The following is a 288,358-nucleotide window of genomic DNA, read 5'->3' as shown; positions in this document are numbered from 1 at the left end:
GCCACGTCATAGCTGTCAACCAAAACTATACTCTCGAGAATCTTCCCTGACACAGAGAAAGACACCAGATTGTATTTCTCCTTCTCCACAGAATCTAAAGATTTGCCATCGTCCCAGTACACTTCTCCTTCGGCAGAACCGTCATCTGTTAATGCAACTAAAAGTGAGAAGCTCTGAATTCGGAGAGCTGCAGTCGTCAGGGAAGCAGGTTTGGTAGGAAAGACCGACCCTCCTCGAACGTGCAGGTTGATCTTTGACAAGGGAGCATCGAGACGAACACTTTCACCGACGGTAGCGAGTCGAGAACCATTGTAGAAGTCGTACCAAACGTCAGATGGGAAATACGCTGACACAGACGTAGCTCCTTCTTCCAGGACAGGAGATATGAGAAGGGAGGTCCCCCACATGAACTGTTTGTCGACTTCTGATGCTTCCCCCGGATACTGGAAAAACAAAGGCCTGATAACAGGCGTGCCCTGAATGTGGTTCCTGAAGAACAGACTGTACAGATAAGGCAAAAGGCGGTACCTCGTCTGAAGAACTGACCTCATGTAACCCTGTGTCACTGAATCAAATGATCCTGGATCTTGGTCATTCTGTCCTAGTGCATCGTGGTTCCTCATGAAGGGGTAAAACGCTCCTAACTGCATCCATCGGGTGCATAGCTCTGGTGTTGTACCTCCACCAAAACCACAAATGTCAGCTCCAACAAACGGAATACCGAACATCTGAAAGTTGATAATACCAGGAATGGAATAATATAAGTCCGGCCACCCTGACATGTTATCGCCAAGCCAGTGTCCTCCATATTGTCCAGAGCTTGGGAAGGTGGAGCGAGATATCACTATGCTCCTCTCAGACTTCAGTTGATTTAGGACACTCATCGATGCTCTTACTTCACTGAATCCGTACAAACTGTGGACATTGTAATGTGACGAGATATATTGCTGTGCTGAAGGACAGAGTGTTCTGGAAAATAGTGAGGATCCGTCAATAACTGGTGGAATAAAAGGAGGATTGTCCAAGGAGCTATTCGTACATCCTGATATTGATCCGTCCGCAAAGTTCGATGGTTCATTCATGTCTGTCCAAAGACCATCAAACGGTACAACATCGTAATATCGCTTCGCCTGTCTGTACCACCAGTCTGTTGTATTTGGGTTTAAGAAATCAGGGAACACGGTTTGACCTGGCCACACTTTACCCTGCAAAATGCTTCCATCGTGTGCTTTAATAAAGATGTCGTCCTTCACGCCTTCATCATAGGGAGGGTAGCTTCCAGGTGTCTGAACACTGCTAATACCAGGGTCCACTATGATGACATACTTTTGGTCATGCTGATGCAAGTCCTCGACTATGTCTGGCAATCCTGCATAAGATTCATTGTCATACGTCCAATCAAGATGAGAGGACATGTAGTCTATATCATTCCATTGGACATCATAAGGAATGTTTGCTGCCCGGTTCCTGTCAATAACCTTTTTCACTTCAGCTGAAGACATGTAGCCCCACTTGCACAAATGGAAGCCGAAGGACCAAAATGGAGGAAAGAACGGTTTCCCAATAAGACTGACATACTGTCGGACAACAGCGTCCGGAGTCGGTCCGAGGAAGACATAGAAGTCCAGGATGCCCCCTATACTTCTATAGGTGAGAGCAGAAGATCCGTATGAGGGTTGAATGTCTACCTCCATGGCATTACTGTTTAAGAGGAATACACCGTGAGCATTGTTCTTTCCATCCAGGTTCATAAAGAAGGGATGAGAACCATAGAGGTTCTCTTCCAGTGTGGGTGGTTGATCCCGAGCCCAAAAGGTGATCTTTGTCCAGTCCGTGTCCAGTTTGAGACTTGACCGATGTTCACCTAGTCCATACACATTGCTGGTAGCCAGTTGGGTTCCGATCTGGATATACTGATCAGCAAATATTAGAGGAGATACTCCTGAAGAGTCGAACATGATTTCCCCTGTCGAGTTCCGTCTGATAGTGATTGCAAACTGCTCAACTGATAAACTGACCTGATAGTCCGGTTTGCTAGCCATTACTTTCCCTTTATGGAGATCGATAGGAACTTCATACCTTTTATTGTTGGGATCATATATTTTAAAGCGGAGTCGTTCATTGGTTTCATACGTAACTTCCAGTTTGAGCTCCATTACATCTCCCGGGTAGGGGGACTGTGTGGACCTTTGGAGCACAGCTTCCATTCCGTGTGTCAACTGCTGAGAGGATATGACTCTGTAGGAGTTGTTGTAGATCCGAGGATAGAAACATATTGGTATCCCTTGATCAACATTCGTATCCCAGCAGCACCCTCGAGCCTCACATGTCTGCTGAACCACGCCCTTTTCCTCCGGCCAACAGTCAAAGCGATCCGAGTCGAATGTGACGTCACACTGAGGGGCACTCACGTGCAGGTTCGGAACAGTAGTGTTCTGACTCGGCGGTTTCGATCCACAGTGGAAATAGCTCAGGAAGTTTTGAAACTGTGTCGGGTTTATAATGGAGAATGTTCCAAGAGCAAACAAGGAAAATGTCAGCGAAAGGAGGACGACATCCAGGGCAAGTCCCCGTGACGTCAATCTCAGTCTCCGTCGAGATTCGGGAAGAAAAACGATCATCTCGTCCTCTTTCCCTCCCATCTCTGTATATATCAGTGTACTGAAGTGATCAACAACAATGTAATACAGACAAGACAGTAGTCACAGTTTGCAGTAGTGTATTATCATACGAGCATTATCAATCAGGTGACGTCTGATATCAAAGTCGCTTTATCATCATCGGAAAACCTGCAGTGTCCCACAACACAACACTACATACACTTACAGTGAAACACCGTTAGGTAAACGTTGAAGAATGAGTGAGGTTAGTTTTATGCCACACTCAGGAATATTCCAGCTATATGGCGGCGATCTGTTAATAATCGAGTCATCAACAGCATGAGCATCGATCTGTGCAATCGTGAACCGATGAAACCAATCAACCAAGTCAGCGAGCCTGACCACCCGATCTTATTTGTCGCTTCGCGCGACAAACGTGGGTTACAGAAGGCCAAAAGTCTAACCCGAACCCTGTGAATAGACCCATGAAGGTCCCAGGGTAGAACAGGCCTTCAGCAACCCATGCTTGCCACAAAAGGCGACTATGCTTGTCGTAAGAGGCGACTAACGGGATCGAGTGGTCAGGTTCGCTGACTTGGTTGACACATGTCATCGGTTCTTAATTGCGCAGATCGATGCTCATGTTGTTGATTACTGGATTGTCTGGTCCAGACTCGATTATTTACAAACCCGCCGCCATATAGCTGGAATATTGCTGAGTGCGGTGTAAAACTAAACTCACTCACTCACCTACAAGAATAATTCGAGTTATCAAATGTTCGACGAAACTCCAAGGTTATTGCTTAAAAAGAAGTAAGGAATTTACAGCGGTCCTTACTTTGAAATTGAGACTGAGTCATCAAAATTCGAGTTTTAGTGTAGACATTATGCAAAGATACTATTGGTTGTGTACAATAAGATACGTGATAGTGGTTTCCCTGGCGATATTATTAGTTACACGGTGTTTTGAAAGAGTGTACGGAATTGTAAGACCCTTGTAAATTCCGTATTTCCTGAGGCACAGCTGACTATGGAGCGCAAATGTGAAATAATGACATTTAGGGACCATTCATAATTTTTGGCTAGGGGATGGGGGTGTTACATATGCAATGTACATGACACCCCAAGCCAAATATACGTTTTTAAACTTTGAACTTTGTTTTTGAAAAACACACATCGCTTTCAATGAGCTTTATTTTAGACACGTGTCACACGTGTTTTGGAGGTTTTATTTTTTTATTTTTTTAAAATTTATCTATTCATTTATTTTTATAGCTTTGTTTTGTTTTTCTGACAGGTACATTGTTTCATGTATCACAGTACATCAAGTAACGTGTGCCGAGTCGTTATACATGCAGTTGAATAACAAGAGCCGTTCTTCTTTATCACTTCATCTGATATAATCTGGTCCGAGATTGATCTGTCTGTCAGATATAGACCAGTTCAACGGGACCTTGACCTGCCCATCACCACGCCGTATCTCAGTTATTACGCTTTGAACCTCAGGCACGTTTGGTCACATTTATTTAAAAAAAGATAGTGCCACTTTTGCAAATTTTGCAAAACCACACAAAACAATGTTTAGACAACATGCATCCTTTCCTCTGTATATCTAATACTTCACATCATAAAGGTTAATTGGCCGTTTCATATAATAATTAATCCCCCATACTCATGAGGGGGTAATACACCCTTGTAATCCATATGTCATAGGTACATATTGTTGCATATTACCCGATGAGGCACCCAGGAAGCATTCAGTCCAGTATAGGTCCACATCCAGTATAGTTGCCATCTGTAGATGACACAGACACCGGAACTTTCAGTCCAGCATTAAAGGACTGACTGCAACGTATAGGTGTGTTATCTGAGTGGTCCTGTTCACGGTATATATGTACTTATATCTACTGTACAAAATAAGTTAGGGATGTAGATATTTCTATGATTGATCTTCACTGCAGTGGTGGCCTAACTTTGGCTGCTGCTGATCTCTTTCTATATTTGTATTGTATTGTACTGTTACAAACGTTCACATTTTATTGCTTAAATACTAGTTTTAATTGATCAACTGTAACATGCTGGTTCTTATACTCACCTTTGTTGACAGGTTTTATAGTCTCCAATTATGATAATTTATATCAAATTATAGTCACAATAATGAATGTAGGACCTGTTTTAGTCACGATATGGTTGAAATCTTGCAGAGTAACTATAAACACTAACTCGCTCGTCCATTCACTCCTAACCATTGCAAATGCAAGCGGCGGGTGCATGTGCAAGTCGTTGCAGTATCCTCTGTCCGAAATGTCTTCCAAAGGTTTTCAAATACACTATGAATGCAGCTCTTGTATGTGCACAAGAGGAGACAGTCACAACTTCTGGTGGATCGTCAGATACACAGTCCTCAGCGCAACCTCGTCAATCGGCATGTTGATGAAGCAAAGTAGTCTATAATTGTACATTCCGACATCATCGAAGCGAAATCTCAGAAGAAATATTTCAATGCAAGTAACGATCTGCTGTTTCTTAAACAGAATAATACCCTCCCAGTCCACACTTCTGCAGAAAAACTGGCTGACATATTCTTGTCTTTCTTCAGCGATACAATCCTAAATGTCAAATCCCGACTGGAGGAGAATTAAGCCACAGATGGTGGCAAGGTCTGCAGAGATTCCCATCATCAATCATCCCGCCATGATTTGAAACTAACGTCCTTTCAACCAGCCACATGTGACGAAAACAGGAAAGTGGATCTTGAAATGTCGAAATGAGCCCTGCTCATTGAATCCATTACCGTCATGACGTCTGAAACTTGCAGCAGATGAGACTACCTACTTTAACACAAATTGTATGTCCCTCAGTTGTTGTGAAGTTTCTCTGTCTGGAAAGAGCACTTATAAGACCCCTCCTGAAGAAACCTAGTTTAGAATCTGATACTCTACAGAACTACAGGCCCGTGTCGAACCTCACGTTTCTATAGAAGATCTTAGAGCGTCTTGTAGCCAGTTGTCTCCAAGATAATGTCAAGACTGGAAATCTACGTGAGGCAATGTAATCGACCTACAAGTCACAGAACGGAATCTGCTCTGATATGTGTCCAGAACGATTTGAAGGTGGAGCTGTGATGTGATGCTGGACCTATCAACGTTTGACACACACCATCGACCATTCCACCGTGTTGTCCCTCCTGAGGATTCGTGTCGGTGTTACTGGAGATGCTCTGAAGTACCTAAGCAACCAGTTCTAATATGGAACATAATCACAAAAGCAGTTGCTTGTATATGGAGTGTCCCAAGGCTCAATATTAGGTCCCACACTATTCACCTCATACCAAGTACAACCTGAGATTTCATCTATTTGCCGACGACGTACATGGGTTTCCGGCCTCTCCACCCATTCTCTTTTGCTAATGCATAGGCGACCATGTTGACTGTGTCAAGAAGATCCAGTACTGGATGCCCACGCACGTCTCCCACGCCGACAAGACAAAATTGATCATCTTTGGATCCAAATTCCCACCACAGAAACTTCGGGACTGTAATGTTGTCCCAAGTTTTCAAGCTAGGGTATGTGGTATTTGAACATCCTTGTCATCTAAGCGACGCATCGATGCTGTATGCAGGACATGCTTCTACCATGTAAGAAACATCAGTTTGATCAAGAAACATAATGGCACGGATGCAGCCAAGACAAGGCTCTAGTTAATCCGTTTGTCCCATCTCGCATAGACTACTGCAATAGTATTTTGTATGTGGCATCGGAACACTCACTCAACAGACTCCAGGGAGTGCCCGGGTAATCACCACGTCGAGATCATATCTCCCCGTTCTTACAAGCCCTCCATTGGCTATCAATGAGACATATACAGTTCAAGACCCTGGTCTTTTGCTTCAAATCGCTGCATAGTCAAGTTCCTTAGAACATCAGTGAATTCCATCTACACTCCAAGAAGAGATCTCAGGTCCAGATTATCAAGAGCACCTGATGTTCCTATGACCAGGAAAAGACACTCTGTGAATAAATAGCTCGTTAAACCCGTTCCTGATTCTGGAACCGTCTTCCTCTATGCAACAGTTGGACATTCTGAGCAGTTTAAACATCCACATACACACCCCCTGGTTCAACATAGCCTTTATCTAAGTATCTTTGAGCAATGTGTTGGAACAGGCGCTATACAAATATTAACTCTATTTATTATCATTTCAATGTCGCTGTGTTTTTTATATCAAAAGTAGCACTTCAGGACTTCGAACGTTCCACATTCTGACTTGAGATAATAAAAAGATCCATGACCATCTGTATTTTGGAGTTTATTAACATACATGTACTCATATTATTGTACACAATTTGACAAAAACAAATGGACCCTATTCATTTTATGGACTTAATTCCTAAATGATATGATTCAGCAAAATTTTGATTTTACCAGTAATTACATAGTGATTATATAGGCGGATGTTTCTTTTCAATAGTATTTTACGCATGGCTACAAATCAGTTAATAGATTCGAAAAAAAGGTTTTGAATATTTTCAAGGGGATCACAAATGGATATAACAGACATTTACTGCCCAGCTTAATTAGGCTTCAATGAGAGATAATGTTGTATACGTGTGAAAAGGTTAGGCTAAATAAAAAAGTGAAATGTTTCTCGGGCATCGGTTCGTCACTTTCATTTGCCTCTTGAAAAATAATATTTTTTATTTTTTATTTTCACAATCGTCCATTTGTCCACTATAGGAATAAGGGTCTGTAAGAACGAGTGTTACTGAATCTACACCTCATTAACACGTTCTAAACTTCCCAAGTTGTATACCTGAGAGAAACAAATAAAAAATGTATTTCTCCCTTTTCACTTTTTTCTGAAAAAAATAAAGATAAAGTCCAACCACCCTTGTCCCTTTTGAGAAGAAATGTGCCCGAGAAACATTTCATATTTTTATGCAGCCTTATCTGATCACTACGCACATGACCAATCATTATCCACTCATTGTCCACTCACTGTCAAATGACAGGATAAACCTTAAGCCGATTCTTGCTTACGAATTACATGCACATTTACTAATCACTGCCTACTGATCCATGGTGGACCTTTCTGGCAGTTACCTTTTGTTATCCTTGTTACCACACCACCCTCAGTGGCTGAAGAAGGTTTACAAACAAGCCACTTAATTTCAACACATGGTTTTTGACATCATAGAGTGGTGTAACAGCAACATTGTTTACCAGGACTTGTTGTGGCATCTCGCCGACTCCAAATATTGTGATTCCATCCAGCTCCATTTCCGAAGCCACGTCATAGCTGTCAACCAAAACTGTACTCTCGAGAATCTTCCCTGACACAGAGAAAGACACCAGATTGTATTTCTCCTTCTCCACAGAATCTAAAGATTTGCCATCGTCCCAGTACACTTCTCCTTCGGCAGAACCGGCATCTGTTAATGCAACTAAAAGTGAGAAGCTCTGAATTCGGAGAGCTGCAGTCGTCAGGGAAGCAGGTTTGGTAGGAAAGACCGACCCTCCTCGAACGTGCAGGTTGATCTTTGACAAGGGAGCATCGAGACGAACACTTTCACCGACGGTAGCGAGTCGAGAACCATTGTAGAAGTCGTACCAAACGTCAGATGGGAAATACGCTGACACAAACGTAGCTCCTTCTTCCAAGACAGGAGATATGAGAAGGGAGGTCCCCCACATGAACTGTTTGTCGACTTCTGGAGCTTCCCCCGGATACTGGAAAAACAAAGGCCTGATAACAGGCGTTCCCTGAATGTGGTTCCTGAAGAACAGACTGTACAGATAAGGCAAAAGGCGGTACCTCGTCTGAAGAACTGACCTCATGTAACTCTGTGTCACTGAATCAAATGATCCTGGATCTTGGTCCTTCTGTCCTAGTGCATCGTGGTTCCTCATGAAGGGATAAAACGCTCCTAACTGCATCCATCGGGTGCATAGCTCTGGTGTTGTACCTCCACCAAAACCACAAATGTCAGCTCCAACAAACGGAATACCGAACATCTGAAAGTTGATAATACCAGGAATGGAATAATAGAGGTCTTTCCATCCAGATCTGTTATCGCCAAGCCAGTGTCCTCCATATTGTCCAGAGCTTGGGAAGGTGGAGCGAGATATCACTATGCTCCTCTCAGACTTCAGTTGATTTAGGACACTCATCGATGCTTTTGCTTCACTGTATCCATACATGCTGTGGACATTGTAATGTGACGAGATATACTGTTGTGCCGAAGGACAGAGTGTTTTGGAAAATAGTGAAAATCCATCTATGACTGGTGGAATAAAAGGAGGATTGTCCAGGGAGCTATTCGTACATCCTGATATTGATCCGTCCACAAAATTAGAAGGTTCATTCATGTCTGTCCAAAGACCGTCAAAAGGCACAGCATCATGATATCTCTTCGCCTGTCTGTACCACCAGTCTGTTGCATTTGGGTTTAAGAAATCAGGGAACACGGTTTGACCTGGCCACACTTTACCCTGCAAATTGCTTCCATCGTGTGCTTTAACGAAGATATCATCTTTCACGCCTTCATCATAGGGAGGGTAGCTTCCAGGTGTCTGAACACTGCTAATACCAGGGTCCACTATGATGACATACTTTTGGTCATGCTGATGCAAGTCCTCGACTATGTCTGGCAATCCTGCATAAGATTCATTGTCATACGTCCAATCAAGATGAGAGGACATGTAGTCTATATCATTCCATTGGACATCATAAGGAATGTTTGCTGCCCGGTTCCTATCAATGACCATTTTCACTTCACCTGAAGACATGTAGCCATACTTGCACAAATGGAAGCCGAAGGACCAAAATGGAGGAAAGAACGGTTTCCCAATAAGACTGACATACTGTCGGACAACAGCGTCCGGAGTCGGTCCGAGGAAGACATAGAAGTCCAGGATGCCCCCTATACTTCTATAGGTGAGAGCAGAAGATCCGTATGAGGGTTGAATGTCCACCTCCATGGCATTACTGTTTAAGAGGAATACACCGTGAGCATTGTTCTTTCCATCCAGGTTCATGAAGAAGGGATGGGAACCATAGAGGTTCTCTTCCAGTGTGGGTGGTTGATCCCGAGCCCAAAAGGTGATCTTTGTCCAGTCCGTGTCCAGTTTGAGACTTGACCGATGTTCACCTAGTCCATACACATTGCTGGTAGCCAGTTGGGTTCCGATCTGGATATACTGATCAGCAAATATTAGAGGAGATACTCCTGAAGAGTCGAACATGATTTCCCCTGTCGAGTTCCGTCTGATAGTGATTGCAAACTGCTCAACTGATAAACTGACCTGATAGTCCGGTTTGCTAGCCATTACTTTCCCTTTATGGAGATCGATAGGAACTTCATACCTTTTATTGTGGGGATCATATATTTTAAAGCGGAGTCGTTCATTGGTTTCATACGTAACTTCCAGTTTGAGCTCCATTACATCTCCCGGGTAGGGGGACTGTGTGGACCTTTGGAGCACAGCTTCCATTCCGTGTGTCAACTGCTGAGAGGATATGACTCTGTAGGAGTTGTTGTAGATCCGAGGGTAGAAACATATTGGTATCCCTTGACCAACATTCGTATCCCAGCAGCACCCTCGAGCCTCACATGTCTGCTGAACCACGCCTTTTTCCTCCGGCCAACAGTCAAAGCGATCCGAGTCGAATGTGACGTCACACTGAGGGGCATTCACGTGCAGGTTCGGAACAGTAGTGTTCTGACTCGACGGTTTCGATCCACAGTGGAAATAGCTCAGGAAGTTTTGAAACTGTGTCGGGTTTATGATGGAGAATGTTCCAAGAGCAAACAAGGAAAATGTCAGCGAAAGGAGGACGACATCCAGGGCAAGTCCCCGTGACGTCAATCTCAGTCTCCGTCGAGATTCGGGAAGAAAAACGATCATCTCATCCTCTTTCCCTCCCATCTCTGTATATATCAGTGTACTGAAGTGATCAACAACAATGTAATACAGACAAGACAGTAGTCACAGTTTGCAGTAGTGTATTATCATACGAGCGTTATCAATCAGGTGACGTCTGATATGCAAATGTCTTGTTCACCAACAGATACTCCGAACATCTCTGACCTGACCGGATAATATACGCCAGGATCTATTGGTTATTGTTGTGACTTGATCTACTGGAGTTGCAGTACGACGTGTATGTATGTATGTATGTATGTATGTATGTATGTATGTATGTATGTATGTATGTATGTATGTATGTATGTATGTATGTATGTATGTATGTATGTATGTATGTGCATGCATGCATGCATGCATGCATGCTGACATACTAATCCTGGATACCAGAGTACAGAGCGCTCCTTGTGGAGAATACAACCGGTCAGCTATTATCAGGTTCCCGAGGTTTGAATGCAGACTACCATCGTACCATACCAGGTACCCAGTTTTCAGCGGGGTGGACTGAGGCAATTGTTAACAAGCTCGCTTGCCTAAGATGAGATCACATAGTCGTGCTTCTTTGATTGAAGTAATAGAAACTCTCAAAAGTCAAGCTGCCAAACACGTTCATCCACCCAAGGACACATTCGTATAAGTCCATCTCGTTTATCCCGACCAGAGATTCACAAGCCTTGGGGTATAGATACAGCAAATCAGAGAGATTTCCAGCTACACACCATCGTTCGTGCCAAACCACAGACACATTTATTTGGCCTCATTCAGTTTGGTATAAAACCAAAAAATGAACGTTCAACGCCGTAACCATATTACGCTTACAAACCTAAGCGAAACAAAGCTGGAACGAAACGCTGATCAGCGAGTCACAACGCGTACTTGTGGCATGTTTCACGTCAGTGTTAGGTATGCCTGCTTACACCGGCGACCTATTACCTGTAATATATGTTCTATTTCGGATTGTGTGCTAGCGATTAGGTGCCTGACTCTGAGGGTGCGAGTTCGAATCCCGGATGGGACTCAACTCAAAACAGTACTAGAATTTGTACTTTACTAAGAAAGTGTAATCCCCAATATAACAATTGACCACTTTCTAAACCATTTCTCGTCACGATATGGCTGAGATATTGCCGACGTGACGTTAAATATTAACTCACTCACTCACTCTAAACTATTTTATGATCGAACCATTACCTCACGATAAAACCTTTGTAGCTGTGACTAGTAAATACCTATATTGTCATCACTAATTGATGCAACAATACTCGTGGGTAATTATTATCTCTACACATGAAGAATCATAATATCCATACTTAAAATAGTAAATACCTCTATACTGACAATAGCGTGTTAATCCAAACAGTGAATAACGAGAATGTATGATAAACTTTAGTCTATTAACTCTTCAAGCTGAAAGATTTAACAGAAGGACCATCTGTCTTGGACTCAGATATCAGCTGTATATAACAGACCAGTGAGTATAGATTAGCCTCATGGTGTCGTGCAGACATGGTCGTTGTTTGATAACAGGCATTTAGCACGAGGTTAGGTTCAATAACCAAGACGGTATAATTGCCTATGCATGGTTACAAACAACACCTTGTTGCTTTCCTTACGCTGAAAGTTAGCAGGTTAAGTCAGGGGACGTCAGGAGTAAATGAGTTTGATTTTACGCCGCTTTTAGCAATATTCCAGCAATATCAAGGCTTTGGGACACCACCAGAAATAGGCTTCACACATGTGGGGACTCGAGCTGGGGTTTTCGGCGCGACGAGCGAACGCTTTACCCACTAAACTACCCCACCGTCCTGGGCAATTCTGGAGAACACAACAGACGTAATGCAGTTTGCATTTGATGATCTTTTGTTTTTACTCAAACGAAGTGAGATTAGTGCAGTGGAGTGGCAATGGGTGAATAGATACTTGGCGGACTAAAGCATGAAACCTTGCAAAGTGCTGGGGAATATCATGACATATTTGGGGGATGTATCCCATTTTGGGGCCAATTTCCCGAAAAATTCAAGACGGTTTCCAGGATGGCCGCCCAAAATAAAAAATTATAACAAAAACAACGTACACTGTGCTCGAGAACGTCCTGATAAAGCATAGATACACTACCTAACACAAACTTTATGTTTTGGAATATGTCAGGATTTATGAATAGAGTCACTGATACTGGCTTCATAGATTTGAAAACTGGATTTGACATTGTAGGATTTACCAAAAATGGACACTTGACTTCTCATATTACGATATATTTCCCAACTTTATGTTATACAATATTAATGCTACAAAACATACAACTGATACCGACCATGCGGTGGACTAGCCTTGCTGGGAATATAACCATCAACAATCTCCTGTAGTGAACCAGGATAACTAGCAATGCTTTCTTTCTTCTTGATAAATGTACATTTAACATTGATTGGGGCAGTTTCATCGCTAGTGTTACGACAACTTGTTACGACAAAAACACTTGAGGTGTGGTGTCACATCATAAGGGGCTGTAACTCCAGGAGCTTTAACGTCACATCTACGAGATGACATCGCAGAAATCATAGAAGAGGAATTACCTGCACTCTCGGATAACATAACTTATCAGATGACCCGCGAAGGTTCCGGGGTAGAACAGGCCTCCAGCAACCCATGATTGCAACAAAAGGCGACTATACTTGTCGTGAGAGGGGAATAACGGGATCGGGTGGTCAGACTCGCTGAACTGGTTAACACGTCATCGGTTCCCGATTGCGCAGATCGATGCTCATGTTGTTGGTCACAGGATTGTCGGGCCCATACTCGATTATTTACAGACCGCCGTCATATGGCTGGAATATTGCTAACTCAACTGACTCACTCACTCACTTATTAGATTTTTTAAGCGTAGTAACTATTTAAATGGGATGGTGTAAATTCAGCTAGGGTCCAAGCAGGCAGTGAAGGTAAAGCCCCTTCGGTCCCAAGTGTGGTGATATCTATACAGTTGCGGTTAAACTGCAGCCTGGTTTTACATTGTACCGTCTTCTTTAGTTAAACTGTTTTAGACTTAATTAGTAGTTTTAAACCTCAGATAATCTTGTTGTTTCATTGGCCTTCGTTGACAAGTGTTTATGATTTACCATTAAGTATTATAAATCTATAACATCTTCTTAACGTCACGACATGCCTGAAATATTGCCGACGTGACTTAAAGTCTTAACTCACTCACTCAAATAACATAAACATAAACAAAGTACCATATGAACATGTTGTAAACAGTTTTGGCGTGCTCTTGTGAATATGAGTGCGGTATTGGATGTGTCCATTCTAAATGGATGTTGTGTATCTAGGCCATGGCGATTTCACAATACCTTTAGTTGTTGGTAATATTTTTATTTTGTATTGCCCATAACAGTTTGTCAAATTTTACAGTTCCAAGCTAGTTTTAATTCTCTTTCTCTGATAATCTAGTTATTTTACAGAGCTTCGTTGGTAGTGTTTTACAATCTGAGTCTGTCTCTTATGAATGTATAACTTTTAAGCCACGATATGGCTGAAATATTGCCTATTTGACTATAAAATTTCACGCACTCACTCATAAGCCACGATGGGTCAAGTATTATTGACTACATCATTGTGTGAGACAACCTCTTCCACTGGTGTCAAAGTTTTGATATTCTGTTGGGGCAGAATCATTTCATCTCCCGTAGAGATGTACATTGCAATCACGTGGCCTGGCCCAACACGAAACGGGTGATGCTTCACGTGCAGAACATGAGAGCTACCGTTTCGTATGGGACACTGACAAACTATCAGGATTCAAAGACAATTTGCTATCACCGGCTGTTGGTGACATACTTGATCGCTGTACACTGCTCCCAGATGATATGGACAATGCTGTTAAGGAGTTAGCTTACAGAAGCAGTTTGTGATGTTGCCGAGGACATGAAGGGGTGCAAGGGTCCCACAGCATCCACAGTGAACATTGGTTCGACTCGGAGTGTCCCTACATCAGAACCGAGAGGAACGCCTTCTTGGAGCATACGGTCAGTGTAAAGTGATGTGAATCTATACAATTACATTTTATTAAGGAATGGCCGAGGCTATTACGTACCAATTAGGGAAATATTTTGAAGCTCTCACTGTTAAAATCGCATCATGTACCCAGATAACAAAACCTTTTGGTCAACTTTGGTCAGCGCCTTGAGCATGCACTAGTGCGTGGATATGTGCGCTATATAATATCCCATCTATCTATCTAACTTTGCAAGTTACGTTTGACCAACAGAATGTATCCAACTTTAATTAGTAAAGTTAATAATGATATATGACGACCTAATTGGGTGTTGAATTTGTAAACTTTATGTCAGCTATTAAAAGATTCTGACAACAGTGACAATGGGAGTACTGGCAAGTACTGGAATAGCTATCAACAATGTCGTAATGTGTGTGGCACGAGCAGGTTGGTTGACATCGTGATTATGCATGGACATCTTGATAAGGGACTGTATCACCAAACTACTTTTCATTTACAGATTTGTTTACTCATTCATTTGTATTGAAAGGTAAATGCAAGTAATTAATATGATACATCATAATATCTCAAAGGTGAGAAGGTGAAGATTTACCTTCTTAAGGGAGCATATCAATGTCCATATTCAGTATCTGATGTGTGAGAAGCCCCCATTTAAATGTCAGAATCAGATTCAGATCTATGATCAGTGATGTAACCGTTTCGGTTGCAAACCATTATTTTGCCAGTATTGTTCTTCTACTTGCAAAACGTGATTTTACCACAAATCTGCTGGACGTTACAAATTTCGTGTATCACAGTACGTTTTACGTCGGCTACCTTACCTTTGTTCTTCTGTGCAACTTACTTTTAAAGGTGGGGCCGTTCTAACGGATTTAAGTGACAGTGATGGGGAGGAGTTGGGGCAAGAGATCGGGTACATGGTTCCCAATTGCGCAGACTGATGCGCATGATGTTGATCACTGGATTGTCTGTCCAGACTTACATTAACTTAATGGACAATATTTTGCATATTGTGTACTTGGAGACAGGAACATCATGGTCATCTTGAAATTTCTTCACCTTTCTGGGCGATGCAGCATCATTCGACGCCCGTAAACGCCGATTTACATCCCTTACTAATAGTTTATCAAAATGACCGAGTTGCCTTTTCTTAGGATATTTCAGACACTCCTCGACCCACACGGGGTTTCAGTATCAGACAATGTAGTAACAATGGGTAAGCATGTGATGAAGACAGTGTTCTTGAAACCTTGCTTACCCAGATGATTTGACTGCATGACATGTCCCCTTCATATCACATTCACCAATCACACAAGATGAACTTTGTATCGATGTTAAAGGATTAAAGTGCGACAAGTCCTCTGGAGATTAATAACTGAATTTTTCAGTTATGCCTCTGATGTTTTAATACGTCTTGTATTATATTTTAATACCTCATGGGTAAATTATACACTTATATTATCTGCACCCGGTTGATGTGATGTATGTTGTTAATTCGTTGAGTCACAAGCTCGTTTTCGGCACAAGTATTTAACTGTTGATAACATTTCTGTGTCAAGGTTCCGTCCTTAGACCTCATCTCTTTTCTGTTTTCATTAATGTGTTGGCTATTCCGGTAGAGCAGAATTTCGGGGCCAGGTATTCAGTTCAATCCAAATATTACATAATTAGTTTTTCTTTTGGCAGGTGATGTAAAATTTCTCTCAGATTCTGCCATAAAAAGCCAAATGCGTATTGATGCGCTGGAAAGATTTTGTTAATTTGAATCAAACGAAAGTCGTCACGTTTAAATGAGGTGAAGCTCTATCACAGAAGGAAAAATGGTTCTATGAAAGAGGTCACATTGTGTTAATTCCTATAAGTATCTCAGTGTTACATTTGCTGGAATTTTGGATTGGTCTAGCCATTTTATGAACGCTTCAATTCAAAGTAAATCGGCTCTGTTTGCAGTCTTGAGTTCCTCCGGGACGTTGCTTACAAAATATCATAATGCAACGAAATAGCTAATTTTTTTATCATTTTGTAGAAAAATATGTCCCGAATCTAATCATGTAATAAAGATAAAAAAGTAAAAAGTAATGTGTCAGTAAAAGTTCTCTTAAAAGTAAAAAGTAAATTGTTTACTTTTATTATTCAGTATGTTTTTAGAAAGATATTTCAGTACTGATATGAAACAAAGCCGGAAAATCAATTTTCAAGCCAGTATGTAGAATTTGACACATTAATTAACTTAAAAGCTATTTGCATAGCAACCAAATGTATATGTATTTTATAAAATTGAAATTTATATAGTAAATTCACACCAGATTAATCTTAAACAATTTAAAAAATACATGTTACCAGAGGGTAACAACAATTATTTCCAATGAAAACAGCATACACGAATCAGAGGAGATAACTCTTGCCAAGGTTTTCAAGGCAGTATGTAGAATTTGACACATTAATTAACTTCTTAAAAGAAAACAGGAATTTAGAAAACAGCATTGATACTTTAATGAACACAAACTATTGTTATGGCAACAAGATCTTTTTTAATTATTTCTATATAGTAAGTTACCAGAGGGTTTCAACGTAAAATCCAATTAAAAACAGTATACCCAAATTAAATTTGATCAGGGGAGATAACTCTTGCCCATATTTGCCTTAGGATAAATGCGACCAAAATATATAATTAGAAGGAAGACAAAGGAAATAACTGAGAATAATGTTTACGCGGTCCTACTGTCACACCCCGTCGCAGACGATTTGCGCACGGTATCCAGCCTTTTTTTGAAAATATTAAAAGAGTAGCTTTCTATTTATTCTTCAGAATTTTCCATATGAAAATATCTTCTATTCTTCCTTAAGGTACAAAGGATCGGGTTTTCACAAAACTGATTAAACTGAGGTCATACGATGGCATATAAAAGCTTCTTGGTGTAAAATCATCAACATCCAACATCGTAGCTCGAGGCGAATGTGGTCCTTTTTCTATGTACGTTCTGGTGTATGAAAGGGTAATTAAATTTTGATTAAAATCGTTGTCTATGCGTAGTTATCGCAATCCTAAAAAATGTTACAATATGTTGGAACAAGTTTCTAATATCGGAAGGTATAACTGGACTACTAAATGTAAGCATTTGTTGTTTAGTTTAGGTTTTTGGTGTATTTTGGAACATCATCATTGATCATCTGTCGCCATCAATCCCCTTTCTTTTTAGCCTCAATGTATTTCACGCTTGATATTTATAAATGAGCAGATTGGCGAGGTTCATTTCAAAATGGTAGCAAGACTTTCGTATATTCTTCTTTCAAAACTTTCCTTTCTAAGAGCCATACATAGGGTGTATCAGTTTAAAAAGGTTAAGATAAAAATTAACTCAGTTCAGGCGTTCTTGTCATCAGCTTAACACAGAAACTGGAAGGATAAACTTAGGGAGTTAAAGGGAGGCAACTCCACGCGGCATGCTCACATCGGACCCTTGTCATGTTGATTCAACGTGCTTCTTTATTGAACTGAATTAGTATTTCATGTATCAGAAATGGAAGTGTATACTTAAAGGGGCACTGATGCGGAGCGAATAATGCTTCTCGCTAACGGTCTAATTACGAAAGCAGACCGCAAATTGGTCAGCGCCCACTCCTTCGACCGTGACGGACAAAGGAACTGGGCTCCTGTCCATATTAGCAAAATTTCTTCACTTAAACAGTCAGGAAGCCGGATGCCCATCACATGCCATTTGTTTAAAAATATCCATGGTATTCCTTGTCTGATCGTAACCATATATCCCAGCAGTGTAGTTCTTTTCAGATGCTTGGATGGTATACTTACTGATCCAATTTGATCCTATTTCTGTGTTTTTAACCTCGATATTTAATCATGTTACATGAAAATATGATGTCTACAGGCACGTAGCAAGCCATTTGTTTCAGTACGGAAGATTGCAAAGCTGTATATTTAGGTAGTTTTGAGTGTTGGTTGAGCTGTGATAGCAAATAGCATACGTAAATTTTGGTAGCTATGGTAGCTACAATGGTTTATTATTTATGATAATAAAACACACAGTTGATTTATTTGAATTCGTAAACAAAAAAACGATGACCTTGGCTTTGGTAGAGAAATCTGAAAATTGTCTTACGTAAAAAAAACTTATTTCACTTATTTACCAAAGTACACAGCAAATGCCTGTGTGTATTCCTTATGTAACGAAATTCCGTTGGTATCCTCAAAACAGTTTCGGCCCATAAGTGTTTTCAGGCTGCATGCGACACAGAGATTACATCTTCCTTGCTGTAACTCGCGTTTGATGGTGTAAACCTACACGTGTTATTTGTCATCATTCTCTTGATGGTCAATTCATGAATTTATAACAGGTATAATTAGTAGCAACACCACTTCGGTTACTCAACAAAGGTTCCCATTTGGCATTTCTCCTGTCTGGAGTAAATACTCAACATTATAAATTAAGGTCTGTAATGGCACATGTATTGTATGTTATGTAATATGTGCATGTAAGTGATGCAAGAGGGTTTATCACCTGAGTTACAAAAACAAACATCGATCAAAGGATTAACCGATAACACACTGATTGATTAATTACTTTTGTTCTTCTAGCGGATTTGTCAAAAGGCAGTGTGTGTAGATGACTACACCCTGTCGTAAAGTGTGAATACAAAAACAACATCCTCCCTTCAAAGAATTAACCACCCTTGCGTTGATTGATTGATTGCTCAATATTGGTCAACTAAATTACTTAGAATAGTGGACATCATACAATTAGTTGCCAGGTGTGCTATCTTGGGAGACCAATGAGAGGTTTATCTAGTTTTCACCAACGAAAGACGTGAAACGATGTGTTACTTTTTCGCAAATGAGACAGTTGTAAGACACGCGACACAGAGCAGGATTATTTACCAGCTGCAGATGAATGGAATACGATTTCTTTTACGTGGATATTGATGGATACATTCCTGAACAAGGTAGTAGCCTGACACTGTTGCTATAAAATTAGTCTGTTTTACGTTCATTATTTGCATTTTGTTTTAATTTATTTGTTGTAGCATTCAGCAGAATATGTATGACAGAAAACACACACTAGATCGCGTATGTGTATGAAATAGGATCCACATTGGCAATCTATACAATGTATAAATGTTGCTGTTATGTTAGAAATTTACTATGAGTATAAGCAAATCGTGTGTTCTTTTATTAATTTTCAGAATCATACAAATATGACAATAAACTAATTAGGGTTATGAGACAAAATATAGAGACGCACATTGGCTTCGTTATTTTTCCGTCCTAATAGTTTTTTACCATTTCTACCACTGGCAGATGATTAACCTTCAAAGTGTTTCATTTGTTTTCATAATACATTTGTAATGAAGTACAATTGACTTCACCTCAGTTTATATGTCTATAATTAAACTATCAATTGCGCTTACGGACTGCGCAGCAGAGGTCACGAACCAGTCACGAATTCTGGGATATCATCCGGGTACTCACGGGAGAAAAACAATAACAAAAGTTTACACCAGTCCACGGAAAATGCTCCGCATCAGTGCCCCTTTAAGGTTTAAATTCCTAATATGAAGCAAAGGTTGTTCTTATGTCTTTTCTACCCAAATATTAATCAGGCAGTCGTCTCTTTTATCTTATCTAAGCTTTTCTAAGCGGTATGATACCATGTGATTCATATTGATATTCATCAATGTTTCTGGCGCATAACAGCCACGTATTGCCCACGTTGCCGCAAAAGTATATACCATCACGACCACTGCGGGCTTTTTTTGTCCAAACACTCAGAAAGATCCAACTGTTCAAGACAGCAAACTGTCACAGAAGAGGTCAAAGTTTAAGATTCTCTACTTCACGCAGTTATCGATTTAAACAATACAATCGAATGCGTTCTGTTGGAAAAGAGAGGATGGAACACACATTTATCTGTCAGCCATTTAACTGCTCTCCTCGAACAGAACGTTACCAGAGTTACCTCCCTTCAAACAGTGGTCGTTTCTTGTTCAGCGTATACGCTAGAGATGATTCCCCCACCGAACTTATTCGATTTAGGTGAAAAACAAGACGTTTACACAAAAACAAACAAACAAAAAACATGTTTTTGGCTTCATTAATTCTTTTAATCCTGAAACCAACGAATATTACTTGTTACTCTGTGAACATGTTTTGGACATTGAAAGAACGAGTACTGCAACTGAACATCATTCTAATCCTGAGAACCGGTACTCGAAATGGATTGACTCAACTCACTTTCACATCAGCTCACTCTCTCATCAACTCACTCACTCGCTCAACGAAAATGTGGCGGTAGGGTAGCCGAGTGGTTAAAGCGTTCACTCGCCGCGGGGAAGACGAGGTTCGATTCCCCACCTGGGTACAATGTGTAAAGCCCATTTCTGGTGTTCCCAGTCGTCATATTGCTGGAATATTGCTAAAAACGGCTTAAAACCAAAGTAAACGTACTCACTCAACCAAATTAAAATATTTATTTTCTAAACAGGTATTTGATGTTTGTGGTATCAAACATGTATACAGATGGAGAACAATGATGTTTAAAAAACAGAGAGCACGTCAAGGCGACTCTGACACAATAACACATGGACAGTTCAAGATAAACTCTCTAAGCTCCTTTTACATCGTGTCTTGAGAGCAGTTGACATTTCGGCGTTTATTTTGTATTATCGATTCGTAACGCTAGTGTTTGCCATGACCTTTCTCCAACTGTGACGTGTATCCAGCCAGGCCCAGGTGAATACGGATCATGGTATTGTTCGGACAGGGCAAACCTCAGTGTTTCCCAGAGTTTCCAGGCTGACTGACTGAGAGTAGTTTTACGGTGCTTTTACCAATATTCCACCAATATGACGTCGACGACACCAGAAATGAACTTCACGCACTGTGGCATGTGGGGAACTGACCCGGGCCGTCGGCGTGATGGGCGAACGGCTTCACCACTAGGCTACTCCGCCGGTCTGGGTAGTTTTCAGAAGTAAGGCACTGTAACCCCTGTAATGTAAGGAATCGAACCCGGGTCAATCGCACCCCCCACCCCCACCAAACGCCCCTTGGAAGAATTAATTATTATGAAAACACGGTCCGTGACAAGACAAGAAGGACGATGATGATCATGGTGTCCTTCAATAAATACTATTGACATTGATGAGAATCGGCATCCCAGATTGCTGTTGCTGATGGTGGTCATATTGGCAACAACGAAAATAATGTAACTATGTCCTTTTCATATATGATAAACATCAGTGTGTGAGTATGATTTTACACCGCATTTAACAATATTCCAGCAATGTGACTGTGGTGGACAGCAGAAATGGGCTTCACACATTGTGCCCAGAATATTAGCAGAACATCAACATCAGAGGAGGAGGATGGTGATGGTGATGGTGATGACATCTGGTGATGATGATAACTGATGATTTTGAAAACTGATGATGATGAAACTGACGATTGTGATTAATGTGCCTCAATAACAGTAACTGTTTGATCCTCAGCGTGTCTGCCGCGTCAGACATCGGATGTTTCTCAGTTTCGTTTCCTGAAGGACAAATTGGCGTACATGTGGTGTATTGATGACTCTACCAAACACGTAGCTGGTCCAGGCTTCCCGGCGTGTGATGCCTGCTACAAGTGGACTGACAGAAGCCACGTGCTAACGTAACACATTCTCGTAGCGAAACCGATCACTCACTGCCATAATGCGTTCCAAACTAGGATTTCTTTGGTCTTGACACGGCGTTATCACTTTCTGTCACACGTGCCTCACGTACACTCATTATGACTATTTGTGTTAGTGGATATTGCCAAGGCCGTGCTGCAGTAATCATGAAAATTGCATAAGACCATTCGTAATGTATTTCCAGCTGTTAAACGGGATATTTTGTCACGTTTATAAACATGCCACGTCTTCGAGTGATCACTTGCGGATCAACATCAGACGAGTGTGGGTAAGAAAGTGGGTGAGTGAGTGGGTGAGTGAGTATAGTTTTATGCCGTTGCTGGCAGCATTTCATCCATATGAACAACTAGAATTTGAGTCGGGCTTCACAAGTGTATTTTGCTCAGGGGAAAATTCGAGAGCGATCCAATGTTTAAACTACCAGGCTACCCGAGTCCTGCATTTGACGGTTGTTTATCGCAGCGAGATGCTACACGATGTTTCCCCTAGTAACGATGGGGGAATTGGGATAGCCGGGTGGTTTAAGCGTTCGCTGAAGACCCAGGTTCGATTTCCCACATGAATAGCACATTTGACGCTGTAACGAAGATCGATTTATAAAACCGAGGTTAACCTCGGGGACAGTATTTTCCTTTGGTCACATTATATGTATTCTAAATGTACATTAAACAAACCACGCCCTATTCCAGGTAACGGTTAACCGCGGCTGGCGAGTAATGGTGCAATCGGGCCAATCCATTGCTACTGCATGGGAAAGGGATAGATTGTATTGTTGCATATGAAACAGAGTCAGTTGTCAGTCAGTTCATTCATCACCCTGAAGGTTTATGTTCAAACGCGCACCTGGTTACACTGTATGAATCCCATCTTTTTGTCCCACCGCCGGACTGTTCCACATTGCTGGAATATCGCTAGAAGCAGCCTTAAACCCACCATCTCACAGGATCCTCACAACAAACAAACACAAGCTTCCCGAACTTACCACTATAGGTTTAGGTCTTGACGGAAGTTTCCCAAGATAATATTGGCCATAGTTTGGAGTCTTTACCACTAAAAAAAGAGCGAGATGTTCATGTATACACAATATTTACTTTGCGTTAAGACAACTGAACGCGATGCTGTATTGGCGATGTACAGATGACAGTTACGCAACGAACCAAAGAACTTTGTCTAGGGAGTTTCAATACCGTGTTGTCGACTATTAATATCAGTCGCGCTCTGGTAGGGACAATCCTTTTGTTTATTAAACATTGAATTGTACCCTATGTAAGCTGTGTAGTATGAACAGAGTGATGTGAGCCAGACAGCGAGCTCGCACAACACCCTTATGCATCGTATATTCGTAAGATCTTGTTCTCACATGGTTTTGGTTATGTGTGGATGTTCCAATCTGTAGGAGATATATCCTCCTTTATTAATGCCTTTAAAAATGTTGCTATTAATATGTTTTTCCAGCCTTGGACTTGTACTCTGAATAATAGCTCCAGATATTGTTTATATCGTGCATATAAAAGCATTTTAGCTCCTGAGAAATATCTAGATTGCACTATTGACAAACGACTAAAGAATATATTTGTTAAGTTTAGATGTGGTTTATTAAGATTAAAATGTAACGAAGGGAGATGGTTAGGAATAGATAAATCTCAGCGTTTATGTCCATATTGTAATTTAGCTACTGTAGACGAGTACCATTTTTTATTCATTTGTACATTAGCACGCTACGAATTAAGTACCTCCCTTCTGTGTATCATGAAAATCCAAATATGTACAAATTTAGATCCCTTCTATCAACGGATAATGCAGTAGTTTTAAAAAGCTTAAGTAATTTCCTGTGGCATGCATATAAATTAAGAGAAAATACATGTACATCTTTAGATAATAGATAGATATCACATAGACAGTATATGAGTACCATAATATATATAACATACATTGTATATACAGCTGTATACTCTGCATTGTATATGGGCCTGAGGCCTTCGTACTGGAAATAAACACTTGACTGACTGACCCTCTGGAGCGGTTGCGTAGTCCTCCGAAGCGCGAATTCCGTCATCGACAGTTGGTTAGACTAACGCTTTTCCCTGAATGAATGAATGAATGAATGAATAAATGAATGAATCTCTTTATTTCCTCCAGACTGCAGTTCGAAGATCATTGTAAACATGTACATAAAATATTTACAGCAACATTATCACAGCAATATATCTACAATACATTCATATAGTCATATATAACTATATCATATGTACAAAGAAAAATAATGAAAGGTCTAGAATGCAAGGTTTAGAGAGGGAAGCAATGAATATAAGTATTTACAGAAGAGGACAATCTTGCATCTCCATGACATTTCATCAATATCATTAGTAATTGGTAGTTCACCCCCAGACAACAGTGACATTTCATCTTCAGATAGTAGTTCTATTTGTACATAAACATCCACATCAAGGAGATCTGGGAGTTTTGAAAAGAAGTTGTTTCTTTTGTTCATAGTGTGTTCACAGTGTAGAATTATATGGCAGTCATAATCATTTCAGTATCCTTTGCAGAGTTCGCAGTATTTTGAGAATTTTGTCCTTGAGCTGATTTGTACACAAAACTGTAAGATATCTTTAAATTGTGGGTAGAAACACACCAAACAATACAGTCTATGTACACCAAAGAAACTGTGGGTGATATCAATTCATGTTTTGTCTTACACACAGTTGAGAAGACCATCGTTTAGTTTCAGATTCATTTATACAACTAATAATTATTCTTCACCATGACGATTTACACGGAAACCTTCCAAAATCTAGATAGTCACTAAGAAGAAGAGGTTGTATTTGAAACTGGTTTGAATACGTGTATCACATATACTATGTGAGGCAGCTGTTCTAGTTTGAAAGGTAGCTACATGTACACAGAAAATATCTTTGAATAAAGAATTACACTTGCTGTTACTAGGCTTGCCAAGAAATAATAGTCTACATTTATCTATATATCCATCCATGCTCCACAATCAAAGGTTACCTAGGACTGAAGCAGAGGAAAAACGCTTACCAAAGCCCTGAATGCACCTGGCGAAATATCTCTGTGTACTTTCTACCAAATCATAATCTTTACCTCGAAAAATGTGTAAAAGTAAAAGCTTGTCGGAAGTATCATTCTTTTCCATATTTTGACAGAAGAAGCAGGGTGGAGATCGTTACTGTTTAAACCAAGACTTTTCAGAGAATTTACAGATTGCCGTGCTTTCTGACAGTATGAGCATACTCTAGATTTAGGGGACAAATCAGACGAAAGTAAAATGCCTCCATACTTGACACATTCATTTATTGGTACGTCTAAGTCACCAAATTTGAAAGAATAATTACCCAAACGTTTCTTATATTTGCAGAAAATGACACAAGTGCTTTTAGAACCGTTATATGTTAGACGCCACTTACAAGCATAGCTGTAGACAATATCAAGTGATGATTGGAGACCCTTTGGAGAAGTAGAGGCAAGCATTGTGTTGTCTGCTAATAGAATACATGGGATGTAAGTGCCACGTACACAAACGCCACTGTTCAAATTCACATATCAAATCATTAATAAAAACAAGGAAAACACAAGAAGAGGGACTTTTTCCTTGCCCAACACCATGCTTGATAACATATTCATTTGATCTGAGACCACAATATTGCACAAAGGCAGAGCTTGATATAGCTTTGATATAGGAGTTGCCACATTTTACCTTTAATGCCCATGTGATAGAACTTTAAAAAGAGTCCATTATGTGGAGAATCTCTGCTTAGATAGTAAGATAGGCTATCATTCAGAGTAATGACTGAAGTGGTTGCTCCATGTTCCTTTCTAAATCCAAACTGAAGCTTGTCTGGAAATGAGTGTATGTATTCATGTACCCAGATTTCTAATCTAGCCAATAAGACTTTTTAAAAAAGTTTCCCAACAGAAAAAGTTAACGTTTTTCCGCTATAATTTTTAGGATAATTTTTCACCTTTTTGCCTTTATAGATTGGGATGACTACACCTCTTCTGAATGTACTAGGGACATATGCAGATTCTAAAATGGAGTTAAAAAGTGGAGGACTAGGCAGTATGAACTGTTGATGTGCTTCCGAAGAAATGTTTTAAATGTGAAATATACTATAGGATTCGAGTAGAAACCAAACATTATCCAACTAGATATGAATGTAAGATGGAACTTTCCTAATTTACTAGCTCAGAGGCCAGTTGTTCTATTCCCAGGGCGAGGCAGAGTGACAGCGACAGCTTTTCTTTCTTTTCTTATTTATTTATTTATTTATTTATTTATTTATTTATTTATTTATTTATTTATTTATTTATTTATTTATTTATTTATTTAAGTCCAGTGTTCAACTGCATGAGTATCGATCTGCTCAGCTGAGATACGGCGACTAGCAACAAAACAAAGTCAGCGAGTCTAACCATCATGGTGCTCATATTTGTTGCCGTTAAGATAAAACATAAACATGAGACCAAAGATTGGTGCTCTGGTCATGTTTCCAATAATGTCTCTCAGTTGCTTTCCGTGTGTCTTGTTTGTTCGGGTAAAGTATTTCATTTCAGCCTGAATTCATGTTCATATTAGTCAATACTCACTCATCTAATGGCGTGACAAGAATGAATGACGTATTTTATATGAAAACTAATATTACTACATAATGCATGTGCCACAAAAATAACATTTGATAGCAAATGAAAGTTCCCACCTTACGAAAGTCCTGACAGATAAAGGATACATTCTCAAACACATCATGTGATATACTAAACCTAGGACGATTCTTTGATCCATGCGTGAAATCGAAATATTTACTGTTTTCATACAGCGTAAGTATAAAACGTACTGGTTCTACTGATGTACATCCACCCTTTGTAATACAACCCATCCACCCACTCAAAGCCCCACCCACCTACCCACCGACAAAACTACCCACCCCTCTCACACATATATACTTCCCGCACATTTTCGACATTTCTTTTCATTTCTAAATTCAACTGTTATTGTCGGTTCATCTCTGAACCTTCATTGTTGTAAAATGTAAAACTCTGTAAATGCATATCTGTTATAAATGATATATATCCCAGGTGTTGTCATTATTGAGGGGCATTGGGCATACTGAACAAATATTGCTTTTGCCAGTCAACCACATTTCCTATAATCCTCATCCGCTTCCCGATCCATTTGATACAACGCATGCTCAAATAAAAGCGACAATACCCGCATGTCGCACACGATAGTATTCTTCCATCGTCTCAGCTGCAAAAGCGCCCATGTTCCATTATCTGAAAGGAACCGCTCGCTTTTAAGAACACAACATGTGTATTTTTTTCCCAAAGAAGACACAAAGAATATCGATCTGACATCATGTCTCTTTGTTTTATAGCCGAATTCATAACTTAACAGGGAGCGCAACAGCTTGGTCGAAGACAAAGGCCATTACGGGAAATTTTAACTGAAGAGCGGGAACTGTACTATAGGAGGACAAATTGGACATCGCTTTATTGTTAGATTTAGAGATTTCGTAAATCAATATTCAGTATTAATTTTCGGTTAATGGGTCTCGTTCTTATGCACGTGCAGCGCCTAACGGAAGAAACAAGCATGGCGGACGTGTGTCGGAAGTTATAAACCCAAGTGTGTTATGAATGGGGTGGGGTCGCCGTATTAAGGGTGGATATAGCCTTTGTGAGGGTGGGAGTAAGGGAGCCCTGCAGTAATTAATTTGTTACCGAAGACTTGCCACGCTCAATATCGATTTTCATGTGACACGCTGTCGTTGGCGTTATTCCGAGATTGTCAGGTTGCATTCGTCTGATTTGATAGACTAGCTTTATGTAAATGGGTGAGGTGTAAACAGCATATGGTTTTAACAATGTGCTCACATATTTATGTTTTGTTGATTCTGTACGTTGCTATTTCTGTGCTTCGTATGGTAGAAAATGACTCTGAACTCTAAATCTGTTGAACCTCTGTACAGTCCAGATATAGGTTGCAAACTTGTCATCGTATCCCAGTTGCGTAGATCTATGCGCATGATGTTATCACATGATTGTCTGGTCCAGACTCGATTATCTAAAGACCGCAATCATATAGCTGGAATATTGCTGAGTGCGGCGTACTCCAATTGAAATTCCATAATTTCAGTATTCTTTACAGTAAACCTGTACTGAAAAGTTTTAAATGAACTTAAATACATTAAGATGCCGATACAAAGATGACCAATGGTTTGATACTAAGGAATAGCAGAGAAATATCTATGTGTGTGACATTATAACGGAAATCAAATCAACATGATAAAATAACTTAAACAGACCCTAAAGGTAACATAGCGAACTGTTCAGAAATAAATGGCCACAAAACTCAAAGCATATATGTGTTACAACTGTTCTAATGGCATCTCGGTACAAACAGTACACGTTCATGAAATGAGAGAAAGCGATCCAACGAACCTGCTGATTGTACATGGGGCATTTGTCTTGTATGTTACCTTAAACGACAGATGCAGATTTAAATGCATTGGTGCCTTGCCAATTAACAACATAGGTGAGTGACCGTTTGGGACCAGGACAGCTTAATTGCTTTCCTAGGTTTACAGCAGAGCAGGGATACATCCAGCGTCGATAGTGTGACCTTCACCTTGAGATGAACTGACGCCATCTGTTCTCACTACGCATCACTCGCCAAAAAAAACCCAGAGTCAATTAATTCTCTAAAACATTAAAAATGAATTCTGACAAGACAAAAGAAATATCAACGCTTTGTTGCTGGCAGACTGTATGCCTGTAGAGTTTAATCTGTGAAAGGGAGGCGGGATAAGCGTGCATTGATAATCAGAAATGTAACCATTTGAAAACAATTTATTAATTTGCACTTCTGCCAAAATGGGTTTTTTTTCTGTGGGAATATTATTGAGATACCGTTATTCACCGGCCTCTCTCTGTTCCTGATACAGATGGTGCCATCGTTTATTGCAGTTCGGATGAAATGGTTTTCTCCAAGCTATTACGCGTGTGTGGCTGTTATTTCATCAAGTGTGCAATCAGTTCCATAATAATGAAATGCTTTGTTAGGATAACAACAGATGATGTGACACAGGTGCAGCAGGGATGATGCGTGATCAGCATCACCTGAATTAACAACAACAATAATGTGTAGTGAGGTGAAACAGGGGTAATTTTAACATCCCCTTCAAGGTTATTGCACTTTCCTAGCGCGTGCGGGTGCGTGATTGTGTGTGCGTGTGTGCGTGTTTGCGTGTGCATGTTTGTGCGTGCGTGAGTCATTCTCTGTATGGCTGTACGGCTGTCTGTACTAAACCAACCAACAATGAGTGAATGTAGTTTACGCCAATGTTACCAATGTTCCAACCATAACACGGCGAGGGACATCATAAATAGCTTCACAAAGTTTACCCATGTAGGGAACCGAACCCGTAACAGCGAAAGCTATTCCACCGCCTTTCCACCCGCCTTCAGTCCTAGCTCACAAAGAAACCAAGCCACGGTTTGACCTCCTCGGACAATCCATTCTCCCGACAGACTATTATTTCTTGTATTCCCTCATTGCAGTGTATCAGGGTATCAGGTGCGAGCTTCTCACGTACTTTGTAAGACGCAGCTATTTTGGGATTCGAACAAACGACTGTGTCAGTCTCCTGACTTTCTACCAACCAGAACACGAGGTAGTTATTTCAACGACCAAACCAACAACAACCATGATAAACATATTACTTCATAAACATTCTTCTACTGCACGTACTCTTCGCAATAAATATTCCTTATCGTAATACAGCATTTATACGAAAGACGACTAAAGATGAAATATATCACCATGTTAACCAACAAGTCGTCATCGTAATTTTTCGGCGTCGATGTCGTTGTCAGCGTCAGCGTCCTCACCGGCACCAGTACGGCACCGAAATGGTCACAGCAGCAGCGTCGACTTCATTCAAAGACAAAAGAAATGTACTCAGCTTGGTTTATTATATCGTTCAGTCACTCATACTATAACACATTGTTGTACGTAAAATCGCTTAATGCTGACGACAGCGTGTCAAGATTAAAACAAAGACGTCATATGACAATGAAGAAGAGGACACAATGCCAGCCCATTCCCCGACGCACTGTGTCTTCCCACGCCCCATGCTGAGGCTGGGACATATTGGACATTCAATCATGTTCAGATTTCACAAGAGCATTAATGATGCATGGGGGTGCTGATGGCGGTGACGATGTCTCCCACAGTGTAGATATCGTCTTTGTCAACAACTGACATGTTGCTTCCGGCGTTGTCTTGCAGGATTCTTTGACAATCGAGATGGGGTTCGGTAAAAATGTAATTAAATATTCCTCAGCAGCAGTCTTTCGACTTAGCTGACTTACGTTATAAAGGTATAAAGGGACGAGCTGACGGAGACGGTTCGACGTGATCCACAGTTCATGGTCATTTGCTCATTGGCAGGTGAAACAGGGCTCGTCATATTTACAGGTTACATTAAAAGGCAAATATCTTAAACCCACCTGGCTTTGCAATGTCTTGGCTTTATTCAAAGGAGTAGATGATCAGCACCGCTACACTCCATAGTGACCTAATGCTAGAGTCTCTCTCTCTCTCTCTCTCTCTCTCTCTCTCCCGGAAAATGTACCTAATGCTAGAGTCTCTCTCTCTCTCTCTCTCTCTCTCTCTCTCTCGGAAAATGTACCTAATGCTAGAGTCTCTCTCTCTCTCTCTCTCTCTCTCTCTCTCTCTCTCTCTCTCGTCTATATCAGGTATATCAGACATTGGGTGAATTGGGATTTAAAGTCATACCTGATTATTTCAGTTATATGACGACGTGTTTCTGTGTGCCTAGGTTTGTAGTGCTAATTCCCCGAGACAGTATAGCTCACTTAGACATAACCCCCTCAGACACATTATACTGACTCCGAATCGACCAGTCCTTGTTATACCCACTAATGCCGACCGCCAGGCAGGGACAAACAAGTACCATATTTTAACGTCCTTTGGTATGACGTGGCCGGGGATCGAACTGCGATCGGCTCCTCGGTCGGAGGACGCCATAACCACACAACACCTCGGAGATATTGGACATGATCACACCTGAATGACGTTACATGTGATATTTCATGGATAGCCTTATTTGTACGGTCGTGTGGAATTTGGACACTGTTGCCATGGATGCGTCAAGAGACCTGTGAAGTTTCTGAAGTAAGTAACACAAATATAACTGCCCTTCCCTCGTCTGTTCCCTCTCCTGCACCGCTTTGATGAACTAAACACGTTTTTTTTAAATTAAAATAGGTACTCTGTGTAGGTGTTCAATGATTCATAAGATCAACTCCCGTAAAATATTGGGTGAGGATTTTACCTGCATTTAGGCATTAGGACAGGGGAAGAGCGCACAGTGTCACTATCAACGTAGTTTGAAAATTGCTTATTTAAACGAAATCAATAAACCGTGCTCAGAAAATGTTCAAGATCCAAACCTAATTGTCTTCCCGCGTGTACCAAATATAAACCAAACTTAGAGGTATAAAAGACAATCCCGTTAAGTGTGCAATTTCTTAAGTATTTTTTTCTGATAAGTTCCCTTTTTGCCTAACTCTAAATGTATAAAGAATAATGTTCCAAGGCCCTCTTTTTATTGAACTTTCTTTTAGTGGGGAAAATCCGTGAAGATCCGTTTTGAAATTGATCCCGCTACTATCTGGATCGTGACCAGGCTCGCTAACTGGGTTGACACATGTCACCGTATCCCAGTTGCGTAAATAGATGTTCATGCTGTTGACCTGTGAATTCTTTGGTCTAGACTCGATTATTTACAGACCGCCGCCATTTAGCTGAAATATTTAGTGCTGCGTAAAACTAAGCTTACTCACTCACTTCAATGTGGAGTTTCGGATTAAATAACCCTGTACAAACCTTACCGACCTTACTTTGGCTGCTGTGATCTAGCCCATTTTCATATTACATTATTAACAGTATTTCTATGATGACGTACTAGTTTTATATCTGTGTGTGTCAGCCTGTTATTCGTTTACTGTCCTTTGTTGACAGGTTTGCAATATAGTACAAATGTATGACATGTTTAGTCACGAAATAGATGAAAAAGTGGCAATACCATTACAAGTAGTAACAGACTCACATATAGATTCTTTTTAGGACCTGGAACGATGTATATGGTATCGAGTGGTCAGAGCATCATAATTTGCCTTGCAGACTTGCGTCTCTCAGTTGTGTCAAATATGTTGTTAGAATCAAAGAAAGGGGTCGAATCAAAGAATCTCTTATATGATAATCCCTGGCTTGTTAGCACGATACCAGAGCCGACGGTTTGTTTAAGTGCTTATGTATCTTTCTCTCTAGTTTTTATACGTGGAAGTGATGGTAAACTCACTCACCTATCAGCGTAAAACCTCACCACGCTTACACTCACTCACTCACTCACTCATCATAGCTGTGTACTCTAGCTAGCTATATGCGTACTTACGATATCCGGTCGTCGTGACAAGCGATAAGGGTGCTATTAAAAGTAAGCGCCTGCATGATGATGATGATGATGATGATGATGACGACGACGACCAGATGTAAAATATGAGATTAATTCCTCTTCTTGACTCCTGAAAAAGCTTTAAATGAAATTGAACCGTCAGTTCATTCATAATGGGGTCAGTCTGACAGCACTTCCTGTAACAGTGCAGTCAGGCCAGTTCCAACCAACATGGAGGCAGGGCCCCAGGTTAAAAACAATATTTAATGTCTGTAAAATGTAATGTATTCTGTATTAATATTCAAGGATGTGGGAAGTTCCCAGTGAAAATTAAATACACAACTATGACGGCAATATCAATCTCTCCACGATGCAAATTTAGCTATAATTGTCCCCGGGGGGTTGAAATAGGATTTGGGGAAGGCGGGATATTGTTTCACAAATTTGACAAATTTAAGGGGTCGATTATTCTTGTATTATTGATCCTGTCCAACTCTCACCGCGTGAATTTGACACGGGCTGACTAGTCATCCACCAGGAAACCCAGAGGGAACTCATTTATTGAACTTTAATTACAAATTACTTCTGAAACGCCCAGGGCCAATTTTTCAACGGTTGGTCAATTTACACATTTCAGACACGACTTTACCACGGATTAATACCAGATATCTGTGTAAATGTGTGCTTTCGCATTCTCGCAATCAAAGATATTTGTGCAATATTTGCGATACCTTAGATTTTGAGGTGTGGTCAGACTCAAGTTTGGTTGACACATGTCATCAGTTCCCAGTTGCGCACATTGATGCTCGTGTTGTTGATCACTGGATTGTCTGGTCCAGACTCGATTATTTACAGACCGCCGCCATATGGCTGGAAAATTGCTGAGTGTGGTGTAAAACTAAACTCACTCACTCACTCACTCCACTTCCATTGAACAGTGTTCTTATATAAATGGGTTTATTTATGTCCTCTTCGCATATTCAACAAATGGAAACTTTTGGATTTGGAGACAAGTTCAGATACACAACATATTTTTGTTGGTGTTCAAGATAGACCCTTGGCCATCTAGACTCCAAGTGACATTGTAAGATTGTATGATGTTATTTCTAATTGGTAATGAATGACCCCACCACGTGTAACCTCAGTGCAGATGTTATGTGTCTGTGAGTCTCTGGTCTCCCTTGCGCTACTTTTCAACCTAAACGGGTTTATTTGTTACAATCAAATTTATATATTCAGAGACTAAGCGTTAGTCTGCTTAAGCCCTTGGATGTATGGTAATGTATCATTTAAAGAGCCAAGGTTAGTCTGTTATTTATTATTTTCTTTAAGAAATTATCATCTTAGCTATTACCTGTTATATCCGAGACTGATCGGGTCCTCTCTAGAAAAGCATGTCATCGTATTGCGGGTTCGCAGGTGGATGCTAATGGTGTCAATCACTGACCAGTCTCCACTTTTATACATATAGAGGGAAAGTTGCTGAGCGTTGTGACAAAGTACAAACAAACAAGCAAGCAATAATAAACGGAGACATGTCACGCAGATGTTCCCAAGTTCCACTGAAGCATTACTAGGCATGCATGCAGACGCCCATCGTCGCAAAAGACGTTAAAAGAACACCGACGGACACTCCAGCCCCGTCTGTTTTTAGTTGATTACTCAAGCGAAAAAAATACTATTGCCACTTGTAATAGGTGAATAACGTTTCATCACAAGACCAGCTGAGAGACTACACGGGGTTCCGAGGCTATCTCCGCCCACTCATTCACACGTTAAAAGCACGTTCCAGTGACGCAACTTGCCGTCATCGTCACCCCTTCCGCAAATACTGACCTCTCGTGTACCGTCACGTTACCTGAACCCTGCGAGGGTGAAAGGTCACCACGGCCAACTTCCGAGTCAGGAGGACAGGCGGACGTGCCGAGGTTCCTGTGCACACAAGGAAGCGAGGGTGACTGCGTTACGTGTGAGGGACCAGACGTGACCTTTCTAAATAACTCGGGGGTTCATCCCCAGCAGCTTGTCTAGGGAATCACAAAATACTCGCCTGTTACAAGCACATAAAGTTACATGACATTAAGAGAGATCTTGAGAAAGAACGAGCGAACACTTCATTTTCGTCCGCTTTCATGGCCATTGAAGAGCCTTTCAGGACAAATGGTTGGGGCGGGGGTGCGCGCACAAATCAATGAACATAACATGGAACAGTGTTTTCATTCGTTGATTTTTAATTGTTTATATTGGTCAACACTGCGCACAGCTACATCTGGCCAAACAATCGTTTGCTTTTGTGTTATTGTCTAGTGGGGCAGTAGGGGAGCCATGCGGTTAAAGCGTTCGCTCATCACGCCGAAGACCCGGGTTTGATTTCCCACATGGTTACAATGTGTGAAGCCCATGTCAGGTGTCCACCGCCGTGATATTGTCTAAATATTGCTTAAAGCGACGTAAAACTAAACTCACTCACTCACTCGCTCATAATACCAAAATAGTCATACACATACACAAACACAATTTATAATACAGACCATGTTCTCTCTCAAGTTGTGTTAAGGTCACGGTCCATCCTTGGTAGAGTTGATGTTGTTTGGGAATTTGTAGGAGGTTTAGATATATTTCTTTCTTCGACCACTGTGGGGTTTTAAGGCGTCCACTTAAAAAAGCCAGTTAATCTCATTCATCCAAGAGGCAAAATCATTAAAAGATTAAAATGAAAAAAATAATAACATAGCGTTTACATTTTCGGTCACTGCTTTATCAACCCTGAAATGAGCAAGTTATCTAAATATATCAAGAACCAAACACATTTTACCACTTGCATCAACCCCGAACATCAGACGTTCATTCGTCTCCGGCGAGGGGGGTTCGAATCTCTGTTTGGACAATAATTTTCAAAAATATAAATCTGAACTTTTGCAATCGTATGATGTTTTTAGATGCTATGATTTACATATATTTCAAATTTGAACGATATCCGTGAAAAAAATGGATTTGGGGGGAAATTCTACTGCTGCAGTCATTTTATGTTATCCGGTGGCTATAAATTACAGAGACTGAACAGAGTAGAATTTTGATTCACTTTGCCATCCTAAATAAATACCTGTCGTCATTATACATTGACCACAGGATGTTCATCATGTTACAACTACATCCACAGGATCCGGTAAGATAATTACCCCACCGATCGTCATTCACTGGAAGTAAAGTAATAATGTTGGTGTTTATAGATGTTCCCATTAACACTCTTCCTAGTGTGACATATTAATTAGTTTTCTCCGTCAGTGATTACCGGGTTATATCCTGATATTAAGCTCGATCAGGGCCGCGACAAGGCCATTTTGTATGTTTTTCTCATCTCTAGCATCAAGCATCGAGAGAGCGGGCTAGCGCATACAAATGATTAAGCTCACAAAATGTAATTTTTGGCATTATGTTACCTATTTTATGAAATTATGAAATCTAAATCACTTAATATTTGTATTTTTTATGCGGATCGAGTCGTTGGTTTTGTAATGCTTTAATAGACCTGAACTAGCTTACTTATGTGACAGGAAATGAACTTCCCACCTTCTAACCAAGTGAGGGTTTAGACCTTAAAATCTGTTAGAGATAAAGCGACTTTGACTGTCAACACGATCATGAATATTTCACTCCTCTAAATTTGGATTTTCTATCGGAGAACAGGTTTAAATGTCTACAACAATCAACTGGTTTCGGACATAAGATGAAATGTAAAAATACTACATCCCACCCGACCCCTATTTTTTTATTAAGTTATGAGAAACAGGAACATTAATGTATGCGGCCTGTGAGACCAAAAAACTTGAAGAGTGTAAATATAATTGTCTTAAAATAACAGTTATTCATGTAATCGCTCTTTTCGAATGTTTGCACAAAAGTACGTATGCCGGCCCCAAGGTTTTCTACAACTGAAGATCCGGGTTAGAATTGGTCTTCAGGAACCCATGCTTGTCGTAGGAGGCGACTACAGGGAACGAAGATGCCATAAGAGGTCGTCAGAACAATTTCAATTTTTTCCTGAATCCATTTGCAACGGTTCTGCAAGAGTTCAGAATTTCGATTCTAAAATAGCGTAGCTAAAACTATTCAGATTTCCTATGTGAATCATATGCATGTACTACAAAACATTTAAAGGGGTATTCTGAGCGTCCAGATGGGTTGAAACTCTAACTGCTATTATCTAAACACGAATGAGATTTGAGTTTGGCAGGGAACTGAAACTTCGACTGGGTGCGACTGTTGGATGGAATGGGTGCGAATATGGTCCGGCTAGGGGTGTTTGTGCCGGTGGCATATAAACTAATACATAGGCGGATGGGGGTGTGTGGGTGATGTGGGGTGTGCAGGAATGCCTCCTTTTCCTGAAAGATACTTAAATGACCACCGTAACTAGATGAAGATAAAGGAGTTGAGGGGTGGGGGTAGGGGTGGGGGGTTCTTTTTTGGTCTTTTGCTTGCTTTCCAAATTCAAATGTCGGGCCAGTGAATCATTTTATGAGCTAGTAACCTCCAGGCATAGCTTCAGGCCCAACTGGCTAACAAGATTTGGAAACTATTTCACACACGGTGATCGAACCGAAGTCACAGCGAACGCGTCGGGATATTCTTTGCGATGGACGTTCTTCATGCTGAAGTTGCCTGAATTTGTTTACGTTTTCATACGCAATTGCTGTCCCGTTACAAGCATAGGTTGCTGAAGGCCAATTCCTGAGCTCCGTGAACAGGCCCACCGTAATGACGAACATAAAATGCCATGGAAATAGATTTTTCAATATAAGGACAGGGTGTCCGTAAGTCTGCCAAGGACACTGTTAGACATTCTGAAATAAAGATCTCATTTTAAGAACACGTTATAAAACGTTTTTACATCCGCTCCCCATGAGAGTGTGTGAGTGGCGGATCTCCATCTTGGAACTAATGCTGTTGACGTCATACAATAGACAGTTATTCGTTCGACATAATTAACGGGAAGTTAATGAGTCACGTGGAGGTGATTTTCATTATCGTCTTCACGAAGACTCCCCGGGAGCTAAGACAGGAGGATTGATTGACGGTCCATCTTCAATAATTGTAGGAACATTGTGTGTTGTCAAGCTGGGTGATGCTTATTATGATGAAGGACGATGTGATGACTTCGCCATCGCATACTCATGCAACGGTACACAAATAACATGGCGGGGTGACGTATGTACGTCATGCAACCCTCACCAGATAAACATGTTCTGAAACAATATAGCTCTTATTAACATTTAAAGGATTGAAGATGGAGGTTCCTAGAAATGATATGCTGAAGGGCTTTTTTCTTAAAGATATTTTACAAAACATACAGTTTCTGGTTATAAACTATCATGCGCTGATGAAGCTTACATAGTAACAGATGGCAACTGATTTCAGCAAAACTGGAAACTGAATGCTCCCATGCTGTTAAAAGTAAGTCGATATTTTTTTCAATGTATATATTCTTTCGTCCTATAATAACCTTGACCTTATAGTAACCTTTTTAGGGTTTATATGTGGCCTAGGATAATTATAATACCTAGAATTGTTGTCTGGGAATTAGCTTGGGACCGCACACCTTCAAAATAACCAAGAGAAGCATCAGTCCGTGGCCAGTCTTTATTCGGTGCATTTCATGAGTCATCACATAATAAAACACTCGCAATATTTCAAACTTTTACAAATAATACATATGAAAGTCATGTGAATTAACAATTGCACAACCTTACTGACAAAATACCTTACAATAAACAATTGTAAGGATTACACAGAGGTGAAGACAGCGCAGCTGACAATAAGCATAGAGACTGGTGAGGTAACGTTTTAGTAAAATAAGTAATACTAAAATAATCTTCTGTTTGTGGAGGTCGTAAATGACAGGGAACACAACTTAAAGGGCGCAACACAAATAATATACACGTCAGTGTGCTAGTTGAATTATATGACCACATCTTTACATATAGACTATCGTGAGATACAAAAGATCATATGTCGAACATCATGTTATTGAAAGTGTTCAACGTATATATAATTAGAGCTTGACAATACTGAAAACGTAGCAATCTTGAGCAGCAGAATGCAACAGCAAGGCTTATGCGCGCTCACTAGTTTTGCGTGTACAGTATATTTGTATTCTGGAGTGCAACGTTTCTTGGCTTCTTCGTCAGGTTTCAGCAACCCATGCTTGCCATAAAAGGCGACTATGCTTGTCGTAGGAAGCGACTAATAGGATCGGGTGGTCAGGCTCGCTGACTTGGTTGACACGTCATCGGTTCCAGATTGCGCAGATGGATGCCCATGATGTTGACCCCTGGATTGTCTGGTCCAGACTCGATTATTTACAGCCCACTGCCATATGGCTGGAATATTGCTGAGTGCGACGTAACACTAAACTCACTCACTCATGAGCAGGTAGAACTATGATGGTGGGGCTAGACCAACCCCTGACACATTGTACTACAGAAAACAGAGATGTAACCCAGAAAAAATCTCTATGTTCATCAAACAGCATTTTATAAATGCCACTCAAGCAACTAGGAGTAAGTTAGTGAATATTGCTTAACGTCGCATCAACCTAATGGCAATTGGTACAAATGGCTGAGCACCGAAAACTGTATTTTTATGTTTATAACAGACACGCATCTAATGTTGTGTTGTGTTATAATGTTGTTATGAAAAAATTTTATATATAAAGCATCATATTGAAATACTCAAACCGACACAATACATGTTTTTAAATTATACACTGAATAGCCATGTGTCCTCGTGGCTCTGCTTGTTCTCATGTTTTTGGTGATGTTAAAATGACATCAATATGGATATGTACGATATACATTACATGTAAGTGTTTTTCCGGCTTTCATGTTTTAGTAAAAAGGGCGTACAGCTTAAAGTATTTCCATCTATTTCTGAAAGCCAGCACGCTGCAAGTATATAACGACCTTTCTCCACACACATTAAAAATCTCAAGCCTCCTCTAACCTTTATCGTGAAGCGCTTATACGTGCCATAAACACTGTCACCACCACATTGTCAAACGACGTTATTCTAAAGCTCTTGTCAGGGGAGACGTGGATGGAGGTAGTTCAAGGTCGGCGTGACCTTCTGTAGCCAACTGGCGTTTGACCTGTCACGTGACGTCTGACCTTTGCTTTTCATCCTGGGAATGCAGCTCGACTCTTTCAGGTCCATTTCAGCACTGCTAGTGTAAATAGTGAAGTTCGCTTTAAAGTCCATTGTCAATGATACACCTGTTTGCACCTCTAATTAATGAACCTTTGAAGTCGCCGCCAGGTAAATACCAGGTGAGCTTGAAAGATTTTCCTCATCTAACGTAAGAGAGCACAAATCATACGTTAGCATACGAAGGCGTCAGACAAGGACATAAATGGATCAATTTTTTAAAGTTTACAAATAATAGCAAGATTTCTAACAGGAATCTTCTTTGTTAACTTGTGTACTTGTTTACTTGAAAAATAAGTCTAACAATTTGCTGACGCCAAAATGGGGGAAAATGGGCAACAGGTTGCAGGTTAATACGCATGTAAAGACTGACCTTAAAATAAAAGCACACGGTGTAAGGAGCTGTTGAGAGGGGCTTCAACATGTTGAATGTCGTTAGTTCAACGTGTTTAACATCTTCAAGTGAATAGGAAGTAGTTTGAGGAAACACAAGCTCTAACGTTATGTGATGGTGAAGAAAACAAACTCACTCTACATAGAAAACACATGCTATTTGATATTTTGGGGGCCTTCATACTTAACGTTTTGACTTATTTGTCTCAAGTTTTGTCAACCAACGTTAGATCCAAATGCAATTTCGTTCAATGTTACTGTGAGCCGTCAAAAAAAACAAATCGCTTCAACGTACGTGTTGAATCAAACCGATATCTTCATTTGATATCTGAATCCTGTTTGGGGGGTGGGGGGGTTCATTTTTTATTTCTTGAATTTGCGATCATGGCATCCATGATGTCTTGATCTTGCCTCAGTTTTAAAATTGGAACACGTATAGGTAAAGCGATGTTCATGTTTAGTTTTTAAAACGAGGCAGCACTGTATCATAATGTCAACAAGAAAACGTTACAACTTGCGATCATGCTACATTGCAACAAAGTATAAACTAGGTGATATTGTAACAAAGTTTCAAACATGCGAGATTTGAACAAAGTATCAACACTGTTTGAAGGACATCCCAGTAGCACTTGCCCATGTTTCCAAATGCTGCTAAAAAGTGGCTCGAGTTTGTATTGTAATGTCCAAGAAATGCAGGGAACTTCAGTCTAAATTTACATTTGAAAACAATGGGAAGTATATCTGAGTCAGTCAGTGTTGATGGATAGTAATGAATGTTTTGAGTGTGTATCACCATTAGCACCTCCCTATGAGCATGTTTGTAAAGTAATCGGTCTTAAAGATGATTGGTACTTAAAGATGATTGGTATGTCTGGTGACACTTACATGTCTACGATTTTCATGTTCAAACAAAAACCGGCAAGAAACAAACACTAACAGCTGTGTGACGTTAATGGGCTACAGTGATTTATCGACCTTCTTGAAAGTCTACGGGCTCCTTTTCATTATATTGTATTGTCGTTTATGAAAAGTTTAGTTTTCTGTAGACTATGTTTAATTCAGAAACTAAATGTTATTCTAAGACCACCTGGCCGAACATGGACTCCCCTTGGGGGTCTCCGGAGAATGATTGAGAACTGACATCCTGCTCCCGTCAAAGAGAATCCTCTGTCAGCCTGTATATCATTGTGAACTGCGTTTGACAACAGCTGATAATTATAAACTGATATGTTATCAGATCCAGTGATTAGAGAGACGATCAATATTGTGTTGACAGCCTGGATGAGAATCTTATGACGTATCACACCCTTTGTTTACTACAGCCGCGGTCAGATGGTCTCGGTGTAGCTATTCGTCATGATAAACCTGCAAATATGGTTTACATAATAATGAGCAAGGCAATACGGGTGTTTAACAAACAGAATAAGGTGGTATAATATCGTGTTTAACCACAGTATTAGGTTGTCCAATCTAAGAAACCAAACACTTTCCCTGAGTCCGTGATAAATGGGTCTGGTGTTTTCCGTCGGTTGACTGGTCGCTGAATAATTAATGAGGCCGTAAACAATGATAGTGGACATCTCCCGATAATGACGAACATAAATCAATCTTGATGAAAATACGTGGCACCGGGACGACGGATCGCCTATAAGTAGCCGCACTCAGCAATATTCCAGCCATATGGCGGCGGTCTGTAAATAATGGAGTCTGGACCAGACAATCCAGTGACCAACAACATGAGTATCAATGTGCGCAATTGGGAACCGATGACATGTGTCAACCAAGTCAGCCGATCCCGTTAGTCGCCTCTTTCGACAAGCACAGTCGCCTTTTACGGCAAGCAGGGGTTGCTGAAGGCCTATTCAACCCCGGACCTTCATGGGTCGAAGCTTCTAAGAAGGAACGTTAGCGTCTTGTTACATATTTTCACGCGTGAGCAAGCAAGTAATGGCGAAGGAGCGGAAGTGTGTGTGTGTGTGTGTGTGTGTGTGTGTGCGTGCGTGCGTGCGTGCGTGCGTGCGTGCGTGCGTGCATGAGCGCGTGTCAGACTTGCTCAAACTATACTTTGGATAAATGATAAGTGAACCCTTTGAGTTTTTAGAAACGTAAGGTGATGTATATAAGACGATTCATTCTTTTTTGCTTGGCAGTGAAATGATAAACCTACTCGGTGATGTCATCATTACGTATTAGACACTACCTAATAAACACGAAGTGCATATTTAGGCATATGAATCAACATCAGCATGACACTTATGTAGAGCAGACACTTCCGAGGTATGAATGGTGTGATGTTGACGTCATTCCGGTAAACGTTCAGTGACGAACGTTAACGGAAAAGAGCGAGACGATCAGAGTGTCAATTGGTGTCCATAAGTAGGCACTGGAGTGTTCCTGTCGGTTTTTCCCGAAATTACACCACATGTGACGGTTACGTCTACCGTTCTAAAATATCTGGTAAACCTCCGTCAGTCTGAATGACAGCTTTCCGATTTCAAACCGTCTTCATTAATAAATGTCCGGTTTAACGAATCATGGCAACGAAGTACGCTAGGTTTACAAAAACAGGGTCTCGTTTAACAGGGTCTCGTTTAATGGGGTGACACCTTCATATCAGCAAATCAGAATTGGAACCGGGCAAACTCTGCCAGTTGTAAGAGGAGACCAAATGGAACGGGTGGACAGCATCAATGAGTTTGACGTAAGGATCGCTGCATTGACTTACATTCTTACAAGGGCGGTGGTGTAGCCTAGTGGTTAAAGAGTTCGCTCGTCACGCCGAAGCCCGGGTTCGATTCCCCACATAGGCACAATGTGTGAAGCCCATGTCTGGTGTAAACCGTTGCTGAAATATTGCTAAAAGCAGCGGAAACCCATACTCACTCACTCACTCACTCAGTATTACAAGCCATCATTATGCAGCAGGAATATAGCACGGTCAGACTAATTGTTTGACCGTCCAGCATTCTAGAAGTTGGTGAGTAAAACATTAAACATTCAACTTTTTCCATGACTTCTTGTTTATTCCTTAGAGCAACGTTTCAGAGTAGATTGTCACGCCGTGAACTGAAACACAGACTGACAAACAAATAAACACGCAGACGCACACGCACACGCACGCAAGCAAGTGCCGGTGTAATACAGAGAAAAATGTGGTTATAACAAACCCAGTAGGACCACAGTACTTCGTTACAGTCATTTCGACTAAGGCATACAGCAAGTGACTAATTTAATTCGTTACATCCGTTACAGTTTGTTATATATATATGTTCGTTACAAACGTGGTAAACTGTATTCACCTCTTCTGAGTGTGTCATATCTGTTTTCAGAAAAATCTGCACAGTGGAGGCAAAAGTCTCCTTGGGGCTCCTTTTCGGTTTAAATGGTTTTCTTTATTACTACCCAAATTATACATATTCAGAGACGAAGCGTTGGTCTCACCAAGACTGTTGCTCTTTGTTCACAGAAAGAATTACAAGATTGCTATACTTCATTCGGACGCCTTCCCGAGGAACCAGATAAACGAAGTTTAACTCTATGTAAAGTTTGAATACTATATCCTTTAAAGGCAGTATTTTCTACTTTTTTTACATTCAGTCCTGTATTTTATGACAGCTGAAAAACAGCTGAAAAACAAATTATCGATTCAACTGGCGATGCTAAAAATCAAGTTGCCTAGCAAGGCAGAAAACATTTAACCGAACACCGTTTCATCTTTAATGCCTCGAGCCTGTTTATAAGATATAGTAATAAGAGCCTGTATTGCCATATAAGGAACAACGCTGTTACCTAGTCAGTAAAGCTTACGTCTGGGTTCTCCTGGACATTCATGTAAATGTCAAGCATTCGGTTGGCAGACTGAAATCAGCCTTCGTGGGTTTTTTTCCCCTACATCCAGAGTCAGGTTATACCGTTTTCTGTGCTCATGAGACAGATTACTTCCGCACCAAAGATTTAGAAAAATAAGGTTCTCTTGTCGTTAGATGCAAAATTGGCTGGACATAAGAGAGTTCGGTGTTTGCGGGATCGCTGTAGTGTTGGTACCCATACTGATATATTTGTTGTACGTCTATATGCACAAGAGTCCCGTGTTCTAGGAGTTGAAGGAGTTAAAGGACACTGGTACATATTTTTCCTTATTCAACCAAACATTTTTTGGGAGACAGTCGTGACGTGTGTTTATGATGCTTTCTCAAGTGAGCACTCGGAAGAACTCGGTTTATTCCGCTTCCTCTGTAATGCCCGAGGTTGGGAGATTGTATAGATTCACTGTAAACCACCGCATATGGTAATAGTTACTCAGTACTGAACAAGAATAAGGAATACAGGACCTGAGGACCAATTACAGAGCAATCATTTGATCATTTTTTATACAAGGTTGTAAATAAGGGGTGTTAGGCACGACAGGGGACACCAGAAATACTCTTCACACAATGTACCCATGTGGGGAATCAAAGCCGTGTCTTTGGTGTGAAACCCGTGAAGGTCCCGGGGTAGAATAGGCCTTCAGCAACCCATGCTTGCCATAAAAGGCGACTGTGCTTGTCGTAAGAGGCGACTAAAGGGATCGGGTGGTCAGGCTCGCTGACTTGGTTGACACATGTCATCGGTTCCCAATTGCGCACATCGATACTCACGTTGTTGATCACTGGATTGTCTGGTCCAGACTCAATTATCTACAGGCCGCCGCCATATAGCTGGAATATTGCTGAGTGTGGCGTAAAACTAAATTCACTCACTCTTTGGTGTGATGAGCAAACACTTTAACCACCAGTCTACCCAACGATGCTTGGAACAGCATTCCAGGTTTATTAGTAGCAGGTTGATGTGGTTGGAGACCGAATTCCTCGATGCTCTGGACGATAGCTGCTTTGAAACCAACAAGCACTGGTATGGTACTAACAAACCTAGACACACAATCAGGAACCCTTAATTGGAGATCCTAGTTAGAATCGGTCTACTTGTCGGAAAAGGCGACTAATGGGATCGAGTGGTCAGGCTCGCTGACTTGGTTGACACGTGTCATCGTATCCTAGTTATGTAAATCGATGCTCGTGATGTTGATCACTGGATTTTCTGGTCCACACAGCCGTGATATAGCTGGAATGTCACCGAGTGCGGTCGTTAAAGAACAAACAGACAAATGATCAGAGTGAGCAAGGTTTTAACCAAGAACAGTAAGGCTCAACTGAAAGACACAAGTCCGCACAGAAACTCGCTGCATCTTAGGTACTTGGACAGCCTGTGGTCATTTGTCAGTTCATCGCTAACACAAAAATACGTTTAAAAAGTTAACACAGGACAAAAAGTATTAGGGACCTGGATAACAAGTCAACGCAAATGGAACATCAATAAAATTGAACATTATTCTCCGTTAGAGATATATCATCGGAAATAAAGAGTTTATTCGTTTCCCAATTATTGGCAAAGTAATACCGTACGTCTTCTGAACTGCCTCGTTACAATGCTGTACATGCGTACTAAACGGTACAAAAGAATGTCATGACGTTCACAGAAGGACAGCGGTATCAGTCATAAAACGCGTTAGCTTGGGGACGCTGTGACGAACATTGCGGGCTAAATCTGGAACCTCTCTGTCCCTTCACCAGAATAGAAGACAACTTACGACACAATACTCTCGGTGCTGGTAAACAAGTATGACTCACAAGCTGACAGTCAAGGCTGACTGTCGTGCCATCCACAGATCGTCTAACTGCATCCGACGCCAAATGCCAGTATGTCAACGAACGTCACCTGACAGTATAATTGCTTTATGAGAATTCCGACTGGGTGTGTTGTGTGAGGTGATGTTTCGGCTAAACTAAAGTTATATACATGTACATAAATATTAGCATACGTGGATGTTGGTGTGAATATTTTTGTAATTATCATTTGTAATTTGTTCATTATCATATATGCGATATCACACTGTGTGTTGGTATGAGTAATTTCTGCATTATCTTGATATGTCTGAAATCACAAAGTGTGTTATTCCTCTAGTAAAACCTGAAGGCATCTGAATCAGTGAACGCGTGTTGTCTCAACTAAAACTGGGTATGAGTGAGTGAGTTTAGTTTTAAGCCGCTCTCAGCAATATTCCAGCAATATTCCAGCAATATTCCAGCAATATCAGGGTTCACACGTTGTACCCACGTGGGTGAGTGAGAGGGCGAGTGCGTGAGTGACTATTGTTTTACGCTTGTGTATCACATTGGGTGTTATTCTTGTAATAAAGGCTGTGTTGTCAAAGCAACCGATTCCGGGTATGAGTGAGGATTGTACCCAAGTGGGTGGGTGGGTCAGTGAGTATGGACACACACCCTTTTTCGTGTTCCCGATATTCTCACGCTGTATTCGACCTCTCTGCCAATGTAGGACCTGTTTGTTTTGGGGTTTTTTTTCATTTTTCATGATATATCAAAGGCGTTAGAAGACTAAGTGTGCGACGGGCGACAGTCAAGGCTTAACATTTCCCCATGTTTGTGCATGGAACAAGCACAAAGCCAAATGTCATCCTGTGTGCTCCTGTTGCCAGTGATTGACACAAGCAGGTCAGTGATATGAACATGAGTTGTACCCCACCTGTCATCACTAGGCCACGTGACACACTGAGTGATAGACCACATGGATAGACTAACAACTAGTCTCGGAAATGAATATATTTTACAGGGAAAAGGTTCCTGGTAAAAATAACAAAATATAAAGAAAAAGAGCTCCGAGACTTTCTTCATGAATCTCTGGAAATCTAGCCACATATTCTAGACTTGCGAGGGTTTTCTTGGGTATGTTTGTTTCAGGGTCTGTATGACAGACTAAGTGAGTGGGTGGGTGAATTGTGTGTACTTTAGCTTATAGCTAAGCCATGGAAGCTGTCTAAACTGGCACTCATTGGGACTGAAGAAATGCCGGATTGGACATATGCCGGGTTTGACGGCTTCCACTGTATGTCCAAAATCTACGTCGGCCCTTAGGCCCGAAGCCGACTGAAAACCACTCAAAAACACAGCTTAAATTTTCTGCAGGTCCTTATGGTCTTGTTTTCTGGGAGCTACGTATAGTGTGTTTGTAGCTAAAATGTAGGGACTGCATATTGTGAGCACAGGACCTACAATGTTTTATAATTCTTGATACTTAGTTAGGGCCTGAAGCTTTTCATGGTTAAGGGTATATACTACACTTAGACTAACGCTCAGTCTTTAGAAATAAAATATATCGTTGCTCGGGCGTTCAGTGAGTCTGGGTGAGTTTAGTTTTACGCCACATTCAGCAATATTCCAGCAATTTGTAAATAATGGGGTCTGGACCAAATGATGCAGTGGTCATCAGTGTGGGCATCAATCTATGGGAATCGGGAGTCGGTAGCATGTATCAACCAAGTAAGTGAGCCTGACCACGGGATCCCCTAACTTGCTTCTTATGACAAGCATATGTTACTGAAGACCAATGGTCTGACCTGGACCTTCACAGGTCGTTGGGCCTTAGGGCCGTTAATGTTGTTCAGTGACACAGACCATGCTCAGCAATTATTCCAGGGGACACCTGTGAATGATGGCACAAGCCCATTGTATCCATCCGGATCTCATTTCCATCGCTTGTAATCTAGCCTGCACTTCCGTTACGAATGCACGATACCCTGTCGTGGTCAAATGTAAGAACACAATGAGGAGTTCTTGAATGTGTATTACGTTGAAAGTGTAAAACCAAATACACTTAGTACTCCAGTGGAAGCTGTTTAAACCAGCATTCGTTGGGACGGAAAAATTAATTCGGTTTAGACAATCTGCCGTATTGTTGAGCTGATAATAAATGTACAGGTTGTGGATGGGACTGGGATTTTATGCCGGTGTTTACAACTTGCCAGATTGGACAGATGCCGGTTATGACAGCTTCCAATGTACGTCATATATACTCTCGTTGACCTGGGATTTTGCATTTTGAGTTTCTTGGCGCCATATAGTCCCCTTAGCAGACAGTGAGACGTTGTACGTAGTCACCCTGCCTTCAGGCAGGCTCGTGACAGTTTCCAGCACAACCCGACTAGGTACGTGTTTCAGATTCCCCGTTGCTAATTCAGACGCAAACGGTGAATATAATCATGTAAATAGAATCAACACCCGAGACGGACATCATGGTCCTCAGAGTATAATAGACAATCCATGGCTGTCCCCAAACCTAGACAGGTACTCACTGCAGCTGACTGTCGCTGTTGCGTGCAACACGTGCCAGCTGTAGGGTTTGTTTTCGAGTCGACTGAAATAAACGTTCTTGTAGAGGATTTTGTCGTCAACACACTATTTGTCCAATACTTTGATAATGCATTTATTGCATGTACATTTCAGGAATCTTGACAGGAGAAGATGGTGTCAATTTCATATAAATTTGTCTTAGATGTAGTCAGCATAGATAAGGCTGTTTCATTGTGGATTGTACATAACCGAATCTTCGGGAAACTAGTGGATGAAAGCATGAGCAGCAACAACGACACTGACTACGACGGAACATCATATGCCATGCCAGCCGTAAACGTTACAGCTGCTCGTTGTTTTAGCCACTGATTTAACTCGCGCACCAAACACGCTATTGTGTGTGGGAAATAGTGTAACTATCAGTGCCATCTTAATAGGATGATACTCAAAATGGAGAGACGTGGTTTTACAGCCACTGCATGAGAGATCACTAAAAAAACTCTTTGTCTATGCTAGAAACAACAGCGTTTAACGTGAACCTTAGTGATGACTTATGTCATTCCCTTGAGGTAGACACATATCCAGAAGTCACGTGCGCCATATGGTCAAGTTCATGCCATATCATCTGATCTCCAAGGTCAGTCGAAAGGACTCTGTTTATCTGCTTTTATGGAACTCAGTCTCATCAATCTCTTCATCAAGCACGTCACGATGTAATCCGTTTCTAAATGAACGACCCCTTTGAACGATCTATAGGGCCCCTCAACGCATGCTATCTAAAATTTATGATTTAAATACAGCTTTGATTATATTCCCCGAACTCGGACCCTATGAGCTATCTTTGTTTGGGTAATTATCAAATTTTGCGTCGAAATGTCAGGGAGATTGCTCACGGCAACTGAAAGTGACAGGCTCGTTATTGTGGCTTCTAATTAGGAGCCTACGCAAGTGATTTGAACGTTAAGGAGAGAACCTACCTACAGGTATCAACTTCTTTCACAATCACAGACTACATATACATATACATGTGCAAGCACATGCACATGCACATGCAAACGTACGGACAAGCACACGCTTTGGTCACGGAACAAAATATATGACTGAAGCAGATTGTCACGCTCTGGGTGATTCCTGGAAGAGTGTATCAGTCCTGGTTTTTTCGACATTGTTGGAAATTTTCCATAATGACATTATCATCACCACATTTTAACATGACGACCCCTTATATAAGGAAGACCATTTCTGCCAAAGACTTGGCTTTACTTTATCGTTGTACTGACGGGAAAATTGGAAACACACACAAATAAACATTCCAACAATATTTGTGTAAATAATTTAATTTTATTGGAGAACATTCTGGCGAGCATAACACCGTTCAGACTCCATTTTAAATTCTTTGTAAAGATCCCTAATTATCTTGGCTAAGTGAATAAGACGTGTACTGATTCCCCATAGCTTAAAGGTTCCGTGTTTTCAATTACTACCAGAAGCCGAAAACCAATAACTCAAGTTGAAATGTATTTCAGAATAACTCGTTAGTTAGACTTATAAATGTTGTAATACCAGGACGCATGTTGTCGTTCATGGCAACCATGTGGGTATGACCCGTCCTTAAGAACCGCGGGTTGTAGTCAGGCATTGACGTCAATGCAGCGCTGCCAATACTTTTATAGCTGCAACTAATGACTGCCGTCCTTCCCCTACTTTGTAATCTACGGCGGAAATGGAAATCAACAAAATTCCGTCTCTCGGTGCTCTTAATAAAACATATCACCCTTAGTGCTCACCGACTGTCCCCGTGATGCATTTTTCTGTATTGACCTCTCATGGGTCAAGGTCACTGAACTATTGTTTCCGGGCCTATCTGCTACTGTTGAAGGAGTCCCCGTTGAAGCAGTGTCGGTTGTGTATTGTGCATTGAATTATTAGGACACTGTCAATTTCGAACATGTATATCCCTTTCAATTCACCCAGCAGAAAATGGGTACCCTGTGGGATACGCCATATGACTGTAATCCTTTACCGTTCGACTCTCAACGGATATGATGGGTTGGGCTATTCATTGCTAGCACTATGGACATACCTGGTGTGGAGTTTGGCGTTATACAAATGGACACCTCACTGTTATTATTAAAAACCGGAAACTATCATATTGCGACGACGAATAAAACAGGGTATCATACCGGACAAAACCAACAGCTATATCTTCTTTGATTAAATGTCGATACAGCACGTTTTAAATTAGCCTCTTGATAATAAGTCATTTAAGAAACGTATTACATCTTCCGTCCAATGACTCATCGCATCAATCGATACAGACGTTGTGTTCGCTGTGAAAATCAGCGCACAAATAAGGTTTCCTAAACGTGGCATTACAAATCCACGATAAAACATGATCTCCTGGCATATGTTTCTTGGAAAATATCTCTGTGGCATTTCATCATATTCCAGCGTACACAAATGTCTTAAGGTCTTTAGACCATGCTTTAGATACAATATGAGTAATCAGTACAGCTATGGAGTCTCTTGTCATCATGCTGGACGATCAGTGTAATTATCAAGAACATACACCCGAACTAATTTCTATTACACACTGGAGACATATTTCAGGGTTGTATTTTAATTTCGCTTATTTCAATGAAAATGTAAGGAGGCTTTGTTGAAATGATCGCCCATCTTTTGAGCTGAGGCTCGTATATATGAGTATGCACCATTACTAAATAACACATAAACCATTCCAGTCTTTGAATTACATTCGCATTGTAACGCCTTTCCGTTTTATTAAAAACACCAAATAACAAGTCATTTGTCTTTTGTCGATGTTTTAACATCTATTTTCAGACGTTTCTTAAAAACCCGTTTGATACGAAATAAGATTAGCAGCCTCGGGACTGACCTAAAAATAAGCTCTGTACCTCTTTGCACTGTGTTATATGTGGCTTAACATGGATTGTCTGATCTCAATACCGTCTAAAGGAGAAACCATGTTTTTCATGGTGTATTGGCGAAAATGTACATCGGCCATTACACACGTGATAGGGTCGGATTACCTGCGTCTGGAGAGAGCCCAGAACAGCCACTAGTGATGCATGCAACACATATGGCACTGTTGATGCTGATTACATAATGCATAAATAATACAGCTGACAGTTAGCTCTTGCATCAAATTGCGTTCCTCAAGGGTGAGAACAATAATTAGCTTGTCCTAACCACCAGTGTCTACAAAACACCAGTTCAAAGCTGGTGTAAGGGAGAGATACGCATGCATTAGAGTTTGTGAAGATTGGACTTTCCGGAAACTAGAATATGTGGGAGCGTAATACCAAACATGAAACAGAGATTCAATCTACGATATGCAAGGTGGAAATGTCGTATCCTTATTGGAACACTGAACATTCTTTTGCCATTTTGATTTATATGAACAAATGGACAATTAAAGCTGTAAGAACGTAATGCTCATAGCGTTCATCCAGTATAGGTTTCATGAGTATTGCTGTAAGGGCATTGTTGATAGGCATCGATGGATCTATCTCTGATTGGTATTGCTGTATACATCTTTTATGGGTATTGTTGGATCTATCTTGGATGTGTATTGCGGTGTGCATCTTTGATGGATATTGCTGTATACATCTTTGATGTGGTTTGCTGTATACATCTTTGATGGATATTGCTGTATACATCTTTTATGGGCATTGTTGTCTACATGGGGCATGGTTGGCGGGCTGGCTAAAAGGCCAGACTGGTGATCCAACTAGCTTGAGGTGACGGGATGAAGAAAAACCTCTGACCGTGTGTGAAAAAACAAACCTTGGGGTCAACTTTGTGCGCAGACTCTTTCAGTGTTGTCACAACCCCTAGTGTACAGTACAAAACCCTGTGCACTAAAAAGAACCCACGAATCCGTTGTTAGATCACAAGATAGTGGCCACGTGAATACGTGCATACACCTAGATGCCAGTACAGCAACGTGCAGTACACTTAACAAAGTGCTGTTTCTATGTGTCTCAGTGCACTCAGTTGTGAGGGGGTGCCTCGTAAGGGTGGGAAAACCACAAGAACTCGGTGCGCCTTGTGGTTACAAGAGTTGCATGGTCCCCATGGAGTTGAGATTGATAATTGTGCCGTTTGAGACTGATATCCAATGATCAACGGGAAAACAAAGCGCCTTTGAGCAAGTGGTCTGGATATTGGCGCTACATAAATATATTTAAATAAGAAAAAATAAATACATCATTGATGGGCATTGTTGTATACAGCGTTGATGGGTAATGGTGCATACATCGATATCTTTGATGGATATTGCTTTGTACATCTTTGATTGGGGTCGTTGCATACATCCTTGATAGGGAGCGATGGGGTAGCCCAGTGGTTTAACGGTTCGTTCGTCACCCCGTCTCGATATTACTGGAATATTGCTAAAAGCGGCTAAAACCCAACTCACTCTTTGATGGGTTTTGCTTAATACATTTGATGGGTTTTGCTGCATACATCGTGATTGGTATTGCTGTATACATCGTGATGGGTATTGCTGTATACATCGTGATGGGTATTGCTGTATACATCGTGATGGGTATTGCTGTATACATCGTGATGGGTATTGCTGTATACATCGTGATGGGTATTGCTGTATACATGGTTGGCAGGAATTGTGATGGGTTTTACTTAATACATTTGATGGGTTTTGCTGTATACATCGTGATGGGTATTGCTGTATACATCATGATGGTTATTGCTGTATACATCGTGATGGGTATTGCTGTATACATGGTTGGCAGGAATTGTTCTATATATTGTTCATCGTTTGTCCTATGTCAGTGATTTGTTCAGATATTCATGTAATGCAGTTGTTAGATTTTAACACTGCGCATCACAAGAACACCCCTTGACTATATTGTGCATTTTAAACTATTTTCTAGAGACGCATATAAAAGACATTTCTATAAGCTCTTGAGTTCCAAGGACTGCTATGTCTTCCTCGGCGTATAAAGTCGCCGCAGTGATGATACAATCCAATGGTCGGTATGGCAGCAATATTGCCGACACTGTGTATGTTTTAAGTCCCTCAGGAAATAAAATATGTCAAGATCGTTGCAAGAACCACTCGCCTTGACTATGAATCAGATTGAGCTAGCAAAAATGTTGTAATTCAAACATGGCAACCTTTCATCCACCGAGAAAATCAAAATAATACTATGTAAACTCTTGTCAAACCTATTTGAGAAATGTAGAGGCAAATGGGACACAAATGTTGACGTGGTTGATGTATTATAAGTGCTATACACCAAAACAATATGATGTGCATTGATAGAGTGTGGTGGTAGCGAAGTCCACCACTATCGAGGTCTGATGTGCTACATTCAGCCACTAACATGATAATCAAGGACAAACACCAGTTAAAGATTTACTACGCTCGGTTTCATTGGCAGTCCTGACAAATTGTATGCGTGCAGTACAAACCTAATTTTGTTTACCATGTCAGATTTTAAATACTACATGATTGGGCTTCAATGCTGTAGATGCAATGTAAAATGTTCAAGTTAACAGGGTTCATGTGACATATCACAGCCTGCAGGCTTGTATGTGTCAAAGCGAGTAAGTGTAATCTGGGAGAAAATCCCGAAGTAAAGAAGGTCTCACTTTCGTTAAATCCACAGTCACGGGTATGTTAAAACAGAATTAGGGTGAACCTGGATTTGAATCATCCTCAATCACCGGTTCCTGGGGTACCCAAGGAACGTAACTCATCACGCTTTAGACGACTTGACCACACGGTTTACCCGTAATACCCATGGCTCACCCGGATTATGATCCAAATTTCGCTGGCACTCCAGATTCAACCATTAACATCGCATGATCGTATTAGTATTTGTATTAGCATGATTATTGTATTGCAATATATTGCGATTCGTGTTCCCGTATTGCGATATATTGGGCCTTGAGTGTTTGACAGTGAGTGGCACTAATTGTGCATGCCAATGCATTGTTTACCTCCTAAGTCTCTCAACATATAAGTAATGGCTGTGATAACCGAAATCTTAAAATCAGGTTGCATTGACGTGGATTCTGTTTTCTTTTTTATACAATTGATAGTATTACAGTATGCAGCTTTTCATTGAATAACGAGGGAAAATGTCTCTTGTGAATGAAATTATGTGTAGATCTTGATTTAAAACATAAAGATAATCACAAAACTTTCATATGTAATTTTTACCAGAAATACCGGTCCTCAGAAAAAATATTACAATGCATAACGCTTGAAAAGCGTATTGCGATATACCGGTATACCGGTAATACCGTGCAGCACTATTAAATACAGGGATCATTATACGCATATAACAGTGCAAACATGTGTCATTGAATTTAATAAACGTATTAATGGTAACAGCTGCAGTTCTAAAATCAGTCAATTATCAATATGTTGTGTCTATTCTTTTAGTCCATGTAATATTGAACAGGAAAACGCCTGGATGTCTGCCATTTTGGCACTTCCACTTTTAATCAATATGATTTAGTCATGTTTTCCCAAATTCAAATCTGTCTGTTCTAGAATGTATCGGGATACGTATCACACCCTGTCTTTTGCTGTGGTGTGGGTCAGCCTTGTGGTTACCCTTCAACCATGTAGGCCGGGCTTGATTCCCCTGATGGCTGTACTATGTAAAGTCAATTTCTGGTGTCCTCAGATTGCAATATTGGTGGAATATTGCCAAAACCTCACTCACTCACTCACTCACTCACTCACTCACTCACTTAAACTCGAATACACAGGATACATCTAGGTCAAACAGTTCTCAACCAAATTCCGGTTCGATGAACAGTGCGGGGGGTATTTCCTTATTTTGTGAGAGACTGACACAGATTTTCTCATATAAAAGGTCGGTTGATTTGTTGTTTAAAGCTGCAAAGCGCAATGTCCGAGCTATATGGCGGAGATAAAAAAAAAGTGATTGAATCTGGGCCAGACAATCCAGTGACCAACGATCTATGGTCTGGCATCAGCAAAGATCTAATTGGGATACGATGACATGACGTATTGTGTCAACCAAGTCAGCGAGATTGACTGCCCGATGCCGTTTGTGGCCTTTTATGACAAGTGTAGTCGCCCTTTACGACAAGCATAGTCGCCTTTTACGACAAGCATAGTCGCCTTGTACGACAAGCATAGTCGTCTTTTACGACAAGCATCGTCGCCTTTTACGACAAGCATAGTCGCCTTTTACGACAAGCATAGTCGCCCTTTACGACAAGCATAGTCGCCTTTTACGACAAGCATCGTCACCTTTTACGACAAGCATAGTCGCCTTGTACGACAAGCATGTGTTGTTGAAGACCAATTCTAACCCACATCTTCACAGGTGTTTGCCAAAGGTAATGGTTACTATTACATATCTTAAGCCACTCGAAAGACTTACGTTAAAGCCATGTACTGTTATGGGCGCTTACTTATAAGGAGTAATGTATATTAAAGGATTCCGTGTACTGTACGAGATTATCGTATGCTGGTGATTAAAAATGAATTATGCTGAGAATGATTATCACATAGAGAGCCAATGATTACCGGGCGGCAGTGTAGCCTAGTGCATGGTTAACGCTTTCGCGCGGCTAGGCAAAGGTTCAGGTTCGATTCTGAACATTAGTGATGCTCTTTCCTAGTCTCCCCTACAACGACTTTGCAGGATTGTGGCTGTTTGTAAAGATCACAATTTGTATGCAACATCTGACATATATGGGTTTTTTATGATTTGGAGAAATAGCGAAGGCCATAGCCAAATGACAAAAATATAGCCCAGAGGTCCATGGGACACCACTTCCATTTTTTGAAATGATGCATCCAGCCTAGTCCCTAACAGTGAATCTAAATCTTCTTCCAGATAAATAAACACTACAAGAAATCAAATCGCTGTTTATCTGAGAATACAACTTTCTATTCGACATATAACGCATGAAACGTATTTATCTATGCCTTTGTTAGAACAGGCTGCCATACACCTTTAACTGGTGTTTACGAGACGTCGTCCGCTGACCGCTGACCGCTAGCTCACCCTGTCTGTGATCAGCCTTGATCAAACTTTCGCTCCCAATGACAACCCTGCAAATATCAAGGTCTAGATACGAGTTTATATGTAGCAGGTTTTCACTGTATAAACATGTCCCGCTACGCCTCTACAATTAAAGAGCGTAATTGAAGCTTTAATGTCTACTTGTCAGTCCGTAAGCACTGGAATCAAATGTACAAGCATCGATTTGTGTGATATGACCTTGACTGGGGCATATGAACCTAGATCAAAGCTGTTGATCGCCACGATATATAGGTGGCTACTTCGCTGTTGGCGAGATATGTTGTCGACACCATGTTTGTTGATTCTGATATAATTTCAGATGTTAGCTATAAAACAATAGCGCATCTCAACTATCATGAACCGGTCTGGAGGGTGGGGTAGCCTAGTAGTGAAAACATTCGCTCTTCACGGGTTCGATTCCGCCAAAGGGTAAAATGTGTGAAGCCCATTTCTGGTATCCCAAACTCATTTCTGATGCCCATATTGCCGGAATATTGCTAAAACCGGTGGAAAACTAAACTTGTTCACGAACTATGAACTGGTCCTGAGTAGTCTATGCAGGGTATAAGAGGTGTATAAACGGATGACAACTTGGCTGACTGCATGGTAATGTACCCAGGACTCCTGAAGCGTTGCTCACAATAATCACAGGATTGCCTTTTCGAAATCCGATTGTTTACAGATCGGCGTGATATTTTTGTAACAGTGGGAAGTTATTCTTATCAAACGTATTACGTAGATTCAGATGTGGTTACCATCAGTTAATGATGGAAATTGGGCGACACGTGGATATCGACCCAGAGACTCGTTTGTGCAGATGTTGCCGTCATTTCAGATGTGCCCAGTTAAAATGAATATGAATTTAAACTTGCCTTTTTTGTTTTACTTGCCTTTAATGAAATTTAAGAAATATTTAATCCTTTCGAAAACGTGTATATGCTTGAAGTCTTCTTGTGATAAAACTATACATTAATTGCGCATGTGACCTCAGGGAGGCCATCTTCAGAGGTTCATGTACATGTTTATTGGTGTGTCCAGGTCACTCAGATCATTGTTTATTTGGACGATACAAATCAGACACGGCCCACTGATCGGAAGTTATACAAAAGCAGAGCTAGAGTGGAAAATAACACTTCTGTGAGACCTTATTAATTCGACATTCGAGGGGTCAGATAGTGTGTTACGCACACCCTCGAACAAAGGCAACCAATACAGTCCATACACGTCTACACTGATAGGGAAGTCAGGAAAGTGAAGAAAATCTCTGCGCTTCTTTGCATCGTTTTTGCACTGAGTATATTTTGCATTGTTATTTTCTATAAAATATTTTCATTTCAGAGACTTGGGTTCTTCTGTCGGGTTATCGGTTGCTCCTAGCAACTCGTGTATCGATATCAGGCCAGAGAATGGTTCTTCGAGGACCCCAAAGGACAATGTATGAGCGCCAGGTTGGGCCCACGGGTATCTAGAATTAAAGCATGAGACAAACCCATGTCCATATCCATGGAAGAAATCTCGATCAAAATCAAAAAGCATAGTCGAGTGTACAATTACGACTGTATTTTGTGCAGGTTTCCTAGCGGGTTGTGAATTATCAAATCTGGACCAGACAATCCGGTGACTGACATCAATTGATACGATCACAGAATGTGTTTATGAATCATTATTCAGGGCTCCGGATAATTTTTCAACATGAGGAGTACGTACGCCTTATTTTGTCAAAATAAGAGCACTGGGAAAAGTTAAGAGTACATTTAGAGTGCTGCATGAAATTTAATGGTGTGTAAGTAATCTCGTGTTTCGTTTCATATATTCACCACAACATTGCTACCCCACGTTAAAAAACGTATTTGTCCGTACACAAGTGTCATCTACGTGCGTAGACGACACTAAGACCGCACACCATTGCTGTGGTGCTATCTGCTACGTCTTCTGCTTTTTTCCTACCGTATCGTGCATATTTTTGTATCCGTACATACGCCGACATGACGCTTATCTGGAGCCCTAGACTGGATCCCTAAGAAATAGTGGCGATACCAAATGTTCGTGAAAAGGTGAGCGTATCCCGCCCCGTCGGTGATGATAAATAATGAATGAACAAACGTTAGGGTACGTATGGTAAAAGTCAAAATAGGGAAACGCATCGGACATCATTTTCGTCACTGATACATTTTTTAAAAATATATGTCATCCACATGTTTACCATAAAATCGTTTAAACACTCTACTGAGGCCTTAAATGCCTTTCAAAATTATTAAAAGTGAATGAGTGAGTATGTTTTGCTCGCTTTTAGCAATATTTCAATATCACGGCTTGGGACACCAGATATGGGCACATATTGTACTCATGTGGGGAATCGAACCCGGGTCTTCGGCGTGACAAGTGAACACTTAAACGACTAGGCTACCCACCTGCTCCAAAATTGTTAAGAGGATACGAGAACGGAATCTAGCCTTGGTTCATGTAATAATACATGTGCATCACATGAGCATGGCGTCAGAGTCTCTAGCTATAGTTATAATGATATCTCGAGATAGTGATGATACGTGTCGCTACATTTTGGTGTCTGGCAGAGGAAAGTACATGTACACTTGAAACATGCATTGGACTACAGTTGACAAACGTTGTCAAAACGTTACTGGGTTGAAAACAGTCGCCGAATTTCTGCACCTTTGAGGTGTGTAACGTAACTGTTATGCTCTCATCAACTAGATCACCATCAAAAAACCAATGCTTGTCAGTTTCTTTTCAGCAGACGGCAGACATGGCTATCTGTTTTGCTTTGCCAGTCAGTTGATATTACCCAACATGCACTAGGGCGACATTCTCTGCGTGGTACAACTCTACCCCTCTCCCCCGTTATAACGTGCGGGAAATGATGGACCATCCACCGTCGCTCTCTCACTCTAACACCCACCAACTCACTCACTCCTACACTGGTTAACTCACTGCTATTCGATATATTTATGTTCCATTTTGGCAGTATGTTCATCAACTCGCGAAACATTCTGGAATATACATGTATCGTTGACGTACTGTTTAATTTTCAAAGTGACGGAACAATAAAATATTCAAGCTGGAAACATATCAACAATAACAATAACAATGCACATATTTGATTTATATTGCACAATGTGCAATATCATGTAAAAATATATGTTGTATTACCCTTAAGTTCATAAACACTTAGTACACCGTAGTCATAAGTGTAACAGACTAAACACAGATACTCAGAGCAAAAGCTGGAAAAGAATTGCAATTTGACCCAGTTAATTACTGCCTCTTACGTCAAACGTGATCCCCCACGATAACCCCGAGCGGTAGTTCACATCTGATGGCCTGGTTTGCACTGTCGTTGACACCTGACATCACAGTCGTCATGGCAACAATAGGTGCGTTTCTCCTGTGAAGTGACAGTTCATACGAAGAACATGGCGATGCTGTGACCTACTGGTGTGATTGATAACCACCTATTTTGGGCAGAGGGACGCGAAAATTGTTTTTATCCCGTCACGCTTACGTTATCAAAAGATTCACGACTTTGCAGATGACGATTGCTCCCAGCTACGGAAAACGAACTTTGTTTAGGTGTCTCCGAGATAAGCTCGTGCAGTTTACTGGGTGCACGTTTTGTACTGAGATCCTTTTATAAAGGGGAAATATGTTCCGTTGAATAATTGGAATCATTCTTAAAGGTTTTCTAAAATCCTTTCCTCTTCGTACCGAGCTCACGTTTAGTTTGGCATCAGACGGCTAGGAGTTTAAAACCGTCCAGAATACGTCAAGAAGCATGTACAAGGTATTTCATGGAGACCGGTACACTACCTACATTGTTTTACAAAACACAATCATGTTGCAGTCAAGGTTCGTGCGCGAATGGTTCGCTTGGATAAATATTTACTTACAATGAATAATCAGCGTGTCAGACTTGTAATAATTTATGTGCTTTGTGTTTGAACCACTTTAAAGCTCCATTACGTTTGACAGGTTTTGATAAACGATATTCAATATTTTTATTCCCTCGCCACCTGCTATCCAGGCTCAAAACACAATGTACCCAGGTGTTCATTATGACTGAATGAACACCTGTGTCCCATGACCAAAACCCCTTTCTGACGAGGGTGTCGGGGTAGCCAAGTGATTTAAGCGTTCGCTCGTCACGACAAAGACCCGAGTTCGATTTCTCATATCGGTTCAATGTGTAAAGCTAATTTCTCATCTCCCGCTGTGATATTGCTGGATTATTGCTGGAATATTGCTGGAATATTGCTAAAAGCCACGTAACACTTAACACTCACCTTTCTTACTAGAAACCAGATTTCAGAAGATATTACTTTTGTGCGTGTGTGATATAAGTTACTGCTAGCACGTCTTAGAAAGGACTGACATTTCTCAGTATTTGGTGATGGAGTTGTTCATAATCGAAGATACGAGTTCGATTACACACAGAGGGTGTATGCCTCTGTCTGCAGCCCCCGCCATGATACTGAAGCGGAAGCAACTGGTCGCTGGGGGAACATCCCGCGCTGCAACAGAACCTGTAAACTCTGCCAGTCTACATCTCTTATTGGTGAATTTCATTATATCTTCGTGTGCCCAAATCTTTGCGAAACCAGGAAAATGTATTTATCGTCACCTCAAACCCAAATACGTAAAAATTTGTTAAATTGACGACAAATGCAACCATTTTGTACTATTTTTTTTTTCAATCTAGAGATTAGTACTTATCTTTCCATTTACTAGTATGTTTTTGCATATGTAACACTGTACTCGCTCTTGTACAACCAGTCGTGGTTACCAGAGAATAAAATGTTTCAATGAAATGTTATTAAAAGAAGAGTAAATTAAGGGTTTGTTGATGCAACGAGATGAGTATCCAAACTGTAATAAGTATAGAACACACAGCATATTGGAAGAAATGACAAACGGACAGACAGATGGGCGGACATACGGACGGACATACACAGGGAAAATGGTTAATCGAGTGCCGAGTGGTTAATCGAGTTAGGGTGAGTGACGAGTGAAGAGTAACAACAATATTCCTGACAATACAATGCGACACTGACAGAACATGGCGGCTTGACATCCAATTCGCTTTGCTTGTTCATTTTGCCTGGGACCTTTAACACCACGCTATCAATGACACGTACAGTACTCTCGAGTTAATTACATTGACCGTGTTGTCAGTGTATGTATGTATCCACCTGTCAATCCGCCATACACACGAACACCAGCTGATGTAAACAACGTTAATTTCACCTTGACCCCCAGTGACCAGCCTGATAACGTTACAAAACGTTTGGTGAATACATTAATTTGTGCAATGTTTTCTGAACATGCACTTGTTTATTTGTGAGCGGAGTGGTGATATACGTGCTAAGATGGGGCGACTTTCCAAGTGCATTCGATGTATTTTACACGTGGTGTTTACGAAACACGTGTCTACATATGTCTTAAGTGACTTGTTCTGAGGCAACATAAATAAAGAGTACCTTTTTAATGGGTAGGTTGGACAGAATTTATTTTTTCATTGTTTAATATGTCTTTTCCGATTTTCCATACAATGTTAATTTTGTTTATACATGGTTACCGGCACGTTATATCTGCAATACGCAAAATATACAAATATTACACATGTCTCAATTATGTATGTTCTTTTCAAGGTGATTGCATCTTTGTACAATAAATAACCGTACAAAAGGAATTGTAAATTTTAAAAATCAACTTAATTAACATATCCTCCTGTCAGTGATCATGACAAATTAATACGTCCTCATTAACGTTCTTTGAACTATGATTTTGCAAAAAAGAATATCTAAATAATTAGGGTCGGGCGGAAATGTGAAACAACTAATTATCATTATGTGGCCTACAGAGTCTGGCTGTAAACAACCATCGAGATGTACCGCCCACTGTTTCAAACAATTTCTCACTATGGAACAACTGTCCCGTTTAACATGCCGTGTACTACTGAGATCATTCACAAAAGCAATACTGATATGAAATGTAATTCTTTGTGAATGAAAGTCAATTTGGGTTAGGGTATTGATCGTAGATAGCTCCCATAGCTAGTGACAGAAGCGCTGAAAATAACCAACATCTATATCGCTATACGTGTAGGGAAGCGGAACTAAGAGACTTGATGACGTCAGATACATCTACAGCTTCGACCCGCTCACAGAGTTTGTTTGAGAAGCTGATGGCGACGTTTGGGCTCACACCACATTTAAAGCCAATGAAGGTTTTGTCTGACGTAAGCAATATTTATGTTGCTTCCTTCATCTTTTGGACATCCAATACTACGATGTAGGTCCTCGAGAAGGGGCGTCTGTGATTGGCACTTACAAGTTGGAAGCATGGTCAAACTTCTCTTCGATGCAGATACAGTCGGCATTCTAAAGCAGGTTTTGTACAGAAATGTGTAGTTATATGAGTGTGGATATTAGATGTTTAAAAGGTGAAGTGGTTATAGATTAATTTTCACAAGAGATAAATATATAGCCTAACTGATATCCATATAACAACATTAATTAGTCTCAACAATGCACGATGTGTAATGAACGCAGGTATTGTACATATGTGTATTTTTGTATGTTTATTGAAAAATATTTATGCATATCATACTATCACGTGACACACATTAAACTCATTGTTTGGAATAATACACGCAGCAATGTATGAAGCCTTGGGTCGGGATTTGGTCATGAGTACCAAGTATAGGCTGGGGTGTCTGACTGTATACAGAGAAACGATGCTTGTAGGAATTTGGTGACATGCAATACACACGGAATGTGTAGCGGAAAGACATGCCGACAAGGACATGACCTTAGACAATAAACAAGTATGACGGACAATACACAATGCCACCATGAACAATATATCAGTGTGACGAAGAACAGTGCATAATTTCACCATGACCAATGTAGCCAGGTGACAACGGACAATACACACTGCCTCCATGGTCAGTATATCAGCGTGATGATGGACAATACGCAATGTCACCATGAACAATATAACCATGTCATAAATGTCAATACACGATGCCACCATGAACAATATATCAACATGACGACGGATAATACACAATGCCACCTTGAACAACATAACCACATGATGAAACAATACACAATGCAACCATGAACAATATAACCACGTGGCGAAACAATACACAATGCTACCATGAACAATATAACCACGTGACGAAATGCACAATGCCACCAGGAACAGTAAAGTCACTTGACGAAACAATACTGAATGCCACAATAATCACTCTCATCGCGTGGGGACGGACAATAAGATATGACGATTGACAAAACGGCATGTACAATGATATACTTTATGAATGCATGTCTTTTGTTTTTTCATTTCAAAAGGTTGTGCATTGTGAGACCAAAACCCTCTTCTTTCTCTGCATCCTGCTGAAACATGTCTTAACTAATTCAGCGTCAGCAGCATACGTCACTACATACGTCTGTATATGTCACTGAAGTCAGATTCCAGTCACTGAAGTCCCTTGCGGTGTCAGTGTTAACTGGTTTCACACCCTAATACCCTTTCATAGCTTACCCCATACGTACAAGTGACATCCACAGCCTCGGGTAACCATGGTTTCAGTCTCTCTGTGTGAGCAGTACTGCTTTCCAGGGGAGTTTATGGCAATTAGAGGGTTATCATCTGGTCATCAGGTTTTCAAACTAAGCAGTCTTGTTAAAATCCAAAATATCAAGAGCCAAAGGTTCAGGGACGAAAGTCATGTCGCCAGTAGCTGCAGAAACCCATTGGTCCTGGTGATTTCGGATATCTCGACTGATATATTGGCCCAGAAATAAAGTTATAAACTTATGAACCCAGTCCATCATGTCTCCAATGACTAGTCTTCAAAGGAGACTGAAGTAGGCACCAGTGGCGACTCCGGCTTTCGACTGAATCTATTTGACACATTCTGCCGTAAAAGATCATTTAGTGACTGGGGTTGTCAGGGCCGATGATCTGGTTGACAGCATGTCAACGTAAAGCGACTGCAGAGGGTCGCAGCTCATAACACCAATTACTGTATTATCTGGTCCAGACTCACGGATAACTACAGCCACCCGCCCCAAGGTCTGACTGTTGCTGAATACAAATAGTGTGCAACACACACTGCAGTCGTAGAGTAAAACCTGCGTTGGTGGTATCACTTTGTGGATTTGAGGGACCTGGATACACCCTTTGATACACTTAAGCATTTCTTCTCAGTTTTGTGAGAAGATTTGTTACGTAAATTGTACTACTATTTTACCAGTTTGTTGGTTGATTTACGAATGGTTGCCTGGCTCTCATTTCAGTTTATGGACTGAAATATACACTGCTTTTTACATTTGCTGAAGTAGTGACGATATAGTACAATCAGTTATGGCAGCGGTTATAACTGTAAGCATTCCAAATGGAATAAATACCCTCCTGTTCCTTCACTTCGTTGAACCGGAAGCTGGAAGGGGTAATGGAGGCGAAGAACGGTCTAATACGAGTTGCGCTTAACTTGTTTAATAACTTGTTTAATTTCACGTGAGTAATTGTTCAACATGTGGGTGAAAGTGTCAGAGCACATTCCAGTGAAGTAATGGGTTTATACCTTTGATGGTGGCGATATTTTATTTTGACATGAAAAATATTTTTCGAACCGAAGCGAGGGAAGTACGTTGCCAACCTTTGCTCGTATCGCTGGCATGTAAAGAGACAGGTCATTTTCTCTATGTTGCGCAACCCATTTGCGCTACAGTTTACCTGTGGTTATAGTACCGACGGCATGTCAGTGATAATACTTACGTTATATACACCGGTTATATTGTCGATTGTATATCAACTGTATCACCGTTGGTAACTCGTTTACATTACCGACAATACATCATTTACCATGTATTACCGACTGCATGTCAGTTATAGTACCGGCTGTGTATCAGTTGTAATACCGACGGTATATCAGTTACCGTATATTATCGACTGCATGTCAATTATAGTACCGGTGGTGTATCAGTTGTAATACCGACAGTATATCAGTTATGACGCTGGCGGTATATCGGTTACATTTTCGACGGTATATCAGTTTTATCAATAAAGTGACATATGTATGTCATATATGTCGACCGTGACAGTTATGATATCAAGAATACGAATCGAATATCGGAGCGACTGTCACTCCTATAGTACACCCTATCCTGACGCACCTGTTCTAGACTGCTGGAGTTCATAGGTTCCCTATCGCTGAAATAATATACGTGCAACAGTTCAAAGTAATGAACGGATAGGATTTGTGATTGGCAATACAAATATTGCAGTGACATATTTGGAGCTCATTAAGACCTGTGTTCCACCCACATCCACAACAGTCTGTATATGGTCTCACTGTGGCATCAAAGGGCTTGGTGAAAATTCTAGTTAACTGTGTACTTGGTCGTATTCTGGTACTTGGTAGTTGGCCTTTAGCAATGCGGACGTTGGAGTAGATCGTGGTACAATTATTATAATCAGAAAGGTTTATGTGTGTTAAGACAGTATCGGATCAGAATGTCTGTTGTGCTATTTTAAAGGATTTCAACCTTTTGTTTTATTTTTTTTTTTTGCTGGTCCAAATAAAACTGTAAGGTGAATATAAGGCCGCGAACGATAAATTATATGCGATAATTTTCGAACGTTCGAACACAAATATCACTATCGGGGTCCTTAAACATGAAAGAAATGGGGGTCTTCGGTAACGAGTGTTACAAACTATACAGATGTTGACAATGAACGGTCAGAGGGATAGCCCAGTGGCTAAAGCGTTGACTCGTTAAATATCCCGTTCCCATTCCCTGGGCGAAGCCAGTATCTCGAAATATCAGTGACAAAAAGGGTTGTTGAAAGAGATGTCACGGTAGGCGAATAACGCCAGAAAATGACACAGCTGAAGGCAGAACTCGTTTCCATGGAAACATTAAAGTATAGATGTACAGTGTAAAACACTCCATAAAAAGCTGACAATCGCTTTAAAATTCCATACATTTCAATTGTTAATTTCATAGCCATTTCTCATGTCGTGGCTCCAGTTCTTTCCAGTTGTTACAACATTCTTCAATACGACATTTAAAAACTTGTAATCAACTGTTATTCAACCAAATCAATGAAACATTTACAAAACATTTAAACAATTCTACTTATTACAATTCATAACACCTATTACATCCGTATGTTGCATTTAAAATTCTCATCCATGTCAATTAAACTGGTTTCAAATGACACTAATAAGCGTCAAAATTCCAGGAAATTTCACACTCGCTAAATATGACATTTTGTCAATGGAAATTGCTGATTGTGATGAAAGACGTTTAAGGCTAATCTCCCCTTGTCGGTGTATGACGGGCGTAATCTGTGCCAATTGTGTAATCTCGTCACATCGTACAATAAACGGGGAAGACGAGAGGGGGGTGGGGGTGGGGAGAATTCAAGAGGGGGAGGGGGGAAGAGAGTCTGTTATTATATCCGCTAACACAACAAAGGTCACTTCTTATTGGTCATTACACAAACAACCTTGAGACGCGAAGTTTAGTTACGTAATGTTCCGTAATGTAAAAAGGCTGTAAAAATATCCATTTAGTAGCTATTATCGCATGCACTGAAGAATGGTCTGCAATTAACACCCGTTCTTTCTATACACACAACATTAACGCCTATTGTCCTGTATGGTTTTGTAGCAAGGGCGTAAAATGCTGTGTTAAATGAACACGTGTACATAGCTTACGTCGGGTTGTTTTGAAAAGACATATTGTCGGGTAGCTACCAGTTTTCAAAAGAACATTTTACAGCTTTAACATTGAAATGATAGTCAAATTTGCAAACGTTTTCTGATTTTGAATCAGGTTGAGTTCAACTTCAATGAAAAGATAAAAACATGCATACCGTAACAATTTTCGTGATGCAAATGTTATGATTAATTATAATTTGGTAACCAGTCACAAGATTATTATAGCAAAACAACTCCTGGATGTCAACACTAACTAATTAATTTCAAAATAAAAGCCGGTGGGACATATTAGAAAGTTTATTGAACGCTATATATGACAGCATCGGATAAATCGTGTTTACATGATGTAAAGTTCACTTAACTGCTCGCACAATAATTTATAAAACATTTACAGTTTGTCATTAGTACAATATTACTGCAACTAAACTGCATTTTGAACATTAATACACGTTTTGAAAAGAACTGTAAAGTGAACGATATTTTAAAACATTTTTTAAAGTTAACTGCTAATTGAACCATCACAATCTGCTACTTTATTCATGCAGTTTCTTTTTTTCCTGTTACTTTTTCCCGATCACCAATAGAAGACACTGATGTGCTGTAGAGTACAACTGGTGGAACTTATCAGATTTAGCTCGAGTATTCAGTTGGACTACCCCCTATCTTTCTCAACGTCATTGTACTGACGTCCAGCTTCTCCTGCTAAACGATGTAACACTCAATCATAAACTTCGAGAATATGTTCGATAGATATTGTTCCAGTACAAGTCAAAGTTGTATAGAAAGATATTTCTGGTCTACAGGCTTGGAATGCGAACTAATTAGACTTGGAATCTGACCTAATCATTTAAATAATGCAATTGCCATTTCCTTATGTATTAATTACTAGATTGCATTCCAGAATGTGACTGTTGACATTTTTAACATGCATTATGATGACAGTTATCAATAGTTTCCAATGATTGTCCTTACGAACGCTGATCATCCTTACGACTCTGTACATCACAAAGCTTGTATGTATTCTCACCATGCAGCATCTATACATAGGGTTTTCATCAGATAATTGAGATATTCTAAATCATTGATAAATTTACAAACTCTCACACACCATATCGCATGCTTGAAAACACGTACTACCAGGGTTCAAAGTAATATTGACATCCACACGATAAGCCGATGAAATAGCTTTGGATATTACTCAGTGCTTAAATCTGAATTTAGAGTGGCAGCAAGAACTTATCGTTCACTCAAAACCATACACTATTTTAAAAAAAGTTCAACTGTACATTTCAAATAGCAAGCGTTTGTTTTTCTTGAATGCTGTAAATATTGTCACATGTGTAACTATCTGTGTACGTAGGTTTTCTCCAGTTCTGTACTATATGTCTTTCTATATTGTATGTATGCTGTTCCATATCTGTCATGATGTAAATACTCGGTTACTTAATATCTTTCTCCACTGAATGAAATATGTTCAAATCAAAATCAGTGCTTTATCCTACAGATGTTTAGTTTTGTTGAATAATTGATAATTTTTGTTCTTTCACCATAGCCCCCCAAGTTCTAATTACGAAAACCCTTAGATACCTGACTTTCACAGGACTGAAATAGCTACATTGTATTTACGTGAGCGGTGATGACGTGAATCAAATGTTAGTTTTAAGACGTGACATTTCAGATGTAGGTTCAGTGTGTAAATGCCTGTTCTTTCTAAGTCTATTTCCACATATTTTTCACACAGCAACTACGTATGACGAAGATCCTAACAGTGCGACTGGCTTTAAATATAAAGTTTCACAACGGATGCCTTTTTTAGATTTCGAGCTCTTGTTTCCATAGAGACATGACGTGATACCGACCCACAGTGACGGGTTGATTAAACGTTGACGGTTACTTTGGTGAAACGGCCCGAGGGTGAACTCACAAGCTGACGTCACAGACTGTGCCAACCGCCAGGGGACATTACTCGTACCTACTATCACCCAAGAGAACAGAAAAGAAAGACTTTGGTTAAGAGGCCTGTTTGTTTCGCTGCGTTACAAAGTATTGCTAAGTATGATATGCCTTGGGTATTTCCTCAGTGGATGGATGGGATCAATATGACATTCAGAGGATGAGAACGACGCGACATCCCTAGCTTTACTGTGTTGCCTCGTCAGATGCATGTTGAATATTGTTTTCCGCCACACTGAGCAATGTCATGATGGCATTGACAAAAGAACCATTGAGTAACACAGTTCACATATTGGAATAACTACACACAATCCTTATCATTCCATCACATTTTATCAATTTCAGTGAATGAAATATTTATTCTCCAGATTTCTGTATAGATACAGCACACAAATGAGATTAGTGAGTTTAGTTTTACACCACGTTTACCAAAATATTTAAGCAATGTTGGGGGACACCAGAATGTGTTTCTCACGTAATACCCATGTGGGCAATCCGACCTGGGTCCTCAGCGTTTGGAGCTAATACTTGAACCACTGGGCTACCCCACCAACACCCTGATGATCACTGGCTGGTCAGCTTCGCCACACGGACGAGCGATTTCGATTCCAACGTGTGCTTACACGGGGTTAAGAATATTTTTTGCTTCCCCTCCTACATCTGGATGGGAAGCTGGCTAAAACAACCCCCAAAAGATACTCCTCTCTTCCCAGTTGTTGTCTTTTTTACGTTTGTTGTCATGAGTGAGTGAGTGAGTGAGTTTAGTTTTACGTCGCACTCAGCAATATTCCAGCTATATGGCGACGGTCTGTAAATAATCGAGTCTGGACCAGACAATCCAGTGATCAACAACATGAGCATCGATCTGCGCAATTGGGAACCGATGACATGTGTCAACCAAGTCAGCTAGTCTGACCACCCGATCCAGTTAGTCGCCTCTTACGACAAGCATAGTCACCTTTTATGGCAAGCATGGGTTGCTGAAGGCCTATTCTACCCCGGGACCTTCACGGGCCTTGTTGTCATGACTTCCCCTCAGTAGTACCGCCGAAACCTGACCGTGGGTTAGTGGATAGAGTCTCCGCCTGCTGGTCAGATGATCGATGGTTCGACCCCTAACTGGGTATATTTTCATAATAGCATCATGGTGTCGTATTGTTAAAGCGCTCATGCTGGTTATGTGCTATGAATCTTGAATGAGACGTTAAACCCTATAACACCCTACACCAAAGACCTGATTCGACTCACGTTCATGTGGGGTTGATTTGGCAGGGAATAATACACTGTCTTTTGGAGCTAGCCTCGAAGTAATATGTAGCAGGAACCGAGAAAGACGTCAGCAGAAACCTTCAGTCATTTCATGAATTTTCACTCAATAACTTATCTATACTCTTCAAAAAAAGTTGAGGAACCTGAACATTGAAGCCTGGTAGAAAGAAAACCCATTGAGGAACGTTACAATCACATTCATCTTGTGTGTGAAGCACCATTTCACGTTATCACCACGTGCAAACACAATGCATGGGAAGCACGTGCCCAGCATTGGAGCCTCCCACACGTGCATGGGATGTCATGACGTTTTTCTTGCATCTGTGCATGGTCAGGGTTTTCAGGGTCAAATCACTCACTACTGACTGAAAATTGTAAATCTGAAATTTTCATGTCATACTCCTGTCACCTAACAAGGGAGATAACTGTACGAACACATTTTGCTTTGAATGAAATCCATGTGGTGATGCATTCTGAAAAAATCCATTCTCCCAATATCTCCCAATTTCGACAATAGTACATTGAAAATACAGTTCCCCTACCTTTTTAAGAGTATACAAAAGTGGATCACAATTTCAGCTTCACTTATTGTCACTAACAGTTAAAAGTATTGTGGCAGCGACTGTGGCATGTCATCTTGACTTTGAAGCATTTACACCTGTTTTCTTTGACACTTGTTGTATCCAGAGCAGAGACACCTCACAAACCCGCGTACATTACATATCTAGATGAAATGAAATTTCATGAAATGACTGAAGTACGTTAATTGTTGTAACACAAAAAAAACCCGAAATAGGTGACTCTCTAAATCATTTAAAGACATGACTGAACGTTTTAGTCATTTCACGAAATGACTGATTTCATTATTTGACTGCAACACATATACTTGTATAGCCATTTGGTCAGTGAAGGAACAAGTTTTATGGATGATCAACTTCTTTATTTTCACAATGTCGACGTTTCGGTATGGATTCTTATACCGTTTTGAAGCATGATAAGAATCCATGCCGAAACGTCGCCATTGTGAAAATAAAGAAGTTGATCATCCATAAAACTTGTTCCTTCACCTTTAGCTCAGCAGCTTCTAACATGCCTCTAAAACAGTTCCTTTGGTCAGTGACGAACTCTGGCATTAGTTAGCTATAGTTCAACAATATCTCGTCTACTCATATGAGGATCGAACTCGGATGTTTGGCGTGATGAACGAACACCTTAACCGATACCCTGTTGTTTCTTTGACTGTCTGATTGTTTATTAGTACTAAATGGATGTGTTTTCGCATTGGAAACATTCCCTTGCCACTGATTTCGTATTACAGGACATAATGCTTTAGATAATTTCCTAGTAAGACGTGCGCTGAAAAAAAGATATACGCACACTAATACAACCGTTGAGAAAGTCTTTCAAGAAAATTCGTCCTTTCTACACCTAAACTGTTCACATATTAAAAACGCATAATGCTTTTGGACCATTAATATATAGCTAAAGGCAAATTGACATAAAGATTTAAATCCTTACTTTTATTATACCAGATGTGTCTGTTAAATGTAATACTTTCCGTGTTGCCTTAAGCAACATGAAACGTTAAGTGGAAAATATCTGATTAAGGAAAGTCTATAAATACACACAAATTATGGCCACGGGTCCAATTGCTGTACAGACAGACTGTCATTCATGACCCCGTTCTGGGTTGTAAACCCTTTGGCCATCACATTTTTAAAAAATGGGATGATGAACGCCTCGCGGTCACTTTGTAACGTAGGTGCGGCTCCTATGGTCGATAAAGGTCTTAATTGTCACGTCAATACAGCTGACTCAGCAAAGTTCACACCTAGGTCTGAAAATATATGGCTTGATTGTACGCAGGTCAAAAGTCATAGTGGGGTTACAGGGCACTGGGTTCTTATCAAGCTGTCGGTACATGATGGAATACCTTGGTTAGGGATCGCTAACATCTGGTCAATAAATGGTTTATTTCATAATATATTTCTCAGTTCAGTATTTACAAAAATAATTCCCCATGCTGAATAAAGCTACCCTTGCATTGCTTTTTTTACATATCCTGACAGGTTTTGTTTTCATACAGTAGGTATGTATTCAATCATATTCAAAGAATTGTTACAATTTACTCTTTATTAAAACCCAGCGTTGATCCAATAAGACTATAACCTACTAGTAATTGTCTGGCTGAACGAAAATGCGGAACACGCGTTTTCGTCAGTGTGGTGACGGCAGAATTAATTCATATCATTTAATTAAAAGCCATATTTCAGTTTGTAGAGTAACATTTAATTTTAAACAGGAACACTATTTTAAGAAAGGATCAGTTATTAAATTAACATGATAAAATATTATAGCGAAACTGATCAAGGGACTCTCTTGATTTCCAGAAACTAAAACTGCAGACTAAACTAGTACACCAGACCTACATGTGATCGTACGGAATGTATATCAGGGTCTATATGAATAATATTAATCTATACATATCTTAAACCCGTGGACGTCAAAGTTATGTCGATATATACTTTAGAGAAATTAATTGCCGATAGTACTTGGGGTAATGAAAGTGCGTCGAAAAGAAATATTTATTGAGTTATCCCATTCACTTTGTTCCGCTCGCCAAAGGTGAAAAAATGTCAGGGTATCGTTAAGTAAAATATGACTTCACACTTATCTTTTAATGTGGGGATTGTATTGACTGTTTACTTTAGGAGCGTGTTAAATTGGAAAATATAAATAACGAAATGGAAATAAAAAAAACTGATTCAGATTTAACTTTGCATGACCATGTATCAGTCTATATATACATTTACTAGGATGGAGCACATTAAAACTCGGAATCGGGTTACACATATGTTTCATATGAAAAAAAAGAAAAAACGAATTTGACAGTCGAAGAAAATTGATTATGACAGATCGATACGTTTCATTCTTCTGTGTCCGTTTTTCTGGCGCATTTTCTTTACAACGAAAAAAATATGTCAGTTCTTTTTCTGAGTAATTTAACCCGGTTTTGTTTGATCTTAACACAAATCACCGCCACTGTGCATTAGCACAGTGTTGGTCGTTCTCTTGTCGAACAATAATTGGGTAAAAATCGATGAACTTTCTCGGCTCCGAGTTAACTGTCAAAATAATAGCAAAACATTTCATTGTGACAGCTGAGCGAGGAATTATCTGTTCAGCATTTAGGGACATCACGTGATTCTTGTAACTCGAGGGGAATAACTCAGATTAACCATGACTGCTCCGGGTTATGAAAACATGAAAGCACCGCTTTTGCACGTGCATGCCTAATTATCACCCATAGAGAATTAGCGATTTTTTTCCTTCAATGAGGGAATTTGGATTTCTTTTAATATCAAACGACAGAGTTGTCATGAGGATTTGCATGTGAAGCGTGGTAATGAGATCGTTGTCCAATCACTCCGCTTATCTGTACAAAATCGTTATGTAGGTCAAGGTCACGGTCATGACTTCAAGAGGACACCGAATATATCAGAAATACGTCTAGAAGTTGTCGTGATAACACGTGATATTTAAATCACATCAGGAATTCTCGAAACGAAGTATTTCTTCGTATTACATACGAACAGAACCATACTCAACTGGTGACTCAATAGGTCAAGGCTGTGATGAACAGCAGGAAAAGTATATGGATATGTTTTTTAATTAGTGAAGTGAGCGACGTTTCGGTGTAAATACTAACACCGTTATCAAGCAGGAGTTAGCAACTACACCGAAATGTCGATCGCATTAAAGATAAAGAAGCTGTACATCCCAAGAGCGTTCCCCGTTGCCCAAATATCTATCAGGTAGCCCCTATGACCTTCACCCTGTTGACAAAAGGGGTTGTCTTTCAGAGTTATCCCCCCTCCTATCAAATGCTGTCAAATGCTTAGCGTTGGAAACAACAGGTTTAACAGATAATAACTAATAAACATGATCTGATACCAATAACAATGACACACAAGGAACGACGAGTAAGGGTTTCATTAAAAATCACACTTCTCGCACCCGAGAGTCGAGTTCGTTCTTTGGAGACTCTACACGTGGAGTGTGGTCTTCACGTAACAATAATACAGGTGATGACAGTAGTAATGTCCATGCTGCAGGTGACATCCTTGATTATATCTGGCATAACCGATGTCCATTCTGTTGCGGTAAATCGGTAAATCGCAGAATGGCTGACTGTTTAAAAACCATCTTCGGGCATCCATGCTTGTGGGAAATGGCGATGCACGGTGATCAGGCCTGACTTAGTTGATGCATGTCACAGGGGTTTTTTTTACCATTGAGTATATATATGCTCACTGTTTCAACCCCTGGGTTGTTTGGGCCAGATCCTATTTTTGCATCCCATCGTCATAGACCTGGAATTTACCGTTAAATATCAAGTAAAACAGAATACAATGCGAGTGATAAAATGTTTCATGATTGGTGTCTGAAGGTTGTCATTTCAAAAGTGATTTAATTTCAGATAACTTGAAATGGTGTTAAAAGTTGTGTTCTCAGTTACTGTACTATTGTTACTGTCTATAAGTGATTGTATTAGTGATAAACTGGTACCGATTGTGGATAGAATGAATGCAAGAGGCATTTTAGTATGATATGGTGTCCAGGCTATTTTTAAACAAGATGGGTTTCTGCCACTTGTAGGCCCGCTGAGACACAATGTCGCACGTGAATCGATCAGTCTTTGTTTTCTCCCTTTTATAGCGAATACCAGCAGGGTAACAACGAGTACAATCTCTGACCTTCTTTCGATGAAACACTGTCAGAGGATCGAACCACCTACGTGCAGTCTCACAGGCACACACTCTGTCCACTGGACCATGGAAGCGATCTTCTTTGGTTTATGTCAGAGTGTACCAGTTCCTTTCAGTTCGTTCGACAGGTATAAACAACGGTTCGGACACCTGTCTGCCTCGCCCTACAGATGGCGCAGTGTCCGGGGTGGGTCTTTGGGCACAGAATGGCCGCTGGCTGCAACACGGCAGGCTGAACTTTGAAGTACCCCTTCTAATTGTAACCCTCTTATTGGACAGCCATGTCTTTTATTCCATTCAAGTCCCATCCAATCTGGCAGACGGGAAAAAATCCATTATTAACGACAAGCGCAATGTGTCAGGCTCTTGTGGTACTTAATCTCGCTAACAGTAAAATGTTTTTTGATCGCCCGAATGCGGGTCAGAAAAGAATAGGGGAAGTGAATATGAGATGGGCGGGTGGGGGAGCAATGGACAGCCAGCATACTTCTACAGGGCCAGTAAAGCTATCCCACCAGGTGATAGCACCTGCCCGAGGTAACGCGACCCATCCACGCGGGGTCATTGAGTCATCCCCCCCACCCCAACCCCACCCCCACCCCTGCTCACCCCCTGCTATTCAGTGAACCGTTATTCGAGGAGGGCCGCGTGTCACCCACGCGGGCTGGCTTATTGAGCCCCTTGAACCGGTCAAGCGTGTTGGCCTGCCTCCCGACAAGAGTTGTTTGTACTCGGCATTAGGGGGACGTTTCAAAAGAGCCGGGGGGTGTTACGCCGAGGTTTTCGGCGGCACTGACAGCAGACAAAGATGGGAAAGGACGTGCTGTCGAGCAGGGTGCAGTAATTGCTATATTTACCTGCTTCCTCACGCGACAAGACGGGTGGTGTTTTTATGGGTATAGAGAGGAGGAATGGCCTTCGTTGATGACACCTGCCTCAGGAATTTATCCCATTTTAAGCCGTAAATGCCGAATTTGATAAGACTTTTAATCTCTCCTCACACATCTGGTGAATTTAACGAGTACACTAGCGTTTCAGTAAACAGAGAGATCGTCCACACGTATCTCTCCGTTTGTACTGCCACAGATCACCTTATCAACTCCATTGCTTAACAACGAACATGGAAGCGTCTCATTGCAACCCAGGAACCAGCCACTGTGTTTGGGGCACAGGGGCCGTGTTTTCATTCGTTAAGGGTAATGGTATACACGTTTTCAAGAATAAGAATACTTTGCATTGCTTTTACCTATGCTTATTTCAAGAATCGTTTTCCTTGGTCAACATTTCACCACTTTATATAAAATAAACTAATTTACACCGAGTAACTAAAAAACCCACACATTTAAAAAACACACAAAAAACACAAGCATGATTTCTCAGTACCAATGGCAGCTATTCTTTGTCAGTATTTACAACACAGATGAAAACAATGATATTGGTCCAGTGTTGCATCAACGCCCAGAATACCCCGCTACGCCTGCCTTGGCCAAATATATTGATGACTCCTCGCATCAACCATGCATACATAATGGCTCGTATGCTTGTATGAATATGACATGACACAATACTTAGGACAGGATGCAATGCTTGGAATATTCCAGAACATGAATGAAACACTCTGCTTTGCTGACGTCTACAGGTATACGCCGTCCACTAGACAAAAGAGTCACTAGACACTTCGCTACCCGCGACTGTCTTCGATATGAAGCAACCCGTGTTAAGCTGAAATATTGTGCAACAAACAAACAATCTTTCATAGAACGCTTGATAAGACGAGCTCTGCACAGAATAGGCGAGATAGGTTCAAGACCGGTACAAGAGTGTGGCGCCAGAAGCATTTTGATGTCCATTTACAACCATTGATAATACTGGACTGAAAATAGGTTTTATGATGTATAGGTACATGTAAACAGCGAGCGATTCTGGTCGTAAGTTGAGACAACATTACAATATGTACCACAGTGGTTCTTGTGGTTCATTTCGGAATATGCACCATGTCACTCATTACTTCATTTGTTTTCTGTGGTTTGGGTTTAATTGTGACAGGTTTGTAACATCTTTATGTGTGAACTTCGTTCATCAATCAGAGTGAATAGCCGAGTCGCGGCATATAACGAGGCAGTGAACCGATTCTCTGTTTAGACGCTGTCCCAAGTAGGGATCCTGGCAGGTCGAGGGTAGGACTTTTACTCCCGCCTCTGTTTATAGAGGTGCCGTATCGGATTCGAAAGAGTGAGTGAGTGAACTGGGTTTCACGCCGTTCTTAGCACTATTCCAGCAATATCACGGCGTGGGACACCAGAAATGAGCTTCACACATTGTACCATCTTCATTGTACCGAAGACGAAATGACGGGACTAGGGAACTGGTCAGTTCTGTCTGTGATTCTATGCTCACAGGTTCATCTATAAAAAGTTAAAATACATTTCAAACTGATTAAAACTATTCTTCAGCTACAAGTGCTTGTCCTAAGGTTCAACCTGCATGTGAGTAAGTATTCTATACTTACATGCTCATCCTGTCTATCAGTATTTCATCTTTTCAAGACACTTTATTTTTTTAGGTAACACCATGATCCGGGTTAGAAACGGACGTCAGCGGTCGGAGCTTGACTAACTTGACCACGATGCGACTAACGGGGTCACGTGGTTACCAGCCTTCTTTGAGTGTCATCATATCACGGCTGAGCAGATCGATGTTCATGACGTCAACCACTGGATCGTCTGTTCTAGACTCCATTACTCGAGACCACTGTCGTTGAGATGGCGTTAAACAACCACAATAAATAAAGTTGGATATTTTTATTTCCAAATAAATTTGGATTAGTTAAACAGGAAACCTGCTTATGTAAATACACCTCCAGTACAATATATATGGTACATTACAGTTGTACATCGTGGTGTGGTATACAGAATGGCTATAAACACATACTACCCATTTTTTATTTTTTAGATTGTTTCCCACATGTAGTTCATTTTATTCCAATATTCTATACTTACATTTTTTTAACACAAACGTAAAGAATAAGTATAAGAATAAGTTAATAGCATGCAGTATCCTAATGCCCCCCTGCTGTGCTGAACTATTTTCACGGAAGCAAAACGTGTTTTCATTAAATTATGAAATTCGTTAATATGGCTAATAACAGACAGCTGACTGTCATTCAAAGGTATGAGGGGTGCACCTTCTTTTACAGTGTAGAATATTTAATGAATAGTGGGCAATACCATGCGTATGATTCTGATCACGGCTCCACTCTCGCTGCACTTTCAAAATGAAATAAGGTCTATAAATAGCACGATCCCCTTTCAGGCATCTCTGACAGAGAAATTAATAAAGTGTGAAATAAGTTATTTGTCTATTCTAAGTCTCTGCAACACTCAATACAAAGTAGATATGATCTATAACATAACATTGCGAGGTGCATCGAAGCTGCACGTAGATGACAGAGGCGGAGTTACCTCCCTTCGCCCAGTCTGGTTAATCTCCGTTCGTTGCGCAGTGAGTCATGCCCGATGTATGTCATTCTTGAGATGATCATGACATCGTTATATCAAATCAACAACAATTACCTGCATTGTTCGAGACACAATTATTTTTCTTTACGTTGTTTTCCGCGAAGACATCGGAATAATGAAATTACAAAGCCCATTCCAGAAAAAACGTGATTTATTCCAAGACTCCTGACTGGAAACATAAGTCACTGTAATTATCGATCGGTTAATGCAGAAACCGACTTATGTATTGACCGAACATACAGTTACTTAAATGTTAATGTCGGATTTCATGTAAATGTTATTTATACGAAACATCAAGATAATGTATCGACGTTGCTGAAAAATATCTGTTAACAGGTTTCGTTGGAATATATGTCTTATAAACATTAAAGTAATGTTTTCGATATATTTTTGTAGAAATATATACTATAAACAACATAAATCACTAAAATGTTAATCTCAAATGAGATGTTTATGTAAGGTGAACATTAGTTTCCGAGTTTCTAAATAGACAAAACCACGATTGAAAATATAAGGACGAAACTGCTCCTAGTTCTGGCAAAGTATTTCAAGCGTTTTCTATTTTTAGGTGATAGTTTACCTCCTCTGGGATTGTGAAATCAGTAGTAATCTGTCTCCGTAAACAATGTGCACATTGTACGAACGCGGAGTGACAGATCTCTTACCGCGACACGGTCATGTGATACTACGATAAGAGTGGTCAGCGGCTACCTAGAGACGTCACCTGTTGCGACTTCGTTGGGAATTTGTAATAACCGTGTTTAACACAACAGTGCAATGTTCCCAGGCAGTCGTTTCAATATTATCGTGTAATCTACAGTAGGAAAATATTACAAATGTTGTCATGGGCACAGGTGAATTTAGTGTCAATAATTGAAAGTACCTTTTCAAATACTGATAAGTCTTGTAATTACATATGGAGCTATAACAGTTTGATGTGTACGGAGATAACACGTCAAGCGAGATTGTTGTATGGTAAGAGACGTAGTGTATTGTCTTCAGAACTGTGACGATATCTGAACCATATCGGTAGAAATATTACTGGGTGGAACTATCGTTCAAGACGTTTTTTCACAGTGAGCTAGTTGGACTTTACCCTGCTTTTAGCAATATTCCAGCAATAATCACGGCGGAGAACACGAGAAATGTTCTTCAAACTTCCTACCCATACCATTTATTACACAAAACAAACAAGTGATTGTCAGAAGTAATTTATTCTAGGACCGTACAGAGAGGTTAGGTTCCTTTCATTGATAATTTTCATTTCGGCACAGTTGTTACCCGGACTTGCACAAGTCTCTAAGGTAATAATTATTAGTTTGGAGTTATAATTTCTAAACAATCAGCTTATCTAGACTTGCTTCTTTAAAGAATACACTAACTACACATTCAGGGACTAGCCTTCAGTACAGCATTGGAGCAAGGTTAACCCTGATTGTGATAACAGCGGTGCCGACTACATTTAACAAACGCGCATGTAGTGTACAATATATAAGATATTTGTCAAGAATATATCTCTAAAGATACATTTCTGCGAAGTACACTGAACCTAGCCCATATGGTGTACATTGATCGACTAGACCCAAAATGTTCTAAACAGAATTGTCGAAGCATCCGTGTCGCCCACCTCAAAGAACCTCAGTCAAATTAATTACAGGTGAGTTATATTTGATAAAGAGCAGGTGCAGTTCTTGCCAGATGCCCCCGTTTATCACGCCTTGCTACACAATCGACGTATCCCGTGTATGGGGATGCATGCTCCAGTCAATGGGGAGTGCGCCCTTTGATATTCTCAATAGTGTTGTTTTATTCATATGGAAATGTGTCGTTATGCTTTTATATCCTCCCTGACAATGATTCTATATTTATATGTGCAGCCGGCCTGTCGGCTAAACACTTCGCCCAAACAAACAAATGAAAGATTGCTTTTGTTTCTGAGTATTCCTAAACCCAAACTTGAGTTTGAGTAAAATCGTTGTGAAATGAATCATTTTTGTCATCCGTATTTTCCGTTTGGGTTTTAACAGTTTTGTATGAAGATGTTTATGGCCGCATATCTACATGAAACTCCCAACTTCAGCAAGCCCATGCCTAAACTTTAACCCGACTATCCGACAGGTGAACTGACTGGCAGTTCGTTTTGAATATCAAACGCTTATATCTGAACATAATTTGTTTACATTACATTCGTCATTAGGATAAGCAAATGCCTATTTTGGAACAACCCGCTCACCCACATCCCACTATATATGTCCCTGTAAACTTATGTATTATATAGAACATTATAATATTCAATGAGTTTCACGAGCAGGTTTTTTTCGCATTAACTATCACCCCCTCCCCTCTATCTCATCTCATTATCCGTCACCCCTCTAGGAACGACAGATGGCTGGTGTGGACACCCGTGTGAGAACTTGCTTGACGACGATGCTGAAGGGGGTTGGATTGTGGGGGGAGGGGGGGGGGGGGGGGGGCATTTCCAGCTTCTGTTCCTCAGATTAAACTCCGACGCTTCACATCAATTCCCTAGATAATTGCTGTAAAGCTGATTCACAAGGCCATGTCACACATTGGTGTGATGTGGACACACAGAGAAAGGGGGGGGGGTGTAGAGAGAAGGATAGGGGTGTGTGGATAATCGTCTGGTCATGTCAGTCGGAGGTCAGCTATGTTTGTTTTTAATTTACATCTATGTAATGACTCATTTAAAAAGTGACCCCAACCAAATCTACATTCTGACTACGGCCAAGTATATCCTTGTATACAGGGCGTTAACATATATATCATGTAGCATGTGGTAGTGTACTGCTGGCTTTCAGGTAGAAAAGGTTAATGCGGGGTGGATAGAAAGATTAAGAAAAAGGTGTGTGTGGGTGGGGGGGATATCAATTCGTCTTTTAACCCCAGCGTTTCAAGCATCACGCCTGAGCGATAACATAAATGACAGCTTTTCGGACAAAGGAGGATGAGTGAAAAGAGGAGTATATGTTCTTTATGATTAAAGATTGCAATCTTTGATGTTGGCAGCCATTAAATTCGCAACTGACAGGGCATGGTGTCACGTGTTCGGAACAGAAACAACAATCCTTCCTTTGTCTCACTCAGCCCTCATTAAATGGGGATTTCTTGCGTGTCAGCGAAAACACATTCTCACTCGACCTTGACCGCTAAATTTCACACAAATAAAATGAAGATAGAATCAATTAAGATGAAAACATTGACCAGTGTGCAATGTAAAAACGCCAATCTGAAAAACAGTAGTCACTTGACGAAACATTATGTTTTGGATGTCTTTGTTTGAACAACGAGTAATTACTTCGGGCGTTGTCAACAAACATTCTCCTTTCTTTTGGCATGAGGAACACTGATATTGCCAAAGACAGTGGTGCACCTTAACATCAACTGGCAAAGAAAGAGATGTTGTAAACACGGGTTTGGCATGTTGTGTTGAAGGATTACCCTCCAGGCTCCGCAAAAAGGCACCTGAACTGTTTCCTCTTCCTTCGACAAATAACACGAAATCCAAAAATAATTTAACGTTTGCATCTGCAGTCGACAGGCGCTATGTAATATACAAATTTAACACGTTCATATTTTTCGTCACACCATAGCGATATTATATATATTACATTACTGTAGGGTCAGTAGATATATCTATATATTGTATATGTCGCGTGTTACAGATGTACACACATATACCCGCCCCATCTGTATATTGGTTTAATGTCAAGCCAAACAGAGTTACAGATAAAACATGCATGTATTTGCACACAACATTCTTCCTTTTCGGTTTGTATAGCGTTAGTTTTACTCATTTAAAAAAATGTGTACGTATACCTCTGTGTTCAACATTTGGTAAAGTTTCCTCCTAAATCACATTCGTATTAAATAGAAGTTTTCACAGGGTACGTTAATTGACAAAAAATACAAATTTCAAAGTTCGTTTCATATGTATGGTAAAGCTCAGAAAATGAAACGCAATAAAACCTCCCTATTGAATAAAAAAACAACAACAAATATTTCATTCATTTAACGTCATATTTCGTCGACATGACACAATTTACTGTGTCGATGTGTGTAGCGAGTTCTAGAAACTCAGATGTATTGTATAGCGGTTAACCGGCGAGTGTAACTTGAAGTACATTCATGACGTACACATGGAAGTACGAAAGTAGGTTACAGGTCTAGATAGCGGCCATATGCTACAGCAGTTTTGCTGTGACTGTCGATTTAGAACACCGTCAAATCTGTAAATTACAGGTGTTTGTAAAAGAAATAAATGAAGACACATACATCATGTAATACACTGAAATATGTTGTAAGGGTTTTATAATCTCTAGCCTATGACCGATATTTCACAATGTTGACTATCGCATAACCTTTGTCATCTTGACGAATACTTGTGACTGTCTCGCGAAGCGTGTCTGTCACTCTGGCTCTATAGTAAAAGGCTTACAATAACAGCACGCCTCAGCAACCTCTCTATAAGGCGTTCGCAGTGCGCATGTCATGCGGGGCAGGGCTACAGATAACCAAAGGACTTGACCGACGGGTTGTTGTTATTGTGAAGGACGCATGTATTTACACATCACATCTAATTTTAGATATTCCAAATATGGGAGTCGTGCCCTCTGTCCAACGCCAGCCATTGGATAAGCCAGCCACGTGACACGCACGGTGTTATGACGTAGGCTTGAGTCAGCTGCATCAAATACTCGAGAAAAGACGCCATAGCCGCAGTAGTTGAGTCAAAGGGAACGAGCGAGGTAGGAAATATTTTAGTGCCGGAGTGAGAGAAGTGGCTCCTCAGAGCGTTAAGATCTGGACAGAGGTATTGAAACTTGTGAAGAGAAACGGACAAGATAGTTCTGTAGCCTTTGAGACTTTTCCAGCTTAAGAACTTTCACCACGAAGGTTGACCGGCTTTGTTTTCGGGGGAGCGTCAGCAGCCATTTTGGAGTGAGTGTTTACCTGTCGTTTGGCATTTCACATTTAGACTATACCTGTATGCCACAGGCTTTTGAATTATGAAGAACGAAATTAGAAGTGCCACGGATTTTCTCTCCAATTTGTTGAGATCTAGAAATGTGCCTGCGGACAGAATTGACTCTTTTCGCACCCGTCTGCAAAATCTTCTGTGCAACCACTATCAAAATCACTGGTTCCCCGAAAAGCCCTTCAAAGGGAGTGGCTACAGGTGTATCAGAATTAATCACAAGATGGACCCTCTTGTAAAACAGGCAGCAGTGGACTGTGGATTAAACGAGGAAAATGTTCATACCCTCTTTCCAAGCGAACTCACAATGTGGGTTGATCCCAGGGAGGTTTCCTACCGCTTTGGTGAAAATGGCAGCATTGGGATGTTGTATGAAAGTGACTTGCCTCATGTTATTAGCCAGAAACACAAGGAAAAGCAGTCTCAGCGTCAGCAGGAGCTAGCTGAAGCTAATCAACAACAGCAGCAGCAGCAACAACAACAACAACAACAACACTCATCTCCAAGTCTACAAGCTGATCTCGAATTCAATACGATTGGGTATTCGTGTAAAGACCAGCTTATGAATGTCTTGCCCATTAATGTGTCCAGGGACAGTTTGAAGCAACTGGCAGCATATGTTTAACAGATTCTGCCTCATGACTCGGGTCGGCTCACGAATCCTAGCCAAAGATTTCATCGGATCATCTGTAAATATCTCTGGACCACGACCACCATCTCGTACAATGGACTCTGAATTCAGGAACATAGTTCAGTATTCATTCTATTTTTCAGTGAACTGTTTTGAAAAATGGCCGTAGTGAATTCTGAATGTAGTGCTAGATGAATGTATGTGCTAGACTGGCAGTGATAAAATCAAGGTATTTAATCCGTGAATGTGATGCTGGACCAACAGCCAATCTAGTGATGATGGATTTTAACTCAATTATGGAATCCTATGTAATTTAATCGTAATTCTACAGTGATTTTTGTTCCTTTCATTTTTTTCTTGAGTATGAATTCCCAAGATCTGAGTGAGTGGGTCGAAAATGTATGTATGGTAAGGTCAGGATGATTGAGTCTCTATGTATAGTTGTGATTGAGAAAGTTCCTGTTCGAAGAACGGGTTATTGTCTTTCATTGTTTTATTCCAACTCGCATCCTGATCTCCAAAACATGCCCGACCAAAGTATGTGGATGTAAATTTGTTGTAAAGCAATCATCTGTACATGTACTCATACATTGTACAAAACATGTCTGTACTATGTGCAGATGTATCGTTTTTCATAAAATGAGAAAAAACAAAGAAGCAAGTGGAATAAATCTCAACTATTTATGATGCATATTTAAGGATTTATGTTCTTAATCAGATGGAATAACACTTCATTTAGACCATGAGTGTAGAACTATTAATGTCTACACCCATGGTCCTGTTGGATATTTTCTGGAGTAAATGGTTTACAGTTTACCCAACATGGAGTTTACCAAACAACAACGCTGTCATACGGATTTAGGCGTTGCATGCCAGGAGGACAGATATTTATCATTTATCAAATGGATGCTCTAGAAGATACATATACTTGAGAACTAAGTACATTAGTGTACACAAATTGTTTAAACTACGAGAAGAAGACTAGACCATCCATTTGATGTTTCTAACATTTCCGGACTAAACTTTTGCGCTAATTCAACATCAAAGTGGAAAAGGGGAAAAAAAATCTTTTTATTAAATTTGTTTTGCTGAACCCCTTTGGTAGCTTCAGTCACACAAACACTTGTGACCTAGAACTTTACCTCGCCCGATATAGCGCAGCTGGTTTGTTTCGCGAAATGTTATTTTGAAACGTTAGCGGGAACAGCTGTTAGGCGACTTGCGCCAAAACAGCAACAAAAGCACTTTACTGTTTCCAGCTCGCCCTGCTCAGAATAAGCAGGTGCTGTTTTCGCAGTACGAGCTGATACGCGCCGAGTACAACAGTAGTACTGTATTTGGTCATCAGCAGACTGACTCGACACTGGTAATACTTCTGCGTAGTAAGGAGATGTTTAGGACACATGGAGAGAATTTGTACTGGTAGTTACCAGCTTCAGAATAGAAAGGACGACATCATTACAGGCTACTGGCCGTTGGCTATATCACCGAGAGAAAGTCCGTGGACTTAGTAATATCGAACTGATGTCATGCTCACAATCCTACATTTGGGATATGTTGAAATGTTGGCAGAATTGTATCGTGTCCCCTGATATAAGTTCTGATGATTTTGCGGTCATAAATGTAACCTAATGCTGTAAGTAACAAACCTGAAGAAACTTCACTGATCATATTTTACCTGTAGAAAAGACTTAATGTCCTGACCCAAATCTTTTAATTTGTCTTGTTTATCGTCAGTTTCTCATGTCCAATGGATTAAATGCATTTTAAACAACATATTGAACAGAAAACATTTCGAAGTTTAATGTACACTTGTCCTTCTTGTGACTGCAGTAGACAATATCTGACATCTGTCAAGTGTCAAAGCTGACAGATTTAAGAGGCCCCAGTTGACAAGTAGTGCTAATTAATCAGCAGTGAGGTATATGAATAATAACGAGACTAATTAAGAGAACAGTGATGTCATTATCTGAAACCTCAAGGAGGAGCGTTATCTATTACATATAAAAACTCATTAAATGAATATACACAATTCGGACTTCACACTTGACGTGCTTGTACGTAGAGCACAGATCTCGAGAGAAAGACGCACTCTTTCTTTCTAACATTTCCATGTAAACAAATGCTTGGAATATGGTACATCAGTCAGGCAGCAGCTAATATATTATTTGAAACACATCTGCTGCAGGAACGACTTTTCCCTTAACAAATCTCAAACATAACCTCTGAAAACATGAACGCGTCGACATAAAACGAACGGCACTTTGACGTACATTTTCAGACTAACTGGAACCCTGTCATTTTCGTCAGTAGCTAATATCGTTCCTTAACTCTGAAAATAACTCCTTGTGGGAGGCAGATCGAGGAGACGCGAGTTGTTTACGATCCATGTCTCTGAAGGATTCACCGTGTCCGAAATGGAAATTGCCCCAGACCTAATTCGTCACTGGATCCATTTGTGGACGAGATTGACGCCCACGTAAGTCATGAATCAGGGAATAGTAGGGCGTGGGATTATTGATTTCTGGGAAGAATGGAACCAGTTGATGTGAGTATGGACATGGTAAGCCTCCTTCATCTAGGCCGGCCACTGCACGTTGATGGACACCTTTATTATCGAACACTAAACAGAATGCATGTATGGAGAATTCTGCCACAGTCATATAGCCTGTTAACGCTGATTGTGTAAATGAGGGGCAATATATTTCTCCAAGCAAAATTAAGAATTGGGACTGGTTTGAATTTAAAGCGAAACCTTTTCCAATCTAATTAAACCATACCAAAATAAGAGTATGTTCTTAAGATTCTCCTTCGAAGGAGTTTTAGTCATCTATGTACGCTTATCGATATTCGTATTTTATGTAAGGCATTTTTGTAAACAGGCACTTAGAGTTGGAGAAGAACAGATGTGCACTCTTTCTGCTCTAGTCACCGAAGTTTGAACTTGGTTGTTAAAACGAAATATTTACTTTTGTAAGGAGATGTCAGTCCACATTTTCAGAGGGAGAAAGATGAAGACAGTGTAACACTTTCCTAAACTGCAATTGCCTGACTCAACCAAAGCCCTACTGCATTACGAAATGGTGATAAAAAGTGTATTTATTATATTATTTAAAACTTGTTAGAAGTTTGATTGAAAAGAAAATAGCATTAATAGTCGAGATAAGAATTTGCATAATCATCCAGAAATAGCTTCCACGGAAGATACCGCTTGTGTGACGGCTTATCTCATGTAGATATGGTTAAAGTGCAATTGCATCACAATGCTTTCAGGCCATTGTGATGTCAGCGGTCACCTCGAGATCATAAGACGCTCGGGCGAGTTTCTCTACACATACAGTCTCAAAAAGAAATGAAAACACGATTCTTTCCCAATGACCAATTAATTTGTCTAGGTGTTGCAACATCTAGTACTGGTCATACGTTTTCTTCAAAGTGTTTTGAAATAAAAATCTAATTTCGTGTTTACCATGATATCTGATTCGTATTTACAAGTTCGATTGAATCATGTTTTTTTTAAAACAGATTCACAACAGTTACTATGTTTAGAACACCCCATTTTCCCCTTTATTACACATATGATTATAGGCGGTGGTTCACATGGCACTCACACGTAAAGCCTTTCTTCAGGGAGCTGAGAATTATTTTCTTCTAATTTGACCTGAGTCAACATTTAGAGTATACAAATCATTGAATAACACAGCCACACACAGGGCCATGTGCCCTTCTATACTGGATCGGGAACATTTGAGAACCACAAGTCGTTCATCACTCAAAGCATCATTTATCATCTTGATGTTCCTACGACCTAGCACGTGACACAAGCACGTAATTAGAGTGGCGTGACATAGCTGGCTGCTGTCACGGCAGGGGTCGGGATACGAACTGTGCCCCTGTTACACTTATCAGGATTACCTGCCTTACCTGTAAGCGCCCAGGGCCTGTGTCCGTCATGATTTCAGACATCCAGGTCATGTCAGAGCCTGTGTTTTATTTACTTTATTTCAGACTAGTATCAATTAAAAATTTATTTTCCTGTTAAGTAAAATGCACTTTTAGTCCATTATATGTGTTTGTTTCCTAAATTCTTGTAACATCTAACAGAGAATCACTAAAAGATTTTCTCCATTATCAGATGAAGAGATAAACTAAAAGTTAGTCTCTTCATGAAAATATTTTACAGAAAAAGTTCATAGTTGTGTAAATATAATATAATGAAAAGAGCCCGGAAACTTTCTTCATTTTCAGAAGCTGTGGAAATCTAGATTTGCTACATTTTCTAGACTTGCGTGGGTTTTCTTGGATATACATGTATCTGCTTCAGTGCCCGAATCACTGAATATACCTGTTTTGGAGATGTTGAGATCAGCCTGTTTTATGGCGTGTATGAGAGAATACTTGAAGGTTATCACTCAACCAAACGTTGGTTGCTGCACCCCATAAATGGTATTATCAACGTATGTCCATGACTAGCTTGAAATCATTACATTCACTTTATCAAACAAAGCACTGTGTGCGAACGTTTCAGTTGAAGGCTATCCGTAATGATCACAAATTGAGAAACGCAATTGGCCTCAATCAAAGTTTCTTTTTTTCTCTACGTCGACATATTCAAGTCTGGCTAACTAGTGGTTGATGTTATGAACATGTTACTACACACCAGTCATACAATCCCCCATTTCAGCTTGTTCCAATGTAGGGCACTGCAACGCGTTTTATTCTAAGAGTGAGTGAGTTAATATTTAACGTCACATCGGCAGTATTTCAGCCATATCGTGACGGGTATTCCAAGACAATGACGTAATCAGGTTTGTTAGAACATATACGTAGAACTCAAATTGGGATGCCTTGTTGACCAAGGTTACATGTCCTTGTACAAAACAACCTTCGCGCTTCGACTGTCGAAAGTCTATGTTAAGGTATGTGAGTTACGATCATCTTAACGCTAAGATCGCTTTGTATAACGGCTTCCCAACACCCGTGTGGAGGGCGGCTGGTGTTCATGCCGTTAGTCTACACTACTCAAAATAAGTAAAGGAACATTCGATTCTTTCATGTATAATGCTTATAACAACCTGTGGTTGATGCGAACTACAATTTGTTGTCTGGTGGGTTCGTTATCAACGTATATTATGACTACGTAACCGTAGTTAGTGAGTTTTTTTACGCCGCACTCAGCAATATTCCAGCTGTATGGCGGCGGTTTGTATATAATCGAGCCTGGACCAGACAATCCAGTGATCAACAACATGAGCATCGATCTGCGCATTTGGGAACCGATGACATGTGTCAACCAAGTCAGCGAGCCTGACCACCCGATCCCGTTAGTCGCCTTTTGTGGCAAACATGGGTTGCTGAAGGCCTATTCTACAGCGGGACCTTCACGGGTCTTAACCGTAGTTAATTAACCTGCGATGGTTATATTGTTATAAACTAACCGGATAACCCTTAACCTCTCTTGAGTATTATAAGAGTGGGGTATTATATGTAGGGATGATGCAAATAAAGTCGTAGAGTGAACCTGGATATATACTACATCGACGTGGTGCTTTCTCTTCTTACTAAAATCGACTCTCGTTTTGAAACCCAGGGACAATTGTTTGCACGTATGGATTATTGGGTAATATTCGGTCTCGCTACTGCAGTTCGTCTTAAACCACAATGCCAAATGTTTTATCACCACCTGAATTTATTTATGCAGTTAGGAAATGCTGTGTAACATTGACCGTGAATATACGGCTTTGAACAGCACAAGATGACACGAGGTATTGTATAAATCAATTACCAGTCTCAAGTCGTTGTTAAACGTCATATACGCACGCAGTCTCCCTACGTGTTGTTGCCTTCAACCAGTGCCATGCGTATACGTTTCCGTATTTATTCCGATAAGTGTATTTTAGTATACTATAATATATATAATGACCGTTTATTGTAGTTGTAAACCTACGCCAGTATTAACATCACCCGGGGCCTTACCTACCGGTGCACTTAAGCATGTATGATACAGTTTTAACACCCATTTCTATTTTAAAAAACCCAGATTGTTCTGTGTCAACCCCGATGGCGTTTAACGAAGAAAAAAAACCTTTTCCATCATATCAGCTAAGTGTACAAGTGTCTTTGTACCTAAAAACAGCTTTGTTGACACGCACCCTTGTGAGATGGATTACTTTTGTGCATACTGTTCCTGACCTTCGGATGACGTCGGTAGCTGTATCGGCACAGACTTCCCCCACGACGTGGATGTATAGCACGTTCTCCGCCTCACTGTGAAAACAGGGGCGTCAAACATGGGCAGGCATTTTCATAATAGGTAAACTTTATTACAAGGACACTGTTTAGGAGAAAGTAACCAAAATATATTTTTTAAAAAGTCAGGATGTAGTAAAAATGAGATCAGATAGTCAACATCTTTTGTTTGAATCACGCGAAAAGGGGTGGGTACCTTTCAACAATTTACCACGTCTATGGTTTTACGCGATCATCGTCGCCGTTGTCGTCGTGCCTTCGCAATTTCACTCCAAAATCATGGATCACCCAAGACAGCGAAAACTCACCTTTTCTACATAGGTGCTGTCAACGTGGTTAAAATTAATAAACGAATTTAAAATGTGAGTTTTCGCTGTCTTGGGGGTTTCATGATTTTGGCATGAAATTGCGAAGGTAGCTGTTTTCGATGAGTCGTAGCGGATAGCTTTTGACGTAATGATCCGATTGTGACCAATTATAGCTCATTTTGTAGGGAATAATTTAGCTTTAGATCTGTAAAACTACTTTTCGTGGTGAAATCGAAGTTTGATTGAGGAGGAGCTGGTTTCGTCCTTACATCCCTTTCGTTCTACATGGTACTAGGGTAGGGCCTATCGATATACACAAATGAAACATCTCAAAATATTTTCAAAGATACAGGGTATGTATAGAAATTGGTATAGAATTGAAGAAAACACTCGATGTCATCCGGTGTTAGCTTTAAGTTGCTTGAACTAGGTTTTTCGCCAACATTGTAGGGCTAGAAGAATACAATCTGCAGACTGAAATGCATGTAATTTTGTTAGGACTTCGTGTTCATCGCTATACACCGCTGCACTGCTCATGCATGAGGATTATATGCTTGCTGGCGTTCCTGTCCCAAGAAAGTTCATTCATCTTCTCAAGGGTAAAAAAAAACCACAGATCCTCGGCGGAAGAAAAACACTTCTAAAAACACAAAGCTATTCCTATCTACACATCTATTCAGGATCTACAGCAGAAGATGTTCCTTGGCGATGTGCCAACAGCTCCTCTGCTGCCTCGCGTTCAAATCCAATGGATGTGGCTGGCCGACGGATACGAGAAACTCGCTGCTTCAATATTTGCAGCAGGACTAATTCCTATGTGCCAGACAATCCCTCGTTTGCTTTTCTAGGTGGAAACAACAATCAACAATTATTCTCAAAGCCGAAAGTTGGCTGGGTTCGCTTGTGAACGAGCACCGGCCGAGGATTTAACAGCACGTTTACGGGGATGAATTCCATTTAGGCTGGGTTCAGTCCCATCGTGGACAAAATGTTCGATCACTTGTGTCTTCATCACTGAGAGTCTTATTTTCTCCCGTACTGTCAACATTTGCAATGAAGGCGGAGAATCGTTCTCCTCTCTTAAGGCCTCAGAATATCACAAGTCGGCCAATTCAAGCACAGAGGAAATCGCTCACGAAAGTAGCCCTATTCACACATGATCACGTTTGAAATTAGTATTTACTTTTCAAGATCTGTCAGACACGAAATTGGTTTCTTTAATCGTTGAGTGAAAATGTTAACTTGACCCAGGACGTAAAAGAGAAACTGCAAGGTTATAAGCACGATTTGATTAGCCTTTCTGACTATACTAACCATCAAAAGTGTGGACTCACTAATGTAAATGCAGCCACATTTGTCAGTCAGCTGTTCTAAACTACATTTTACGAAATATTCGATACTGTTTACACATGGACTCATGTATTGTAAAACAAATTCAAAAGATTTTTGTCATGACTTTAATAGATGTTGAATCTTGCAAACTGGTGGGGGTCTTGTAACAGTACTTTCCACCAAATCGCAGCTGTTCTTATGCACGATATTTACACGTTTTTCAGTCATTTGATGCATGATCACTGTGCAGTTTATCTGCATAATGTTTGCAGCTGGTACCCCAAGTTAGTGGAAAAATTCATTTTCGATAGTGAGTGCTTTAAGTGAGTCTACACTCTGTTTACACGTTGATGATAATCAGGGCTAGCATGACGTTCAGTGAAAGGATATGTGACTCAGGAACGTTGCTGTACTTGATGAATGCTATAGGCCTTAATACTAACTGTAAGTCTGGTGTATAATCATGTTTGGGAACACCATTGACATACATGCGATGTGCCTTACCGCATGAGCGGACATTTTAAATACGCGGAGCCCCACCCATAATTAATAGCTCTGTTCTTACCGCACTTGAATGTCGCAAGACGTACTTGTTAAGAGGCTGTTCCCAACACTGGTGTAGTTTTTATTCTTTTAGATTTCAAGTAAGGTCATGACTGTCGATCGTGGGAAAGACATTAGACACAAATGATCCTCTCTGAGGATTAACGACAAGCAGTCAGTATGCCTGACAATGAAAACGTGTAATTAACATGATAGAGAAAAACGGAACTCTCTTGTGAAATGCATGTACTGTCAAGGCATCAATTATTTTGTTTACTTACTCCCTGTTGGCCTTGGGGAACGCTGTGTCGAGAACGTACGTGGTACTCAGAAGCACTTGTCACATTTCTCCATCGAGAAGTAGGGGGTTCAAATGTCAGCAAAGGCAATATTAGCTCATGTAAGCGGCGAGATCGATGTGTGATCATAACAAGTATAGTTTTGTATAACCTACACATGTATGTTGTATCTGATAGATGGAGAAATATCGAACTACATTTATGAACACCTAAACACAAGGTGAGTGAGTATGGTTTTAAGCCGCCTTTAGCAATATTTCAGCGATATAATGGTAAGTGTAAGTGAAATAAGGAACCGTGTTATCAAATTATCAAAGGCGAGGTAATCTAGTGGTTTAAAAAGCGTTCGATCGCAGTGCCTGGTTCAGTGAGCAAATCCCATATCCTGTCTCCGCGCTCCCCTTTCCCTTGAAGTGCAATGTTGCTGAAACATTGCTGGACGACGGAAAACCCAAATCACTCACTCATTCACAATTACATTTTCGATACGATGGACCACAACTGAATAAGAGGATACAGTGTTTGCCCGGAGAGGAAGGCCGGTGGTTCGATCCCCGGCGTGTCAGTAAGTGATGCTACACGATGTATCGTACAAACGCACGGACATGCGACCGATCAGCTGACCGAGCACACACGCGCACTCACGCACATCACATCGAATTATCTTGAATTGGACGTTTAAATCCATTTCGCCGTGTTATCACGTGATATTTACAGCATAATGACTTCGAGGTAAGAAGCATGACATGCAATTCCTCATGTACGGAAGTTTTTATTCTTGTTTTCCTGTCGTGGTTTTCACGTTAGTTTCACTGTTGTAAGTAGATCAGCGCAAACAATAACTACTAGTTTCTGTCACGTGGCTGCGAATATGCGTCACTGCCATGATATAATTATGTCATGGTTTTCGGGGAATATTTCCGTATAACGGATGCGGTTCGTGTAGCTATGTAGCTATTTCTGTTTGTCAGAAATGTCTCTGTGACATTGTAATTCGTTTCACCCATCCACCAAGAATTAAACAGCAGCCGTGATTAAGTACCTAACAAAGCCCGGATGCGAGTATACAACTGTGGTTTATAAAATGTAGAACACTTGTTCTCGGAACCAGGATACGAACAGGAATTCAGTATTAATATTACTACCTAATTTCGTGGTTCATAACGTCATAGAAACACAGAGATCGTGTTCTTGTGCATACTTAACTGGCAACCTAACTTTACCTATTTTATGTTTCAGTTAACAGCTGTAGGTATTTTTAAAAACAATTATTGCCTTCCTTGCATGGTTTTCTTGTTTGTTTGTTTTTGTTTTGTTTTGTTTTTTGTTGTTGTTGTTGTATTTTTGTGGTCCTTTTTAGGAATGGCGGGGGTTGTTGGGGAGGTTGTTGATGTCGAGTAACGCCCTGTCACTTACCTGGTCAGAAGAGACGACTTGAGGGATTGGATGGTCAGGTTCCCTCGCTTGGTTGATCGTGTCATCAATGCTTATTGTGAGGAGTTTTGTTTTGTTCAGGTGACTGGTTTGTATGGACCAGACTCTCTTGGTGCTAGATAGACATCATATGGGCATATAGATGTATATATTGATGAATTGATGAACATGTAGTTAAACTTCAAACAACCAAACGTATAGATAGCGATGAGGTTAGAAACGCCAAAAGACGGCCAATATGAGACTGATGAGGGAAATGCAACTACACAATCCTTCAAAATAAAAGAGAGTCCAAGAGAGATGAGATATTCAGGCACGACAACAGTCTGTTTTACAAACCCTGAAACAAATATATCCATATTTACTTTCCTGCTCTGAATTTTATAAACACGACCAAGAATGTGTCCGAACAACGAGGCTAACAACTTCAAAAGAAAGTCCAGAATATGTGACAAGTCTAGATTTCTACAGTTTCTGGAAATGAAGAAAGTCTCTGGGCTCTTTTTCATTATATGTTATAATTATTGTTTTCATGAACAATTATTTTTTCTGTAAAATATGTTCATTTCAGTGACTAGATGTTAGTCTAACATGGCCGCTGAAGTGAGTTAGTCGTTTTAAATGACATAGCAGAGGCAATTAACCAATGTTAGTCCAGATTTGCTTCATCCGAAGAAACGGAAAGTACCATTGTTCAGAGACTATGATACAGGCGAGATCAACACAGAACTGACTTGCACTGGCGATGGTCCAGAGTACAAAGTTATACGCGGCCTCATTTACACAAAGGGAAGATGACGACAGTGTTTACTTAAGGAGGATTTTTAAACGGCACGACGTTTGTGTGGGTGTAATACATTATATTTCAAATTCACAAATTCTATAACATTCGTCTGATGGTTCGACAGAAATGTGAGGCTGACCTTCGCATATTTACTTTCTTGCTTTGCATTTTATAAACACGAACAAGAATGTGTCCGAACAATGAGGCCAACATCTTCATCTCTCAGATTCCTGCGTTAGCTCCGCCTTAGCTCCACATGCATACACTCTATCCTCTCTCATTTTTATGCTCTCTCCCTCCCCCTTACACCCCACCCCTCCCCGCCCCCTCTCACCTCTCCTCATCCCCTTCCTGAACAACCAAATGTCCGTCACACACGTTATCTGCTTGCACGCAACAAACTACTCATTAACCCCAGGTTTACTGTTATCACTAGGGATTGGGAAAGGGTTTGGCGGGGGAGGGGTTCCTTTGATCCAGCAGCCATCATATATCACTTACAAGAAATACCACGTTTCGGGGCGGTGTAGTCCGTCCTACAGACCCTGAAGTATATATATGTATCCAAGAAAGCCCCCGCAAGTCTAGAAAATGAGGCAAGTCTGGATTTCCTTAGCTTCTGAAAATGAAGAAAGTCCCAGGGCTCCATTTCATTATATTATTTTTTTTTTCACTATGAATGTTTTTTCAGTAAAATATGTTCATTTCAGAGACTAGCTGTTAGTCTAGGGGCGGTGGGGTAGCCTAGTGGTTAAGGCGTTCGTTCGCTTGTCTCGCTAAGGACCTGGGTTCGCGGTTGATTCCCGACAAGGGCACATTGTGGCGTCCCCTGTCGTGATATTGCTGCAATACTGCATAAAGCCTACTTCACTCACTGTTTCAGGAGCTACCCTCGAGCTGGTCTGTCTCATAAGTCGGAACCGCTTTCCCTTCCACCCATTGTACCCATGTGGGGAATCGAGGCCGAGTTCAGCCCCCTGGCTCCATGTGGAGAATCGAAACTGAGCCTCTTTGGTGACGCGCGAACGCTTTTACCACTCGACTGTCACCGATACGCATGCCCAGCGAATCAAACCAACATATGTCTGTCATATAATATGCTATAAAACGCGCCAAAACCCTGTTTATAGAACGACAATGTTTCATTTTTCGACGAAAGGGGGCGGTGGTATACGTATTCTCTTGTCACTCCGTATGTCCGGGTTCAGTTCCCACATTGGTGCATAATATCAATCCAATATCTAATTTTGTGATGCACCGGAATTCTTGTTAAAACGTCTTAAAACTAAACTCACACATCCCTTAACGGGACATTGACTGTCCACACATTGTCCAGAACTGGGCTTATTGGTTCAAACCGTTAAGCATCGTCTAGGTTTAAAACACGACATACAAAGTCCACCACATGAACCGACCTTCTCAGACTGTTCTTTGAATAGAACCTCACAAGCATTCAACACAAATCCTCTCATCATCCTCCTGTTTACAACGTGCATCTGGCCAGAGCGGATCGCTCTAGTATTAAAGCCGTCTCGTTTCTCAAATAATGGCTTTAATATATTAGACATCAGACAGTCGAAACCATCCTTATACCGCGGACACAATGGCTTCTACAGCTATCTGTCATGTCATAATGGTAGATAATTTCAGCAATTACTGGTGTGTACACGCGGTTACTGGTAGACGCTGAGGCTTGCGCACAGATAGCTTGACCTTAATTACGTTTTCGATACTGTTTCTACAAAGGGAAGTCAATAACTTCATGGCATTTCAAACCAAGCAACCAGGAGGTCTAAGGTTCGATATCAGTTACGACTAAGACAAGAAAGGAGATGGTTAGGTGTGGAAGGGGTTGGGGGTTGGGAAACGGGGAGGGGTAAAACACAGTGAGTCCCTTACCCCTGAGAGGATCCTGTTCATTTGTTCAAAACCCAATTCATCAGTACCATGTGGTTTTCACAGAGGTAGTAAACGATTATGATATTTTGGGCATTCTTAGCTTACCAACCTCACCAATGACCATTGCAGAACTGGCTAGAGTTGGTCTTCAGCACCCATGCTTGTCGTAAGCAGCGACTGTTAAACTCGGGTGGTCAGGCCAGAGACCATATACAGTATATGGTCCCTGGTCAGGCTCACTGACTTAGTTGACGCACGTCACGTATGGCGTAAAACTAAAGTCACCCTCACTGCAAAACTTTTTGATACATCATCTTCAATGAAAATGCCGTGAAACTTCGAATTTTTAATTATTTTCATTTTTCCTACCAAGTAGTACTTTATGAAGTAGTAACTGACAGCTTCAACTACAATACATCAGATCAGATCCTTCCACCGGCGACAAGTCCAAGACATGGAGATAAATGGACGGATTAGAAAGCCAGCGTCCAGCTGCTGGTCATTTGGAATTTATGTGATCCAGCTATGTGATAAGCTAGATGTTGACGTTGGTTATATCATTAGTGTAGACCATTAATGGCTGTGTTTCTATAAAGGAATAGCATGGTTAATGGCGCGTACCGGTAATGTTGCTTGTACCGCTGATTCCGTAGTTACAAGGGGATTGTGAGAACACAATAGGAACAGTTCCAATACTGCTGGCGAATTTTCATTACAATAATGCAAACGGAGGTGGATGTTGTTGTCTTGTTGATGCAGGTGAAAGACGCCTACGTTGTTGTTGTCGATGTTGCTGTGTAAAAAGATGGTGCATTGGAAAAAGTATTAACGATGGCTGTGACTGATGATGCAGAAAATGATGGAAATAATGACGGTGGTGGTGACGATGTTTTAATCACGAAAATGCCGATGACGGTGACGAGTGTGAGCGCGATGGTGGTGATACTAGTGGTGGCAATGCTTATTATCTACAGGAAGCAAGATCACGTCCCATCTTACTGTATCCCATTTTCAGTTTAAAATGAATAATTTGTCACTTCCAAAGTATATGTCGTACATGTTTTAAGACACTAAATGTTAGAGGGGCTGTAGTCTGTATCACAGTCCCTGAATGATATTTCTTCCCCACAGCCATGCCAGCTCCCACCCCGACCCCATCCTTCCGTGCAATGCAAAACATTACATGAAACGAGTCTAGATTTCCCAAGGCTCTGTATCACTAGTCTCCCTGGGGGTTCTTTTTAATTCAAATGAGTTTATTTGTTACAATTAAAATGATATATTAAGAGACTTAGTAGCCTCCAGTTTGATTGCTGAATCAGACAGGATCTTCAAAATATATATTTCAGAAGAAACATACATGTCACGATGACGTATTCTGTGGATATAATCTATAGTGACTGAAAATCGTAAGTCACTCACTCACTCACTCACCTTAATCTATGTTTAATCAGCCATCATTATTATAATATACTTCAGCATCATTTCACCTCTGACGTCAGAGCTCCACCGGTGAAAAACAGACGAATCCGTGGCTAGCGATGACACATTTGTTTAAAAGGTTCCAAGGTACACGGAAAATCAGTCAGTCGATTATCGATAATATAACCCTTTCACTTCTCTGATCCACAGCGATCAATGTTGGATATAATTAGGGTCTATTGTACCTTTAATTTTGATGACATCCTGCATCAACAACAACGAATCTGCAATGCTGCAAAAACATCAAACTGTATATGTTTACATTGATTTCAGTTAACGTTGATCTTTAAATTTTTAAATCTTTATTGGTGGCGCTTTTGTTAGATTGTGCTTCGATGACGTCGTAATGGCAGGTAACAGTTGGAGCTATGACTGAAAATATCTTCATCAAGTGGTTTCCCAATCTCAAAAAACAGAATAAACTTTTGTGACACTTTTTTATCATCCCTCAGTGATCACAACCGACTCAAAAATCATTTTGATCGTAAATATATTTCAAATTGATTAATTTCACGTTCATTACTGATAACACAAAGAAATCGTTCTAAAAGTTGTTAGTTTTTCATTTACAAATTATTCAATATCTCAGAATCAACAAACTTGAAAGGAGCCAGCTTTCACTTCAACCACGCGTGATAGTGTATGACAAACGCGTGATAGTGTTTGTCAAACGCTTTTCGAAGCCCTGAAATAAATCGACAATATATCCGGGAAGGTTTCGATCTGCTTTGAAACGTCTTCCTCCCTCTCTGCTAATCATCACGACTGATAACGACACTTTATCTTAACATTCACTTCTTCTGTCACCAATACACCAGACTCCATACGCCTGGTTGTACACATGCGTGGCGCTTGCTTGGTAAGATAAACAGACAATGTTTGACATTTAGAAAATCAATTACGATTGGATTACAACAAGAGCGTTAAGTAAGAACCGCGTCAGTTCATAAGTCTCTGTGTTTGATATTATGTTCTGGCATGGTTCAGTACTTAACACAAGCTCAATACTCCAGCCTATCTTGTTTCGAAAGGTCAAATTAAGTGTAGGCAATGACTGGCGACACGTTTTCTGAGTGTACTGTTCGAAAGGGATCGTGTTTCTTCTAATTGTAGATATGGTTACTGCACATACCGACCCAGTGCCGAGTAACGGCTGGTAAATATTGTATTTAGAAAGGGACTGACATATGCCTATAGGTACTATTGCTGCTGCTGCTGCTGCTACTACTACTACTGCCACTACCACCACCTCTACCATTGCTCTACTATACTGTTGATTAGTTTACCGCTGCTGCTACTACCGCTACCCACTTTCTATACTGGTAGTAGTAGTAGTAGTAGTAGTAGTAGTAGTAGTAGTAGTAGTAGTAGTAGTAGTAGTAGTAGTAGTAGTAGTAGTAGTAGTAGTACCTCTCGGTATGTGGCAGTTACCCCCACCACCACTACTACTACTACTACTACTACTACTACTACTACTACTACTACTACTACTACTACTGCTGCCGGTTTGTTTACCGCTAGCACCACTACCTCTGTCCACCTTTGCAGTGCCGACAACTATACCAGTAGACAACTGGGCTATACAGCAGCTCACAACAAAGGCTAGTCAATACCTACAGTGTTGCGCCACTCCCTACATACTATGTACCCGTGTCCATTGAATAGGTTTACAAGAGTAGATGGAATCAATATCCCCCCTACGACCTTCCACGGAGTTACAGGGGAAGGATATTCTTGTGAAACTAGTTCCGGTCTGTCTGTCTTGTGTGTGTATGAGTGCTTGCGTGCGTGTGTCAGATCGTAACCCTAAGGGTATGCAATGTGTCTCGTGACATCCACCATGAGACGTACTGACAGGGTACATAATAATTTAGTAGCTTTAGTAGGAGTAGTACTAGCCGTCGTGCAGTAGTAGTAGCTATTAACCGGGGGCAGTTGTCCGGGGAGCACAATGGATGGTGGGGGGGCAGATAACCAGGGGGCAGTTGTCGGGGAGCAGATGTCTGGGAAGCAGTTATCCCAGTGGCAGTTAGCCTAGACCCACCGATATGAATCAAAAGCATGTATAGTAAAACGTCTATCCTTCATATATTGTAGTTGAACATCTCAAAATCCAGCCCAGGATACATACGGTGTGCGCTGGAATATCTAGCCCTGGTTTACCATTAGCCTACAGGCAGCAGTGTGTACTATTATGTCATATACTTGCCAATCTCGACATTCAAACTTCATACATTTTTATGAGACTTAGCGACAGGCTTGCAATACAACATAAAAGACCAAATAAGACACAGTCCATCCGTATTCACGCACGAGTTGAGATACAGTAACAAAACCCTCCATTGAAATCAACTGGAGTTCGACTGGTGTTCATTTCAAAAGAGAAGCGAAAGCAGGTGCTTGAAAGGGGAGGTGCCCGTATGTCAAATGACGTCATAGGTCGCTGTTATCTGCAGATGAATAAAGGTTATCTCTCAAATGTGTGTCAAATAGTTTTTTCAGTTTATTTTAACTGCTCTGTTTATTTTAGATAAATTGTATGGTCGTATAAATAATCTACTTGATCGTTTATAATGGTCGTATTGTATCCAGGTTCCTGTGACGTCGTAAGTCTCAGGTATAGGAGGGACATTGTAGTTTGTCACGATCACTTTACAGGAAAATCGCTCTTTAACGCCCACAGCATATATATGCTATGGGCGTTATATAGCGATATATAGTAATCGTTATTATCGCTATATGACACCCATAGCATACATGTATATGCGTGTGTGTGTGTGTGTGTGTGTGTGTGTGTGTGTGTGTCTGTGTGTGTGTGTGTCTGTGTGTACATATTGCTATACCTGTAACTCTATTATATGCACCGAACTGAAATTGTACAAGTCTAAAATAGTAGCCATATGTAGTTCCATCAGTTCAGGCATGGTTAGTCTCTCCCTGAACCACATTATTTTGCCTACTGCTAAGCCTTCTCTGCAGTGCTAAAGCCTTAAATGAAGCAAGTCTAGATTTCCTCGGGTTCTCTGGTCTCAAATGGGTTTCTTTGTAAATATCAAAACTATATATATTCACAGACTAAGCCTTAGTCAAGCAGAATGTTAACGCCCCTCCTGTTCAAATTATCTCCCTCTCTCTCACACTCATTCTCCTTACAGCGTTATGACAGACGATGACAATTTGCCAGTTTCACATCTTTAGTTCTGATAACGTCAACATGAGTTGTTTATCATTTACGTCACAATCCCAACCTGTTTTTTCGATCGGTTTTGTGTGTTCTATTTTCTCATGTAACTTCCGTTACAAATCTGTCCCTAAGTCTGTTTGGTTCTGCTGCATCGATATATAGAGCAGGATTAAAGGCGTTCCGATATATACGCTGTGTTTAGCGTTAATGCCCATGCCTGGGTTTCAGCCAAACCACATGGCTCTAAAGCTGAGGACTTTGTAAACAGTTTATCTCCAGGTAGGCCTAACAGGCTCTATCTCCCTAGATCAGCATCTATCTCAACCGCCGGTGTAGGGTCGTGATAGGAGCTTAGTGATAAATAGGTTGTTCACATGATAACACTGTTGCGAAAAAATAATCGGTAGGGGGGAAAACGATAAAAGACAAGGGTGACACTGAACTTGAAACTCAAGACAGGCGGTTTCGACGAGAGAACAAGTTTGGGTCGAGGATTTTCACTGACCAGTCAGTCTCACAGTCCCTGTGCCACATTATGTTCTCCTACTGCCTAGCCCTCCCTGAAATGCAGAAGTCCTAACCGAAGGAGGTCTAGATTTTCCCCAGGTTCTCCCAACTCACTCCTTTTCAGTTTAAACGGGAAAATTTGTTACTATCAATTTTTTATGTATTCAGAGACTAAGCTTTAGTCTATGTCAGTGATGTGTAGTTGAATTTTTATATACTGGATATTGGTGTTTTAGAAATGATATTTTATCTGTGTGTCAGTGAATGAATAGATCATTATTCATAATTTAAAATTTTTACATATATCCCTAACTGTTTTTGTCCAGTATATATCGGCAGTGTTAAGTGTTACAAATGAACAAAATGATCTCGGAGCCACGCTCATTAATGATTAAACATTTTATACACGTGAGTGTATTGGCCACAGGTCTCTACAACTTCTCTAAAAGAAACATTGAATATGAATACAATGCAATTCCGTGACCATACGAAAACTCATAATGGAAAAAGTGACTCGAATCTGTTTATAACGAGGTTCACAGTGTGTGAAGGGATTCATATACCTGTGAATCCCAACATGACTATGCATGGCCATTCAGTTTAATACCGCATAAATTATGATTCTACGTGCGCGCGTATGTGCGCATGTGAGAGTGTGTTGTCTCAAATTGCAAATGTTTTCTGACGTAAATAACAAACAGGAAGATAAAGAAACATTGTCATATTTTCAAGTTAAATTTACAATAGAAGAGCCCTTTATTTACCCAACTTAAATCGCAAAACCATACGTGCTGAAACTGTCACGCCGCGTGAGAATGTTCTTTTAAGCATCATGTTTTTGAGTATTTAATTTTATTTGAAAAACAACAAGGTGAAAATACAATATTCGCGAAACGTAGGCTCAGATTTAATATATGTGCATCGCAACACACACCATCAATAGTTTGTTGTTTAGTTCTGGGGGACGTGTTTAATCTCAGATTGTCGACTAAAGCTGGTGGCTGAACGGAGATTTAGAGGGGACAGTCTGTTTGGGTTTCCTCAACAGTTTCGTAATCCACATGGCCGTCGCGACTGAGCACGTGAGCGTCTCTTTGAAACCCTCGCATTTATCGATAAGGGAGGAAGAAGTTAATAAACTCCATCACAAAAAGACTTTAACGTCGGTTTGGTTTGTGTACACACCGTGAAACCCTTTAAAAGGAAAATAAAAACAATCCACATTGTGTTGAAAGGTAAACACATTGCGATTGATTTTTGCATTGGTAGACACGATAACTTTTTAAAGAGCCAAAGCAAATGAGCAAAATACGTTGCAGAGGAGTTTGATTTGGATCCTGTCGGGCCAAACACAACTCAAACCTGATCCCCGAGGTCCCCGAGCTTAGACTAGACATTGAAATCATGGGCAATATATAGGTGTTCATGGGTCGATAATTCTGATTTTAGCTTTCAAGGGCTTACGAAAGGCGGTTTTAAACACACAGAAGGCACCCCGCCGGATATCAGCGTCCTATTATTATATCAGGATATGAAAAAAATATTTCAGTATTGGGAGAAGGCGTTAAAATGCATAACGCCTAAATATCACAATTTTTACCCTTGTAGGGTATCGATTTCAAAGGTGTCATCAAGTCAGCTTGTTACAAAGCGACCTTAACGCTACGTTGATTGAAAGAAAGAGTAAGATTTTAGGTTCGTAATATCGAACTTTGGCATTCAGTGTGACGATCAAACGCTTTTATCCTTTCTTAAAGACCCCCGTAAAAAGAAAGGCGCTACTTCTTTTCGTAGGGGGGGAATCACATTCCATCTCAACTCCATTCTACAATTCTCCATTACGCCGTGATCCTGGTAGAATACTAAACGACAGTAAAGATCAGTTTTCGGAACGGTTGTGCCGAACCACGGATAAAACGACTTAATACGGATAAGACGACTTGTCATTGCCGATACTTCACCCCATCTGTATCCATCTTCACGCAAAAACAATTGCCATCAACACTTGCAGTAAAGGTTAAATGGCATGTTGTAGCCTGTCTCACAGTCCCTGAACGACATTGTGTTCCCTACTGCCAACCCCTCTCTGAATTCTCAAATAAAGTAGTTTAAATAGGTATAGTTGTTACTATCAAAATTATATATTCAGAGATTAAGCATTAGTCTAGAGATGTTGATATACCGAACAGTGCGGCATTCTGAAGGTTGCCTCCATGAAAACCGTGGTTCTTTTAGCATTTCGATTACAGTGTATTTCTGTGTTTCATCATCTCCTTATATATGCGACCAGATGTCCCTCCTTTTGTCATTTTATCTCTATATACACATCCGTCACATTCCATATCGTACTGCGGTTCCCTCACATGCGGGGCGACGAATATCTCCCACAGCAGCTGTTACAACCGTCGTTAACATGTCCACATAATATGGTTTGTTGACAGAAAATAGTGAATATGCCGAGTCGCATCATATTCCCGGCTCCCGGATTCTTGGCATGTGTACTGGACAAACGTAATTAGGGATATATGTACATTTTGAAATTATGAATAATGATCTATCTGAGCATTGACACATTGATACAATATTAATCATAAAAAGGCCATTGTCCTTAACCTATTTTGTCCAGTATATTGTATGTTAAGTACCGCAGCACACACGACGGGCCCTGCATGAAATATTTAGAACTTATGTCAATGAGACTAGGCCTGTGTTTAGGTGTGGTGTATCATTGTCGCTAGGAGTGATGTACAGGCGAAACACGTACTGCAATATTGACCGTGGAATACAAGCATACTTACTTGATTGCTTATCGTTTAAAGGTCACCTGGTCATTTTTCTATTACAAAAACATCCAAACAAACATTAATTTGTGTCGAAGTTGCTAATTTTCAATATTACACGAGGTGGTTCGCCAGCCACGCCAAAGATTGATCCGATTCCCCACATGGGTAGAGTGTGAGGGGTCCATTTCTGGAGTATTACCACCCGTTAGACGCCTCATACGACAAGCATGGTTGTTGAAGACCAGTTCCAGCCCGAATCTTCACGGGTCCCTCAGTTAGTACTACCACTACTACAGGCACTCACCTGAATAATGTATATTTTCTAGGTCAATGTCAGAAACTAATAACATATGATGGTACATACACACTATAGGCAATTGCTGGGGCGATAAGACGTACCTGGGCGACAACAGCCCCCACGTGGTGTGTATATGTAGAATAGATGACAGTGAGCGTGACCTATCTAACAATGTTATCAAGACAACTGTTTTTCGTAACCCAGATTATTTATCGTTATCGCTTGAAGGCCACGCGTACAACTTAAGGTTTTAACTTCGTTTTCTACCATACACAACAAGTTTCTTATTTTAGGCTGTTGGGGTGGGGAGAATTTGTAACGCACCTTGAAGGGATCTGATATGTTTGCCGTTATTTCAGGACAAAGAACTCAAAATGCAATCTGGGTTTCTCTGAATTGACATTGAAGGGACTGCTAATTTATCGAAAATGTATCCGCCTTTAACTGCGTATTAACTTGTTGCTCGTTGTAGTTTAACATCGTTTGAAATAAAGGCATATATACTTCTGTAGTAAGTACGCAAGTAGGCTATGATTGTATGCGAACTGGATTTGTGGTACAAGATGTACCGTAACTGGCTGTACATAGTGAGTGAGTATGTCGGTTTTTCGCCGCTTTTAGCAATTCCTGCAATATCAAGACTGGATGACCAAGAATTAGCTTCACTCATTGTATCCATGTGGGGAATCGAACCCGGGTCTTCAGGATGACGAGCGAACGCTTTAACCACGAGGCTACCGAACCGCCCCTGACTGTACATAGGCTGATAGTTATATGTTACTATGAAATAATAGAAATGCATGATTTAAACTATAGTGCAAAACTATACAACTTGTATAGGACACGCTAGGTACAAAAAGAGATGGAACATTGGGATACAATGCTGGTACATGACGAACGATAGGGCCTTTTGCTTAATGGTGATACAAGGACCGATGTGGTAATGTTTGGTATTTCATGAAAGTAACTTGTATCAGTCCGCTCGTCCTTATAAAGTTATTTTATAGCTGTCCCCTAAAATAACAAATTATGAAACCTAACTGTTATCAACTTAGCAAGAACTAAATTAAGTAAACAAGTGTCCCAATTTCTATCACTGACTTCACTCACAAACAAGCCGCAGTACGGCTCACAATGTCTTACAATACTCCTCCTCGTTTCCTTACAGTAAGACACCGTCACTACACGGGCCCTACATACATATATCAGGTCCGTGGTAGGTGTAAACAATTATCTTCTGGGTTAAGTCTAATCCTATTTCAGGTTTGAACTCATTGACCGGATATATTCGCTTTTCTGACAAGCCTCGCCGTTCCTTGTTACCACCCGCGTTACTGATGCCTGACTCGTATGGATTCACGAACTCCGTGTCTCACAAACAGCCGTCGAATTAGTCAATATTGTAAGTAAACCGTCGTTCTGTTAAATATCCGCCTGTTGTGAAATATAAACTTCAGCTCGAAGAAAACGTGACGTCAGACATGTCATCCATCTGTCAGCTAGCACCGCACGTAGACAAAAATCGGGTCAATTACCCAAGGTTGTACAAAGGGCATTGAGAATCAAGCTTAATATACTTGGCGTTACGCCAGGCTGGATATTATCTATTTATAGCCTGTTTACGATTCACTGCGTAAACAACTTCAAGAAATCAGACTACTCGTGTGTGAACGACCTTGACCTGTGACGTCACACACAGCAGCCAATCAATAATTAGGTCCTCCCATATAAGGAATCATGACGTCAAACCGGATTTTCCTCATACAGCAGAAACGCCCACGCTTTATAGTGGGCAAAGATCCTAGGTCAGCAAGTAAAACACTCGAAACTGCAATCACTGACAGCTTCCATTTACTTTCCTTTCGCAAAGGACATTTTCAATCGGAAGTTGAACCAATAAAGGTATTTCTATGGAATTATTAACAGCTGTCTGCGAAACGGGTCCTACGCTAATTACAAGCTAAGTAAACTAAGGTTCTGTAATATTCGTTACACATGTTGATACAGTATAGCAGTGTCACGAATAATACCGAGCCTATGTTTACACTGACGCTAAGTAACCATTCGTTATTCGAGATTTATTTATCTAATACGTCATCCCTCTTGGTTTTAGAGGTGATAAGAAAAGCAAAGCCCTGTCGTAGAGGAATGGCCAAACGAATTAGATGGAAGATCAACTCCGCACTGTCACAATTCTTTCTGGGATGTTCTCAAACTGTTGAGCGTCATGTACAATGAACAATGCATGTGTGGTTGTTCGCGTTGTTTACTGAGGAAGTTTGACAGTTATTTCCTCATAGAGACACTACTAATGCGAGCATGACCTGACTGCGAAGGCTTTATGACACAACACCGTGATTCAACGCCATGTTCATATATGACGCTTAGAATAATAAATATTTCCATGCATTGTGTTAACTTACTGTCATTCTATTGGTACCAGTAATGACAACGATAAAAGCGACATCATTTCACTTGCGACACCATATACATTAGGTTCATGTCAAAAGAAGTAAAAGAAAAACTCCCCACTACATTACTTCACAAGATCATAGTTAATGACAGACAAGCAGGCAGGCAGACAGACAGACAAACGCACGCACACACGCACGCACTCACATACGTACATGCATGTACATGTGATGTGGGCTAAATCTACCATCCATTCACAATTGAAAGACGCCTGGAAAGCATCCGTATTCTCAGTCTGAAAAAAAGCAAGAGAGACTTGTAGACCTGTATAACACGTCATAAACTTTTGCGTCAGGTATTTTTGTTTTATTGCCTGTCCTTAAAGTCTGTTTGGTCTCTTTGTTGCATGTATGTGACAACATGGACTCTCACTGTCCCTAATACGCCGTGTGGAACTGTGGGGTAGCCTAGTGGTTAAAGCTTCGCTCGTCACCCCGAGTCGTACACATACAGCGAGATATACCGTTCTTGGGGCGAAGCGGTCAGTGCTCGATATACAATTTTGTCTATAACAGCCATTATATTATGGATTGTGTTAACAGCTTGATAAATTAATACAATAATCTCATTGTCGTGATCCGATAAATATGCGAATAAAGTCAGCTGGCATTAGCGAATTTCCATATACGTTGCTTGCTCGATCCACTATTGACATTCACAGTAATAAATACACGGTTTTTTTTGCGACTTTGGAGTGATCAAATAGAGATATACGGCTGTAAATCATTTTGGACATTTAATAAATGAAAACATGCCCAAAACTCTATATTCATTTCAAATTTCTAATACACGGAGTCCATTCAGTTACATCAAAACCTTGATTATCTCAAACATGGTATCATACGGTAAAGTATTATCATTGTGAAGTTCTTCTTAATATTATCGCCACAGGCACACATAAATTAACCTTTTACTCCGTATATGTCACATTTATTACACACTCAGATAAGAATATCTACATGTCACCCTCCTTCTAAATCAATGTCTCTCAGTCCGTCACGTTCGTCTATGGAAAGAACGTCCTCCCAGGGGTTTAACGGTGACAAAATATGTTCGTCACGACAAAAACTGGTTTCCATGCATCACATAAATACGTTGTAGTATGTCTGGTTTTTTGTGTTCCTTGTCGTGATGTTTCTTGAGTAAGGTTAGAAAGGTGTAAATCTACACTCACTCATACTTAAAAAGTGTCTAGATATGAGAATGTTCGATACATCAAATTTGATAGATGTAATGTCAACGGCACGATGATATTGTAGATTTTCCAGGGCAGTTTCCGTCGATACTTCTTAATATCCGAAGTCCGACTGACCTTGCCAAAGCGGGTGAAAACATGATAAATTCTCTTGTTATCATTTACTCTTGCATGCCTTTTATCCGCTAACTTTCATAACTATTATGTATACAAGTGATACCGGTTTTGTTTTGTTTGTTTTTTTAAAAATTACAACACTTCGACACATGGATCGCAATTTACCCTCTTTCGTTTGAAAAGGACATTTCGTGTCCAGTAATATCCAGTCTAAATGGTTATACATGTGCCTGTAACACGTTTCTATCAAAGTGGTGTGACATTGCTGCCGTCATGTATATTCGCCCACTGTGAAACTTCAGTGTAAAAAGCTGTGCTGAGTACAGTTGATGGTGAACTACGAACATGTTCGTACACTGTGTCACAGACGGATCACATTGGACCTTTCAGTTTGTACTTTCAACAGCTTCGGTATCGTTGTCGTTTTTTAAAGGTAAAGCCCTTTTCGTGAGGTACATATTTGCAGCTTAAAAATAAATTCTAAAATATACTTTCACAATATATTTAATACGTCGTATACAGATGGAGTTGCGATTAACGTAATATTATGACATACACCGTTATAAAAAAAAGGTCCATCCCATTCTTTCACATTGCCATGAGGAATCCGTCATGACTTTATGGTAATATGAAAGAATCGGGAGGCATTAACTTTCCCGAGAGGTGTAAAGAGTTGGTATATTGAGTCAACGATAATTATGTGGTGAAAAGAGTAAAGAGTGAACGCTGAACGCGAGAAGCAGTCAAGGAGGAAATCAAAAGAAGGCTCCCAACCATCCATGATATATCTTGTGACACCACCATCGTCTAGATTCTTTGATGACGGGGTGTCACGTCAATGTCTGTCACTTGTAACTGCTTTATAAGTCTGTCTGATAGTGTCGTCACGGATTGTCTACTTCCGTGTGACGTCACATGCATAACAGACATTAGACTGTTTGAATCTTAGATGGAACTTAAAATATATTCAAAACTTTTGCAACGCGATGCTAAATGATTGTATACATTCATAAGAAAGCAAAACAAACATATATCCTGTATATATGCAATATATATACAGACTAGGTAAACGACGTGTTAGTTTGTAGTGTATTCAAGCCAGCTACCGACTGAATGTCTTTGTCGTGTCCTCTAGCGGTGTTAACTTCAACCAGAATAGAAATAATAGCAAGATATAAACGATTAGATTAAATGACAAGTATGTTTTATTCCGTGTTGTTGAATGTTGTTCCGTTTACGAACCACGTGATTCACACACGTACTGCCTGGTGCTCGGGGAATTACTGATGTAGGAAGTTGCTTAGAGACATGGCTGCACAGTACAATGGGAAAGATACTATCTGTCATGTAGTACGTCGAGATCCACACACGCGATTGATGATGTAAAACGTGGGCGCGTATTTTAGTGTATTCCTTGTTCCTCTTCCCTAATTGCTTAAATAGATGCTCATAATGTTGATTACAAGACTGTCAGGCCCAGACTGGATTATTTACAGACCGCTAACTTATAGCTTGAATATTGCCGAGTGCGACATAAAACTAAACTCATTCACTCACTAATTGAGGGTTCCCTTTTCAAAGAAGAAAGGTTTCCTTTGACGCTGTGTGGAACGTCTAAACTAAAAGGAGAAAGATGCTAGAAGCAATAAACAATGGAACGATGGTAACGAGACTATCGCAGTAGTCGTAGTTACAACGACGATGGTGATGCACTGGTGACGCTGGCGATAATACTGTGTACAGAAGTAACCAATGGAAACTGTTGTGAAGGAGTGGTTGTGGTGTCATATGTGATGAAGATAATAATAACAACTATAATCTAATAACAAAGTCCAAGAATGATATAATAATAGCAAGAACAATAATAATTATAATAATTATGGCTACTACTACTACTACTATTGCTATCACTACTACTACAACTACTACTGCTATCACTACTACTCCTCCTCTTCCTCCTCCTCCTCCTCCTCCTCCTCCTACTACTACTGCTGCTGCTGCTGCTGCTGCTGCTGCTGCTGTTACTACTACTACTACTGCTACTACAACTATTACTCCTTCTGCAACAGGAGTGTATAATGGTCCAGCGGCCCTGTTCCTGAATCACCATGAATGATGACGATGACGATGTCGATGGCCATGACGACGACGATGATGATGACGAGGGGGTCACCCGCCGTGATATTGCTCTAATATTGCTACAAGGGGCGTAAAACTAAACTCACTCACTAACACACATAAAGCATAGACTTTATTCACATATCACATTACAGTCATCAAATGCTCAATACAGTTGCTAATTTATTGAGTTAGAAAGAACATATATTACATTTTGGTAACTGTAGACGTACATGCAATACACCCATCCATATATAAAAGCCCACAAATTTAATATATATGATAACGCATTTGACTATCGTTATGACATCGTGGTGTCTGCGGTAGATTGCTGTAGGTTCAGGCATACATATGAATATTAAAATGAAATAAACATAATCTAATGGAACCATATTGCTAGTTTAATGCCGCACAATGCAGGAGAAACATCCCAAAAGTCCGTATGTACTCGAATAAAGACCACAGAAGCCAGTGATTGACACCATGAGCAAGGAAGTTAATGATTACTGGATTTAGGCAGTCGCCTTCTGCTACAAGCAAGGGCTGCTGAACACAACTTTTAAAGCGGAACTCCACGGTTACCATTTCAAAATGTTCTGAAATATGGTTCACGTGTTACTGGTGAAGTTGAAAGTAAAACACCAGGATGCAAATTAACCGTGACGACGTGATCTAACATTGTATCTAAGTGGCGGGTTCATGCCGTCGACCACAGGTCCAGACTTGACGCCAGTACGCTCAATATGTTTATAGACAGGACCTGTAAAAACATATATTACGAGACATTCCATAAATAGAAAATGACATCGCACACCTTTAGCTTCAGATAATGTAGATGATAATTAAGTTATGTTTAATTCGTTCGTGAAATTCCACACGTTTTACAAAACCTGTCTCTTTCAACACTTATATAATTATAGGTGCTTGCCATTGATGCTAATAATTAAATTTATGGCATGTGTTTGTACATGTCCAGTCTTAGACTAACGCTTAGTCTCTGAATATATAGAAGTTTAATGATAACAGATAAACTCACTTTTATTCTTTGAAAAGGAGCCCCATTTAGTTGGGAGACTGGACCTTGGGGAAAACAGACTTACTTCATTTGGGGCTTTACCATTGCTGAGAAATTATTAGGGGATATAATGTGGTTCAAGGCATGCGAGACAGACTAGTTCAGTCTAAGCATGGATGCGAATTTGATCTCGTCACTATATGGCTGGAATAATGCCGATGTGACGTAAAACCCAACTCAAGCCAACTCAACTATGCATAATATAGATAGCTCATATCAGCCCCACTTGGCGGAACTCTTCAACTGTGGAGACTCGAAACAGAAATCCAAGATGGCGCGCTCCATGCACGAAAATGCCGAATGGAAATATAGAGGTGAAGGAAACTGTAGCCTTGTTGTCGCAGATCCTGAGGTAAACTAAAATTGGATAATCGATTATATTCTTTTGGTTTGGGGCTATGTCATGAAGATTTAACGGCCGGTCACGTGTGACCCTTGGTCGGTGCAACTGTGTATTGCACACTGGCATTTCGAAATCTGTCACCATGGGATGAATCATGCATCACCGAATACGGTCTAGAGAGGGAAAAAAACAAAGTAATGAATCACATCTGATTTCTTTGCGTTTGGGTGCTAAGTAGCTGTCTAAAGCATGTCAGTTAAGATACTGAGTTTATGATGAAATCTGTTTTATGAAAAGATGCCCACTCAGACGCTGAACTCAGTGTTTTCTGTTGGAAGATGACAACCCAATGTTCTTTAATAAAACATGCGTTTCGAGGTTTATAACAAACTGACTTTATCGAGGATTCAAGTATTTCCCTATGCAGAAAAACACAGTCTTATTAAACACTTTCATTTTTATTTGATGAGTTCATCTGTTTGGTTTTAGTTTTGTAAACATCATTAAACAGTTCATTTTTATATTCGGTATTCTAAGAACTGTTACCATAAAGATAATCTGGATCAATTACCCCATGAATTGAACACTAAAATCAAGGATTTAGAGAACTTTGTATGAGAAGCAAAAAGAACTATTGGTTTAAAATGTTACATATACTGATATGTATCATTTGATCTTAATCACAGTAACAGTATTTCTGATCAATATATTTTCCAGACCCACCAGGTGTTCCGCTTGGTGAAAACCTATTTCACACAAGCCATGGAGACTCTCTACCCTTTGGACTCCTCAGAGGTATTTTTTCTTAGTCCTTATCAGGTACACCTTCATATGTGATGGCAGTTTAATGCATGGAGATTACTAGTAATACTACACAGCAGTGCATGTCAAATAACATTTAACTTTCAAGTTGTGTGGAAACGTTCCCACATAAAGATCTGTTAGATAAACAGTATCTGACATGTACGTTTGCACTGAAAAACATTGGTACTAAACATTGCACCAATTTATCATTGAATTAATATGTATTTTGTCTGTCACCCTTATCACATTGGTGCAGTAGTGCATAATAAAACAGGGGGCGGTAGGGTGGCCTAGTGGTTAAAGTGTTTGCTCGTCACACCAAAGACTAGGGTTCGATTCCCCACGTGTGTAATGTGTGACGCCCATTTCTGGTTTCCCCTGCCATGGTATTGGTGAAATATTGCTAAGGTCAATGTAAAACCAAACACACTTTTTCATAGCAAAACAGGCTAACTGTTCCCAATTCATACCTAATGTTACTGTCATCCTGGGAATTATCAATACCAAGATGACAATTGAAACTAGATAAGACCTAAGAACATTATTCCACACTCTGATCTATCTGTACTGATGTAAGTGAGTTCACCCAAAGCACAACTAATTTTAAAATAAGTTACCATCAGGAAAGTAGTCTGTCATATTCTGACCTGTGGTCATCGCTATGAATTAGCCAATCACGAACTTAGAATTTGATCTCACACTCATACCAGTTATATCACCCTGGTTTCTCAGTCACATTGGTGTACGAACCAGACTCTGAGCACATGAATATATATCATGCTGATACATACAGTTAACCATGTGTGTTAATCTGAGTGGTGCTGTGTTCTGTATAAGCGGGAATTATCTGCCTGGTGCTGTGTTCTGTATAAAAAGGAATTAGCATCCATGTTGGGTCTGGGTCTCTGTTGCAGTGCTATCTGTATGCCTGTATGCATGTCCAGTCATTTGAATGGCTGCAGTTTACCATACTGGTTTACAGACAGATCAGGTTTTGGGGTTAAATCAGTTTTAGAATTTATTTTTCTTCTGAAGTAATTCAAATATTACAATGTAGTTTTTATGAAATCTTGAGGGAGTGAGTTTCGTTTTATGCCACCTTTAGCAATATTCCAGCAAAATCATTCACTTGTTACACTGAGGACCCGGATTTGATTCCCCACATGGGTACAATTTGTGAAACCCATTTCTGGTGTCTCCCGCCATGGATTATTACGAGTATTGCTAAAAGCAGGGTTTCAGGATGTCTTTAAAAGCAACTTGCCACACAAGAAAGTAACTTGTCCTGACTATTTTTCTTTCCAAGCCATAAAAGGCGACTCAGCTTGTCGTAAGAGGCGACTAACGGGATCGGGTGGTCAGGCTTGCTGACTTGGTTGACGCATGTCATCGGTTCCCAATTGCGCAGATCGATGCTCATGTTGTTGATCACTGGATTGTCTGGTCCAGACTCGATTATTTACAGATCGCCGCCATATAGCTGGAATATTGCTGAGTGCGGCGTAAAACTAAACTCACTCACTCACTCACTCACTCTTTCCAATTTGAAACCATAAGTGGAAATTATCTAATAGTCCACGGACAAATAAGATACCATTATTTGATTGCCCGAAATGAAAACTGACTTGTCCCAGGTGACAGGCGATGGGATTTTTGAACCCCTGTAAAAGTGGTCTAACACCACCTTCACTCATGCACTTTTTTTCATGGTGAGATTTGGAAATACAGGTTTCATATTTTGTGATTTAGTGTAGGTGACATTTTAACAACTGACCAATTTAAAACAAAATAGCAACCTTTTTGCAAATCTTGTTTTGTCTTACAAACCCCTGGATTTCCTTTTGCTAAGGAAGCTGAAATGGGCATCAAATTTTAGCAATATGTGGCTGGGCTGATATTGTTCCCCAACAGCTTTCATGTTTACTCATTCATTCATTCATTCATTCATTCATTCATTCATTCATTCATTCATTCATTCATTCATTCATTTCATAATCTGGAGGGACATGGGGTGGGGGCTAGTGGTTAAAGTGTTCACTCATCACACTGAAAACCCAGGTTCAGTTCCCTACATGGGCACAATGTGTGAAGCACATTTCTGGTGTCTCCTTGTTGTGATATGGCTGAAACATTGCTAACAGCGACGTAACACTATACTCAATGAATCATTTGTAATCTTGACTCTATTTCATTAATCACAGTGGTGATCACTGATATCTCACGTAAAGATCTTGTTTGAATTTGCCTTACAACAAAAGGTGGCAAATGGGATAGGATGGTCAGGCTTGCTTTTCCTCTGAAAGTATATACTTTTAGATAAAGATGCATTGTTAAATCAGAGATTGAAGCTGTGAAGATAAAGACTTTACATGATTGTATCTTTGCTCATGACGTCTCAGAGCTCCAGATAATTTTTCAAGCAACTGGGTATTTACTCCCATGTGTGTTTGTGTGTGAGTAATTGCATCTTTTTAGGAGTAACTATCATTTTGTACACTCCCACTAGTTAAAAGAATTAAGTACTTTTACACAGAGTTTCTTATCCTTATTGGGTACTTAACTCTTCTAAATATTTAAATTGGGGGTACTTAACTCTTCTAAATATGTAAATAGGGGGTACTTAACTCTTCTAAATATGTAAATATAATGTATCTCAACAGATTAAATGTTTTTAGTAACTGTCATATTGCCGAACCCTTTTTTGCAGCCATTTCTTAATGCTCAACATGGAAGTCCTGTGACTAGTAGAGTAACCCTGGACAGTGGCTTCGGCTAAAATAGTATAAGTATATATAAACATCTGATATCTGTTACCTGATTTTCTGTTGCAGATGGCTTGATATATACACAGCTGTCACATAACAGCATGTATTAAACACCAAAGAATTACTGAGTTCACTGACATACATTAGATATGACTGTTCCCTCACTTCGCTCCCATACTAGTGATGAACCAAACAAAATATTTATTCGCTAGAAATAGTTATTTATTATTAATTTATTATTCCACAAAGGTAGGGCACATATATATTGCTAACTACAGCACATGTTCATTCATGCAGTTATTCATGCTGCATCATTATCTCGTATGCATGGTATCTTACCTGACCTGGAAGGTCAGGGTCATGTTTGTGCTTAGCAAACCCATGATTGTTTTATGAATCGATCTATGTTCATGATATCAGTCCCTGGTTTGCTGGATACCCATGAAGATCAGTGTTAGAAATGGTCTTCAGTAACCTTGTTTTAATGTAAGTGGTGAGTATAGTATCAGGATGAGGTGGTTAGGCTTGCTGACTTGGTTGGTACATATCATCATATCCAGACTGTATCAAACAGTGCTCATGATGTTGGTCACTGGATTTTCTGGTCCACTCTTTATTATTTTCAAACTGCCACCATATAGCTGGAATAATTATAAGATTTGTGGATTGCCACCTTATACATGAAATATTGATAAGTGTGGAGTTAAATAACCAATCAACCATTCAAAATGGTTGGTTGAATCCAGACATGATAATTCAAATGCTGCCTTCATTTTCATGTCACTTCTGTACAGCTGAGTGAGATTTTAGGAAAAATCACTAGCCAGTCAAAGTCGGCAACTACTTAAGCCCATTTAGTGATCAATAACTCACATAAAATTTCTCAGATATTTCATCTCCTGTTTTCAGACTTCTAATTCTGGTTGTATGAAAAAAATATTAAATCATGAAAAAGAATTGATTTGTTGATATCTGTGTTTCAGCCTTGCTGTGATCACATTGTGATGGAGATGAGGAAGATTGTCGACTATGTTACCAATGTAATGCAGCCGCTGTTGTCTCCGAAATTTGTCACACCACCGGTATGTGCCAACAGCATGCATTTCTGTCAGGAAGGATGGGCAGATGTTTTTTGGTTGCATTTCCTGTTTGTATACCATTAAAAAAAAGTAGGGGATATTGCATTTCACAAGCATACCACTAGTCAATGCCAATGCATGTTGAGAAAAAGGAACATATTCAAAGGAAGGGAATAGAGTGTCACTTAGTTCTGCATTTTCTCTTTATCATCTGTTTCCTCCTTGACTTCATCATTTGCAGTTTATTAATCCAATATCCCCTACCTTTTTTGAATGATATATAGTCCATCTTCCAAACCCAAGAATATATATGTATATCGAAAAGGAGCCTGACTCAAGTTTTGAATGACTTGGCATGTCACGATTGCCTTTGTTCTAAGGAATTATTAATTCTTCTCAGGTCCTTTAAAATTTAAATTTTGTTTTTTAGCTTCATATTTATATATGATAGGGATTTTAATAAGAATTTAATAAGTCTGCTATTTGTAGCAACGTAAGAGATGACTTAGAGTTTTTTATCGTTAATCTTTATGAGGGATGTGTATTGGCAAAAAAATAATCAGTCTGCAGTATTTTGTGATACATGTCCATTTTCTGATATATTTTCTGTTCCTTGTTTTTCGTGTTTATTTGCCATCATGTCAAAGTCACTCGTTTATAGTCATAGATACAGCAGCATTTGTGATAAGAATTGATGGTGACTTTTGTGTTGCCATTGTTTTTGAGTAATTAAGGCATTTGTTTGGCATATTAAAGGCATGGGTTCGATGCCTTACATTGGTACAGAAAGTGAAGCCCATTTCTGGTGTCCCCTGAGATAATATTGCTGGAAGATAAAAAATTCACTCTCACTCACTCACTCACTCACTCACTCACTCACTCACTCACTCACTCACTCACTCACTCACTCCCTCACTCACTCCTTGTATTGATAGATCCTTGTATTGATAGATCTTACGGTTTGATCAATGCCATCTACTCTGAAAAGTCAATCAGTCTATCATTGAATGAAGGTACATATTGAATAGTGACAAGTTTCAGTGCCATCGTGAGATTTAGACTGTATTTGATTGAACCCGAGTCTGTTAATGAACCTGAGATTATTGATTGAACCTGAGACTGTTATTGATTGAACCTGAGTCTGTGAATGATTGAATCTGAGTCTAAAAATGATTGAAATTGAGACTGTTAATGATTGAACCAATATGTTTAATTCTATTCCCAGTAAGGGGAATCAGCTCATTTTTGTTGTCCCCTGCCCTCCAGTGACTGGACTATTGTTAAAACAGTTTAAACTCCTACTTATTCATTCATACACCATGTGCTTCCCCTTGGATGCTGGTCTCAAGGTGATTGTCACAATGCAAAATAAAGGGTCAAGTGGTTACATGTGATTATGAGACAATAAATATACTACTCAAAACAAAGAAACCCACAGCTGAAAAATGTTATTGGTTTATACACTTAAGCTTCAGTAATACAGGGCAGTCATGAAGAAAACCTGAATGAACATTAATGGTCCAATGCTGCAAGAAACTGTACGTCACAAATGACATGTTCCAAGGTGAAGGTCGCAGAGCAGTCAGTATCTTCTGTGGCCACCATTAGCATCAACAGTTGCTTGGCATTGGCGTCCCATAGACTGGACCAGATTCCGATGAAGTGCCTGGGAATGAGTTGGTACTCTTCTCTCAAGGCCACAAACAGAGCAGGTAACATCTGTGGCTGAGGGTCATGCTATTGCACACTACGATCCAATTCATCCGACAAATGTTCAATAGGGTTAAGATCCGGTGATCGTGGTTCATTAAAGGAAGGACATGAGGCCTGATGATATCATCATGGTAACATCGAGCTGTCCTGCCCCTGTATGAAATTCCAGACCAAATCATGACAGTGTCATCACCAGATCTGTCCACTTCCTGTATACAATTTGCAGCGTAGTGTTCGTTACAATGTCGATATACACATGCTCTTCTGTCGGGATGTCGCAGCATGTAAAATGAATCACAACTGAAGATACCAGTTCTTCACCTTTGCAATGCCTTGGGAGATGTTGGCGACACCACTGTCTGCGTTGTTGCCGATGTTGACAGGACAGGTCCTCGAAAAGTTCTTGTGGAATGAATACCAGCCTCACGTAAGTAGTTCCACTCAGTCTGACCAGAAATTGTTCTGAGTCCTGGCACAACGGATGTTGTGGAGGATGCTGTGGTGAACCTGTTCCGCAAATGTCGAAGCCGAATAAACCTGTCCTGAGCATGTGATCACGTGTTGACCCTTGCTGCTGGTAGTGATGCCAAAGTCATGCTATGGTACTCTGTGACACATTCAGGTGCCTTGCAATTGCAAACTGAGACTCCAAATTTAAGGTTGTCAACTGTCGCAAGAGCATTTTCCCCCCCCTCCCCCGACTTTATTGGAAATGATGCATGGAATGTGGGTGCAAAAGGAAACACATGAATTTCTTCTCATTCACAATGTATTACACTTACTGAGGAAAACAGATTCAGGTGCGTTTTGGTGAGATGTTCTTAATGACAATGGATTCAAACTTGGAAATGTTTGCAGACAGGGTTCACCATAGATATACTGATTACATAGACACCAATGATTCCAATTCGAAAAGACAAATACTACCTATGCATTTCTTTTTTTGAATAGTTTATACTGCTAAAACTATATGGCATGTTATGAGCAATACCTCATTCCTTCTATATTCTTTCTGTAAACCTGGAAAAAGAGTATACCATGCCCACCTGTGACAACTATTTTCTGAATGGCTGAAAGTAGATTTTATGCTGAGAGGATACTGTCTTATAGTTATTTAGGGCCAGTCTGTGAAGTAACTATTTTTCGACCATTGTATTTAGCTTTTATTGATCTTTAAACCGATTAACACAGATTCCATGTTAGTTTTCACAAGTGTACTTCTATAAATGCAAACCAGTTTGAAGTCTCCTATGATCTCACCCTAGTCATGGTATCACAATACTTTAACATAGGCTTATCATCATCAAGGCGGTATCATCACCTTATATATTGGGCTCTGCATCAAACATCTTTTTAACATACACTGAACACTGACAATAGTAAGCACAGACAATTTGGAGTACAGATTGTTATTCACTGGTTTAATCAATGTGTTTAAAGTCTGTGGGGATAACGTTAAATTTCTTTTCAGGTAGTTGCAGAAATTTCAGAGGGCTTTGCTGAGGAGGCAGAGAAAACAAATCAAGATATGAGACCAGGTAGGAAAGAGAATTTAGTTTCAATTAATGATTAAAATGCTTGAATATTTGTAATGATACTGAACTATTTTTGCTTTCACATCTCTAATTCAGTTTGATTAGTGTTGATGATTTTGGTGACTACGTGCGACTAAGAATATTCACTTTTTTCCAGCCAGTCGTAGGAAGAAATCAGTTGACCTTGTTGATGTCAGGTCAAGGTCAGCCTTGGTAATGCCAGACTTCTGTTTTGTGTCCAATCGAGACAGCATTCCTGTGGAACCAGAGGATTCACAGCCAACTATTAGTATAGAGATCAAGGTACGTATTATCAAGAACCATGTTCTGTAAAGAGATCTTAGCAGGTGACTGTACATTGTATCATCAATGCTTTGGCACACGCCTACTGTCATCTTAGCGCTAAAATGAATTGTGTTGTGGAACAGGGCACATAGTCACTGTCACCAATTAGAATGGAACTACGACCCAACAACAACAAGTGTCTGCTGTTACTACAAAAATTATGGAAACCAAGAGTAGCAATTTATCGTAAATATTGAAATTTAAGTGATACTCTTTAGTTTTTATTGATTTGTGTTTATTCATCTGTGAAAGAGAATATTATGTTTTTATATAAAATGAACTCGTGAAAATTTCAGCCCAAAAAGGCTTTCATCCCAAGACCTGTTGCAATAGATCGCACCTCCATCAAGCACCAAGTCTGCAAGTTTTGCATGCACCAGCGTTTGAAGGTAGGCAGGGGAACTATTACTGAATTTCACTCTATACTATGCTCACTTCTCACCTCATCCATTCATTTCACTATAGGACCCGTGAAGGTCCCGGGGTAGAATAGGCCTTCAGCAACCCATGTTTGCCATAAAAGGCGACTAGTCACTGCTCAACTTGCTTTAGAAGAACCTGGACCTCGACACTCCAGAGTAGAATCCCCATAGTTGAGTAAAGGAAGTTGACTTGAGGTCCCCAAGTTAAGGCCCCCGACTTAAGGCCCTTGAGTAGAGGCAAATCAGTTGAAACGTCCATGTTTAGACTCAGGAGCCCCTGAGTAGATGCTGTTCAGTTGAAACTTCTGTGTTGAGACTCAGGAACCCCTTGAGTTGAGACTATTCAGTTTTTGGGCCCAAAAGGATATTAACATGAGTCAAAGGAGTTCCTGAAGTGGATGTTCCTTTGTAGAGGCCCAAGATTCTCGTCAGTTGATGCCATTTATGTCCTTCAGCAGAGACCAGTTAGCCATTTAAGAGGCTTTGGGGTTGAGTCATAAAGCCTGTTTAGACCTATGGGTTCTTAAGTGGAGGAGGCCCCTGGGAAGATTGAGTGAATGCTATCAAAGCTTTTATTTGAGGCCAGTGTGTCCCCTGATTAGTGTTCAGATAGAATATATATTTGAGGGTGGGATAGAATTATGTCACATTGGCAATTTTCAGCCGTACTAGGTTGAGGTGGGGGTATGTAGTTTTGTGTACAGATTGAATAAGCCCTCCTATGTAATATTATTGAAAGTCTGTATTGAAAAAACTTTATGATTGCAGTGTTTCGATACAGATCCTTGTACCATTGTCAGTCAGAAGTGAAGTTGTACTCATGAAATAAAGAAGTTGTTATCCGTAAAGTTTGTTCAGTACAGTATGTCCCAGCCTCGAAAATGCCACTCAGACAAGTTATTAAAGTGCTGTTTGTCACTATTCACAGGAACATTGTACTGACTGGCCAGCAATTAATTACTGTCACATATACATCAAGCTGTGGGCAGTATTGTAATAAAAACGGGATATATAACTGGAATTATAAAGGAATGAATTCATAATTATATATAACTGTTATTATATTTTTCCATGTCATCAATCTTCGTTATGAATTTAATCCTATTAACTCATATGTGACCTTGAAGACTTTTAATACAACAGTCTGATTAACGCTGAGAAGATATTCATCAAGATCTTGTGACATTTGTCAATATCTTCTTCTGCCATATCTTATCACCGCTGTGGTCTTTATATATATATCTCATCAATCTTCACAGCTGAAGCCCAGATGAAGACAAAGTAATATTTTCTCGAGATCGTGACTATTGGAAATCTGGTTTGGGTGACATTATGCATGTTTAAATTCATATGCATATGGAAGCTGGCTAATCTGACTGTCACTAATTGAACATCCAAGCCAATTATTATACACAGACAATGGGTATGGCTGTTATATCACATATTGGTATGGTCACCTTGGTGAAGTGATCATGATTGCTAGGAGATGTAGCATATGTGATGACCAGGGGTAGCGATGGGGTGTTGGGGCAAGGGTCTCAATTGTTGGGTGAGTGGTTCAGGGGAGGAGAAGGTATTAGAGTTCAAATACTTGTTTGGAGGTGCAGATTGGGGAATATCATATAAAGTTTGTAGAGTTTCTTTTCATTTTGTTTTGGGGAAGAGATGTTTTGTGTATCATGTAATTAGAAACGGTAGATATTTGAAGTTTACAGTTACGTTGTATGGACTGGAAAATCAGTGGCTTTAATAAGGAAAGAGTACAGATAGAAACAGATATCTTTAGAGGAAAAATACAAACCATTATAAAAAAATAGTTGATATTCAATTTTGCGAGCAACCACCAGCCAATGCCAGTGCATATGACAAAAAGTAATATATATCTTTGCAGATGAAATGTATCCAAAGGAATGGAATAAATTGTCAAATTTTACCTGAATTTCTCTTCATCATCTGTTTCTTCGTTGGCTTTATCATTTACACTTTATTAATCTTGCAAATCCAATTTCGCCTACCTTTGTTGTATGGTATATGTTTTGTTATCAGCCATAATGAATGATGTGTTATTTGAAAGGAAAGGCAAATAGTTTCAGGGGAATCTAACCCACTGACTGTTCGTTTGTGATGTGGACCTAATTTTCGCTTGATAGTGGGGCACTCTGGTTATCTCTTCTAGATGGACAAGTTATATTTAAACATTTGTTCATAGTAATTAATTCTGAGACAACATGCGATTGTGACAGATGTGATAAAAGTGGTGATCATGTCCATCAGTTTAATTACAGTGCCAAGATATTTATCCAGAAATGAATATTATAATAATAATTATGAGGTCAATATTATGAAATGTATAGATAATCTACATGGATATTAAATCTGCCCAGAAAGCATTTTAACATTTAACAGTGAATTTTTACAAGGACCATACAAAGTGTTTAATCTTCAGTGGTGATTCCATGTCAGAACAGGTTCCACCTCTTGCTTGTTCCAAGGGATGATTTGAGCATGGTCATGTCCAGTGACTGGGTCAGGGAAGTTGGGGATGTGTCGATACACTGAATGAGATGATGCTTATGATATCCATCTTTAGTTTCTGTTGGATTATATACTGGCTGCTTTCATGTAGCCACATTTCTACTGAGCCTGATGAGCAAAACATTTACACAGAAAGCAATGAAATCAGGGGTATCCGATTACTTTATGTACCAAATTTATTTAAATACACAAAAAAAACAGCAATCTTATGTGAAAAATAAGATGTTTCTGGCGAAAATAGTGGTCTACAAGTCTCCTGTATTACAAGTACAAAGTCTATCAAAACTTGGACCTACAATTTTGACACTTTATGTGCCTCTAAAATATTTATTTATGGGTCGATTTTCAAAGGAAAAGTGATCTGAAATCAGTAGAATGCCAGCGATCAGACATTATTTATAATCAGATATCTGTAATGTGACAAAAATCATGTGGTATAGCTAGTTTAACTACAAAGGGATGCAGGCAGTAGGGTAGCCTCATGGTTAAAGCAATCACTTGCCACTCTGAAGACAGTGCCTGTATCATGTGTGAATCCCATTTCTGGTGTCCCCCCTACCTTGATATTGTTGAAATATTGCTTCTCATCCATCATGTTTACTTCAACTTATACTGCAGACAGTTAGTGAAGGACATTGTGTTAGCAAAATAAACAGGTAAGGTCTCCACAAATGTTCTGACATTTGCTTCATGTCCTGAAACAGATATGGAAAAATATACTGGATTGAGGATGTTTATCATGAAATTTTATCAGTGTAATAGCTGGTCGGTTGGTACAGGTTTCAGTTGTAGCAGGAAGTATTTTGGGTCTGTTGACTCGGGGTTGACGCAGGGGTAGTGCTTGGACCTGCTGGAGGTTCTCGGTGCTAGGTCGTTGAATGTTTGACTGGTGTCAGCAAAATGTGTCTATGTGATACCTTTGTGTATCAGGTAGATAAGGTGTTTGATGTACTTAACGAGCTTAACTCTTGGGGCTTATCTGAAACGCAATCAACCTGGTTAGGAAATGGTAATGAGGGTAATTTAGGAATGTTTCAAATGTGTGTGTGGATTACTTTGGTAGTTTGAGAAAGATTTCTAATGGCTTGCAATATTTAGAGTCGTCTAGAAGCTGTAGGCTGTACTCTTTCTGTTACAAGAACAATAATTGCTATTGGCACATGATTGTTTTCATGTTGCTAAAACTCTGTAGGGATCCTTGCAGAAGATAGTTTTTCTCCTTTTGTTTACAATAAAAAACATTTAACAAGTTGCCGCTGTAGCTCTCCCTCTGAAATGACAACACCATCTTTCAGCTTCCATGGCTATTTCAGCACAGACATTTTCTCGACTTCATACATATGGGCCGTCACCCATAGAATGGTTTCTGTCAGTGGATTCTTTATTTATTTCCCTTAGTATGTGGCAAACATTAAACATGCAGGCACTAAATGTTATCAGTCCTTTTAGGATTAATTAATTGTCGGAACACTTTTAGAGAACGATGATCTGGTGCTGATCTTCATTATACAGTCTGAGGTGTCTGTGGTGTCTGAGGCAGCAAATGTAGTTGTTGTGCCCAGGACACTTTCATTGAAGACCGATCTGACATGGACTACAGAATACAAATTTAAATATATTCACAGAAGTAGTATGTCATGACAGTTGTGATGTCAATCATTGGATTGTCTGGTCCAGACATGACAGTTCACAGACTGCAGTCATAAAGCTGGACTATTACTGAATTTGGCCTTGAACAATACATGAAACAATCCATTGATTGTTTGTGTCCAGAGACCATATAATATTATTGTTTATTACATGGTCGATGCTGGCACCCACAACAAAGACACAAAGGTCTCACTATATGCATATGCAGATCAATATCTTAGCAAGCAGGAATTAATCCAGCCATATCCTGTGGTAAGAATGTGAAGTGTCCACATGTTGCAAAATGCCTATTAATACACAAGCATAAATCATTCCTAGTCCCCTGACAAAGGAGCTATTTTTAGCCTTCCAGAAACAGAGTCTCCAAGTGGATTTTCCAGTCTAAAAATAGACCCAGCTCTGCAGGTTACTTTGTTACCCTGCAAGATTATCTTTGATGTGGTCACTCCTGGTGTGACCTTGACTGCAAACTGGTGTACATGCTGGTTTGGGTCACACTTCAGCATGAAGGGCACATGTCTGTTTCGTCAGAGTCATATTTATCCGTGACTCATAAATCTGAAAATGTATGTTTTTATAATCAGATTTCGTTCCTTACTACATGGAGTTAGGCAACAGGCTGAGACAAAATTTCAAAGTTGTTGTCAGGGGTCATTTCAAATTATTTTATTAGAAGTGTTTTGAAATACCAAAAATGTCAAGTTCATAATAATCATATTTTGTTCCTAATTTCATATGTGTATGTACTTAAGTGATGGTCACAGTGTTTTTCAAGGTTTATGTTCGAGTGAATTCAGTAGTACTTACCATTTTTCATAAAAGAGAGCCTAAACTATTTGCAAATGAGGAATAGTGGTTACACATTGTGGTCACTAGTGTAAGTGTGAATCTGTAAGTGTGCTGTGTGACTTCATGCCAGGCTTGGCTACTGACATTGAAACAGTCTGTGTTAAATGTGTGGCACTTGCAATGTCGGGAGCGTGAAAGCCAGATAAAAAATCCTACCTCTGTACGATAAATGAATCAATAACTATTGAAACTTTCCAATACCATGCAAACTTTCTGTTAATTTCTCTATTGAATAACTTAATATGATTTGGTGGTGCCATTAATCAGCATTTGTCTGAATATCCCCATTGTTGAATTTTGTCTGCAGTATCCCCTCATTATTGTTTTTTTGTTTTGTTTTTTTCTGCGATATCCCCCAGACAAAAATTATGAGTGTACAATAATACTCCAGTTAGCAAGTGACTTGGTGAGGACACAGCTGACGTGTAAGGTAACGAGGATTAAAGACTGCAAGTGTATTACTGTATCCACATCATAAAGATGTGTCCTGTGATTTTACCATCAGTAACATGTCAAAGTTGACTTAGATGGTCATAAAACAGATGTCTTTTGTACAACACTGGATAGGGAGAGTGTGTATGGAGGTCAATATTATGAAATTTATGGCTCAAATGTAAAGTGTATGGCTGTGGTGAGGGTGCTTTGTGGTTAAGCATTTGCTCCTCTCACCAAAGACCAGGTTAGCTATTCTCGAAAAGTTCGTAGCCCTACGAAGTTCTTAAGCCCATTCTTAACACATTGGCTATGACCAAAGTTAAGAATTCTTAGGGCTACGAACGTTCCGAGAATAAAGGCCCTGGGTTTGATTCCCCACAGATGTACAATGTGTGAAGTTAATTTCTTATGTCTCCTGCTGTGATATTGTTGGAATATTTAGGGATGAGAATTTTCCGCAAATCTGCAGAACTCCTTGTATTTGATCATATTGGTATCATTCATGATGTATGTTATATTGTTTCATTTAACACATCCCCTTAGATGCCACATCTATTTCCCTTTTTTTCTTCTCTCATAACCATTCCCATCTCTGAATATTGCTTAAAGTGGTGTACGACTCTACTCACTTTCTCACTAAATTGGGTGTCCTGAAAATACGTCCAGCAGACGTTCTGCCCTACATAAGGATTTGTAAGGAGCTAGATAACTTTCCCTATCAAGTGATAGTATTCATATCTCATCAGCCCTGAGATAAGATGGAGATAAAAACTGTGCAGTGAGATAACCTAGCTATGCAAATTTGCTCAATATGTGTTCTTGGTCTTGTCATTGTTTAGAGAAACTGTTTCCTCATGATAGTGAAGCAATTTATGAATTAAAAAATAGAATTATCCAATCTGATACATAAATGTGATATGTCTCTATATTCTATATTTGATAAATGTTAATGAGGACATGTGAAGCTAAGTAAAGTAAATGAACCAAGTTTAATTTTGATTGTATCATGACAGAAATATGCATACAGGTATAGTATGCTGAGATTAAGCTGCTATACAGGAATTCTGGACATGCAGGTTTATACTGGAGTTTAAATGAAAGTCACATTGTGCATCAAGTTAAGTGATTGCCTTCCATCTTGTCTCGTATGTCAAGTGTTTTATTTTACCATCCAAGTCATCTCAGTCACATCCTTGATGGAAAATCACCAGACTCGTACCACCATGACGTGGATGTGGTTATAGAGACAGCGTGTGCAGTGGTTGAAAACATGTGATAATAATTATGTACAATTAGAAAAACTGTTCAGTTGTGTAACTGATGCATGTTGGAGCTTGGAGAAAACAGAAATATCCATGTTCAGTGCAGTAACAAAAAGAAGTTCAGCCCTGATCAGGTTTATTTATGAAGAGAAACACAAAAAGTGTACAGGGGATATTGCGTCATGTTCGTACGTGCTGTATGGGTAAATGGGTCTAGAAAGTTGGTATTGTTCTGTTAGGTGAGAGAAGCCAGGTGGAAAGTCGATTAATGTAAGTCTGGGGCAAGGACAAAAGTGTTTTGTGACTTGAGAAATGTGTCATTGTGGTGTGATGTGAACATTTCACGCAACAAGCCGTGTAACTCCAACACCATGCTGTTTTGATTGACAAGATTACTAGGTCTGTTGGGTAGCCTAGTGGTTAAAGTGTTCACTCGTAAAGCTGAAGACTCAGGTTTCATTCCATTCATGAGTTATTAAATCTTTGAGCATTTATGGGACTGAGGAATGGACCAGTGGTTAAGGCATTCTTGTCCAAGATGAAGTTCTATTCCTGTCAGATGCAATTCCAACTCTAGTCTTTTATATAAATGCATTTAGGTCAGTTTGCTTGATGCTTTCCTTCTTCACAGGAGATAAATGTTGATAATTGTAGAAAGAACAGTCTTGATCATATTGTCTCCTGCTTATTTGGACAAGTATAATGTGTACCTGTAATATAGCTAAACTTCAAGGGAAAGCGACCAGATGTTTAGGAATCTCAGACTAATGAACTGGTAGCCTGAGTTTGAACATTTTTGAGGCGCAGATGACCTCTCAACTTGACAGTGCAGAGTTGCCTTTCTTTGGTGATCCAGGATCCTGTGATTGTGACTTCAAACCAAGAAGTATTAAAATATGCCTGTTTTATCAATATAGACAAACACACACATCCAGACAGGAGCTAGTGACCTATAATCACACAGAGATAATGTTATCCCCACAACTATGAACAGCAAACTGTCATCCTAGCACAGACTCAGCTGGAAGGACAAAGATAGGGGCCACAGGACTCAATCACGCTCGTCTGAATCTTTTGATGCAGACTCCTCCAAATGACTTTGGGCTGCTTTCAACTCCCATGGGTACAATACCAAAAGTCCTATTGTTCCTTATTGGGGATTTGGTGAATTGAAGAGGCTTGCGACAGCTGAAAATCCCCTCTAGCACTTCGTTAATTAACTCACTGTCAGTGTCACATGCTGGGCACAAATATTTTTGAAGACCATGGAGAGAATTGCAGAGATCATGCTGTTTATGATGGAAGATTTCTTGTCGAGCTCAGCATCAAAATCACAGATTTTCTAAGAATAGAAAATGTTTTGTCTGTCATTGTTTGATGCAAGACATTCCTTTCCATGATGCAGAATTTAGTGAAAGGGAAAATGTGCCTGCTTTGCTTGTTTGTAATTTGTTTGGATGAATAGCTGTGATTGAATTAATGTTTCATGCTGGTGTTAAGTGCACTTGAAACGGTCTGGAAAGGTCATGGCTAGATTCCTATTATGAGCTGTCCTCCGAATTTAAACAACCTGATCTTCATTAATAAAGGTACTGAAACTATGAATTGAAGCTGATGGCATTGAAAGATTGCAAGCTTACTTTGACTGACAGATGTCTGTGTGAAATATGGAGGGTTAAGCCAAAGGTTAATATGCTAGCTTGTCATAATGAAATCACAGGTTTGAATCCTGAAATGGGTACACTGTAAAATGAAGTCAGTTCTTGGTGGACACTTTATCAACAGGCGTGTAATCATGCATGAAGTTACATGAAAATGTAAATGTAATAATTAGTCAGAAAAGTCAATTCTCACTCAATAAGCCTTATTTTAAGATAATACATTCAGGGGTGACTTTATCCAATTACTATCCCTCAGATCGAAACAGTGCATAGTTTGTACCAGTAAGCCAGTGTGTGATATGAACTGCAGAGCTGCTCATAGGCAGCCATATTGAATTTACTTGACAAAGAGATTTTGTTGAGCAAGGATAAGAATGAAGAAATATCAATGTTTCAATCAATGTTTCATTGAATTTGCATGCCTACACGTAATACAAACCAGTAATAGTGATTGGAAACTATGATTGTTTGCTAAACAACTTTTATCCTTAGCTGAATAAAATTCTGAGATTTAAATGTTCAGTTATGAGGATTCATAATCTCAATTACTCATTATTCGATTTACCTTTTTGTTTAAAGTGAAATTCATTGGTACATTTTCACAGCAAACAGAGCATCATGTGTACTCGCTCAAGCAGCATGCACGTACATGCATGCAACAATGTAAGTGTTATAGCCTGAAACACGTGAAAAAAGCCATTTCAACACCTCACCTCCATGTTTAAACGGATATTCAGCCAGTTTCTACAATCTGAAACCCTGCCCATATTACAGTATTTGATGGTCTGTCTCGTATCGGTATCAGGGATCACACTGTTATGGTTTAGCTTTGTATGTGGCAGATACAAAGCTTGCACTTGCCCATAAAGCAAGTCTAGTGTGATGAGTTAACTGCGCAGCAACAATATTAGGAGTGGAGGCGTGCAGAGAATGTTTTTCATACTCAACTTAGCAGGGATATCATTAATTATTCAACTACATTTGTGAACTATTTCATTTGAAAAAATGTTTGATGACTAATCCTCAGTGATATTTGATCCTTTTTTCCTCAGTGCTCAATGTAGTACTTGTTTACATCACTGAAAGAGGATGGAAAATATGTTTTATCTCAGTGTTTAGTTATCGTGAACTGTTTGATAAAGCAAATTCAATACATGCTATTGTCAGAACAACTAGCTGTGCTTAGCAAGTCTGTGCACTGCTTTGTTTAGGAACCTACACTAGGTGTAAACTGTTTTATGTTTGTTTGCATATTTCATGTAAAAGTACCAATGAAATATGGAAATTATTTTGGGACTTTTTCTGTATCCTTTAATTCCTGTCTTGTGACATATTTACCTCAGCTATTTGACTAAGAGCATGAAACGTAAACAAAATGTTGTTATAAGGACTTTTAATTTGTAACTTTGTGAAATAAATAATGTTTTGTCTTGAGATGATTCTCCTTTTAATATTAATTCATTTCACAAATGTCAAGATTTTACTGGAAGTGTTACTGTACCTTGCCTCACCCACTCCATCATGTTTAAAGGTGTTTGACCCCTTCCCAAAAGGCCAGCAATGATTTCTAATGAGGGGCTGTTTTCATGGCCTGTGATACATTTGCATTTTCACTCATGAATGAAATTATGAATTATTCTCAAGTTTATTTAGATTCCCTCAGCTATCCCAGATATTCAGTCTTCAGAAGGGGTTTTTAAGAGTGACATTGGTGTATATCCACATTAATGTTTTTGAAAAATGTTCTATAGTTACAGTGAAACACCACTTCTTTCTCCTCTGTCTCCAGCAAATAACATGAAGCAAATACTTGTTCATGTTGAGACCTTTGATGTTGTTGGTATTGTTCCAAAGCCAAGGGACAATAGGGTAGTCTAATGTTTAAAGCATCCTATTGTCATGGTACAATGTGTGCAGCTGATTTCTGGTATCCCCTGCCATGCTGTTTGCTGGAATATTGCTGAAAGCAGCACAAAACCATACTCACTCACTCACTCACTCCAAAGCAAAACTACATCTAACCAAGGACGTATACGATGTTTGTGTCGGGTGTCCATGTTAAACTATAGCATGATATTTCATTGTAAGAAGACTGAGAGTGGGCAAGCAATATGAAACTAATGTTTGTCTGGACTAGTACAGACAGCCACACACTTGCTTGTTCATTCTTTTCACAAGAAATTCATAAAATAATATTGGGATGTTAAACACGTTCTGTTCCACTTGAAGAGTTGTTCACAGTAGCAATGAATCGCTTTGATAAGGTCTTCTGTTTGAATGTATGTACAAAGTGACACAGTTTTTTATTCAATAGTAATAGTAATGATCAGCATGTATTGTGACAGACCCAGAATTTCCAGTTCAGTTGAGTTGGGAAGCTTCCAAATCAGCAAAGCATGGAACGGAAGAGAATAAAAGCCACAATATCTTCATATGAATGCCAAAATAATCACCCATGATAGAGGGCATCAATAATGATATCAATAGTGACTGGTTTCGTTTCCCATCTTTGTTACGCCAGGCTGTCCCAGCTTGTCCCCCAGCAACACAAATTCTAATTTGCATACTCAGATTTGGCTGCACTGGTAAACACTGCAGTCTGGAGTGCTTCTTGACCCATACAAAGGACTAAGTGACCCTTGTCCACATGAGTGCTGAACCCCCATGGCATCTCGCCCATTCAGAACACCCCCTCCACTACTTTCAAAGTCAGTCTCTAACCCCCTACCTTGGAGTAATGCTCCCTTTACTTTCTTTCTCTCTCTCCCAGATAGATAGATAGATAGATAGATAGATAGATAGATAGATAGATAGATAGATAGATAGATAGATAGATTTTGACATCATAGCAAATTTACTGTCGAAACAATATCTCCAAGGAGATATATCTTGATCTGTCCCAAGCAATATCGACTGTTTAAACCAGTATTGTGTGATAAATAATGTGGATGGCACAGTACTATCCCACCTTAATGTTGACTAGCTGAATCTTACCTCGACCTGGCAACCTTGTTTCTTTCCAGTCAAATCTCCTCCCCTGACATTGTATTTTCCTTATCACTATGTTAACAGTTACAAAATTCCATGGCTCTGTTTCAATGTTACATTCTAGAGTTTCATTTTGCCATGACATCAAAGCATGAAATCACAATTTAAGGGCATATCATCAAGGTATTAATTTGTCTGGCAGTTGGTGAAGCTCGGCTTAAGGAGATGAAAGGTTGGCTGAGCAGACATGGGGATTAAGTTATGCAACATCAAATGAGAAATGAGTGTGGTGTTTGACCAGACTGTGTGATAGTGATCAGTTGTTTGGGAAGCATCATTGTAATTGCATTGAAATCTAACACAAACACTCATAAAACAGATGTGCTTGTAAAGCTCATAAGGTTTCTAATCTGACATGAAAGGTGGCAGTTTGTCCCCCAGCCAGATCATTAGCATGATAATATCTGTTTTCAAGGAAATTCTTGAAAAATGACAAATCAAACACTGAATGATAATGAGGCAAGTATTAGTACATAACCACTGATAGGTAAATTGGCTTATGAGCATATTTGGATGAAAACTGGCTTTGTATTTCTGCCTGTTGTTAGGGTTTTTACTTGATTTGGGTATTATGCTCTGTTCTGAAGAATATCATTGGAATGAACGATGATAACCGTATAATTTATGGGTTTGTCAGTATGCAATCAAACAAATTATAACTATTCCATATATGAGCACTCACATGAATCAGCTGCCTCATCAGTTGGTACTTATCTTCCTGTTATTGTCGAGTGAGTAATATACTAGTATTTATACCATTAAAAGTGCCATTCATGAAACTGAAATGAGAATGATAGTCTTCTTCTGAGTCTTCATTAAATTTAGCTGAAAATGTTGACTTAGAAACAATTTAGGTGAAGTAAAAGACTGGATGAATCCTGTAAACAATATTCCCATGCTGATTCTGTTGTCGTAAGTCTTTTGATTTAGCAGATCTTACGTTGTTATGAACCACTTATGGTTTATCATTCATTCATTGATTTTAAATTCCAGTCTAGAAATACACATTCTGGCAGCATCCAAGAATTACATGTAAAGCTTGCGCGTCCTGTGATGATGCTAAAAACCTCCTTCAAACACAGACTTGTTTGTTACTTGTTTGTAAGGCTGCAAGTTGAGCCATCCACAGCAAGGTTTACAGTTTAAATGACTTCCAACAAATGTAATTATTTCCTTCTTTGAATGTTAAGGTTCTATTAGTCCTGTAATGAAGATATGGATGAGGCAATTATTTTTGTAAATATGTTTCTGCATCAGTCAGAGGTCATAATTAGATCATTCAAGAACATGCAGAGTCTGGTTTCATCTTCTGAAAAGGTCAAGACCATTTTGAAGACAATTCTATTCACATACAGCTCTGAAATAGAAATGTACCAAGACAAGACCAGACTTTTCCCTTTGGTTAATCTAAATAGATGGGTAATCAGGTAGACAGGATTGAGTTTGTGTCCCTCTGTCATCCTTTGACAAGGGATTTCACTCATGACATCCTCAGTGATCGGCTCTTCATCCTTTTAGTCAGATATGTGTCTGTCTATTCCCCCTCCTCTTGTTCCAATTTTGAGTTTAATTGGAATATCACTGATCTGGATTTTGCCTCCCTTGATGCTGGTATCGATAAATGGTCTCCATTGACAAACACCACTCATACACCACACCCCTTCTTCAATCTTCACAATCACAGAATCTCTTTCCTACGTGTGCCAAAAGTGTTGAATCTGTTTATGATTACACGATGCCATTTAGGAAGTGGTCAAATGCAACATTTGTCATATTTTGGATTTCACTTTCTTAGTAAAATGCAAATTCTAGTCTTTTTTCTGGTTGAGTCCCATCCGGGATTTGAACCCACACCCTCGGAGTCAGGCACCTAATCACCAGCACACAAAGTCAGCCGTCTAGCCCACTCAGCCACCACGACTTCCAATAGAAGGCGGCTGACTTTGTGTGCTGGTGATTAGGTACCTGACTCTGAGGGTGTGGGTTCGAATTCCGGATGGGACTCAACCAGAAAAAGTACTAGAATTTGTACTTTACTAAGAAAGTGAAATCCCAAATATGACAAATGTTGCATTGAATCTGTTTGTTCAAACTACATGACAAAATTTCCTGGGAACCTTTGCATTGACATGTGCCCTGGCATGGGCTAATCTGATCAAAAGAAATATGACGGGACCTATGCTTCTGGCTAGTGCAGGGGTTTATAAAGCCCATCCACCGATGGCCGGGACAAGTCAGTTTTCATTTCAGGCAATCAAATAATGGTATCTAACTGCAAATAAACTTGGATTCATTTCATATCTGCTCAAAATGTAGCTATTGAATTTTGCAGTTATAATGATAAAGTAGGATTAACTTGCTTTGCTATTAAATACTTTTAGATAAATAGTCAAGTAAACATTACCATCAAATACCATTCTGTTAATGGTACATAATTTCATCATCATTATTATGTCATGGAAATCAGAGCAAGGGGACAATTCGTCAGGACAAGTTCTTTGCCCTGTGGCAAGTGGCTTTAACAAAAAAAATAAATTGAACCCTGCAGTGTCTAGAGTCACGGAGAAGACCATCTGAAACCTGGGTGGGGGCTGGGGGCTATATCTCTATACCTACGCTCACCTTATCTGGTCCCCTCAGTAGGGTGTCTGTGAAGTGTGTTTTGTCCAACAGATATGAAGAAACGGATTTGAAAATAGTTAATTTGTTATCAGGCAAACACCTGTGACTGTTAAACTTATTATTAATGTTTCTGTTAAGCTAGACCATTGTTCCAGGTAAAAATTCTAGTGAATGCTATCATTTATTTCAGTCAATCAGTTACTTTCGTCATGTCAGTGTCAATTGTCAGTTTGTTTTCAGAGGGAATGATAACAATATATGAATGTCTTCTTCATTGTTATCATTCCTTACTCGTCCAACTTCTGAATGCAGCCTAAAAAAATTTTCATTTCACAATTTGTAGGAACGCATGGGCAGTAGTAAGCAAGTTGTTGCTTGTCTTCTGATTATGATTCATACATCTGTATATGCGTCATTGTGAATATGTGTGAAAGTTTAAGAACCGCTGCAAACCTGTGGCCTCATAGTAGCACCAGTAAGGTATGATGAGTGCTTGCAGCAGTGGTTGTCAAGAAGCCTCTCTGGCTGGTGAAATTTGGAAATGAATTACGCTGTGAGTTGAAAAAATACAAAATAAGTGCACGGTAGCCTTAATGTAGCACCAGTAAAGTATGGCGAGTCCTTGCAGCAATTTTGTTCAAAATGCCTCTTTGGCTGCTGAACTTTGGAAAGTAATTACACTGTGATTATATTATTACATATCATCAGTGCCTCCACCCATGCAATTGGTCCCCTCTGCTGGATTTTCTTTCCCCACCCACCATCCTCCACCCCCCCATTGTTCCCTGAACCAACATTACACCCCTTTGAGCAATGACTGAATACCTAAGTGCTTAATGCCCCGTCCCAGGCTTCCTTTGTTGCACCATCTGGAACCCCTAGGGGTGTGTAGGGCCTAAGTAGGGAGCAATTTGACATTTACTGTTAGCAGGTCTTTTCCTTTTGGCTTAACGGGTTGTTTAAAGAGCTAAGCCATAGTCAACACACCTTGACTAATTTGTGGTCTCCTGAAGCTCTGACCACATGTTGGGCAATGTTGAAGGGTTAATGACGCTATTTAAACATTTTGTTTGTAATTTCACCCTCAGTCCCAAGAGATAATTGTTTTAATGCCCTCATGTATATTTGAACTGTTATTTTGTAAATAACTCCGAGTTCATTAGAGGGTAGACAGGTCTTTGATGTGCGGGTAGGATATTACATGTCTGGGATATATGTGTCCAGAAGTGGAACTTCAGAATTTAACACCTTCGAGGATTCTTGATTTGAACTGTTATTTTGTAAATATCTCAGAGTTCATTAGAGGATAGACAGGTCTTTGATGTGCGGGTGGGATATTACATGTCTGGGATATATGTGTCTGGAAGTGGAACTTCAGAATATAACACCTGTGAGGATTCTTGATTAAAATTAGTCCTCCGCAACATATGCTTGTTTTAAGTGGAGATAGAGCCTAAGGTTGTGGGGCTTAGTAAGATCATACTAAGATGATGGCTGCTGAGACGGTCAATCACTGGTTCTTCTGGTTCACACTTTCTTCGTTTAGAATATCAGAATATTATTCAGTGCTGGGTAGAAAGGAACAGAACATGGTGTTGTGAAACTACATAAATACAGACTCATGATGTGGTCCCAATCCCACAGTGGCCTTCATGTGCATGAATAATGAATGTGCAAATAATATGAGGAGATAATGTATGATTTCTTGTGAAAAGGATTGTGTATCTTGAGGAATGATTGTCTTCAAATACAGGTCTGGGCCCAGTGTAAGATTGAATCTTAGTGCATATTTTTCATCAAGTACCATGATATTGCCATTTTTCTGTCTGGTCAGGGTCAAAGCAGAGATATTTTACTATTTATGACTTGGGAGCATTCTTGAAAGTTACTGAAAACATTGTAATGTTTAAGAACAAAGATTCATTAACATATTACTTTACAGAACTTACAAAACTGTTACACTGCCTAACACTCAACATTAAGGCAACAGAAGGGCTCAGAGTTGCTTGGAGACTAGTGTTTTGTGTCCATGTTAAACTGTAGCAGGGTATCTTGGTGGCATTAAGGCAACAAAAGGGCTCAGAGATGCTTGGGGACTAGGATTCTCTGTCTGAGTGGGGTGTCCATGTTAAACTGGAGCAGGATATCTTGGAGGCATTAAGGCGACAGAAGGGCTCAGAGATGCTTGGAGAGTAGTGTTTTGTGTCTGAGTGGGGTGTCCATGTTAAACTGTAGCAGGGTATCTTGGTGGCATTAAGGCAACCAAAGGGCTCAGAGATGCTTGGAGACTAGTATTCTGTGTCTGAGTGGGGTGTCCATGTTAAACTGTAGCAGGATATCTTGGTGACATTAAGGCGACAGAAGGGCTCAGAGATGCTTGGAAACTAGTATTCTGTGTCTGAGTGGGGTGTCCATGTTAAACTGTAGCAGGATATCTTGGTGGCATTAAGGCGACAGAAGGGCTCAGAGATGCTTGGAGAGTAGTGTTTTGTGTCTGAGTGGGGTGTCCATGTTAAACTGTAGCAGCATGGCATCAACGTGACAGAAGGGCTGCCTTCCATGTTAAACTGTAGCAGCGTGGCATCAACGTGACAGAAGGGCTGCCTTCCATGTTAAACTGTAGCAGCGTGGCATCAACGTGACAGAAGGGCTGCCTTCCATGTTATACTGTAGCAGTGTGGCATCAACGTGACAGAAGGGCTGCCTTCCATGTTAAACTGTAGCAGCGTGGCATCAACGTGACAGAAGGGCTGCCTTCCATGTTAAACTGTAGCAGCGTGGCATCAACGTGACAGAAGGGCTGCCTTCCATGTTAAATTGTAGCAGCGCTGCATCAACGTGACAGAAGGGCTGCCTTCCAAGTTAAACTGTAGCAGCGTGGCATCAACGTGACAGAAGGGCTGCCTTCCATGTTAAACTGTAGCAGCGTGGCATCAACGTGACAGAAGGGCTGCCTTCCATGTTAAACTGTAGCAGCATGGCATCAACGTGACAGAAGGGCTGCCTTCCATGTTAAACTGTAGCAGCGTGGCATCAACGTGACAGAAGGGCTGCCTTCCATGTTAAACTGTAGCAGCGCGGCATCAACGTGACAGAAGGGCTGCCTTCCATGTTAAACTGTAGCAGCATGGCATCAACGTGACAGAAGGGCTGCCCTCCTTGTTAAACTGTAGCAGCATGGCATCAACGTGACAGAAGGGCTGCCTTCCTTGTTAAACTGTGGTATGGTATCTCAGTGGACTAGTATGTATATGTAGGCTTGTAAAAGTAATCTTGATGGTGGCATTAAACCCTGTCTAACCTCTCCTCAAGCAATTGGAAGGAATCCAAGTTTTAGATTGTAGGGTGTACAGAGTCTGTTTGCATTACAGCACAGCATGAGGGCATCAACTTGAAGTATGTGCAGTTGGTACATGCATCATTGAAGTGTCATTTGGTAATCACAAGTTATAAAGTTTGGTTTAGAAACGGAGCAGTCAGTGCACAGACTTTTGCAACGTACAGCTGATGAAGTAGAAGGTTCCCCTCAAATATCTCAAATATCAAATTTTCTTAAATTGATTGGTTGCTGTACCAAACTGATATGAATTACTTGACGGTCTACAAGTTCTAGTGAGTGTCTGTGCAAACATTAGAAGGATAGTTATATAATTCCCTTTATTATATACCCATGTGAAGAAGTACAGAAGTGCAGTACAGATCACGTCAAATTCCATATTGCATCTGTATTGAACCCCTGCTGGTTCTACTTTCCCCAAAACTCATTAAAATAGATTAATGAACATAAGAGGGTATGATGCATATACAGAATGTCAAACTCGTACATTTGGATGTTTTGTATTGAACAAAAAGATGACTTCCGTGTTAGACTGTGGTATGTCGTGGGCTGGCATGTATATATGTAAAAGGGCATTGAATCATCCAACACATTACATCCTTACCTTGTCAGCTTGCTGACGGGGTTAACCTCTTTGGTCTTGGGCACAAGGTGTCCGACTTCAAGTCAGGAGGTCTATGATTCGAATCCCCACATGGGACTCGGTATTTTTATAACCCCTACATATGTAGACATGTAAAAGTAATCTTGATGGGGGCATTCAAAGAACTTGTTGTTTCTCTGCTCCCTTGACATCTCATTCAGCATGTGTTGATGTTCTATATGTGTATCTTACCAAACCAATGCTAAATTAAGCTGCCTGTGTTTTACATTGAGTTAATAAAACATGGACTGGGTACAGTTGTACAAAGCAACATTAGTCCTGAGGTAATTTCTTTGAAAGGCATTTTAGAAGTTATATAGATGAAGGAAAACCAAGTTCTATGGATAGTCAACTTCTTTATTGCATGGGATGCGTCATTTCAGTGCAGGTACGAACACTGTTATCACTTGCTCAATAACAGTGTTAGTACCTGCACTGAAACGTCACACCCAAAGCAATAAAGAAGTTGACTATCCATAGCACTTGGTTTTCCTTGTGCTAAGGTGACCATAAGCTGAGGTTGTCTTTTACAAGATCACCTGAGTCAACACACTATGTATATTGTGTCCGAGTGGTTCTTGTCAGAGATGAAGATACCTACTGTGAGTTATGTAGGTGTGTTAATACACCATCAGTGTGTAGGTTAACATAATTTTAACCAATGTGGAGTTTGTGAAATTTAATTATTTAACAGAAAATAAAAACAGTTAAATTAACTCATGTCTCAATGGGCTAGTACAAGGAAACATGACACAACACAAGATAAGACCCTGTTATGTCTCATTGTGTCTTATGACATAAAATCATGAACTGTTCTTTCTGAATAGTTTTGTACATCTCACTGGTTGATCCATTAAAGCTAAAATGACAGGTACAGAGTTTTTTTAGTCAGCAATTGTCATTAGCTCTCTATTTTGAGCTTTGGGTATCAAGATCTAACAAATTCTATTTGGAAACAATGTTATTGTGTCCATCAATTCAATCCACAGCAGACAAAAGATTTATTCCGAACTGAAACCAACTATTCCCTTGTAACAAAGGGCTTCTCATGGCCAACAAAACATCCGTCCAGTTGCTGGACTGAGTATGGCAGTTCTGTAGAGAACAGGATGTCTTCTGAAATGAGAACTAACTAGTTTAGTCCTGTGACAAAATTATTTTTCTTTCATCTTTGGAACAGCAGCTGAGTGGTGAATGTATGCCGAAGGGATGTATGAATGTGATTTTAGCTTACACAAGTCATGGACGTCACGTGTTGAACTAATTCATTGTGTACTTGGCTAGGAATTCAATAAACAAAGGTCCCCTTGGTCAGAGTATTGTGTGTTAAAGCAGCGATATTACCCAAAACCTGAATGTTGATGGATTTCCACAAATAGGTCACCGAGCTGACGACTAGGTACCAGAATATCTTTGTTCCCACTCATACAATAAGTCAGTGCTACTCTGAGGTTAAGCACTCAATTGTCTGTACTTGCAGTTTTAAAAGTGACCTGTAAAAATGTAGATTTTGGGGCAGAAGAAAATGGAATTGCTGAAAACTTTTCCATAATCATGAGATGTCCCTGCTAGAGATCTTGACTTTCTCTCCCAGAAGACCATTGTCCCCATAAAGGAACATTGTATCACACATATTGTAAATCACCTCACATTGTACATGAATATTGCTAATATCTGAGTAAAACTTTATGAACTCACAATTCAAGGAATCTATTACTGCCATAAGCCCACATGCCTAGTTCTAGATCAGTTTGTAAGTGACCTTTATTAGCCTGTTATAGAGCTAACATGACAAATGCTAACTTGACAAAAAGTATATTCTTGTTCTCTTAGCAGATGTTGCAACAGCAGATGCATCAGTTTTGTAAGGGTAACTGCCAGGCATCTATCATCCAAAATCTTATACTAAGTGTTCGTTAAGAGAATCCTGTCATTCAATATCATTCATAACTGTATTTTGGTGACTATACACTTAGTATTAGGGTATACTGTTTTTCAAGGCCTCAGTCCATTAAGTGATCATAGCTCTAGAATTGAAGCCTGTATTAAAGTGCAGGAGTTACGACTGTCTTGCAAGACAGTGTCGTGATACTGGGCCAAGGCGGACACTGTGAAAACAAGCTAGAGTTGTTGAAAGAATGTTAAGATACGAGAGTTAGGACTGTCATAGAGCTAAGAAGGCTAGTTGAAAAAGGCCCAGGCTGATATTGTGAAAACCAACTGGAATTATTGTAAGTCAGTAAAGTACAGGAGTTATGTCTGTCTTAAAAGTAAGACAGCTTGAGGTGCAGGGCCCAGGCTGATGTTGTGAAAACAAACTACAAAGGAATGCTGTGTTTTCAGGAATATTTCAGATCTTCCAAAAATCACTCATTGGTATCAGATTATTCTCATACAAACCACAACAACAACTCCGAACCCCAGAGGATGTTGACAATGCTTAGTCAAATCTTTGCTGCAGCTGTTTGAAACTGAATAAAGTCTCGTGTCCTTTCCGTTATTTATGAGAGTACAATTTAACAAAGATAATCTTAAAATATTTTCATTTCAGAGATTAAATGTTAGTCTCTGTGCCGGATGGCCGTAGCCATGTCTCTGACATGTACACATAGTAGGAAGCTGCTCAAACAAAGGCCTTTTCTCACTGGTCATAGTTATTGATGCTGGTCAGCATGTCCGCCAGGGCGTTAAGTGACCGCCAGGGCGTTAAGTGACCCGGCAGTTGCACCAAGATGTCAGTAAACATCACGTGACTACTTTCCTTTTAGGGGTTTCATTGATGAAAAGTTATCTCCTGTGTTTGATATTCATCATGTCATACTATCCAACAAACCCTTGCATGTCTATTCATCATGTCACACTATCCAACAAACCCTTGCATGTCTATTCATCATGTCATACTATCCAACAAACCCTTGCATGTCTATTCATCATGTCATACTATCCAACAAACCCTTGCATGTCTATTCATCATGTCATACTATCCAACAAACCCTTGCATGTCTATTCATCATGTCATACTATCCAACAAACCCTTGCATGTCTATTCATCATGTCATACTATCCAACAAACCCTTGCATGTCTATTCATCATGTCATACTATCCAACAAACCCTTGCATGTCTATTCATCATGTCATACTATCCAACAAACCCTTGCATGTCTATTCATCATGTCATACTATCCAACAAACCCTTGCATGTCTATTCATCATGTCATACTATCCAACAAACCCTTGCATGTCGTCCCACCAGTAGTGCTGGACAAGAAAAACATGGTGATTGGTTATCGTTGAGATGAGGTTCACATATACACTCAGTGACTGATGTAGGCATGTTCATACACCACCGGTGTTCAGGTCAACCTGACTTAGACTTCTGTGAAGCCCTGAAATACAAGTATTGTAGACTTCTGAATTAGCACAGGAAAAGTGAAAAATATGGTCCAATTACGCTATAAAGTACAGACTTGCATGGATTGTATTTGATATATTTGTGTATGGATCTGTATGATGGACTGTAGCTGCGTGTAAGGAATTCTGTGTAAAAAGGTTTATGTTTTCAAAGCTGCCAACAAAAAGGTGGTAATTCTGTTTTGAATTTAGTGTGATGTTGTTCCAGTCAAGATATGCTTTTGAACAAGGTATTGTATTGTGTAAGTGAACTTAGACTGTAGGAAACTTATGAAAGCAATTGGAATGATCTTTAAAATAATAAAATGTTGAATCGGACTAAAGTGCTCGGCCCAAATGCACTGGTATCTACTGGACAGTGGCACTGTATAGTATTTAGGGTTACCCTGCCTTTGATTAAAATATGGTACTTGCTGTTACACACTGCCTGGTGTTTAATATTGTGGAGATAAAACATGAACTGTTTGGCTTGAACTCACTACAGTGTGTCTGAATGGAGTATCATACTTAAACTGTGGTCTAGTATCTTGCTCTATAGAAGCTGGTTTACCTCTGAACTAGTCCAAGCAGTTCCACATACACACAAGTGTGAACTTTACTTTAGAAAAATGGAACAGTTTTAAACCCAGTTTTAGACCCATTTCACTTTGGCATTCCCTATCATGAGTGAGTAATCTTTACTGATGATATATAAGAGTATAAAGTCCCTAAGAATTACATCAAAGGTTGTAGGCTTAAATATTCTGGCACAGATCAATGGTGTTGTCAAAACATGAGTGTCTCAGTATGAGTCACATCAGACAAAGATAGCGAGGTGATGTAAGTATTTGCTTCACAGACAAAGGCCTGCATAGCTTGATGTTTCAAACAGAGAAAAACACAATTTTTGAGCGTCCTTGATATTTTCCTAGCTCACTCCCACGTTTTGTAGAGTAAGGAGAACACGACTGTTTGATAACACGGCCTTGTGACGTCCTTTCATTCATCCCAGAAGCTCTCCACCTTCATCAGGGGTTGATACCTTTTGTTATTGATCAAGTCAGTTCATGTCGTTGTTATAGTTAGGTTATCAATAAAACTGTATAGAAATTGATGGTGTACTTACTTGCTGATGCCCTTTTGCATGATTAGTTGCCCTCATCAAGACACAATTACAGTCTTTTGATATATTGGTGACTTCATCATTAAAAAAAAGGCATGAACTCACTCATAATATCAATCACTGGATTATCTGGCCTAGACTGTATTCAGTTGGAGATATAGTTGGTGTATTGCAGACAACTTGTTAACTTTTATCCTCCTGGACTGTTTTCACAATTGTTTTTCTTGCCTGCAAGATTCACACAGCTTCACAGAAGTTGTATGACTTAAGGTTTCTTAAAAACCGATATTTTCCACAAATCCTTCTTTAGAAAATAAACATTACCTTAAACAAAATTACCATAATATTTTCAAACATAGAATTTGTAATGTTTACTGAATTGTGATTGACAGAGGAATGCATTTCATAATAGAATGCTAGTAAGAACCTGTTTAAACTGCTGAACTAACTGCTTTGCATTTAACTTGGTATAGTTTTGTTCACAAGCCCTATAACTTGGAAAACTGAGAGTTTATGCACATAATACATAACGTCAGCGATACATGAGCACTACATGTTGGACAGTTACTGCACATTTATGTGGGTTCTCCCGATTCTATACTCCTGCCAACTTGAAGTGACAGCAGTGGCATTGCTGGGACACACTCTGTCAACTGGGCTTGACATCAGCATCCAGGACAATCAACAATAAACATAAAAACCTGCTGGCAAATTATTTTGTCATTACAGCAGCACAAAATGAAATATTAACATTCATGATTTCAGTTTAACGGCAACAGTATAATATTTATGAATGCGTGACTGACAGTGGTTATTTCGAGATAATACTGGGCAGCTTGTACATAGGAACAAAAGGCCCCACTTCTCCATGCTGTCTGGGTTATTCATGGCCGCGAACTACCTGAAGTAATCACCATCTCATTTGGGGAAAATAGAAACAGCACTTATGTGACAAGTGACCGAAACAAACGCCCCACCATGCAAATGTCATGGAAGCATGAAGTGACAAACAGAATGATAATGTACCAATGTTATTGCTGGGGCTTAATTGACCACAACTAATCCCGCTAGGCCGTTCTCATACATGGGAGTTCCACACGTGATGGAAAATCTAAACAAAACCATCACGTGACCAGCGCCCTTCAACACCAAAACAAATGTGACCCCAGGGCCCAAATGACCCCATGTTTTGATGGACCTTGTTCGAGTGTTTTTCTATTTCATCCATCTTTGTTTCTGACTGTCTGCTCACCAGTGGACAAAGAGCCCTTGTCCAGAGATTTACTGCTAGGATGACCGATGGTCAGGTTAATGGAAGCCATTAAGAGGCCATATTGATGCTGGGAAGGCTGTAATTCAACACTTCCTGTAATGATATGGATTTAGAAATACAACCTTGGATTTCATCTTCCTTTGAATTCATCAATGATACCTTGGTGTAATTAGCACAAACAAGAGGACATTTATCAACTTTCATTAGATTGAATTTATCAAGAAAGGCACACATGCATTGCCATCTTGGAAAATGGATTCTAAAAGAATCTTAACAAAAGGAAGGCAGAATATGAATTTGCCTGGTTCTTCATGCTGTTAGTACTTGCAATCAATATTTGGTTATTCTTGTAATAGTTTTGATGAAAATGTAAGCCACTGCAGAGCAACTACCCTTGGTGATGAGTTTAATGGTGGATGAAAATTCATGACTTAATATGTGTATGTGTGGTAGAAATCCATTGTTGACATGTTCACTCAGTTCATCTGAGCCATCTTTCTGTTTCTTTAAATAATGAACAACATTTAGTGTCATTTGGGCCTTTGATGTGATGGAGGCAATTGATGTACATGGTTTTATGTTTGTTAAAATACTTAGGTGCATCAGTGGGGCACTTGAGAATATAAAAGAATGTAAAAGGGATAAATGACAATTGATTTATGGAGAAATTATACAAAAACTGTTGATAGTTTATCAATTTGCGATGTGAGTCACAAAGCTAGAGAAATTCCTAATGATGGGACATAAACTGCCATATTACATAATATGTGATATTACCATATAACATGTCAATGTTAAACCAGTTTCTGTTGGTTGGGTTACAGTTAAAGTATGGAGCAGGTTTTATCGACTGAAATCTATCCAATCTCCTTTGCTGTTTAATAGTAAACATTTAAGTCTTTTGAACACAAAAAAGTATTGAAAGATTCTTGGGCAGTTTTTCTCGATTACCCACTAGAATTACATTGCATACATGAGATTAATTTGCATGATTGCTGTGCATTGTTTGAGCACTGGATTATACCTGAAAAATCGATCTAGCTTTAAACAATAGCGTTATAAACTCAACCTATCGAAACTATGAAGCTTGTCCATGCTGCCATGTGTTGTTGTGTTCCCATGCAATGCAGGTGATATGGTCGAGTTGTCTGTACCCAAGCACTTCAACAACCTTGCCACCTCCACCCCCCAGGGATATGACACCCTACCCCCCAGGGCTGCCACACAATCACACCGACTCAGCTGATAAAAGGCTGCCGCTTTGTGCTGTAATATCTCCGACAACAGATTGCCATGTAGGTGTAATTGACAACCTGTCAAGTCGGTTTGGTGCAAAGCTGATTGGATCTATAGAAGCAGTAGACTGAAATTAAACCGTAATTGACATGACTTTGACACTGGGGCGGATATAATATTGGTGATCAATTAATCGTGTCAGTGTATCAGTGGTAAGTGTTTTGATGTTTGACATTGTTTAAACTAAATGTTTGAACTGTCAAAAAGTTAGGATTAAAAATAAATGTAGACGATGCTTAAATAGAGATTTGGTATGAGTATAGAAAGGATTTTGTCACTGTATTTTTATTCATATGCTGGGTGCATGAAGTAGGGGAAAGTGTTATGTTCCTGATGCCCCTCACGTTAATATTGCTGGAATGTGGGAATTATAAAAATGGTGAAACAGCTCACTCACTCACTCACTCACTCACTCACTCACTCACTCACTCACTCACTCACTCGAGAACATTTTGTGTTACATGCAGATATAAAAACAAATGTGTTTATGTATATGGGAGTTCAAACATTGATGTCACTTGTCTGTGGAGGGCAAACCCGACATTGATGACCAGTCGTCTAATGGGGGCACTGCAGACATTGATGGTCAGTGGTCTGAGGGAGGCACCTCAGACATTGATGGTTAGTTTTATAAGGTGTACACTGCAGACCTTGATGGGGCACATCATACTGGAGACTTACAGAAACCAGAGATGTAGATTGGGACATCGATACAGAGTAAGATGGACTTTTTATAACCACAAAGCTAAACATTCATGTACACAGTGACCTGACAGTAAAAGCTTGTTTGCCAATTTGGCCCTGTATAATGTCATTAAACAAATACATATAAAGCATATGACAGTATCGTGACAATAACCTAGCAAGAAATAAGAATAACACTTTGATGTTAAATAATAAGATTTAATATTCTGCAATTTATCATCCTTTCTGTAATACATAGGCTTTTATTGTCTGTGTTTTCATCGTATTCAGGTTCTAATTCACCAATCTCACTTGGGCTCATTTCAGTTTTAGTTGAACATAATTCTATCTGTCAGAAATATATATTTTCACATGCTAAACATCAGTCCAATTCTTGACTCTGTTTTGCATGACAGAACTCAACATGCTTGAAGACACATATCTTCTCTGCTGTTGCTTCATGTACAATCATGTCCAGTCCAGACTTTCATGAGTCTACACCTGGTGCTGGTCAACCACATAATCTAACAGTCATTTATTGGCAGCTTCAGATCTCCGTGACCTGTCTGACCATTCAGCAACCTTCCCTATCTTGTTTATCTCCCTGAGTGGTCAGTCAGCTGGCTCAGATGAAACAAACACTGGTATGTTGCCACAGGTAATACAGCTGGAAGCTGGCAGCTGGTCAGCCGGGAGCCCGTCTGATCCCTGCCCCTGTTTCATGCCATGCCACACAATGGGGCATTCTTCACACAGCAGATACAGTCTTGTGTCAACATGGAGTACTGTTAGTGCTGCAGCTCCAGTTTCACTTTAGGGGATGAGGGAGGAAACTGAGGGAAGGGGGAACGGAGGGAGGGGGTCTGTTTGGTGGGGAGGGTCTGTGGAGGGGAGGGCTTGTGGAGCATGTCTGTTGATATGGAGTGATGGTTTGCTTGGGGAAGAGAGGTGGCTGTGTTTGGGTGTTATGAATGGGATGATGAAGGTCAATGTTGGATGGACAAAGGTGCGATATCAAATGATTGATGATGATGGTAGTTGGTTGATGAATGGAGGCCATTGATCTGAAAGAGATTGTACCTGATGGATTATTTCAATGATGGCCACTAATAGTGTAGCGTTTGGTTTGCACATTATTTGGTAGTCAGTCTCAGTTCCTGAACCTTATTAGTTTCTCCTTTTCTCGCCCATTTGTGTAATCCTTCATGAAGCAAGTCTAGATTTTCTCAGGTTTATTGTCTGACTGCGGCTATTTTAATTCAAAAGGACGAATTTGTTTCTATCAAATTTATTTCTTTTTTTAGAATGAGCATTAGTCTAATTTTGGCTTATGAGGATAATACCAGAGAAATACTATAGGCAGCAGCTAATTTTGTTGAGACACGAATAGAAAGAGTATTTTTCAAAAGGTTATGCAGCAGCAGGGATTACATGTCCAGTCTGTTGGTAACAGGAAGATCATCACGGCTGTGGCTGTAGGACCAACATTAGGCGATAGCAAGGATTCCATATCCAGTCCTCTAGTGACAGAAAGATCATCAGGGCTGTAGCTGTAGGACCAGCAATTGGGGATAGAAGGATTCCGTATCCAGTCTTCTGGTGACAGGAAGATCATCAGGGCTGAAGCTGCAGGGCTTGTCTTTGGGAGGTCAGCCTGCTCACAACAATGTTCCTGAGGAATCTGATGGAGACTGAAGCTTTCAAGGCTACCAGAGCTTACACAGATATTACATCTGTGAAAGTTGTTGCAGAGATTACAGTGGTCAGTGATGTGTTGGGGGTTGCAAGGGGTGTTACATGAACTAACCACTTGGGTTCAGTAGGGCAGGATTAAGGGAGAACTTCACTATAAATGGTCTCAGCATTCTGGAGTTGTTTTGGCAACTGTATGAAAATTCCAAAATGCATTATACAGTAGCATGCACTCCATCTAGCATCACCCAAACTGCCTGTAGTACAGTGGTGCCAGCATTGATCTCACTGTGGATTATGTGTTGAGTATATTGCTGGCATACTGGTTATTTATGAGAGTCAAGGTCAAGGTTAGGTCATCAATGGTGTATGTGATGGACCTTTTTTTCACGTGGCTATCCAGGAAGAGAAAGGTCCGACGTAAAAAACACCACCATTAATATTTGCTGGAATTGAAGTATTGCTGTTGTAGGTTGGGGTGGGGGAGTTTGTAGGGTTGGGATGGAGGCGGTGGCACAGGTAAGCCACTCATCAAAGGCTTCCAAGTTCATTGTGCAAAGTTAAATATCTTAGATGTGCCAGGATCCTGTCACTTGCAAAAGCTCATTGGATTCACACAGCATAAATCCCCCACTTTTCTCCCATGGTCTGAAGACATGCCCTGTGACTGATGTGCTATTCAACATATATTTGTATTCATTACCGATTCTAACAGTTCAACAGGTATGATGTATTACATGTACATTAATATTTTCAACCACACAATTCCATTAAGGACACGGATACATGTGTCCATGATCATGTGAAACAAGCTGAATGCATCTGAATGATAACAGTCTGCTAGACAGTTGAAGATCACTTACAGTAACTGCAAGAAACAGTGGGAGAAATATCAAAGAGTATGTTTTCAAGAAGTATCAATGAATGTTTAAGTGAAGAATTATGTCTGGAAGCCTGTCAGTTTTTTCTTAAAAGGGCATGTCTGAACAGGAACTGAACATGGTGCGATCACACATGCCATTGGTTGAAACATGCACCTCTATGTTGGTCTGTCACACATGTGTCTGAACAGCATCTGAATAGTGGGTTCAGACACTGGTTGGAACATGCACCTCTATGTTGGTCTGTCTCACATGTGTCTGAACAGCATCTGAATATAGTGGGTTCAGACTACATGCACTACTATGTTGGTCTCACATGTATATCTCAGTCAGTGCTAGGTAATCTGGGTTGTGATCACATATTTCCATGTCATCGAGCCTCTTTGTCTCTGCCTGACATTCCACAGTTTGACATTTGCTAACAAAGGCTATTATTTTTTCAACTTGATATAATTCCAAGTCATTAAACTTTGATCGCTATGTGCATAAATTATGTATCTGCAAGTGCCACTTTCAGGCAAACACTGAAGTGCATATATTTTGTAATAGAGCTTTCTGTTGTATGTTATTGTTCTGTAATGTGCTTATCCAGACATTGAGTGTGACTGTTCATTTAAAGAGTATTCATATATAAGAATGAAAGTCAAGGGATCTTTGCCATCTTGTTGAGACACTAGTCTAGGGATCAGTTAAGGGGGTCCTGGACAAAAATCGCTCTTACAACACAAGTGACCCATGACCTCCTTGTGTGGAGAGCTGTCATAAATATATGAAATCTGTCGAGGTGTTTTGAAGTAAGTACAGCATTTCTTCAATAGATTGGTAAGCTACATGGAGCAAATGTGTGACTTCATCCAGGATGACCCAGCTCAGGCAACAAGGTTGCTAAATTCTATCTCAGTTGCTTGAAACATGGTGAAAACAATTTTTGATACACTTCATGCCCAGCAGGCATCACCATTCTTGTGATGTTTTGGTGGAGCTGTTTTTAGCAAAGTCCAGTTGATTGAAAACGCAAAAGTGTCGTTGTTGGAATTGTTTGAAACAGAATTACCATTTTGGGAGATAATTCCGAGTAATCTGATTTGCAAGATTGCTTCTTCACATTGCTGACTCATGCCTGCGTTAAAGTTGGTTTCAGCTTTTGTCAGCTCGCACATTCTGGATTGACATAATTTGTACGAGTCAAGATCTTCTGCACTATTGAATTTTTAGTGGATGAGACAGATTTTGAAATGAGGTTAGGTTCTGAAGTAATATTGGAATAGTCTGGCAAGTTTCACTTGAAAATATGAATATTGATTCATTTTTGAAATTTGAAACTTGACACCTATGAGTTTGCCGGAGCTGCATTGTTTTTGCATCTTGTTTTTATTGTTTTCTATGTCTCCATAACAGATGACTGGAACTGATTTGAAGATGTGTTCACACTGTCCATTTTAGATTGTTTATGTAAGTTTAGAAATCCTTGATCTCATTTTGGCAGATTTCTTTATGTGTAAATTAAAAATAATACCTACCAATTAGGAGTTGACAAGATGAAAGTAGTTAGTTTCTCCACCATGTAACTGGAAAATTGCTGAGTGCGGTGTTCAACAACAAACAAACCAAGGCCAATTTTCTGCCCTGTATATTTGACACTGAGCCCAGACAGAGGTGTAGGGGTGTTACTCCCCCTTTTGTCCTGAAAGTTTATTACATAACCATTGAAACTGTCGTGAAAATTAAGTGTGCACTCATGCCTTCTCCCCTCTCAATAGTGTGCAACCCTCCTTTCTCAAAAACCTGTATCTGCCGTGTGTGTCTGCTAGTTGCTAAAGTTACGATGTTGTAATGCAGCATATTTGTATGAAATCACGTAACGATCATACATACGCAGAATGATATGACGTGCACATGTCTGTTCCTGCTTACAGATCGCGAATATCAAAGTGATTCCACAGAAAAAAAAAATAAGTAGTGGGTCAATAAGTATTCATTATCCCCGATTCCCTAACCCAGCAGCAGCAACACCCAAAATCCGGCTTTGTCCCAGACAACAATATGATATTCACAGCACCTGGTTATGTCCCACGTGTGGAACAGACCTTGGCCATTCAATGCCCCCTAATTATCTGACATGAGCCTGCCTGATTGGACAGTGTTTCCGTGACAATAAGCTCATACCTTGCCGTTCTTCTGGCTTGCAGTCACCATGCCATGTAACCTGACCATTCCTGCAATTATCAGGCCCTGTTTCAGTCATTCAGATCCCTATTTATGCCAATGTGACTACAACCAACTGACCATTGTCTACATTTGACTGTCTGAGCTTGAGGCAATGGAATGACCAGGTGCCTTCTTTGTTGGTTCAGATGATGTTTTTAAGAGGTCTGCCTTCCATCAAGGATTTGACATTTAAAGTGGACGCCACATGCTTGACCTTGTGCTTAGGGAACTGACATTGTCCAGACAGGCTTGGCTGATGGTCAAGGATACTGAACTTCTTTGTCTTAAAAGGAAGCTGTTTCCTGCATAAAGATAATCCATCAGACTCGGGTCAGGCATGTTTAAGTGGAATCCATTCTCTGATTCTGTTGAGGGTATCTTGTAATCCATTTTGTGTGTTTCCTTTGTGAGTGTGTATTGCAGGCTTTGATTTAGCTTCGATTTGTTAAGATTAAGCACAGAATTGATAAGTGTTTCAAGTTTCTGCTCTGACCCTTATCTGCACCCCCTGACATTAAGCCTATTTTCTCTCCTTTTTTTGTAGTGTTAATTTGTTGTGCCTTCATGGGGGTTAGTATGAATAGAAAAGGCTGGTATTTGGAAAGTGTTTGAAAGTGTTCGTGACCAAAAATTAAAATTTTCAAAAATTAAATATCAACCTTTAATTACCTCATTTATGCAAAAGGTCACAGATTATTCAGATATTCTCATGCTTTAAATTAACTGTGAAGAGTTATGTCCCTTAGGTGTGCCAGACTCCGGGGATCTTGGGTTTGAACCAGGTTCAATCTGATTATGTTGCTTAGGTTCGTCTTCACCCTACTGTTTGTTTGGGTGTCGTAGTACAATTCAAAGCTGCAATTAACCCATCTGGATCATCAGCTTACAACAGTTTCTTAAACCTTTTGAACAAGAGTTTTATCGTCTCTGGAATTAAGGAAACACTCTGTTTAATGTATTAATTGGATTTTAGCTCAGGGTTCCCAAATCTTTAGTTTTAGGTAACAATCCCTTTTAACGTCAGTCTTGATTCCCATTGCTGTTTATGTTGACACGTCCTCAGTGGATGCTTACAGCTCGTCAGCTATATTGTATGGACAGTGCGTGAGCTTTATTCTTTCTCTCATAATTGATGCCACCCAGACCAAAGTGTGGATTGAAATACCCTTGATGCTATATTGCCTGAAGAAATACTGGCCAACATTACCTTAATTTATTGGCAGTTTCAGACTGTTGGTTTATGAGAGCCACTGATAGCAAAGGCACAATCATCGATTTCGTTTCAGCACAAATTACCTCTGATGATTCACCCACTTGAATCGTGAAAAAATAGACAAAAAAACAACCATGTGAAACCCATCATTTGCTTTAATTTTTTTCTTCCAGTGCAGACAAATATGTTTGAAAAAATCTGTGAAAAAATTGCCATGGATGACAATGAATTTGAAATTAGCACGGTTTGGATATTGTCTCATTTGTTAGGCTTTGTCTGCAATGAATTAAACAAATCGTCTCCTGTTAGGTTCTTGCTCAAAGCCTCGTCTTGTGAATTGCCAGTTGGGAAATGTCCGCAGCCGTGGAAGCCATTTTGCCTGATTTATTGCAAAGATCCCAAAGCCTTCTTAAAGTTTCCAATGTGTTGCTAAGCTCCCAGCAGTGACTTAGATGTTGTTTTGCCCAACCAGATCGTGACATGGCCCCTGAAGGATCTTGGGTGCATTGTCAATCTAGCAGTAAGATTACCTTGGGCCCATAGGATGACTGCACCTATAGTCTGTTTCACTCTTTACACAAAAAGTCAGTGACACATCTTGTTGTTGGTCTGCTTCGTCACAATTTGCTTTGGCTTGTGTTTTGGGGATTTGTATTCTTCTTTAATGGATGGTTATGTTATGTTTATTTTTGGATCTGCGTTTGTGAATATTAATATCCTTTCTTGATTATGTCAGGGGAGACCAATGAAGATCTGGGTTAGAATTGATCTTCAGAAACCCATGCTTATCGTAAGAGGCGACTAACAGGATCAGGTTGTCAGGCTCTCCATTTACTCACTCTTTGAATATGGAAAGGCTTGTGTCACTGTGTTTTTCATATGCTGGGTGAATGAAGTTGGGGAAGGTGTTATGTTCTTGATGCCCCTCACCTTAATATTTCTGGAATATTGGAATTATAAAAGTGGCGTAATGCCATGCTCGCTCGCTCACTCGCTCACTCGCTCACTCACTCACTCACTCACTATAACGACAACTGTAAGATGTGTACCCATACTACACACATCCGAGGGGACAGACTCAAAACGTTCACATTAAGTCGCAGAGGTTAGTTCCAGTCATTAGCTCGAGCCTATCAGGAAGGTTGTCTTTCACGACTGAATCATTATGAAGTCTGAAGATGACTGGAAAGATGTCTTTCATCATGCTGAGTAGATGCAACAGTCAGGCCATCCTTCATGCAAACTAGCCCAGGGTGATTTAATATCATACTCCCATCACAATCTTATTACAGTATTCTCGGCAGGTTTATCCCTCCTGTTTGAAAAGAATCTCATCCATTTGGCTTGGGGATAAAATCAGGCTCCATCTAGACATTACTCCCAAGGGTGATGTCTTATCGAAAATGTATCTCCCCTGTTGGGCACCATTGGTTATGAGTTTTCTTTCTCCTCGGTGTGCCTCGTTATTTTGCCATTCACCTTCCTAAATGCAGAGAAATGTATGTATGGATAGAGCTAGCTCTTGCCTTGTAAACACAGCGCCCAGCACTCCCAGGTGTATCTTGTCAGAGCCATCTGGTGTGGATATGTTAGTTGCACCTGTACAGGAATTGGGAGGAAGATGGCATGGCATGATAGGTAGACACCATGGGCTTGTATAGTGAATTTCTGCAGCTAGTACAGGACTGGTAGACAACAAAGTTCTATTGAACTCCTCCACTCATGATCTATTGCCAGTCATCTTTTATGAATCACAAGTTCAGGGATGGCACCAGGTGTTTGAATACCAGCAAGGTCATCCTGCCCTTCCAGTCATTGATGGAAAGGTCAAGGTCATGGCACATTAGGTTCTGAAATCATTCTTTAAGACTTTTACCCTGTATGATACAATGTTGCTCTTGTTGGTGGCATAGTTCTCTTGAGAGGTAGTCGCTATGGGGTGCCAGTATCTCAAAGTCATTGATTTGAAGCCTTTTTCTGCCTAAGTAAAGTCCCATGTTTTGGTGGCAAGTATTGTAATTGGCAAGATAATCGTTTATTCTATTTTAGGCCACCAGCCCTTATACAAGAGAGTAATAAATGTTGTAGGGATATACATGAGGACATGTCAATTGTAAGTTCTTATTGCGACAAATAAATCCATATTTAACATAGAGAGCTAGGTTACGTAGGGGGAATCATTATTAGTTGTTAATAACCAGTAAAATCAGTCAGTGATTGTTTCGATGGCTAATGTTCTGGGATATACTTGTCACATAAATATTCATAAAATGATCAGTCAAGAGTAAAATGTACAACATCTTCATTGCATGCATTCAACTGCAATGTATGTATGGGTCAGTGATAGTGGTCATCTCGATGTTCATAATGTCAGTCACTGGATTCTGTGGTCCTGACTTAATTATTCACAGACCAACATTACACAGCTGGAGTAGAGCTGACTGCAGTGTTAGAAATGAAAAACAAGTCAACACATTATCACCCAAATAACAATTGTCTGGTTCTCTTTTTAATCACAATTGCATATTGATTCCTCAATTATGCTTCAGCATTTCTATATTTTATCTGCAATCCCCCTTTCCAAAAAGCTGTCCACACACCTTTTCCTAAAAGCAGTTAAAATATATCCATGCTTGGGTACCCTGAGCAGTTCTAGACATGTTTGATGTGTTCTGTCATTGGACATTGGTAGAATGTTTAAAGCTGCATAATTTATATTACTAGAACTATCTCCAGACCTATGTTGGGAGGGGCCGACATCATCAATCGTCTGTTTCTGGTGTTGACTTCACTGCAGCAGACACATGTGCAGTGCATGCATTGAGGGAGTAATCATTTATGAATCAACACACGTGACTAGCAGCAGTTATTCATGTCCAGACTTTTTGACTCAGAGTTAATGAATGTGGATGTTTTGTTTTGTAAGCACAGTAATTTCTGAAAATCATTCCTCACAGTGTTGGTTGTATTTATTATTTCTGACTATTGTAATTGAATAAGCCGTGTGAACACACGTCAGTTGATAATATGTACATAACAGATATTTTGGTTTATGTTATATGCATACCACATATATGTTGATATCATTGGATGTACATTATGCATATACGTTGGTTGATATGATGTACATATCACATATATGTTGATTGATAAGATGTACATGACACATATACGTTGGTTGATGTATTGGCACAACCCCTAGTGTACAGTACACAAATCTGTGCATTTAAAAGAATCCACAAATCATTTGTTATATGACCATAAAGTGGCCACATAAATATGTGCATACACCTAGTTGCAGTAAACTTGGACAAACTACTCTTGCAATTTGTCCCAGTCCACCCAGCTGTGAATGGGTACCTTGTAAGGATGAGAAAGCCACAATAACGTCAAGAGACTGTTTAAGTTGTATGATCCCAGGTGAGTTGAGATTGATGATGTGATGGGCTATTGAGAATAACAGCCAATGATCAAGGGAAAGAAAATATCAGTTCCTTGAGCATATACTAGCTGGGTGGATATGTACATATATGAATATCCTATAATGCATGGCACATATCTGTTTTTGTATAAACTGTTTAGCTGACAAGGGGATGTCCGGCCAGTTTATATGTTCGATACCCTTCAGGATTGACAGTGATGGTCATGGTGGCGACCATATCCTCACACGCTGACAACTGCCCCAGTGGGCCAAAGAAGAATCACTGACTTCTTATCAATCTCGATTAAAAACATGGTCAGATTGGATGACACTAGATGTCACCTTGCCGCTGATGTGATTTTGTGCTTGTCTGTGACTGTCCCGGGTGTTAATGCTGGCTTGTCATATCTGTGATTAATGATAATCAGCTGAAGAACTGCATGCATGAGTCGGACTGTCACATCCAGGGGATTTGCAGCTCGTAGGCTTGCCAGTGACTCATGGTTTTGTTTTAAGAAATTGAAATTTGTTATTGATCTTGGACCTGATATGGAAATGTGTGATAAGTGATTGGGAAATAAAAGCAAACAGGCTTTGCTCATCATGAAAACTGAATGGTAATCAACCAATCAAAGCTTGTTGAGTTGTTGTTTGTTTTGGTTAAACTGAATTAATCAGCAATCATGTTTTTGAAAATACTAATATGAAATGAATGAATAACAAATTTGAAATCTTAACATAATATCTGCTGTTTTCTCTTCATTTGTTCATTTGTTGCCATTTGGCAATATTCAGGTTCAATGACAACATGAGTCTGGACTAGACAATCCAGTGACTGATGTCACGAGCAACTGCCCACTTTGCTGGAATGAAATGAACAGCCGTCTGTGAACTTACCAGATCAGTCAGCATATAATTCAAGTATACATTTCAAAATTTGTGTCATCTGTGGGGGCTTTAGTAGAACTGAAGTTCTTTTCTCAAAAACAGACATCAGTGAAAACATTTCTCAGCTTCATCTAGAGATGTATATTTGCCTTCCATTTTCACTGCATAGGTAAACAACCTCTTTCAGTGGACAATTTACCTGATTATGAATAAAATCTTAGATATTGTATTTTATCACTTTTGAATTCAATTTGTACCAATTTTTTTTTTTCTTGTTTTCATATTCGTTTACTTTTAAGGTCATTTCTCATTGTTGACACTGCTATTCCCAAACAAACATGTCTGAAACTGAGCATAGAATTCCTCCCGGTGATTCATCCCCATACTGTAAATGAAATGGGTATTGATTTCATCATGTCATTGACAATCTGCCAATCAAATGTGAAATAGACTATAGTGACTTGTTGCTCTGAATCTCTGATGGAACCTGTGTTGGCAGGGGCAGGCAGGATTGTAGAAGTCAGACCTCCCCATCCTCCCATTACACCCAGGCTTCTTGAGGCCCAGCTTTGTACTGAGAGCTTTAAGGAAATGCATTCACATTTGAGTTGGTACTTTTAGGACAAATTGTTATGGATAACAACTTCTTTATTGCGTAATTGCAATGTTTCGATACAGATTCTTGTTCCTTTGTCAAGCAGGAATGATGCTTGGTCTGTATTGAAATGTCGCAATCACGCAATAAAGAAGTTGTTATCCATAACAATTTGTCCTGTTTGTACACTTCAACCTCCAAAATGCCACTGAAACAAGTGAGTTGGTACTTATAACAATGGTGGTTTGAAAGAAGGATGTGTTTTATTTTCTATTTCAGTTGTTTTGGTTTGATTTGGTTGACTTATTTGTTGTTTAATGCCATGCTGAGGAAGATCAGCCATTCATACCCAAAATTTTTACTGGGCAATGTGATAAAGTTATTACCCCACTAACTAGGGTAGCTTCTTTGTGGAAGGAATCAGCTTCTTAGTATAGTGACAGAGGGGATACTAATAAAATCATACACATGTTAAATAACCATTAATTACCGCCTACACTAGTAAGTGTCCAGGTGACAGAATAAAGCGAATAAAACTCAAGTTTAATCATGAATTACTGTATCCCCCATGGGTGAGTGCTTCAATTTCTGGCCACATTATGCCAAAAGACACAAAAGGGTTATATTTGTTACTTGACACTCAGCTTTATGGGGTAAAAAACAACAGCTAGTCAGCTGTAAGGCAGTTTACTATAATCTGTGTAGGTTGGCAATGTGAAATACTAGGACATTCCATCGGCCTTAGTTTGTACAAGGCAGACAGTTAACCAAAGTCACACACATGCACTCATGCATGCATACACATTACTATGTATACAACCATCTTGAGCACAATGTTAATCGACTTTCCCCCTGTTTTTCTCTGCATCTCTGTGACATTATTAGATGTGCAGCATATCCTCCCTGTCTGTTATGCCACATGTCATCTTCTGTAGCATTACTTTTGCCAGAGATCTGCCTACCTGTGCTGGCAATCACCAGCAGACCAGATGGATACAGTACGCCATTTTTTTTCAACCAGAAACCAATTTCAGAGTAATTTAGCCAATAACACATCCAACCATTTTCATGCAGAACAGAACAGAATCTAATAGCGTAATAACACCTGCCCTTCAACTTGTTGATTAAACAGGTTCGGAGAGTGCATTTAATTGCGTTCTTTCACTGCATGTCTTGTTGGAATGGCCCCAAGTGTATCACTGACCTGTCAACAAGCATCAATAATGAAAGACAGTTGTGAAAATGTCTTACTTTACATGTTTCACCGTCGAGTTTCTATCTACACGTGTCGCCCCAAACACAGCTTTCATGTACATTTCATTATGACAGCGTACTATGCAATATAAGTGACATTGATCACAAAGTACATGTATGTTTGCCCATTGATCACCTTGGGTGATGGATTCCCCCTATGAATATTTCATGTAAGTGACATCCACATATGGCAATCTACCTTGTCGATGACATCATTGTTGGTTGGTGTGTTACAGGATCGAAGACAAGAATTGAGTCAGTTTATTGACAGGTTTGTCATATTGCAAGGATTTTCTGGTTATGTTCTAATTTGAGAAATGTGCATAAATGTTTGCCTACCACAGAGCAGACAATGTACACAGTCTGGTGGGAGTGTTCCTCATGGAACCATGTCAACTGAATTGACATTTGTCTCGGGATATATGAACAAAGGAGCAATAAGGCACAACTATCTGATCGTTTATAACATCATTTTTAGGGACACCACAAGTCACTTTTGTCAGAGGATTTGAAGTGTTTTTGTTTTTGATGACCAAAGATGTATTAAGACAACCACAATTTAACCCCAGAGACAGAATGTGTCAGAATATCCAAGTCATTTCAATAAATCAAAATGCTAATGTGTCTTGTGACTTGAATTTCATAGATAACATGGCCAAGGAGGAGACATTGTTCTACTGAATACTGAATGCATATAAATAGGAATAAAACTGAAACCTACTCCCTATTTTGGTGAAAGAAAACGGCAAGTTTTTCAGGTAACCTGCAAGGGAACTTAGTTCCCAATCCTAGATATATCCCTGTAGAAGGCTGTGTCATCATTTGTGTTTTAATATCTCTTTAAATGCTTGTCTGAAGATACCTTGCCTTTTATAGAGAGACCATGGGCTGCTGTCTACTGACTGTCACCAGATTTCATTTGACAACCTGAGAACCAAGGTTGTCACAGTCCACTGTCGATACCAACATCCAGTTGGGTTTTAGTCATGCTGCTTGCTTGCTCATGAAGTCATATCCAACATTTGAGTGTAACGCACATGGTTTAAGGGGAATCTATCAGTCCTAGTCATTGTTGATATTGCAGTAAGCAATGATGTAATGTTTATCTCATAAATATTGGTACATGCACTCAGGTGCCTGCTTACATGATGGAACTTCCTTGTGTTCGGTGTTAGTGCTGTTGTTCTTTCTGCCCAAAGTACCCAGCCACCAGCATAGTGCCTCTGCCATGGCACAGTGAGGTTTGATGTCTTGTCACGGGCTACACGATCTTTTCATCAAATTATATGTCTCTCATCTGTGTCACGTGTGAAGAGTCTGCACATTTAGAAATGCATATATCCTAAAATGGTGAAGTTTCTATTGAGAAAATATTAATAATTCGCATATTCGTCCATTCTTTATATTGGTTATACAACTCAACATGCTGTTATTGAAGCCAACGACAGACCTCGCTCGATGGATAAAAAATATATATATTATGCTTTGCAGCCATAGTTGTAGAACATCAATATTACTTTGAGAAACAATGCATAAACTGCACCAAAAGCCTTCCATTAGGCAAATCTGTTATGATTTCAGAATAAACACTTTTGTTTCCAAACAAAAGAAAAGTCAGGTCATGTGATGTGCAAGTTAGCATGTGGCATATGTTGTGTATTGTCATGAATGTGCTACTATCTGGTTCTCTGGTTACTATCTAGATGGAAATATATAACCATCTGGTGTATAAGCAGTATAGTACCTGGTATAGGGTGTTGTACAGGATGTAGTATAATATGCTGGCTGTCAGTGGAATAATCTATGTATGGAATGCTGTTTTTGTATTACACAGTGGAAAATAATTCTTGACACTTCAGCTGCTGTTTGTGAAGCCTAATCTGTCATATATACATATATACTAAATATACTTGAAAGTGTGTGTGGTGATAGTATTAGGGACATGGTTTTATTCTGCTTTAAGCAATATTCCAGAATAACGGTCAGAGGCATCAGAAATTGGCTTCACACAATGCACCCGTGAAGGGAATCGACATTTGTCTGTGACAAGATGAATGTTTGGCCCTCACCATTGTTGTATCAGTAGTATCAGTTTCTTGTATTAACTTGTGGTCCAGAGGGATGAATTTTTGCAATTATTCAGGTTCATCATGGACCGGTAGTAGGAGATATAGAATTGAAACCTTATATTCACTGGAGGACCAGAGGAATGAATTATTGCAGTTATTAAGGTGTCATGGACTGATGGTATGTTTATATGACAGGTTCAGCACAACTTCAGTATTTGTTCAATGAATTACAAACAACGTATAAAGTGTACATTGTTCACCAGACCTTCAGAAACACATTGGAATGGTCCGTCCCGAGTTGCACTATGAAGTTTAGGGACCATCTGCTGGGTGGCATTGGGGAGGGAACAAAAAATATTTGCTTACTGTGCAAGATGTGTTGTAAAATGAATATTTATCTTTTTCTGCTAAACACAATTGCACTTTTTGAATAATATCATGTTTCTTCCAAACACACAGACACCCAATGTAACATGGTGACTCTCCTGACAGAAGTACAATGTTAGTTCCGACTTTCTTTAAACACCATGTTAAGTGACAGAAGAAAAACATCAATAGTTCAAGGTCAGCTGCACTTCCACACCACTGTTTCAGTGCCACAAATCCCAGATACAGTAACATCACACATTGCATTTGGTAGAGTATTGCATACATGATATTTATAAGAAACAATTTTTATTGACACATAGATGATAATGACAATTGGTTTAGAAAGCAGTATTAGTGATATTATGTGCCACAACCTTGGCATTTGTGAAGGATGTTGGTCACATGTTGGTGCTGTCACTGCCGCGTGATACAGTTAGACCACAGTCAAACGTACACCCTCAAGGTTGTTCTGATATCAAGGCTGGTGGTGTGAACTGACCAAAGCTTCTATGTGGGTGATGGTTACACTATAAGTGCTACTTGAAGCCATGTTCCACCAGCTTGTACAAATGTATCTTATCAGTCATTGACCATTTTGTTTTCCTCAGGATGTAATCATAATGGATGCTGTTTCCACAGAGTGTTGGCTTGAGTAGATTCTGCCATATATAAATAACCAGCCACCGGAACAGCTGATATCATTAATGGTGCTCTTGTGACAGCATTCTTTCAGAGCATTTCAAAGGATGTGTAGTGATACGTGTTTTTATGTAAAAATTCCAAGTGTTACAACCTTGGAAACCTTTTTCTTATTGCTAGGAAAAACGTCTGCTTTCTGATTATGTGGGTTAGTCAGAAGATGGAAGTTCTGAATGTAAAGTCAGTGACCTTCAAAACATGAATTCCATATATTTTGTGAAGTTCTTGAGAGGCATGTAGAAGTTGGTATTCAAGTATACGACAAACTGCAATGGATGTCAACGTTTCTGGGTTAATATTCTTGCCCCTTTGTCAGGTGAACAAAGAAGTTGACATCCATAACATTTTCTCTTATATGTGTCTTGTGTATGTAAGAAATGTATTAACTTGAAAAATAGTTGCCTTATCTCATCACAGAGTTATAAAGGTAGAAGTATGTTTGCAAATTTATGCAACATCTGTCATATTAATATACAGTGCTTGACAGGTTTATGTTGATGCAAATGATATTTAAAATGAGTTTGACAAACATGTAACACTTTGGCCATGTGTCCTAAATATAGTTTATCTTACACCTGTACTGCATGCCATATGTCATAAATCACTACATAAACTTAGCCGATTGATATTAATGTGGATTTTAATGTGGATATTTTGGAGCTGTAAATCTGTGAACATGTGGGTTTTACTTAACAAAGTTATGCTGTTTGTGGAGTGTTTCATCTCGTCAGAGTTATATTTACATGTTCGTTTTTATTTTATGTATTTCACACTCATCACATGGGTCAGGTGATATTTTCAGTTCAGAACAAAGCAATCACTTCTAAAGCAGGAGATTAGGAATCAAATGGAAATTTTCAAAAATGTATAAAGTTTGTCACTATTTTTATTTGCAACAAATTGACACAAAAATGCACTTTTATTTGAACTTCTCTGCATTTACATTTTTCACATTTAGGTTGTGTTTGTTTTTGGCTGGTGGTTGCCCTTGGCTGTCTTTCCTGTACTTGGATGTTTTACCCAGGCAAAAGTTTGAACCCATGAAAAAATATGCTCTTTTTGCGTGTTCTGAGAGTGCTTTACCAGAAAACATGACACTGTTGCATCAGTGTTTATCTTCATTATTTCAAGGTCAACTTGGGCAGGTGCTTTCAAAAAAGAAGAATGTGTTTTTCTGACATTGCATTGTCAACTTTGTGCATTGAGATTAGTTGATTTGAACAACCAACAGTTGATTAATTGTTTTGTAGCAAGGAAACTGCCAGTTATTTGAACTTTGCACCATGTTTCTTTGAGGATTTGCCTGTAAATGTGCAAAAAACACACTATCCATACAATTCTGTGGTATCATTGTCGTAACATTTCCGACGACATGTTGCCAAAATTTGTAGAAGAGGTGCCTTTGTTAACTCAATGCCACTGCCATTCAGATCATTGTGGTGTTCTTAAACACTTCCTTTGTTCCTGCAGCTACTGCTGTTGACAATCACATTACAAGAATACAAGCTTTAATCTGCTCGGATGGCCCAGAGTGGTCATGGTACTGTTTGACTCGAGTTTTCAGGCACCTACTAATCTCACAACCAGAATGATCAACTGACACAAATCAGTGACATTGTTTCCAGTCATTTTTAAGATGTTTGACCTTGACATTGTAATTGACAGTGTTTTCAGGTTCAAATAGATAATGGCTGATCCTGTTGGTGTGAAATCGAATTGATGCAGATATCCTCTTCCAATTCCCTTCTGTCTATGTTTGATGCTATTTTATCAGGATAGGAGATTCCTTAGCATGCTAAGATATTTTGTGGTATGGTTTAGATTTTGGCCCTGTTCACTGAACAAAGATGGTTTCTTTGATTATATTGTCTTCGAAAGAGGTTTATTTTAAGAAATACAGAAAGATTTTGAGAAATGTATTTCTTAAGATGTTATGCTATCTGGGATTCAAACCCACAGCCTCATAGTCAGGTACATGATAGCCAGAAACAATGCCAGTTATCTAACCCACCCAGCCACTGCAAACAGAAACAAACCAAGTTAGCATGATGTCTGTGCTGAAGAGTTCCAACTAAAGGCAGAACCACTATATATAAATATTATGAAACATTGTCACAGACAGCAAGGTCTCTGTAGTAATATACTAAACAATGAGTTGGTAACATGGCTTGTCATGGCACAATGGCCAACACTGACCATCTGAAGGTGTGAACGTATAACACTTATTGCGGTCAGTGTATTGACAAGAGGGCAGATGTGATTAAAACAGAGATTATTAATCTTGCCTTGACCACCTGGCTGGGCTACTACGTGTGACAGTTTAATGTCCACATTACCCACAATGCCTCAGTGGGACTCCTGTCACAAAGCATTAGCAGATGCTTATATGGATTACCCGTAGGTAGACAGGTTTATATGATTTTTGTATTATAGAAACACTCGTGTCATGGTTTGCTGAGCTGTGTCGGTATTTCAATTAAGCTGTAAATTCTTCTATTACAACAGAAATCTGGCTGATGAACAAGCTAAACTAATGGAAATGCCTCTCTGGATCATAATAAGGTTAACTACAGCTGGTTTGATACAAGATAATGCTTTTTGTGGGTTAAGGGTATATATGACTGAATATCGAATGTGTGGATATGAAGAGAGAAAACAAATGGTCAACAGAAAACACTTTGAGTCTTCTGTGAGAACGAAAATGCTAACTCTGATTATGATTTTGCATCTGAATGCATTCACATCCCTTCCTGCTCCAAAATCGTCAGGTGAATTACACATGGAACTATGGTATTAAACCACAGAAGGCATTGCTTGAAAATTTCATTTCCGAAAGAGGCTGAATTCAGAATAAACCACGAGTACAGAGCTGCCAAGCCCATGTGTGCATTACTTGGAGTGGAGAGTGACATTACACATTCATCAGATGTGACAGGTTCGAGAGGTTGTCACATTCTCCTGGCAACACATTTCAACTTCTTATACTTAGAATTATTTTGAAATGTATTTTTCTTTACTTCACTGTGAGTTATTAAGTCCATTTTTAGTTGTTTTTTTTTATCTTTCTGTCCTTCCGCTAATCTGGTTTTAAGTAGGGCACATCAATTTTGGTGCCAATGTTTGGAGCAGATTTTATGAGAGTTGTAAGTTTTAGATGATACTTCAGTATTCTTGTGGAAATATTAAGATTATATCACTGCTGTCTTGTGCTTACGGCAGTTTGAAACATTGTAAATTATATTTACTAGTGTAAACACAGTTTCAGCCTAAAATTTGAACCTTGACCTTATGAAACGAGCAATGATTCATACTTTCATGTTTGGTGATGCTTCTAGCAGATTGGTGACAACTGTAACCCAGTTTGATTGTGTGGTCCTCAGTAAATATTCCTTGTCTGGAACATCCAAACAGTGGAACAGTGGACCTTTTTAATTTGTTGGCATGTTCCATTTGACCTCCTTACTTTGTGACCTTGTTGTTAGGGTTAACCTTTTTGGTCATGTTTGAAGGAATCAGACGGTCAGTAGTTTCAGTCACAGGATTAAATCAGATGACAGAATCTGTCCATCACTTAGCTGCAAGTCAACAGCACACTTTGTATCCATGATTCACGACATTAAGAACTTAAATGTTTCAGACATACCTTGTTTGTTACCAAGTCCTGACAGATTCCATTTGTAAGCAGGGCAACATGGTTTCAAACCAAGAATGTTCATAAATATTTCAGTCATGCAACGTTTTTTAAGAAAACATTGAAGAGATTATCATGTTTAGAAATATTTCTGTCTTTTGTGCAGTTGTCTGAAAGTAGAGTATGTTATTTGAGCCACAACCATAATGACATCCAGCACATCATCAAGGTCCTTTGTCCAACACGCTCTGGATTATAGACGAGGACATGAAAGGGTATCCATTACTTGGAAGAGAGATAGGTAGCTGTAATTTACTCTTATCACACAAGCCACTGGACACAGTGAATAGTGTCAGTTTCATTGCATCTGAAATAGGCACCCAAAACTACTGTTATTCTTCGTCCTCCACTAAGAGGAAATAATATGTCTGCCTGGCCCTTATGTCGTTAATAACACCGTTCACCGTGACTATTGGATTTAATAAAGTCCGCAGTGCTGCGATAAGGGCTGAAGATGAAAGGGAAGATATACTGACAGATGTCAATTTTACATTCGACAGTTGCAAGGGATTTGTCAATGCTGTGGATTCTGTTCGAAATAATGTCCATAATCTCGCTGGAGATAAGAGGCAACAGAAAGAATCAGCTGGTCTGGGTCTCAGTTAATGTATGTTTCAGTTGATGTTCATGATATCAATCAGTGGATTGTCTCATACAGATTTGATCACAGATCAATGTCATACAGCTGGAATGTTAGTGACTGTTTGACCAACCAAACCAATAAATGAACAGAAATGCTTGAACTGATCCATATTTAACTGTACACAAGTTGCAGATGTAGATAAAATACATTACTAACTGAGGAGGGCATAATCCTGCATTGAACAGTAATTCTGTCACAAGACACAGGGGTGAGAATTTTCCGTGAATCTACATAATTCCGTGTGTTTGATGGCACTGCTGTTGTTCATGATATATGTTATATTGTTTACATTAACACGACTCCAAAGAGGCCTAACCCACTTTCCTCTTTTTTTCACTTATACCCATTCTCATACTTCTGAAATATTGCTAAAAGCGACATAAAACTAAACTCACTCAGATGCGAAGAACATTGTCAGCATTACTGGCCTCTGTGACCCTACTAAAGGTATAGGAGACTTGGGTACTTCAGTGGTAGACAAAGCTTTTTGACTTAAAACCTATACACAATGGAGACACTTTTTTTGTCTACATCTACTGAATAGGATCAGTTGTTGTTTCCCCAAGCAGTCCTTGAGAGACGTTCAGTGTATTGTACTGACACAGATGACATGGTAGATAGGACTTATCTACACTGAAAGCAGTACGAGCCTGGTGTCCTGACAAAATGTCACGATGACTTCAGTTGAGTAGTTTTTCAGGTGGTGGTAGGTGAGACAGGTGGATGGGATGGATGGTAATATATGTTATGTTTGGGATTACACTTGCCAGTAGGCAGTACACAAAATTAGTGATTTATCCCTTCCAGCCATCTCACCCACTCAGCCATTTGTGTAACTTTTGTACCCCTCTGACACATGTAAAATCGGATAACTCCCATGGCCAAATATTACAATATCTTTTTGACTAAAAATGTGTAATCCCAACTACAGCATATGAGCTCACATGAATTAATATGGCTTGAAAGTGCAGGAACTTGGAAAACATGAAGATGGGCTATCAAATTTCAGATGTTCAGTTTTAGATAAGATTGACACACTTAAGATAAGATTGACAGAGCTTGTTTAGACACAAAAGTAAGAACTCATATTAAATGTTTTAAAACTATAATTGGACCACTGGAAACATACCACCATTAAACATGCGCAATCTTCATAAAACACTGCTTTATGTATTGCTTTGTTTTTTTAGCCAGATGAACAGACTAACACATCATACATGTATTTACTATTAAGGAAGTATATTTTTTTCAAAGCAAGACTCCCCATGTGCACATATTTTGTCTTTTCTTTTTGTCTAAAAAATAAATAAACATTCCAGGCATAAATTGCCACAAGAATGATGTTAATCCACACGACAAGCATCCTGTTCTGTTTCCCAGATGTCATCATGTGAAAGATGTGTTACTCCTGTGTTTATGTAATTATGCCATAACTCTGCTGGATGTAGTGTTGCTATTTTTTCCTGTACGAGGGTCAAACAGGTTGTACTGGGGGAATGTATGAAACAATTCTGTTTATATTGTCCTTGTTTGTATGGTAGACAGGAAGTGACATCAGTGATGAATATCATCGGAACAGTTGGCTTTTTGAGAACACTCAAGATAACAGGCACTTAACCTATGGATTAAAATGGTTGTTTTGATGGATCTGTTGTATCTTTCATCTCTGAAATAGATTCCGTGCCTGTAGATGATTTAGAATTTGAATGTATGGACACAATTTGTTTTCACTGAGTCACATCTAAATTATGGGAAAAAATGCATTTTTGTCCCTGCAGAAATTGACTGTGTGCTGTCAGTGTAGATATATGTGGATTCTATGGTCAGATGTGTAATACAGGTCTTTGCTGCCTATACCCAGAGGGTGTCCAATGGTCTAGGATGAAATCCTTGTTGTGCCGTTTTCACTGTCAGACATTTAAGAAGATAAAGTCACAGTACCAGATTGTTGTCTCCCTCTTAGAATGCAGGTCAGAATAGGTCACAGTACCCTTTATATGTATTCCTTGTGGGATTTTGGGTCATACTAGACCCTAGTATACTTTCCTCTTTTCAGATTTGGGGTCAGACTGGCCCCCACTGCTATTGGTGTGCTTCCTTGTAAGAGTCCCAGTCAGTCTGAGGCTGGGATGCCTCGTCACATTTCCTGCTTGATATGCTGGATAAGGCAGCCATGGTACCTCATATCTCCATTTCTTGACAGGGCTCCAAATCCTCATGTGTTTTTTTCTATATAATTCAGGATCAGACAAGGTCATCGGACCTCTTTGTTGTCTCCCTTTTGTGATTCAGGATACACTCACCACAGTACCCATGGATTGGTTGTTGATGACATTGTCAACCACTTTTTTGCCAGGCTGGATGATTTAACGGTCATGGTGAAATAGTTGGAATGTTTTAGTTGGGTCAAATAACATTAATTTTCTTTTTCTCAGGGCAGTATTTTTTGTATGAAATGCTTAAAAAATTTGGAGCATCAACATTTTTGACATGCTGTTATGTTCAGCAAAGTGACAGATTAAGTGGATATTTTCATTGTAAACTAGAGCTTTCATGGTTTTGTTTTACAAACATTTGTCATAGATTTTATGTGTCAGTTATCTGAGTCAGGCTCTGAAAAACATAACAGATTGGATGTGGCAGTGTTGACATGGGCTTTCTACAATTACCTCTCACACTGCCTCTGTTTGAAGAGTAAACAGGCAGAGCTGGCTGTGGTTGACAGTGCACACTGTGGACAACAGAGTATCTCTAGGTGCTGGTGGAAGCAGTGTCTTCAGAGAGGAGGGGAGGGTGGACTCTAAGAAGAAGGCTGTTGTCTCTGGGTTGGCGATGTGGGTAGTGTCTTCTGAGGGGGCAATATTGCCTCCTACAAGAAGGCTGCTGTCTCTGGGTTGGTGATGCAGGTAGTGTCTTCTGAGGGAGCAATATTGCCACCAAGAAGAAGGGTGCTGGTGGAGGCAGTGTCTTCAGATAAGGTTGGGGATTCCAAGGAGTTGGGTGGTGTCTCGGTGTGCTGATATTGGCAGTGTCATCAGAATGTGTAAGGGACTCCTTAAAGAATGGTGCTATCTCTGATGGAGGCAGTGTCTTCAGAGGGGGTGAGGGACTCAAGGAGAAGATACTGTCTCTGGGCTGCTGATTGGGGCAGTGTCTTCAAAGGGGATGTGGGAGTCCAAGAAGAAGGATGTTGATGGAGGCAGTGTCTTCGGAGTAGGTGGGACAACTTCTAGAAGAAGGGTGCTATCTTGGGATGTTGATGGAGGCAGTGTCTTCAGACGGGGTTGGGGACTCCTAGAAGAAGGGTGGATAAAAGTTTTTACAGTGTTCCAGCAACATGACAGTGCATTTAAATAATTCTCCAGAATATGAGGCTGAACTTGTTCCATGCCCCTTGTGGAAAGTGGCAAATAAACAGAAGAGGTGGTCAGGTTCAGGTTTGGGGACTTTGTTGTTGGAATATCAATACACCACAATCACGTGATTAATGGCACATAACATTGATCGCTGGATTATCCTGTCCAGACTGCGGGGCTGAACTCTGGCTATGCTTCTAGTGATAAGAGACGAATAAACAGAATGAGTAATCATGTTCAGTGGGTTAGTTGATATCAAGGCACCTCAATCATGTGGTTAATGGCATGTAAGATTGATCAGTGGAATGTCTGGTCCAGACTGACACATGGGGAATATGGTCATCTTGTTGTTGAATTTGTTGGGGTAGAAAATTAGTGACTGTCACTGTTATGAGACAGTTTTCCACAACAGTAGTGTTTGGTCTGTAGGGTGTTTTACATCATGGGGATGAAAGGCACCTTCGTAAGACAGTCTTACCTTTATGTTTCAGTAGAGGCCAGTCTCCATTGTAAATGTCCAATACTTTTTGCTTATCATTTATACTTTTATTGCCTTTTTACTGTAACCCTAGACAAATTGTGGTCAAACTTAGCAAGTTGTCAACCTGTGTATAAAACATACAGAGGGGGTAAAATTCTATTGAAACAATATGGTAAAGAAATGTTTTCTGGATGAAGCTATCGTATTGTCATTAAGAACAAATGGTCTCATCTGTCCAAATGTAATCAAGTATTGTTATCAATCTAAACTCTCGCAAACTGTTGATTACCCACACCACAGCTTGATGCTTGACATTTTGGTGTGTCCAGCAGTAATATTGCTTGAATATTGCTAAAAATGACACAAAACCTCACTCATTCATTCACTGTCTGCAGTCGTCTGTTTCAGTTGAATGTATGTTGGGCACACTTGTCCAAAGTCTGGTCAGAAGTGGCAAGTCAGTTGGTTCTTCATTCCAAACTGCAGAAGGTTACATTTTGCTCAGATTCAGGTCTGAATCAAGTCATTTGTCACTAAGCACACGTCTAATTTCAAGATGATGTTGAAGAGAACCCTGAGCTAAGATGGTGGTTGGAGGATGGTGACGTTTCCGGCATGAATGGAGCTCTGATACAGTGGATAGTGGAGAATGATTTAAAGTATTGATTGAACTGAATGAACAGATCACTGGACCCCGGTCAAGACCAGCGATGATCTAACTTGACCTGCCACAGGGGATGGTAATTCTAGAACCCTGTCAGCAGAGCTGGTATAACTTGGCACCAAATTCATCTCAGTCAAGCAGCAGCAGAGGACTGCCCTAATTATCAGACTTTAATGTTCCCTTTGAAATATTCTACACTGAATCTGAAACACTGACTCATCCATCGTTAAAACTCGGGGATAAAAACAGAATATGAGATGGATGGCGCTCCAGGTTTGGTCAGCATCAAATGTGATTCATTCATCAGACTTCATGTTCATTTCATTGCAGGATAACTATCATCTATTAGACCCAGTATACTGAAAATATCAAAGGGCATTAGATGACAGACACACAATTCTTTCTGGTCACCGTGAGTGAAAACGGGCAAGATTAAAAACAAGCGTTTTTATTTACTTTACACTGGATAAAAATGGTAGCGTCAAATTTCCTCCAAGAATTGGCATCTCTTAAGATAATTTTGGTTATTTGTGAACTGAAGTTTGATGGATTGATCCATAACCATCTCTTTACGGCAACTGATACTAAGGAATCCATTTTCTGTCACTACACATGATCCAGAGTGTTGAAAGGTTATTACTTTGTTCCAAAATGTCTGTTTTATTCATATTCTTGTGAATTATTATGAAAATGTCACACTGGTTTGGTTCCTACAGTATATCAACAAGTAAATCGTGTAAGTCATTTCTAGAGTCATTTTCCATTGCTGCAGTAGATAAGGCAGAAACTCCACTCACTCACTCACTCACTCACTCACTCACTCACTCACTCACTCACTCACTCACTCACTCACTCACTCACTCACTCGCTCACTCACTCCAGGAAATGAGGAACCAGTAAAGACAGTAGTGTGAAATCACTTCTCATAGATTTGTGACTCATCCTCTGAGTGTTGTTTTGTATTGCGGCTTCCATTAATACTGATAGTCAGTTGAATAATCTAATTCATGATCTGTAGCCTATGGTCACTGCCCAGGTCTCATCGTAGTGTATTTAGTTTTTGAGTTAAGATGAGGGATATATTTGATGAAATTTGAAATTTTTGGTTTGTCCCCAAATGGGGTACCTCACTAATGGTTGATGCACGACTGGTGGAAAGGTTGGTGGTTCCTTGGAGGGACAGGAGGAAGCGTCTCACTGTAAGAGGGTGGGAGTGAATGTCACACTACAAGGGACATCAAGGGTCAGGGCGGACCCTCAGTTATTAAGGAGGAGACAGTGGAACCCAAAGCATGTCATCATCACGAGGCCTGTCATGAAATGAAACAAAGACATTTTCATAAAAAGAAGTCTAACAAAGCAGTTAGTTTAAGAACAAAGGGTATTTTACTATCACCACAATTCAATTGACATTCCCTTGTGTTCTCTGCTTCATTGGAAACAGAAACAAAGAAACACATTCTTGTTACTTTGAAAACAGTTCCAGGGAGACCAGCACACGGCAATGAAGGAACATGTTGACACAAGCCATGAATATGAGATGATTATGTTTAAAGGTTTTCTTTCAACTTGGGTACGATGAGTAATACCAACTCACTGGTCATTTAGCCATCCTTGTCATTTCTCACGTGTCTGTTTCTACTGTTAATTATGAATTTGATGTTAGTGATGATTTTAGTCGTATGGCAGAGCTGTGACAAGAGTATTCTGTTTATGAATATATAACTGACAGCATGATAAAAAAATATGTTTCGTTATGGTTTTTTTAATCTGTATTTTGACCGTGAATATTATAGAGTAAACAGTGGTGTTTGAGAATTGCATCACTGTCGTAGTCATTTTCATGATGCAAGAAATGTAATAGCTTGTGACAGTGTCCTGAAGACATATATCATGAGCATTACTTGTGACCTCAATGCTTTTATCTGAAGCTAACAGTGCTAGTATATAGGACATACATGGCGCAAGCTCTACCTCAGTGTCTAACACCTTCATTGACATTCCAGTATGCATCTCAGAGAACAATGTAGAACCCTGTGAGGAGCTTAGTGTTGCTAGGTTTCCAAGTGGATGTACTAGTTATGGTACCTTGAAACTATGTTTTGATTACCATTTCCCACTGTTAAACATCTTTGTGAATCATAGATAGATTTCTTTATTTTGTTCTTTCCCGTGAGGATAGCCTATTGATTAAAGTATTCACTCGTTATTCCGAAGGCCTTATGTTCCATTCCTCCATGGGTAGAATATGTGAAGCCCCTTCCGTGATGTTGCTGGAATATTGTTAAAAGTGTTCTAAAAGCATACTGAACTCATTCACACCTGGAGGTTTGGGTTGGTCTTCATGTTTGGATGTTTTCATATGGCTGGAGTGCTGCAATACAGGAACAGTTTTGTTCCAACAGATGTCACTGATGGGACTATAGTTAATTGTCCATGTTGAAACAAGCATATGTGGTCATGATTGGCAGGACATCACTCAGTTGATACAGTATTCCTAGATCTGTGTGCTGGAAAAGGTTTGATAATTAAAACATTGACTTGTAGTTCAGGGAATATCTCACCCACTGTGCATAGTCACTTCACCTGTTGGAATGGCCGTTTTCTAGAAATGGAGAATAGATTGAAAAATAATCCCAACTCAAGTCTAGTGGAATTGTCAGTTCTAGTTTGATTTATCCATTTCTGCCAATATTTTCATATTCTTATATATTTTGTTGATATGTCTTTATAATGATAAAAGTATATTTTGGGGATTAATTATCACTGTGGAGACTGTACCTGGAGACTTCGACACACAGGCCTCTAGGGTGGTAATTAGAACAGTGATGAAAGTGATGTTACCAAAACCAGACGTTACATCTTGCTTTGTGACCATGCCTTGATGTAATGGGACCAGATATGTAATGAAACTCAACATTCTCATCCACTGAAACTGTACAGGCATTGAACTAAAGAGCATTGATTGTATTGATAGGGCTTGTCTGAATGTAGTAGCATCTACAAGCCACTCTACCAGACACGAAGTATGGCAGGTGTGAAATGTTTAGGAAAAGGTTGGAGGGGTGTCTTAAATGTTACTGGTGAATATATTCCTCATATGAACATTGATATATATTAAATTCAGCCGACACCAACTGTTCATTTTGGTGGGCATACCAGGTACATAAATGGTCATGATTGGTAGGTAATGACCCCATTATAACAACAGTCCTTCATCAGTATACACGTAAAGATTTTTAAATAAGACATTGTCAATGACTGCTTTGATTTACACCTCATTCAACACACACCAGCCGTTCATGTTCATGGACATACTGGAATGATCTGGACTTATCCAAGCTGCCATCTTGGCTGTATCTTATCTTCCAGAAAAAAGCTATCATTTGACTGAACCATCCCTCTCTAGGGAATGCCAGGTAGTACTCACCTTCACCTACTTGTGTATGTACGTAGGTCAGTTGTACATTAGGAGTGCTCACGAATAGATATTCGCAACCAAGAATATGATACACAATACAATTGTCATGATACATACGGTATCAGAACATCTATCTGCATAAGAACATGAGATTACCACAAAGGCAGTGATTCAATGTATATTTGTGTATTTGGAATACTGTGACAGACTATTTCTGAAAGTATCGCAGGGATGGCAAAACTATTCCCAACAGATTTCTTGTAGGACACTGGTACATTTCAAGCTGGCATTTATCCCTGTATTGTCTTAGATTCTCCTTTTGGTTAAAAAGTTAAGGGTACCTATTTTTTATCACAGGAACAACTTGTATGTATTCTGTATGGAGAGATGTGATGGTTTATCAACTTTAGCCGGTATGTTATTACTAAACTATGGCTGGAGGTGGTATAAAGCAATGAGCACTCTCTCACTCAGGTTTACAGTGTACCATTTGATATTGACATATCCGTATGGTTGTGTATATTCATATGTTAAAATATGTCGACATTACTCTACAGTAGTCTACACTCAAGTAGGTCTCCACTACCAATAGATGTACATTGCATGATAGTGAAATGTTTACGGTATGTGACTATGTGACGTATATGTGTGTGCCCTGACCTTGGCAGTGACTCTGCCTAGAACTGGAACAGAGACCTCAATGTGTCATCCACTACTTGTACCCCCTTCCCCCCTGCTGTGGGTTAGAAAAGGTCATTATGTCCCTGAATGTGGCTTTAAAAAACAAATAGTTGGTAGTGATGTTCAAACAATGAACACCAAAACATTAATTACCCATAACTGAGGTCAGCTGGGAGACATAAAGTCGATTACGACTTGGATTATATATATGCTACTCAAAAGAAGTAGAGGAACATTTAATTCTGTCATATAACTAAGCCTAAGATTAATCTGTTATGGCATGAGAGATTGGCTTAGTCCTGTTAAAACCTCAGGTGTTCCTTAATGTCTTGTGTAGCATATTCTTGCTGGTTGGTTTTGATATGATTGTTGACAGCTTTGACGCAGATATGATTATGAATGATCTGGATTATCTTTTCTTCATGTCAGACATAGGTAACCTGTACGTGTTACATACCATGTACACAGATTGGGATTTAAAGGAGTTATTTGTCTCTATTTATGTTTGACAAACTGCGATTACAGTATGGATTAGATGTGACATACTGTGGTTACCTCAGGTTCCTGTTCCAACTGGAACTGATCTCTGATACTCTTATCTCGGTACACGAACACTCAGGACACTAAGGGCAAATGCGACAATGGAGTGGTGTAGTGATATGTATCCCAATACTGTGGATGTGATATGTATCCCAATACTGTGGGTGTACATGTATCCCGATACTGTGGGTGTGATATGTATCCCGATACTGTAGGTGTGATATGTATCCCGATACTGTAGATGTGATATGTATCCCGATACTTTGGGTGTGATATTGACGAATACTGTCGATGTGACATGTATCCAGATACTGTCGATGTGACATGTATCCAGATACTGTGGGTGTGATATGGCTCGTATCCCAATGCAGTACTACTAGTAAAATAATGTCCTCTGTTTTCTAAGTTAAATCACATATTTGAAGTATTAGTTTTTTAGTTTGAGAGGTTGAAGAAGTGATATTGTATGGCAAAACATGTAGGGTTTGAGGGCACTCGTCTGAATGACCATCAAGTAGAAGGGAATAGAACTCCTTACATTACCACTACATCACAGAACTCACCACATTGTAAGCATTTTCAAATGTGGCATCAGATTTCGTTTTAAGTGCATGAGCCATCTTGAAACAACTATTTCAGTGTGTTGTGGCACACAAGACTTGAGTATGCTGTGTCACCACTAATTAGTGTATTCCACTTGAGATTTCTCCAACCACAAACTGGTAACCGACAGTAACTGTGCAATACTGCTTTAAAGATCTTGTAGTCTACTCTGGCATTTCTGCAGCAAGGCCTTGTAAGAAGGTTTGGGGTTTAGCAGCCTGAGTAATTTGTGCCACATGTTTTTTGATTGTTCATATACACATGAAGCAATAAACCTTACTTGGTGATTTTGCCAGATGGTGTCAAGATACACTGAGAGAAACAAATAATGGGTCACAGGACAATTCAAGTGTTATAATTTTCCAGTTTTCACCACCAGCTTTAAATGGTGCTGTCACGATGAAAACAGAAAATGATATACCAAGACTTGAATTTTCCCGTGATCCTTTATTTGTTTCACTCAGTTTATTTCACAACACTTGTATTGTAGAAACAATAGTTGGTGGATGGGAGGGGCATTGCAAGAGGTGTGGGAGGTGCAGAGCCCCTCAGCTCCACAGCCTGGTTGTGGGTAATCCAACCCTTCTGAATAAAAGACAGCTCTGCTCAAACACTATACAACTGTCTGTAGGTTTATCAGAGTAGTCTATATTTATGCATCTTTTTTTTTTTGGAAGGGGGGATGGCATCGAAATATTCATCCAAGCTGCGTAATAATAATACACTGCTTCAGATGTATTCAAGCCAACAAACTCACTAGTATTACCAATGTTACCTCAATGTTTAGTGAGTACTTTAATGCCATTCCCAGCTCACTGGAGAATATACACCTCAAATTAGGTACTATACAATCAATGGTAATATCACATCTCATCTTTCCGGGTACCCATCCACTACTTGCATTTGAATGTTGATGCTTACGAAATCCAATAGATAAAATATTATCTGTGTTGTAACAGCTGGTCGTATGTAACTGGATCTGTTGGGATTGTAAATGAGTTGTGTAAGTTCGTGTACCATGTTGATATTGAAACTGTTCAGCCATGATGACACAGATGATCATATGACAGTCGTGATGGTGTTAATTGCAACAGTCAGAACTTTATTCAGTTAATGATCACAGAATACGTAACTGTATCTATCGGGGTTGTGAATGAGTTGTGTAATGTGTGGACAAGGCAAGATACTGAGGCTGATGGACCCTGATTATGGTCTCAGAGATGATGAGCTGACAATCATGATGGTGTTAATTGGAGGCAGGCCGCATCGTTCATTAACTCAGAGGAAATGTGGTTAATGGCATGTCAGAGGTAGCTTTGTTCTCGGCTTCTTCCAGACACATTTAGACATTTCTTGCTAATGATGTTGAAGCATGTTTGTCAGGTTTTTCGTAAAGTAATTCCATGATGGAAACAATGGAAAATTACCTTTAGCACCTGACCTTTGGTTGATGATGGGTGCCGGGCGTCTCATAAACACTGGTAGCTGTAATGCAGTAAAGGAAAAATTAATTTAGAAATACTGAAACAACAAATAGATTCTTGAGCATTTTCATTTAGGTTAATGTTTTGGTCAATTAAATGACTGGTGTGCACATCAAGCGAAACATTAAACTGGCTTGATACAACAAAGTACAGATGCTAAAACCACTGAAAACCTGGACGGTTTGGTCAGTAAAGACAAACAGTGTTTATGTATGTCGACTGTCATCAGTACTGTAGAGAAGAATCAAAACATGGCAAATCAGACCCAACTATCATGATATGTCACACAGAATAATGGGTTTTGGAATGTTTCCTGTTAGTTTTACATGATTTATGGTTGTGCTATACTGTTTTTTGTTAGTATTTCTTTGCACTGAGGACAATAGGTGAAAGCCCTCAACTCCCAAGTGTCCTCATTCAGCCAGTAAAACAACCACGCAATACACTCTGTCACTCTTGATCTGGGATCTGATGACCACCATATTGACAATAACAGACATTGAAATATGATAATTACAAACAGGAGGTTATTGTTCCGACTGAGAGATGGCATTTCATGCCTGTTATTGGAACAATGCATTGATTTAGGAGACTTTGCCCACTAATTGTGAAATGTGTAATGATTTTCTTGTATGTCAAGTAGTTTCTCCATTCCTCTGGCCACCATACTTCCTTCCGTTAGCACTTGTGCGTCTGCTAGGTCAGGCAGGCTGTTGAGTGGGGCCTGCTTTTGTATCCGGGTCAATATTAGATATATGTGGGTGATAAATGGAGAATATGAGGGTCAAGAGTTGGTTGGTTGGCTGGTTGGATGGTTGGTTGGTTGGATGGTTGGTTGGGTGGTTGGAGGGGTGGCAGGCTGTTGAGTGGGGCATGCTTTCGTATCGGGGTCAATATTAGATATATGTGGGTGATAAATGGGGAATATGAGGGTCAAGATTTGGTGGGTTGGTGGGTGAGTGGGTGGATGGCACTCAACAGTATTCCATAAATATATATGGCAGTGTTCTGGAAATAATCATGTTTGGACCAGAAGATTCAGTAATCAACTGCATCAATCTACCCAACTGGGATGTGATGACCCAAAGATCGTGTTTGTCTAAAGTTGCAGGTTTAAACCGTTGAATTGTATTTCACTGACCATCTTAAGCAATATGACAGTTCTGTTTCATACCTGCAAAGGTCATTTTGTGATGAATCCTGGGTAATCCCAGTGATGACCTTCCATTAGCGTTAAATATTGATGTCTTTCACTGGACCATAACCAACTGCAGTGTATCAGTAGTTTGACGTTGCCATGGATACTGGTACCGTCAGTTTGTAACATGCAACTGCTAGTTGGAACCTAAGTGCACTGAAAGTTCATCTTAACCAGGAACACTAATCACAGTTCAACTGTATAGTGAGTGAGTGAGTGAGTGAGTTTAGTTTTACGCCGCACTCAGCAATATTACAGCTATATGGCGGCGGTCTGGACCAGACAATCCAGTGATCAACAACATGAGCATCGATCAGCGCAATTGGGAACCGATGACATGCGTCAACCAAGTCAGCGAGCCTGACCACCCGATCCCATTAGTCGCCTCTTACGACAAGCTGAGTCGCCTTTTATGGCAAGCATGGGTTGCTGAAGGCCTATTCTACCCCGGGACCTTCACGGGTCTCAACTGTATAGAACAGAAATGTAGTACATGATTAATTCCGGCAAACTGATGTGAACATCTGTGCACAGCCTGTATATAAGACAAACACTTTGTCGCTGAATATATTAAATTTTGATTGTAACAAATAAACCCTTTTAAATGGAAAAGGAGCCCAAGTCAGAACCTGGGGAAACATAGTTTTGTTTCAGATAGAAGAGCTTTAGTATTGTGGTAGGGCTAGTCAGTAGGGAAAATACATGTAATGTGGTTCAGGGAAAGTGCCCATGAAAAGGTGTGTGCACTGTGTACATCTGGTGAAGGTCTCCCATGGCACTGTGGAGCAGTTACATCCCCCACAGGACTGACTGCCGTTGTCCCCCACCCCCCGCCCAGGTACATCAAGGCATCACAACAAATTATAGGCTAAAATTCTCCCACTGTTTCCCCCACCCCCTTCCCGGATGTGTCGCTGTTTTCTCAGTTTGTCAAAACATCATGACAAAATGTAGGTTCAAAATACTGTGTTGTGTATTGTCAGTTGAGGGTCATTTGGATCAAACAGCTTTGGGATAGTATATGATGTATACTCATCTCACCAAAGGTCTGGGTTTGATTCCAATGTGGGTACAATGTGTGAAGCCCATTTCAAGTACCTGCCATGAACATACTGTTAAATGTTAAAAGCAGCAACACAAAAACTGTCGTATTGGTTAGGTGTCAATAAGATCAGATACAGATGAGAGTTAGAGTTGGTCATTAGAAACAGAGTCTTGTCTTAAGATGGTTAGCCTGGCTTACTGTTGGATGGATGTCATTGTATGCCAGATCGATGCTCATGATGTCAATCTCTGGTCTGTTTGGTCGAGTCTTTACCTATCATGGTGGTTATACAAGGCAGTGGCACGAAACAAAAGGCAGCCATTGTAGCAACAGACATTGAGTCCATCTAACCACATGCAGCAAGGATATAATTGATTATTTTTCAGAATTTGTATGCATATAACTAATTACATTGAAGGAGCCAGATGTAGCTAAACTTGAGCTCCTGGCACAAGATGGAATGATGTTTGGTAAAATGCTTGTGAATCTGTTTCATAGTCTGCTGCATGTTGAATTGAAGCATCAGTCTTCGATGCTGAACACTGTATGTTGCAGAGTCATATTCAATATGAGTACTGGTATGAACCATGAGATTGGGAACTGATTCTGTCTTCTTTCGTGATTGATGCTTTTTAAACATGGCCGAGAACCCTGTATATATTCACCAGGCAAACAAATGCTCATGGGCTGTCTGGGAAATTCTTATGTATAAAATTCCAGGCTTAGAACTGTAGGGCACAGCACTTGATGTATCTCCATGTTTCTGAACCAGTGCAATATATATTAGTCACACCATTTACTTGAAGTTGATCATATTTTATGTTTCCAAGACATTCCATTCTTGTAGTGTCATTTGTGTTGGATAACAGTCGCTCAGCGTGGCCTTGTGTTTACAAACATCCGAAAAAAATAAACTGAAATGTTTGAGATGACCCCTCAAAATGGAGGGTGGCAGGTGTTCTCTAATGAAAGCTTCTGATTGGTTGTTTTTCAGACCAAAGCCGGAAAGTGGCCTGAAACCAGTCATTACTGTCCCTTGGACCTCTTCTCAGGGTAAGTGGGTGCTTCTCCTGAAGGGAAGAGTTCATTTTGCACGAAGGGGAAGCAGGGTCTTTGTTTGGGAGTGGAGAGGGAAAATGTCAACAAGCCAACGTGAAGAAGCCAGTCACCTCTGTGGTCTACTTCTGACTTGTCCTAAATACAAGCGGATGTTTGCAGATCCCAACAAACCATTTAATGCATGTGCAAGTTAAATGACTGTTGTATTTCATCAGTTGTGTGCATTTTCCCCATCATTCAAACAAATGCACATTTGAGCAATATGACATGTATGCATGAATGCACGATAGCGCCAACACAAAGCAAATTTTGATACTTACAGAATATTCTTGCAAACGAAATCCTTGACACAAAAGCTCATTGTATATGCATGTTTAGTGAGGGTGTTCTCAATTAAGCATATCACTTCTACAAGAACACTGTATGCTTGTCGTCCATCATATGACTGAGCTGTGAAAATTACATATGTATATGATATACACGACATCAAACATAGGAAGGTGATATAACCACAGGTACACGTCAAGCTATCCATCAAACAAAGCAGGTTTATGTTGTCAGGGTCATTTCAGAGTATGTATAAGTTTTATATCTCTATTTGTTTGTGAGTGGAATATTTCTGAGAACTATACTCACTCACTCACTCACTCACTCACTCACTCACTCATACTGGTCTCTGAAGACACCCTCTATAGGACACCCTCTAGAGCTTCGAGCACATGCCTCAATATTAAACAGCATCATGACAAAACAATACACCATGTAGAAGCAATAATTCGTTAAGTATTGAGGAAAACTGCGATTGACTTTTTTTCTTGCCAAGACATTTATGCGTGTTGTATGTCTGATGATGCATTAATTATGCAGATGGAAGGCCCAGATGTGTATCTGTGAGCCGGAGACAACGTGGGTGTTAAATAATAATGAGGCATGCCAGTGGTATTACTTTCCTCGTTACACACAGGAACAGTGGAATCCTTTGTTCACCTGGTGGTGGCAGGGTGGGGTGGTTGTGTGGTTGGGTGGCGTGCTTGTGTGGTTGGGTGGCATGCTTGTGTGGTTGGGTGGTGTGGTGGGGTGGGGAGCTGGAGACGACATTAGTATGAAATGATAATGAGGCATTACTTTACTTGTTACACTCAGGAACAGTGGAATCCTTTGTTCCCCTGGTGGTAGTGGGGTGGTTGTGTGGTGGTGTGATGGTCTAAGCAACATGGTGGCATGGTGTTGTCATGGCATAATGGTGCCGTTGCATTGTTGCGGGGTAATTCATCGTGTTGTGTTATATGGAATACATCTCCAGAGTGTTCAGGCAACCAGTATGCAGGAATATATGCAAAATCATACAGAGGATAAAATTCATTGTGGTGACAGCAATGGTGGAGGTATTTTTGGCCCTTTGTATCAGACAATAACTATCTAAAGACATTTTACAGTATTTTCATGCAAGCTCTGTGAGCTCTGGATGATGTCTTGATTTTTGAGTATGTCTTGGCTCCTGTGCTCTTAACAAGTTAACAGCCATATTCTAATATGAATAATTACTGCAGAATTGCTAAATGTTTATCTGCACTGCCTTGGTGACTTCATTGTACATGCTTATCAAGGGATAAATATGCAAGTTAAATGTCAACCCTTTGTGTAAACTAATACAACTTGATATGAGATAGGCCAAATCAGTCCTGTCGATTATCTGTTCTGAGGTCAGATGACAACAAAGGTAGATTTGGTGGTGTAAAGTTTCAAGGTCTGAGACACTGTGTAGTAAACACTCCCCACTACAGCTGTGTGTGGCTACCACCATGAAAAATGGAATCATCCAGACCAGTCCATGAATAAGATGGGTGGGGTGGAGAGATGTACAGCCTATAGGAAAATTGCTTATTTCTTGATCTGCCTCGGCCTACATGCATGTATAAGTCTGTATTTGTGTAAGAATACAGTATTTTCAGTCACCAATTATGTGAAGAGTGAGCAGATTTTATTGGTAATATTAATTACGGGGAAAACCTGACCCCCCTGTCTATTTAAAGGGATGATCCAGTCACCTCATGCTTTCTTAGTGGTCTGTCAACCACTTCTGTCCAATCTCCTCTCAGACAGGGCTGTCATAAAGGCAGATTAAGAAAGGGGAATGCATGCACATGACCTTGTAACCTCGTGAAATTTCTGAATGTTTTTGTTCCAAGGGGTTTTCCTGCCGGCACAGCCCAGGGATTTCTCAGTGGCTATAAATAAAACTGGGTAAAAGCTGTTGTTGAGGCATGGTGGGGGGTCTTATCCTACTTCCTGATTGGTTGGCCCATCCCACACCTGTTGCCAAGGGGGAAATATTCAGGAAAATGAGGTTTATGTATATCTCTTATGAGTTTGTATGTCATAAGGTTGTAAAATGCTGTTTCTGCAGGAAATTGTTTATCTTGCTACTCATCTTTTCTCCGTCTGCACAAATTGCATTTTAGAGTGGAAGGCAGGGCTTAATGGCAAAAACATGCTCAGGTGTTTGGGATATTTTGCGCATTCAGTTAAAACTAATTAATCTGAGATGTGTGAGCTCACAGGACCATGTAACTATCATTCAGTGCTAAGATGGGACAGAGTTTGTTAGTATACCATATCAATTCCATGGTTGCAAGTGATCTCAGTGCAAGGTGTTTGTCCATGTGTTAGCTATGTGCTTGATGTCCTGGGGATGAAACTGGTGTAAACTGTGTCACCAACGTGCCAACAACAAATAAAACATCAACTGTTTGTTAAGCTTAGCACTGATAATGGATGGAAATTTCCTTGTTCACTAATGATGTTATGCTTAAATGGGTACAACTGCAGCGGTTTAAGGGTTCTAGCATTCATTGTTTTTATATCCCATGAGATTTGCACTGTAAAATGTTAGCATCATTTCTCAGTCATTATGCGCTAAAGATCCAATTTTCGACATGTGTGAAACCCTGAAGGTGTAGGAAAGTAAGGTGTGAAACCCTTAAGGTGTGTAGTAAGTCCACATATTGACGCAATGTACCATTGCAGGAGCGTAAGGTGTGAAAACCTGAAGGTGTGTCAGTAAAGAAAAAGTGCATCTTATGTTAGAAAAAGGCAAATCTGATGTAAACTGATTGTGGAGTTTTTCAAGATGTCATGATCATCTTTCTAGGTTTGTAAGTATCCAACCCAAGATGGCTGGTTTCACCAGAATGTAGTAACACCAGCATCACCTGGCTTGTTTCTCCCATGCTAACTTGAGGCTGTGATATAACTCAGGTGCTTTGGTAAAACAGTCTGTAACTCTAGTTTGCTCTTTCAAACAACTCACTGACTCACTCTGAGATCCATGTCATAATTATGAGTCAAAATGAAAAATGGTCCATAGTAAGGAACCCAGCTCCTAATGCATGCACAGACACGCATACATACATGCATGTCATTCATAATCAACCACCGCAAGTCAAGCCCCATCTCATACGCCCACAGATTTGGTTAACTAACACATACATACAACTCCTACAGGTTCAGATAACTAACAAAAGTCTTTCATTATGTTCACCAACTCACAGCATCACAGACATATAACTCCTACAGGTTCAGATAACTAAAACAGATCCTTCATAACCTTCACCTTTCACACCACATGCACACCTGTGCTGGCTTGAAGGAAATAAATCATTACACTGGCATATTGTGCAAAGTTACATGTACCAGAGCAGAGTTTAACTTTGACAGAGTCTGCAGCTGTGTTGACAGGCAATACAATGACATTTTGATCCCAGTGTAATGTCATTGTCACGTGACAGACACATTGAAGACACATTCACATCCATAGCCACTGGCATGAAACTTGAGGTTGTATTTTCCAAATTTCTGTAATGCCAAGCATTCTGTCACTTCAGTGTAATCTGTCAAATAAGGAAAACATTGAGATGAAACTGTTACTGTTTGGGGACAGGTCCATCCTTGTCAGCAATAGTCAGAAGCTGGTTGAATCAGATGCATGACATAAACTGTGTTACGAACTTAGATAGGTTGGGGTAGAGGTTGGCAAGGTATTTTACTGTGAACTCAAAAGAAAGGTCATTATCCTGCAATTCAAAATGGGCAGAGGGGTGCAGGGGTGTCAACCGTTGTGACATGGTGCATTGTTGTATCATCGTACCATTATAAGTTGTTGCTCATGACATTAATCTCAGAATTGTCTGATTCAGACTTAACTTAATTATGAACAAGCATTCTCACAAATCATGACTTTGCTGGCACCACCATTTATTACTTCCACAGTGTGTTTTTACTGTCTGTTCATTGTCACAGGAAATATTGTTTAAATCGTCACTCTACACAGTGGCAGTATATTGTTAGACGTATCACGTTACTGTCACATATGTAATATTTTCCATTCACTTTTAAGAACTAAATATATATTCAGTGACAGAAAATATCTGAAAACTGTATCCTTGACAGATCGATGAACACTTCTGAGTTGTGCAATCGATTCGATGCTCGTAAACAAGTCTATATAGAGAAACTCTCACTGGACAACTGACCTTGACATTTGGAGGAGGATGTTTGTGATGATCTACATGTGATTTTTGACACATCGGGTATAGGAAATCCAGATGATTGTCTGGAGACCAGCACTTCTAGAGACAGCTTACGACACAGTCATGTGTCATGTCTTCCTGTTTGCAGGAGTCCCTACTTTCAGAGGAAGTCATTGATTTGAGACAAGTGTCACATCCGTGGTACACAGCGACAATTATTGATGATGCTTCTATTTCAGGTTGCACTTACGAAGAATGACTGCCTTGATCGTGACAAACCGTAATATGTTACACAAAGAATTAATTACTCATGTCTTCATGGAAAAGGTGACACTTAACTTCTTGTCGAAGTTTGAAGAAGGTCATTTGTAAAGAAAGCTGCCTGAAAAAGATTACAGTTTTTATGTTTAGTTTGCTCAAGTTTCTCATTCATGTACTGATTTCATCCCCAAAACAATGCATTGCTTGCTGTAATTAATAGGTGTTCTCCACCAATCATAAAGTCATTGTGAGAATAATGATGGTTGTAACTCATACAGCGTAGGTCTCGTATTGATAAGGCGTCATTTCCTGCCCTTTGTCAACTCATAATTTGTTGTTCAGCATAATGCCTTGATCAGCATAATTTGTATTCATGCGTTAGCATTTTCTGTTGAGCCAATAGCATGCTAATACGACTTGGTGGGCGTCCATTGTGTCTGAAAAGTAATCAGTATTTGCTTATTGCTGCTTGTAAGATACATTCAACAAGTCCCCAAGTAAATGGTTATTGCTTACTTTCAGTCATAATTCCCGGAATATGTAAATAGGAAGGAGTATTCATCACCCCCTTCCTGATAGTGTGGGTGTATCTAGATTTGCCAATTGTGGGAACAGAATTACAGTAGGTCCATGGACTTTAATTTCAGTAGAGACTTGGAGCAGGGCTACGGTGTGGGTGAATCTAGACTTTTTGATTATAAGGATAGAATTACAGTACATACATGGACTATTGTTTCAGTTGAGAACTGGAGCGAGTCTAGTAACATTCCTTCTTGCTTATATGTCGTAGGAACACTAATTGTTACGTGGAATGCAATGCTTATTCTCATTAGTGTGTTGAAAAAAGAGAATTTACACACCAACATATGGTTCAAATATGACACGTTGACGTTGAACATTAATTAGTGAGTTACTTTAGTTTTACACCGCTTTTAGCAATATTCCAGCAGTATCATAGCAACAGCAGAAATAGGCTTCCCACATTGTACCCATGTCAGGAATCGAACCTCCGTCTTGGCATGATGAGCAAACACTTTAACCACTCGGCTACCCCACCGCCCAGATACTGGGGGGAATGGTATATTTTACCCATATTTCAGCTGATATGAATTAAGTATAGGAGAAAACACGCCTCCGGTTTTACATTGTCAAAACCGAGGGGAAGTGTTTTCTCTAACATATATACCGTCAATGATGGGTAATTACAATGTACATGATCATTGAATGAAGCTACATAACAATAACTGAAGCATGCTTAAAATCAATTTAATGACAGTAACTATAAGTAAGTAATTTAACCTCTCCACATTCATCGGCCTGGTGACCGTGCGGTAGAGCGCCTGCCTATGGATGAGAGAATTGCAGTTCCAATCCCGCTTCGGAAAACCTTTGTATTCTGAGTTTAATAGTGAACAATATTTTTCAATTGATTTCAAACACTCGTGTATCATTTGAATGTTGATGTTCATATAAAGTTAGGAAAAGTAAACCCAGGGAAGCTGTCTTACTAACGAAACGTAAAACCTGGGAAGTGGTCTTGCTATTGAAAAGTAAAACCTGTCCCTCCAAAACAAAAATCTCAAATGTGGTTATTCTGGGAAAACAAGAGATGACCTAAAATAGAGTGAGAAGCACACTTTAGGTTTATATATATTATACAATCATCCCATTTTCTCAATAAACACCTTACGTTTATGTCAAATTTGATCATCCTCGGAAACCCAAATCTGCAAAAGTATATTGAATACAATCCCAACTGCAGCTATTCACGTCTGTGAGTTTCTATCAGGTAGAAGACCTCCTGTTGGTACATGGTGTTCATTCAGGGTGTCCTGTAAATATGGGTATAATGTACTAACTGTAATAATAACATTTGAAGTCAATATACAAATGTATTCCTTTACAAATTATTATCTAAGTTCTGGATAAGTTATGTATTATAGAATGAATAGACACATATTTTGAACTATTCAAATACACCAGCATATGTTTTGCAATTTTTTTTACCATCCTTCATATCATTACTATCTGACCAAGGTGGGTCACTGCTGAATAAATGTGACAAGTACCTGACAGCTTTGACTATTAACCAGAAAAATGTGCAAGGTAAGTTGAAATACTTGATCAGGTTTTAGCGATAAGTGCACCTACATACCCATGTGTGTGAAAGAGCCACAGCATGTGCTTTGTCAGCAATTTGGAAATCAATAAATTATGCTATGGTTGCAGATTATAATCTTAATGTCTTGGTGTGGACAGATGGTAGTGTATGTTACACAGCCACATGACATTCATATCTGCCAGTTAAGCAGAAACTTGTACAGGTGAACATTTCACAGACATTTCTTTAAATATATTGACATATCAGACAGATTGATTTATTTGTTTTGTGCGAATTTCTCAGATGTTGTTGCTTTTTAGTGTGAATGTTCAAGCTTGGTGTTAATACATACCGAGGGCAAAAAGTAAGAGATCACGTTAAAGAACATGTTTGATATATTAAAATGCACTCCGTCTGTCCGTGCACATTTATCTTGTCCGTAGCAGATAATTTAAACCCATTCAATATTTCTTCACCAAACCTGGTAATGCAGGTAATGCAGGTAATGCAGGGGATATTGATGACAGTGTCTTCTTGGGTTTTCTTCAAGGTTTCTTCACAAGCATATATCACATAGCTTGTCATGTAACGCTGAAGAAGATGCTTTCAAGTGATCCCTTGTGTTTTTCCTCAGTGTATTTGTGATAAAGATATTGTCCTTGATCAGACTAGGGTGATATAACTATGTTCTTCATGAAGATCTGGGTTAGTAATGATCTTCAGCAACCCATTTTGTCTAACATTAAGATCTGGTCTTCAGCAACCCAAGAAGTTGTATATCCAAAAAATATACCTCATTCTTCATCTACCCAACTTCTAGAATTCTAGTCAAAGAAGTAAATCTTGGTTGTCGTAAGGAAGGACAAACAGGATGACACAAGGTCAGATGCAGTGATTTTGTTGATCTGAGTTTCGTTCAGATTGCTCTAGTGTTTGTACTGATGGATGGATGGATGGATGGTTGGGTAGATGGGAGGATGGATGGATGGGTAAATGGAAATATGGTTTCCTAACCTGCAAATGAAGGGTTTGCATTCATGCTACATGATAGGCTTTGTTAATAAGTATTTGTGCAGACTGAGTTATGTAGATGTCAAAATGACTCTGTAATGAATATAACAGTTTATTATGCAGCATGTTTTGCACACTTTGAACATTATTGACCATGGAGTGAGCTGCCAAGGCAGCACTCAAGAAATGTGTGACGCCACTTCTTATTCCATACGATGATGACAAATCTAGCATTAGAGCTTAAATTTTTAATGGCTGATCCTCAAGGGGAGTTGAAGTACTGTAAAATTATTGTCCTCCAGAGGGGTATGTCTACAAACATTCAAAGTAAATTAAAACTTTCCATGCTATTAATCGTTAGAGTACATGTCTTTTTAATGTTTTCCTAAGTTGGTAAGACCTAAAGGGATGATGTAAATCCAGATAGGGCCCATGCTGGAGGCAAATATACTGTAAGTCCCCATGGTCCTTAGAATGGTTATCTATCTTCAGTTGGCAATATATACCCGGTTTTCATCTTTTATTGTCATCCATAGTTAAACTGTTTTAGTTCAAATTACTAGTTTTCAATTCGAATCTCTGGTAATATAGTTATTTTACTGTCCTTTCGTTGACATGTTTTTACAATTTACTATTAATTATTATGTATAAAATGAATTGTTCTCGTCACAATATCCCTGAAATATTGCCAATGTGACAATAAATTTTAACTCACTCACTCAGTTGGAGTGATTGACCTAGTGTTGTAATATGCAGTGTTGAATATTAAATTCCAGCAATATGGCAGGCAGGGGACACCAGAAATGGGCTTCACACATTGTACTAGTGAAAGGAATCAAACCCGAATGTTGAGTGTGATCAGCAATTGCTTTAAGCACAAGGCCATCCTCCTGCCCTATGTGCCATGGAAAAAATTCTCCCAAATTATTTAGCACAGTCCTTGTTGTAACACTGTAAATTGGAAAACAAAAAGCAGGACATCCAGGACTGACCTGTCCATTGTTTTACTGAGTGATCTTGGCCTTAAGGTGGTCAAAACTGCTTACTTTAAACATAGACTCATGATGGTGATGGTTCTGTAATAGGCATAACATTCATGTTGAAGTAGGGTGATTGGTTCGCCTAGTGGATAAAGGGCTGGCTCTTCACGCCTGAAACCCGGTTTCGAATTCCCACATGGGTACAATGTGTAAAGCCCGCTTTTAGTGTTCCCCTTTGGAATATTGCTAAAAGCGGTGTAAACCCATACTCACTCAGTCATGTTGAAGTAGGGTGATTGGTTCGCCTAGTGGATAAAGGGCTGGCTCTTCACGCCTGAAACCCGGTTTCGAATTCCCACATGGGTACAATGTGTAAAGCCCGCTTTTAGTGTTCCCCTTTGGAATATTGCTAAAAGCGGTGTAAACCCATACTCACTCAGTCATGTTGAAGTAGGGTGATTGGTTCGCCTAGTGGATAAAGGGCTGGCTCTTCACGCCTGAAACCCGGTTTCGAATTCCCACATGGGTACAATGTGTAAAGCCCGCTTTTAGTGTTCCCCTTTGGAATATTGCTAAAAGCGGTGTAAACCCATACTCACTCATGTTGACATCAGGGGAGAGAATGCATTATGCTTCTGTTCTGTTTTGTTTGGGTTGTCTGTTTTCTTAATATTGGAATCACTAGAATACTATGACAATGCATGATTCATGACATTTATGAAATACATTTGGTATAACCCACATCACACATCTGTGAAATATATATGCTGGTATACAATGACAACGCACATCATGCATCTGGGTGTATATGATATATTAGTATTCTATGATAATTCTATGATTCATTACGTCTATGAACTGTATCTTTTACTAGCATACTATGACAATGAAGGTCTCACATCTGTGAAGAACATTTAATGTATTAGTATATTATGACAATGCACAATTCACTATGTCTGTGGTGTATATCTGGTATATCAGAATACGATGACAATGAAAGCTTCACAACGTCTATGCAGTATATTTGATGCATTAGTATACTATGAAAATGTGCAAATCACTTCGTATATGAAGTATATTTCATATATCAGTGTGCTGATCTTATTGCACAGTTCACTACATCTATAAAGTGTGTTCATTGTATTATATAAAAATTAGAATATTGACAATCTATAGAAATGCTTGTTTCCACATTGGAACATCTGGTATAAAAATCATGTCATGAAAATAGTGAAGTGTCAAGTGGAGTCACACAACAAGCAGCACCAGACTGACCAGTGCCCAGTTTCACTGAAAGATGTTGGTGCTAACTCTTTGCTTTAAACATAGTCTTATGATTGTCATTAGTACTAAAATGTAGGTTTAAGGAACATGGTTAATACAGAAGATAAATAGTGTCATTTCTAACCACTGGGAAAGATCAATGCTGTGAGTTGAAAATCATTTGGGACTTATGTATTGTTGTTGTGAACACAGAATCAATGTGTTCTGAGAAGACGTCAAGCATTCATGTGGAGTTTTGTCCTCCCACACCTATTGATTCCTGTTAACCTGCACCCACTGGCAAGCTGTTATATAGGCAGGGAGATCAATGAGTTTGACGTACATGACTGACTTACTTTCAGTTTCTATTATTGCCTTGATCTCAATAGGGGTCAAAACAACATCAGCATAAATGTCACGTCAGTGTACAAACTCACAACACCAAAGCTACAGCTAGTAGATTTTATGTTTTAGGTGTTATTAATACTTCTTGTGCAAGAGTGTCTTTGTTTATGACAATAACCAAAAATACACCTTTTGGAGTTTGAAGAAGAACCCAGTAGTATACTGCTTGTCTATGTTTACAGTAGGAAACTGTGTGTGTGGATGGTGCCACTGAGAAGGGGAAGTTGCCCTGACATTAAACAACATGGAGCTTTTCACGAGAACCCGTTGACATCTGCTATACATAAGTGTTGTATGGTTTCAACACTCTGGACAGAAGCACTAGTTGCATTCATCACCGAAATGTACATCTGAGTTTTCGTTACTTTCGTTACTTTTTCCTTTGACTTTTTAAAACTGTTTATTGTATGTTGAGCTTACTTCATATCGATTAAGTTTGTGCAGAATATCTGATTACTTGTAAGTAACAATCAGCTAGGTTACATCTGCAGTAATATCTAACCTAATTACTATCTGAAATATATTACAACTCTGACACCGACTCCATAATATTACTATTATTATGCCATCATTATATTGAGAGGTAATGAAACCCACTGTAAATGGTGATTTTCAAGTTAATGGGCCATACTCTACAGGAAGAAACAGTGTTAACTGCCATATAAGGCAATAATTATTCTGTTTGAAGACCATTACTGCATCTGTGGGATTACAATACTGAAGGTCAACTGCAGATTGTGTCCTCACCATTTACTCTGAGGCAGGAGCAGATAAATAGTCTGCTGGATGTCAGGTACTTCATGTTGTGTCTGCAGCTGCAGCGGGTAAAAAGTTCATTGGATGTCAGGTACTTCATGTTGTGTCTGCAGCTGCAGCGGGTAAAAAGTTCATTTGATGTCATGTACTTCATGTTGTGTCTGCAGCTGCAGCAGGTAAATAGTTCATTGGGTGTCAGGTACTTCATGTTGTGTCTGCAGCTGCAGCGGGTAAAAAGTTCATTGGGTGTCAGGTACTTCATATTGTGTCTGCAGCTGCAGCAGGTAAATAGTTCATTGGGTGTCAGGTACTTCATGTTGTGTCTGCAGCTGCAGCATTTAAATAGTCTGCTGGATGTCAGGTACTACATGTTGTGTCTGCGGCTTTGAAGGTAAATAGTCTGCTGGTTGTCAGGTAATACATGTTGTCTCTGCAGCTGTTTCTCTGCAGCTGCAGCAGGTAAATAGTTCATTGGGTGTCAGGTACTCCATGTTGTGTCTGAAGTTGACGGTTGAAGGTAAATAGTCTGCTGGATGTCAGGTACTACATGCTGTGTCTGCAGCTGTTTCTTTACAGATGCAGCAGGTAAAAGGTTCATTTGGGTGTCAGGTACCCCATGTTGTGTCAGCTGCAGCAGGTAAATAGTCCTTTCAACACAGGGACAAGGCTTGGTGTCATAGTATTAGAACACCTGTTAATGAATGCTTGTTGTTTGATACTGCTGTTGTACCTAATAGTATTATACACTTAGGGACCACATAAGCTCTCAGCCCTGCACAAGTGCAGTAGGTAGTATCAAGGTTTTGATTTGTTATATTTTCAATTGTTATCAATTTTACAGTGGACGACTGAAAATGCATTTTTGGGAGGCTGTGGATTCCAGTTACAGAATATTCTGTGTTCATGTTCCATGATTCAGAGTCTAAAACAGACATTCAGATAAACTGTATATTTGCATAGAAGGTTTGCACATCAGTTTTGAGTTGCTTATGTACAACAGTTCATGAGAATTTTCATAACCCCAGTAGTATAACAACACTGTCTGTAATCCATACCAGGTCTTCTTCATAGATGTACTTAGTTATTTAAAGGCAACATGGAGGGAAATGTCTTCAAGTTGGAGTGAAAATACATGATAGATCAGACCAACATATCTGTAACATTGAATATCCAGTGGGACCTATCAATACCCAATAGATTGGACCAACATCACTTAAAATTTGAATGGGACCTATCAGTACCTGATCACTCCAAATATTATCTGGGCCTCAGAAACATGACCCCAAGAGAGACAGAACTACTTGATTATATCATGAGTTTAAATTTAAATTCTAATCCTTCTGTCTTCACTTTGATCAGCTTTCTGGAGAATGGTGTCAATTAGAATTGCTCTCCAAAGACAATAAATGTAAAGTAAACGAGATTTCTTGGGGACATTGTTTAGTAATTGCATCATGTCACTGGACAACACAATGGCAGTCAAAGAAAATAGGCAAACAAATTGAAGTTTCAGATCAATTTCCGCTCCAGAAGAAGCAGTTATGACCACTGCTGTGATTGACCTTGGGCGAAAAAAATGACCCTAATGAGTAGGAAATTAAATATTAGAACTGTGAGCTCTGGAAAATTGGCGCAGGTTTACAAATGTGAGACAGGCTTAACAAAGTTAAATCAAATTGACTTCTCTTTTTATGTCATCGTTGCCACGGAATGAATGTTTCAAGTCAGACTATGTGGCATCATGTTGTTGACAGTTAGACCAGGCACCAATGCTCAAACGTTTGGTTAGATTTTTTTCCGAATCATAAGCAAATTAATTCAGTTATTTTTCATGCTGATTTTGATGTCTGAGTGCTCAAGGATTAGTCAGAAGGAAATACTTATAGATTCTCAGTGATGAATGTTAATGCGTGTTTGTAGATGCAAGTGTATACCTTGTGTCATAAATCATTCAAATATAAAGTTGGAAAACATAAAATTCTGATATGAAATTCTTAATCTTGGAACATGTGCTGAGTACTTTGTTCTGTCCAGAGATTATGTTTAGTTAAGGAGAGTCAACTTGTATTTAGATTGACCTTGCAAGAGGTCAAGGCTAGCCAAGAAGAGTCAGGCGAGTGATGTATTAAAGGCAGGCAATAAAAGCCAATCTGTACTGTCACATGTGTTAAGACACAGCACAGTTCCTTTATTTTACAGATATTGGTGGTAGGATTAAATGGATTATAATAGGTGTAAGCTGACAAGAAAATAAACTTTTGCGCCTTTCAATATACCAAGAGTTGTTTTCCTTGAGGGTGGTGAGGTGGCATAGTGGTTGAAGTGTTTGCTCATCATGCCGGAAAGCTGGATTGGATTACTCACTTGGCTAGCATGTGTGAAGCCCATTTCTGATGTTGCTGGAATATTGCTATAAGTGGCATAAAACCATACTCACTCACTTTCAACATCTTACAGAACATAACACCTCCAACATACTGAGAAACACAGATATCCTGAATGCTTTTTAAAACACACTTTTGTAAACATGAATGTATCTCTTTTTCCATAAAAAGCACATCATGGATTACGTCCAGTGCCAAATGATATTATTGCTACTTAATTAATGAATATGTGATGTCATTATTACTTTTTAACATTTTTATGAGACGAACGGTCGCATTACATGCTGGGGGATAAAGTCAACGCCTCGTCTGTCCCTCCATTCGTCCGTCCCCCATCCGTCCGTAATCATTTTGTTTCTGGAGCATAACTCAGAAACCGTTCAATATTTTTAGACCAAACTTGATAGATATAGTAGTCTCAGCCTATAGTTGTGCCTTTTGCTATTTACAGATTTTTGGCATTTTTATTTTTTTCCATGGAACATTTTGGTGTTAGTCTTATGGTGGGGTGGGCTTCATTTCCGGAGCAGAACTCTAAAACCATTCGATATTTTTCTGCAAAACTTTTTTCTGTAGATATATCAATCACAAGCTGAAGTGGTGCCTTTTGCTATATACAGGTTTTTGTGATTTATTATTTTCTTGGTTTCCATGGAAACGTTTTGGACATAGTCTCAAAATGGAGGGATGGGCTCTTCGTTTCCGAAGCAGAACTCAAAAACCATTCAATTTTTTTCTGCAAAACTTGGTAGATATATCAATCTGAACCTATAGTGGTGCCTTTTGGTATTTACAGTTTTTTGTGATTTATTATTTTCTTGGTTTCCATGGAAATGTTTCAGACATAGTCTCAAAAGTGAGAGGTGTGTTTCGTTTCCAGAGCAGAACTCAAAAACCATTCAATTTTTTTCTGCAGAACTTGGTAGATATATCAGTCAGAACCTGAAGTGGTGCCTTTTGCTATGTACAGGATCTTTTGATGTATTATCTGCTCGGTTTCCATGGAAGCGTTTCGTACTTACTCTCAAAAGTGAGAGGTGTGTTCCGTTTCCGGAGCAGAACTCAAAAACTTCTTAATATCTGTCAGTGTTACATGGTAGATATGTGTGGCAGACCCCATGCAGAGTGGTGCATTTTACTATTTACAGGTTTTTATGATGTATTATTTCTCGGTTCCATGAACATGTTGCTGACTTCGTTTCTGGAGCACAACCATTTCATATCTTTCAAAAGATCTTGGCAGATATACGAGACAGATCTTGAAATGGTGACTTTTTCTGATAACAGATATATGGCATTTATATTTTTCATGAATTCCATGGAAACAATTCAGACTTGGTCTAAAAAACACAATAAGTAACTGTCCGATGATTTGTCCTTTCAAATATTTGGGGGCCGGGGGAATATGTCATCTTCTGATGACTCTTGTGTTATATGATGTGCATCCAAAATGATTAAATTTTCATTGTGTTCATTATAATTCTGGCCATCTGATTACTTAACTGGGAACATTTCTTTTGATTTCATTTCCCAATGAATCTAAAAAACTAAGCCACGCCCACCGAACCGGACTACTTTCAGACCTGAGGAATGTCTGGGAATACCTTTACATGGCGGGGAAATTCCCTTGCACTCAGATACCCTATTGAACGTTGGATAAACATTGAAGTGATACATTGTGGTTAACATAAACAAACAACTCAAAATTTATCTCTGAACATTAATAACGTTGTAACGCCTCGACAAGAGCATGCGCACGATGGAACATCAGTTCATGGCATCACAATCCCAGTCACATCACAGCCTCTTTCCACTTGCGCAAATACTACTGCCACTAACAATCTCAATTCAACTAATTTCATTTTATCCTGCTTCATTTCCAAGTCCCACTTTCCCAGTTGAGTCTTTCAGTTCGCTGGTAATAATTCAAATGTTTGAACTTGAAACTTTGCTGTTACCGGGACACGTCACATTGTGTTGTTCCGTTCTGATTTGCCACCCGATGTTAGCTTGGTTGATTGACAGATGTTTGGGGGTGCTCTATGCTGATTGGCTAGTGGTTTGGTAAGTGTGTCATTTTATGTAAATGTGTCACCTGACTCATGTCTACGCGGATTCTTACAAAAGTTTACACATTGGTTTTTAGTTTCATACCTCAGTGCAACAAAAGAAACACAGAGTCAATCCTTAACTCAGTCAAGTGTTTTTCTGGAATAAGTTGTACATTGAGGTTGACTCTAATGTGAATTTGTTCCCAGCATGCCATTGCAGCTGAGCAGCTGAAGGATAGGTAACAAGTAAACTAAATGTTGCATGGACATGGCTTCAAGGTCGCGGTCTGTGAGATTTTACACATTTAGAATGTGTATGGTTGGTGTTTGAGGATGGTGGTTTGTATTCGATCAGTGTACACTCCATGACGTAATATTCGTGTCAAGTCATATCATACATGACTGGCTTGATGGTGCTGGATTTTGGCCCATTTTAGTTCTTCAAAGTGGTAATACAGAATTCATGTTTTAGGGATTAATAAAAAAAAGAGTTTATCCTCTGAACACAGTCCGTCAGTGTTTGATGAAATTTTTTACAAGGTTACACATGTCAGAAAAACATTTGTTTATGGTACGTGAAAAGTGGCACAGAAGAGGGAGACCCTGGTCTTGAGTTGTCTGCGTTGAGTCACCATCGAGAACCAACAGCAAGTACACCGACATGCAGATGTGAAGTACACACCACCTTGTTCCTCATTCCAGTGGAGGCCATTTTCAATTTGTTGTTTACTTTTCTGATGTGTTGATAAAATCAAACAAAACCTGCACTGGCCATTGCTCAAAGGTTTAAGTAATCAGTTTTATTTTGAAATTGATTTTGGCCTTCGAATAGCCTGCGTACACCTGCGAAATGACAGCATTGCTCATGCCAAGGAAGATTCTGCCAACACAAATAATCAGCCTGCTTTTTCTCCTTCATTGGCAGCGAGAGTTTCTATAAAGGGCTGCTGCCTCAAGGATGGCCTGTCAGGCTTGTTTGTTAAATGTGTTGCCCTCTTCCCGGCCACTTAAGTTCGGCAGCTCAAATTTTCATTCTTAAGGTAACAACGTGCATCTAAGTCATCGTCATATTTTAGGGAATTCGTGTTTCTTCTTTGGTCTAAAGGCGTTGACCTGAAACATCGGCACTGAATTCCAATTCAGTTTAATCCAACATTCCGGAGTGATTGTCCTTCGCTTTCATGATGTTAATCTAATTTGAGATGAAGTTATTTTAGCATTGAAGTTCACACCCATGAGCAGCTCCTGGGGCGGAAATGTTATAGGAGTTTTTTGTAATAATCTCATGACCTCTAGAGTATGATCACAAGATGAGTTTGAGCTGTCAGTAAGTTTACTTCTTTACATCCTTACAAAAGCTAACTTGCCATGGTGGAAGTGTTTCCATACAATCAGTAATGAAGGTTTGTTTCATGCATATGAAATATGAGACTCTTAGAGATCGTGAAAACGATGTTTGCACAATCATAGAAGTACTTCAGACTGGAAGATCCCTGACAAAATGTTGAAATGCCTTGATTAGATCTTGAGTGAGTGAATGAGTTTACTTTTATGCCACATTCAGCAATATTCGATCTGTATGGCAGCAGTCTGTAAATAATCGAGTCTGGACCAGACAATCCAGTGATTAACACCATGAGCATCGATCTGCCCAATTGGGAACCAATGACATGTGTCAACCAAGTCAGCGAGTCTGATCACCTGATCCTGTTACCCACCTCAGAGTTGAATTTTATGGCAAGCACAGGTTGTCGCAGGCCTGTTCTACCCCAGACCTTCGCGGGTTGATTAGACTTCAAAGTTGGAGTCAATATTTGTTGCTGTTTAAAATAAGTATATTATATTATATTAACTCTGAAACAAACACATAACATTATTTGCTTTCTCTCATGAGGGGTGAGCTAACTTACACCATTAATTCATGCAGTGCATCTGTGTGTATAGAATAAGGGTAGCAGTTTGGTTTTATGCAACTTTTAACTTCTCACTAACTTCTGTCAGTATTCCAACTCAATTACAACATTAATTCATGCAGCGCACGTGTGTAATTAAATGATTTTGGGTTTCCAACGTAACATCTATTTGTCAGCCAGGTTTGGCTAATCGCATTCTTTTGATCACGTAGGATAACGAAGAAGAATATATGTATTTGCCAAAAACTGGTATCATAATTTATGCCTGAGGAAACTATTCCTATCTGTGTTAGTTGTATGACAGCAGAAAATATTTGTCCGGATTTGATCTCACAAAATAACATAAACAGTTCCCGATGATCAGAAGTTTTCTCTCTTACATGTTGTTACAGTCTTAATAAAAGGATGTTTCCTCAAATTTGCACGATGCTCTCTTTCCCAGTGACCCTATTTATTAATGTAAATTGACGTCGCCAGGGCAGAGAAAAGAATTTAGCATGTTCATATGAACAGACGCTGTGCAGGAGGAGATTTGTGTGCTTGTGCTGCTGAAGGAATTGCAGTACCCCAGAAACTATTTGAAGACAAGCACTTGACATAACAATGGTGTCCTTGTAGTGATTATTGCAAACTGTCAACTCAAAACGGGATATGACGATGATGGGTATTGTGGGAACCGTGTCAGAGCTGATGTTGGTGGAACAACTTTGATATATGCTGTTTGTAACCTTGTGACTGGCTTGTTTTCTTTTCGTCAACGTTTGGCAAAACTTTTTCAATACAATTTAGAACCTTGTAGACAGAGTAGTAGTAGAATTGTTGTTGTCTCTGTCTGTCTGTCTGTCATTTTCACCAAGGTTGTCACTTCTTACTGGTGTCTTTAAACCAAGCTGTTCTTCAGTTTACATTGTAACATTTATCTTTGACCTACATTTTAGCTCTTCTGGTTCAAGTTATTGTTCCTTATCCCTTCTTTGCCTTACATTTGACATCAACATAAATGTATTTGACATCAACATAAGTTGGCTTTAAATAGCTCTTCTGTGCTACATTCTGACTCTTGATTTGCTTTCTGCAGGTTTTTTTTGACTTCATGTCTTGCTGTTGTATGAATTGTGTTTGGTCTTGGAAATGGACATTTCCGTTCTGTTGCCCTTCTCTGTCTCACACTGTAGCTCTACTTCATTTTTTTACAGTTGTCCTTCTTTGACTTGAAGTCTTGATGGCGTATGTTCTGCCTTGTACCCTCCTTTACTCATTTCTACCTCATTTTCGTGCATTTGTCCTTCTTTGATTTAAATTCTGGCTCTTATTTGACTTTGACTTTTTTTCCATTCTTTGACTTTATACTTTAACTCCAAATCACTAAAAAATTAAATTTGAAAATAAATAACATGTGTAAAGGCTTCATACCTGTTGGTAAATACCCCAAACATAGTTAAAAACCCTGCACATTTTGTGCCTCTTCCCAGTGATTTGAATTATGCCAAAGCTGTGGACTCAGTGTCCAGTGCCAGCAAGATCTATAACTAACAACAATCTGAAAATAACATTAAGCCCAATGTGACAACATTCAGGAACAAGTCAGTGCTTGGACATGGGGCTCCTGCAGACTTTGTTTCAGAGACGATGACAAACATAAGCGTGTACACAGCTTCATAATGACAACAGCAGCAACGTCAACCAAAGCGTCATTGTGGCTTTAAGTCTGATTTGGATTGTTTTTATCCCAGGCATAACATGCTAACTATGGCTGTGTTCCTACACACCCTATTGATTGTCCACTCTGGATGATTGCCGTGGCTGTTAGTTTAGCCAGGTTTTAGATTGATGCAGGATCGTAAGCTACTTTGTGATTCCGATGCATGTATCAGTGTTTTGAACTGAAGTCCTCTGTTTCTGTTTACCAGCAATAGCGGATGTGGTTTCAAATAACGTGGCTATTTGTGTGGGTTGTTTATGATTAGAATTGGATTCTTGTATTTAGGAATTGTTTTTGTTTATTATGTGTCATTTCAGTTTTTTTTTATTATGACAGACAGACAGACAGACAGTTTATTCAGTAAACCACTGGCCCATAATACGTGCGCATGTTTTAGGATGTGCATATAGTGCTCATTTGTTCCAAAATTTTATAATATAGTTAACGTGGTACAAAAACAAACCGATGTTATACATAACATCATAATGTTCATTTTGAAGCAGATTTACCATAGTGTGTACAGTATAGGATTCTTGTATATATTTAGCAATGGATTTGGCTCTTAAATCTGTATAACAAATACACATAAATATGACATGCCATTCGTTTTCAATTTAGCCCAACCCTTTTGATTTACAGTACATACAGAGTCTCTTGGTTCAATATTTCCATATCTACCATTTTCTATTGCTATCTTAAAGTTGCTACGTGTAAATCTTGATAAGGTCATCTTTAGATACACTGGCATATCAGAACACAAATATTTTTCAACATACAACAAAGACTTGTAGTGCTTATAATAAAAGCATGTGTCATTTCAGGTTGTTTTTCGTGATTTATAGATGTGTTGTGTGAAGTAAGTAACAAGACCAAAGGTTACTGCATTGAAATTTGAGGCTGTGTTTGCAGTGTTATTTAAGCTTATACCTTTATTGGACTTGTTGCATGGTTTTGTCTGGGTCAACTGGGAACTTTGGTGTTCTGGATTAAAACTGACCCATAACTGGTCTTGGGGGCAATGGTCAGACTTCGTGATGTGGTGGATGTTGTGTGGATGTGCACATGGATCAGTCATTGTATTGTCCGAAGTCCATTACATAGGAATAAAACAAACAGACAGTCATATAGGAATACTGCAGTTGTCTGTGTTCAACAAGTCACACGCCATGACGCAGGTTAGTAATGCTGGAGACATTAAACCCCATTTAACCTCACAATAAAGATAATTTATGGATTAGTTACCCAGTTTGAGTTTAAAACTTAATTTTGTGCTCTGTTAATTAAAAAGGTACAACCTAAGAGTTTCATTTATCTGTTCAGCTGTCGTACCTGTGAACAAAAGCCATACTTGTTTTTAAGAGACAGTCTTATCAACATGTACAACTGGAACCATCATTGGAGTTGTCATCATCACAGATGAGTCACTTTCACTGACAAGAAAAAATATTTGTATTAATATTTAAAGTGTCGCTATATTGAATGTAGGTTGTCCTCATCACAGATGAGACTTTCACTATCAATAATATTGTTGTCAATATGTTGAATGCTATAAATCATGCATTTTAGACAGAAACATATACAGCGCAGCTGTGGACACCATCATATGGCTGGAATACATACATACAAACATACATCTGTGGGATTCTACATGATAGCTGTTTTGACATTAATGGGGAGAGAGAATTTAATAGTAGTTATCCACAAGATTTATTTTGTCACTCTCTTGAAGTTCAGAGCAAGTTGTTCATACATATTTGATAAATTCTAAGTGATATACGTATTTTCATGACATGTAGTTTTTGCTACTACACACATGGGGAGGTTCAGTAGCCTTGTGGTTAAACCTTTCGCTCATCATGCTGAAAACCCAGTTTCAATTCCCCATATGGGCATAATGTATGAAGCCCATTTCTAATGTCCCCACAGTGATATTGTCGGAACACTACTAAAAGCAGCATTAAACCATACTCTCTCACTGCTACTATGCATAAAATGTCGTAAATATACAAGTCAAACATTCTGACAAGCGTGCAACCAACCTCACTCATTGTGGCTACACACACAATCTTGTGAATATACAAGACAAATGTTCCAACAGCTTGTAACCAACATCACTCACTGTGACTACACAGACAATTTTGTAAATATACGAGACAAACATTCTGACAAGCATGTAACCACCCTCACTCACTGCGACTTCACAGACGGTGTTGTAAGTATACGAGCCAAACATTCCGACGAGCGTGCAACCATTCTCACTCACTGCAACTACACAGATGGTGTGGTAAATATGCACGACAAACATTCAGACATGTGTGCAGCTAACCTCACTCACTGATATTACACATACAATGTTGTAAATATACAAGACAAACATTCTGACAAGCATGCAACCAATCTCTCTCACTGCTTCTACACAGTTGATGTAACAACAAACATAAAGACCAATTTGCAATGAGTTTCTTATTTCATACACACCTGTCGCTGAAACTGAAGGTCAGTTTTGACATTTTATTGGAAGGTTAACGTTCAAAGCTATGCCAGTAGGGTTAGTTATTGTCAGTCTTACAATGGAGATACATATTTGATAATCTGAAAAAGATATTTGAAGTTGTATGTATCTTTTCTAAACAACAACAACACACCCTAAATATCAACTCATTATAGGACAGGTAAATATCATAAAGGAGTTACTTTTTGGATAAATATTTGAGTTGTATTGCTTTGAAAATGATACCCATGCCCACAGTTTGAACTAGTAAACACATCTGGGTCCCGTTTCACAAAGCTCTCGTAAGCCTAAGATCTCGTAACTTTCCTCGTAGCATTTGCACCTCCTATGTTACAGTATGCCAGGTACAAATGCTACGAGAAAAGTTACGAGATCTTAGGCTTACGAGAGTTTTGTGAAACGGGCCCCTGATAAATAGTTTGCATTTGGGAGAGGTGTTTAAATATTAAATGGCAACTTAAACTTAGTGTATTTTGTCTTTGTTTATACATTTTGGTCCACGATGCTGGGTCACTTTTGTGTTCGTGCAGACAGTGTTTTCCTTTGAGCAGGTAAATGGTGCAAACCCTGGCTACGGTCTACCAAACTCCAAAGAGACTGTACCTGTTGTTCTTAGAGAGCTTGGTGTCATTATATCAAGTTTAAGTTGGGTGTCCATGTAAAACATGAATGTGGCATTAGATCATAAATGATGCAAAAAAAAAAAAACAGTAGTACCTCCCTTCCCCAACACAAATGCCCTCCTTTCCATTGCATATATATGAAATATTGTTTAAAGCAGTTTTCTGGGGTAGCCTGTGATTAAAGCAATCGCTTGTCAGGCCGAAGACCCAGGTTTCGATTCCCCACACGGATACAATGTATGAAGCATATTTTCTGGTGTCCCCTGCCATGATATTGCTATAGGCTTAAAACTAAACTCACTCACTCACTCTCTCACTCACTCTCTAAGACCATAAAAAGTCTTTTGTCGGTGCATTTTGAAGTAACCAGTTTCAAACTTTACAACTGACAGGATGTGGTATTTCAGTTTAAACTTAACAAGGAAATGACAGTGTGACAGTGTGTTTGCAACTGTGTTTAGTATGTCCATACAATTGGTCCCTGTCTCTGGAACCATTCCTTACCATGACAGTCTACACGTAGATCAACTGGTTGGCACTCAGCCTAGGCTTACACAGAGATTTGTACTATTTGGTGTAGGATAGAGTTAATGTTTAGAAAGGATAATTCCAAGAAGTCCGCTGAAGGTAAAAAGAACTTTGTCACGTGTCTGAGGCTGGTGATCTATCTACAATGTAAGTGTGAAGACACTGGGCTACACTCGAGCTTGGATGACCTCTAGGTTGGTAGTGCATTTGTCCTCAAAATCTAAAAAAACTTTAGGCTGATGGGTACCTCTGCACTCAAACTGAGATGAGCTCTATGTTTGGGGTGCATTTGCCTTCAAAATATGAGGATATTACTACATTCTGATTGTGAAGATCTCAGGCAAATGTTCTTTTTAGCTCAAAATATGATGACCATATGGGTACATCTACATTCAGATTGTGAAGATCTCAGGCTGATATGCTTTTGGACTCAAAACATAAAGACCATATGGGTACATGTACCTTCAGATTGTGGAAATCTCAGGCTGATCGGTACCTATGCCTTTAAAAAATGAAGAACATAATGGGCACCTCAAATTGCAAAAGTCTGAGTATATATGCCCCAAAAATGTGAAACCCCCCAATTGCACTTGCATGAACACTTGTCAAATACACCAGAACAAAACCAGTACACTGTCAGCGATGATGCAAGTCTAACATAATTCTCTGGTTTATTATTCAATACATCAGCAAGGCTCCTGCCATGTTGAAGTTCAATGTTTAGGTTGCCAATGGTGGAAATGATCCTTGTTCGTCAGGTACAGTCCTGATAACTGAGAATGTGACCTCCCATAAATGTCCTGGAATTGATTCCCCTTATCAAATCACAATATAAAACCAGGTGTAAACTGTTTGCAAGAGACTAAACGGTACACCTAGCAAATATATGCCAGGTTTGACAAATGTCCGGTTGTTGCCAATGCCTTGAACGTGTTTCTCCGACATGAAAGACTCCATGTTGGCTCATTGTAACACTGTAGTGTCAGGATCAGATGTAAATAAACTCAGTACATTTTTGCTGCTTCAGAATGCATGTCTACCTCTGTCAACTCCTTGAATATATCCAGCTATTTAGATCCCCCCCATTCTCACCTGGTCTGTGTTTGCTTCACTGAGTTTGGGCAAATTCTTCTGTAAACGGTCCTCTGCCTGTTGACAGTGTCCGAGGTTTTTGACGTCCGCTGTTTCTTTCAGAGATAGTCAGTGCAGCCACTGTAAGAAAATGTCTATCCCTGCACAAACAGGGGACGAAGGAATTCTTTTTACTGTTTTTCTTTTATCATGGCGTTTGATTGCACCAGATTGTGCATTTTCTCTTGGTGCAAAAGTTGTAGGATTGATCTTCATGCATCTTGGTTCAGTGTTGGAGATCTGGTGGTGTGGAATACTTGTAAGTTGGTTGTAAATTGGTTGGTGATGAGATTTTTGGAATTACCCTCTCTTCCTAACATAACGACTGAAGGTGCAAGGAGGACCAGTGACTGCGATGTTGCCGATTGGGTGAAGTGGAACGATACGCATTGCATATGTACTGCATGTTGGAGGATAACATGAAGTGACATATTTCGCATCAGACTTTGACCACTTTGGTCAAGCCCATGGGCAAGGTGGCTTTTCGACATTTGTCACACAACGTAATAATGCAAATGATTTCTTTACCATGAATTGACTGCCATTGGAGACATTGTTGGATGAGATAAAACAGTATCTACTGGCAGTTATGACTGTAAGGAGATAACATGACATTGTAATGCAGGCTTGTGATGTCAGAGGTTACCATGGCATCACAGACAACACTGCCACTGAGACTGGTATCAACTGGCAGTTATGACTGTAAGGAGATCATCACATCACATTGTAATGCAGGCTTGTGATGTCAGAGGTTACCATGGCATCACAGACAACACTGCCACTGAGACTGGTATCAACTGGCAGTTATGACTGTAAGGAGATAACATCACATTGTAAGGCAGGCTTGTGATGTCATAGGTTACCATGGCATCACAGACAACACTGCCACTGAGACTGGTATCAACTGGCAGTTATGACTGTAAGGAGATAACATCACATTGTAAGGCAGGCTTGTGATGTCATAGGTTACCATGGCATCACAGACAACACTGCCACTGAGACTGGTATCAACTGGCAGTTATGACTGTAAGGAGATAACATCACATTGTAATGCAGGCTTGTGATGTCAGAGGTTACCATGGCATCACAGACAACACTGCCACTGAGACTGGTATCAACTGGCAGTTATGACTGTAAGGAGATAACATCACATTGTAATGCAGGCTTGTGATGTCAGAGGTTACCATGGCATCACAGACAACACTGCCACTGAGACTGGTATCAACTGGCAGTTATGACTGTAAGGAGATCATCACATCACATTGTAATGCAGGCTTGTGATGTCAGAGGTTACCATGGCATCACAGACAACACTGCCACTGAGACTGGTATCAACTGGCAGTTATGACTGTAAGGAGATAACATCACATTGTAAGGCAGGCTTGTGATGTCATAGGTTACCATGGCATCACAGACAACACTGCCACTGAGACTGGTATCAACTGGCAGTTATGACTGTAAGGAGATAACATCACATTGTAAGGCAGGCTTGTGATGTCATAGGTTACCATGGCATCACAGACAACACTGCCACTGAGACTGGTATCAACTGGCAGTTATGACTGTAAGGAGATAACATCACATTGTAATGCAGGCTTGTGATGTCAGAGGTTACCATGGCATCACAGACAACACTGCCACTGAGACTGGTATCAGCTGGCAGTTATGACTATAAAGAGATCATCACATCACATTGTAATGCAGACTTGTGATGTCAGAGGTTATTCTGACATCATAGAGGTACTTTATTCCCTACATAGTTCAATACTAATGATATAGTAACAACTGCTCTCCCCAATAGGAGTCTGAGGTAGAAAGGCCTGACTCCAGTCTCCAATGCCAGTGCCCAGACAGTACCACATTGTCTGAGTGTTCTGTATGGGTGGAAGAGTTGCTCTTGCTATCAGCCATTGGTTTGCATGCTTCAAACCTTGACAATAGAAAGATTTTAATGGTATTGTGGGAATGGATATTGCTTTCAAAGGGATGAAACATAATTCACTACCTCACTGAAGGAGTCATTGTGTGGGTTACTAGATAAATGTACTTAATCAGCACTAATCAGTACATGAATTAACTTCGCATGTAAATGTAACTCGATATTCCAAAGGTTTAAAAATGCTTGCCATTAGAAAATATATCCTGAACTTTATATGTCTTGGGACGACAGACCAGTGTAGTGATTAGAGCGTCCACCCGGAGAGTAGAAGGTCGCGGGTTTGATCCACGGCTGCATGATACCAAGAGACCATGCCTAGGGCTAGGAGGAAAATGGGTACAACAAGGACTGGTCAGCTTGGTGTTAGTTAAATATGTCTAAGTGGGATATTCATGCTTCATTGTGGCATTGAGCTGGCGCTATACAACCAACTGGAATCAGGACAAGTACTAACAGCCGCACACACACTCTCATATCGTCGTATGAGTGAAATATTCTCATGTGTGACGTTTTGCTTCTACAAGTTCTTCCAGGATGTTGTAAACTACTGTTGTGCTTAGACCAGCGGCTAGGAAATATTTGAGGACCTTTGTTTATGAAAAACCATACCAAAAATAAAAGGACTTGAACACCAAACTGGACTTATCCTTGAGTATACCATCTAGCTACATCATCCCCAGACAAAGAGTGGAGGAAATACAGATTGCCAAGGGAGAAGGGTATAACACCCCGACACCCTCAGGTAACAATACCTTACAAAGTTTGTGGTTATTTATTCTAAATGTTAGTGGTAGAATTGGGTCAGTTTAGTGATATGTTACATAGATATTTACATACTCAGTAGTATTTTGAATATATCTGCATAATTAATTAGCCTCTATTATGTATTTATTCACATAATGTAACATATCAGTGCCAGCATCTTCCTGTGCTGTATAATTTACCTTTATCAAAACTTCTACTTTGGCTGTTTACAATGTTTAACAGATCTGGTGCTTCTGACAGTAAAAGACTGTAAATGTAAACAAATTGATTATTCTTCAGTTTTCTGTTGAAAAGTGCAGATGCAAACATAGTGTCTGTCTGTTCCAAGCCATTTCCACAAGAGTTTAATTAACATGGACTGGATTGGATTGTTGATTTGGGAGGTTGTTGTCAGCTCTCTCATATCATTTGTGGTAGCAGTAGTTAAAATGTTGTCTTTTCTTGAAGTGAAAAATGTAACGAAGGAGACCAAGTGAGTTGTAGCTGAGGCAGTTTATTTTGCTTTTGAGGGCAAAAATACTAGCTACACCTGGGCTGTTATCTGATTTTGGGCACATATATGTTATAATCTATGGTAGTTACTGTCTGTCGCACAAAATATGGTTCTTTTATTGTACAGTTGAAAGTACAGGGACACAAGGGGTCCAGTTGTCCAATCTGCAAAGTTTTTCTTTTGAGAGTTAAGTCCCTTAGGCATGCCAGGACATGATCACTGTGGGTTTCAAATCCCTGTTTGTATGTTGATGTCAGCACCATGGTATTGATGTTCAAATCATCATCCCCTACTGTTCTACATCAAACATGAAGATGCCAATTTGTAAATTTGGGCTTCACCTGCTGAAGATTTGTTTTTATGTCTACATGTTTCTTTCATTTCAGTCATGCATATGTACCTGCTCATGTTAGAGAGTGAAAATATTGATGGTCAAGTCAAAGGTTCACAGTTTTCTTCTGATCACATATTTGACATTTCATGTTGGCTAAAGTGCCTTATTACTTACTGCTTGTCTCATCTGGTACCTTTTCCAGTTTGTGTGGCAAGTCTGGGACAGGCATTTAGAAGCTGAAAGGACATAAACAACAGGCACATTTTAATGAATGACAACATTATTTAATCTTGGAGACATTCAGAGAGATTTCTGTCTGTTAATCTTGTGAACACTGCTTGTATATTGCGTCTGTGGATACCAGGATGTTAACACAAGGTAGGAATTAGGACTGCTATCTAAGCTGACACTTTTTTTTATTTTCCAGAAACCCCCATCAGATGAAACATGCTCTCTTATCCTTAGTGAAAACTCCACAGAATAACCTAAAGATATGCAAAGTAAGTACTGCTTGGGATGCTGTGATACACGTCACGTTTTTTAGTTTTCTATCTTTGGTTTGTTCACACTATAAAATATGCAATCCCTGTACTTGTGACAAACAAGATCGAGACTCATGGAGTGGACTATGTTATCACATCCATCATGTGCTCATGATGTTAGTCACTTGATTGTCTGATCCAGACTTGATTATATAGAGACAACTGTGATATAACGAATATTGCAGAGTGGAAACAACAAACCGATATGTATCATGTAATTCATCCAGATAGTGGTGACCTGTGAAGGCCCCGGGGTAGAATAGACCTTTAGCAACCCTTTCATGCTGTAAAAGGCGAATAAGCTTGTCGTAAGAGGTGACTAACGATATAGGGTGGTCAGACTCGCTGACTTTGTTGACACTTGTCATCGTTCCCCACTGTGCGGATCAATGCTCTTATTGTTGATCACTGGATTGTCTGGCCCAGACTCTATTATTTACAGACCCCTACCATATGGCGGGAATATTTCTGTGTGCGGCATAAAACTAAACTCACTCACTCACCCAGATGGTGGTTCTTGGTTTGAATCACATTTGGCTTTCCTCTGATTCTGAGATATAGTGAAATAGGGTTGAACATCACACTCAAGCTATGTGTGTCATGATATGGGTGAAATACTGCCACATGTGACTTAAAATCTCAACTCACTCACTCACTCACTCACTCAAGATCACAGTGTCATAATATGGCTGAAATACTGCCTATATGACTTAAAATCTGAACTCACTCACTTTACATTACTGTGTAGCTGTTGTGGACAGTTATGGGGCTGTAGTTGTTGATGTTGCTGTGACTGTTGCTGTTGCTGTTGCTGTGGCCGCTTGTACCAATGCCATTGGTGAAGTGCCAGCCAAAATACCATGTTTCTAATTGAGACACTGCCACAGTGGCCTGCATGCTAATCCAATATCTAGGAAAATCTGGGTGAGAACTGGGCTTCAACAACCATAGTATCAGGCGACAGTGTTTTATCATCAGAGTCAACTAATGGGATCAGGTGGTAAGATTCATTGACATGCTTGATACATTGTCTGCAAATTTAGTAGATCAGTGACCACACCAATCAGTGTATTGTCTGGTCCAGTTCTTCCCAGACAAGCAGTGTTATGGGAGGTGACTGACTCTGTACTTGTTCTGCCCCAGAATGGCCAGGAGATATATGGCGCCTGTGTCAAGCAAGACCTCAGTGAAGATCTAGAGGACTTTTTCAAGGGAAGCCAACACAAGAAACATAGGTAGGTGCAGGGAAGATGCATCTTCACCCTTCTGTTTCACCAGGATAGACCAGTGAAGGTCTGGGGTAGAATTGGCCTTCAGCAACCCATGCTTGCCATAAAAGGCAACTATGCTTGTCGTAAGAGGCGACTATCAGGATCGGGAGGTCAGCCTCGCTGACTTGGTTGACAGATGTCGTCAGTTCACAATTGCGCAGATCGATGCTCATGTTGTTGGTCACTGGATAGTCTGGTCAAGACTCGATTATTTTCAGACTGCCGCTATATAGATGGAATATTGCTGAGAGTGGCGTAAAACTAAAATCACTCACTCACTCACCAGGATAGATGTTGTTTCCATATTACATGTTGATGTGGTGTAGAAATGTTGTTTTGATGACAATATGGCTGGAGGGCTGTCATAGATGGTAGATGGTATTATTTCTCTGCAGTCATGACTCTCGTGTCATGCTCCAGTTATGTACAGTGGAAACTGTCCAAACTGGCACTCACTGTGACTGAAGAAATAATCCAGTTTAGACAACATGCCGGATTGTAGAGCTGATGATAAATGTACAAGTCACTAACGAGACTGAGATTTTATGCAGGTGTTGACAAGTTGCCGGATTAGACAGATACTGGTTTTGACAGCTTCCACTGTATAGAGATACTGTATGCAGAATTATTTCCCTTATTTGTGCCAGGATCTGGTCATGCATTTTATTGCCTTGTATGACCCGATTATGATCCACAGTCCATTACCACCTAATCAATCCAATTCTTGTTTTATTTAGTTGTCTCATATATTTAAGGACTCTTTTTATCATTGTTTCAGATTTGAGTATATGTTATTAGATCTAGTCATAAAAATCCTCCTTGCTCCTGGAGGAAGGGGAGGTAACTGCTCACACACTTACTCACCTCGACACATTAAACCACAACGATGTCAGAACAGCAAGTTTGAACACACCAATGGCGATGGTTTGTATATTTTCATGTTGAATATTCCCATCTATATTATAGTCGCTGATAGATTATATTTTCATCCTGGTCCAATTTTGCATCAGGTGTAACAATATGACAAGTTTTGTTTCGCTATTTGTGTAATTAAAGGAATTCCTCTTTTGTATCTTGTCAAATTTCTTAGCAGGGTAAAGTGAGTCATGGAATGTTGCAGCCAGTATTGACAGATAAATCTGTTTAAGAATTTAGTTACAGAGACTGCCTTAATAAAAATTTCTCAGCAAGTTCCATTCTGTCTATGTTAGAACTGTCCTGTATCTTAAAAGTAGTTTAAAAAATGTGACTATATAGCTGATAGAATATCTAAACCACAGTAAACAGCTGTGTGTACTTGATAGAAATTGGTACAAACTGAGGGCCATGTCCATGGTCTAAGGGAAGTAATCATGTTTTCCGTTGTTAGATGAAGCAGTCATAAAATTGGATTGTCTGTCCATATTTTAAGCCCATTTGCTTGTCCATTCCAGGTTGTGAGCTCGTGACTTAAAATGAATAAATTATAAAACAAACCCAAAGTATTCAGGTCCAAATTAGGTGGTATAAGATTAGTCTTGGCATCAATTCTCAAAGTTGCACTTGATTGATTGAAACATATTTTATTCAATTAAGAAATGAATTGGGCACCAGTTATCCAACTTAAATAAGATCTGTCCACATAGTTACAACAGTATGTTACAACAAAGTTCAACAAGAGGCAGACAAAGGGTAATGATATGTACAGAGTTATCTAAATCATTTAGTGTTAGTGATGTAGATATGTACAGATTTAAGAACATTCTGATTGTCACTAAGTGAGAGATCTGCATTATGTAACACTTAATTGTCACCGGATGCATAATGCTGTTGAAAGCATTACAATTTACTGATCCACATAATATTCTAAAAGTATCAATTACCAGGACACCTTTTTTTCTAGAATTCTGTTTATCCCAAATGTTTTATTTGTTTGAATATTATCCATCTCATGTCTGACAGTTGCCCTCAGTTATCTTCCTCATGGCTGTGTGCTGGAGCGGATCTGTTCCATCCAGAAACTGGATGACCTGGACATCGAAAACATCTACCCCCTGTATCAAAGACTCCAAGCTCACTTCAAGGACCACCCCACAGACAGGTAAGCCTAACCTAAAGGACCACCCCACTGCCAGGAAGGCCCAGCTAAAGGACCAAAATACTCACAGGCAAGGCCCATCCTACAGATACAAACAACCTGAAGGCCAATGATACACACAGGTAAGACTAGTGCTAAGGCCCACCTTAAGGATCACCCTACAGACTGATAAGGCCAACCTCAGGGCCAACAATATTAATAGGTAAGACCAAGGCCCACAATACAGACAGGTAAACGCCACCCTACAGACAGATACAGGCCAACAATGCAGACAGGTAAGGCTAGTATCAAGGACCACCCTACAGACAGATAAGGCCAATGTCAAGGCCCACAATACAGGCAAGGCCAACTTTAAGGCCCACAGTATTGACAGGTAAGGCCAACCTTAAGGCCCACAATACAGACAGTAAAGGCCAACCTCAGGGCCCACAATACAGACAAGTAAGATCAACCTCAAGGCCCACAATACAGACAAGTAAGATCAACCTCAAGGCCCACATTACAATCAGGTAAGGCTAAAGCCCATCTCCAGGACCACCCTACAGACAGTTCAAGTCCCTCTCAAGAGAGTGAGTTTAGATTTATCCTGGCTCCACAGTATTTCAGTTCATGGCAGTTGGTGAATAATCAAGTCTAGACCAGACTGTCCAGTGATGAACAGCATGAGCATCAATCTACATAATTGGGAACAGTTGATATGTGTCTATCATGTCAGTAAGCCTGACCTCCCGATCTTGTTAGTCTTTTCTTACGACAGGCATGAGCTACTGAAGATCTGCTCTACCCGCATCTTCATGGTTCTGCCTCTTAGGAACTGCCGAAATCTCCAGTACTTGTTTTCATCTCACCCTCCTTTGGTTCTCATGATCTTGTTTTCCAGTAACATCTTTGCCACCAATCAAAAGTGAAAAAGGGTAGGGTAATACATAATGGTGATATGCTTTCCACCTAAAGGGGGGCACTTCAATGCAGCCTACCTGATGCTTATACATGTGACGCTCTTGTTATGGTCAAAACACTAATTTTCCCAAAACTTTAGTTTTCAAAATCGTTTTTCGGTAAATTTGGAATTTTTTATTTAACCAAGTATAATTTTACTCCTATTTCATTTAATACCACTGCCACTTTTTTAACAACCCTTATAAAGAGAGGTAACTGCCTCAGGGCATGCAACTTTAGGCCATGTGCTTGAACAGTGAACAGCCTCAGGAATGTCCAAAGTAGTGGTGAGCATAACTATTGTGTTTTTATAGTTCATGAATTGATATTTGTGAAGGTAACTTCTATCTGTCTTTTCATGTAAGTTAGGGTAAATTCATGTGTTTTTTGTTCATTATTTGGTAATTATTGTGGCAAGTTTCAACTTGGTCAAAATTATGTCAGCACATGTTTTCATGGCATAAGGTTAACATTTTCTCAGTGCTTTTCTAGACGTTTTCATGTTTTTAATGTTTTATTGTATTTCAAATGTGCTTAGGAGCATATAACAATATTTTGTGCTTTAGAATGAGTTTGGGAAGTTGGCAGTACAGACATTTGCTTATTTAGCAAATTAAATTCTGTTTATGGATTGCAATTTCTTAAAACTTACTTCTTCTAAAATTTTCTTTCGGTTAATCTACTTAGAATTGGAATGGATGGATATGTCAAGCAGGTGGACACTGAATAAAATCATACATACATACAACAGACAAGAATCATGTTGTTCGCAAAAGGTCTGTACGACGTCACCTTCAGGGATGGTTATGGAAGCATCCAAATGTTCTGTGTTTTGATATATGCTGTCTATCTCTTGACTGAAATTATGACAGTCAAATCGACAATAAGATGAATTCAATTATTCTGCATAGATTTTGTTGTCTGTTGTAACAGACATCCCAGGGTAGAATAGGCCTCCAGCAACCCATGTTTCCCATAAAAGGTGACTATGCTTGTCGTAAGAGGCGACTAACGGGATCGGGTGGTCAGACTCGCTGACTTGGTTGACACATGTCATAGGTTCCCCATTGCGCAGATCGATGCTCATGTTGTTGATCACTGGATTGTCTGGTCCAGACTCGATTATTTACAGACCGTCGCCATATAGCTGGAATATTGCTAAGTGCGACGTAAAACTAAACTCACTCACTCATATTGCCAATCATTGTCTTGTTCCCTTGCCACGCTTGTTTCAGATTGCACTGCTGGAAGTGGTGTTCCACCTTTCCTTTGTACTCGGCTTTACATTAATGTGTCTTCAAATTGATTTCTTTCTGTGTTGAGTAATATAATTTTTTCATGAAGGCTCGCTTTTTGTCACTTAGCAAGGATTTGAAGTCTTTTGTGATCCATAACTTGTTATTTGGGAATATTTCGATAGTTTTAGTAGGTATCACATTTTCCACACAAAAGTTTTTAAAACGTGTGATGAAATTCAGATGATCAGGTTTGTCATTATCTATGTTAAAAACAATTCAGTCGTTGCATTCAAAACAGCCTCTAAGATTTTCAATAGACTCATTAGTCTTTAATTCTTTCTGTCTTGAGCTTCCGTCTATACGTTGGTAGGAGAAATACACTATTGTGATCTGATAATCAAATGGGGGGGCTTCGTGTATGATTTGTAGGTCCTCCTTACATTTCCATAGTATTTCTGCGCCTGGTCCCGCTGGCGAACTGCCCATAGCTTACCTCTTTTCCTGGTGGTTTCTTCTCTGATTTGGGACTAGAATTGCATTCTGGGGGGAAAGTTTACAGAAGATTTCCATGCACCTGCAGTTCCCTACAGCAGCTCATCTGGAGCCCATGATGTCCATATTGGTTGGCCATTATTGAATTGTGCTTGTCTGATGGAGGGACTTAAAATGTATTTGTTATTTATTTGTTTGATGAGCCACTCACCATTAAGACCAGAATATCTGTGACTGTTTCAGAATTCACTGGGGACTTGATGGTCCATACACTCGTGACCTATGGATGATGGATTCAGAGGTGAAGGCCAGTGTCTCTGTAGCTAGTCTAGAGTTTGCTGTGGACAAGGTGAGTACATGTGCTGTATCTTTCATCATTTCTTCAGTTCAGTTTATTCAAGCGACGGTGATGGGGTGTACTGGAGTGGGATTAGTGAAGTGTGCTGCAGAGGGTACCCACCCCCCTTCCAATCCCCTGAAACTCGTGAAGGTCCCGGGGTAGAATAGGACTATACTTGTCGTAAGAGACGATTGGTTCCCAATTGCGCAGATTGATGCTCATGTTGTTGATCACTGGATTGTCTGGTCCAGACTCGATTATTTACAGACTGCCGCCATATAGCTGGAATATTGCTAAGTGTGGCGTAAAACTAAACTTACTCACTCCAATCCCCTGAACTAGTTTCCTAGTGCTTTACTAAGATAAGGTTATCCTTAAAACCTTAACTCCTATTCTTTAATATTGCACTAAGGCTAATTCAGATCTTCTTAGCGCTGTGTGAAGGGAGACTCTGATGGTTGTCCCAGTACCCAGACCACACCCGACGACAGGCCAAGTCTCCGTCACCCACCTACCACTAGTCATAATGTAATATGGCTGATTAAGGGGGCACAAATATTTCGCCATCACAAGTCAGAAACGCAATTCCACAATATTCTGCCATGCACACTTGGCCATGAGGATGTGGTTTTTGGGATTTCTGAGACAACGTATCAGCTCATTATGCTGTGTTCTTTTTCTAGTGAAATATCACAATCAATAACATGCTGGATTTTTTAATTGTTCAAACCATAAGATTGTGAATGAGTTGCATTTTTATGACCAGTTATTTCACAGATGTGTTTTCTTTTCAGGTGAAGAGATTCCTGATTTCCAAGACCGTCCAGGATTGTTCCATCATTGTGGCACTGCAGCCTGTCAAACAAGGGTAAGTGCAGAGTAGCAGGTAGGTGCTCAGGATGTCAGTCACTGGATTGTATGGTCCAGAATTGATATTTACAGAGAGCATTTTGGGTGAGTCAGAGGGTTAAAGGGTAGCCTGGTTGTTAAGGAGTTTCTGGTGTCCCGAGCAGTGATATTGCTACTCACTATGTCGAGTCTGAATCAGCCAACTATACACTTGGAAAGATGTAAAGCAGCATAGTTTCTTGATGTTCTGTTATTTAAGGACCGCCGTCATATAGCTGGAATACTGCTGAGTGCGGCATAGAACCAAACTCACTCACTCACTCACTTTGGGAGATGCCTGGATGTAAGTTAAATATGATTTTTATATGTGAAAGTAAAAACAACGTAACCTGATGAAAGGTTATTCTAAGAAATAGATAATCCAAGAATACATACCTTTCAAATCTTGTTCATATTTCGAATTATCTATAAGACTTTCATTGTCAAATTAAATGATTTTTTTTTTCATCAGACTTCTCACGAACCATTCTGATCACTTCTAGGGTGTCTGAAGAAAACGGCGTCATACTCTTTAATGACGCTTACTACCGATACTCCATAGAACTTGTCGACCTTGACCCCAAGCCCTTTGACAAGATCGAGCAGTACTACGGACAGGATATGGACATTGTCCATGCCTATCAGGAAACCATTGGCAAGTCACGGACCAAGTCAGTATAACACCATTAGGAGGCCTTCCTCAATGTTACATATCTGAAAGCCTCTGTGATTGTCCTTGGATTGGTCGCTAATGGACAACGGTCTGGTAGGGAACTGAAATCAACAACAGCACTTGACTGACTCAGGTAACGTTGTCTTCACACTTCTCTTCAAGGCAGTACTTCCTGTTGTGAACGCCACCATCTAAGAGATGTTGGGTTGAGATGCCAGATTGGAGATGTTAAACATTCTTCTCATGGGAGCTCTTCCCCCAACAGGTTCTGTAATTTCAACTGCCAAGGTCAGTGGATAGTAAAATAATGTATTTGTTTTTAGTATGTTTGCAAATCTGATCTTAAAGATATTTTCTGGTTTCCTGTTTATGACTTCCATACCAAAGTTCTGATTCCATGCTCTTTGTATAATTATTACCTCTTAGCATTAGGTGGTCTTGGCATGTGAAAATAATCATAGGACTAAAATGGTTATACCAAGTTCAGATTTAATGTCGTATTGGTAGTTAGTTTGTCCTTATTGTCACAATGAGAACATGGCTTGTTATCAGTCATGGAGAATATAAGTTGTAGTTGTCAAAAATGTCTGAATGAATGAATACGAAGATGAGAAAATGTAGTTTAATGTGAGATGTAAACAATTTCAATGCAAAAATGTGTCAAACCTGTTTGCTACAACAGTCATAATCTTGTTAAGTGAAGAATGAAAGATTTGAATGTGGACATGAATAATCTGGCATATTTGTTTGATTTTATTTCTGTTATGATTCTGTATATCAATACAAAACCAATTAGTGCAAGGCTTAGAAGATCCTCTGTTTTCTTCAAACAATTCCTGATATTTGTTTGTCTGGATCAGTTCAGAGACAAGACTGTACCAATGCACACAGAGTCTGTTTGGGGATTCTGGTAGGTCGTTTTTGTTTGTGCCATATTTCTCCACAACCACAATAGTCACAGTTGTTGGTTCATTTTGTGATAAATTAGGTGCTTGGTGTAAAAGGAAAATGTATTTTCGTTTCAGATTTTGTGTGAACGATTGCTTCAAATGCCAATTGTGAAATATGTGTGTATAATAAATATATAAGTGTATAAATAATAAAACCCCATAACAAATCACACATATAACTAATCAAAATTTTTAAAAAAATAATAATAATCTCAGGTTTAGTGATAGACAGCCATTGTCGAGTCTTCTGTGTCACCTGAGTACTTATGTTGAGGCTTGGATGTAAAGCTGCGCTGGGTTAAATGATAACAATATTTATTTCAACTTCTATAGTTTATTTATACTTCAAAAGAAGTAGTCTGAGGGTGCCAATACACATGACAGTATGGCTGGGTGTGGAAAGTTTCATGAGATGCATCATATAGAACTGTGATACACAATGTGAATCTGACAGTCAATTTTATAATCAAAGTTTTGTTTAGGGGAGATAACTGACAACAGAATAAATTAAGTCCCTTAATTTGAAAGGATACAGACTGATGGAAGTTAGAATCTCTGACGATTTTAAGTGGGGTCACCCATTTTGTTTGGGGGGTTGTTTGTCAATTTTGTACATAAACATATTTATGAATTAGTGGGCTGGGGTCTTTGAGTTTTGTTCATGACATCAGGAAGGGAAGACTTACTATCTGTACATATAATTTAGGGGTGGGGACAGAAAGTGTCAATCTCTTTGTACATACTTATCCATAAAAATCATCATCCTCGTCTCTAATTTACTGAACAATAATAGTTAGGGATATATGTTAATTTTAAAATAATGAATAATATTTTGTCAATGAATAAATAAATCATCAGTCATAAAAATACCAATATCCCTAAATCATTTTGTCCCATATAAAAAGTAAACAATGAAAGCTAAGTTTTTTGTTCTTAGATATGACTAGAGTGCAGAATTAGCTTGAGGTACTTATCAAATCTCCATTCAGTCAAAACAAGTTGTCATGAATGTAGTACTTGCAGGAAAGGATGATGCTAAGTAGATAAAGTAGACCGATGTAAATCCCAACAATGATCAGTTGGGAACCAAACGTCATCGGAAATAGGCCATATTCACCAACAAATTATCATGTCACGTGTGTATTTAAATGGTGCTGTGAATTTGTCAGTACGATTCTGGATTTGTCCAACAACATATATAATGACTATATTTGAGGTCATATTTTGAGAGTGTATGATCATGCTGTTGATGTAATTATTGTTTATAACAGATAATGCTCATGCAGGGTGTATGGAAGAAAATTTGTTTGATTGGCATAATATACATGTGGCATTCGTTGTCAGTAATGGTAATACTCACAATATATATTTTGTTATATGATTGATATACTTGTATTAGTTTTTATTTTCATGTGCATGGTTGTCAAATATTTATGTGAAGATGCCTTGCCATGTTTATTTCATGTCACACTGCTCACAGAACATAATAATGAAAGTAATATATGTTGTGAAGGAAATAGCATTTGCATTACCAAAGAGGTACTGGGATACAGGGGCTAAGAAATGGGGGGAAGGGGGGTGCACACTTCGTTTTCACCTCACTTTCAATGATTCTTAGCAAAATTACAGGTCAAAAGGGGGATGTGCATCCCCCCTCTGAATAGGCTTATGTGGATACAAGAAGAATAAACATTTATCAAAAATGTCAGAAATTGTGAACTATCAAATAAGTTCAGTTTTAGTTAGTTTGTTTTGGAGAAAGTATAGCTAGGTATGCAGTACCCAACACCGAAGATTACGTATTGTTTCTTCTGTGTTTTGTTACAGAGTTTCATATTTTTTTGTTGACCTGTATGTTTCACTTTGAAATTGACACAGAATTGTTTGTGATCAAAATACCTGTTAGTGTCATGTGATATCCTCAATGTGTTGTGCTGGTTTTTGCAAATTCTTGCATTTAGTGATTAATCAAATTCACATGTTCACATAAAAACAGGCATGATCTAAGGTTTGATAATGGCTGTAAGCTGAAACAGTTAAGCGGAAGTTAAGGATGAAAACCGAGCTGTTATACATAACCACTGAATAACTGTTTCCCGCTTGTCTACTTTAGTCATTACCCAACATTGGAAGGTATACTTTCTTTTGCCCGTCAGTGGAAGGTTTAAAGTGTGTTTAATGTGAGCTGCAAGTTTGAAATGTACACATTCGCCCCTTCCTTACCGACGCAGGTGTGGAAACTCTAAAACAATTAAGTGTAATAAAACTAAGTGAAGGATGTCGAGTGAACCTAGAAATAAGAGGTATTCCTTTTTCAGGGAGTTGTTCATGGAAAATGATAAGGTCTCATTTAGAATGTATTTTGTCATGAAATGGAATTTTAAGCTATATCCTGGATTGTTTTCTGACAAAATTCAATGTTTGTTTACTTAGACCTTACCAATATTATCGTACAGAAATGGATCTGGTTTTGTAAATGTTAAATGGCAATACTTACACGACTTGTTTCACTGCACCAGCTCTGGGAAACATGTTTCCATGCACTTGTGCATGGTTGAGGCACTAACACTGCTTGGTAACAGTCATGACTTCTCCCAATGAGTACTCCTGAAGGAATAGATGGTGTCAGTATAATAAAGGCTGTTTATCAAGCATATGTTTCCATGCAATAGTGCATGCTTTGTTGTGGGGCAGGACCCAAGTCCTGAAAGCTCTCACCACCTGTGTGGCAGACATTTATCAAAATAAGATCAATATGTTACGTAAATACAGTCCATGATGTTAATGAATATTACGAATGTATGGTATATATGAGCTTAACTATTTTCCAGGTGTATACACATACGTGTGGTGTACAGTCTGAACTAGTCATTGTTGTGAAATAGTAGTTCATTGTGGTTGAATTCAGTGAAACCCTGTACAAACTAGTAGATTTTGTTTGTTGTTTGAAATATTCTAAAGTTCATAATCAGTTTTGAGATGGTTGTCTTTATATAATGGAGTCTGGACCACACAATCCTGTGACTGACATGACATGCTGTTTGTGAGCTTGTCTAACTGCTCACATTCATCATGAGAAGCAAGGGTGACTGACCCGATCCAACCTGTATCTTAACAGGATGAGTGAATCATGTCTTGTGTGTATATACTTGTGTGTATATACTTGTGTGTAGCAATATTGGACCAAGTTTGTTAAGAAAGCAGGGTGTCCAGATTGTTAAGGTCCTTAATGACAGGGTTTCTCTATTTTTGCTTAGGTGCTACTTGCATATCAACTAATAATGCTTATCATATTGAGCTTTAATGTACAGAACTATATTTTGTATGTTTGTATTTGCTAGCCTCAATCTGTGAAACCTCTTTAAAGTGGACATTTGTCTGTACAAACTCTGTATGAGTTCCATGTTAAACCAAACATCCACCTGACTGGGGTAGTTCCTTCTATGCCTCTGTGTGATTTATTGTTGGTTTCACAGGGTTCCTGGAGCAACATATCCAGATTAATCAGGTTTCACAGTGGGTTGTCATTTTTGTATTTTTTGACATTATCAAACATTTAAACAAGTGATTTTTCAGTGTGCACTGCCGCTTTTGACAAATCTGTAGTTTGCTGGGCTATACTGTTTTGTTGTTTTGCCTTACAAGAAGAGCTGTAATGATGCTTCTTTGTGTGACAGATGACAGAGGGATTGTGAATTAGTTGTTAACTTAGTGGCAAGTATAATACAGGGCCTACATTTTCGAAGCTGTCTTAGTGATAAGATAATCGTAAGTGCCATGCTTCGAAAAACTAGACCCAGGATTGTATTTTCTCCACAATGGTTCTGAATAGTTCAAGATTCATTTCGCATAATGTCACCATTACCATAAAACATTCATGTTTAGATTTAAGTATTATGGGATTGAACTGGCATGCAGATGGTTCAAATGATCAACTTTCAGAATTTTGCAGTTCACAGAAATGTTTTGATAGTGATAATTGTCAAGTGGAGAAGCCTACCATATTTCCTCCAATTATCCTTTACAAGACACCAACGTGGAACAACAAATGACAGGGAAAATGGTGATGTTTGTGCCTCCAAGAGGAACGAGCTGTCTTCCACCAGCAGTATCCGAACTTCATGATCTGAAGACAGTGACAAGTGGGAGCAATGATAAGTCTGTGTTACAAGATACTGTACCTTCAGATTTAAAAATTATGTCTTAATGGATTATTTTGTAACAGCACAAAACCTCATGTCACTTCCCCACCTACTGAAGTGATGGGGTAGCTCAGAGGTTAAAGTTAAGTTAAAGTTTTCACTCAGTGCCAGAAAACAGGGTTTGTTTCCCCTCATGGTCACAATGTGTGAAGCTCACTTCATGGGTTCCCTGCTGCAATATTGCAGGAATATTGTTGAAAGTGGTAACTATCAACATTCAGTATGACATCACTGTCAAGTTATAAAAAAAATTAACAGGTACAAATGTCTTTTTTGATATGGCCTCACTTTCCTTGCACCAAAGACGATATTGGTACTTACAGCAGGCATGTTTTTGTGCCCCTTTCTCGAGATATATTCCTGAAACAGACATGTAAAATCAAGTAAAGATACAATTTATATGATTGTTGTGAGAATGTTTGACATCCCTGTTACAGAGGATATTTTGACCAGCTTTTTTCATGTAAAATTTCTGATAATTTACCCATAAAATAGTCTCAGCTGATCTACCAAAGGTGTGGAAGGTTTACACAGCACTGCCTTCCGGTGTTAAATATATATTGCACCAAGTTATCCATATCAGCAGTTTTGAATTTAATGAAACTACATTAAAACCAAAGCATCCACCTGTTCCTTTATTTTTTATTCTCCAATTCCTCCCACAGCACTATTCGCAGGTGGTAATGAAAATTGTAAAATATTAATGAAGCACACACAGTATACCTCCAGAAAGCTGTGTGCTTTGTCTGCACACACAGTAATGACAAAATGTTGCGGTCATGAATATTTTTTATCAGTAGATGTATATCATTTTACATGGATTTACTGGTATTGTTCAAGATCTATTCCATCAGAAGCTAACTGTTTTCCCAGGTGTTGTTGAAATCTAGAGTTCAGGTTGGTTGATGTTGAGAAAAAAACCCAATGTTCTGTGTCTGCTACATGTTGCATTTTTGTAGCCTAATTCTCATTTTCTGGCATATTTTGACCAATGTTGAAATATTTTTCACCAAATGAATAAAAGATATGAGTATATATACATGTCTTTGTTATCATTCACTGTCTAGACCAGAAAACCCATTAATTATTATTGTAAGAATGATCATGGTACAAAGACACACAATAACATCAGTCTAATGGACCAGACAATCAGCATTGATCTGCACAATTAGGAACTGATGACATAGAATAGGCCTTCAGCAACCCATGCTTGCCATAAAAGGTGGCGATGCTTGTCGTAAGAGGCGACTAACGGGATCGGGTGGTCAGGCTCACTGACTTGGTTGACGCATGTCATCGGTTCCCAATTGCGCAGATCGATGCTCATGTTGTTGATGACTGGACTGTCTGGTCCAGACTCGATTATTTACAGACCGCCGCCATATAGCTGTAATATTGCTGAGTGCGGCGTAAAACTAAACTCACTCACTCACCCCAACCATGGGTTGCTGAGGACCTGTTCTACACTTAGACACCCTCCTCAAGACCACCCAACCACTTGCCACACTCCAAACCAAGCTTCAGACTACGGACACTATCTTCAAGACCGTCCAACCAATAGCCACACACCAAAAGAGCATCAGCCCAATGACACCCTCTTCTATACCATCTAACCGATAACCACACACCAAACCCAGCATCAGACCAGTGACACCCTCTTCAAAACCACCCAACCAATAGCATCACACCAAACCAAGCATCAGACTAATGACACCCTCTTTAAGACCACCATATAGATAAACCCACCATCAGATTTAAATGACACCCTCTTGAACAGCACCCAACCACTTGCCACACAACAAACCTAGCTACAGACTAAGGACACCCTCTTCAAGACCATCTAACCAATAGCTACACACCAAACCCACCATCAGACTAATCACACCCTCTTCAAGACCACCCGTCTTTTGACTTTTTGTCATAGTTTAGCTTCATTTTATCTTGTGAAACTTTCAAGTTCTGTCTGGCTAACTTTTGCTTTTGATAGTCTGTCCCTAAATGTAGACACATACTCTAAGAGATTGATCTCAGGTCTGTCATTGAGCCATTGTTCTTTTAAGTGTTTTAGTCGCCTACGCACAGTGTGACCAAACACAAGCTCAAAGGGGCTTAAACCCTAAACTTTCCTGAACTGACTGACAACAAACAACAACAAATGCACACCCTCATCCCAATCTTTCTCTGTCTCAAAACGATAAGTCTTGATCATATTCTTCAAAGTTTGATGAAACCTCTCAAAAGCTCCCTTTGACGCTGGATGATAAGCACTTGATGTATCTTGCTTAATACCTAACTGGTACATAGCTTGTTGAAACACCTTAGACATAACATTTGAGCCCCGATCAGACTGAACATCTGGCAAACCATCTTAGGTGAAAAACTTGATCAAAGCCTTGACAATCACAGGAGCAACAATCATACAAAGCTGGAAATCTGGCAGAAGCACACGATTGTGAGTAAATACTGATTACCAGACTTAGTCTTAGGTAGTGGACCAACACAATCAATAATAACTCTAATAAAGGTTCCTCAAAAGCCGGTATAGGTTTTAAGGGAGCAGAAGGAATTTTGTGATTTGGTTTTCCAACAATTTGGCATGCATGACAGGTCTTACAAAATTCAGCCACATCTTGTCTCACACTGGGCCAAAAGAAAAGTGCCAAAATTTTCTCACAAGTTTTGTTTACACCCAAATGACCTGCCATGGGACTTTCATGTGCCAATGAAAGTACATGTACAAAAATACGAAAATACAAGTACAATTGATTGATTTCCATTCATCCTCCGCAGGAACATCTGGTGACCTATATTTCCTCATCAAAACACCATCCTTGTAGTAATAACAAACTAGAACGTTGCTAGCCTCCTCAAGAGAAACAGCCTTACTAGCCAACTTATGCACTTCAACATCCTCACTCTGTACACTGATAAGCTGCTCTCTGGAAAGAACATGTTCACCACCTGACAAACTATCTGACTTATCAAGAAGTCCTGAAGAGCTTTTATTCTTTGAAGATAAGTCATCCGTCTCTTCCTCACACAAAGAATGATCCATAAATGTACCTGACAAATCATAAATGGTATCATTCTGCAAAGACGTGTTGGAAGAAATGCCTTACGACATTGAGCGAGTCACTGCTCAAGACGGAAAAATACCCGGAAATTCATCCTCCAACTTTTCTGTACTGACTGGACTCTCCGACAAAACAGTTAAAATTGGATCAGCAGAAACTTTGGACCCCATAAGATCTTTACTGATCAACAAATCGACACCAACTTTCACCTCACCTGAAAACAGATCTGAAGTCAAATTCACAAAATGGATAGAAGAATTGCCACCTACCCTGAAGCAAAACATCTGAGTTAGCTGAAGACTTGTCAGAAAGAGGCAAAATATCCTTCAAAATCAAAGATTGAAGAGCTCCAGTATCCCTCAAGATAATAACGGGCCGTGGGGTAGAATTATCTCCCATAAGTGACACAGAACCCTTAGACACAAAGGGCAAAAACTCCTTCCAAACTACAGAATCTGAAGACTTACTCTCACAAACAAAACTCTCCTCAGAACTACCTGGAAAAAAAGGCCTAGGTGCGATGGACACAAAAGCATTTGGGCAACCTGTAGCCTGATTTTTAAACTGGAGTTTGTAACATGCAGACAGCAAATGACCTGGTTTTTTACAATACACACAAACAGGATCAGAACCACTGGTAGTCTTAGGCTTACACTGAGAAGTATGTGACTGCTTGCCACTTGAATCTGAACCTGTTCTAATACCACTGTAATCTGCATGTCCTGAGGTCTTAATCGTGGAAAAGCCCTTTTGGCCAGAAAACTTTGTATTACCCAGAGACTTAAAAGAACTCTTGTGAGTCAAACAATCATCTGCCAACATTGCTGCCTTATGCAAGTTGTCACCCTTGAAATCTTCCATCAACACTGTCTCAAACCATCAAAATCTGTGACCTCCTTAGACCCACACCACCTATCAAACAATGTTTTCCTTTTCTCTAGCAAACTCTACAAAAGTCTCATTATCCCTTTTGTGAGCATTTCTGAATTTTTGATAAGCCCCAGGCACTAGCTCATAAGCTTTCAAAAGGGTACTCTTGAAAAGATCATAATTTGAGTTTTGCTGTACTGACAAGGCTGATTAAGCATCCTGAGCTTTACCCTTCAAAACAGTTTGCAACAACGAAGTCCATGACTCCCTAGGCCACTTGAGATTTTCAGCAACTTTCTCAATATGTAGAAAATATTTGTCTGCTTCTTTCTCATTAAAAAGGGGTACAAGCCTAGCACGCCTTGCAATGTCAAATGAGGAAAAATCTGAGGTCTGAGAAGGGTTTTCAAGTTTTTTCAGTGCAATTTCTGTGTCAATTTCCAATTTCTTCAATTCTAATTCCTTTCTGTCTTTGTCCCTTTCCCTTTCTCTTTCTATTTCCTTCTCCATCTCAAACTTTCTCATTTCCCTTTCTCCTTTTTCTCTCTTTTTCTTTTTCTATTTCCATCCTTTTCAGTTCTATTTCTAATGTTTTCATTTCCAACTGGTCTGAATATTCCTCTGGCACCATTTCCAAAACATCATCTTCAAAAACACCCTCATCAATATAGTGATTCAACACAATTCAACAAAATCTGAAATTTCCTCATTGCAGGTTTGGCATCAAGTTGAGTTTGTGAAGAAATTTGCAATAAATCTGATTTCCTCAACTGACTAATTGTCTCAGAGTCAGGGGACAATACAAACTTCTCATGTTCAAACACCATTTTGCTGGTTCCTCAATTAACTTGTTGCAAAATTGAAATACATTTCACAAATGGTCTCAAATGTCAAATGAATTCTCTCCCGGACGAGCCCCCAATTTTGTTACGGTTAAGAATTTACTGTGACAAACAATGTAAGAAATCCCCTTGTGAACCAACAAAACAGAACAAGTCATAAACATTCAAATTATGTATTATTATGCAATGAGAGCAAGGTATACGAAGTCACAAGTCAATTTCACTAAGCTGATTACAAATACAATTCAAGAGAGACAAAATCTAAGTCAGTGGGTCACAAAATACATTTAGTAGTAAACTCACTAAAGTATTGGTGTGAGAGAGAATCAACTATGCAGAATGTAAACAGTGTCGGTCTGACAGCGGATAATGTAGGTTCAGGCATTGACGGGTTTTGATGATCAAGCGTTGGTAGTGATGTATATCCTCCAGTTAATATGAATGAGTGTCACCCTCAACATGGCAACCAGCCTTTTTATATATATATACAGTCACTTCCCGATAGTTCGGGCACTTCCGAACATCATTAACACTGTAGAATGCCCTCGAATCCCGGAAGTAAACACATAGAAAACTAGAAGCAGATAAATTCCAGAAAACCAGAATCCTAAAATGAAATGTGACCCATCATAATTATTATTCAAAACACTAAATGTTGTGACCCAATAATAATTATTACTTAATTAAAAACAAAAATGTACAGAAAATACACACTCTTAACACTACACACTAAACCAGCATCAGACCAATGACACCCTCTTCAAGACCGCTTGGAAAATGGTCCCACACCAAACCCAGCATCAGGCTGTCAAGACCACCCAAACAATAGCTTCACACCAAACCCGGCATCGGATTAATAGCACCCTCTTCAAGACCGTCCGTCAAGTAGATACACAGCTAATCAGCATCAGACCAATGCCTCCCTCTTAAACACTGTCCGTCCAACAGCCACATACCAAACCAGTAGCAGCCCATTGACGCCCTTTTCAAGGCCACCTAACCACTTGCCACACACCAAACCTAGCTTCAGAATAAAGACACCCTCTTCAAAAGTGCATGACCAATAGACACACCCCAAAACCAACATCAGAATAATGATACCCACTTACTGAGTGCCAGACCAATAGTCACACACCAAACCCAGCATCAGCCCAGTGACACCCTCTTAAAGACCGTCCGCACAACAGCCACACACCAAACCAGCATCAGTCCAATGACACCCTCTTCAGCACCAACCACTTGCCACACAACAAACCTAGCTTCAGACTAATGACATCCTTTTGAAGACATTCTTTCCAATAGTTATACACCAACCCAGCATCAAACCAATCACACCCACTTTAAGATCATCTAACCAATAGCCACTCACCAACCCCAACATCAGACCAGTGAAACCCTCTTCAAGACCGCCCAACAGCCACACACCAAACCCAGCATCAGACCAGTGACATCCTCTTCAAGACCGCCCAACAGCCACACACCAAACCCAGCATCAGACCAGTGACATCCTCTTCAAGACCGCCCAACAGCCACACACCAAAACAGCATCAGCCCAATGACACCCTCTTTAAGACCACCCGACCAGTAAACACACACCAAATCCACCATCAGGGACCTTCGCAGGTAACCCAGCATCAGCCCAATGACACCCTCTTCAAGACTGCCCAACCAATAGCCACGCACCAAACCTAGCTTCAGACTAAGGACACCCTCTGCCACACCTCCGACCAACAGGATCACACCAAACCCAGCATCAGACTAAGGACAACCTGCCCAAGACCATCCATCCAACAGCTTCTCACCAATAGGCACTAAAAAAAATGTTTAGCAAATTGTTGCAATGCATGCTTTTGAATTGAAGTGTTTCGCAATATGAAAATTCTCTGCAATATCCACCTCATATTTATGCATATAAATTAACATGCATGAAAGTACAAGTGTGTGTCCATACTAAAAGTGTAACGTCAACAAAAGTAAAACTTTGTTATTGGTGTCGGAGTGAAACAGATTTGCAGACTGGAATATGTTATATGTTTAGTCAATGCTTATAAGTGAGTGAGTGAGTGGGTGAATATAGTTTACTCAGCACTCTGCAGTATTCCATCTACATGGCGGCAGTAAATAATCGAGTCTGGACCAGACAAACCAGTGATCAACATCATGAGTATTGCTTAAAAATCTGATATTTTTTTTATCATTCCAAATGAACTGAAGGAGGATTGAGAATGATTGATACAAATAGATTTATTAAAACTTTGAAATTATCCACCTTAGGATGTTATGTTTTAAAATGTGAAAAAAATATCCATTCAATATACCTTTCAAACACATATTTATTTTTGGAGCAAATTGTAAAACTTTTAAAAAAACCCTTTCTGACATGAAACTATTTCACAAACATTATGTTGACCCAAATAATATTTAAGAAATTCTATCCCAACCACTATGGTTCAATCACTACTTCAAAAACTTTCATAAAGATTTGGTTAGAGAAAAGAATTATAAATACTATGGATATATTTGATATATTTTTACTATCAACAAAATCTTTAAAAGAAAATTGTCATATCAAACGTACTGTTTTTAGATTTTAGATATTTGCTGATATTACCTAAATAATTTGAAACATACTTTAAAGCACTGGCATTATATCCCATTTTTTATGATAAACTTATTTCCTACACGTTTTTGATAAATAGCAGTTTTTATTTCCTGAAACTGTCTTTGATTCAAAATATATTTTACAGTTATAGAAAAGGTTACAGTGAGTGAGTGTGAGTGAGTTTAGTTTTATGCCAGCTATATGGCGGCAGTCTGTAAATAATCAAGTCTGGACCAGACAATCCAGTGATCAACAACTTAACATCGATCTGCACAAATAGTAACCAATGACATGTGTCAACCAAGTCGGCAAGCCTGACCACCTGATCCTGTTAGCTGCCTCTTACAACATGCAAAGTTGCCTTTTATGGCAAGCATGTTTGCTGAAGGCCTATTCTACCTTCACCGCTCAGAAAGGGTTACAAGATACCAAGCTTATTGACTTTCAGTATATAGATTTCTACAAGGTATTATTTATACAACAGAAGAATTGGTCAAAGTGAAAAATGTTGTTAGCAGTTTGTGTTGTTTTTGCAATGATGCAAATGAAAGTGTCATGTGTAATGGAAAGGATACAGATCTTGTGGATAAACTTACAAATTTAAGAACTTTTATCCTCATCTAGTGATATCATCAAAAAACATGATTTGGTTTGGTACTCTTCATGAAAATAGATTACTAATCACATCATAGCAGCATAGAGACATCCACATATGCAGTATTAAAAATATGCTTCAAAATCTAACTTCACAGATAAAAACTCTAAAACAAATATCCTTTGGAGAAAATCATAAAAAAAAAAAATAGTAAAATGGATAATTTCAGTCATAAATGGAGCCTTCTCTCTCCAGTACTTTGACTATTCTAAACTCTACTGATTTGTACCTGACATTATCAATACATTATCTATGGAATGATCTATGCATGTTTCTGAATGATTTATTCACATTGATATACCTGTACACCATTTAGCTGCATAACTTTAAGCTGTATGTATCAGTTTTGTATATATGTGAAATGATGATTTTGGGAATCAATAAATGAAAAACAACCTTAAACATTGGTTTCAAATTTCAAAAGTGTTAATCGCACAGATATATGTCCAAAAGCAATAATCAAGGTTATGCATCACTGAATACGAAGTTTATTTAAACAGCTGTGGTACAGTAAGGTGTCATGTCGAAAAATATAAATTCATGGTAAAATGATGGCAATGACGTATTTACCTTCTCAATTCTAAATATGAATATTGAAACTTTGCATATGAAAATGACACTGCCGCTGCTTTTATAAATCAACGGACGCCGTTCCTCGTCATTGACTTGATCTATATTTTTTGACTATCCATAGATAGATATAGTAATGTTTATATCAGTTCTTTATGTAAATTGATCCGGGTTAGTATTGCGTTTTAGTAATCCATGCTTGTTGTTTGATGCAACTAATGGGATGAGGTGATCAGGCTCGCTGATTTCATTGTATCCCTGTTGAGTAGATGCCCATGCTGTTAAAGACTGGTCTAGACTCAATCATTTACAGACCTAAGTCCTACAGCTGGAATATTACTGGGTGAGGAGTAAAAGCTCAATCAACCTAATAATTATTTATGTATGCAGTGATGCATGCATACCCTCAAATCTTTATATTTATGCAGTGATGAATGCATCCTCAAATATATATACTTATATATATGCAGTGATGTATCCTCTCAAATGTTTTTACATAAGCAGAAATGTGAGCATCCTCTCCAATCTTGATAAATATATGCATATATGCAGTGATGCATGTATCCTCAGTTCTTTACCTACATGCAGTGATGAATGTATCCTCTAAAATGTTATATACTGAATCAAAAAAGAAACTTCACAAAATGTAATTTTTAAAATAAGGAATAATTTTTCTCTGGCATCACGAGCAAAAGATCGTCAAATCATCCCACATCATTTGCGTGACAGATTTCTGACGGTTACACAAACCAGGGCTGAGATGTTTAGAGGTTGACTGTCCTCACAGACCATTTGAAACTGGTCGCGGGCTGCCAATCTCCATTCTCGACGTCCATATCGTGGGCCAATATTGACACCATTTCATCAACGTCAGCGTCTGCTGTGGGCCTAACATCACCTCCCATGGACCCAGAAAGACTGGAATCGAGTCATCTTTAGCGATAAATCCAGGTTTACCCTCAGATTCGCCAATGGCAGGCATATTGTCTGGAGATGACGTCATAAATGGTATGCCCAGTGTTGCGTACAGGAAGTCGACAGATTCGGGGGCAGAAGTTGCATGGTGTGGGGGGCTTTCTGTGGAACTTCAGAATTTGCAAACACTTAGCGCTACCTTGCAAGAGCAATGGCGCAGAATCCCGAACCATGTGTTCACAAGCATCAGGCAGTCGATGAGGAGACGGTGTGTGGCAGTGGTGAATGCACAGGCTGTCCACACAATATTTATCTGAGAAATGTCGAATTTTTATTCTTGTGACTTGACATTCTGTATACCCATGTTTTGGAATGGCGGTGTAGCCTAAGGGGACTGATTGTGGCACAGTCAGTGTATTGAGTACGTCACACAGATCTCAGTAATGAAATAATAACGTAACTATCTTACCATCTCTTGTTCTTTCATAGTGCCCTGAAGAAAGAACGTGAAGTTTCTCTTTTGACTCAGTATATATCTGTGTGTACATACATACATACATACATACATACATACATACATACATACATACATACATACATACATACATACATACATACATACATACATACACACAGAGTTAGGAATATATGCAAATTTTGAAATCATTAATAGTGATTATATATGTATTTGACACAGACAAGATATCATAAAATACCAATATGCCTAACTTATATTGTCCAGTATATGCAGTGATGTATCCTCTCGAATGTTTACATATATATACTAACGCAAACATGTAGCTATGTATCCTCTCAATGTTATATACTCATGGTAAAAAGTTAAGCAACACCCCTATTTTGATAAATGACAAACTGGATTTATTGCAGCTGGATGGTGACCTTGGCATGCTTGGATTTTGTGTCTTACATGAAGAAGATAACAATGAAACAGTGAGTGAGTTTACTTTTATGCCGCACTCAGCAATATTCCAGCTATATGGCGGCGGTCTGTAAATAATCGAGTCTGGACCAGTCAATCCAGTGATCAACAGCATGAGCATCGATCTGCATAATTGGGAACCGATGACACGTGTCAACCAAGTCGGCGAGTCTGACCACCCAATCCTGTTAGTCGCCTCTTACGACAAGCATAGTCACCTTTTATGGCAAGCATGGATTGCTGTCAGCAACAATGAAAATGAAGTATGAGACAAAGGACAACATTTACTAACATGATGGTGTTTATTGAGCAAAACAAAAATAAGTAGGCGATAAGCAACAAATTTCATCACTGTACATGTTTGGAACCTATGTGGAGGAAACATTTAAGTTTGAAAGGAATAAAGAGAAATGGTGCAAGGAACAGCTGAATGTCTCCAACACCTTTTCATGTACAGGAAGCAAACAGTATTCAGTGTATCCTCCTCTGTGTTTGACAGATGCACACCTATTGGGCATTCAACAAACCAACTTTTAAAAAGTTTTCTTTGGCATATCGTTTCATTTATGCACTATGGTGTTTCTGAGCTGATTCAAACTGTCCACGTGATTGTCACGTCTGGTAAAACTGCGGCCAATCTAATCCCAAACATGTTCTATGGGGTTCAGGTCCGGACTGACATTGGGCCACTCCAAAGATTCAATTCTAAGATGACTTTTGGAGTCCTAGATAACACCTGCGCGGTGAGGACGTGCATTGTCGTCATGGAGGATTAGATGTCGGTTTGAATTTGCAAGCATGAATAGCATAAGTGTATTAATTGTTAATGACCTCACCGAGGTACGAAACCTGTGAACATGGTGAAGTTGTTGCCTGTCTACACAGACAATATAAATGTTAATCTTTTATTAACTACTCAAAATATATTCTGCCGAATTAATTGTATTTTAAACAATTTTATCACTGGCAGTTTCGCCCCTAACATTGTTTTCTATTTTGTTGAATATACTTCATACCTAAGAAATAAACTCTTTTTGCACAATTAAATAAATAATCATTCCAAATTCACAACATACCTGTGGATTACAACAACATGTTAAAGTTGTTGCCAGACATGGTGTGTGCTGGGCCTCTGGCACATGTAGCTTTTATGGAGAGCAGTCATGTGACCTGTCTCTGCAACATTTTCAGGGACTGCATGTGCCAAAGCCCAGGATGTACCTGTCAGACCACAAGTAGGGTGGACTGTTTACACCAACATCAATGTGAGTGCTGGAAAGTATGGTGAAGTGTTAGTGCCAAACGGATTTCAGCCTGTGACATTTGAAAAAGATGGTTCTTTAAAACAGACGACCTACTACAGTAATGTGCTGAATAAGCTCCATGGAAGACAGATACCCCATTTTTAGACTCCACAAAGACTGTTCATAATTTTTTAATTGACATATATCAATTCAGTAAGCATGGGCCAATATTGTGGATACCTGCACATTCCATGAACAACGCTACATGTGCCAACGCTCCCCTAATCAACAAAAACCAAACCAAAACAAGAACAATTGAATCAGATGCGCGATACACGGTCATCTTTATTGTCATCATTCCTCAAATGGTACAGTACCAAAGTCTGTATTTGCACGATCATAAACAATGCACACTACTGTACAATATGTATGTATATTTTAGACAAACATTTGAAGACGGTAAAGTTAGCTGAAGCCCGACATGTTAAACCAGGGATAAAACACAGGAACCCTGTTCCCCTCAACGTGTGCAGTACTGCCAGCTCTAGAGGAGGTTTTACAGCAGCAGACACGCATAATGCATCGTCTCAAAACATACCAGCAGTTAAACATCCATATAGTGGAGCCAACGATGTACAGTAGTAGACACGCACAATACATTGTCTCAAAATGTATGACCAGTTAAACATCCACATAATACAGCCAACGGTTCACAGTAGAAGACACACATAATACATTGTCTCAAAATGTATGACCAGTTAAACATCCACATAATACAGCCAACGGTTCACATTAGTAGACACGCACAATACATCGTCTCAAAATGTATGACCAGTTAAACATCCACATAATGCAGCCAACGGTTCACAGTAGAAGACACACATAATACATCGTCTCAAAATGTATGACCAGTTAAACATCCACATAATACATAATCCACGTACATATGAGCAGAAATTCGACTCTCCTTCCCTTGAAACAAGACATGGATAAGTGAAGAACAATGAAAACACTGCATACGCAGGCTATTTTGCTCGTATAAAACCCAGTCATCCTTTCCCGATATCCGTACACCTGGGACACATAGATCACACACAGAGTATATACATAGATGTACATGGCCGGGGATGGATACAACTACAGATCCTTTAATCTCCCATGGTTGGGGGGCGCATACACCTTCATCATGGGGGGACGCAACACCAAATCCAAAATGTAGGGGTGGGGTTGTGCTGCCTTTAGCAATCTTCTGACGGGGAACATCGTCACACACAGTGCGTACGTGGGGAATCGCACCCTGGCACTTATAAGGCTAGTCAACACTTTAACCGCTCTCTAGTTTTAGTTGAAACATATTTTATTCACAATGTGAAAAGGATCTGAGACAAGTTCTTTCAACTTATAAAACCCCTCTCCAAAGACATTTACAATCACTTATTAACATCACAAGAAATTATTAGAAACAGAGAAAGATTGAAGGATAACAGAGGGAAATGTTATAACACAAAAGGTGTATAGAGAGAAGACTACTGGAATCGTTTAGATCGGCATATGTATTGATGTATTTTTTTTAATTAGAATTTCATTTTTATGGTTTGTCAGATCTGCAATGCCGTTTAAAATAACAGATAATGTAATCACAATGTTACAACTACATACATCTTGAACAGCTTTAAGCATGGCCTTTCTATGTTAACTGTGTAAAGAACATTCTAAGAAACAGTGATGAACATTTTCGCACTGGTTTCCACATGCGCAGGAAGGATCAGCGATTAGCCCTACCCTGTACAGATCGTAACTTAATCTACTAGCTTCATGGCGTAACCGAGTATGTAAAATGCCACAGGAAAAGTATGGTGATGCTGAGTTATATGACGTTACTATTATTATTATTATTATGCTTGATTTAAACTTTGATAGAGAAGTACAATTTCTAACATCTGTAGATAGATTGTTCCACAATCTTACAGTCGATGGGGAGAACGACTCGTGCGAATTTGTTATTCTTGTTCTTGGCAAGCAGATATTGTTTGAATTTCTTAGATTATATTGACTCGTGGAGCCCACGCGTTGAGAAATCATTTCTTTTAGGTAGACTGGACTTTTGTTGTTTTGAATATTGTAGAACAAGGACAATTTTCGTATTCTTCTACGCTCTGATAGTGCTTCCAAGCCTGTTTCAGAATAAAGTGAATTAAAAGAAGAATATTTAGGAAGTCCGGTAATAATTCTCGCAGCTTCAATCTGCAGCCTTTCCAACTTTAAACTTAGTTCTTATCCGCAGCCATCCCAGACTTCGCATGCGTACTCAAAGTGAGGTCTTATAAATACTGTGTAAATATTTAGAAGTGTATTTCTGTTAAGAATATATTTAAGTTTTCTCATTGAGTAAATCATTTTAGAGGTTTTGGAAACAATATTAGATACATGGGAGGACCATTTGCCGTTCGATGAAAGTATTATCCCCAAATGTTTATGATTTTCTACAGCTTTAACAGTAATATCGTCAAGTAATAACTTAAATGAGGACGTATTATCTTTAAGTGAGAAAAGTACTGATTCTGTCTTATCTGGGTTGTATGCTATCAACCACTTGTTTGCCCAGTCGTTTAACCGTCTTAGATTTACGTTTAATGAGGTTTCTATTTTGTTAAGATTTCCAGACACCTTGCCTAATGATGTGTCATCTGCGAATAGTCGCGTAATGCAATCTAGCTCTAACAATCTAACCACTCTTTGTCTATATGCAGGTTATGTACCACCATATACAGGGAGACAATATCTTTACCTGGGACACCACGTGCTAGGGGTTTATATATATATGATGCCATATATTGTTTATATATCTTCCCCTCCATGTGCAGCGTGATTGTTGTGAGTATTGCTGCTTCAGTGCGACCTGCCAATTAATTTGTACGTGATTCGATAGAAATTGTGTTAATTTTGAATACTCTCAGTCTCAAAATATAAGATAAATATGCAAATTGAAATAAATACCACTGTTAGCAGATATTATTTGCGATCCACCATACCCATCCATCTCCGCATGACCTTATACTTTGAGGAAATGAGTGTGCTCCATACACATAAGACAACATCGTGAACAATGCGTGTTTGAAAAACTTGCCTTCTTATCAGTCGTCCTGTGTCCCAAAAAAAACTTGCTCCATTTCTTTTTGGCAGTCGTTAACTCTGGAGAACTTCAACGTTCATTTCTGCCACCAGACGTCTTCTTAGTAGCCCTTTGCTTCCAGATGTCTTCTTGGCCCATGCTGTCAGACGCCTTCATGGAAGCTGTGCTACCTCAAAAACAGTCCTTACTGCAACTCTACTCGTGGAATATCTTCTTCTTCCTCCAGATGTCTTCTCAGCAGTCGCCTTGCCTCCATCTTCTTGACCTTCCGAAGAGTACTTGATCCAGATGTACCTATTCTTAGCAGTCGTCCTGCGTCTGAGGGGCTTCAAGGTCCTCTTCTGTCTCCTGGACGTTTTTAGTAGCTGCTTGTCTCCAGATGTGTTCTTGGCTGAAGCTTTTAGATGTCTTCTAGGCAGTCCTCAAGCCTCCAGAAGAGTGCTTGGTCCAGATTCGCCTGTGGGATACCTTAATGGGTTCGTCCAGGCTCTGGGGGATTTCAGTGTCCATTTCTTTCCCAAAGACGTGTTCTTGGTATTCATTGTATTATTTGAGAATCTTTAACTGTAATATCACATTTGTAAAGTTTATTATAAATCCCATTCCTCCTCATGGTCACACATTTTAGTAAGGTTTCGTTTTTAATTCATTATTCAACTTTTGGTAGCAGAGTCATTCGGGTCTACTTATCGTTGTCTTTGTCCAACACAACCTATCTCAAATAGTAAGTATTTTAGCAAATTGATTATATTTTCATTGTTTGTAAAACATAGATAGATGTAGAATCACTTTGTCCTCTTGTTCAAGGTTGCTATTGTTATAGTATTTGATAGTTTAGCTCATTTGGTTTTGCAAAGTGACGGTAGTGTTGACCTTCATGGGCAGACCCAATGTAGGGCAGTAAGTTATTATGGCACAAATAATGAGAAAGTTAAGAGCTACTGCATTGTAGGAAGGTGTTATAGATCGGTATAATTAATCTAGACTGTTCAAACCTTGACAATGACAGATTCTACTGCTGCTTAGCCAGTAAATCAAGCCCTGAGTGTTTGTAGGTCAGGGGCCGTTGAATATTTTGATGTTTGAAGTAATAAACATTATTGTGACTATATTGTGCATGTAATTTGTAGTTCTTTTCACAAAGTTTTCAGTGAATAGCATTGCTAATTGCGTATTTTTGAAGTTCTTGGCCTTCTTGATTTTCTTGAATTGTGAGGACCCAAGAGTTCATAGGTCAAAGGTCGTTGTTTACACTGATCAAATAGTATGACCAAAAATTATTGAGAATTATAGATTTTTTTGATTTTTTTCACTCATTACACACGTATTAATTGTGAATATTAGCAAAACATCACTCCAGATTCTAAGCCATGTTATGTTTTGGGGTTGTCCTCTTTGAAAATCCAAGTATTTATGTAGAACATGTGAGCAGATACAAGTCTCCCTCGCAAATATCTATGTGCCGCTCACTGTTCATATTTCCTCGAAATACACAGAGGGACGATGCCTCTATCACAGTCCCCACACATTACATTTCGGCCTGTACTTTGGTACTTCACTTTGTTTTGTCCAGCATTTCAGTGTATTAGAAAACAGCCACACAGAACTTTCCTCTGAGAAAATCACATTGTCCCTGTTAAAATTTCTATGCTGTAAGCACCAGGTCAGCCTTCGATCCTTTTGTTCAGGTTTCATGACCAGTGATGGAATTCCTCGACTTTTCTGCCAACCCATTGCATGCAGCTCAGTTCTTTATTGTCTCCTTACAGACAGCCACAGTTCCTCCATCAATCATACCTGGTCTCAAGTTTTCTAAACTCCTTCATTTGTTTTTAGAAACAAGAATACCAAGCTGACTCCTGTCACCGACGGTCAATTTTCTGGGCCTACATGTGCCTCCCAGGTGCTCAGTGCCATATCTATTTGCAAAACTCTTCAAAACATGTGCATATAAACAGTGTACAAAGGGATGCCTGTTCTACTTTAAATCACTTTAGCTGATCTGATGTCCTTGTTATCACACTCTTAAGATCAACTTCCTCTTCTCTAAATCATCCTTACAGAGGATCACTGAACATGTCATCTGCTAGCAAGTAAACAAAGGGGGATAACTCTTCACAAACTAATGGAACAGGATTTACAGAGTTGTCTCTCTTGAATGAAACTAAGCGCTTGATACCTGGTCAAGATTGTTTATACTAGAAATCCAAATCCTCTTCTCTAAATCATCCTTACAGAGGATCACTGAACATGTCATCTGCTAGCAAGTAAACAAAGGGGGATAACTCTTCACAAACTAATGGAACAGGATTTACAGAGTTGTCTCTCTTGAATGAAACTAAGCGCTTGATACCTGGTTAAGATTGTTTATACTAGAAATCCAATTAAACATATTCCTAAATTTCTCAATAAATTCTGGTCGTACTATAGCTGTATGTGGCTTACATACTGTGTCAGCACATCAAACCTGGTTGTATTCTTGTTTTGAGCCATATAACGTCATACTTTTCTATTCTTTTACCATTATTATCATCATGAAGGCGATTAGTAGTTATGTCATTTTGCAAATACAAGTGTAATAATATGATAGGCTGATCCACTCTGTCAATCAAAATTGCCACATGCATCAATTTGGGCCAGTTCTGGGTGCACTTTGTTGATTTGACAGACTTATTTCAGGGGTGAAATGATGCCTCTTAAAGGACATCCTTCGAATTATGCCATCCACACTTGCTACATCTATTACATATTTCTGAGATTTGAGGTGTACCTTCCAACATACCATTACGGCCATGACAAAAAATTGGAGGTGGATCAAAGAATTTGATAAGCTTCGCGATCAGTCAAATGTCGGCACCATCATTCACGAAACCTAAATGAGTGTCTATAAAATCATACCTTAAATATTTCTGAATTTCTATAAAGACATGGGACATTGAATTGAATTACCTTACTCCATTTGGATCGGAGAAGAAAAATATGCAAGAATAGTGACTTTCTGGAATATTTGATGGAATGAAATGAGTTTGTATTTCTGAACTCAGAGAGCATTATTTGTTTTGAATTACTGGTATGCTTTAGGATTAATACAGTAATTATAATTGTCATCTTGATCAATTCACTGGAAATGACAGCAAAGCATGTTTAGAGAATCTTGTGTCCTTTCGTAAACCTGGAAAGGTAATAGAATGAATAATAATCTAATCAATTATCAATAATTATACTTACTTGACTGACATATTAGAGTCATGTGGTCTTAAAGCAGAACAAGGCGTTCAAACACTCATGGCAGAGCAATCACATGGTACTTACGGTTGGCTATAACACTGGTTAACTGGTATATTGTGATTTGAACTTCACAATATGATATATTTTTTTCGTGAACCATATCGTCCGATATGAATGGTAATTTACGTGATCATGATCGGTAATTTTTATGATCTAGTAGAAAACTACAAATAACATTTGTATTTCCTTTATATTATTTTACAGTAATAGTTTTAAGAATGTTTATTAGTTATATAATTGCACTTGCATGAATTCAAACTATATAAATATATAAATAAAATGTTACTGGCATTCTTTGTAGAGATAAAAAAAACCAAAATGGCAAACGTCACTGCAGATGCTATTTCATGTGTTTCAAACATCAAAGCAAAATCCTCAGTTTGGAAACATAAACTGAAATGGCTTAGTAGAAATGGAGAAATTGTGAAAAATATATTTTATGTTGGCTTATCTTACTGGTCAAAGAGCAAACCTGAAATCAAACATGTTGATATTCCCCTCTTTTTGAAAAAGAATTCAAAGTAAGAGTTCACTTTAAGTTTCAACCAACCTTAAGCTTATTCATTTCAATCCTGTTTATATATTTGTTGAATGTTTGAAGTTTAACCAAATTGAAGAGATGGTCTTTTGGGTTATGACTGTTCAGTGCTTACAGCTTTGTAACTTTTGAACTTTGTAACTTTCAGATGCTTGATGTTGAATAGAAATTTTAGAATCTGACATCAGCTGAACAGTATATGATATGATTGATGTCTCTGTGACACTTATTTGTTTCTTCTCATAGTCTTCATACATAGGTGTTGCTAAATGTTCACTATTTATTGTCACTTGTGGATACAAGTAACAGCTTGACAGATGTCTGAAGAAGTGTTTCAAAGTTCCAGGTTTTCAGCTGTTAGCTTTGAGGTGTCAGACACCATATATCATTATCATCATTTGACGTGAATGGTGTCTAGGTGACACTGAGTTTATTTGAAATGAGTTTGCCTGTTTGAACATGATGTTCAGTTGTTTACAATGAAAAGTTTGATGTTTCACCTTATATTAAAGAGTTACTCATAAGCGTTACTGCTTAGTATTCAATAAACATTTGGTTTATTGTTGAAAGAATTGTGTTCAATCTGTTGATTTTATGCCCATAAATAATAGTCAGTCACTCTGAGTAATGAAGAATTTGTTCAGCATGTTTACATGAAGACGTCACATAATTTCCATGAAAGGTGTAATGTAATGTTCACCGTCTATTGTTGATAATGCTTGATAAAAGATGGAAAGTGTTTTAGACTGTTGAGTTTTCAAAGTAATAATCACCGGATGAAATGAGTCACAAATATTTATGTTTTTTTATTGGACTCTCAGAGCTCCAGATAAGGCTCATATTTGCCTATTTTACTCAATAAAAACCACATTTACTCAATTAATTACAAATCTGTGAGTACAAAAAATGCATAAGAATTACTTAAAACCCAATAGGTCTATAATACCTTGCGTTCCTTACTCAATGAACTAAATAGGCTTATATATGCTAATTCGTCGTGGAGCCCGAACTCTACAACAGCGTTAGCAAATGTTAAGTCATGCCTATATATACATATACTATTATACCCGTAGCCACTGTCTGGAGTTGACTGAAGTAGTTATGTGACGTTCATGTTGTCGGTTCAAAAATGGCTGCCAGCCACATTTGGGAATCTAAGAATTACTGAAAATTTAGGTCTATTGAGAAGCATTTATATTTGCATATTTAGAAATGTTAATTACCCAGTGAGGGAAAGACACTATGTGTTAAAGTACTCAATTCCTTTAACTAGTGGGAGTATACAAAATGCTAGTTACTCCTCAAAAAATGCAATTACTCATATATAAACAGACGTGGGAGTAAATACCCAATTGCTAGTAAAATTTATCTGGAACTCTGGTCTCTTGTACAATCACCTCTTCGTCCTGACAATGCATGTGGCCAGTGGCGTCATTTCAAATTATAGTAACAGTAATTTCATGACCTTAAACCACATGTTACACTTTCACAATATATTTCAATAAATATTGCAATATACCAACACAGATAGCCATATATCGCAAAATGTTTGCAATACCCAACCCTACTTGGTGCTAACGTGGCTCCTGCTTTAAGATATCGTTATTTATTATAATTATTGTAAGCTATTTATATAGCGCACATATCCATGCAACTATTGCTTGCTGAAGGCGCTGGTATTTGTTTCCCTCGATCACTGGATGTCCACTTCAGAGTCTTATTGTATAATCAATCTCAACTCCCTGGGGAGTATACAACTCTTGCTGCCACAAAGCACACTGTGTTTTATTATGGCTCTCACATCCTAATGAGGTACCCAATTCACAGCTGAGTGGACTGAGACACATAGTCACAGTACTTTGTCCAAGTTGACTACACGTTTCTGTACCAGCAACTAGGTGTATGCATGTGTTCATGTGGCCACCATCTGGTCATACACCAACGGATTCGAGGGTTCTTTTAAGTGCACAGGGTTGTGTACAGCCACTAGAGGTTGTGACAACACTGAAAGAGTCTGCACACAAAGATGACTCCAAGGTTTTTACACCCGGTCACAGATGGGCTCGATCCTGACACCTCCACCTTGCTGTATCACTTGCCGGGTCAGCTTGCATACCGAACAATATATATTGACTAATATGGTTATTCTGAAAGTGATTACTAGTAACATAACTCGTAACAAAGTTATTTCAACATCCACTGAAAACAAACCGCAAACAAATGCTACAGTTTGGTCACACCCTGTTTAGGCATTATTCAGCCTTGAAACAGAATAACCCGTAAAATTCTTATCTGTCTATTCATGCAACTGAAAGGAATATAGAAACTTATTTAAGCCACACTTGATATAATACCTCTGGGAAATTGTCAGCTTTTAAGGATTTTACTATTGTATGATGACTGAGCCATGGTGATGTTTATTGAGATACTGGTTTTGGACAAACTGTTCAACGTTTGTAGATGGTTATTTGGAAAATGACCATCATATTTTATTGCACCCTATTGTGCAGGAGGTGACAGCTTTAGGACAAACTCATTTGTGTTTCCTGAACTATTGTTTTGACTTTGACCACATTTTGAAACAACTGTGATATGTTTTGATGACACTAGTAAGTATCTCAGAAAAGGAAATAGATTAGAATTAGTGTCATGTCCTTAAGAGATATGGTATCAGATCCAAAAAGCCCCAGAGATCATCATTGAAACAATAATGTCCACATTTAATTATATTGACAAAATGCTTTGAACTTAGGATATATTCTTTGCACCTTATGTACATTGGTAGTTCGAAGTAAAATGTAAGAAAAAGCTGTGTATTGTATTTTATGTAACATTATACATCAATGACAGTGAATTGTTTGGATAACTGTGGATCCTCCATATCAATTTGATAATGAATCCATAATTATTGAGACTGGGACCTTGCCCTAAATCCTGATGTGGACAAAAAATACTGCAATCCTAAAGGTAGAAAAATCATTTTAGGAAAGCGACTGTGCTTGTCGTAAGAGGCGACTAACCGGATCGGGTGGTCAGGCTTGCTGACTTGGTTGACACATGTCATCGGTTCCCAACTGTGCAGATCGATGCTCATGTTGTTGGTCACTGGATTGTCTGGTCCAGACTTGACTGCCGCCATATAGCTGGAATATTGCTGAGTGCGGTGTAAAGCTAAACTCACTCACTCATTCATTTTAGGAAATATGGATTCACTAAATGTGACAGATATTTGGAGAAACAGAACCTTGAATACTAGAACATTTACCTGGTGGAAAAAGTACCCAAGGCAGATTAGACTTTTTCCTAATGTCTGAAGATATTTCAAACCTAACTATAGAACATCAATACTGCCAGAATACAAGTCAGATGACTCGGCTATTTCACTGTCATTTTCCAATACTGACAGTAAGGTAAGGCTATTAAATGCTTCAACAATATTTCAACAGAAGTGTCGGAAGAAACTAAAGAAGAAAATGCTGTAGATAATATTAAGCCAGCAAATAGTGATGATCTCCATCTTAAGTTAACCATTCTGCCGAACTTTTTCTTGAAACCTTCCTCATGAAAGTAAGGTAAGGTAAGGTAAGGTCTCATACATAATGCTTAAAGAAATAAAAAACTGACAAATCAAATAAATTAGAAAAGAAAATCCAAATGTTAGAGGATGGAGTTAGAGAAATCTTTTAGGTTGTTAATGTGGAAAAGATTGCAAAGGTAACTAAAAATATGAAGGAACTTGTAATGATAAAGAGAACTTGAAAGATAAAGGGAACTTGAAAGATAAAGGGAACTTGAAAGATGCATAGTGTCAGATGAAAGTATGATATCTTCTTATCTTATCTCACACTCACACCTTACCTGCCACTGTCTGATTGGCTGAGCATTCTTCTATTTTCTCAACCACCACTGCCCCACTGCCCTGGGTGACTTATGTGCGATGTCCAGAAATTACCAATGTTTTGCGAATATAATTCAAGGGAAGGGAAAACTCTAAATCTGTTTTTATTGTAAGCAAAATCTAGCAATGGCTACAAAAAGATTTGTACCTGTGCTTCAATCAATTCAAAAGGAATAACAAACCAGGCCTCCTGGTGCTGATCGAATTTGAGAAAGCATTGGATACTGTCTCAATACATTTATCAAAAAAGTTCTAAATAGAATTGGCTTTTGGCCAAATATGATAAAGTGGATAAATATACTGATGCAGTATGCATCCTCATATGTTATCTACAACAGCTGTCTCGCCTCCTTTTTGCTGATTATCGGGGTTGTAGACAGGGGGACCCAGTATCGCCATACCTTTTCATTTTTCATTTTTGTTGCCGAAATTCTAGGTACTATTATAAGAGACAATTAAGATATTAAAGGCATCAGGCTCTGTGAGGAAGAATGTGAACTGGGGCAATATTCTGATGATACTCAGCTATACTCAGATGGAATCAAACATTGCCTAAAAGCAGCTTTTGAAATACTACATCAATTATATAAAATGTCAAGGCTTAAGATATACATTGAAAAAAAACTGTTCAATTATTGGTAGAAAAATGCATGCAGAAAATATCCTTGACTGGCATGAAGGTAACTTTAAAGGGGCACTGATGTGGAGCGAATAATGTTTCTCGCCAATGGTCTAATTACGAAATCAAACCGCAAATTGGTCAGCGCCCGCTCCTTCGACCGTGACGGACGAAGGAACTGGGCTCCTGTCCATATTAGCAGAATTTCTTCACCTAAACATTCGGGAGGCTGGATGCCCATCATATGCCATTTGTTTAAAAATATCCATGGTATTCCTTGTCTGATCGTAACCAAATATCCCAGCAGTGTAGTTCTTTTCGGATGCTTGGATGGTATAGTTACTGATCCAATTCCGTTGGTATCCTCAAAACAGTTTCGGCCCAATAGTGTTTTCAGGCTGCATGCGACACAGAGATTACATCTTCCTTGCTGTAACTCGCATTTGATGGTGTAAACCTACACGTGTTATTTGTCATCATTTTCTGGATGGTCAATTAATGAATTTATAACAGGTATAATTAGTAGTAACACAACTTCAGTTACTCAACAAAGGTTCCCATTTGGCATTTCTCCTGTCTGGAGTAAATACTCAACATTATAAATTAAGGTCTGTAATGGCAAATGTATTGTATGTTATGTAATATGTGGATGTAAGTGATGCAAGAGGGTTTATCAACTAACATCGATCAAAGGATTAACCGATAACTCACTGATTGATTAATTACTTTTATCTTCTAGCGGATTTGTCAAAAGACAGTGTGTGTAGATGACTACACCCTGTCGTAAAGTGTGAGTGCAAAAATAACATCCTCCCTTCAAAGAATTAACCACCCTTGCGTTGATTGATTGATTGCTCATTATTGGTTAACTAAATTACTTAGAATAGTGGACATCATACAATTAGTTGCCAGGTGTGCTATCTTGGGAGACCAATCAGAGGTTTATCTGGTTTTCACCAACGAAACACATGAAACGATGTGTTACTTTTTCGCAAATGAGACAGTTGTAAGACACGCGACACAGAGCAGGATTACTTACCATCTGCAGATGAATGGAATACGATTTCTTTTACATGGATATTGATGGATACATTCCTGAACAAGGTAGTAGCCTGACATCGTTGCTATAAAATCTGTCTGTTTTACATTCATGTTTTGCATTTTGTTTTAATTTATTTGTTGTAGCATTCAGCAGAATCTGTATGACAGAAAAAACACACTAGATCGCGTATGTGTGTGAAATAAGATCCACATTGGCATTCTATACAATGTATAAATGTTGCTGTTATGTTAGAAATTTACTATGAGTATAAGCAGATCGTGTGTTCTTTTATTAATTTTCAGAATCATACAAATATGACAATAAACTAACTAGGGTTATGAGACAAAATATAGAGACGTTTTCCGTCCTAATGGTTTTTTACCATTTCTGCCATGGGCAGATGATTAACCTTCAAAGTGTTTCATTTGTTTTCATAATACATTTGGAATGAAGTAAAAATGACTTCACCTCAGTTGATCTGTCTATAATTAAACTATCAATTGCGCTTACGGACAGCGCAGCAGAGGTCACGAACCAGTCACGAATTCTGGGATATCATCTGGGTACTCACTGGAGAAAAACAATAACAAAAGTTTACACCAGTCCACGGAAATTGCTCCGCATCAGTGCCCCTTTAATATCCTTGGTATATATCTTAACCCTGATCTGGAGGACTTATGGGAAATCAGTACAAGAAAAAAGACTTAGAACAATTTATTGAATTCTTGCTAGTTGGAAAAGAGAAAATTAACCTTACATGGGAAAATTACAGTCATGACAGCAATATCAACTTTGGTACATATTTTTTCCGTGTTACAATCACCCCCAAAGGAATTTCTTAATCAACAGAACAATGTATATAATTTCATGTGGGATGGCAAGAAGGATAAAATCAAGAGAACAACTATTTCTAAAAAAGGGGATTAAGATTGACAGATATCAAATCCTTCATAAATGCCCTTAACGTATCCTGGCTCAGAAGGTATATAAATAAATCGCAAACTCACAAACCCAGTTTATTTAAATTTGATAAATATTTTTTCATGGTGCACGTATTCACAGTCAGGGAAGGATTGATAACCCATTTTGGAGTGAAGTTTTATCTCTTTGGAATAAATATTATAAACAGAAGATACTTATAAGCCATAAGAAATCTTGGTTGGACCTTTGTGGAAGGCTGGTTTAGTAGAGGTATATATATATGTATATATATATATATATATATATATATATGGGGTGAAAATGGTTTTTTTGTCTGTCAATAATATGAAAAAGCTTTACTGCGTCAAAGGAACAATTTGAGAGAATAATAAAATCTATCAATATGATAAAATTATTCATGAAATATTTCCAAATCTTGGAAAAATACTCTTTTCATCCATCACATAAGTACTGAAAACCTCTCCTCTCTTCTGGACCTTCTTTCTCAAATGAAAGGATGCCTCATCTTTTTTTGAAAATGGGTGTGTGCAGGGGCAGACTGTATATTGGATCTTCTTTGTGTTATGGTGGTGTGACCTACCTGTACATAAACGCTGACAGTTCATGAAGTCCTTTACAATCTGTCAGCTAAAATGTATTAAAAATAAAATATGTATATCTTTCTCAGGGATTGGGATAGACAAATGTGATAATGAAAACATATTCAGTACAAGACCTGATATTGAAATACCCACAACTGATGGGATAGTGAAATTCCCAGGCACATATCTTTGTGTAGACAGGTCAAATAATGGTTGGAAAACAAATTTGAGTTCGTTCATGGGGTTGGGGAAATGGCAGCAGCTTGCCCACATCTATGACATGGGTTTCTGTTTTGTTTTTGCTTGATGTAGTTGATTTGAGTAACCTGTCAAATAACAGGTCATTCTCATCTGCAACTAATTCCTTTTAAGAAATAAGAAAAAAAGAAAGAAAACTTTGTGTCTTTGATAGTGAAACATGTACAGTTTCCTTTTTATTAATCAATATAGTATCATGTACAATCAAACAACATCATCTTTAATACACTCTTTAATACAAGCATCAGTGCCATACATGAGAACTATTTGCTTGAGAAATGACGAATAATAAGAAGATGCAAAGTGATACATAATTCTACAATCAATCTAAATGGAATCCCATTTATAGTTGTTGGGTCACGGCTCATCATCCATTAAGGACTAAATCACCGTCAAAACAACCTTAGTTCTCTGGATAAACATCAATAAAGAAATTAAGTTATTTCTTTAATTCTCCTAAGGCAAAACATATTATTACCCAAATATATTTCACAATCATCAGTAGAAATATGTTTCCAATCAACACTGATAAAGCACAATAGAACTAAGAAGGATCATTATACATGAATTGAACTTTGTCATTTCAGAATAACATATTACAATAATATCTTGTTGTATTAGGACCATCAGGACAGTGACCATGGTTACAGACAGAACATTCAGGCAAAGAAAATCACAGGAAGTGAAACAGGAGGTTGTTCAGCTTCTATCTACTTGTGGGAAGTGATCACATTTCTTGATTACAGTTGTACAGAAGTATGTGGTGAAATGGAATAATGCTAACAATGACATTCCAAACACTTAAAAAGTCTACATAAATAAGAACATCAATTAAGTACAAATATTGTGAACATGCAAAGTTGAAAAAAATTCATATAAACTACAACAATGTAAAACAACTATGGTATGGGGACATACTTTTCAGTATTCGTATGAGTGAGTTCAGTTTTACGTTGCTTTTTGCAATATTCCAGCAAAATGACACCAGAATTGGGCTTCAGTATTCATAGAAAGTTTTACAGAAATAATTCCAGTGTATACTATGAGTCTGTTTCAAGTAAAAATGTACTGATGAATTTCATTTTAAACAAAATAGTAAACCAAATAAAGTGAAACATAGATTGCGAATCCTCATAATTTTACCTTCCCATCTGAAAACTTTAGTCATGCAATTGTATTCAACTTAGTATAAAAGTTGTTTGACAATTGGCCATAGATTGAAAGAGCTAATATTGGCTTGCATTACAAGGGGGTAAGCACAGTAGTTGAAACAAATAGCCACATGTACAAATGCATGATGAGCACTGACTTTGACTAATCCTACTCGATGTATTTCATTTTAATGTGCATACCCCTTGTAATGCAAACAAATAAAGCGATTTGAAACTGATCACATCTGTACTGTTCATAATCTAGGAATGATACCCCACCTGTTGTCTCATGTACGACAACACGTGGGGTATGAATCCACATCTGTACTGTTCATAACACAGGAATGATACCCCACCTGTTGTCTCATGTACGACAACACGTGGGGTATGAATCCACATCTGTACTGTTTATAACACAGGAATGATACCCCACCTGTTGTCTCATGTACCACAACACGTGGGGTATGAATCCACATCTGTACTGTTTATAACATAGGAATGATACCCCACCTGGTGTCTCATGTACCACAACACTTGGGGTATGAATCCACATCTGTACTGTCTTAACATAGGAATGATACCCCACCTGTTGTCTCGTACGACAACACGTGGGGTATGAATCCACATCTGTACTGTTCATAACATAGGAATGATACCCCACCTGTTGTCTCGTACGACAACACGTGGGGTATGAATCCACATCTGTACTGTTCATAACACAGGAATGACACCCCACCTGTTGTCTCATGTACCACAACACGTGGGGTATGAATCCACATCTGTACTGTTCATAACACAGGAATGATACCCCACCTGTTGTTTCATGTACCACAACACGTGGGGTATGAATCCACATCTGTACTGTTCATAACACAGGAATGATACCCCACCTGTTGTCTCATGTACCACAACACGTGGGGTATGAATCCACATCTGTGCTGTTCATAACATAGGAATGATACCCCACCTGTTGTCTCATGTACCACAACACGTGGGGTATGAATCTACATCTGTACTGTTCTTAACATAGGAATGATACCCCACCTGTTGTCTCATGTACGACAACACGTGGGGTATGAATCCACATCTGTACTGTTTATAACACAGGAATGATACCCCACCTGTTGTCTCATGTACCACAACACGTGGGGTATGAATCCACATCTGTACTGTCTTAACATAGGAATGATACCCCACCTGTTGTCTCGTACGACAACACGTGGGGTATGAATCCACATCTGTACTGTTCATAACATAGGAATCATACCCTACCTGTTGTCTCGTATTCACATCTGTTCTGTACATAACACTAATCAGGTAGATTGGCAATTAAGCATGTGCAATGCATGCTGACTGTGACATGAAAGCAATACTGCTATTGTTTAAATTAACTAGCTAGTTAGTTCAGCAAAATACCATGACAACACGATTTGCACGAGGAAACTGAACTTTTCAATATTTAGACAATCTGTTTCCCTCTTATTTCAAATGAAATGTTCTGGAGGGCGTTCAGATATATGGAAATTGGGGTCAGTTGTCAGGTCGTGGCTCATCAAACACTTGTCAAGCAGTACATTTGTCGATTCAAACCCAACCTGTTGTTTCATGTGTGACAACAAATGGTATGAATTCCCATTGATAAGAACTAAAATTTTGACTGATTTTTTTCAGGCAGCAGAATTTTAAAACTCCAATGGATTCCTGGCTCCTAGGCCTGATAAAGAGTCAGTGACAGCATTTACAATACAAATGAAATCAAAAGACATTCCCAGATATTTCTGAGATGTCATTTTGCTGGGAAGGCAATACCAAGTCTTTTCAATACAAGAGTTTACCCCAGTAAAGTGGCCTCCTAGATTTGGAGTTTGTGCTCACAAAAATAGAACTATGGAAAAAGACCAGGTCCCAGTTTCTCGAAACAAACTTCACTCAAATCTCAAACTGAGTTTGACAATTTGACAATTTGAAAGAGCTGAATTTTTAACTCAGCTGCATTTTTTAAAATAGAAAAGTCCAAAGATCTAAAGAAATCTGTCCACCGAACTCAGATTGTCTACTAAGTTTGAGTTTGATACCGGTTTCCATTCATTCTGGAAATTGCATGTTCCTTTGTTTGCTCAAAATTGAGTTAAAAGTTAAAACTCAGACATAAGTTTGTTTCGAGAAATCGGGGACAGGTGTGTGTATTCATTGTCGTGTATTCACTGTCATGTAATGATGATTCTTAAGAAACTGAAGAAACTGTTTGAGAATACTGTTTCACAGCCAGTAAGTCAATATATACAAACGCATGATCAGTGTGAATGCACATCATTTGATATCAACTATTACTACCCTCAGTAAAATTATTGTCATGTTTGTTTTGTACAAAATTGCAATAACATTATAGATGCAGACATCTGTGACTTTCATAGCAAGTAGACTCAGTAGTGCTGGACATCAGCTGTCCAGAATGGAATTGCGAACCAACAAGATACTGTAATTGTTTAATGTAAGTTGGACAATTGTTTCACACATGCGATATCAATACGGGATTGAAGGCACATACATCTTCTCATAGTAGGAATGTGAAAGGTATTCACGCAGCGAACATTATTCAACAGGGAACATAAACAGATTAAGTGATTTCAGTTTAACACTGCTTTTTTCTTCATTCTAGCAATGAAATGGCAGGTCACAACAGAAATGGGATTCAAGGACAATACATGTACCACTGAGAATAATCAAACCCAGGTCTCACATGCCAGCCGTTTCATCCCCGGAACATAGATTGCCTTGCATTTTATCAACAGGGTGTTGCTGAATCTGCCACAACTGCAGCTTTTGAAAATAACACGGAGGTCCGCAGGCAAAGCTATAATATTTGGAAAAATGACAAAGTGAGAAATGACATCAACACTCACTGGCTTGCGGAAGGCAAATACCAGGTAGGTAATTACATGCATATAGTTTTGCATATGAAAAAAACATGTACATGTATTTGAGGGATTGGAATTTCTTTTCTTGGCATATTTACCAAACCATGTTTAGTTAATAACCATGCAAATCTATGTACATGTGTTCAATCAGTAACATGGAATACAGGAAATAGTCAGCAGGCATAGCAATAAATGTTCATAATTTAAGCCTACAGTAACAGTTAACTGTAATCTGGCTGACTTCTCTCCGAAGTTGACCATCTTAATCAACTTACAAAACAGCATACTTTACATACAAAAACAGTTTATGCTATTATGTTGTAGTATAAGGACATGAACACTCCACAAAATAACAACTGGCTCAGCAACAAGGTAATGTACTGGTTTTGTTTCATTGCAACAAAAAGAGCAAATTGATGGAGGGTAGAGGAGCACAGTGTTGACTTCATAACCAACAGTACCCTTTTAAATTTTTACATGTGTGCTAAAACAAAGGATATTATATGAACGCCTGTGTCATATTATGTTTACAACACAAGTGCCTAAATGTTGGTATTTCCCAAGAGAGTTGGGGATATGCCAATATTTACTCACAAGTGTCGTAAACATAGATGATGTGGCCACGAATAAAAAGATATGAATATAATTTTACAGATATTTAGGTTCTGAATGCTTTCTTGACCAACCAGAACCCAAAGTCAGCAGAACACATGTCTATACTCCGTACTGGCAGTGCTATGGAAGGGGATCAGTACACAACTTGTACAAGAAGGTAGGGAATGTATCCTGTGAGACTTACTTTGATGTTTGAGATATATGCACAACCACATACTCACAAGTCTAGTATCTCATGATAACGTTCATCCCTCATGGTAATGATTATCCCCAAAGGTCCAATTGTAAAAGGGATGTTTAAGCTGTGTGATTAGAAAGTACAGTGGAAGCTGTCTAAACTGGCGCTCATCGGGACTGAAGAAATGATCCATTTTAGACAACGTGCTGTAGAGCTGGTGATAAATGTTAAAGTCACAAATGGGACTGACATTTTATGCCGGTGTTGACAGCTTACCGGAATTGACAGATGCCGGTTTTGACAGGTTCCACTGTATGTGTTATTTTAACCACATGTACAGCATATGTTTTCAGGTGAAAATGTCATTGTACAAGTGGATTTTTATATAGCAGAATTTGAAAAGAAGATGGTGTCCATTCTCAATTCATTCACAACAATAATTATATTGAACGAAAGAATCCCAGTCTGAGCCAATCATGTTAAGCAATCTAAACAAAAGAATCCTAGTCTGAGCCAAATATCTAATCACATGAATAATTCTACCCACAATACCTTCATCTCATTAATGGACAATCCATAATGATATGAATTTTTTTTAGTTTAATGACAATGTTAGCATTATTTCTTTGCACTATAAATAAGAACTACAGATGACCACACATTTCCCACAAGGCTTACATATAAAATAAAAACTTAATTCAGCATATATGAAAACTGTGATATGATGAAATAAGTGCCTGTAAGACACGATGCCTTGTGCATCCTGCCATGCCATGTGCTACCATAAAATAACAATGTTCCCAGAATGAAGAGCAAGGGCTAAAATACGTTCCACCCTGAATTACCTTTTTAATAAAAGGCTTAAAAATAATGATATCAATGGAAATTATCCGCCTTAATTGATAAACCTTAAGGAAAAAATGCACTAATCTGTTTAAGCTCAAAATGAAATAGAAGCATATTAATATATCAAGATGAAAAATAAGTAATATGGATTGGGAAATGGCCATGGGCCATTTTGCATATTAGAATGAAAAATGACCCATTAAACATTCGAAGTTAACTGTTGATGCAAGGGCAGGGGCCCATTCTAAATTCAGAAAGTGGTTAATAATCCTGAAAATGGCCCATTGTCGGCCCATTGTCAAAGTTCTCTTTCCCAATCCCTGTGCTCATGTATGACAACACATGGGGTATGAATTCACATCTGTTGAGTACATATCACAGGAATCATACCCCACCTGTTGTCTCATGTACAACACATGGGGTATGAATTCATATCTGTTCTGTACATAACACTAATCAGGTAGATTGGCAATTAAGCATGTGCAATGCATGCTGACTGTGACATGAAAGCAATACCGCTATTGTTTAAATTAACTAGCTAGTTAGTTCAGCAAAATACCATGACAACACGATTTGCACGAGGAAACTGAACTTTTCAATATTTAGACAATCTGTTTCCCTCTTATTTCAAATGAAATGTTCTGGAGGGCGTTCAGATATATGGAAATTGGGGTCAGTTGTCAGGTCGTGGCTCATCAAACACTTGTCAAGCAGTACATTTGTCGATTCAAACCCAACCTGTTGTTTCATGTGTGACAACAAATGGTATGAATTCCCAATGATAAGAACTAAAATTTTGACTGATTTTTTTCAGGCAGCAGAATTTTAAAACTCCAATGGATTCCCGGCTCCTAGACCTGATAAAGAGTCAGTGACAGCAGTTACAATACAAATGAAATCAAAAGACATTCCCAGACATTTCTGAGATGTCTTTTCAATACAAGAGTTTACCCCAGTAAAGTGGCCTCCTAGATTTGGAGTTTGTGCTCACAAAAATAGAACTATGGAAAAAGACCAGGTCCCAGTTTCTCAAAACAAACTTCACTTAAATCTCAAACTGAGTTTGACAATTTGACAATTTGAAAGAGCTGAATTTTTAACTCAGCTGCATTTTTTAAAATAGAAAAGTCCAAAGATCTAAAGAAATCTGTCCACCGAACTCAGATTGTCTACTAAGTTTGAGTTTGATACCGGTTTCCATTCATTCTGGAAATTGCATGTTCCTTTGTTTGCTCAAAATTGAGTTAAAAGTTAAAACTCAGACTTAAGTTTGTTTCGAGAAATCGGGGACAGGTGTGTGTATTCATTGTCGTGTATTCATTGTCATGTAATGATGATTCTTAAGAAACTGAAGAAACTGTTTGAGAATACTGTTTCACAGCCAGTAAGTCAATATATACAAACGCATGATCAGTGTGAATGCACATCATTTGATATCAACTATTACTACCCTCAGTAAAATTATTGTCATGTTTGTTTTGTACAAAACTGCAATAACATTACAGATGCATTACAGACACATTTATCTGTGACTTTCATAGCAAGTAGACTCAGTAGTGCTGGACATCAGCTATCCAGAATGGAATTGCGAACCAACAAGAGACTGTAATTGTTTAATGTAAGTTGGACAATTGTTTCACACATGCGATATCAATACAGGATTGAAGGCACATACATCTTCTCATAGTAGGAATGTGAAAGGTATTCACGCAGCGAACATTATTCAACAGGGAACATAAACAGATTAAGTGATTTCAGTTTAACACTGCTTTTTTCTTCATTCTAGCAATGAAATGGCAGGTCACAACAGAAATGGGATTCAAGGACAATACATGTACCACTGAGAATAATCAAACCCAGGTCTCACATGCCAACCGTTTCATCCCCGGAACATAGATTGCCTTGCATTTTATCAACAGGGTGTTGCTGAATCTGCCACAACTGCAGCTTTTGAAAATAACACGGAGGTCCGCAGGCAAAGCTATAATATTTGGAAAAATGACAAAGTGAGAAATGACATCAACACTCACTGGCTTGCGGAAGGCAAATACCAGGTAGGTAATTACATGCATATAGTTTTGCATATGAAAAAAACATGTACATGTATTTGAGGGATTGGAATTTCTTTTCTTGGCATATTTACCAAACCATGTTTAGTTAATAACCATGCAAATCTATGTACATGTGTTCAATCAGTAACATGGAATACAGGAAATAGTCAGCAGGCATAGTAATAAATGTTCATAATTTAAGCCTACAGTAACAGTTAACTGTAATCTGGCTGACTTCTCTCCAAAGTTGACCATCTTAATCAACTTACAAAACAGCATACTTTACATACAAAAACAGTTTATGCTATTATGTTGTAGTATAAGGACATGAACACTCTACAAAATAACAACTGGCTCAGCAACAAGGTAATGTACTGGTTTTGTTTCATTGCATCAAAAAGAGCAAATTGATGGAGGGTAGAGGAGCACAGTGTTGACTTCATAACCAACAGTACCCTTTTAAATTTTTACATGTGTGCTAAAACAGAGGATATTATATGAACGCCTGTGTCATATTATGTTTACAACACAAGTGCCTAAATGTTGGTATTTCCCAAGAGAGTTGGGGATATGCCAATATTTACTCACAAGTGTCGTAAACATAGATTATGTGGCCACGAATAAAAAGATATGAATATAATTTTACAGATATTTAGGTTCTGAATGCTTTCTTGACCAACCAGAACCCAAAGTCAGCAGAACACATGTCTATACTCCGTACTGGCAGTGCTATGGAAGGGGATCAGTACACAGCATGTACAAGAAGGTAGGGAATGTATCCTGTGAGACTTACTTTGATGTTTGAGATATATGCACAACCACATACTCACAAGTCTAGTATCTCATGATAACGTTCATCCCTCATGGTAATGATTATCCCCAAAGGTCCAATTGTAAAAGGGATGTTTAAGCTGTGTGATTAGAAAGTACAGTGGAAGCTGTCTAAACTGGCGCTCATCGGGACTGAAGAAATGATCCATTTTAGACAACGTGCTGTAGAGCTGGTGATAAATGTTAAAGCCACAAATGGGACTGACATTTTATGCCGGTGTTGACAGCTTACCGGAATTGACAGATGCCGGTTTTGACAGGTTCCACTGTATGTGTTATTTTAACCACATGTACAGCATATGTTTTCAGGTGAAAATGTCATTGTACAAGTGGATTTTTATATAGCAGAATTTGAAAAGAAGATGGTGTCCATTCTCAATTCATTCACAACAATAATTATATTGAACGAAAGAATCCCAGTCTGAGCCAATCATGTTAAGCAATCTAAACAAAAGAATCCTAGTCTGAGCCAAATATCTAATCACATGAATAATTCTACCTACAATACCTTCATCTCATTAATGGACAATCCATAATGATATGAATTTTTTTTAGTTTAATGACAATGTTAGCATTATTTCTTTGCACTATAAATAAGAACTACAGATGACCACACATTTCCCACAAGGCTTACATATAAAATAAAAACTTAATTCAGCATATATGAAAACTGTGATATGATGAAATAAGTGCCTGTAAGACACGATGCCTTGTGCATCCTGCCATGCCATGTGCTACCATAAAATAACAATGTTCCCAGAATGAAGAGCAAGGGCTAAAATACATTCCACCCTGAATTACCTCCCTTTTTAATAAAAGGCTTAAAAATAATGATATCAATGGAAATTATCCGCCTTAATTGATAAACCTTAAGGAAAAAATGCACTAATCCGTTTAAGCTCAAAATGAAATAGAAACATTAATATATCAAGATGAAAAATAAGTAATATGGATTGGGAAATGGCCATGGGCCAGTTTGCATATTAGAATGAAAAATGACCCATTAAACATTCGAAGTTAACTGTTGATGCAAGGGCAGGGGCCCATTCTAAATTCAGAAAGTGGGTTAATAATCCTGAAAATGGCCCTTTGTCGGCCCATTGTCAAAGTTCTCTTTCCCAATCCCTGTTTCAGTATTCATATGAGTGAGTTCAGTTTTACGTTGCTTTTTGCAATATTCCAGCAAAATGACACCAGAATTGGGCTTCAGTATTCATAGAAAGTTTTACAGAAATAATTCCAGTGTATACTATGAGTCTGTTTCAAGTAAAAATGTACTGATGAATTTCATTTTAAACAAAATAGTAAACCAAATAAAGTGAAACATAGATTGCGAATCCTCATAATTTTACCTTCCCATCTGAAAACTTTTGTCTCATGTACCACAACACGTGGGGTATGAATCCACATCTGTACTGTTCTTAACATAGGAATGACACCCCACCTGTTGTCTCATGTACCACAACACGTGGGGTATGAATCCACATCTGTACTGTTCTTAACATAGGAATGACACCCCACCTGTTGTCTCATGTACGACAACACGTGGGGTATGAATTCACATCTGTACTGTTCTTAACATAGGAATGATACCCCACCTGTTGTCTCATGTACGACAACACGTGGGGTATGAATCCACGTCTGTACTGTTCTTAACATAGGAATGACACCCAAGTACCACAACACGTGGGGTATGAATCCACGTCTGTACTGTTCTTAACATAGGAATGACACCCCAGTACCACAACACGTGGGGTATGAATCCACGTCTGTACTGTTCTTAACATAGGAATGATACCCTACCTGTTGTCTCATGTACGACAACACGTGGGGTATGAATTCACATCTGTACTGTTCTTAACATAGGAATGATACCCTACCTGTTGTCTCATGTACGACAACACGTGGGGTATGAATTCACATCTGTACTGTTCTTAACATAGGAATGATACCCTACCTGTTGTCTCATGTACGACAACACGTGGGGTATGAATTCACATCTGTACTGTTCTTAACATAGGAATGACACCCCACCTGTTGTCTCATGTGCGACAACACGTGGGGTATGAATCCACATCTGTACTGTTCTTAACATAGGAATGACACCCCACCTGTTGTCTCATGTACGACAACACGTGGGGTATGAATTCACATCTGTACTGTTCATAACATAGGAATGACACCCCACCTGTTGTCTCATGTACCACAACACGTGGGGTATGAATCCACATCTGTACTGTTCTTAACATAGGAATGACACCCCACCTGTTGTCTCATGTACCACAACACGTGGGGTATGAATCCACATCTGTACTGTTCTTAACATAGGAATGACACCCCACCTGTTGTCTCATGTACGACAACACGTGGGGTATGAATTCACATCTGTACTGTTCTTAACATAGGAATGATACCCCACCTGTTGTCTCATGTACGACAACACGTGGGGTATGAATCCACGTCTGTACTGTTCTTAACATAGGAATGACACCCAAGTACCACAACACGTGGGGTATGAATCCACGTCTGTACTGTTCTTAACATAGGAATGACACCCCAGTACCACAACACGTGGGGTATGAATCCACGTCTGTACTGTTCTTAACATAGGAATGATACCCTACCTGTTGTCTCATGTACGACAACACGTGGGGTATGAATTCACATCTGTACTGTTCTTAACATAGGAATGATACCCTACCTGTTGTCTCATGTACGACAACACGTGGGGTATGAATTCACATCTGTACTGTTCTTAACATAGGAATGATACCCTACCTGTTGTCTCATGTACGACAACACGTGGGGTATGAATTCACATCTGTACTGTTCTTAACATAGGAATGACACCCCACCTGTTGTCTCATGTGCGACAACACGTGGGGTATGAATCCACATCTGTACTGTTCTTAACATAGGAATGACACCCCACCTGTTGTCTCATGTACGACAACACGTGGGGTATGAATTCACATCTGTACTGTTCATAACATAGGAATGACACCCCACCTGTTGTCTCATGTACCACAACACGTGGGGTATGAATCCACATCTGTACTGTTCTTAACATAGGAATGACACCCCACCTGTTGTCTCATGTACCACAACACGTGGGGTATGAATCCACATCTGTACTGTTCTTAACATAGGAATGACACCCCACCTGTTGTCTCATGTACGACAACACGTGGGGTATGAATTCACATCTGTACTGTTCTTAACATAGGAATTATACCCCACCTGTTGTCTCATGTACCACAACACGGGGGGTATGAATCCACATCTGTACAGTTTATAACACAGGAATGATACCCCACCTGTTGTCTCATGTACGACAACACGTGGGGTATGAATCCACATCTGTACTGTTCATAACATAGGAATGATACCCCACCTGTTGTCTCATGTACCACAACACGGGGGGTATGAATCCACATCTGTACAGTTTATAACACAGGAATGATACCCCACCTGTTGTCTCATGTACGACAACACGTGGGGTATGAATCCACATCAGTACTGTTTATAACATAGGAATGATACCCCACCTGTTGTCTCATGTACCACAACACGTGGGGTATGAATCCACATCTGTACTGTTCTTAACATAGGAATGATACCCCACCTGTTGTCTCATGTACCACAACACGGGGGGTATGAATCCACATCTGTACTGTTCATAACATAGGAATGATACCCCACCTGTTGTCTCATGTACCACAACACGGGGGGTATGAATCCACATCTGTACAGTTTATAACACAGGAATGATACCCCACCTGTTGTCTCATGTACGACAACACGTGGGGTATGAATCCACATCAGTACTGTTTATAACATAGGAATGATACCCCACCTGTTGTCTCATGTACCACAACACGTGGGGTATGAATCCACATCTGTACTGTTTATAACACAGGAATGATACCCCACCTGTTGTCTCATGTACGACAACACGTGGGGTATGAATCCACATCAGTACTGTTTATAACATAGGAATGATACCCCACCTGTTGTCTCATGTACGACAACACGTGGGGTATGAATCCACATCTGTACTGTTCATAATATAGGAATGATACCCCACCTGTTGTGTCATTTACCACATCACATGGGGTATGAATCCACATCTGTACTGTTCATAACACAGGAATGATACCCCACCTGTTGTCTCATGTACGACAACACGTGGGGTATGAATTCACATCTGTACTGTTCTTAACATAGGAATGACATCCCACCTGTTGTCTCATGTACGACAACACGTGGGGTATGAATCCACATCTGTACTGTTCTTAACATAGGAGTCATACCCCACCTGTTGTCTCATGTATGACAACACATGGGGTATGAATTCATATCTGTTCTGTACATATCACAGGAATCAGGTAGATTGGCAATTAAGCATGTGCAATGCATGCTGACTGTGACATGAAAGCAATACCGCTATTGTTTAAATTAACTAGCTAGTTAGTTCAGCAAAATACCATGACAACACGATTTGCACCAGGAAACTGAACTTTTCAATATTTAGACAATCTGTTTGCCTCTTATTTCAAATGAAATGTTCTGGAGGGCGTTCAGATATATGGAAATTGGGGTCAGTTGTCAGGTCGTGGCTCATCAAACACTTGTCAAGCAGTACATTTGTCTATTCAAACCCAACCTGTTGTTTCATGTGTGACAACAAATGGTATGAATTCCCATTGATAAAAACTAAAATTTTGACTGATTTTTTTCAGGCAGCAGAATTTTAAAACTCCAATGGATTCCCGGCCACTAGACCTGATAAAGAGTCAGTGACAGCATTTACAATACAAATGAAATCAAAAGACATTCCCAGACATTTCTGAGATGTCATTTTGCTGGAAAGGCAATACCAAGTCTTTTCAATACAAGAGTTTACCCCAGTAAAGTGGCCTCCTAGATTTGGAGTTTGTGCTCACAAAAATAGAACTATGGAAAAAGACCAGGTCCCAGTTTCTCAAAACAAACTTCACTTAAATCTCAAACTGAGTTTGACAATTTGACAATTTGAAAGAGCTGAATTTTTAACTCAGCTGCATTTTTTAAAATAAAAAAGTCCAAAGATCTAAAGAAATCTGTCCACCGAACTCAGATTGTCTACTAAGTTTGAGTTTGATACCGGTTTCCATTCATTCTGGAAATTGCATGTTCCTTTGTTTGCTCAAAATTGAGTTAAAAGTTAAAACTCAGACATAAGTTTGTTTCGAGAAATCGGGGACAGGTGTGTGTATTCATTGTCGTGTATTCATTGTCATGTAATGATGATTCTTAAGAAACTGTTTGAGAATACTGTTTCACAGCCAGTAAGTCAATATATACGAACGCATGATCAGTGTGAATGTACATCATTTGATATCAAATTGCTACAGATATTACTACCCTCAGTAAAATTATTGTCATGTTTGTTTTGTACAAAATTGCAACATTACAGATGCAGACACATTTATCTGTGACTTTCATAGCAAGTAGACTCAGTAGTGCTGGACATCAGCTATCCAGAATGGAATTGCGAACCAACAAGAGACTGTAATTGTTTAATGTAAGTTGGACAGTTGTTTCACACATGCGATATCAATACGGGATTGAAGGCACATACATCTTCTCATAGTAGGAATGTGAAAGGTATTCACGCAGCGAACATTATTCAAAAGGGAACATAAACAGATTAAGTGATTTCAGTTTAACACTGCTTTTTTCTTCATTCTAGCAATGAAATGGCAGGTCACAACAGAAATGGGATTCAAGGACAATACATGTACCACTGAGAATAATCAAACCCAGGTCTCACATGCCAACCGTTTCATCCCCGGAACATAGATTGCCTTGCATTTTATCAACAGGGTGTTGCTGAATCTGCCACAACTGCAGCTTTTGAAAATAACACGGAGGTCCGCAGGCAAAGCTATATTTGGAAAAATGACAAAGTGAGAAATGACATCAACACTCACTGGCTTGCGGAAGGCAAATACCAGGTAGGTAATTACATGCATATAGTTTTGCATATCAAAAAAACATGTACATGTATTTGAGGGATTGGAATTTCTTTTCTTGGCATATTTACCAAACCATGTTTAGTTAATAACCATGCAAATCTCTGTACATGTGTTTGAGTGTCCATGTCCTATTATGTTTACAACACAAGTGCCTAAATGTTGGTATTTCCCAAGAGAGTGAGGGATATACCAATATTTAGACACAAGTGTTGTAAACATAGATGATGTGGCCACGAGTATAATATATGAATATAAATTTACAGATATTTAGGTTCTGAATGCTTTCTTGACTGACCAGAACCCAAAGTCAGCAGAACACATGTCTATACTCCATACTGGCAGTGCTATGGAAGGGGATCAGTACACAGCATGTACAAGAAGGTAGGGAATGTATCCTGTGAAATTTACTTTGATGTTTGAGATATATGCACAACCACATACTCACAAGCCTAGTATCTCATGATAACGTTTATCCCTCATGGTAATGATTATCCCCAAAGGTCCAATTGTAAAAGGGATGTTTAAGCTGTGTGATTAGAAAGTACAGTGGAAGCTGTCTAAACTGGCGCTCATCGGGACTGAAGAAATGATCCATTTTAGACAACGTGCTGTAGAGCTGGTGATAAATGTTAAAGCCACAAATGGGACTGACATTTTATGCCGGTGTTGACAGCTTACCGGAATTGACAGATGCCAGTTTTGACAGGTTCCACTGTATGTGTGATTTTAACCACATGTACAGCATATGTTTTCAGGTGAAAATGTCATTGTACAAGTGGATTTTTATATAGCAGAATTTGAAAAGAAGATGGTGTCCATTCTTGATTCATTCACAACAATAATTATATTGAACAAAAGAATCCCAGTCTGAGCCAATCATGTTAAGCAATCTAAACAAAAGAATCCTAGTCTGAGCCAAATATCTAATCACATGAATAATTCTACCCACAATACCTTCATCTCATTAATGGACAATCCATAATGATATGAATTTTTTTTAGTTTAATGACAATGTTAGCATTATTTCTTTGCACTATAAATAAGAACTACAGATGACCACACATTTCCCACAAGGCTTACATATAAAATAAAAACTTAATTCAGCATATATGAAAACTGTGATATGATGAAATAATTGCCTGTAAGACACGATGCCTTGTGCATCCTGCCATGCCATGTGCTACCATAAAATAACAATGTTCCCAGAACAAAGAGCAAGGACTAAAATACATTCCACCCTGAATTACCTCCCTTTGTAATAAAAGGCTTAAAAATAATGATATCAATGGAAATTATCCGCCTTAATTGATAAACCATAAGGAAAAAATGTACTAATCCGTTTAAGCTCAAAATGAAATAGAAACATCTTAATATATCAAGATGAATAATAAGAAATATGGATTGGGAAATGGCCATGGGCCATTTTGCATATTAGAATGAAAAATGACCCATTAAACATTCAAAGTTAACTGTTGATGCAAGGGCAGGGGCCCATTCTAAATTCAGAAAGTGGGTTAATAATCCTGAAAATGGCCCATTGTCGGCCCATTGTCAAAGTTCTCTTTCCAAATCCCTGTGCTTATATCAAGAAAAACATTTATTCTCAAAGAAATAATGTAAAACATTATTTTAATGGAAAGAATTAACACACTTAAGAACTCCTTTTAGAGGGTCGGGTATTTTTGTTTGTGATGTAGGTCAGGGCTCAGTGTGCATAACATATAAGGAACTACTGATTAGCTTAACAGTGGTTCACATTACCAGCAAGCATTCATTGTAACTGAAAACACTGTTTTAGACAGAGAATCTTACCCAAGTGTCTACTGATACCTAATATATCAACACGAGTTGATAAAGTAACAAATATTCAGGCTTACCGAGAACATTTTTACCTTTATTAACAAATATTGATATAACTGATATCAGTAGACACGAGGGTGAAATTATATTTATCATCCGAAAAATTCTTCATTAGTTTTCAATGAATATTGTACATCTCTGAACTCAGCACTGTCAATAGATTTGCAGTGCAACAATGTCATGGCATTGTGACATCATCAAGTTCATGACATCATAGCTTTGTCAGAGCATTGTGCAAAATATACTGTCAAAGCAATATCTCCTAGCAGATATCGTCACAAGTGATATCTCCTGTGGAACACAGTTTTAGATGATAAAATGATTTTGACCAATGTTTAGTGGATACTGCTGGCAAGGGCTGTTCCAATACACTTGCATATTTGGCGAATCGAACTGTAGCCGTTCATGAATTCAATTTGTTGTACATGGTAACCAGAACAGAATATTAATGAATATTTACATTTTCTAATGGAGCATGTTTTACTCAAGAACTTCTGTCCTTTTTCAAGGTGAGATATGCAAGAATGACATATGTACTAGCCGTGCAGTAGTGCAACTGATGTCAGTTTGCAATGGCTGCACATGGTCCTGTTGACTATAGCTATTAGTCCATTACACAGATCAGTGGTTATTACTATGATAAATTAAAAGTCAACGTGGGGTTCCATATTGTGCATCAATCACTTAAATATACAATATTGTAGTTGTGAATAATTATTCAAATGTGTTACCCAGTATTCATGACACATATATTTGCCACATAGTGTATTCGTTGCAGCCCTATTGCTGGCCACAAACAATTTTGGTAGTGTGGGTACCTTGGTGAATTTTAAAGTGAAACTGCACACAGGTTAAGGAGGTATGTTACAGAAAATGGTGGAATAACAAATGTTACAACTACTACTAATAATCCAGATTATTACAATAGGTGTCCTTGCCTTTTTGGTCATTTTTAATCTCTCATAACATTATATTACATTACATATGTGTGGAATTTTGCTTATCAAAATATTTTGACTTTGTTGCAAATATTAATTTCCCTAAACAGTAAGTAGTGGCTGGGGAATGACTCCATATGTCTTCTTGGCAGTTGGCAAGCCTCCAGAAGAGTACTTGATCCAGAAGTGCCTATGAAATATGTTGTTGGCAGTTGTCCACCCATCAAGGATTTGAAATGGCAGTCGGCAAGCCTCCAGAAGAGTACTTGATCCAGAAGTGCCTATGAATATCTTCTTGGCAGTCGAAATGCCTCTGAGGGACTTCAAGGTTTTCTTATGTCTCCTTGTCATGTTCGTAGTAGCTGTTTCTCTCCATATGTCTTCTTGGCAGTTGGCAAGCCTCCAGAAGAGTACTTGATCCAGAAGTGCCTATGAAACATGTTGTTGGCAGTCATCCAGCCTCTGAAGGATTTCAATGTCCACTTCTGTCCACAGGATGTATTCTTAGTGGTAAAATAGTGTTCTGTTTACGAGAAGTTTCCATGACAGCTGGCAGGCGTCCAGAAGAGTACTTGATCCACATGTGCCTATGAATATCTTCTTGGCAGTCGAAATGCCTCTGAGGGACTTCAAGGTTTTCTTATGTCTCCTTGTGATGAACGTAGTAGCGGTTTCTCTCCATATGTCTTCTTGGCAGTTGGCAAGCCTCCAGAAGAGTCCTTGATCCAGAAGTGCCTATGAAATGTGTTGTTGGCAGTTGTCCACCCATCAAGGATTTGAAATGGCAGTCGGCAAGTCTCCAGAAGAGTACTTGATCCAGAAGTGCCTATGAAATATTTTTTTGGGAGTCGTCCACCCATGAAAGATTTGAAATGGCAGTCGGCAAGCCTCCAGAAGAGTACTTGATCCAGAAGTGGCTATGAAACATGTTGTTGGCAGTCGTCCACCCATGAAAGATTTGAAAAGGCAATTTTTCAAGCCTCCAGAAGATCCAGAAGTGGCTATGAAACGTTGTTGGCAGTCGTCCACCCATGAAAGATTTGAAAAGGCAATTTTTCAAGCCTCCAGAAGAGTACTTGATCCAGAAGATCCAGAAGTGGCTATGAAACATGTTGTTGGCAGTCGTCCACCCATGAAGGATTTGAAATGGCAATCGGCAAGCCTCCAGAAGAGTACTTGATCCAGAAGTGGCTATGAAACGTTGTTGGCAGTCGTCCACCCATGAAAAATTTGAAAAGGCAATTTTTCAAACCTCCAGAAGAGTACTTGATCCAGAAGATCCAGAAGTGGCTATGAAACATGTTGTTGGCAGTCGTCCACCCATGGAGGATTTGAAATGGCAGTTGGCAAGCCTCCAGAAGAGTCCTTGATCCAGAAGTGCCTATGAAACATGTTGTTGGCAGTAATCCAGCCTCTGAAGGATTTCAATGTCCACTTCCGCCCCCAGGATGTATTCTTAGTAGTAATAGTGTTCTGTTTACGAGAAGTTTCCATGACAGCTGGCGGGCGTCCAGAAGAGTACTTGATCCACATGTGCCTATGAATATCTTCTTGTTAGTCGAAATGCCTCTGAGGGACTTCAAGGTTTTCTTATGTCTCCTTGTCATGAACGTAGTAGCGGTTTCTCTCCATATGTCTTCTTGGCAGTTGGCAAGCCTCCAGAAGAGTACTTGATCCAGAAGTGCCTATGAAATATGTTTTTGGGAGTCGTCCACCCATGAAAGATTTGAAATGGCAGTTGGCAAGCCTCCAGAAGAGTACTTGATCCAGAAGTGGCTATGAAACATGTTGTTGGCAGTCGTCCACCCATGAAAGATTTGAAAAGGCAATTTTTCAAGCCTCCAGAAGAGTCCTTGATCCAGAAGATCCAGAAGTGGCTATGAAACGTTGTTGGCAGTCGTCCACCCATGAAAAATTTGAAAAGGCAATTTTTCAAGCCTCCAGAAGAGTACTTGATCCAGAAGATCCAGAAGTGGCTATGAAACATGTTGTTGGCAGTCGTCCACCCATGAAGGATTTGAAATGGCAATCGGCAAGCCTCCAGAAGAGTACTTGATCCAGAAGTGGCTATGAAACGTTGTTGGCAGTCGTCCACCCATGAAAAATTTGAAAAGGCAATTTTTCAAACCTCCAGAAGAGTACTTGATCCAGAAGATCCAGAAGTGGCTATGAAACATGTTGTTGGCAGTCGTCCACCCATGGAGGATTTGAAATGGCAATCGGCAAGCCTCCAGAAGAGTACTTGATCCAGAAGTACCTATGAAATATGTTTTTGGGAGTCATCCACCCATGAAGAATTTGAAATGGCAGTCGGCAAGCCTCCAGAAGAGTACTTGATCCAGAAGTGCCTTTGAAATATGTTGTTGGCAATCATTCAGCCTCTGCAGGATTTCAATGTCCACTTCTGCCCCCAGGATGTATTCTTAGTGGTAAAATAGTGTTCTGTTTACGAGAAGTTTCCATGACAGCTGGCAGGCGGGAAGCCTCCAGAAATGGCAGTTGGCAAGCCTCCAGAAGAGTCCTTGATCCAGAAGTGCCTTTGAAATATGTTGTTGGCAGTCATTCAGCCTCTGAAGGATTTCAATGTCCACTTCTGCCCCCAGGATGTATTCTTAGTAGTAAAATAGTGTTCTGTTTACGAGAAGTTTCCATGACAGCTGGCAGGCGTCCAGAAGAGTACTTGATCCACATATGCCTATGAATATCTTCTTGTTAGTCGAAATGCCTCTGAGGGACTTCACGGTTTTCTTATGTCTCCTTGTGATGAACGTAGTAGTGGTTTCTCTCCATATGTCTTCTTGGCAGTTGGCAAGCCTCCAGAGGAGTCCTTGATCCAGAAGTGCCTATGAAATGTGTTGTTGGCAGTTGTCCACCCATGAAGGATTTGAAATGGCAGTTGGCAAGCCTCCAGAAGAGTACTTGAACCAGAAATGCCTATGAAATGTGTTGTTGGCAGTTGTCCACCCATCAAGGATTTGAAATGGCAGTCGGCAAGCCTCCAGAAGAGTCCTTGATCCAGAAATGCCTATGCAACATGTTGTTGGCAGTAATCCAGCCTCTGAAGGATTTCAATGTCCACTTCTGCCCCCAGGATGTATTCTTAGTAGTAAAATAGTGTTCTGTTTACGAGAAGTTTCCATGACAGCTGGCTGGCATCCAGAAGAGTACTTGATCCACATGTGCCTATGAATATCTTCTTGGCAGTTGAAATGCCTCTGAGGGACTTCAAGATTTTCTTATGTCTCCTTGTCATGAACGTAGTAGCTGTCTCTCTCCATATGTCTTCTTGGCAGTTGGCAAGCCTCCAGAAGAGTACTTGATCCAGAAGTGCCTATGAAATGTGTTGTTGGCAGTTGTCCACCCATGAAAGATTTGAAATGGCAGTCGGCAAGCCTCCAGAAGAGTACTTGATCCAGAAGTGGCTATGAAACATGTTGTTGGCAGTCGTCCACCCATGAAAGATTTGAAAAGGCAATTTTTCAAGCCTCCAGAAGAGTCCTTGATCCAGAAGATCCAGAAGTGGCTATGAAACATGTTGTTGGCAGTCATCCACCCATGAAGGATTTGAAATGGCAATCGGCAAGCCTCCAGAAGAGTACTTGATCCAGAAGATCCAGAAGTGGCTATGAAACATGTTGTTGGCAGTCGTCCACCCATGAAGGATTTGAAAAGGCAATTTTTCAAGCCTCCGGAAGAGTCCTTGATCCAGAAGATCCAGAAGTGGCTATGAAACGTTGTTGGCAGTCGTCCACCCATGGAGGATTTGAAAAGGCAATTTTTCAAGCCTCCAGAAGAGTACTTGATCCAGAAGATCCAGAAGTGGCTATGAAACATGTTGTTGGCAGTCGTCCACCCATGAAGGATTTGAAATGGCAATCGGCAAGCCTCCAGAAGAGTACTTGATCCAGAAGTGGCTATGAAACGTTGTTGGCAGTCGTCCACCCATGAAAAATTTGAAAAGGCAATTTTTCAAACCTCCAGAAGAGTACTTGATCCAGAAGATCCAGAAGTGGCTATGAAACATGTTGTTGGCAGTCGTCCACCCATGAAGGATTTGAAATGGCAATCGGCAAGCCTCCAGAAGAGTACTTGATCCAGAAGTACCTATGAAATATGTTTTTGGGAGTCATCCACCCATGAAGAATTTGAAATGGCAGTCGGCAAGCCTCCAGAAGAGTACTTGATCCAGAAATGCCTATGCAACATGTTGTTGGTAGTCATCCAGCCTCTGAAGGATTTCAATGTCCACTTCCACCCCTAGAACGTCTGTCCAAACTGATGCAGGTTGATGTCATCCTAATAGTAAAGATAAAGAATATTTTAATGATTCATATCACTGATACCTACAACATATATAAAGAATGAACATTTTACATCACTGATAATTACTATACTGATTTTGACTGAGTTTGGTTTTATGCTACTTTCAGCACACATTCCTGGAACAACACATGTGGGCCTCCTACATTTAGACTGCACACATTGCACCTACAGTCAGGCCGTGTTAATCCGAACACTTCTGTCTAATGACATGCTCAACGCAGACGTGTCACCTCAATTAACTATTACAATTGAAGTCAGCCGATGAAGACCAGCGCTAATCACAGGCGCTCATGAGGTAAGGCTATTATCCGAACCTCTTTGATGTAACACCGGATTAATGAAGCAAAACCATGTGTAACTAGCCAATCTGTTACCGCTAATTAACGTCCGGATACGGAGACTGAAGCAACGGATTAATGAATCAACAAGTAATGAGTTTATATAGTAAACAAGATTGGTTGCAGCCAGCTACTGTTCGGATATCGCGGGAATCGGATTGTCGGGGTCCGGACTAACGCGGCCTGACTGTATATGGGTACCCAAATCAGGGTCATTTTTAGTGTGATGAGAGAACACTTTCACCACTAGCTTTTACTACAGTTTTCAAATTTTGAGTGAATGAGTGAGTGAGTTTAGTTTTGCGCCACACTCAGCAATATTCAAGCTATATGGCGGCGGTCTGTAAATAATCAAGATTTTGAAAGCAAGATGAAAAATAAGCATCAAGAATCACACTTCTCAAGTGAATAAATTTTTGTGTGCAGATTTGTTCCCTTTTGTTGCTTTTAACAACATTCCAGTGGTGTCTCACGTAGTATCTAAGTGGCATGGCATGACATGGCGAGCCAACTTTTAAACCACTAGACTAGACCTACACCAGGAAACACTATCCACCATTCAAATATCTGCACGGGTGTATATTTTGAAGGAATGAGTTTGCTAAAAAGTCATATCCCATTGTCATATACACGCATATTTTCCTCAAAATATAGGTTAGAAACTTACCTGCCTGGTTGTCTGCTGACTTGTTGAGAGTCGTCCACTCCTGTCAATGGAATGTCTTCTTGGCAGTCGTCCAGCCTCTGGTGTCCAATTCTGCCCCAAGGATGATGGCGTCCTCAGTCCTAATAGTAAAGGTAAAGAATATTTCTAATCATTAATACTTACTACACAGATTATGAATGTGAAGCATATCCTGAATTGTGATAAGAAGGGCATAGTATCTCCTTTGCAGGACTTAGTGTTTCTTACGTAGGACTTAGTATTTCGTACGTAGAATTTAGTATCTGCTACATAGGCCACAGTATCTCCTGCGTGGGACATAGTATCTCCTATGTAGTATTTAGTATCTCCAGAATAATATATTGTACGCTAGGCAACGATATGAGTCCTATCTCCTACACTGAACTTTTCACCCTATGTAGGATGTATGAATTGCGGGGTAGGAATTGATAGCTCATATTACTGCCTACATAGTCCACAGGACTTGTATCTCATACTTAGGAGCTATTAGTTCCTACATAGGACATAGTATCTCCTATCTGCGGCATAGTATCTTCTATGTTGTACTTACTATCTCCTATGAAGGACTATTTCCTACATAGCACTAAATACCTCCTGTAGATGATCCATGTATGTTAATATACACTGATCTGAACTGGTCAACTTATAGCCCTAGACATGCAAACCGTCTCCTGTTTTATTGTTTCAGTCTACAGTTATGTGTTTCATTTACAATTAGAGTCTACTACCATATGTTTGCATTTGCTATCAAAATCTACTGTTTCCTTCACTATTAGAGTCATACGTTCAACTAATTGTTGCACATTGCTGTCATGTGTTGGACCAACAGATAGTGAACTGTGGCAAAATTTCCACTTGCACTCACTTGATAGCCATCCTTAATAATCTGAACCTTAAGAGGTGGCAGACAGATATGTGCTACGTAGGTTTCTACTCCTACATAAACCACACATATTTTGCATGCAAAGCAAATAAGTCAGATCATAGAAAAGAAGATTTAACCTGAATATCAAACTAAAATATTGCAATACTTTACCAGCAGGTGGTCCCAGTCGGCTAGTACACTGCCCTCAAAGTGACCATGTGGGACTTGCTCTGTCTAGGAACTACCTATTGAAGGAATTAATGGTGGGTTAACACTAAGTTATACTATCTATAGATAGCATCGTACAGGGCATGCACGAAGGGGGCCCTATCTACACTAACCCCTAATCTACCAGTCAAGTGCAGTCAGCATTGGGTCTACTGGGGGTGCTGAAAAGACTGGGGCCACCAGTGTGCCAACCCTAAACTAGCTGGGTTGCTGTAACAACCATCCTGACTGTACAGTCAGGCCCTAGCACCGAACCTACTCCATGTACGCTCGGCAGGGGGCTACGCGGAGAGCAGACGCACAATGGAGCCACCATGAGACAAAAACTCATCCCACTGGTCACTTGGAAAAGCAGTGTACTGAAGTCCGTGTAGAGTCCAGAATGTGTCAGGGATCCTGGGTCTGAAAGAAACGAGTCATGCATAAGCATCAGGAATCACTCTTTCACCTGTGCAGATTTGTTTAATAACAGTGAAGTATATGTGGCTTTAGCAATATTCCAAGGGTGGGCATCAGAAGTGGGTGTCACACATAAGACATAAGTGGGGAATGGAGTCCTGGAACTCGGCATAGTGAGCGAACGCTTCAACTACTACATTACATCTCTGTTTACATGCAGGAAATAGTATCCATATTTCCCATCCATCTCTGCATAGGTCTATCATTTGATTGTTTGAGAAACTTGCCTCTGTTATCTGTAATATAACTTACAACCTTGCACAAAGCGTAAAGGTGAATAAGTTTGAAACACTTGCCTCCCTGGTCCTCGGTTGCCTTCTTGGCAGTCGTCCTGCCTCCAGGAGAGCCCTTGGTCCACTTCGGTCCATGGGATGTCTCCTTGGCGGCCGTCCTGCTTCCTAAATGTAAAGAAAGATTAAATAAGTAACATCACTGATACTTAGTATGTTTTTAGTGAATACCAAAAGTATATGCTGAAATGCAAAAAGAGTTCTAACATGAAATATGCCTTATAACCGTGCACAGAGCTTCAAGTGAGTGAGTGAGTTAAAAATTAATGTCACATTGGCAATATTTCAGCCATATCGTGACGGGAACGGAACATTAAAATGGAATATATGAGTATTATAACAATCAGTCGACGAAGGACAGTAAAACAACTAGAACATCACAGAAATGAATGTAAAACTAGTAGCTATGCCTAAAACAATTTATCTATAGAGGACAATACAATATAAAACCGGGCTATAGATTGCCAACAACTGAAGGTAGATCACCATACTAGGGACCATGGGGACTTACAATACTTTTGCTACCTGCATGGACCCTAGCTGGATTTACATCATCCCCTCAGCCGTCAGCAATTTCGGAAATCTAGCCATACAATAAAAATACACTTATACTACCATTAAAAACGTGGAAATTTAGAATTTACTTTGTATGTTTGTGGACTTACGTACCCTCTCAGGAGGACAATAATTTTACAATACTTCAACCCCCTTTGAGGGTACAGCCACCAACAATTCAAGTTACTAATTCAAACTACCAGTCATTAAAATACATCTATTTACAGAAACATATTATTCAAAATTCAACCAAAAAATCAATTTCTTTTAAAAAACCTATAATTAAATGAGCTTCAAGGTGAATACGGGTACATTTGATGTTTTCTTGATACTTACTACATTTTCAATGAATACCAAAAGTATATACTGAATCGAGAAAAATCTGTTATCTGCAATATAACTTACAACCTTGCACAGAGCTTCAAGGTGAATAAGGGTACATTTGGTGTTTTAGTAAAGAGATTGTTTGAAACACTTGCCTCCCTGGTCCTCGGTTGCCTTCATGACAGTCGTTCTGCCTTCAGGAGAGCCCTTGGTCCACTTCGGTCCATGGGATGTCTCCTTGGCAGCCGTCCTGCTCCTAAATGTAAAGAAATATTAAATAATTAAGATCATTGATACTAACCAAACTTTCATTAAATACCAAAAGTATATGCTGAATCGTGAAAAATGTCTTATCTGTAAGATAACTTACAACCTTGCACAGAGGTTGAAGGTGAATACGGGTACATTTAGCATTTTCTTGATACTTACTACGTTTTCAATGAATACCAAAAGTATATGCTGAAATGCGAAAAGAGCTCTAACATGAAATATGACTTATAACCGTGCACAAAACGTAAAGGTGAATACGGGGTATATTTGATGTTTTCTTGAAAAGATTGTTTGAAAGTTTGGAACACTTGCCTCCCTGGTACTCGGTTGCCTTCTTGGCAGTCGTCCTGCCTTCAGGAGAGCCCTTGGTCCACTTCGGTCCATGGGATGTCTCCTTGGCGGCCGTCCTGCTCCTAAATGTAAAGAAAGATTAAATCATTAACATGACTGATACTTAGTACATTTTTAATGAATACCAAAAGTATATGCTGAAATGTGAAAAGAGCTCTAACATGAAATATGCCTTATAACCGTGCACAGAGCTTCAAGGTGAATACGGGTACATTTGATGTTTTCTTGATACTTACTACGTTTTGAATGAATACCAAAAGTATATACTGAATCGAGAAAAATCTGTTATCTGCAATATAACTTACAACCTTGCACAAAGCGTAAAGGTGAATAAGGGTACATTTGGTGTTTTGTTGAAAAGATTGTTTGAAACACTTGCCTCCCTGGTCCTCGGTTGCCTTCTTGGCAGTCGTCCTGCCTCCAGGAGAGCCCTTGGTCCACTTCGGTCCATGGGATGTCTCCTTGGCGGCCGTCCTGCTCCTAAATGTAAAGAAAGATTAAATCATTAACATGACTGATACTTAGTACATTTTTAATGAATACCAAAAGTATATGCTGAAATGCGAAAAGAGCTCTAACATGAAATATGCCTTATAGCCGTGCATAGAGCTTCAAGGTGAATAAGGGTACATTTGATGTTTTCTTGATACTTACTACGTTTTCAATGAATACCAAAAGTATATGCTGAATCGGGAAAAATCTGTTATCTGCAATATAACTTACAACCTTGCACAGAGCTTCAAGGTCAATAATGGTACATTTAGCGTTTTCTTGATACTTACTACCTTTTCAATGAATACCAAAAGTATATGCTGAATCGGGAAAAATCTCTTATCTGTAATATAACTTACAACCTTGCACAGAGGTTCAATGTGAATAAGGGTACATTTGGCATTTTTCTTCAAAAGATTGTTTGAAACACTTGCCTCCCTGGTCCTCGGTTGCCTTCTTGGCAGTCGTCCTGCCTCCAGGAGAGCCCTTGGTCCACTTCGGTCCATGGGATGTCTCCTTGGCGGCCGTCCTGCTCCTAAATGTAAAGAAAGATTAAATAAGTAACATCACTGATACTTAGTATGGTTTTAATGAATACCAAAAGTATATGCTGAAATGCGAAAAGAGCTCTAACATGAAATATGCCTTATAGCCGTGCATAGAGCTTCAAGGTGAATAAGGGTACATTTGATGTTTTCTTGATACTTACTATGTTTTCAATGAATACGAAAAGTATATGCTGAATCGGGAAAAATCTGTTATCTGCAATATAACTTACAACCTTGCACAGATCTTCAAGGTCAATAATGGTACATTTAGCGTTTTCTTGATACTTACTACCTTTTCAATGAATACCAAAAGTATATGCTGAATCGGGAAAAATATGTTATCTGTAATATAACTTACAACCTTGCACAGAGGTTCAAGGTGAATAAGGGTACATTTGGCATTTTTCTTGAAAAGATTGTTTGAAACACTTGCCTCCCTGGTCCTCGGTTGCCTTCTTGGCAGTCGTCCTGCCTCCAGGAGAGCCCTTGGTCCACTTCGGTCCATGGGATGTCTCCTTGGCGGCCGTCCTGCTCCTAAATGTAAAGAAAGATTTAATAAGTAACATCATTGATACTTACTACGTTTTCAACAAATACCAAAAGTATATGCTGAATCGGGAAAAATATGTTATCTGTAATATAACTTACAACCTTGCACAGAGGTTCAATGTGAATAAGGGTACATTTGGCATTTTTCTTGAAAAGATTGTTTGAAACACTTGCCTCCCTGGTCCTCGGTTGCCTTCTTGGCAGTCGTCCTGCCTCCAGGAGAGCCCTTGGTCCACTTCGGTCCATGGGATGTCTCCTTGGCGGCCGTCCTGCTCCTAAATGTAAAGAAAGATTAAATAATTGATATCATTGATACTTACTACGTTTTCAATGAATACCAAAAGTATATGCTGAATCGGGAAAAATATGTTATCTGTAATATAACTTACAACCTTGCACAGAGGTTCAATGTGAATAAGGGTACATTTGGCATTTTTCTTGAAAAGATTGTTTGAAACACTTGCCTCCCTGGTCCTCGGTTGCCTTCTTGGCAGTCGTCCTGCCTCCAGGAGAGCCCTTGGTCCACTTCGGTCCATGGGATGTCTCCTTGGCGGCCGTCCTGCTCCTAAATGTAAAGAAAGATTTAATAATTAACATCACTGATACTTAGTATGGTTTTGGTGAATACCAAAAGTATATGCTGAAATGCGAAAAGAGCTCTAACATGAAATATGCCTTATAACCGTGCACAAAGCGTAAAGGTGAATAAGGGTACATTTGATGTTTTCTTGAAAAGATTGTTTGAAAGTTTGAAACACATGCCTCCCTGGTCCTCGGTTGCCTTCTTGGCAGTCGTCCTGCCTCCAGGAGAGCCCTTGGTCCACTTCGGTCCATGGGATGTCTCCTTGGCGGCCGTCCTGCTCCTAAATGTAAAGAAAGATTAAATCATTAACATGACTGATACTTAGTACATTTTTAATGAATACCAAAAGTATATGCTGAAATGCGAAAAGAGGTCTAACATGAAATATGCCTTATAGCCGTGCATAGAGCTTCAAGGTGAATAAGGGTACATTTGATGTTTTCTTGATACTTACTACGTTTTCAATGAATACCAAAAGTATATGCTGAATCGGGAAAAATCTGTTATCTGCAATATAACTTACAACCTTGCACAGAGCTTCAAGGTGAATAATGGTACATTTAGCGTTTTCTTGATACTTACTACCTTTTCAATGAATACCAAAAGTATATGCTGAATCGGGAAAAATCTCTTATCTGTAATATAACTTACAACCTTGCACAGAGGTTCAATGTGAATAAGGGTACATTTGGCATTTTTCTTGAAAAGATTGTTTGAAACACTTGCCTCCCTGGTCCTCGGTTGCCTTCTTGGCAGTCGTCCTGCCTCCAGGAGAGCCCTTGGTCCACTTCGGTCCATGGGATGTCTCCTTGGCGGCCGTCCTGCTCCTAAATGTAAAGAAAGATTAAATAAGTAACATCACTGATACTTAGTATGGTTTTAATGAATACCAAAAGTATATGCTGAAATGCGAAAAGAGCTCTAACATGAAATATGCCTTATAGCCGTGCATAGAGCTTCAAGGTGAATAAGGGTACATTTGATGTTTTCTTGATACTTACTATGTTTTCAATGAATACGAAAAGTATATGCTGAATCGGGAAAAATCTGTTATCTGCAATATAACTTACAACCTTGCACAGATCTTCAAGGTCAATAATGGTACATTTAGCGTTTTCTTGATACTTACTACCTTTTCAATGAATACCAAAAGTATATGCTGAATCGGGAAAAATATGTTATCTGTAATATAACTTACAACCTTGCACAGAGGTTCAAGGTGAATAAGGGTACATTTGGCATTTTTCTTGAAAAGATTGTTTGAAACACTTGCCTCCCTGGTCCTCGGTTGCCTTCTTGGCAGTCGTCCTGCCTCCAGGAGAGCCCTTGGTCCACTTCGGTCCATGGGATGTCTCCTTGGCGGCCGTCCTGCTCCTAAATGTAAAGAAAGATTAAATAATTGATATCATTGATACTTACTACGTTTTCAATGAATACCAAAAGTATATGCTGAATCGGGAAAAATATGTTATCTGTAATATAACTTACAACCTTGCACAGAGGTTCAATGTGAATAAGGGTACATTTGGCATTTTTCTTGAAAAGATTGTTTGAAACACTTGCCTCCCTGGTCCTCGGTTGCCTTCTTGGCAGTCGTCCTGCCTCCAGGAGAGCCCTTGGTCCACTTCGGTCCATGGGATGTCTCCTTGGCGGCCGTCCTGCTCCTAAATGTAAAGAAAGATTTAATAATTAACATCACTGATACTTAGTATGGTTTTGGTGAATACCAAAAGTATATGCTGAAATGCGAAAAGAGCTCTAACATGAAATATGCCTTATAACCGTGCACAAAGCGTAAAGGTGAATAAGGGTACATTTGATGTTTTCTTGAAAAGATTGTTTGAAAGTTTGAAACACATGCCTCCCTGGTCCTCGGTTGCCTTCTTGGCAGTCGTCCTGCCTCCAGGAGAGCCCTTGGTCCACTTCGGTCCATGGAATGTCTCCTTGGCGGCCGACCTGCTCCTAAATGTAAAGAAAGATGAAATAATTAACATGACTGATACTTAGTACATTTTTAATGAATACCAAAAGTATATGCTGAAATGCGAAAAGAGGTCTAACATGAAATATGCCTTATAGCCGTGCATAGAGCTTCAAGGTGAATAAGGGTACATTTGATGTTTTCTTGATACTTACTACGTTTTCAATGAATACCAAAAGTATATGCTGAATCGGGAAAAATCTGTTATCTGCAATATAACTTACAACCTTGCACAGAGCTTCAAGGTGAATAATGTTACATTTAGCGTTTTCTTGATACTTACTACCTTTTCAATGAATACCAAAAGTATATGCTGAATCGGGAAAAATCTCCTATCTGTAATATAACTTGCAATCTTCCACAGAGCTTCAAGGTGAATAAGGGTACATCTGGTGTTTTTTTGAAAAGATTGTTTGAAACACTTGCCTCCCTGGTCCTCGGTTGCCTTCTTGGCAGTCGTCCTGCCTCCAGGAGAGCCCTTGGTCCACTTCGGTCCATGGGATGTCTCCTTGGCGGCCGTCCTGCTCCTAAATGTAAAGAAAGATTAAATAATTAACATCACTGATAGTTAGTATGGTTTTGGTGAATACCAAAAGTATATGCTGAAATGCGAAAAGAGCTCTAACATGAAATATGCCTTATAGCCGTGCATAGAGCTTCAAGGTGAATAAGGGTACATTTGGTGTTTTGTTGAAAAGATTGTTTGAAACACTTGCCTCCCTGGTCCTCGGTTGCCTTCTTGGCAGTCGTCCTGCCTCCAGGAGAGCCCTTGGTCCACTTCGGTCCATGGGATGTCTCCTTGGCGGCCGTCCTGCTCCTAAATGTAAAGAAAGATTAAATAATTAATATCATTGATACTTACTACGTTTTCAATGAATACCAAAAGTATATGCTGAATCGGGAAAAATATGTTATCTGTAATATAACTTACAACCTTGCACAGAGGTTCAATGTGAATAAGGGTACATTTGGCATTTTTCTTGAAAAGATTGTTTGAAACACTTGCCTCCCTGGTCCTCGGTTGCCTTCTTGGCAGTCGTCCTGCCTCCAGGAGAGCCCTTGGTCCACTTCGGTCCATGGGATGTCTCCTTGGCGGCCGTCCTGCTCCTAAATGTAAAGAAAGATTTAATAAGTAACATCATTGATACTTACTACGTTTTCAACAAATACCAAAAGTATATGCTGAATCGGGAAAATTATGTTATCTGTAATATAACTTACAACCTTGCACAGAGGTTCAATGTGAATAAGGGTACATTTGGCATTTTTCTTGAAAAGATTGTTTGAAACACTTGCCTCCCTGGTCCTCGGTTGCCTTCTTGGCAGTCGTCCTGCCTCCAGGAGAGCCCTTGGTCCACTTCGGTCCATGGGATGTCTCCTTGGCGGCCGTCCTGCTCCTAAATGTAAAGAAAGATTAAATAATTGATATCATTGATACTTACTACGTTTTCAATGAATACCAAAAGTATATGCTGAATCGGGAAAAATATGTTATCTGTAATATAACTTACAACCTTGCACAGAGGTTCAATGTGAATAAGGGTACATTTGGCATTTTTCTTCAAAAGATTGTTTGAAACACTTGCCTCCCTGGTCCTCGGTTGCCTTCTTGGCAGTCGTCCTGCCTCCAGGAGAGCCCTTGGTCCACTTCGGTCCATGGGATGTCTCCTTGGCGGCCGTCCTGCTCCTAAATGTAAAGAAAGATTAAATAATTAACATCATTGATACTTACTACGTTTTCAACGAATACCAAAAGTGTATGCTGAATCGGGAAAAATGTGTTATCTGTAATATAACTTGCAATCTTCCACAGAGCTTCAAGGTGAATAAGGGTACATCTGGTGTTTTCTTGAAAAGATTGTTTGAAACACTTGCCTCCCTGGTCCTCGGTTGCCTTCTTGGCAGTCGTCCTGCCTCCAGGAGAGCCCTTGGTCCACTTCGGTCCATGGGATGTCTCCTTGGCGGCCGTCCTGCTCCTAAATGTAAAGAAAGATTAAATAATTAATATCATTGATACTTACTACGTTTTCAATGAATACCAAAAGCATATGCTGAATCGGGAAAAATGTGTTATCTGTAATATAACTTACAACCTTGCACAGAGGTTCAATGTGAATAAGGGTACATTTGGCATTTTTCTTCAAAAGATTGTTTGAAACACTTGCCTCCCTGGTCCTCGGTTGCCTTCTTGGCAGTCGTCCTGCCTCCAGGAGAGCCCTTGGTCCACTTCGGTCCATGGGATGTCTCCTTGGCGGCCGTCCTGCTCCTAAATGTAAAGAAAGATTAAATAATTAACATCATTGATAGTTAGTATGGTTTTGGTGAATACCAAAAGTATATCCTGAAATGCGAAAAGAGCTCTAACATGAAATATGCCTTATAACCGTGCACAAAGCGTAAAGGTGAATAAGGGTACATTTGATGTTTTCTTGAAAAAATTGTTTGAAAGTTTGAAACACTTGCCTCCCGTGTCCTCGGTTGCCTTCTTGGCAGTCGTCCTGCCTCCAGGAGAGCCCTTGGTCCACTTCGGTCCATGGGATGTCTCCTTGGCGGCCGTCCTGCTCCTAAATGTAAAGAAAGATTAAATAATTAACATCATTGATACTTACTACGTTTTCAACGAATACCAAAAGTATATGCTGAATCGGGAAAAATGTGTTATCTGTAATATAACTTGCAATCTTCCACAGAGCTTCAAGGTGAATAAGGGTACATCTGGTGTTTTCTTGAAAAGATTGTTTGAAACACTTGCCTCCCGTGTCCTCGGTTGCCTTCTTGGCAGTCGTCCTGCCTCCAGGAGAGCCCTTGGTCCACTTCGGTCCATGGGATGTCTCCTTGGCGGCCGTCCTGCTCCTAAATGTAAAGAAAGATTAAATAATTAATATCATTGATACTTACTACGTTTTCAATGAATACCAAAAGTATATGCTGAATCGGGAAAAATCTCCTATCTGTAATATAACTTACAACCTTGCACAGAGGTTCAATGTGAATAAGGGTACATTTGGCATTTTTCTTGAAAAGATTGTTTGAAACACTTGCCTCCCTGGTCCTCGGTTGCCTTCTTGGCAGTCGTCCTGCCTCCAGGAGAGCCCTTGGTCCACTTCGGTCCATGGGATGTCTCCTTGGCGGCCGTCCTGCTCCTAAATGTAAAGAAAGATTTAATAAGTAACATCATTAATACTTACTACGTTTTCAATGAATACCAAAAGTATATGCTGAATCGGGAAAAATATGTTATCTGTAATATAACTTACAACCTTGCACAGAGGTTAAAGGTGAATAAGGGTACATTTGGCATTTTTCTTCAAAAGATTGTTTGAAACACTTGCCTCCCTGGTCCTCGGTTGCCTTCTTGGCAGTCGTCCTGCCTCCAGGAGAGCCCTTGGTCCACTTCGGTCCATGGGATGTCTCCTTGGCGGCCGTCCTGCTCCTAAATGTAAAGAAAGATTAAATAATTAACATCACTGATACTTAGTATGGTTTTGGTGAATACCAAAAGTATATCCTGAAATGCGAAAAGAGCTCTAACATGAAATATGCCTTATAACCGTGCACAAAGCGTAAAGGTGAATAAGGGTACATTTGATGTTTTCTTGAAAAAATTGTTTGAAAGTTTGAAACACTTGCCTCCCGTGTCCTCGGTTGCCTTCTTGGCAGTCGTCCTGCCTCCAGGAGAGCCCTTGGTCCACTTCGGTCCATGGGATGTCTCCTTGGCGGCCGTCCTGCTCCTAAATGTAAAGAAAGATTAAATAATTAACATCACTGATACTTAGTACATGCTGAAATGCGAAATGTTGAAATGCGAAAAGAGTTCTAACATGAAATATGTCTTATAACCTTGCACAAAGCGTAAAGGTGAATAAGGGTACATTTGATGTTTTCTTGATACTTACTACGTTTTCAATGAATACCAAAAAATACGAAACGTATATGCTGAGTTTTTGCAGAGCTTGTGTCCTATCAGTATAGGTTGTTAAACAAACAACAAGCAAAAACAAACTAGCATTAAAATATTGACACAGTTCGCTATTTGTTACGAGGGTGGGGTGCAGAGAAAGGGAGAGCCAGGTGTGAAAGACATGATGGAGACGGCACAGCACGGGCTCATGAATCAATAATCTTGTCGGCACTTATGCGGGTGCTTCTCGAACACCTTGCTGTCCTATTCTCTACCACCTCGTAACAAATAGTGAACTGTGTCAATATTTGCACTGGCTTGCATTTCTACTATCTATCCTGCCGTATAGCCAAACATTTCTCAACTTAATAACCTTATTTAATTCATAATCGGAACCTTCAAAGGTAGGAGATAATATGTCCTACGTAGGTCTCAACTCCTACGTATGCCTTACGTAGGAAATAGTGACACACAGAAACATTTCACCGTGGCCCTGCTACCCTCCCATAGATTATGACTGAGTGAGTGTAGATTTACACCGCTTCTAGCAATATTCAGGCGGGAACAACTCAGAGGCTTCACATATTGTACACATATGGGAAATCGAATCACGTTCGTTTTAGGGAGCGAACGCTTTAACCACTTAGTTGTCGCACATTCCGCCATTTTGAATGCAAAGCAAATATGTCGGGTCGTGGAAAATAAGATTTAAAATGAATATCGAAATGAGATAATGCAATATTTTACCAGAAGGTGGTTCCAGTCGGCCAGTACACTACCCCCAAAGTGACCATGTGGGACTTGCTTTGTCTGGGAACTACCTATTGAAGGAATTAATGGTGGGTAAGCACTAAGTTATGCTATCTATAGATAGCATCGTACAGGGCATGCACGAAGGGGGCCCTATCTACACTAACCCCTAATCTACCAGTCAAGTGCAGTCAGCATTGGGTCTACTGGGGGTGCTGAAAAGACTGGGGCCACCAGTGTGCCAACCCTAAACTAGCTGGGTTGCTGTAACAACCATCCTGACTGTACAGTCAGGCCCTAGCACCGAACCTACTCCACAGTACCATCGGCGGGGGGCTACGCGAAAGCGGAGACACTGTAGAGCCACCATCAGACAAAACTCATCCCACAGGTCACTCGGAAAAGTAGTGTACTGAAGTCCATGTAGAAAGGGGGTGGAGGGACGTAACACCAAATCCAGAATGCGCCAGGGTTCCTGCGTCTGAAAGAAATGAGTCGTGTATAGGCATGAGGAATCACGCTTCAAATGCGTGTTCAATAACAATGTAGTGTGGGTGGTTTTGAGCTTTCAGCAATCAGAAGTGGGCACCACACATAGCACCTAAGTGGAGAAGGGAACCCTGACATTCGGCATGGCGAGCCAACACTGGACTACATCACCTCTCCATTTACATGCAGGAAATAGTATCTACCTATCCCATCTATACCTACGTTGCTGTAACTGTGAGGGAATGAGTATGCAAAATACATTCAAAAGTCATTATCGTAAACAAACATGTTTTCTTCGAAGTAGAGTTTGAAGATGTTACCTGCCTGTTAATCTGTCTTCTTGGCAGTTGTTCTGCTCCCAGCACCATTGCGTCCACGGTCCTAATGAAATAATGAATATTTCACATCACTGACGCTCAATCACTCATCATTGACACTTACTACACGGTTTACGAATGCGAAAAGGTATGCTGCATTGTGAAAATAACCACTAACCTGGTGTATTCTTGGTCGTCCTCGGAATCTGTCGGGTAGCCCTTTAAAACCTGGTTGAGAGAGTAAGTACGTCCGCGATTTGTGCAAGAGTCGGTGCAAGTGACTCCAAGCGTGGGTCAGTCACTCGCTTACAACAAAGAGTTCAGTTGTAGATCACAAAGGGCAAATTAGACATCTTACATAACCTAATCCCAGTCGCCAAACCCGAAACAAAGGGCAACAATTACTGAAAAACACCTCAGTGACAGGCGTCTGCACAGACATTTTTTTCCGATTTAACATGAAGCCGAGTAAGATCTGATAACAATTTTCCTTATTATTAAAACACAAGAAAACAACAACAAAAAAACCCCAATGAATTCATGAATTTATGTAAGCAAATGTAATTAACACATAAGAAACAGCTAATAAGATACAGGTGTCATGTATTCAAAATTTAAATTACAATTCAAAACAAAACTGACATATATGTATTGCTGATTCAATACGAATGAAATAACGGTACCTGCGTAGAAATGTCGCACCGAATGCAATAAAGACGTTGACTGTCCATAGAACTTAGAAATGTAGCTGTTCACTATTTCCTGTCAAATACTAGTATATAGTCCCAAGACCGGTTTAAGAATCACAGTGAGTTTAGTTTCACGCCACACTCAGCAATATTCCAGCGATACGGTGGCGGTCTGTATATAATCAAGTCTGTACCAGACAAGCCAGTGATCAACATCATGAGCATCGATCTGTGCAATTGTTAATCAATGTCAAACAGGTCAGCGAGCCTGACCACCCTATCCTGTTAGTCGCCCCTCACAAGCAGAGTCGCCTTTTGTGGCAAGCGTGGGTTGCTGAAAGCCTATTCTACCCCGGACCTTCACGGATCTTAAGAGAATCACAAATTGATTTTCCCCTAAATAGACACCTAAAAGTACATTTTATTTCATTTCCAATAACACTGCAGAAACAGAGTTCATCGAAAGTATTCGTGGTGGTTACGGAAAGGGGCGAATGGTGACGAATGATGGAGTGCGACGAGTCTTCTTGGAGGTTACAGTAAAGGGCGAGTGATGCCGAATGCGCTCGTTGCACAATTTCCTACCGGGGGGGGGGGCGGTGGGGTAGCCTAATGGTTAAAGCGTTCGCTCGTCACGCCGAAAACCCGGGTTCGATTCACCACATGGCTACAATGTGTGAAGCCCATTTTCTTGTGTCCACCGCCGTGATATTGCTGGAATATTGCTAAAAAGCGGCGTAAAACTAAACTCACTCACTCACTCCTACCCGGAATAACACGAGTTGGTCACGAATGTTCTTGGAGGTTACAGAAGGGGGCGTGTGATGACGAATGCATGGCGTGCGCGCTTGCAGAAACGAGTTCGTGTTCCTGGTGAGATATTTGACATATTTTAGTCATTTAGTACTTAGTCTCTTCATTCTTGTATTAAGGTCACAATTCACACAACACACATTCGCTTTTTATACTTGAGGAACTGGCAAACTAAGAGTGAGTGGGTGAACACTGCAATTGCATTAGCAAGCGTGCAAATTTCTCAGCGCGTGCAAACTACGAGAAAATCAGGATATATGACGGTTTCATTTGTGGAAAGGTTTCCTTCATTATCAAAGTTACATACAGGAATACAAAAGTACGCATGCGCACGCATATCGACAGTAACCCTGTAGGGTTTTCAGAAAGCAAGCCCAGGGCTTCAATACGCCTAATTGTGCTTTTGACAAGCGAACTTCGATACCCAGATAGAAGCCCGGGCTTATACCAGGGATAATCTACAACACTACAATCTCTATTCTACAGTCTCCCTGCTTATACTCAAGTGAAAATGTATAACTGTTATAGTTCAAGACCACTGTGGGGTAAATCCGAACGTTATTTATCACTTGTATAGTCAGATCGCCATCTCTCTTCAGAAAGAAGTTACTCACTTGGTTCTGTGCTTTAGGTGCATGTCCAGCTATGAGATGACCACATTTTACGTCTACAGCCTAATGATCTGCATAATTTAGACAATCACGTTCAGTATTAAAACTGGATATCGAGGATGCGATTCATACAGAGGGATTATTAAAAGGGACGACAATGTTGTGAGTGAGTTTAGTTTTACGCCGCTTTTAGCAATATTCCAGCAATATCACAACGGGGCAACAACAGAAATGGGCATGACATATTGTACCCATGTGGGGAATCGAACCCGGATCTTCAGCGTCACGAGTGAACACTTTAACCACTAGGCTACCCCACCAACCCTGACGACAATGGCAATCGCATGTAAAGGTTAAACGCCGTTTTTGACCCTTTCCATTAATTACTGTCTCTTGGAAACTTCTTAACCTGCAGCACATACATTATTATCTGCAGAAACAGATATCAAGATACATACACGCATGTTTAAGAGCTATTTCTGTTTAGGATGTTTTGCGATTGTTATCCTTTTATACAGCTTTGACATTCAAAATATAATTGGTTGGCTGATCGTTGCCACACTCGGTAATAGTTCAGTTATATGGCGTCGGTCTGTAAATAACCGAGATACATAACTGGGATACGATGACCACCTGATCCCGTTAGTTACTTCTTACGACTGAAGGGTTAAACTGGACCTTCACGGGCTCACTGAAGGCTTAACCGTAGCTTCACGCGCTCAAATTTCTGTAATGTATCCTAGAATTGGCGTATTCTTGCGAATATAATATAATATCAAAATCTACAATATACAGGAAACCAGAGAAGACCGACACTGGCAGAGTATAAACACTGATTTAAAGTTTGTCTTGCTAATTAAAATTAAATCAAACATCAGTCTGCTGGACATTGTTTATGATGATTACGTATCAATAGATGACTAATGATCACTTCAACGGGAAGTGACGTCATAGGCGACCCTGCATAGTTACTGCCGATGTTGAAGCTGCAATCTCGACAAGGTAGGTGAAAAGTCTTGGTACATATGTATAAAGCGAAACATGAGCATAGGGCCATTTATTTTTTGTTTATGCAAGTTAAAGCAGTCTTGCTAGGCGACGCTTACATCCTGGGGATTTATGTCAAAATAGTAAGCTATCCAAATATCATGTGTGACGGGTTTTTTTATCCTAAACTTGAAACTGATATCTATATGTCAGATTTATTTTTCCAGAACGCATTATATTTATTAATGAGAATCATTCCTCATTATATGCTTTGATTACATGTTCTAGGTGATTTCCCCCAAACAGGATGTCTCACTTATGAGAAAGTAGTGTAAGTGTTACAGTTGACGCACCACAATAGTTAGTGAGTTTAATTTTACACGAGCGGCATAATCCTGCTCGCGGTCGTCCCCACTAAGACAGTCGGAATGCCGGTCTCCACACTCACATCTCACTTCTCATCTCTCACGTCCAGTATAGATGTGAGCATACATATATATAGTTTTTAACAACAATAGACAGGCAAAGATTCAACAATGGACAGATAGAGAAGCTAATAGCACCTCCTTCTACAGCTGATGTGATGACAGACACAGCCAAGGGGGATGACCAATAAAGGCCATAAATGTCATATACAGTAATTAATGGAAGTGACAAAGAGGAACAAGGTAGCTGACAAAACAATGTTTCTGCGGTAGTGATAAAGATCGAGATTGCAGATTGAATAATAATAACTAAATAT

At 39.5% G+C, this 288,358-nt stretch overlaps 2 protein-coding genes and 2 pseudogenes across 2 annotated transcripts; 2 read left to right on the top strand and 2 right to left on the bottom strand.

The window, feature by feature from the left end:
- Nucleotides 1-2,718, bottom strand: part of LOC137295849 (lysosomal alpha-glucosidase pseudogene) — a 3,335-nt pseudogene extending 617 nt beyond the window's left edge.
- A 4,179-nt stretch (nt 2,719-6,897) lies between these two features.
- LOC137295850 (lysosomal alpha-glucosidase pseudogene) lies at nt 6,898-10,588 on the bottom strand (annotated as a pseudogene).
- Nucleotides 10,589-83,543: 72,955 nt separating this feature from the next.
- Nucleotides 83,544-85,150, top strand: LOC137295798 (protein BTG2-like). Its single transcript, XM_067827351.1, has one exon. It carries the CDS (start codon nt 83,858-83,860, stop codon nt 84,449-84,451), a length of 594 nt encoding a protein of 197 aa, XP_067683452.1. The 5' UTR covers nt 83,544-83,857; the 3' UTR covers nt 84,452-85,150.
- A 27,624-nt stretch (nt 85,151-112,774) lies between these two features.
- LOC137296791 (inositol-pentakisphosphate 2-kinase-like) lies at nt 112,775-218,798 on the top strand. The gene is made up of 14 exons (XM_067828645.1): nt 112,775-112,888; nt 113,597-113,674; nt 117,432-117,530; nt 120,712-120,778; nt 120,933-121,078; nt 121,417-121,509; nt 181,442-181,500; nt 209,615-209,687; nt 210,873-210,964; nt 211,779-211,924; nt 212,942-213,080; nt 215,990-216,095; nt 216,881-216,954; nt 217,478-218,798. Exons 1-14 carry the CDS (start codon nt 112,808-112,810, stop codon nt 217,653-217,655), a joined length of 1,431 nt encoding a protein of 476 aa, XP_067684746.1. The 5' UTR covers nt 112,775-112,807; the 3' UTR covers nt 217,656-218,798.
- Nucleotides 218,799-288,358: the final 69,560 nt, after the last annotated feature.

This window comes from Haliotis asinina, chromosome 9 (genome assembly GCF_037392515.1).
Source record: "Haliotis asinina isolate JCU_RB_2024 chromosome 9, JCU_Hal_asi_v2, whole genome shotgun sequence".
Classification (NCBI taxonomy): Eukaryota; Metazoa; Mollusca; class Gastropoda; order Lepetellida; family Haliotidae; genus Haliotis; species Haliotis asinina.
The sequence above is the reverse complement of the archived record's forward strand: the minus strand, read 5'-3'. Positions and strand labels throughout refer to the sequence as shown.

Coding starts and splice junctions, on each gene's coding strand:
- LOC137295798 (XM_067827351.1), top strand. CDS start 83,858: ATGAAGAACGAAATTAGAAGTGCCACGGATTTTCTCTCCAATTTGTTG.
- LOC137296791 (XM_067828645.1), top strand. CDS start 112,808: ATGGCGCGCTCCATGCACGAAAATGCCGAATGGAAATATAGAGGTGAA. Junction 121,079..121,416: donor CTATTAGTATAGAGATCAAG/GTACGTATTATC, acceptor TGAAAATTTCAG/CCCAAAAAGGCTTTCATCCC. Junction 213,081..215,989: donor AAGGACCACCCCACAGACAG/GTAAGCCTAACC, acceptor TGACTGTTTCAG/AATTCACTGGGGACTTGATG.